The 288,358-nt window shown below is 36.1% G+C and overlaps 19 protein-coding genes and 1 long non-coding RNA gene across 39 annotated transcripts in view; 9 read left to right on the top strand and 11 right to left on the bottom strand.

The window, feature by feature from the left end:
* The window catches only part of LOC127956692 (pleiotrophin-A), a 25,904-nt gene extending 8,845 nt beyond the window's left edge, over positions 1-17,059 (bottom strand). Inside the window, exons 1-2 of one of the 2 annotated variants that reach the window (XM_052554855.1) lie at positions 16,887-17,059; positions 636-724 (exon numbers count right to left, since the gene is read on the bottom strand). In XM_052554855.1, coding sequence (XP_052410815.1) covers positions 636-723 — 88 coding nt within the window. In that variant the 5' untranslated portion in view covers position 724; positions 16,887-17,059. Of the gene's footprint in view, positions 1-635; positions 725-820; positions 1,004-16,886 lie in introns of those variants that run through there. The other variant, XM_052554854.1, reaches the window with a different exon arrangement.
* Positions 17,060-28,285: 11,226 nt separating this feature from the next.
* Positions 28,286-34,679, bottom strand: LOC127956492 (zinc-binding protein A33-like). Of its 2 annotated transcripts, XM_052554448.1 has the most exons (7): positions 34,628-34,679; positions 30,467-31,087; positions 30,291-30,386; positions 29,979-30,209; positions 29,459-29,481; positions 29,255-29,370; positions 28,286-29,111 (listed from the first exon to the last, which is right to left on the bottom strand). In XM_052554448.1, the coding sequence occupies exons 2-7, from the start codon at positions 30,860-30,862 to the stop codon at positions 28,651-28,653; spliced, it is 1,323 nt and encodes a 440-aa protein (XP_052410408.1). In that variant the 5' UTR covers positions 30,863-31,087; positions 34,628-34,679; the 3' UTR covers positions 28,286-28,650. The 2 variants fall into 2 exon arrangements, with proteins under 2 accessions (XP_052410408.1, XP_052410409.1); XM_052554449.1 differs by lacking the exon at positions 34,628-34,679 and having other exon boundaries at positions 30,467-32,350.
* Positions 34,680-35,031: 352 nt separating this feature from the next.
* Positions 35,032-44,776, top strand: LOC127956491 (zinc-binding protein A33). 4 transcript variants are annotated; one of them, XM_052554446.1, is made up of 7 exons: positions 35,032-35,274; positions 40,133-40,471; positions 40,552-40,647; positions 41,620-41,850; positions 42,789-42,811; positions 42,891-43,006; positions 43,312-44,776. In XM_052554446.1, exons 1-7 carry the CDS (start codon positions 35,218-35,220, stop codon positions 43,845-43,847), a joined length of 1,398 nt encoding a protein of 465 aa, XP_052410406.1. In that variant the 5' UTR covers positions 35,032-35,217; the 3' UTR covers positions 43,848-44,776. The 4 variants fall into 4 exon arrangements, with proteins under 4 accessions (XP_052410406.1, XP_052410405.1, XP_052410407.1 ...); XM_052554445.1 differs by lacking the exons at positions 40,133-40,471; positions 40,552-40,647; positions 41,620-41,850; positions 42,789-42,811; positions 42,891-43,006 and adding exons at positions 35,694-35,789; positions 35,911-36,141; positions 36,278-36,300; positions 36,388-36,503; positions 36,768-36,943 and having other exon boundaries at positions 35,032-35,613; positions 43,488-44,776; XM_052554447.1 differs by lacking the exons at positions 40,133-40,471; positions 40,552-40,647; positions 41,620-41,850; ... (1 more) ...; positions 42,891-43,006; positions 43,312-44,776 and adding exons at positions 35,694-35,789; positions 35,911-36,141; positions 36,278-36,300; positions 36,388-36,503; positions 36,768-38,741 and having other exon boundaries at positions 35,032-35,613.
* A 243-nt stretch (positions 44,777-45,019) lies between these two features.
* tulp3 (TUB like protein 3) lies at positions 45,020-59,041 on the bottom strand. 2 transcript variants are annotated; one of them, XM_052554441.1, is made up of 12 exons: positions 58,938-59,041; positions 55,795-55,836; positions 55,487-55,538; positions 53,127-53,289; positions 51,140-51,325; positions 50,037-50,170; positions 48,917-49,108; positions 48,724-48,836; positions 47,779-47,896; positions 47,601-47,699; positions 47,334-47,505; positions 45,020-46,488 (listed from the first exon to the last, which is right to left on the bottom strand). In XM_052554441.1, the coding sequence occupies exons 1-12, from the start codon at positions 58,952-58,954 to the stop codon at positions 46,355-46,357; spliced, it is 1,422 nt and encodes a 473-aa protein (XP_052410401.1). In that variant the 5' UTR covers positions 58,955-59,041; the 3' UTR covers positions 45,020-46,354. The 2 variants fall into 2 exon arrangements, with proteins under 2 accessions (XP_052410401.1, XP_052410403.1); XM_052554443.1 differs by lacking the exons at positions 55,487-55,538; positions 55,795-55,836; positions 58,938-59,041 and adding an exon at positions 54,584-54,749.
* A 7,323-nt stretch (positions 59,042-66,364) lies between these two features.
* Positions 66,365-93,256, top strand: LOC127956638 (sodium-coupled neutral amino acid transporter 4). Of its 3 annotated transcripts, none has more exons than XM_052554716.1 (16): positions 66,365-66,507; positions 75,266-75,404; positions 75,595-75,682; positions 75,769-75,884; positions 80,851-80,924; positions 81,005-81,097; positions 81,183-81,264; positions 82,197-82,279; positions 82,353-82,411; positions 83,099-83,332; positions 83,422-83,501; positions 84,601-84,701; positions 84,808-84,932; positions 90,102-90,246; positions 90,324-90,421; positions 91,700-93,256. In XM_052554716.1, exons 2-16 carry the CDS (start codon positions 75,301-75,303, stop codon positions 91,802-91,804), a joined length of 1,587 nt encoding a protein of 528 aa, XP_052410676.1. In that variant the 5' UTR covers positions 66,365-66,507; positions 75,266-75,300; the 3' UTR covers positions 91,805-93,256. The 3 variants fall into 3 exon arrangements, with proteins under 3 accessions (XP_052410676.1, XP_052410674.1, XP_052410675.1); XM_052554714.1 differs by lacking the exon at positions 66,365-66,507 and adding an exon at positions 71,248-71,357; XM_052554715.1 differs by lacking the exon at positions 66,365-66,507 and adding an exon at positions 72,093-72,264.
* Positions 93,257-111,779: 18,523 nt separating this feature from the next.
* On the top strand, positions 111,780-121,126 carry LOC127956542 (sodium-coupled neutral amino acid symporter 2). The gene is made up of 16 exons (XM_052554574.1): positions 111,780-112,075; positions 113,166-113,288; positions 113,380-113,464; positions 113,534-113,649; positions 114,410-114,483; positions 114,563-114,655; positions 114,972-115,047; positions 115,449-115,531; positions 116,275-116,333; positions 116,465-116,602; positions 116,685-116,764; positions 116,862-116,962; positions 117,934-118,058; positions 118,147-118,291; positions 118,880-118,977; positions 119,060-121,126. Exons 2-16 carry the CDS (start codon positions 113,167-113,169, stop codon positions 119,171-119,173), a joined length of 1,509 nt encoding a protein of 502 aa, XP_052410534.1. The 5' UTR covers positions 111,780-112,075; position 113,166; the 3' UTR covers positions 119,174-121,126.
* Positions 121,127-122,652: 1,526 nt separating this feature from the next.
* Positions 122,653-131,250, top strand: LOC127956532 (protein SCAF11). Of its 5 annotated transcripts, none has more exons than XM_052554560.1 (15): positions 122,653-122,836; positions 123,167-123,227; positions 123,398-123,543; positions 124,487-124,564; positions 124,653-124,732; positions 124,808-124,878; positions 125,526-125,560; positions 125,650-125,750; positions 125,857-125,973; positions 126,113-126,186; positions 126,928-128,991; positions 129,243-129,568; positions 129,769-129,945; positions 130,023-130,142; positions 130,376-131,250. In XM_052554560.1, exons 2-15 carry the CDS (start codon positions 123,206-123,208, stop codon positions 130,484-130,486), a joined length of 3,522 nt encoding a protein of 1,173 aa, XP_052410520.1. In that variant the 5' UTR covers positions 122,653-122,836; positions 123,167-123,205; the 3' UTR covers positions 130,487-131,250. The 5 variants fall into 5 exon arrangements, with proteins under 5 accessions (XP_052410520.1, XP_052410522.1, XP_052410519.1 ...); XM_052554562.1 differs by having other exon boundaries at positions 125,523-125,560; positions 129,772-129,945; positions 130,032-130,142; XM_052554559.1 differs by having other exon boundaries at positions 125,523-125,560; positions 129,772-129,945.
* A 2,732-nt stretch (positions 131,251-133,982) lies between these two features.
* On the bottom strand, positions 133,983-155,312 carry arid2 (AT rich interactive domain 2 (ARID, RFX-like)). Of its 2 annotated transcripts, none has more exons than XM_052555187.1 (21): positions 154,823-155,312; positions 154,633-154,726; positions 153,886-153,983; positions 147,587-147,720; positions 146,045-146,263; positions 145,894-145,961; positions 145,750-145,819; positions 145,357-145,607; positions 143,942-144,038; positions 143,281-143,490; positions 142,986-143,150; positions 142,607-142,682; positions 142,389-142,523; positions 142,068-142,267; positions 139,219-141,449; positions 137,096-137,238; positions 136,876-137,014; positions 136,700-136,782; positions 136,490-136,619; positions 136,307-136,398; positions 133,983-135,502 (listed from the first exon to the last, which is right to left on the bottom strand). In XM_052555187.1, exons 1-21 carry the CDS (start codon positions 154,912-154,914, stop codon positions 135,391-135,393), a joined length of 4,839 nt encoding a protein of 1,612 aa, XP_052411147.1. In that variant the 5' UTR covers positions 154,915-155,312; the 3' UTR covers positions 133,983-135,390. The 2 variants fall into 2 exon arrangements, with proteins under 2 accessions (XP_052411147.1, XP_052411148.1); XM_052555188.1 differs by having other exon boundaries at positions 137,096-137,235.
* A 1,214-nt stretch (positions 155,313-156,526) lies between these two features.
* Positions 156,527-158,081, top strand: LOC127956911 (uncharacterized). The gene is made up of 2 exons (XR_008153667.1): positions 156,527-157,222; positions 157,507-158,081. It is a non-coding gene; the product is annotated as an uncharacterized LOC127956911 (long non-coding RNA).
* A 771-nt stretch (positions 158,082-158,852) lies between these two features.
* On the bottom strand, positions 158,853-179,980 carry LOC127956907 (GAS2-like protein 3). 3 transcript variants are annotated; one of them, XM_052555190.1, is made up of 11 exons: positions 179,833-179,980; positions 178,066-178,304; positions 172,594-172,686; positions 172,139-172,193; positions 169,478-169,655; positions 168,324-168,433; positions 168,085-168,223; positions 165,864-165,927; positions 165,247-165,382; positions 163,417-163,524; positions 158,853-161,565 (listed from the first exon to the last, which is right to left on the bottom strand). In XM_052555190.1, the coding sequence occupies exons 4-11, from the start codon at positions 172,163-172,165 to the stop codon at positions 160,576-160,578; spliced, it is 1,752 nt and encodes a 583-aa protein (XP_052411150.1). In that variant the 5' UTR covers positions 172,166-172,193; positions 172,594-172,686; positions 178,066-178,304; positions 179,833-179,980; the 3' UTR covers positions 158,853-160,575. The 3 variants fall into 3 exon arrangements, with proteins under 3 accessions (XP_052411150.1, XP_052411149.1, XP_052411151.1); XM_052555189.1 differs by having other exon boundaries at positions 172,594-172,683; XM_052555191.1 differs by lacking the exon at positions 172,594-172,686.
* On the top strand, positions 179,324-182,152 carry LOC127956909 (FGFR1 oncogene partner 2 homolog). The gene is made up of 6 exons (XM_052555194.1): positions 179,324-179,481; positions 179,861-179,997; positions 180,069-180,186; positions 180,276-180,418; positions 180,498-180,611; positions 181,587-182,152. The coding sequence occupies exons 2-6, from the start codon at positions 179,863-179,865 to the stop codon at positions 181,662-181,664; spliced, it is 588 nt and encodes a 195-aa protein (XP_052411154.1). The 5' UTR covers positions 179,324-179,481; positions 179,861-179,862; the 3' UTR covers positions 181,665-182,152.
* A 504-nt stretch (positions 182,153-182,656) lies between these two features.
* Positions 182,657-191,939, bottom strand: LOC127956908 (transmembrane 7 superfamily member 3). 2 transcript variants are annotated; one of them, XM_052555192.1, is made up of 12 exons: positions 191,791-191,939; positions 190,246-190,400; positions 188,802-188,952; positions 188,555-188,675; positions 187,619-187,790; positions 187,270-187,447; positions 187,029-187,115; positions 185,833-185,913; positions 184,515-184,667; positions 184,241-184,338; positions 183,997-184,159; positions 182,657-183,828 (listed from the first exon to the last, which is right to left on the bottom strand). In XM_052555192.1, the coding sequence occupies exons 1-12, from the start codon at positions 191,861-191,863 to the stop codon at positions 183,575-183,577; spliced, it is 1,686 nt and encodes a 561-aa protein (XP_052411152.1). In that variant the 5' UTR covers positions 191,864-191,939; the 3' UTR covers positions 182,657-183,574. The 2 variants fall into 2 exon arrangements, with proteins under 2 accessions (XP_052411152.1, XP_052411153.1); XM_052555193.1 differs by lacking the exon at positions 187,029-187,115 and having other exon boundaries at positions 191,791-191,936.
* An 82-nt stretch (positions 191,940-192,021) lies between these two features.
* Positions 192,022-194,814, top strand: LOC127956910 (mediator of RNA polymerase II transcription subunit 21). The gene is made up of 4 exons (XM_052555195.1): positions 192,022-192,147; positions 193,042-193,156; positions 193,238-193,338; positions 194,289-194,814. The coding sequence occupies exons 1-4, from the start codon at positions 192,106-192,108 to the stop codon at positions 194,466-194,468; spliced, it is 438 nt and encodes a 145-aa protein (XP_052411155.1). The 5' UTR covers positions 192,022-192,105; the 3' UTR covers positions 194,469-194,814.
* A 3,082-nt stretch (positions 194,815-197,896) lies between these two features.
* On the top strand, positions 197,897-204,862 carry pmpcb (peptidase, mitochondrial processing subunit beta). Of its 2 annotated transcripts, XM_052554846.1 has the most exons (14): positions 197,897-198,059; positions 198,315-198,431; positions 199,535-199,621; positions 199,702-199,831; positions 199,910-200,108; positions 200,929-201,008; positions 201,105-201,211; positions 202,397-202,540; positions 202,617-202,777; positions 202,848-202,933; positions 203,639-203,727; positions 204,362-204,437; positions 204,607-204,675; positions 204,809-204,862. In XM_052554846.1, the coding sequence occupies exons 1-13, from the start codon at positions 197,979-197,981 to the stop codon at positions 204,669-204,671; spliced, it is 1,422 nt and encodes a 473-aa protein (XP_052410806.1). In that variant the 5' UTR covers positions 197,897-197,978; the 3' UTR covers positions 204,672-204,675; positions 204,809-204,862. The 2 variants fall into 2 exon arrangements, with proteins under 2 accessions (XP_052410806.1, XP_052410805.1); XM_052554845.1 differs by lacking the exon at positions 204,809-204,862 and having other exon boundaries at positions 204,607-204,775.
* Positions 204,708-216,423, bottom strand: LOC127956686 (dnaJ homolog subfamily C member 2). Its single transcript, XM_052554844.1, has 17 exons — positions 216,167-216,423; positions 215,159-215,349; positions 215,002-215,077; positions 214,325-214,423; positions 214,095-214,236; positions 213,937-214,017; positions 213,782-213,847; positions 213,036-213,127; positions 212,813-212,934; positions 211,714-211,863; positions 211,543-211,631; positions 211,400-211,469; positions 210,069-210,256; positions 209,829-209,929; positions 209,640-209,750; positions 205,829-205,989; positions 204,708-204,885 (listed from the first exon to the last, which is right to left on the bottom strand). Exons 1-17 carry the CDS (start codon positions 216,219-216,221, stop codon positions 204,817-204,819), a joined length of 1,863 nt encoding a protein of 620 aa, XP_052410804.1. The 5' UTR covers positions 216,222-216,423; the 3' UTR covers positions 204,708-204,816.
* A 533-nt stretch (positions 216,424-216,956) lies between these two features.
* LOC127956960 (diphosphoinositol polyphosphate phosphohydrolase 3-beta) lies at positions 216,957-227,618 on the bottom strand. Of its 3 annotated transcripts, none has more exons than XM_052555293.1 (5): positions 227,226-227,618; positions 220,667-220,777; positions 220,522-220,566; positions 220,322-220,406; positions 216,957-219,199 (listed from the first exon to the last, which is right to left on the bottom strand). In XM_052555293.1, exons 1-5 carry the CDS (start codon positions 227,319-227,321, stop codon positions 219,000-219,002), a joined length of 537 nt encoding a protein of 178 aa, XP_052411253.1. In that variant the 5' UTR covers positions 227,322-227,618; the 3' UTR covers positions 216,957-218,999. The 3 variants fall into 3 exon arrangements, with proteins under 3 accessions (XP_052411253.1, XP_052411254.1, XP_052411252.1); XM_052555294.1 differs by having other exon boundaries at positions 220,322-220,409; positions 220,667-220,817; positions 227,226-227,617; XM_052555292.1 differs by having other exon boundaries at positions 220,322-220,409; positions 227,226-227,614.
* A 3,597-nt stretch (positions 227,619-231,215) lies between these two features.
* Positions 231,216-235,258, bottom strand: LOC127956897 (ubiquitin-conjugating enzyme E2 N-like). The gene is made up of 4 exons (XM_052555175.1): positions 235,117-235,258; positions 233,858-234,104; positions 232,975-233,115; positions 231,216-231,962 (listed from the first exon to the last, which is right to left on the bottom strand). The coding sequence occupies exons 1-4, from the start codon at positions 235,144-235,146 to the stop codon at positions 231,916-231,918; spliced, it is 465 nt and encodes a 154-aa protein (XP_052411135.1). The 5' UTR covers positions 235,147-235,258; the 3' UTR covers positions 231,216-231,915.
* Positions 235,259-236,298: 1,040 nt separating this feature from the next.
* Positions 236,299-259,539, bottom strand: pwp1 (PWP1 homolog, endonuclein). Its single transcript, XM_052554908.1, has 15 exons — positions 259,384-259,539; positions 259,235-259,293; positions 258,882-259,048; positions 258,349-258,434; positions 258,175-258,271; positions 257,972-258,082; positions 239,578-239,702; positions 239,375-239,439; positions 239,201-239,297; positions 239,056-239,117; positions 238,861-238,972; positions 238,693-238,783; positions 237,326-237,447; positions 237,146-237,251; positions 236,299-237,063 (listed from the first exon to the last, which is right to left on the bottom strand). Exons 1-15 carry the CDS (start codon positions 259,447-259,449, stop codon positions 236,981-236,983), a joined length of 1,449 nt encoding a protein of 482 aa, XP_052410868.1. The 5' UTR covers positions 259,450-259,539; the 3' UTR covers positions 236,299-236,980.
* A 272-nt stretch (positions 259,540-259,811) lies between these two features.
* On the bottom strand, positions 259,812-274,980 carry LOC127956783 (anoctamin-6). Its single transcript, XM_052554982.1, has 20 exons — positions 274,689-274,980; positions 273,147-273,214; positions 272,757-272,885; positions 271,896-271,964; positions 271,423-271,701; positions 271,235-271,348; positions 270,136-270,251; positions 269,918-270,052; positions 268,927-269,032; positions 268,722-268,782; positions 266,938-267,083; positions 266,762-266,839; positions 266,030-266,261; positions 265,002-265,171; positions 264,801-264,898; positions 263,711-263,841; positions 262,764-262,969; positions 262,475-262,683; positions 260,968-261,073; positions 259,812-260,882 (listed from the first exon to the last, which is right to left on the bottom strand). Exons 1-20 carry the CDS (start codon positions 274,774-274,776, stop codon positions 260,676-260,678), a joined length of 2,748 nt encoding a protein of 915 aa, XP_052410942.1. The 5' UTR covers positions 274,777-274,980; the 3' UTR covers positions 259,812-260,675.
* Positions 274,981-279,168: 4,188 nt separating this feature from the next.
* The window catches only part of LOC127955901 (B-cell receptor CD22), a 32,148-nt gene continuing 22,958 nt past the window's right edge, over positions 279,169-288,358 (top strand). The window contains exons 1-5 of the mRNA XM_052553516.1: positions 279,169-279,250; positions 283,365-283,428; positions 283,596-283,952; positions 284,070-284,390; positions 284,480-284,743. Of these exons, the coding sequence (XP_052409476.1) occupies positions 283,380-283,428; positions 283,596-283,952; positions 284,070-284,390; positions 284,480-284,743 (991 nt within the window). The 5' untranslated portion in view covers positions 279,169-279,250; positions 283,365-283,379. The remainder of the gene's footprint in view (positions 279,251-283,364; positions 283,429-283,595; positions 283,953-284,069; positions 284,391-284,479; positions 284,744-288,358) is intronic.

The following is a 288,358-nucleotide window of genomic DNA, read 5'->3' as shown; positions in this document are numbered from 1 at the left end:
GAGCGGCATGGGTGATATAGAGCACCTTGGAGTCATACAGAGCGGCATGGGTGACAGAGCAGCATGGAGTAATACAGAGCGGCATGGGTGATAAAGAGCACCTTGGAGTAATACAGAGCGGCATGGGTGATATAGAGCACCTTGGAGTAATACAGAGCAGCATGGGTGATATAGAGCACCTTAGAGTAATACAGAGCGCCATGGGTGATAAAGATCAACATGGGTGATATGATATAGGGCAGCACAGAGTAATATATGGTGGCATAAATATAGAGCAGTAAGAATAGAAGAGAAAGAGCAGTGTGGAAAATTATAGTTTAGAGGGTAATATAAAGCACAGGGGGATAATATACTGTAGAGTAGCAAGGGGAAGTTTAGATCAATCTGGGGTGATACAGAGAAATATAGAGTAATTTGTGGTGATATTATTGGTGGATAATTTAGTGCATTGAGAGGTAATATAGAGCAATGTGGGCTAATAGCGTAATATATAGTAGCATATGGGGTACTTTAGAACAGCATAGGATAATACAGACATGTATGGGGTTATATATACATCATTGTATGGTAAAATATAGCAATATGTGGCAATACAGAGCAGTAAGAGTGATACAAAAAAGAAAATTTTCTGTTACCTTGTTTCTCTGTTTTTCCACCATCTGCCAGCGTCATTGTGACAGTCAGGAGGGCTAGTAAAGCCACACACACCCACTGCTGCTGCATGCTGGGAAAAAATAAATGCACTTTAAGTATATGGCTCACAATACAACAAAACAAACAGTGTGCAAATATCGACCTATAAAATGCTTCATCAACATACATGCAGAGGCTATCTTTCTTTCTCTTTCTTTCAGTCATTCTCTCTCTGTCTTTCAGGAAGAAAAGTAAAGGTGGATTGAATAATTAGAAAGCAATTTTATCCCAAACGCTCGGCTGCACTTCAGTTACAGTAGCAGTGCAGCCCATCGGCGACATCACCTCCATTTCAATTACTTATGAGCCTCCCTCTCTCCTGTTCTCTTCCTATTTCTGGTTGGCTGGTTTCCTGCTGTGCCCATAAGCATTGGTTTGCCAGACTTTGTTCCTAGTTCTGCCTCATGTTAAAGACGCTCAGCCATTTTCTCTCATGGGGTGAATCTCACGAAAACTGTAAATTACATCTCCAAGTCAATTTTAAATAGAATAAAGCCTATATTTAGAAAGATGTATTATTTTCAAGACAGTTAAGCACATTTCCTTCAATTTTCCATAATCCAACATCATTGCTGTGATGTGGGGGGAAACGTGAAAAGAAACGCATTTATATCTGTTGCACTGCTTTTTATTCATGCAGATTTTAATTAAAACATTATTGCATTACAGTAATAGGAATGTAATAGAATTATGGGAATGATAAAAGACGCCAGATGCAAAAGTAAAACACCCAGATGTATTACAGTAACAAGCATTTTGGGACAAAATGTGCAAAATTGTCATGAAAACAAGATCACAATTCCAAAAAAAAAGAGAGCCGGTGATGCTTCTGAGAGATTCGTCCCATCATTTCTGTCTCTATCCGTGCTAATCAGGCTGGACGTCTCTCTGCCGGGTCGGAGTGAGCAGCAGGCGCTCGCACACACCTGAGCTGTTCCACTTGAGTCAGACTGTGAAATCATCAGCACCACATAATAACCGTGATTTCAGTCAGATGGGCAAAAACCTGCCAATCAAAGACTCATGAGTCATGACATATAAAGTGATTCGGATCGTTAAAACATAATCTGCCCTCCAAGCCCTGATTAGCAACACTGCTAGTGAATGTGTGATAGGGGATGAGAGAGAGGATTAGCCTGGAGTGATGTGACAGGATCAGACAGCAGGGTGAGGTGCTCAGTTCAATTCCCCAATACCAATTGAACAAGATGCAGACGAACAGTTGAACAACTGCACACAAGGTGCACAACTCTAATTTCCATGTTAACTTAACTTATTAGAATTCAAATGGAAGGAGTTTAACAAAACCACTTTTTAAAAAAAAATAATGCATTTCTATAATCTTTTATATCATGGCTCACGTGTAAGAATGTTGTCACAGACATATGTGCAAATCAATGCTTGACATTTTCTGCTATGAAATTCCTGATATTATAGTTAGGCTATATAACATAAAAGTAATGTAAGATAAATGTAAAAAAAAATAAAAAAATAAAAAAAACAAACAAGAAAACTATACCAAAAATATAAAATTAAAATAAACTAATATATTACACATATATATATAATATATAAAAAAAATATATAACATATATAAAAAAAAAAATTTATTTCTGTGATGCAAAGCTGAATTTTCAGCATCATTCCTCCAGTCTTCAGTGTCACATGTAACATCAGTCGATCACATGATCCTTTAGAAATCATTCTAATATTCTGATTTATTATGAGTGTTGGACACAGTTCTGCTGTCGAATATATCTGATCAATAAAAGGTTCAAAAGAACGGCATTTGTTCAAAATAAAAATAAAAATTCTAATAATATATTTTCTTTACTATCACTTTTTATCAATTTAACACATCCTTGCTGAATAAAAGTATTGATTTTATTTAAAAAGAAGAAAGAAAAAAAATCACTGTGTATATTGTTATTACAAAATATTTATATTTTAGAAACATAGCTTTTTTTTCATATATTCATCAAAGTATCCTAAAAAAGTATCACATGTTCTGAAAAAATATTAAGCAGCAGAACTGTTTCCAGCTTTGATAATGAATCATCATATTATAATAATTTCTAAAGGATCATGTGATAATGATCCTAAAAATTCAGCTTTGCATCACAGAAATAAATGATAATTGAAAGTATAATACATTTAAAAACAATTATTTTAAATTGTAATAATATATCACAATATTACAGTTTTTTCTGTATTTTTGATCAAATAAATGCAGGCTTGATGAGCAGAAGAAACTTCTTTCAAAAACATTAAAAATAGTAATGTTTCCAAACTTTTGGTCTGTACTGTATATATAGGATTGCTAAGGTGTTCTAATAATAATAATCATAATAACCTAATAATCTGTTTTTGGCCTTGATAGACTGATATTCCTCTTTATCGTGACTCTTTAATCCCTTCAGTAACTTCATCTTCCAGTCGTTCTGATTTAATTTCAGCTCATGTATTGACTCAATGTGAATTTTTCCCAATCCTGCCACAGATATCACGAATATCTACACATTTAACCTCCACAGACCCTAAAGGAAGTCCACTAGTGTCACAAGACAAATGACTTGTGCTTTCTTACAAACCCCTACAGAATGAAGCCCTGAGGGGGGTCGGCCGTGTGTGTGTGTGTATGTGTGTGTGTGTGTGTGCACTGAGGTAAAGCGGCTATCCCGCTCTAACACTCCATTAGCTCATTGATCAGTGTAAAAGCAGGAGAGAGAGAGTGACAACGTGATCCATCAGAGTGAAACACACACACACACACACACAGAAGAACACTGTACTTGTCATTCGCTATTGACAGATTTCCTTAAGCCTGGTGCATTGGCTCTTAAAGGGACAGTACACCATTCTCAGCTACTCACCTTCATGTCACATGAATCCTGGGATTTTCTTCTGTGGAACATAAGAGCTCTTTTTTTTCATAGAATGAAAGTGAAAGACAGTCAACTAAAAAGAGCCTGTTTCCTCACATAAAGCTGTCAATTACAGTGTAAATCTCACAGATGCTCCTCTGAAACCTCTCATGTTTTCATATGCGCTGTGATTGACAGGGTTTTATCCACGCTGAGTCTGGCTTTGAGAGGAAACGCTTGATCCAAGCTTGATCCAGCTACTCTGACTCTTTGTTAAGTTCTGGGGGTTTGTTTTTAGTGATCGGGGGGCGGAGCTTATCAGAACCTGTTAGAATGCAGCAAACAGGAAGATGAGCTAAAAAAACCTGGATAAACGATGAACCTAGAGATCTTGAGAGGAATAAGAATAAGAAAAGTAACATTAATAGAATGTTCGTTCAGCGTTATCTGCTACATTCATTTTTAAATGTTTCAGAACATCCAGAGAACATTCAAATGTAACAAATGTTTGCAAAATCATAGAATGATACATTGCCTTGAGTTTATAAAAAACAGAACATGTTTTTACACGTTCTGTTGATACGTGAGCTAAGGAAAGGAGTTTCTGCTGGCATCAGCTGCTTTATTAAGTGACATTTATAGTGAAAGAATCAGAGACAGATTTACTGTTTATGGGCCCAAATTCAGTTTGATGTGAATCTATAAAACAGTAGACATCGCTGACTGACAGACAGTGAGAGAGACAGGAAGCTGCTTTGATAAACCAGATCATTGAGTGGATTATTTAAGCATGCATTCCTGTTTCTTTCAATGCATTAAAATGCACACATTTCTTATTTACATGTAATGCAGAGATTCTTTTTTGTATATATTTGTAACTTTTTAAATATGCATTTTTTCTTTCTGTATTTTTATATCGGTATGCTACATAATTACACAATATAAATCGATGTGATAAACTATTTAGAGTCAATTATATGTAAATGAATGGACTACAATTACAATCTGGTAGCACACATGATTTGAGGAATTATTTGAGGAACACTTTAACCCCTTCCAGTGTCTTCATATGAAGCGAGTACTAATAACTCCTGTAGGTCAGAGCGTCAGCGAGACGTCTGATCTCAGTAAACACAAGTCAAACAATCAGATTCACGAGAGAGAAACCCTGTGCAGAGCAGCACTAAGCCTGCAGACTCGCACACACACACACACACACACACACACACAGACGGATGGATAAAGCCGCCGGGTCTCCGATAAACCTGCCAGGCACCTGTAATCCCAAATCACTTTCACACACACACACAGCTCATAGCCGGCAAAACCCTCTCAAATGGAAAATAGATGGGATGTGTGTTGCAAATCGACTTTTTGACATTCGTGTCTTTCCATGAATTTCACTCCAGAGAAAAGTTCAGCCCGAGGGACGGAGTATTAGCTCACACACACACACACACACACCAAAAACATCTTTCAGGACATGTCAGGAAGCACAACGCCACCAAAGATGAGCCGCCTCGCCTCGCCTCGCCTCACTCGACCCCAAACAACACACTGTCTGCTCTATGCACTATATACTACAGCACAACAGTCGTGGATGCTTTTGAAAGAAGTTTCTTCTGCTCAGCAAGGCTGCAAAAATACAGTAAAAACAGTAAAATTATGAAATATTTTTCCAGTTTAAATTAGCTGTTTTCCATATGAATATATGTTCAAATGTTATTTATTGCTGTGTATTTTCAGCATCATTCCTCCAGTGTTCAGTGTCACGTGATCTTCAGAAATCATGCTGCTCGATTTACATTTTATCAGTGTTGAAAACAGCTGTGATGCGTCATATTTTTGTTAAAATCATTTTTCAGGATTCTTTGATGAATAGAAAGTTCAAAAGAGCAGCATTTATTTGAAATGGAATAATGTGTAACATTTTAAATGTCTTTACTATTATACATTACATTTCTCTCTCTCTCTTTCTTTTTTTTATATTACTGAACACAAACATTTGAATGTTATCATATTATAGTTTCCACAAAAATATTGTGCAGCACAACTGTGTTCAACACTGATAATAATCAGAAATGTTTCTTGAGCAGTAAATCATCATATCTTCATGATTTCTGAAGATCATGTGACACTGAAGAGTGGAGGAATGATGCTGAAAATACAACTTTGATCACAGAAATAAATTACAGTTTAACAGAGATTCACATAGAAAACAGCTAATTGAAATTGTTTAAATATTTCACATTATTAAAAATTTTCTTGATTTTTTAAAAATAATAATTATTTATTTTTTTAAGAATAAGAACCTTAAAACATAAAAAAGTAGTAGGAAGTAACAAATATGTATTGTGGCATAATGCAAATTCTTCATTTACAATATTTAAAACCAACAGGAATTATTCAGGGATGCGCTTCTGTTTTGACATCTATTTAAATAACTAATGTCCCACAGCAGGATTATTGAGACGTTACGTCTTGGATTGTCTTGTGAGTGTTTCTGGGGCTGATGACTGATGGTGCATCTGAAAGCAGGTGCGTGAACAAAGCAATTACATCCTAAACAGAGCAGCGGCTCCATCATTAACACCTCCACCCACATCCCTCACCTCCTCATCTTTAAAACACGGCCTGCGTTCAGGGCTACTGAAAGATTTATTTTGGTGATGTAAAATGATTCATGCCCGTCCCCACGGTGTTGATCAGTGACACTGAACAGAGAGAGAAGTATTCACACCTGTACTCCAGAACACCTGGCTTTATCCAGATACACTTCACGCGTCTGAAATCACTCCACAGTTGTTCACTAATTCACTACACAATATTTGGCAAATTTTGAAAATGTTTTTTATTTCATTTTTAATTTTCATTTTATTTTCAGCTTGAAGTATTCATTATTTTGTCATTTTTTATACTTTTTTTATTAATATATACATATATATATATGTATATATTAATAAAAAAAATCAGTTAATTTTTTTATTTTATTTTAAGTACTTCAATTTTTTATGGTTTTAGTTTCAGGTTAAGTTAACAATCATTACACAATAAATGATTTTACATAACCACTGAGTCTCAAATTACAGATAAAAATTATTACAAATTGAAACTGACAGTTTATAATAAATTGGATTTTAAACTTGGATCAATTTTAAAGATGTTGAGTCATATACTAATTAAAAATAAAATAAAAAAATGTTTTTGTATTGCTAAATTTGTACAATTTGTGAAAGTTTTTGTCATGAATTGTTTTGTTTTTTTGTTTTTTTTTATATATATAATTTTTGATTATTTTATTTATATATTTACTATATTTAGTTTATAGTTAAACAAAATGAAAATGACTTATGACACGGGCGCAGTAAGTCCCCAAAGGAAGCAGAAACAGTAGCCTGTCCATTTTTATATTATCATAAAAATTAAATATTATATTTTATATCCTTAGCAATGCTGAAGGACCGGATTTTATCACTCTCAGAAAAAAGGTACAAAAGCTGTCACTGGGGTGAAATCTTTTCAAAAAGCACACCTTTTACCCTAAAGAGACCACATTGGTAACTTAAAGGTACAAATTAGTACCTAAACTGTACATATTAACACCTAAAAGGTACAAAAGTGTGCCTTTCGAAAAGGTACCGCCCCAGTGACAGAGCTTTTGTACCTTTTTGTTCTGAGAGTGTAGGAGTAAACGCAGGGTCTCTCAGAGAGTTTCCTCAAATCAAGCAGAGACATTCATCACAAACCCACAATCTACAAACAAACAAAGAGACAAAGAAATGCAATTCCTGAAATTCAGAGGAATGCATCTCTTATTAGAGTTTATTGAGCTTGTCAGGGTTTCTCTCTAGCCCACACACACACACACACACACCTCCAGACGAAAGAGCTCAGCTCACAGTATTCTTCATGTTTGATTGCACTCAAGAAGAGTTTTTCTCAGCGGCCTCCGTATAGTTTTATTTAGCTCAATTAGAAATTCAACAATCTCCAAGTATACAGTACTAACACACACACACACACACACACACACACACACACACACACACACACACCTGATAAACATGTATGGCAATAAACTTACATCTGTTTATTGTAATAACAAAAAAATATCTGGTATGTGCACAAAACATGGTATTAATGTGGTATATATATATATAAATGCACACTTATATCTAATGTATATATTAGATAGTCTCTATGTATTCTTAACCGTGTATACTGCTTCTTTCTACTATATTTTTTTAAGTTTGCATTGATTATATTACTATCTCATACTGTGATGTTGCTTTAAATCCATCTCAACTGTAACACATTATAAATGAAGGGTGACTTTACACTGTGGACCGAGGATGAATGTGACAAATAAAAGAAAGCTGAACATTGATCAATAATTGTACGTGTTAAAGACGTGAGATTAAACAGATGCATGTTCAAACTCTGCTGAACAAAACAAGAATTGGTTATAATGGGAACTGTACTGGTCCCAGTGGGTCTCTACTTGTAATATCTTGCTTTTTCTTGGTGGCCAAGTTAAAACCATTAAATCCTGGTGAAATACCAGACACTACTGGACAGGGTTGCCAGGTCTGTGGAACAAAACCAGCCCAAAGGCCAATTAAAAAAGGCCCAAAACAAGCAAAAAATACCGTATCTACATATTACTGTAAAACCCAACACATGCCACTCACATAATCCCAAAAAACTCATAATCCTGCAGTTTTATCATTGGTGGAACATAAAATATTACTACTCATGCAAACGGTCAAATCTTTAACCTGCACGAAAAACTTTTTACGATTTTATAAGTATCCCAATTCTGCATTAAAAGCGCAGACTTGTCATCAATGAATTACTGTAACTGAATTACTTTTAAAGGATCACTCTGAATTTTACTTTCAGTTGGTTCTGATGTAATTGCATTACATATTTTAAAGATGAATAGATTAGTCGATAGAACAATTAGTGGATTTAACATTAAAATGTAAATCTGTTTTTAAGGTAAACATCTGAGTTCAAGAATAATTCATGCACACATATATTATGCATTTGAAGAGCATTTTATGCTTGTATTGTTGAACTAGTTAGAAAGTAATAAGGAATGCAAAACTGGAAAACATTACTTAAATCTACTTTTAATAATTAGGAGCAGTAAGTCTTCATTTTTTATTTTTTATTTATTTATTTATTTATCTTATTTCAACATTTACACAATTTCTATCTCTACATATTTTGATAGTGATTCTTTTAAAGAATGTTTTTTTTTTTTTAGCATGCTTTCTACTGACGCCCTTCCAAATGTCTATTCTTGTGTTTTTTTAATGTTAACTCCCCCAACACTGGATGGTTAGGAGCATTATTAAAGTTTGTCATGATATATTTGTCATGATGGCTTTCTCTCGTCTGGTTTTATGTTGTTTGGGATGCTGGACTTTCACAGTCAGCCGAATATTAACGGAGGAGTTGTGTTATTTTTGGTCAGCACTTGGAGGGTGTGAAGTAGAAGAAAGCAAGTGACATTAAGGGAGAGAAGGAGTGGGTGTGCTCTTTAAAGTACAGCGCGCTCTGTGAACACACACACACACACACACACACACACACGCGGGGAGGCCGAGGTCGCTGCTCTTATCCCACAGCAGCTTCTTCTAACTCCATCTGCTCTCAGAAGTCAGAAACAGAGAGAGAACGAGATCTCCTGCTTTATTTACAGACCTGCGCTTGTTCGTGAACGGCTACAGTTGAGTTTGTAGGTGGACTCGCCCTCATTAAACTTTCCAAAAGCCCTCGTCTTCCTCGCCGTCTGTTTGTGAAGACGCCAGCCAACACAGCTCCACTTTAATCCCACGAGAGGATGAGATCTTATAATCGCTCAGATTAGCCACACCAGCCGTCGAGCGCCTTTTAAAATCAAGTTAAATGCACCGTGACGTCAAGAGCCAGAAATGAAGAGTTTGGCATCATTTACTCGCTCTGTGGAGCCTGGTGTGTGTTTGTGTGGGAGAGTATTGTAATACAATGAGCGCTCTGCATTAGAGGAGTCTATATGTGTCATTAAAAGCCATTATTCACTAGAAATATCCACTAATGCTTTGGTTTTTTAATCTCGGGTGACTTCAGAAGGCTTGGAATATACAGTAGTTAGAACAAGGGTTTCAGTCTTTTAGATGCCATGGACCCCCAAATATGATTCGCTTCATGCAAGTGACCCCTATCTAAAAATGTAGAAGGGATCTATTGTAATCTATTCAAAGATCCAATTTAAACTGTGAAAATTGGTTACTTTGTAATTAGTAATTTTGTGTAAAATGTTATTTGGAAAATTTTTAGATATTTTTTTGTACTGAGTGAAGTACTGTAGCATTATTTATTTAAATCCATTATTATTTGTTTATATATTTTAGATATTATCTAATGTTTATTTATTTGTATGAATCTGTTTTTATTATTTATTTTGATCACATTTTCATTGTTTTCTGTTTTCAATTTAATTCTTTAGTAATTATTTATTTGAAACTTTTCTAACATGTATCCATTTATTTTAATAATGTTTAAAATATTGTGTATCAAATATATTTTTGTATTTATTTATTTATTTTTCATATTTATTTATTTATTGTGTAATGTTATTTCATTTTCGTTTTTGTTTAACTTTTTATAATTCATTTATCTGTACTTTTTTGTTTTTCATGGATCTACTTGCAAATAACCCCAATTTGATTATTTTTTTCTAACACTTACTTATTTATTTTAATAAAATTATTTTTCATTATTTCCATGAGCTAAAATGCTAAAATACGAGTTATATGGACTATTTTTATTCTAATTTAATTGTCCTTTTTGTATCTTGAAGCTCAGATCCAGCTCCAAATGTCCTCTGTGTCCACTGCAGACTCAGATGATGACAGACACATGGCTGACCTCTTCTTTCAGACACAAACCATCAATCATAATTATTTACGTGCTCCAGGTATTGATGATGCAAAAGCCCATCAAATCAACACACAAACTGATTGGGTATAATCCATAATTTCCCCAGAGCTCACGTCCCGGCTTCTTTAATTGGGTGTCAGCCGCGATGACTCGAAGTCCTCGGAGAAGTTTGTGTGAAAAGACAGAGACAATAAAAATAACTGTGGGCTGCACATTAAAGCAGAGTGTCTATTATTATCTGTGTTCACTACAGAAGCTCTTAAGGTGAGATGTGCATGACGTGAGCGTGAGTCAACCGGGACACAACACCCCATTAAACACTTATTCTGGCCCACTGCGTCGCCCTATTAGCCCTGAGATTACACACACTCTGTCCACCCCCCATACACACACACACACACACACACACACACTCTGTCAGCTACTTTCAGGAAACTCAATGTTTCTCCACCTACACACTCTTAAAAATACAGATCTTTATTAGAATCAATGGAGCCATTAAGAGCCTTCAACATCAGTTCACAATATTGGAAAAAGGTTCTTTAGATTATTAAAACGTTCTTCACACTAAGACAAAACGGTTCTTTTGACAACTGATCACTGAAAGATTCCTCGGGGAACCAGACGTGGTTCTTCTGTGGCATTGCTAAAAAAAAATGTTTTGATGCTTGGTTTTTAAAATGTTTCCTCTTTTTTTGGAGTTTTTATGCTGACATCCTTTGCACCTAATTCAAGCCCCGCCCCTTCACATGTAACGCCCACTTTTCATGATCCAGTCAGTCATTGGTGGAATAAAGCCTCTACTCTTTTATTGATCACTGAACATCCTGCTTTCTTCTGAAGTTTATCCGATGGAATCGGAGGAAAACACACCAGTTTCACAGAATGTGGTTTACCACAAACCAACAAGATGATATAACAAAACAAGGTTTTTAATAAAAGCTGAGCTGCTCTTCTGTGGCACTCCAGCATCACCAAAAGGATCGGGTTTCTGAAACACTCCCTCGTCTGTCATTGGTCAGATAAAGAATTAGCCCCGCCCACAACCACATCACTGGTAGAAATAATGTTTCTTCCGGCTTGTGCTACAAAAATACATCACCACCAAGATTAATTTAATTTCAGATATATTTTTGTAATAATTTATATTCTGTTTTCATTCGGATTTTAAAGTCAACATTTTAAAGTTTTTGTAATTTTTATTAGTTTTTGTTTATTTTTTTAATTATGTCTACCTACGTTTTATTAACTTTCTTTAGTTTTACAACTCAGAAATTGCCAGTAAAATTCATAAATAAATTACAGAGAAATATTCTGTAGTTTATATATAATATTATATATCTATAATATTTTATTTCAGTAAAATAATAATAATTTTAAAGGTTTTTATGGTTTTATTTGACTACTGGTGCTCATAGACCAGTATGTAATAATGTTTCTAGCCTTTCTCTTTGGGCTGATTTCCTCCTGGTTTCTGTTTTTAACAGACCTAATGTGTGTTCATTAACAGTCACTCAATCTGTCAATCACTCCACTTACTTCACGGCTTCTTTTCTTTCCATCTCGGGGGACTTCACACCGAGAGACAATCATCTCACTTCATTAGACAAACACAAACAAGCCAGCGCTCCCACAGGGAGAGAGAGAGAGGGAGAGAGAGAGAGAGAGAGAGAGAGAGAGCTCTGATCTGATCATGTGCAGGAGATCAATAATCAGATCCCAGTCATCTCAGACCAACAACCCAATGAGCCTGAGGATGATTGCATTTTATTTCCACCACCAGGAGCCATAACTAGAAAATCTATAATTATCGATGTTGGAAACGTAATCATTTTTGTGTTGGAGTTCTTAAAAGAAATTAATACTTTTATTAAAAACATTTATAATGTTACAAAAGATTTCTGCTTCAAATAAATGCTGTTCTTTTGACGTTTCTATTCATCAAAGAATCCTGAAAAACATCGTCTTCATAATTTCAGCTTTACATCAGAGGAATAAATTATATGTTAACATGTATTCAGATAGGAAATAGTTATTTTAAATTATAATATTATTATAATTGTATATATGTATTTTTGATTAAATAAATCAGCCTCTGTGAGCATAAGAGACCTCTTTCAAAAACATTTAAAATCATATTGAAATATGCTTTCCATAAATTCAGCTTTGCATTACAGGAATAAATTACATTTACATTTAGTCGTTTAGCAGACGCTTTTATCCAAAGCTTCTTACAAACGAGGACAATAGAAGCAATCACATCTAAAAAAAGAGCAATGTTATGTAAGTGTGACTCGGTTATCCTAACGCAGTACACATCGACAGTACACACACACACACACACACATATATATATAGAAAAAAACAAGTAGATAGCATAGAAAAATAGAAAGCTAGTGTGTTTCTTTACATTTATATTACATTTAAAATTGAGTAAAATTACATTTGAAAATACAATAAAAAATAAATAAATAGAAATAGAAAACATTTTTTTAAACGGATCAGAAGTGACATGCATAGGCATTTATATTATAAAATATATTTCAATTACAAATAAATGTTGTTCTTTGTATTCAGTATACTCTAAAATAAAGTTATCCAGTTTTCCACAAAAATTCTGAGCAGCACAACTGTGTTCAACATTGATAATAATCAGAAATGTTTCTTGAAAATAATCATATTATTGTGATTTCTGAAGATCACGTGACACTGAAGACTGGAGGAATGATGCTGGAAATACAGCGGAGCATCACAGAAATACATTACACTTTAACACAGATTATTACAGTAAAGAGCTTTTTCAAATTATAATAATTTAACACAATTTTACTGTATCTTGGATCAAATAAATCAGACTTGGTGAGTTCTTTCAGAAACAATAAATCATACAACACTTCAGCAGTGCATCGTCCAAACTAAGAATAAAACTTGTGTAACCAGAGACCACTGTTTGTTTCATAACGCCATCAGTTACATCATCATCACCATCATCGTCATCACCATCATCATCATCATCATCATCACCATCATCATCATCACCATCATCACCATCATCACCATCACCATCACCATCATCGTCATCACCATCATCATCACCATCATCGTCATCACCATCACCATCATCACCATCACCATCATCACCATCACCATCATCACCATCACCATCACCATCACCATCACCATCACCATCATCACCATCACCATCACCATCATCACCATCACCATCATCACCATCACCATCATCACCATCACCATCATCACCATCACCATCATCATCATCACCATCATCACCATCACCATCATCACCATCACCATCATCACCATCACCATCACCATCACCATCATCATCATCACCATCACCATCATCACCATCACCATCATCACCATCACCATCATCACCATCACCATCACCATCATCACCATCACCATCACCATCATCACCATCACCATCATCATCATCATCATCACCATCATCACCATCACCATCATCACCATCACCATCATCACCATCACCATCATCACCATCACCATCACCATCACCATCACCATCACCATCATCATCATCACCATCATCATCATCACCATCATCATCATCAATCAAGTCAATGTAATCATGTGTCAGTTCAGAGAGAGGTCTGTGTATTCCCCACCGGAGCACACGAGTGTGTGTGTGTGTGTGTGTGTGTGTTTCCATGGAGCATCCTTCTGAGAATCCAAACACTGTGTGTGTGTGTGTGTGTGTGTGTGTGTGTGCTCCTGCACCTTAGCGACCCAATCTATGAGAAAGCGGCCTCAAGCTGCTTGAATGAAAAGAGGGAATCGAACAGAACAGACCGAGAAATGCAACGACCCCCCTGAGCCTCTACCCAGAATGCTTTTGTGTTTGGATGTGTATATAAGCACCCGTTCCCACACAGTCCAGAACCACGGGAGATTCATCTCCACTGATCTCACACTCTCCAAAACAATTCTGCTTCCTCCCAGATCGGTTCTTAATAAAGGAATCATTTTGTCTTTATTTGATCATTTTGTGCAACAATGTTTTTAATAGTCTAAAGTTTACCATGGATGCTAATTTCCACAACGGCATTAAAAAATACAAAATAAAAGTCCATATACTTTTATTTATCTCACAATTCTGAATTTTCCCCCTTGTAAATGTGAGCAAATCTTAGAAACTAAGTCATAATTATGATATATAACTATGCTATTTCTGAGAAAAAAAACACAGAATTGTGAGATATAATCAATTAAGAGAAAAAAAGGCTGAAATGCAAAATATAAAAACTGAATTCTGAGAAAAATGGCTGAAATGTGAGATTTAAACTCGTAATTCTAAGAAAAAAAAGTCAGAACTGTGAGATAAAAACGTGTAAATTCTGATTTAAATAAAGGCTTAAATGCAAAAAATAAATTCTGAATTCTGAGAGAAAAGTCTAATCTATGAGATATAAACAAATCATACGTACTTTTATTTTTCATTTATATAATTCTGAGAGAAATTGTAAGATTTAAACTCGCATTTCTAACACAAATGTCAGAACTGTGAGATAAAAACGAGCAATTCTGAAAAGAAAAAAAAAAAAGTTCCAGTTGTGAGATATAAAGTGGCAAATTTTGAGAAAAAAAGACTGAGATGTGTGACAAAAAGAAGTCCAAACTATGAGATATAAACTCCCAAACTGTGAGAAAAGACGTCCAATTGTGAGAACAGGTCAAAATGTTAAGAGTTAAAGTCTCAGTGACATCACTTTTTGTTTTTGAGGCAGAGAGGCACCTTCTCCAACATAAAGAAGCTTTTGTGGATCATAAAGAGTCCATGGATGTTAAAGCTTCTCTATGGAAAGCTAATGAAGAAGCTTTACTTTTCCTCTCTGTATGTGCTGGGAAGGATCCATCATCAGAATATGTAACAGTGAGTCACGTCTCCTAATAAAGGATCATCCCTGGTCCTGACGCTTCATCTGAGCAGGACTCGTTCTGAACTATAGCAACAGCGTATAGCTCACAGGGTCACACGACACCCGCTTATTCTCATTCCAGTCAGGAACGACCCACTTCACACACCACCCTGGGAAAAACGGCCTCTCTCAAACACACACACACACAGGCACTACACGCAGAAGTCTGAATGCAGACGCTACACACACACACACACACACACACACAAGATGTTCTCAAAAGAAGACGCAGGTTTCACCTGTCATCGAGAGGAGAGGAGAAGAGGAGCATGAGATGTGTGTTGATGAGGAGGAAGGTAAAACTCTCTCTCTCTCTCTCTCTCTCTCTCTCTCTCTCTCTCTGTCTCTCGTCCCGCACAGATGTGGGCCGGACAGATAAAAGGTGGACCACGGCGAACCCGTTTAAATGCTTTTCAAAGGAGACGCTTTGAAGTTTAAACAGGAAATGCATGCTTTCTTGCATAACAATGTCATTTACATCATCTGACCGAGACGCGAGAAACATCGACGGATCAATCTCACGAAACATATCAAAAATATCCAAAAAGACAAAAACAAATTATCATTATTTTCTGCAATAATAGAGCATTTCTGCATTGTTTGCATTCTGACGTTATTTTCAGACATTCCTTAATTCTCATCACTTTAATGCGAATATATATCATAAAATATATTTTAAACAATATATAATATTAAATATCTAAATTTAATAACAAAATGTAAATTAAAAAAAATATTTGTATTACTGTTATACAAAGACAATTACAATATTACAGTAATAATAGACAATTCTCACAATTGTTTTAAATGTGTATTATATTCTATTTATTTAAAACAAATAATAAGTATTTCAATTTAAGACATTGAAATAAACATATTTCCAAATAATTTGCAATTAATGTAATCTAATTTAATCTAATATTAAATAAAAAAAATGTAAACATGGAAAAAATAAATGTATTGCAATGCAAAAAAATAATATAGTTAAATATAATAAAAAAGATATAACATTTAATATGTAAAAATACATTTAAAAAAGTTAACTAAAAAATGTTAAAACTTTAACAGAATTTGTACCGTAATATAAAAAAATTATGTTAATTACAATCTAATGAAATTGGTTTGTAACATGCTTAATACCATAAAATATAAAAATAGGCTTTTTTATGCAAACTATAAGACAGCGAAATGTCACTTGGACATATTTTCTTGAGACTGAGCCCATCATCTTCAGTAAAGCTCTCTCTCTTTTGGACAAACTTTAACTTGCATTATTCTTTATTTTTTTGTATTTCAGGATCTGAGGAGACATTTGCTCAAGCCTTCACCAAGAAAACACTTGAGAAAAGACCTTGTTTGGCTCTAAATGAGCGCAGAAGTTGTGAACTCAGCTTTACAGCGGCTCTGAGCTCGGAGAAGGAGGTTTAAAGTTACGTACCTGTCGTCTGAAGAAGAGTTCCTAATTCCACCTGTTTGCCCTCTTTGTTTCTCTTTTGATCCCCCTGTCTCTCTCTCTTTATCTCTAGCTTTCTGTTTCCACTACAGAGCCGTGCTAATGGTGTCTGTGAGAGCGACGGACTGAGTGTGTGTGTGTGTGTGTGTGTGTGTGTGTGTGTGTGTGTGTGTGTGGAGGGAGGGATTGTTTGTGTATTTGCCGCGAGCTGAAAGCCCAGCTGACTCCTGATCACACTCTCATTAATACAAGGTCATTCCAGGGATGAGAGAGAAAGAGAGATGCTGAGAGAGAGAGAGAGAGAGAGAGCTGTCTGATAAAAGTATGAAAGGAAACAGGAATATATTCTGTCTGCTGCGTGAAATTAAACTCGGGCACTTTTCACTCAATGAAGTTTCCCTCGACACACAGACCAGCCGTATAACACATGAGAAGATTGTCTGGTGTAAATGCATTTCTTTCAGCTTACTCTGGAACAAATAAATCAAGTCTTCTGTCTGAAAACAGCAACAATCCAACACCTGCAGCACACACACACACACGCACACACACACACACACACACACACACACGATAGAAATAATCTCTGCACACAAGAGAGATATGAAGTTATAGTCAAAAAAAGAAATAAAAAAACAATTTATATATATATATATTACTGTAATACAAAAAATTACAGTAATTAGAGCATAATGACAATCAACATTAAGAATAATGATAAACTTAAGAATAAAGAAAATAACTTTTTTAATTAATTAATTTTTTTAATTTTTGCACCATGCAACTATTTAATGTTTCTAAATAATCACTGGAATTAATTACTGTAATACAATATATATATATATATATATATATATATATATATATATATATATATATATATATTACATTGCATATTTTAAAATCAATATATCATTAAATATTTTAATTTACAAATAAAACAGAAATGTATAACATTCTATAATATATTAGTCTAAAAAAATAACTTTTATTGTGGGATATATTTGATTTATCAGGCTTTTGTGGCTCGTATAGTCTTAAAGAATGAAGTAAAAACAGAAACATTTTATTCAGAGAAAAAATATGAGATTTATATGATGAAATTCTGTTGCTTCTTGCTTGTAATCTAAATCAGATCTTTCTAACAGATACTGACATCTAATGATAAATAAGCTTTAGTCCAGAAAGAGTTCATCTGGAGATATTACTGATTTTAAACTCACGTTTCATTGATATAAATCTGATATAAATCTGATATAAATCTGATATAAATCTGATATGAATGCAAAAAAAAAGCATGAACTGAAACAGGACGTTTGTAAAAAGTCCGAAGGAGTGAAGCAGATTGTGTGCAACAGGTTTAACAGCAAAGTTTTGATGTTGATCATTTAGTTGAACAATACAGGCTTTATAGGGTTAAAAGCTGTATACACAAACACACAGATGTTAATGTTTAGCCATCATGTGAACACAAAGCTGGACTTATTAGACTCCAGCTGTAAAGGTTAAAACACAAAGAGTTATACTAAACGTCTCGTAGAAGGAAGCGCTAAACGAAACATCTCTAATAAAGTCATCTGAAAATCCATCTGTGTTCCTACCAAGAGAGAAAAACCCGGCGCATGAAGACAATCACTTGAGTATGAAATATTAATAGAGTCAGTGAGGGACAGAGACGCTCTCAACACCTGCAGAAACACCTCTCTCCTTCCTCTTCTCATTTCCTGCTCATGAATAATACACTTCTATCTGCATCCCTCCATCTCCCCTTCCTTCTCTGTGTTTCTTCACTTCTCTTCTTCTTGAGGAAAGCCCAGAGAGCACGAGGTCGCGTCACACGAGTCTCTGATCTGAATACGGTCTTCTGTTATTTGCAAGCAAGCCGTTCTTCCGCAGCCTTTGAGTGCGTCTGATGAAACCAAACGAAATCTCCACGTTCTCTCTGCACACATTCACATGCATCGACACAAACTCAGTGATGAAGCACGACTGTTTCACGTCAGCATCCGTCCGTCCGGCTTCACTCACACTGTGCAAAGTCATGCTTTATCTGTATTTGTGCTGCTTTCTTATGCTTTTCAAAAACTTTTATGGGTCAATGCAAAACAAAAGGATGAAAAGAAAAATAGCCTACTGTAATTACTGCTTTTGACAGCATAAATTGTTTTAAATTAATTTCCCCTTGCATACTCACTAAAAAAAATCTATTTTATTCACTTATGTCTGTGCAAAAGAAAAGGATTAAAAAAAACTATTTTTATTTAACGACTCTAAAAAACAAGCAAACAAAAAAGAATATATATATATATATATATATATATATATATATATATATATATATATATATATATATATTTATTTATATTTATTTTTTATTTTTTATTTTTTATTTTTTTGTTAATAGATCCAAACAGAAGCTTATTTTTATATAAATTTACTTTGCACTAATTTATAACTAAATAAAATCTTTAATGTTACATTTATTTTATTGTACACCAAGTAGCAAAAAAGTAACAAAAACAATAAAATTAGTTAAACAAGGAATTTAATGTTTTATATATTTTTTTATTTTTTTAATATTTAAATAAAAATTTTATTTATAGAAATAAAATGTAATAATTATTTTAAAAAATTAAATATAATAAAATATATATTTTTCAATATTAACGTACTTGTTAAGATCAGCATAGACGGGTTGTTAAAAACATCTAGAACATTACTCAGATCTCAAATCAAGTCCGAACAATTTGTAATAAAATAATATATACATCAATAATATAAAATATAAAAAATATTCATTTACAAACTGAAAATATATTTTGTAATTTTTTATATAACATTTTTAATGTATTTTTATATTATTTAATTTTTACATATTTGAAAAATTTTAAGTCTTATTTACAATGCCGCACAGTTTACCCACAATGCAACACACACAGCACCAACTTCCCTTGAGAATAACACCGTGCCTCTTGAGAGCGTGTGTGTATTACGGCGGGTAAATGATCTTAACCCAGAGACCTCGACCAAATCACTGTAATGAACAGCCTCAAGTGTCTTCATAAAAGACACTGATGCTTAATAAATATTAATTAATATTAATCTGAATAAAGTAGTATAATCCATTAGTCTAACCGTGTAACTGTGTGCGTGACATCTTCAGACACATCTAATCAAATCAGAAATGAGTCTGAACTCTCTCTCTCTCTCTCTCCACCAATGCATGTCTTTCCGTCTCTCGCATGTATTCACGAGTCCATGTTTGTCTTTTTGAGCTCCGAATCTCATTAATGTAGTACACGATGGCTTCAGAGCTCACAAACCGCAGGAACACGAGCTAATAGTTTTGCATAATTCAGTACAATGGTTGTAATGATAAATAAATTGCTGCATTTTCCCGCTGTCTGACGTCATTTGCTTTTCTTTGTAAACGTGTATGCGCCGAGGTGCTCATGATCCGCCGTGTGCTTCAGAAACAAAGTCAGAGGAAATCAAGTTGAACTCCAAGCTAACACACACACACACACACACACACACACACACTGCTTTGCTTTCTCTTGTTGTTAAAAGTAAGTTGGATAATGACAGGACGGGTGAAAACTTTACAAAGATTTACGCCAAAATCCTCAAAACTTTGAATCTTCTCTCAGCCAAAAAACAATCTGCAGGCCGTCGAGCGCATCCATGTGATGCCAGATTCTGAATAATTAGCACTTTTGGAAAGAAACGTGTGTGTGTGTGTGTGTGTGTGTGTGTGTGTGGTGATTGAAAAACCCCTCGAAGCGGTTCAAATATTAAAACCACGAGGCGGTTGTTGCTTTGCATATTTCACTGCATGTGCTCAGAAATCTGCTGTTTTGCACTGATCCGGAAAAAACCAAGTCAAACTGAGAGTTTAAAACGCTGAACACACACACACACACACACACACACACAGATCTATTAAAGGACGTCTCATAAACAGCATCAGTGACATGCACACAATCGCTTCGACTCATCAGAACAAGCAGAACTCAGTTAGTAATGCAAGTGTGCCTGAGGTTATATGTTTTCAGCTCGTGCACCTGCGTGAATTATTCATTAAAAACTTGTTTTGAGGTGCAACTTCTGTTCTAGGTGAACGGACTTCTGCCGATGTGATTTCTGTGTGTTGCTCCATGTAAACAGTGTTTTACTGATAGTTGCATTATGTTCCTTTGTGGTTTCTTGTAAAGTCCATAATCCATGATATTGCTTCCTCCAGTGAAAAAGCAGATACCTCTCATGATTCGGCTCATTTCTACTGTATCAAAACATTTGATAATAAACAGTTTGTGCTTGTTTTTTGGCACAAATCCATGGGCAGGTTATGTGACATCCACATCCTAATAATAACCATGAACAAGGAAGAAGAAAAAAACATGCAACCTAATAAAACGTACAGTATATGAATACTGTGCTGCTGAAACCGTACAACGATTCAGTGCACACAGAGGAGATCCTAATATCCCATTACTGAGAGCATGAAGTGTTATTAAACAGAGCTGGATTACACAGCTGTAATCTCTAATCTAACCTCAGCGCTGCCCACATAATCCTCCGGATTACAGACAATAAAAACTTCAATCTCTTTAAACACTGCTTTAAACTTTGAGCACCTTCTCCGAGCTACTGCTTATGAATCGCATGCATTATTAATCAGAATATATTAGCTCTTATAAATTTAAATACTTAGATGCACACGGATTGTGCATTAATTTCCATGGAAACCCCGAGCCTGACATTGGAACTCAATAACGTGATCTTTCCTCCCAAATGAGTTATTTAACGAGGAGGAGGGGGATTTCATTTAATCCGCTTAGATATTAGCAAAGTCAACAGAAAGTTGCTCTTTTATTGCATTAAGAATAATATTTCTGGAGAATGTTCTTGTCTCTCTAACATCAGAGGTTCATCTCAACACAAATGCATGCAAAACGCTAAAGATGCATGCAACGATTATTTATTATTTTTTCAAATGCATTGATTTCTTGTCAATAAATGAATCATTTGATAAATGCAATTAATTGCAACAACATTTTTGCATCACATATATCTACATCTTATTTTTTTGTATGCATGCAAGAGCCTTTATTTATCAAGTTCACCTTCATCAGTTCAAGCTGCATGCCGACCTGTACAATCAAGAGTCAATAATAACTCAATAAAGCACCTTATAGCCACAGACCAATCAGCAACAGGAGTCAAGCGATTAACCCGCCCACTTCCTGTCTGCTAGCCGCACATACATCATTGCTGATCACAATCAAACGGCGATCAATGAGTGCTTACTGGACAAGGTTCCCCTTCCTCTTTCTCTCTTATATTAGGAAGGGGATCGCAGGGATGATCTGCTTCCTGTCAAATCTATTAAGACGAATAAAGACACATCAGTCATGACAGCCAGAGGAGGATATCAACTAACACTTCTTACTCAGTTTCTAATCTCCTGAATAATAAAACCACGTTGCATCATGTGGGAAAGTGGATTATAAACACTCATCATTCTGCAATCACTGCGTCTTCTAAACCACAACATGTTTGCTGAAAATAATCGGTGTCATTTGATATTCCCCTTCCCAGTGTGAACAGATATTGAAAAATACAAATACAAACAGCTGCAGGTGTGATGAAAGCTTGAGAAATACTTCACACCAAAATCAGAAATGAAAAGAATTTAAATGATATACATATGTCCAATTCTCACTCCAGTAATTAAAAAAAAAGAATAAATATTTGTAGATATTTTAAAATATAGTAGTTGATATTTATATATTTAAATAAAATATAAATTATATTAAATATAATTATTCTAATGTATTTAAATTATATATAAAATGTTAAATTTACTAGTAATTTATTATTATATTCATTTATTTTCATATATGCACACACACATAAATGTTATATATATTTTTACATGTTTATAAATATATATATTCTTATTTTTATATTTTATATAAATATATTTAAAACAAAATATTTTTCTTAAATATATGCATGCGTTTGTTTTTATATATACTACAGTAAACACATATATTATGTAACAAAAACTTTTATTTTGGATACAATTAATCGCGATTAACAGCACTAATTATATATAAATAGTAAAGTACATTTGTTGTAATTTTTGGTGAATTTATTAAAATTTTGTGACTGCCCTAATAATAATAATACGATTTTGCAGGAGGGAGCGTGCTTCATTTATGAATAATAGGCTTCGTTTTCTTTTTGCAAATCCTAACTTCTATAAAAATTACTTTTAAGAGTGAAACATGACCCAGCATTTCTTTAAGAGACTCGACCAATATTTTAAACGAGAGGAGTAAATAGGTTTGGGCGTTTTTAAATTGCTGGGTTTGAGATGAGAGATGGATTTGATCTACAGAGGGAATGAGTCTGGTCTACCGAGAGAAATATGAGACATTTGTGTAACTTTAATAAAGTTCCTATGGCCTGTCGCTCCGTGCTGCATGCTGTAATTGCCAGATGAGGCGTTCCTGCTTTGCATCGCAGCAGATCGTGTCTGTATCTGCCCACGCAGGGAAACGGCGGCCGTCTGGTTACCTGAGCAACGAATTTCCTCCGTCCCTCCATTCATCACCCGGCACTGCAGTGTGATCCTCAAACACACACAGTTTACACAGCCATCCTCACACCGCACAAAGACACGTTCAGGGACTCTCTGTTCTCATGTGCAGACTGACACTGCTCGAACAGAAGATGCATCTAAATGCAAGCAATTTGACTCAAAGTGGTAATTTCCCGTTTTAAAATCATACTTAATATTTATGAAATAAGTCTCTTTTTCTCACCAAGGCTGCGTTTATTTGATTAACAATAGATAAAAAAATAAAAAAACATTTTTAGAATTGAAAACCATTTTTTTCTGTTTGAATATATTTTAATTTGTAATTTATTTCTGTGATGCACTGCTGAATTTTCAGCATCATTACTCCGGTTTTTAATGCCATCCTTTGAAATTCAACTTTTGTTCTCGTTCTGCACCATTTAAGCATGAGTATCATGTGGCTAGTGTGTTATTACTGTCCTAAATGACGAGTCTAACCGTTTTCACTTGGCGGATAAATGTACTGTACGTGAAGATAATCTCATACTTGCATACACCCGAGTCATATCTACAGAGGCATGTATGGAGCCTTCTCCCTTGTTCCTGTAAGCAATTTGCTTCAGAAAAACCTAAGAAGAATCAAGTTATTTTGCCGTGTGGTTTGGTGACACCAGTGGCACAGAAATTGCTTAGAGCAGCTGTAAGAATAATTGCATGTGTACGTGTTTGTGCTGAAATTCATCACTCTGTACCTGATTGTGTGCTTGTGTCCCAGCTCTACAGTCTACACTGCAGTGAGCATGAGCCTTTGAAACCCAATCTCCATGTGCTCCCAGAGATCCGGTTCTTTCTCCATTTTGCCAGCACAGAACATGCCTTTCTCTAAATTGTCCTGGAAGAAAAAAAAAAAGTGAGACATTTTGACAATCTGAATTGATGTCACACCTTTAAAAAGCACGATTCTGCAGCCATCTCATGCTTTTGGTCCTCAATCCCTATAACATCCACCAGGGGATAGCTATATTGCTCAAGTTGCATGTTTGACATGTTCCTGGTCTTGTTTTGAGCACTTCATCAATGCATGTTATTCCCCACTCAGCTGCTGATGCATTTCATTGCTTTCTAGGAGAAACAAGTGATGCATTAAAGGAGTAGTTCATGCAAAAACTGAAATTTGCTGAAAAAGGAATCACCCTCAGGTCATTCAAGACGTACCCCAGACAGCAAGCAGTTTTGGCCCAGATCCGGCCCACATTTGGCCCGCATGGATTTCACACAGGCCAGATGTGAGCCGGATCTGGGCCAGAACTATGTTGCTTTCTGGGACTGTAGATGAGTTTGTTTCTTCATCAGATTTGGAGAAATGTAGCATTCATCACTTGTTCGCCGACGGATGCTCTGCAGTGAATGGATGCCGTCAGAATTAGAGTCCAAACAGCTGATAAAAACATCACAATAATCCACACCAGTCCAGTCAGAAATTAATGTCTTGAGAAGCCATTATCTGCGTGTTTGTAAGAAACTAATTCATCACCAAGTTTTATTTTCAAAACATTGCTTCTGGCTGAAATTCAACTTTATACTCTTTACTTTGTCCAATGCAAAACTCCCTGAAGCTGTGTGAAGTCCCCTCCTGCTTCAGACGATCTACCATCATCACTTTACCTAAGAAACAATAAATCACAGGAATTCATGACTACAGAGCTATTGCTTTAAAATCCGTGGACATGAAGTCTTTTGAGAGACTGGTGTTGGCCAACTAGAAGGAAGGACATCACTGGACCCTGGCAGTTTGCTTACAGAACAAACAGGTCTGTGGATGATGCAGTTAACATGGGATTGCACTATATCCTCCAACATCTGGACAAACCAGGGACTTATGCAAGAATCTTGTTTGTGGACTTCAGCTCTGCTTTCAACACCATCATCCCGGACACCCTTCAGAATAGATTCACACAGCTCCATCTGTCAGTGGATCACCAGCTTCCTGACAGACATCCAACACCCGCACCATCAGCACCGGAGATCCCCAGGGCTATGTCCTCTCCCCGCTGCTCTTCTCTCTTCACTGCGCCAAATCTGTACATAAATCAATCTACTGTTCAAGATTCATACATATTATTTATTGCTAAGTCTTGCTACATTATTTATTTATTTTTTGTTCTCATGTCAGATGTGTATGTGTGTATGTACCAGGAGCACCTCAAAAAAACACAACAAATTCCTCGTGTGTTTGCGCACACCTGTCGAATTAATGCTTCCTTCAGTGAAAAAAATCTCCTGTTGTCCCTCACATTAAAATCTGCCCACATTTTTGTTTAGAGCTGTTTTGGCTTGTAAACAGTACTTGATCAGTGCAGATTTTTCTCCTGATTCAGAAGAGATATCTGCTTTTTCACTGGAGAAAGTAGATCATATGTATAGAGAACTTGATTTGAAAACGTCTTGATTTGTTTCTTAAGGCTTCACAAGATTTTAATTGATGGACTATAGTGCTGTGGATTACTTGTGATGTTTTTGATCAGCTCTCATTGTGACGGCACCCATTCACTGCAGAGGATCCATTGGTGAGCAAGTGATGGAACGCTGAATTTCTCCAAAACTGATGAAGAAACAAACTCATCTACATCTTGGATGGCCCGAGGGGGAACGCATTTTCATTCACGGGAGAACTATTCCTTTAAAGAGATCTCATCTTAGGTTTTCTGTTCCTGTGCGACATGACCAGAATTAGATATGAATGTGTGCCTGTTTTGAAGTAGTGCATTACCCACAACAACCTGGACAGATGCACCTGTATATCAAGAGCCCTTTCAAGAAAACTTTGCGTCTTTGCCCTTGGCATTGATGGTCTGTTTGTCTATATATCCCACTGTTCGCCACAGAGATGAGACATGGGCTGAAAAGGTGACTGGCACTTTGTAAGCAGCTCTGGTCCATCTGGTGAAATTGTGCATTTAATCCAATTTCTGTGATGGTCTGAATTCATGTGTGAAAGCTGAAATGAGATGCACCCATTACGCATACACCGAGGCTCGCCACTACAAACGTGGAGGGCATGCAAAGACATGGTATAATTCATTTATGAGATAGATTATTCATATACTGTCAAAGATTACATTTGAGATAAAACACTTTGTTTAGCTTTCCAAAGGCCACAGAATATTACTTAGGCAGACAGCAAGTGCTCTGTCACCAAAATGATATATTGTTATATCCGAGGATTAGGTCATTATAAAATAATGCATTTATATGGCAATCATATGCCACACTTTGTGCAATAAAACATTAAAGAATCTTTATGCAACTCGGTTTGGAATCAGTAATGGAACGTTTAATAATGACAGAACATTCTCAAAAATAAAGGTTCTTTAAGATCCATGGAATCTTTCCATTTCACAAAAAGTTCTTCATTCTTCATTCAACTTTTTTTGTGGAAACCAAAAATGGTTCTTCAATGGCTTTGCTGCAAATCCCCTCTTTTTAACTTTTATTTTGAAGAGTGAAGATCATCTGGGACAAACTGTTCCTCTAACAGATCAAGGTGAAAATCCTCTATTTATGGGAAATGACAATTCCACATGTTCCATAGAGCCAAAAGCATTTTAGCTTTGACTGAAAGCTCTTGAAGTTCACACAGAGGTTTGCCAATAATTCTAATGTAAGGACTGTTTGAGAGAGAGAAGAGTGTGGAAGAGAGGAGGACAACTGACATTGACAACATTGGTGAACAAACAAATTGTGTCAGCGTTGTAGATGATTTGATGCAGCGTTGCGTCCCACATGGATGGAGCTCTGCAGACAGTGCAGGAGAGCCCTGGGAGATGAGAGCACATAAAAACACCTGGGTCCCTCAAATATCACAGCTCCCGCCTCCGATCGGTCTCTCTGGCTGTCAGATACCCTTGCTTGCGTGATATATCTCTCTACGTCTCTCGTTTTTGTTTGTTTTTTCTGTTTAAAAAAGAAAAAGTTGACATTCTAAAGAAAATTATCGTTACTCGCCCTCCTCCTTCCATGCTGTGGTTCTATTATGGAATAAAAAGAGAATTTTCACTTGGTTATTGAACAGATTCTCCCAAGATGTAAACAATGATTACAAATCACCATAAAGTACATTAAACATGTTCTTTGAAAGAATATGAAGGAGAGTACATGTAATTTTTTTTTGAGTGAACTAACCTTTATGCGACGCCATCAACTGATCTTCGTTTAGCTCTTAGACACCATATGCTTGGTTTCCTTTAAAGAGACTTACATGAGAAATGTTTTGAAATGGCCTGCAATGTCCTGAGGTCGAATAACATGGATGCATACTGCCATCTAGTGAAGACTTTAGACACCTTAACATTTTTTCGCCTCTCTGTGATCATTGCAGTCCCCCTGCTGACTTAAAAGGACAGTTCTGAAATCAGATCAAACTTTCATTTGCTTGTGTATATTTACAATCAATGGAAATTAAATGATTTTCCACCTTCTGTGCATAAATTAAATGGCAGTTTATTGGATAAAAATGTATATGTGACCATGCAACTATACATTATTTTACAACAGTCAACCTTAATCCTGCTCTTGTGGACTTTTTGTGTGTTTCTTTATTCTGACACACTCTGCTGATGATCTGAATCATGTGTGATAAATAAGTGAGACGTGCAAAACATGATAAGACCTTGACATTTGGAAGATTTGACATTGGATTTTTTCTTTGACAAGCCGACTGTAAGCTCGCCATCAACCCGAACCAATTGGCTTGGTAGACACTGGTGACATCACAACTTCAATCACATCACACCGCTGCTCCAAATGAGTCTTTATTGATTTTTATCATGTTTTACATATTTACATTGATAATTAGATTTAAATCTGGCTTATTATTAATACATCGCCCTTTATACTGAACACATTGCTTGATTAACATTTATATTTGTTGATTTAGACTCTTTTATCCGATCAAGGTACACATTTCATCAGCTCTTGCTTTCCCTGAAAATTAAATCCATTGAGAACCCATTATTAAATAATCACAATGAGGTCATCACATCTGATAAATTACCCCCGACATTACTGTCAATAGCAACACATTGAAATAGGGAAAAAATCATGTTAGAAGTGTCCTTTATATGCCGGAAAAAGATACAGTGACTTAAAAAAATCTCCACTTCAGAAATATGGGAACACCTTCTCTGGAAATCCACCGGTGTAGGTGCACAAAACCCTGTTTCTGAAGGGTTCAGTGAATCTCAGCTCTCCTTTGTCAAAGTCCAGCTGCAGTCGGATGATACTTGGCCACTCATCAATACATCTGACAGGTTTATAACCTTTTTTGTATTCACCATCAATAAAACGTAAACACCAAAAACGACTCCTTGGATCCATTTTGTAAAGTCTTTTGCGGTTCACTGTTTCCCCAACCACTCCCAACATCCAGTGGTCGCTTTCTCTCACGTCTACGTCCCAGCAGTGCACACCTGAGCTGAAGCCCTGCGACGCCAGCACTCCCACATACAGCCTCTCTGGGTTATCAAAGTTGTGCATTTGCATTTCGACATAGCGAAAACTGGTGTAATCCTCTGACACCTGTAGTTTACTGGAGGCTGTGTCTGGATCCAGAGTCACAGGAGCTGAAACACAGAGGACTGTAAACTACACAGCCTTTCATCAGAATATTTATTTAGAATTATGTATATGGAGCATGAAATTCTCCCTTTTGTGTTCCATGGGGAAAACCTAAGGAATCGAAGTCTTAGCAGATATTTTTACTTACGGTGTTCAACAAGATTCTGCATCCTGGCCCAGGTGGTGAAAATGATTGTCTGAATGGGATAGTGTTGGTACTTCTGTAGTCTAAGGGTCGTATTTGGTGCTGACGGGGATTGGAGTCTGTGTACATAACCAGTAATACATTTGGCATCCACAAAGTTAAATGGGTTAACAACTGTAGAAACCAACTTACTGGGGAAAAACTCACCTTTTTATTGTATCACTGTAATTCTGAGTGAGAAATACAGCAATTAGTGCTTAGTCATGTGGTCGTAAACAGTGATTATCAGACATGTTTGCTTGAGGTTACAGCTCTCTGATTGATTTTTGTTAGGGATGCACGATATTGGATTTTGGCCGATAATCGATATGCCGATATTTTCAAAATAATTTTGGCCGATGCCGATACCGATATCGATATATATACAAATTTTTCGCCTGATATATTTAAACTTTAATTTTACTGAAGAGAAATCCATGTATCTCTTCTGTACTGATTCTACCATAAATGTATTATTTTACAAATGTAGACAGACATTCACATCTGAAAAACAGGTCAATTATTTCACTTGGAGAATATCGGTTTGGCTCATCGGCAGAAATATTCATATCGGCCGATACCGATGATGGTCATTTTAAGCTTTTATCGGCCGATACCGATGTTGTGCCGATATTATCGTGCATCCCTAATTTTTGTTCATGGCGTTCATTGAGTATTTGATCTGTACCTGGAAAAATGTGATGTTTTTTTCTTCCATGTCCTGCCAGACGGCTGCCATCCTCTCAGACAGATCTGATATCTGTTTGGACAGCTCCTTCATTCTAGCCTTGAGTTTCTCCTCTTGAGGTTGCATTTCTTTCTGGAATGATGTGATGTGTTTCTCCTCCTCGTCTCGAAGAAACTGATGGAGCTTCTCAAATTCCTTCTTGATCTGGTTTTCTGTCATACTGATGTGTTCCTAAAAGAGATTAAGAAGGTTTAAGCATTTTTATGTTAACATAATCTTTACTACTTTAAAAACACTAACCACATACAGTACCTTACTGAGCTCAGCCTGTTTCACACAGCTCTCACGGGCTTTCTTGAGTTTATCAAGGGTCTCTTGAAGTTTGTTCATTTGTGTCTTGAGATCTCTCTAGAATCACATCATAAACTCTTAATATTGAGCTCAAAGAAGACAGAAGTCATTCAATTCAGATTCCAAACTCTTCATACCTTTAAATTCCCAGCGGCCTCGTCGACAGGAGAACACTTGTGCTTTTCATGCTTCTTTGACGTGTAACAGACCAAACAGATGGGCTGCTGGTCCTTAAAGCAGAAGAGTTTGAGCTCCTCTTTATGTTCTGGACAAACGTCTCCTGAAACAGCGGAGGGTTTCCTCTTCTTGAAGGTCTCACAGAGTGCTCTGAACGCCAGGCTCTTGGTGGGTTCGTCGTGAGAGCATTCCTTCCGACAGACTGGACACCGCGGCACGTCCTGAGTCGTCCAGAAACGCTGGAGACATTTCTCACACAAACTGTGGCTACATTTCAGCGTGACCGGATCGGTGAAGACATCACAACAGATGATGCATGTGAAATCCTCCTCAAAACAGGACAAAGCTTCGGCCATGATGCTTTCCAATCCTTGACCAGTAAAAGTTCTGACAGCAATTGTACAGAACCAGTTTTTCTATGTCTTGATGCATTGTACTTTGCTCTCCTGTTAGATATACTGTGAAACCTGCTTTATCTTTCCCCACACCCAAACCTTTCTTTTAAGTGTTTTATCGTTAATTCCAGGATATTGCATCATCGCCAATAAAAACCAGGACATTATCACATGGGACGGCTGCACCTGCACAGCGTAAAGTCAAAGTGGGCCATACATACATTATACATTAAAGAATTAGCAACGGCTAGTTAGTCTGTAGCTAACTTGTTTACCTGATTTGCTTGACTATATTCTTCTAAGGCAAGTTTTTGTTATAAAGTAATGTGTAGTCCCATAATAACATTTAATTTTATACAATACATTTATATATACATTTAATCATTTAGCAGACGTTTTTATCTAAAGCAACTTACAAATGAGAGGAATAGAATCAATCAAAACAACAAAAAGCACAACAATAGATAAGTGTTGTGACAAGTTCTGGGTAATCTAACGCAGAACACATAATAAATAAAAAGAATAAAAAGTAGATAGACAAGAGATTAAATAGATAAAGTTAATGTTAGAGGATCAAAATATGTGTAATAATGTAAGAGTATGGTAGGAGAAATCATGTGCCTGTATTTAGGTCTGTAGGTCCCAGTGATGTCGTGAATATGAAGAAAATGAGGGGTCCTAAAACTGATCCCTGAGGAACACCCTGACCAGTTGCAGTTCTTTGGATACCTTATCACTCCAGGCAACCCTGAAAGACCTACCTGTGAGATAAAGACTTAAACTAGTGAAGTGGAGTTCCTGTGATGCCCAGTGATGAGAGGGTGACAGAAGAATCTGATGAACAGTGTCAAAAGCGGCTTCAGAACCCAAAAGTAGTGATGGGCATGTTCGAAACACTGCTTCACGAAGTTTCAAAATATTTGTAAATCTTTTGTTTCGAAATCAGTGTTTTGGAGTGTGTGAATCAAACCGGCAAGGCCCATGATTTCAGCAAAGGAAACTTCGTTAAGTCACACTGTTTCAAGACGTTTAGAAACTCTGATGGTTCACCACTAGAGGGTATTGGTCCCGTGAACCACTTCTGGTTGCCCATTTAATCATGTGACAATACTTCCCACAAAATAAAAGAATAAAAAAAATTAAAGAATTCAGATGTTGTGAATTAAACAAAAGATACAGTAACTTCCCTTTAACACCGATGGCTATATATGTAAAACAAAAACAAAAAAAACTTTCAACCTACAAATCACATAATACCTTAAAAACAACAAAATGAGCTTATGACAGAATTAATTCCACCTCCTTCTCCTGACTCAAAGATAACACTACTCTTGTAGTATTTCTAAAAAAAAAACTTTCCATTTTTAATATAACATTTTAATATAACTGGATTCGTCTGAAGGAAGAAAAACATATACACCTAGGAGGCACATCCTAAAACACAAGCACAAGCTAATTTTCATTTTTGGGTGAACTAACCCTTTAATTGTTTTGACTATGAATGAGAAGAGACACATCTGTAACTATCTACAAGTGAAGGGTTTTAAGGCTAGTATACAGTATTGTTCAAAATAATAGCAGTACAATTTGACTAACCAGAATAATCAAGGTTTTTAGTATATTTTTTATTGCTACGTGGCAAACAAGTTACCAGTAGGTTCAGTAGATTGTCAGAAAACAAACAAGACCCAGCATTCATGATATGCACGCTCTTAAGGCTGTGCAATTGGGCAATTAGTTGAAAGGGGTGTGTTCAAAAAAATAGCAGTGTCTACATTTGACTGTACAAACTCAAAACTATTTTGTACAAACATTTTTTTTTTCTGGGATTTAGCAATCCTGTGAATCACTAAACTAATATTTAGTTGTATGACCACAGTTTTTTAAAACTGCTTGACATCTGTGTGGCATGGAGTCAACCAACTTGTGGCACCTCTCAGCTGTTATTCCACTCCATGATTCTTTAACAACATTCCACAATTCATTCACATTTCTTGGTTTTGCTTCAGAAACAGCATTTTTGATATCACCCCACAAGTTCTCAATTGGATTAAGGTCTGGAGATTGGGCTGGCCACTCCATAACATTAATTTTGTTGGTTTGGAACCAAGACTTTGCCCGTTTACTAGTGTGTTTTGGGTCATTGTCTTGTTGAAACAACCATTTCAAGGGCATGTCCTCTTCAGCATAGGGCAACATGACCTCTTCAAGTATTTTAACATATGCAAACTGATCCATGATCCCTGGTATGCGATAAATAGGCCCAACACCATAGTAGGAGAAACATGCCCATATCATGATGCTTGCACCTCCATGCTTCACTGTCTTCACTGTGTACTGTGGCTTGAATTCAGAGTTTGGGGGTCGTCTCACAAACTGCCTGTGGCCCTTGGACCCAAAAAGAACAATTTTACTCTCATCAGTCCACAAAATGTTCCTCCATTTCTCTTTAGGCCAGTTGATGTGTTCTTTGGCAAATTGTAACCTCTTCTGCACATGCCTTTTTTTTAACAGAGGGACTTTGCGGGGGATTCTTGAAAATAGATTAGCTTCACACAGACGTCTTCTAACTGTCACAGTACTTACAGGTAACTCCAGACTGTCTTTGATCATCCTGGAGGTGATCATTGGCTGAGCCTTTGCCATTCTGGTTATTCTTCGATCCATTTTGATGGTTGTCTTCCGTTTTCTTCCACGTCTCTCTGGTTTTGCTCTCCATTTTAAGGCATTGGAGATCATTTTAGCTGAACAGCCTATCATTTTTTGCACCTCTTTATAGGTTTTCCCCTCTCTAATCAACTTTTTAATCAAAGTACGCTGTTCTTCTGAACAATGTCTTGAACGACCCATTTTCCTCAGCTTTCAAATGCATGTTCAACAAGTGTTGGCTTCATCCTTAAATAGGGGCCACCTGATTCACACCTGTTTCTTCACAAAATTGATGACCTCAGTGATTGAATGCCACACTGCTATTTTTTTGAACACACCCCTTTCAACTAATTCAACTAATTGCCCAATTGCACAGCCTTAAGAGCGTGCATATCATGAATGCTGGGTCTTGTTTGTTTTCTGAGAATCTACTGAACCTACTGGTAACTTGTTTGCCACGTAGCAATACAAAAATATACGAAAAACCTTGATTATTCTGGTTAGTCACATTGTACTGCTATTATTTTGAACAATACTTATAGTCAGCAGATTTTACGTAAAAAAAAAAATATCTTCAGGATGATGCAAGACCCCACTTTAAAAAAATATTTTGCTTATTATACATCTACTTGCCACATATGTAAATAATTGAACACAAAATATGAATTACATCAATTTCGAAAGCGATTGATGAATCAGAAATGAGCATTGACAAAAGCCAAGTAAAATTCTGAATGAATGATGCAAAGTAGTTCTGCTCTAAGCAGAGCTCAAAGAGAGCAGATCTTCATAAGGAAGTGGTTTTCGTCTTGAAGTAGCCCAGATGCACTGAAGAGGAAACAGGGTAGCTGAATTCTCCGGAACACGATACCGTGAAATACCTCTCATGTATACAAATCACGTGAATTACCGCTAGAGAAGTCAGTCAACCACAAGTGTTTTTTAATGTGTGGGGCACGAAAACATGTCTAGGGCTTGTGTAGAGTTCGTAAAATAAATAAATAATAACTATTGTTAACTCAGTTGAATAAGTGCATAATAACGAAAACTAAACTTTAAATTACTTTTACCACAAACCTGACAAACCTTCCAGTGATCATTTCATACAACTCGGCTCTTTTCTCCTGCTGGCATTAAAGAAATGAAAACTATCATCATTTACGCATCCTCAAGATGCTTGCTTACATGGACAGTAAAAACAAAAACAAAAATAAAGGTGCACTGCACTTTTAAACATAAATGTAATCAGTGCAAGAGTTGTGACTAGACATCATTACTTGTGCAGTCTGAGATTATGAACAAACATACAGTCTACCAAATTAAGTAAACAAGTAAATTACAAACTAACTAGTAATTCCTTATCCCCAATTGAAAAATGTGTGCTCTTTATTTAAGATTTGTGTGCTGTGTGATCATTTCCTGCCTGTTATTCACTTTAATGTGACATCCTGGAGGGAGGAGCTGATACAGCTTCTCGTGAAATGAAACCTAAATGAAAGAAAAGGTTGTAGTGGGGAAAGGTAAAGCAGGGTTTGCAGGACATCTCCAATAAGAAAGTGGAGTAAATATATTGGGTTTTAAAAGTAAAGCAGCTGTTGCTATTGCTATTACTACGATTTCTGTTGGAGATTTTATCAGTGGAGTGTTTCTACTTGAGAACTGACATCATGGCTGAAGCTTTGTCCTGTTTTGAGGAGGATTTCACATGCATCATCTGTTGTGAGGTCTTCACCGATCCGGTCACTCTGAAATGTAGCCACAGTTTGTGTGAGAAATGTCTCCAGCGTTTCTGGACGACTCAGGACGTGCCGCGGTGTCCAGTCTGTCGGAAGGAATGCTCTCACGACGAACCCACCAAGAGCCTGGCGTTCAGAGCACTCTGTGAGACCTTCAAGAAGAGGAAACCCTCCGCTGTTTCAGGAGACGTTTGTCCAGAACATAAAGAGGAACTCAAACTCTTCTGCTTTAAGGACCAGCAGCCCATCTGTTTGGTCTGTTACACGTCAAAGAAGCATGAAAAGCACAAGTGTTCTCCTGTCGACGAGGCCGCTGGGAATTTAAAGGTATGAAGAGTTTGGAATCTGATCTGAATGACTTCTGGCTTCTTTGAGCTCAATATTAAGAGTTTATGATGTGATTCTAGAGAGATCTCAAGACACAAATGAACAAACTTCAGGAGACCCTTGATAAACTCAAGAAAGCCAGTGAGAGATGTGTGAAACAGGCTGAGCTCAGTAAGGTACTGTATGTGGTTATGGTTTGTTAAGAACTTATGAAGTTCATAATTGCGAATTAATGATTTGAACACACCATTAGTGTTGTAATCAGCTCTGTTAACAGAAAGGGTTAAACCATTTCAGGAACACACTAGTATGGACGAAGTCCAGATCAAGAAGGAATTTGAGAAGCTCCATCAGTTTCTTAAAGACGAGGAGGAGAAACACATCAGATCCTTGCGTAAAGAAAAGGAAATTCAAGATGGGAAACTCAAGGCTAGAATGAAGGAGCTGTCCAAACAGATATCAGATCTGTCTGAGAATATGGCAACCGTCCGGAAGGACATGGAAGAAAAAAACATCACATTTCTCCAGGTACAGAGCAAATACACAATGATACACACACAAAAGTCAATCAGAGAGCTGTAATCTGAAACAAACGTGCCTGACGATAAACGTTCATGATGTTTGCTCAATCGTATTACTAATTGCTTTTATATTTCTCATTCAGAATTACAGCGATACATTAAAAAAGTGAGTCTTTCGCTCTTAGCATTTGGTTACAGCTACAATCCGATTTTACCCAGTGAACATTAAATATCTTCCTGTTTATCTACACAGACTCAAACGGCCATCAGTACCACACACAACCCCTGAACAAGAAGGATATCAGCACCATCATTTTCAGACAATGATCTTCACCACCTGGGCCAGAATGCAGAACCTTGTGGAAAAGTGTAAGTAGATTGTGTACATAATTTGCTTACACAAATGTTTTTTCAAAATCGTGCTAAGCTATGGATATCCCCCCATGGAAATTACACTCTGTGCAACTCTTTTTCAAACAGTTCATGAGCGAGAAAGTACAATAAATTAAAACTTTCATTGAGTGGAACAGGAAAAAGAAACAGCATAGATGTTTGGAAAGACATGATGAAAAAGTAACGAAAGTAAGGTTGACTGATGAAAGGCTGTGTAGTTTACAGTCCTCTGTGTTTCAGCTCCTGTGACTCTGGATCCAGACACAGCCTCCAGTAAACTACAGGTGTCAGAGGATCGCACCAGTGTTGAGTACAAAAAAAAGAAAATACACGTGTCTGATAACCCAGAGAGGCTGTATGTGGGAGTGCTGGCGTCGCAGGGCTTCAGCTCAGGTGTGCACTGCTGGGACGTCGAGGTAAGAAACAACAACAACTGGACTCTGGGAGTAGTGGGGGAGATGGTGGACCGCAAAAGACTTTACAAAATGGACCCGAAGAGTCGTTTTTGGTGTTTTCGTTATGTGGATTATGAATACAAGAAAGGAAATAAAACTATCAGCCATATTAATAGCCATGAGAGGCCAAATGTTATCCGACTGCAGCTGGACTTTGATAAAGGAGAGCTGAGATTCATCGACCCTTTCAGAAACAAAAGTTTGTGCACCTACACCGGTGGATTTCCAGAGAAGGTGTTCCCATATTTCTGTAGTGGAGATGTGGACAAGCCACTTAATGTTTATGTGGCAAAAAAACGAAACTTATAAATAACTTTTTTTTTGTTACAAATGTGGAGGGGTGGAAGGCACTCATGTACTTAAAAAAAAATGTTTGTGACTTGTCAGAGTCAAATTTTAGCATTACAGATGTTACATCAAAGTAAATGTTTCCATGTCTAAGAAATATTCATGAAGCATGTAGGTGATTTATCAACATATAATACCATGCAAATCATTTAGCTCAATATTAGCCTGAATAGGTAAGCAAGCTAGATTTTTTTCAAAATAGCAGCTGTGGGGCAAAGTGAGCCAAATGATGTGGGGTAAAGTGAGCCAGCATTTTACCTTACCACATCATAAAGCACTGATGTAGAGTTAAATCATTAAAGTATTAACTGGTATTATAATGTGATGTTACACAACTGATTTACTTTATCAAATATATATATATATATGCGTATTATTTGTAGTTTTATTTAATAGAGAAAGTGTACATGTGCACCAAATCCTTCTCTGATAAGAACCAGAAGGTGCTTTTCACAAAATTATATTCATATAAATATGCACTTAACAGTTACTACTTAAAGAGTCGCTGTCCGTTTGTCAAGTGCTGAAATGTCACTTTAATGACTCTTCATTGTAGTACACGAGCGTTGACTTAATTTTGGATATAATAAATATAATACAATACAATATTATATTATATTATAGTGTATAATATTATACTTTACATAATAATATATTATATATTATATACTTTATATATTTATATATTATGTTAGGTAAAAAACGTTAGCCTGAATGCACTGTAAGTCGCTTTGGATAAAAGCGTCTGCTAAATGCATACATTTATTTAAATTAATTAATTTAAATCCAGTATAGAGAGATATAGAGACATTATTTCTGGTCCAATACATAGCTGGTTTTCGTGCACTTAAGCAAGTAATTGACATATTTTTTCCCCCAGTCTTTGAAGCATTTCCAGCATTACTTCTTTTATTCTTTTTTTTTTTTTTCATTTAATTTAAATGTGTATATCTATTTTTTCTGCCTTTTTTAACTATGTCATTATAAATGAATAAAGAAAACTAGTCATAAAGTGTACAATATAGCATAATCAAATGATTTTGCGCTTGAATCAAGTTAAAGGTGTAATCTGCTGATTGTCCTGCAGGTGAACGCATAAGTCTGTCTTCTTACTATGCACTTAGGGCTTTACTTCAGAGCACTCGTAGATCTATCGCTAATAAAAGTGCTAATTAAGTTACGATGCTTTTGGGAAACTCAGCCCAGACCAACAGAGAAAAAGCTACCATGCCAAGAACCTTTGAATAAAATGTTTATTCCTTCATTCTACTTCAGTTTTTTTTTTTTTTTTTTTTACTTCACTCAACAAACTCTCTGTTTAGACTGTTTTTGGGACGATTACAACTTTGGTGTTTAATATATTGTATCAGAAATGCATGTAATTAAAGATTGAAATTCAAACATAATTTGGTTGTTTTTGTGTTGTTTAAGTTAGTTTTAGGAAGAGAAATGACCGTTTGAAAAAGGAAATTTGATTGTACAACAACAACGAACGTTAGAGGTCTGTAAATATAACTGAATCTTTAGTAACGGACCTTTGGCTAACTATGCTAGCAACACCGTTTACAATTAAGTTAGCGTGGGATGAAGATTGCTTCAGAAAACTTAGACATATTTAAATGCCCATTTTATATCACCATCTTCTTATATTACATATATATCATAACTTATATAGTTCATAAGACTATGATATAAATAATCATCAGGTTCAAGTTACTCACCTCAAAAAGCGCGCCAGACTCCTGTCACGTGCCGCGCCGCTTCTGCGCATGCGCATCCGTTACTGATTATTAATACAAATTATTAATTGACATTTATCTTATTGAATGATTAATACACTCCACTGGTTTTATTGTGTTTATGAAAGTTATGATTATATAGACATGAAAATTAAGAAAAGTTTGTCAATACAAGATAGGTCTTACGTAGTTTCAAGTCCACATGATCAAGATCCACAGTAATGCATTTTTTATTTTCATATTTATGACTTTTAATAACTGTATTTTTACCAACAGTGTCATCATAAAATACAGTTTGTGCAAACAGGCTATTGGTTCAAAATGAAAACAAAAATGTTTTGCTATTTTAATGTGTGTGTGTGTTGCTCAAAACACACCAACAAACAAATCACAATAGTGCATCTGGAAACAGAGACCTACTGCCATCTAGTGACTTTTTTATACAACTCAGATCTTTTCTCCTACTCTGTGGCTCCTGCCGACATTAAAATTATAGTTCAGAAATAAAAACTCTGTCATCATTTACACATCCTCAGGACATTTGTCTAATGCTAACATACATATGGACAGTAAAACAATCACTAAATATTGGTGCACTACACATATGTAATCAGTGCAGAAATTGTCACTGCATTCTGAAATTATAGGTGTACATTCTACCAAATTAAGCATGCAATTCACTTACAAACTAACTAATAGTGGCTAATCCCTAAATATAAAAAGTGTGCTCTAATTTAAGTACTGTGAGACTTCATGCTGAGCAGATGCAGTGAACATTTCCCAGTTGTTATTCATTGTAATATGACACCCTTGAGGAAGAAGTTGATAGATCTGCTACGTAAACGAAAGTAAAAGGAATAAAAGGGTTGGGTGTGGAAAGGTGAAGCAGGTTTCACGGCACCTCCAGTAAGAAAGTAAATGCACTGAGTTTAAGAAGTAAAGCAGATATTTTTATTACTACAATTTTTAAGTTGACACTTCTATTGGCTGAAAGCTGACTTGAGTCATGGCAGACGCTCTGTCCTTCCTGGAAGAGGACTTGACATGCATCATCTGTTGTGAGGTCTTCACCGATCCGGTCACGCTGAAGTGTAGCCACAGTTTGTGTGAGAAATGTCTCCAGCGTTTCTGGACGACTCAGGACGTGCCGCGGTGTCCAGTCTGTCGGAAGGAATGCTCTCACGACGAACCCACCAAGAGCCTGGCGTTCAGAGCACTCTGTGAGACCTTCAAGAAGAGGAAACCCTCCGCTGTTTCAGGAGACGTTTGTCCAGAACATAAAGAGGAACTCAAACTCTTCTGCTTTAAGGACCAGCAGCCCATCTGTTTGGTCTGTTACACGTCAAAGAAGCATGAAAATCACAAGTGTTCTCCTGTCGACGAGGCCGCTGGGAATTTAAAGGTATGAAGAGTTTGGAATCTGATCTGAATGACTTCTGGCTTCTTTAAACTCAAAATGAAGAGTTTATGATGTGATTCTAGGAGGATCTCAAGACTCAAATGGACAGACTTCAGGAGGCACTCGCAGACCTCAAGAAAGCCCGTGAGAGCTGTGTGAAACAGGCTGAGCTCCTAGAGGTAAGACGTTATGGCATTTTCATTTATTTCAAAGTGTTTTTATTGTTTTAAATGTACATAACACAAGCCGACATACATTCTCTTATGTCATACAAGGCATCCCCATCCACAAACCTCATACTTTATACATTATCTCACATATCTCCTTTCGTCGCAGATTGGCATCCAAGGTTCACACAAATATTGAGAATGCACAGAGCACCCAAAAACAAAACAAAACAAAAAAAAAAAAGAGAGGGGAAAAGAGGAGATGACAACATACCTTTTTTTTTTAATCTAAAGAATTAGCATCAAATGCAGTTTCGTAATAATCCAAGAAAGGTTGCCATACATTCTGAAACCTTAGTTTTGGACTATAGTTCTTAACTTTTCAAGCCGGAGGAAGGACATAGTTTCGCACACCCAACGTGAGTGTTTTTGGGGGTGAGGAAGATTTCCAATTTGTAAGAATTAGTCGACGAGCTAACAGTGTAGAAAATGCTATTAACTGAGATTGGCCTCTTGATACCCCAAATTTACAGAGTACCACCCCAAATATTGCAATTATAGGATCTGGATCCATATTCTTTTTACAGATGTAGGTGAAAGTATTAAATATCTCAGACCAGAATGTGCCTATGCTTGGGCATGACCAAAACATGTGAGCCAGAGAGGCAGGGGCTTGGTGACAGCGCGTAGACACCAAAGCTTGTATGTGACCAAAATGTTTCCGAAATTGGGACACTTTATGAACCAGGCCACCCCTCGTGATATCCCGTATATTGTTGTTATACAACGTCTGAATCCAAGAAACAAAGACTGGGCCAAAGCTGAATTTGCTCAGAGTTTTGAAAAGGTGTCCATACTCAATTCGAGACGTTATGGCATTTTCAAGTCCTCGAAGTTCATATTTACGAATTCGGAACATGACTTGAATGCACTATTAGTGTTGTAATCAGTTCTGTTAAAAGAAAAGGTTAAACTCTTTTTCAGGAACACGCTAGAATGGATGAAAACCAGATCAAGAAGGAATTTGAGAAGCTCCATCAGTTTCTTCGAGACGAGGAGGAGAAACACATCAGATCCTTGCGTAAAGAAATTCAACTTCTAGATGAGAATCTCAAGGCCAGAATGGAGGAGTTGTCCAAACAGATATCAGATATGTGTGAGAATATGGCAGGCGTCTGGCAGGACATGGAAGAAGAAAACATCACATTTCTCCAGGTACAGAGCAAATACTTAATCATACACCAGGTACCAAAGTCTATCAGCAGGGCCTTAAATTAACACTTGCCAAGCACCAAATGCTAGTAAAAATCAGCATTGGCGAGTCCATGTAACAGTGTCTGTCGCCAGTTGGCGGGTACAACTTTTACAAATTATAACAGTGCAATGAAGTGAAAAAAACAGCCAGTTTTTAAAGAGATTCTCTGTTTCTGACATAATAATAGATAGTAATAGATATGCAAAGGCACCATCATTATTTTTTTACCACGCCGTGGTGCCGTCTTAGTAATTCACAAAATGCATGTTTTATGCACAGTATAAACATATAAACATGATATGTAAAGTATTTTGAGATATAAATTCACATACACACTCTGGGGACATCAAATGCTTGTTTTACATCTTGTGAAAAGGGGCATAATAGGTCCCCTTTAAAGAGAAACCTGCTGAAGTCTGTCATTAATGTAAATCAAAGAGCAAAAGAGAAGTCCTTGGACTGTTCTAGTCACTGATTAACTTTTATAGCCTGAATACAGATTAATCTGCATGGTTTATGCATATATAGTTTATGTAAAGACTGTTTTAAAATCACTTAAATTAAAATTGTTATATGTTTCAGAGCCTATTAAATATTTAAAACATTTTTCAATTATACTGTAATGTAAACATTATACTGTAAAAGCATTGTAAATATGTTAAGTCATTGTAGTAGTAATAACTGCTTGTATTTGCAAAAAAAAAATAAAAATAAAGGAAGAAGTTTCATGGCTGGTAAAAATATTTTTGGCGGGTAAATTTTATCATTGATCATGGCAAAAAGTTAGTTTTAGGCCCTGTCTATCAGAGAGCTGTATCTGGTGCAACTATGTCTGATAATCAATGTTGATGATGTTTGCATAACCACAAGTCCCATTTTCTTTTTATTTCTCATTCAGAATTACAATGATACAGTAAAAAGGTGAGTTTTTTCCCAATTAGCATTTGGTTACAGCTGCAACCCCATTGTGAACACCAAATATCTTACGGTTTATCTACAGACTCCAACACCCATCAGTACCACACACAACCCCTGAACTACAGGAGTATCAACACTATCCCGTTCAGACTGTGATCTTCACCACCTGGGCCAGGATGCAGAACCTTGTGGAACAGCGTAAGTGCTTAACTATAATCATCCGATCAGATAATGACTGATGATTGATTGGTTGGTTGGTGTTTTAACCATACGATCTATGGTTTTAACATCATGCCAGCTTTCTTTCCTATTTTCATTACAAGTTACAAGTAGATATTTTATTTTTTTTAATTGCAGTGAATGTCATTTGATGTTAAGAACTTCTGGAATATTCTATTTAGCATCATGTTTAAATTATGAACTGATCCCAGCAATTACTTAACATTAAGATGTTAAGATTGCCTGATGAAAGGCTGTGTAGTTTACAGTCATCTGTGTTTCAGCTCCTGTGACTCTGGATCCAGACACAGCCTCCAGTAAACTGCTGGTGTCAGAGGATCGCACCAGTGTTGAGTATTTAGAAATTAAAATGATTATGTGTGATAACCCAGAGAGGCTGCATGTGGGAGTGCTGGCGTCGCAGGGCTTCAGCTCAGGTGTGCACTGCTGGGACGTCGAGGTAAGAGACAATGACCACTGGACTCTGGGAGTAGTTGGGGAAACAGTGAACCGCAAAAGACTTTATAAAATGGACCCGAAGAGTCGTTTTTGGTGTTTTCGTTACGTGAATGGTACATACAAGAAAGGAAGTAAACCTCTCAGTGATATTGATAGCAATGAATGTCCAGATGTCATCCGACTGCAGCTGGACTTTGATGAAGGAGAGCTGAGATTCATCGACCCCTTCAGAAACAGGGTTTTGTGCACCTACACCGGTGGATTTCCAGAGAAGGTGTTCCCATATTTCTGTAGCGGAGATGTGGAGACACCACTTACTGTTTTCCCGGCAAATAGACAAAAAACTGTAAATACCAACTAATGTTTTTTTTAAAACACATTGTGTTTATGCACGTGCCAAGATAATAATCAAAAGGAATTATTTTTTAATGCAGTGTGACTTGATTGTGAACATTATTCTTGGGGTCGCTGTACTGTATGTGAATTTATATGGCTATGCGTTTTTTGTTGCGGCCGCCATCTTTAGGACCTTGCGTAGCCTCACGTCAGTGATTGGAAACTGAATTAACACTCCGCCAAACAATAGAAAACAATGGAATTAAAAAATAAAATAGATACTTTAGGATTAGATTTTAAACTATATTCTAATCTGACTTCTTTTTAATATGACCTCGAATTTAGATTGTCATAGGAATTGGTTGCTTGACCATTCTAGTTATTATTATTCTGATATTTGATTATTCTTTTCTTTCGTTTGGGTGCTCAAAGGGCTTTAGCGTATCTCATGGTCACGAGGTAATTGGCTAATACTTTAGAAAGCCGCTCCTATGCTTGCTCATTCAAAAAGTACTTTTATTAGCACACATAGATTTGTACACAACTGAATAAAGCAATATTACTTTTAGTCAGAGGTCTCAACCACTACTATAGATATAAGCTGACCAACATTACTTTCTCTGATATTAGTTTTGGTATGGTCATGCCATGGCTTCCCATGTACACTTAGCTAGTAATATTACAATTTAGGTTGGTCGAACAATATCTAGTTGACCTAAACAGAAATTCCCTATAAGCCTTTACAATCTAAATATGAAGTGTGTGGACAGGACACTACTGTATTGAAGCACATGTTGTTTGAAAGACTCTTTATTTATGTTCATTCACTCATTTAATTCTAGCACATTAAGTGGCTGTGTCAAGTATGTTTGAAATGTAAAGTGTGTGTGTATCATCCTAATTAAAGAGAGAGTTTACTTAAAAATTAAAATCATTTATTTCCTTTATGTCGTATACATGTGTCAAACCTGTTGGTTTTGATTAGCTACCAGCATTCTTCAAAGCATCTTCCCTTAAGTTTTGCAGAAAAACGAAAGAGTTGGGCATTATAATAACATGGGGAGTCTATGGGATTAGCTTCCTTTGGCAGCCTGCCTCTAGCGGCCAGTCGATGCATTGCAGTTTTAGTCACTTCCGTTGCAGCTTGATTTAACTAGAGAAGTGTCACATGATCAGGATACAAAGTAATGCATTCGATTTTCCATATTTCTGACTTTTAATTACAGCATTTCTACCAACAGTGTCATCATAAAATACAGTTTGTGCAAACAGGTTATTGGTTTAAAATGAAAACAAAATTGTTTTGCTTTTTTAATATATATATATACACATATATATAAAATGTCAGTATACTCTTGGTTGACAGACACGCAACATAGGATGAATATTAACACACATCAAACATATCAACAGGAAACCAAATGTGCTTGAGCTTCCCTTTTTCTCCATCCAGCGCTTCTCCGCGTTCAGTAACATGCAGTGTGTTTCCTCAGGGACTTATGGTGAGCAAAGACTAGTGAAAAGACAAATAACGGACCACGTTTAAAAACAAGTGATAAAAATGTCATATTTCAACATGCAGAATGCAAAAAATACATAGTCGTCCAAATAAAAAATGTAAAACTCATGAAGATACATCTAGGACACATATCACCTTATTAATAACAAAAAAAAAAGAAAACACACTGTACCTGAAGAAAAAAAAAAAAGCATATTTTTAAACATGAACATTTTCACTACCATAATGGATATGTATAATTTATTGTAATTCCCAATTGCTCTTTTACATGATTTGTTATTTATTTGTATTTTTTTAATGCAAAATATATATCGTTTTTTAATTTCAGCGGTCAAGTCTATGGAAGCTTGTTTTCACGAGATCAAAAATAAGTCATTGTGACCATTTCAGTTGTGAGAAATTAAAATCTGATTTATGATATATACACAGAATTGTGAGATATAAAATCAGAAGTGTGTAAAATAATCAGAATTGCGATATAAATGCAGAATAGTGAGATATAAACAATGTGAGATATAAGGGCAGGATTGCAAGCTATAAATACAAAATTGCATGATATAAACTCATAATTGTGAGACATTAATGTTGATTTATGAGATATAATCTCACAACTGTGAGAAAAACAGTAACAGTTAAGTTTTTTTTTTTTTATCCCGTGGCAGAAACAAGCTTCAATAAAGTTCTGACCCCAAAATGTTCTTAATACTCTTCAAATCCCTCAGACATCATAAAAAGCTTAAATAAAATCTCTCCATTTCAGTCTCTTTTCTATGGGTCCATTAAAGCATTAATCCTGCGTATCTTCTTTTTCTGCAGAAAACAAACTTGCAGGATCATCTTGTCAGTTATTCTAGGTAGTAGAAGGTTAAATGATTCGATGTGTTTCATTTATAAAACAATTAATTTGGTCCTTTTGTTTGTAATTATTGTGATACAGCACAAGTCCTCTTCCTGAGGACGACTGCGCTTTAGTGTCCTGAGTGTGTGTGTGTGTGTGTGTGTGTGTGTCATGGTCACTCGCAGGCCAGTTTGCTGTCGAAGCTGGACAGGCCGATAGCAAAGGCCTGCAGGGCACACATGGGGTAGTTAAAGTCCAGAGTGAAGATGTCCTCCGCCACACGACCAAACTGCATCACGATGTAGTCAGCTGAAAACACAACAACACAAACATTTATTCTTTAGAAAAAATGGATATGAAGAAAATCATCCCTTACTCTCTCTCTCTCTCTGTAGAAAATCTGTTTCTTTTTATAAAATATAAAGAAAATTCTAAAAATGACTAAAACACCTTTAAAATTACCAATCAACTAAAATAAAAAAATTTAAAAATATGAATTCAATATTTCTCATTTGCATTTAGCTTAACGTGATGTAATATAATAACTAAAACTAGATAAAAATTAATATATATTTTTTAATTACATAAAACATAATACAAATGATTAAAACAACATTAAATTTACAAATACAGATGGACAATATAAAATAAAAAAGGCAACATTTCTCAAATTTTCTTTTAGCTTTGTCTTGATGTACAACAACTACAACTAAAAATAAAAAAAATTAAAACTGTATCTATATTTAGAAATAAAAAATTACTAATTGTCATAAAATTCACAAAATTACTAATACTTAAAAAAATAAATGTATATATGTATATAAAATAAAATAGAATTCAAAATATTATCTACATGTGATGTACTAGATTAAATATAACTATGACTGAAACAAAAAGTAATATATCTATACTCTTTTAAAAATGAATGCATCTTTAAAATTACTAATACTTCACCTAAAATTAAAATGAAAACGTGTGTGTGTGTGTGTGTGTGTGTGAAGCTGTGTTACTTTAAAAACAGTAGTTTTACCACCTCGCTGCTGATGAATATAATGTAGTGATCTAATATCTGGCTTGAAACTACCTGTGCATTAAACGGTTTTACTGCAATCCTGCCAGCCAATCAGCATCCAGCATCCAGTGAGGTGACTTACGGTCGTTATCGTGCACGATCTGGAAGTTCTTGACGGAGGCCTGCGTGACTCTGCCGTGGAAGTTGAGCACGTAAGACTGTGTGTCGTCGTTCCACACCGGCGCTTTATTGTGCAGCTCGATCAGATTCTCCAGCGAGTGATTCTGCCATTTACTCAGCAGAGACTCCTGCTCCTGAAGCACACACACACACACACACACACACACACACATCAGCTGCTGCGCTCATGGTGATGATTTGATTGACAGCTGCGAGCGGAGACACTCACACACGCCGGACGAACCGGAACACGCTCGAAGTTCATGTTCATCCCAGGAATGATGACGGTCATCTTCCGTGGCCCTTTGAAGCCCAGAACATTGGTCTCCTGAAAACACACACACACACACACAATATAAGACGCTGGTAAAGCCGTCAGAGAGGGAGAGGAACAGAGAGACACTGACGTAGCAGATGGCGGCGAGCTCCTGCCGAGTGTTGGTCTCCTCCAGCAGCGCCCCGGGGGTTTTCGTGGGATTCGTGCCGTTATCGTACACCGTAAACTTGGTTCCCATCAGATTCGACCTGCGGGGAACAGAGAACATCACCAGAACATCAGCTCACACCGACTCCAGAACAAGCTCATGGCACTGGGCAGCAAAGGGTTAAAAGACAAACGTGAAGCTTGTGTTTTTAATACAGAACATTAATTATTCATTAAAAATGTCTATTATCTTGGCTATACAGTACACTGTCTAACTCAAGACTTCTCAAATTCAAAAGGCAGTGATCTATCTCCATGCATAAAGATTAACACTGAGAAAAAAATCATGTTAGAAATGTGTTAGAAAAATATTTTCTATATTTATATTTTAATTTTAACCACTTTTATTAATCATTTAAATCCATCTTTCATTATTTTTTATTTAAAAATAAATTTGTATTACTTATTTTAATATTTCTGTATTACTTTTAATATTTGTTACACTTTTAATCTAACTGTTATTTATTTTAACGCAATTTTAAATAGTTATTTAAATACATTTTTTATTATTAATTTATTTGAATAACATTTCTATTATTTATTTTAATATAATTTTTATTTATCTATTTCAATTTAATATTTTTTTATTTAATTTAATCAAATGTTAATTTTAAATGTAATAAATTTTTTTATTTAAATAATTTCTGTTTTATTTATTTCTCTAACTTTTCAGGGACCCCCAACACTCCCTGTGTTTCTACTGAAAACACAGTCCTGAAACACAATTAATGCTTTAAAGAAACGGGATGAGTTGAGTGTGTTTTCTGTGATGCTGTCACTAGATCTTGTCGTGTATTGAACCAGAAACATGTGATCAATCCGAAGTTCATTTGAAGGTCACTAGTGACAGAACACAGCAGAGAGGCACCTCAGTTTTCCTATGAAGCTCTCGCCCTCACGGGACAGATCTGTGGCGTCCACAGAGATCAGATAGTTGGATGTTTTGCTCTTTTTCCTCTTGCGTCCAGCCAGTAAGAACACCTGAGAGAGAGAGAGAGAGAGAGAGATGAGCGAGAGAGCACTAAGGTGAGCAGAAGTGATTGTGAAGGATCAGATCAGACCTTCTTGCCGTCTTCTCTCTCCAGATGCATATAATACGTGGGATAGAGACCGCGATCCATGCCCTTCTTGTCTCGTGAGATGCGGCACTTGACGGTGACCCCCCTCGGAGCCGGACGGAGCACAAACTCCTCCAGATTATCCACCTCAATGGAGGAGCCCTCAGCCGACGGAGAACCCAGCAGGACACACTCCTGACGGGAACGAGAGACAAACTCACAACTCAGTCCTCAGATGTGAATGAGTGATGAAAAACACCATTAATTATTCTCACAGGGTTTAATGCAACATCCGATGCAATGACACTGAATGGAAATCTGGATGCAGTGTTACACAACAGCGTGATTACTGATGTTGTGGTTTTTATTATTTAATATATATTTTATTTTTTATTTATTTATTTTATTTTATCAATGTAAAAATTGCTTTTAGATTTTTTTATATGTAATATTTTAATTTATTGTAATAAAAAATATGATTTTCTTTGACTTATAATTGAAATTTATTATTGAAATTTATTATTTAATTCAACTATTATTTATATTTTTATTCACTAATTAGAATTACATTTTTTTTATTTAACATTTTTAATCTAATATTTTATTAATTTATTTTAATATTTTTACATTATTTATTAAATTGTACAAGTTACATGTTTAAATATTTTTTATTATTTGTTTTATTTAATTTATATTTGTATTAAATTGTATTAGTTACACGTTTAATCTATTGTCCCATTATGTATTTATTTCCATCTTTTTAAAAGATTTGTAATATTTGTATTATTTATTTTGATCTTTTTTTTGCATCTATTTGTATCTATTTATTTTAACTGTATTATTTATATTTAATCATTTTTTATATTTATCTATTCATATTTATTCTTTTTTTTATTTTATTTTTTATTTAAAACTTCTGAAACTCAATTCTGAAATGTTTATGGTTTATTAATATATTATTTCTGACTTGACAGTTCTGTGATGTGACAGAAAGAGTCTGATGTGAGAGAGCACTAAAGCACTGAGACGTGAGCAGAAACACACACACACACACACACAGTCAGTGTGTATAGAGTCCATCCTCAGGCTCTGTGTGTTGGCGCTTGTTGTGTGTGTGTCTGACCGTGGTGGATTTGCTGCTGGAGGCCGACGCAGGACGAGTGCTCTCTGTGTTCGGCGACAGCGATCGGCTTCGCTCCTCAGCTTCATCATCGTCTTCCTCGCTGGCCTCGTCGTAGTTCATGCTGCCGGACAGTCCTGAGAGAAACAGAGTTTAAAGAGATGAGATGAGATGAGAAACAACAGACGAGGACTGCCGTTTACACACAGTCTCCTGAGACACACACACACACACACACACACACATACTGTGTGTGCTGCTCATGACATTTTTACAAATGTCCCCAGTAGACATTCAGAAATATGATTTATAGTAATGAACTCTATTATTGTTCTTTATAGTTTTGTTCTTTTTACACTGTTTAAGTTATATATTCAGCATATATATGGGTGTGCGTGTGTGTGTGTGTGTGTGTATGTGTATGTGTGTATGTGCGTGTGTGTCTGTGAGTCTCTGTGTGTGTGTGTGTGTGTGTGTGTCTGTGTCTGTGAGCGTGTGTCTGTGTGTGTGGGTGTGTGTGTGTGTGTGTGTGAGCGTGTGTGTGTGCGTGTCTGTGTCTGTGAGTCTGTGTGTGTGTGTGTGTGTGTGTGTCTGTGTCTGTGAGCGTGTGTCTGTGTGTGTGGGTGTGCGTGTGTGTGGGCGTGTGTGTGTGCGTGTCTGTGTCTGTGAGTCTGTGTGTGTGTGTGTGTGTGTGTCTGTGTCTGTGTGTGTGGGTGTGTGTGTGTGTGTGTGAGCGTGTGTGTGTGCGTGTCTGTGTCTGTGAGTCTGTGTGTGTGTGTGTGTGTGTGTGTGTCTGTGTCTGTGAGCGTGTGTCTGTGTGTGTGGGTGTGCGTGTGTGTGAGCGTGTGTGTGTGCGTGTCTGTGTCTGTGAGTCTGTGTGTGTGAGCGTGTGTGTGTGTGTGAGTGTGTGTGTGTGTGTGTGAGCGTGTGTGTGTGTGTGTGTGTGAGCGCGCGCGCGTGTGCGTGTGTGTGTGTGTGTATGTCTGTGTGAGCGTGTGCGTGTGTGTGTGCGTATGTGTGTGTGTGTGTGAGCGTGTGTGTGTGTGTGAGCGCGCGTGTGTGTGTGTGTGTGTGTGAGCGTGTGTGTGTGAGCGTGTGTGTCGTACCGCTCCTCTGCAGCAGTGTGTGTATGTCAGGTTTGGGCTCCAGCAGTGTGTGTGTGTCTGCGTCTGTCTCTGGCTCGTCTGCGGCGGGCGGCGAGGTCTCCTGCGGTGGACTGATCGACTGAACCTGGATCTTACTGCACAGATCTGGAGCTTCTGACCCCAGCAGAGCCGCGGGGCCGTCGATGCCTGACACACACACACACACACACACACACACACACACACACATTAAATCACTCACATACAAAACACACACAGCCGGAGGGACGAGATAACCAATGCAATCAAAGCACAATATTCAACTCTAGATCTATTCAGCAGGCGCAGAGATCATTTTTGTTTGATAGTGGAAACTAAAAAAAGTCTGACTGCAAATGAACGAAAAACCTTCTCAGAGAGAGTGAATGACGAACAGCAGATATGAGTCCAGAGAAACAGATAAGAGAATGCAAAACTATTACACAAACCACACTGAAGCAAAACAGTGGGATGAATAATAAAAAGCACAGTGAGGACTGTCATGATTTAAAGACACAGTTCACCCTAAACATTTTTTATATATATATATATATATATCGCTGTTAATTTACTCACCCAAGATGTAGCTGACGTTTCGTCAGTAGAACAGTACAGAAAGATTTTTAGCAGAAACCGTGCTCCTTGGTGATTCTTACAATGCAAGTCAATGGGTGCCGGCACATTGAGAGTCAAGAAACCAAATACAGGCGACACAAGATGAATCCCTGTGGCTCCTGATGATATACTGAGGTCTGTGCAAGAAACTGAACATAACTTTCTAAATGATTATCAGTAATCCAGAGCCTCAGGATTAACGAGAAGTACGATTCATTTCCTTGAACTGCTTGTTTCAGACTTTTGTGCTGCTTTTTTTTAACTTTTAAAGTAGCCATTGACTTGAATTTAATGAATCACCATTAAATCTTCTTTACTGTTCTACTGAAGAAAAAAAAAGAAAAGCAGTAACTTTTTCTTTATTAACGCGCTAGCTACAGAAACTTCTGTTCCAAGTGCAGCACACATGTAGTTGTCAACATGATGCAATGTTAAACAAATCAGTTGTTAAATATCTTTGCAGAAAAGATGCATGAACTACAAATACATCTTGTACAAACTTATCCTGTCAGGCATACACTAGTAGTTCCTCACATTGGCAGCCGTTATTTGCATTGTGTAAATAGCTGTTTTTTTTAGTAATATACTAATTATATTAATTGCAAATAGCTATAGATTCTATGTTACACTATGTTAAAAATGTTACTACTTATTGCAAATAGTGGCAATTATCTGCACCTCAGTATTGTAGTACATAGCAAAACAGTATACAATATTAACTTACCGAGTGTAAATTGTCATTTTAATTCAACTTATTAAATGAATGCCACCTTACTGGGACAATAAAGCCCTCCCTACACCTATCCTAACCCAACCCGATACTTTTTTTCAACTTTTTGATTATATTCCTATTTTTAATTAAAAATAAATGCTTTTCTGATTTGAAAATTTGAAAAGGGATAAAAAAAGTTTGCCAAAAGGTGGATTCGAACCCGGGTCAATGGTGTCAAAATGATTACATCATATGTTTTAACCTTTGTGCCACTGGAGCTGATGACTATTGGTTGTCTTTTGCAGTGTTGACTAGACGAATCACACAATGGTTGGCAGAGTTAGTGTATATAGCTTCAACCAACAAGGGTTATTTGCACTGTAAATAGACACTCCCTTTTTTACTTGATTGCACTGTTTTTCCATTGTGTAATCATGAGTGTGTTTGACTGTTGCGCTCGTGTCATGAATGCGTCGTGTTATGAAAGTGTCTAAATCTAAATATTTCTACTCAAAATCCAGATTCCACGATTTCAAAAAAAAAAAACTAAATTGTTGCAAAGCACTACATTCGAATTAAATGCTAAAATCAGAAAAATCACCCCAGCCCTTTTTTGGGTGTACTGTCCCTTTAAAGCCTCACCGTCTAGGATGATGTCACTGGCGGTGCTGAGGTGTGTCTCCACGAGCGGGGCTTGTTCTTCACTTCGGCGGGGACGCGAGCGCCGGGGACGTCCCTCTGAGTTCGGCTGGACCATCAGCGGTTCCTGACGCTTTCGACGCTGCTTCTGCTCCAGCAGCGCCCTCTACAGACACAACACCATTAACACACTCACCTCAGTCATTCTTCATCCTTTACTAGATGCATTCGATGCATTCAATAGAGGGTCAAACCATTAGAGCAAGTATAAAACGAGGGTGTTGTCTGTTAATGTGGCTTTTTAGAGAATATGCAATCAGATCATGAGACACTGAGCGACTCATCATTCTGCTGTTGTGTTTCCTTTCCCGTGTTAAGATCACTTTCAGTAATTTAAATAAAGATTAAATTACAATATATATATAAATGTTAAAAGAAAAACTTCAACTTTAAAAAAATGAATGGGAACTTTTTATTCCAGTTTTACTGTTGTTAACTAATATTTTGGAAATTGAAATAAAATAATATGAATATTATTTAAATATATATAAATATAAAGAAAACTTGAAATGTTGTTTCTATTCATTTATTCCAGTATTGTTATTCTAAACTATTAAAAATGATATGTCGTTCAATGAAACGAAGCTGATTTTTTAATGCACTATATATATATATATATATATATATATATATATATATATATATATATATATATATATATAGTGCATAAAAACTTAAACTAAAACTAAACTATTAACTGAAACTATTTTTAAAAAAATTTGGAAAATAAAATAAAATATAAAAATAAAATAAACCTGTAAAACTTAAAACGTTTTTTCTATTCAGTATTTTATTGTTAGCTTAAACTACAAAAAATATTTATGGTTGTTGAAATAAAGCTGAAATAGAATAAAATAAAATATAAATATTAAATAGAGAACTTAAACTTATAAAACTTGAATGAAAACCAGAACTAATCTTCTAGAAACTAACTGATATAAAGTTCAAGCTGAAGTACTAAAATGACTAAAACTGAGAGCAAAATTAACCAAAGCTAAATATAAATATATATATATATATATATATATTTAAAACATTAACATTAAAATTACAACTGTCAATATTAAAAAAGCTGATTAATAATATGAATAAATACTAAAACATTAATAGTACTAAAATAACACTATTCTATTCTGATATTGTCATTTAAGCTACGACATATTGTCCACTGTATAATTCCCATTTCCTGTTATTTCATAGTTTTGATGATTTTAAAATGTGAAAAACAGTCATACGAAATGGTAAGTAGGAGTCTCCAAACATGTGAAAGCTATTGTGATACAAAGATAATCTACAAACAGTGAGAGCTCAGTACGGCACAGGAAGTGAACGATAACAGTCAAGCATCAGGAGAACGAGCAGAAAACACACACAATCCTTCCCAGAAACAAAACACTCACAGAAAGATGAAGAAGTTGACGCACACTCGCTAGAATCATCCTTACGACAGCAGAACCAAACAGTGTGTGTGTGTGTGTGTGTGTGTGAGAGAGATGTGGGATGAAATGACAGTAGATGACAGACAGGAAGAGAAATGTGGGCTGTTGACACAATGAGAGTTTCACTTAAAGTTCAGCTCAAGCTGAGGGACGGAAACACAGGAAACAATCGATCGCTCCACAACGGAAAGTACCATCCATTCTGTGTATTATTGTGTGCTATTGCCTTTTTTATGTGTTTTATAATGCTTTGATGTGCTACAATGTATTATTATGGTTTGATACGTGTTATTGTGTAGAATTATGTATTGATATGTGTTTTTGTGTAGTTTTGTGGTTTGATGTGGGTTTTGTGCTTTATTGTGTTTTGACACTTTATGTTTTATTGTGTTTTCATGCATATAACTGTGTATTATTGTTTTATTGTGCTTTGACGTGTTTTTGTGCTTCGATGCATGTTATTGGTGTCTTATTCTGTTTTCACTGTGTTTTGTGTTTTAATGCATATTATTGTGTATTGTTTTGTTCTGAAATATGTATTTTGGTGTTGTATTGTATGTTTTGGAATGTGTTATTGTGTATTATCATGTTTTTGAAGCATATTACTGTGTTCATTTTTTACTGCTTTTTATAAAGTGTGACGATTGATAGATTTAGTTTTATTGTTTTCATGCATATATTTTATGCATACATTTTCACGTGGTACCATGTATTGTGTTTTATTGTTTTAATTCATATTCTCTTGAATTTGTTTGATTAAATTTGATGCATATTATGTATTATTGCAGTCTGACGTATATTATTGTGTTTTGGCATGTTCTTGTTTTGATGATTGTGTTGTTTGGTTGTGTAAATGAGTCTCACCTGTTTCTCCAGTTTCTGCTGTCTGAGGTTCAGACTGTCGTCCTCCAGCGTACTGAAACACAACAAACAACATTAAAACCCATTAACACACACTTATAACATCCCATTCAGTAGATATAAGTTCATTACCACCGGCTCAATCTAAAACACATCATTTGACATGTTAAAACTAGAGAATAAATGTGTGTCTAAAATGCACACACATCGCAGAGAAGGTATGGAGAAAAATTCAGATCTGCTTTAAAATAATAAATTTTTTTTGGTATTTTTTTAAAGCACCACAGCATACAGTAGTGAGTGTGTTGTACCTGGTCATGGCGCTGGACGCGAAGCTGGAAGAACTGGAGGCTCTTTGTTTCAAAGGCGATGACAGACAGAGAGAGAGAGAGAGAGAGAGAGAGAGAGAGACACACAAGAGAGGAAGAGTCAGTGATGAAGATGAATGAACACACACCTGAATGAATGTTTCATGCTCACGCAGGTAAGACGACACACAAGCTGTCTGAAGTGACACCTGTGTCGCCGTGGTTACCAGCGTCAACAAGACAACTGGAGGTAACACACACACACACACACACACACGCACGCACACATTATCTACAACAGAGCACAGCAGCCCTACAAAACACCAAACATTCACAAACTATTCAGTACAGGACGCAGCTTTATAAAAACTAAAATCTTTATTGTACAATGGCAATAAAAATTGATACAAGATTACATTTTTGATTCTGTTTAATTTTTATCTCTGCTACTCGTGCATATTGACATTTTACTTTATTCACTAAATCTAACAAAAGACACACTCTCTGTCATCTCCTCCTAAATTTAACATATAAATTAAAAGTCTGCACTGAACATTTTTCACCAAACAAATCAAACTAATTAGAAAGAAAGAAACTGTATATATCTATTCATCCGTCCAACATCTTTCCATTTAACCATTTGTACCAAATGTAATATTTTTAGGAATCAATCACAGCAAAACATGTTTTCCCATCAGTGTTTATGATGTCAATAATCTGTCCATCCGTTACTTTATACTCCTTCTCTTTCATGATGGAGGGATCAATATCCATATCTGGAAACAACAGCTGAACATCATTCAAGAACTGAAACACTGTGAACATAACGAGTGCAGATCCAAACCACACACTCTTTCATACAAAACACAAACTTTCAAAACTAAACCTCTGTTCTGTCTCGTGTGTGTGTGTGTGTGTGTGTGTGTACCTGTATGACCAGCGGCTGTAAGCGGGCTGAGAAGAGCTCTTCATTGTCTCCATGTAGAGTGTGTGTTTGTGTGTGTGCATGTGTGTCTGGGTTTGGGGCGTCTCTACCTGTGCAGGTCATGAGGGAACACACACACACACACACACACACACACACACCCTGAGGGCTGCTGCTGTTACTATGGCAACAACATCCCACAGACGCCCTTTGATGAGTGTGTGGCTCTGAAGTGTGAACTCTTCTCCACGTGAAACCCAACAGCCGAAAACTACACACACGACTGCAGAAATGCATGTTTGAAATTTGCAATATAGCATAATGAACATCTATTTAATTCTAAAGTGGTTTTATTGTTTTCCTCATAATTGAGATGGAAATGCAGCGGTCACCACTGTTTTATGGGACATCACATCTCTACTATGCATAGTAACCTAAAACATCTAGTTAGCAGCTAGCTTTATATTCCTAATGCATTAAAGCAAATTGCATTAGATGCAGATTTGTCTACAATTTACATAAATGCGAATGCCTTGTAGATCAGAACTGATGAGTGTAAAAATTCTCAGAGCTAAGTCTCTAAAAATGTTTCAAAATCTGTACAAAATATGTTTATATTTCATAAATATGTGATTATGATTGTGATGTATAAATTTGCAAATGTTTGTGTGTGCTACAGTATTGTTTTTCCCCAGTAAGCTTTTACCTACTGTTGAAATCTGTATCTAAAAAGTTGAAATTAAGGCTTTCAAGACAGATCCAACATTACCTTTGAGAAATGTGACAATATACAGTGAATGGGTGCCGTCAGAATGAGATTCCAAACAGCTGATAAAAACATCACAATAATCCACACCACTCAAATACAGCAGTTAATGTCTTGTGAAGCCAAAAGAAACAAATCCATTATTAAGACGTTTTTAACCTTAAACTTGTTTTACCTTAAGATGTTTACTTATGGGCTGGAGCGGTGTGGATTATTGTGATGTATTTATCAGCTGTTTGGACTCTCATTCTGACGGCACCCATTCACTGCAGGGGATCTCTTGCTGAGCAAGTCATGCAATGCTGAATTTCTCTAAATCTGATGATGAAACAAACTCATCTACATCTTGGATGAACTGAAGGTGACACAATTGTAGCAAATTTTTATTTTGGGATGAACTATTGCTTTAATCTTGAAGCAAATCCAACAGTTACAGAAGTCATAGTAACCATAGAAACAGGAATCACTGCAGAAACGTTGTGCAATGATCGCCCACTCAATGAAGCGATGCAAATGATGTAATGGATTCAGTCTCCTTACACTCTTTTTATCTTTGATATGTATTTGTATCTGTATATTTGTGATATTATTTTTATAACACTTAAGCAGTTTTCCCCCTCAAATTGTAACGATTCTAAAGTATGATGTACAATTTGGAAACGCTGTATATTATTATTATTTTTTTAATCTGTGAAAATGTAAAGGAATTCCAACAAATATCCGATTAGTGGCTAAATAATTAACAATTCAAATAATAATAAATCATTTTGGCATTGCAACATTTAGAAAGGAGGCTTAACTGTTATGAAAACAATGTAAACATGCCAGAACCCTGGTGACTATAAACTAAAAATATATGTAGAAGTCCAGTTGTGACGTCATATCCAAATGGTAATTACGTACAGATGACATCACATGCACGCGTCACACTGATATGTATATAAAAATTACGAATATTTGAGTGATTGTTAATTAATTACAGCCTGTTGCACTGATTGATCAAAGATTTTCCCATTCATCGAGATCATTTCAGCCACGAAGCGTTAGCTGTGATTTACAGATGAGTAGCTAATCATCATATTTATTAATTTAGCACTATAATGCGATATGTTTATCATCCTCTAGCCGCTAGCCGCTGCTCCACCGTTACACGGATCAAATCCAGCTGACTGCGTTCATTTACACTCCCCTGCTTCATTTTTACAACGTTTCTCTTCATAATTCAGCAGTTTGTTTGGGATTTGTGTGTTTCTTCAGAGTCTGAGTGTCTAGTTTCGTGTTTTTAGCTCGGGCTGATGTTACAGCACGCGCGGAACGCAACAGGAGCCACCGAGAAAACACAGCAAAGTTACGAAAGACACGAATGTGAGCACACACGCCCGCGCACGCGGTGCTCCCCAGTCGGACGTCACTTTTAGATCATTTCTAAGAATTATGTTTCCATCAGTGTCTTACCTGCTGTAGTAACTCATGTTTATCCGCCGTTGCTATGGATTCCTCCGCTGCTGTCGCGTCCCCGTGCGCAAAACCCGCAGCGGCCGCAGGCGCATGCGCAGACGGTTACGAGTCAAATGACGATCCTTCCTCAAGGGGGCTCCGAAAATCCATTCTTCAACGTTCGATAAAAAAAATTATATATACTTTAATCTATATGTAAAATCGATTGGAATTTCATTTCACACAAATTTAAAATCTCCTCTGAAATCTATATAAAATCATCCAAAAAAAAAACTCTCATCATAAACGACTGTGATTGGTCCATCTTTGAAATGCGCGGTAAAAAGTAACATATATCATGTGACAGCGCCGCTTATTCTCTCTGAACAAGATTACACTGGAGACACTAACAAAACTCACATCCATTGAAAATATAACATTAATCGTTAAAGTGGGAGATTTTTTTAGTACCCATTTTATGATATTTAAAGTAGATTTTTTTTCCCAACTTACGCTGGTGCTAAAACAAATAAAATCCCCGATTTACTGTTATGTCTGTCTGTTATTACACAGTTATAAAACTATATAGGCTATATATATATATATATATATATATATATATATATATATATATATATATAGTTATAAAACTATATAGGCTATATATATATATATATATATATATATATATATATATATATATATATATATATATATATATATATATATATATATAATATTCCAGTAGCGTAAATAGAAAATTCGTTCAAAGGTATCTGGTTTTTAATGATGGTTCTCAAAATGTTAGCACAAAAACGGGATCTATCATGAAAAATGTTTCCTGAAACGTTTCTGCTTTTTAATTTAGTTACTTGTTTCAAAACGTTCGGAGAACATTTAAAAATAGAATTCCCATTTGTTGCTAAATTATAAATTGGAATGTTCCATTAACAAACATTCATAAAGGCCTACATAGCCAATAACAAAAACATTTTTTTTTTTTTTTTTTTTTTTTGGATTTTGATTTTTGGAGGTACAGGGAACATTTACAAATAATATTTTCATAACTTAATGGGAAGCTTCGCAGAAATATCTTAGAACATATTTTCGGGCTGGTGCTGGTCTCCAGTAAAACCTTGAGCCAGTTGAAGTTCTACTGATTGTGTTAAAATAAGTATGTACACTTTAACAAATGCATGACATATTATGTTCAAGTGTGAACGAGATGAAACATGTTTTCTGTTTTTGCAAATGTAAAGAACAGACAGCCCTAGGATATTTCAAATGAATTTTGATCCTAAAATCTCTACTACAGATGGCAGTATAGAGTGATTTGTCCTGTTCTTCTCATCTGTCATTAACATACACTTGCTCTCATCTGTTATAAGGTTTGTAACAAAGTTCTAATAGTGAGTATATAGGAAAAAAATTATTGCATGTGAGACTCTGATAGAAAACATTGAATATTTTGTTCATTTCACCACTCAACAACTGTCTTTATCCTACTGTGCACTACTTTTAAGTGATTTGATTAGCCTCCAGAAAACAGCTCTTTAGTGCATATATATTTTCTGAGCAGCACCTGTGTACACACATTGCTTGCAAAACAGCCCAAAATAGGGGCACACCGGGGGTCTATGGCGTATATGTGTTTCTGAACCCTTCATTCTCCATCAACCACAAGAACATGAGAGAAGACATGAAGGAGGACGAGGTCACACTGAGAAAAACACAGCTGCTCAACCATCTGACCGCTGCGTGGACATACATGAGATTATTTATACAGATCATCTGAACGAAACCAGAAGATGTCAACAGGATGTAAACAGGAAGCACGTGAAAAAACAAGGCCAATGAAACCTTTGGGAACGTCATGATGCTTGCATTGCACATTTTTTAGATGCATAAACATAATTAGTACTAAAATAGTTTTGACAGAGCAACTCTGAAAGAAAGCAACAAACAGACTAAGTGTGTTATGGCTAAACATTTAGGAGTAAGTCACTTTAACTATTCAACTTCATTGGTTAAATTATGACATTCAACTTTTTTATTGTTTTTTATCAGACTAACATGATTTAAATTGAAGTGACTTGTACAGCCATTTGGATTATATTTAAAGGGACAGTTCACCCAAATATAACAATTCTGTCCTCATTTACTAATCCTCAAGTCGTTCCAAACCTGTGAGAGTGTTTTTCTTCTGTTGGGCACAAAAGAAGATATTTTGAAGAATGTTAGTAACCAAGCAGTTGACGGTAGCCATTGACTTGTGGAAAAAATAACACAGTTGAAGACCATGGCTGCCATCAACTTTTTGTTTACAAAACTTCCTTCAGAATATCTTCTTTTGTGCTCAACAGAAGAAAGAGACTATCCCTTTAAAGCTTAAACTGAACTTTAAACTACAGTCATGCAAAAGGTATTTTTTTATTGTGCATCTTATTAGCTGCATATTTCAATAGGAAATGCATGAGTTCTTGACTCCCTTCAGACGAGATGCTGCACGTCTGATCTGTGGGTTTGCCTCGGGCTCTGATTCTCGCCGCTGTTGATTCAGGGCAGTGTGGATTGATACGCTGGAAGTTGTTTTTGAAACCACTGTGGGTGGACGGTGCTCTGTGGAAAAATACAGGGAACACAAATTCAAAATCTCCAGTTGTCTTGCTGTGATCTTAAGTTTACAAAATTGTTTCTTAAACAACATTATACTAACTTTATTTTTCACCCAATATTCGAACAGTTATTTTTAATATTCTCACATTTTCAAATACCAAGTCTTCTTTGCGGTGATCAGGTTACATGTTCATCAAGTACAAATATGCTTTGAGAATGATTTGTAAGAATGTTTTCTCTCAGCATTATGAGTTTTTGATATTGATATTATGAGATATTGATAAAGTTATAAGAATGTTCCTTAAGCATTACTTTAAGAATGCTTTGTCCTAACTATTAATCCAGGCAACAGTTTAACTGTATTTGTGCTTTTCACAATCATGAAATCACAATCTCCATGCCTTATAGTTGCATTCAGCAGAACAGATCTGGGAAACAATATCGTTTATATTTTGATATGAACAGTCACATAGTTACATACTGCAATGTTCAAATGCAGTTTTCTTGTTGTTATCAGAATGTTATTAAAACTTTGTTTCTTAAAACATTCTACTAGCTTTATCTTTTACCCAAAATCTAATGTTATTCACATTTTCTATTTTTAAAATTCTAAGAAGGTTACAATTGTGTTGTGTTTGTAATGTTATTTAACACTTACAAACATGTTCATCAGATCCCCAAGCTAACTACATGTGTTCTAAGAGCATTTAGTGAACTTTCCAGGTTATGAAAATGTTATTTCTGAATGTTCTGTGAATATTCAAAACACCTTTTTTTATGCTTAAAAATAGTTTTTTCTTGGTTATGCAAATGTTAAGGAAACATTCCATTTGATCATTTTACAAATGTAATGCACATGTTACTTTTGAACGTTCTCTGAACATTCCGAAACAAGTAACATTTAAAAGATAATTTATTGAGTAATTTCTCTTGTTTACTGCTCTTTCGTGTGTCCATGACCACTGTTGAGTTGATGCTTCATCTCTAACAAGCTTCCCATGCAGCGTGAGAGAGTGGTGTTTCTTCACACAGGCCCTTAATGAACGTCCGTCTGTGACCATCACACTAAAACCCCCTCAGAAGACACCCACAAACACCCTAAACATGTCACATAAGCCGTTATGTAACGAATATAAAGACATCAGTGGAGCAGTAGAATCTGATAATTACATGAGACAAAACGACACACTGTAAGAGGATCTATAAATACCCAAATGTCTGATTCATCACCTTCATTACACTGATTCCTGCTGCTGGAAGTGAAAAACAATCAAATTATCTGATAAAAATTGGAATGTATTTTCATTGCAAACTCAAAAGCATATCCGCTCTCATGATACACAGAAATCTCACCTGAGTGAGAGATATTATATAAAACACAACTGGACAAACAAATCCTGATGGGATGGATGTTCAGCGCGCACAAACACACACGTGATTTCTGGGAAAGGAAAAGTCAAATTTTTCACAACAAGTCACATGATGTACAGTATTTCATCAGCATTTCTCCTTTACTGTTTCTGTATGTATTATTGATTAGTTTGATAGAAAGTGGGTTATATTTATTGCTATCAGTTAGCATTATTTTAGATGCTATAGATTTTAATAAATCAGTTTTATTTGTCCTTTTTTTGTTTTAGTAATTTAGTTTTTATGTCTATCATTTGTATTAATTTGATTTTCAGTTTTGCCTTATAAGGGTTGCATTGGTGAGTTTTTATTATTATTTTTAAGTATATTTTAATCAAACTTTTTTATGATTTTGGTTTTTGTTAAATAGCTGATATCAGAGACACTTAATCTTTTTTTAATTTAATTTAATTTAATTTAATTTAATTTAATTTAATTTAATTTAATTTAATTTAATTTAATTTAATTTAATTAACAATGACACTTTGAAGTAGTATTTTCTTGTAAAACATATTCTAATCTTTGTTTTATTTACAACTTAATTAAAAAATATTTTTTTGTTAGTGGATTTAGCACAGATTTGCAATTAAATGATGTTGTCAGTATAGCTTCCTCAGGTGAAGGGGACGTGGTCCGTCTGTGTGTTTGGCTCCAGGATCTGTGATTGTCTGACAGGGCACTGAAAGGTTCTTTGGGGAACCAAAACGGTTTTCTATGGCATTGCTGTGAAAACCCCCTTTTGGAACCTATGCAAAACAATGCATATTTAATTATATAATGCCTCATTTGCATATTTATACTCAACAACAACAAAAATCCTTAATGCATTGCATTTAATCAAATGGTTACTTTTAGTGAAAACGTTGACCCTATTGTCTTCCCTGAAAATGAGTAACCATAATTCATCTCATGTTAAACAGAGCAGATGAATGTTTATGAACAGCTTGATTATAAGCCCATTATAAGTGCATGTTGCTGAAGTGTGTTTAGTGACTGAATCATGCAACTGATATGGCTGTGATGAGTCATTTTTAACATATTTTGATAGAAAATTATTTGGAAGAGAAACTGAGAATGAGATCAAAACCAGTTCAAGAATGAGCATCAGGACTCAACATGTCTGGACGATGAGAACAAACACCAGACCAGCACACAAAAACACATTTATACTAATATATCTGCTGCATTTATAACAGTTTTACCCCGGGAAGATACTGATATTTTTAAAACCAATCGACTGCACTTATATGCTGTTTGCAAAGTAAAATCATTGACTTGCACCATCCCAGCTAATTAAATATATTCTATTTCTGAATTTGACTTTCAAAACATCCGGTTTTTAATGTTTTAAAAGCGTGTACTTTATGAATGTTAACAGAACCTTCCATTGTATTATTTTGCAAACACCATGGGTTACTTCTGAATGCGAACGTCCAACTAAATTGTTTCAGAAAAACTTTCCATAAACAATTTTTGTGCTAACATTTTGAGGACATTATTAAAGACCAGATAACTTTGAACTGAGTGTTCTGTTAACATTACTGAAAGGATGTTTGTTCAAGGCTATTATATAACAATATATTCAAACAACTTTTTGATTAACAGCACTGAATCGTTTGACTCAAATCCTGCTGCTCTCGGCCCGACATATGAAAGTCTCTAAAGGGTAAATCATTTGTCTGCTGTTTGTTTTATTAAACAATGTCAAGAGTTGAAGGTTGATCTCATTATATAAGACAAGCATAACCCACAAATCTCTGACCTCATTTTCTGTAAGAACTGAAGAAAACTGAGCAGAATAGAGTGTGTTGAGACACATACCTGTGCGGTGAGATACTCATATAAACCCTGATTGATGGCTCTTCATGGCAAGAACGCCAGCGTCAGAACAGAACATACCAGAAACTCAAACAGGCTCCGAGAGAATTCATTTCTGTTATTATTGTGCTCATAATATCCAGCATGACATGTAATTACTCAAGAGAGATGAAGGTCAAATAACCTTGGGAGAACCAAGCATGTCATGGAAACATTCATCCAAGAAGCAGGCGAAATGTTGATTGTAAATATGCCATGAATCAGTATATCTGAACGTATCTATCTGGTCTTCAAGAATGTTTTTTATATGTTGCTACTTGTTTCCGAACATTCCGAGAACATGTAAATGTAACATTCCAATAGTTTTTAAACTTGTTTTAAACTGATAAAATGGAATGTTCACTTACGTTTGCAAAACCAAAAAAAAAATCCTTTAAAACATTTAAAAAACTGGACATTTTGAATGTTCGGAGAACATACATTTTAAAGAACTTAATGGGAAAGTTAACCAAACACATTTCGGTGATCACACCATAGATCTGATCCACAACAGTCAGAACAATGCAGAACAAACATCTATATCTGCTATTTGGGTCACGTCCATCCAAAAATACCTGCGGTCACTTCCAGTATGGCTCATCTCCACAGATAAGGAAACACACGTCTGCGCTCCGCTGCGTTTGGAACAGTACACTACTGTACTGCTATGCATTGAGAATGTGCTTGATGATCATTTGTCAAAATATTCAGCATGCAGAGACAGCACACTGCATCCCACAATACAATGCACTCAATCTCACACTGCATTTCTAAATCTATTCATTAGCATGATTTGAATTCTGCAATCTTTGCATTTTATCTGCATGCAATTCAGTCAGGAGGAGTCGAGTGTGTTTGATGAGTGAAGCTGGAAGAGAGATCAGTTCACTCACAGAAATGCAAAGTCATCTGAATACATTTGGCAGTGTGTTAATATCCTTCTCTTAACAAACTAAACATGAACATTACTCAGCAATTAAATTCATGTGATTTATGAATATGACAGACTGATGAGACTCAGGATTGATAGACTTTATCAGTCTGTCCTGGCCTGATGCTGATCGACAGCAGCTCCATGAAAGAACAGAACAGAAATATGTTAGAATTTATAATCAGATATGATGCTCCTTTGATCAACATTAAACTAAATAAATAACAGTGCAAGAGTACTAAACTAAAAAACAATAATAACAACAAAGTTGTAATTCATTAATTTAGTAATTTCTTAATAGTACTCATTGGAATTAATTTTAAATGTAAAATAAATTAATTAATTACAAGTGAGGTAGTAATTTAAAGTAATTTAAGATCAATCCAATAACGTATAAAATAAATAAAATAATAAGTTAAATAAAGCAATTTAATAACAACAAAAAGTCATTGTTAACAAAAGATGTGAAAAAAACACCCTAAATAAAATAAATAAATGTAATAAAATAAAAGCAAGAACACAAACTGCCCAAACACCCTTGAAGACCAAGTACACACTCACGAAGCCCCTCATGAAGACGCGTGAGCTTGTGTGTGTGTGTGTGTGTGTGTGTGTGGTTGCTGTGTAATTTGATGCTCGTGGAGGGTCTGCCATCATCACATGGTGGAAATTTCCACGCGCTCCTCGACTCCGGTTAAACGGGTTTGATTCCGAGGAGCGCCGCCAGTTCCTCTCCCTCCTGCGAGCTTTGCGCTGCTCCTCTGAAGGATCCAGGTGGGTTCAAACACTCATTTATTTCCAGAATAAAAGTGAAACATCGTTGCGCCTCTGCAGAATCATGGTTTGACGTTGGCGCGAGATAGAAATTATACATTAAGAAACATCTCTAAATATATATATATATATATATGAATAGAATTTAAACATACTAATTATTTCAATGCTGCTACACGACAAAACATAGTAATGTTTGCATGTAGCATTTTTTGCACAAATCATAAACTGAGTTACTTCATCCACGCGCGCGCTAATGCGAAAGCAACATGTTTTGAAATATCATAGTGCTCATTTGAACGATATATATATTTTTTGTAAAAAAAACCGTGCATTTTGAATATTTTGCTGAACAGTGTTGTGTCAGTTTCACACACACAAAGCGTTTGTGTTTGGCGCGCGCCGGAGCTCGTGCATCAAACCTGCAGCGTTACAGGCTTTAAACATACACACAATGCGCAATTACTCTCACGTCAAGTGTTTAACAACATTTGTATCAATTTACGAAGTCTGAGGCTGGAAAAAGGCGATGCATATCGTAGTTTGTGTAAACCTGCATGCAGGAAGCAGCATCCAAAACAAACCAGCTTTATACAAGGGACACGTGTGGACTTTATCATCGTTTTCAGAGGGAAATATTTTTCCTATCCTGTTCCATTTGCATGTACACGTACACACTTAGCAGACACTCTTATTCTTTATGCATTTAGCAGAACCTTTTCAAAACAGGAAGAAAATCTAAGAATTTCTGAGAAGTTTTAGTAAATCCTCTCTCTTGATCACAAACTATTAAACACTATACTTGCAAAGTAGCAATTCATAAGAATGAGAATAAGTGATTGCATCTTGTGCTGCAGTTGTATTGTGTATGCTAATCCAGAACATTCTGTAATGTGTGAACCGCCCACCAGTGCTCAACTCTCTCTCTGTCTCTCTCTCATACAAACACACACACACACACACACACACACACTAAACTGGATGGAGCTTTAATAATTCATGAGCACTACCATTAACTATTGATATTGCATGCATTTAACTCTTATTAATTTAGAGTCTGAGCTATAAAGCTCTTCAGCTATATATGTTAGTAGGTTCATTGTGTTCTTTTGTCTTTCTCATTCTAATAATCAGATTTTCTGCTAAAAAAAAATGTTAATGTGTTAAAAACTAGCTTTTGAATGGTATAGTAAATAATGTTAAATGTCAAAAACTTTTTATTTCAGATAAACGCTGATCTTTGGATCTATCTGTTCATCAAAGAATCCTTGAAAAAATATACTCAACTGTTTTAAGTATTGATAATAATAATAATAATAATAATAATAATACGTTTCTGCAAATCGGTATATCAGAGTGATTTCTGAGGATCATGTGATACTGAAGACTGGAGTGATGATGCTGAAAATACAGCTGCACATCAAATTACGTTTTAAAATATATTCAAATAGTAAAAATATTTAACAATATTACAAAATTTCTCACAATAACTGTGTATATCAATAGTTATTTTTGATGGCGATTCAAAGTATCATGGAAGTCATTGGGTTCAGTGTTTTTTCCAATAATAAAAATAACTGATTCTTGGACCCAGCTGTAATTTTGGGGCAAACTCAAAGACCGAAAATAAACTTATTTTTTTTAAAGAACATGAGTGCCCGTGGAAAACCCACCGCAATGCCACAGTGTTCCGTATGGTTTCCAGAACGTTGATATATGGTTACTTATTGGTTTTTAGCACAACACTATGGTTGTCTGGTTGGTTTCTGATTGCCTCATGTGAAAATAGTCCATGACGTCTCTAGATATAGCTCTGTCGTCATTCATCCTCATCTTTCATTATTTTCAACGCGAGCAGCTCAGGTCAGTCCATTATGTGTTCTGCAATGAGCAAATCAATAGACTGATAAGATGTTGGACAGAGCAATGAAACCAAGGACATGACAACCACAAAATAAAGAAACTCTTCATTAGGCTTTTATATTTGCAATAATTATTTTTATTCATTCAAGCAATTTTTGTATAGGTGTGTAGCAACATATTTTATATGTTGGCAGTAAATCGGCGGAAACCCAAAATTTTAACAGTCAAAAGTTGTGAAATTTGGCACGTTGATCGAGTAGCATCTAAGCTACTGTTATGCCAAATATTGGGGTTTTATATCAAACTGTGTAGCGCCACCATCAGCTCAAAGCGGCATTAACATTTCTGTTAACAATGCCTGAATCTAGGAACCTAATGCATTTTCATCTGATCCTGAGTTCAGTTTTAACAATGGTTTAACTTCTAAGCCAACTAGATTTTTCATTATTTTGAAGTCAAAATATTATTTTAAACATTTGCTTTTAAATTATTCAAGAATTGATCAAAGCCATCCAAAGTTACTCACTGGTTTTTGATACTCAATCCAATCCGTTTGCATGTAATGCATTTACAAATTTATATTTGTAACACTTGCATCAAAACTAAAGTAAGATGTTATCGTGTGTAAATCGTGTGTTGTTTGGGAGACGATGTCCAGTTTTTGGGTTGCTGGTCTCGGGCAGGAGTGTAGAGTGTTGCTTCCCAGTGTGGCATCTCTCTCATCTTTCCTCTGTTTCTATGGCAACCATTCCCACATTGACGAAAGCGCAGACAGTGATCTTTTGCATGTATATGATGCTCCAGGATACCCTGTCGAAGTCACTATAATAGCATGAGAGCTTGGGCCGGGTTTCCCATCCCTGTTCCTGAAAGCACACTCCTAGCATCTCTCCTATCTGACCCGTCTATTTCAGGTCTTGGAGTCTGAACTGATGAGCTGATGAGTTGAATCAGATATTTTTGATGGATGTTTTCATATTTTTAGGGTTCTCCGAAGCGGAAGTCGTTATAAACTGTGGGTAGCACAGGTTTGGTAAACTTCTATAGTGTTCAAGCAAATATTTTATGTGCTCCAATTTGCAATTTGGAAAAAAAAATCTAAGATGGTGCTTTTCAAGAGAGGAAAAAATATCAAGAGATTGATTTCATTGGTCAGGGGAGAGAAAAATGTACGGTGTTATAAATCTATATTAATTTATTTTAAATGGAAATATATGTGTAGAAAAAAAAACTTTTCTACACTTTAAAAATGAATGTAGCAAAGAGTCCATTATGAAGAGTTTGAAGAGCGTACTGTTGGTGCACATCCAGAAAAAGACTTGTTAATACTGGTTAGAGTACATTTTTGTTGTTGTTGGCTTTCATCCTTATAAGAAATAGCGTCTAAATAACAAAATGATGGGTTCAGTTTTGGGACACTAGTTGAATGCTTATTTTAAAGTCTGTCTGAACTGTTGTTTGAGGGTGAGATATTTGTACTAATTTTGAAAATTTGTAATTTAATTTATTATACAGTTCTCTGTGAGTGTGAGGTAGAGGTGTTGTGTTTCTGTGGAGCGTTGTGTGTTTGACCCTTGAGCCGGAGCTTCTGATTGGCTCGTGGTGTTGAGTGTCTCCATATAAGGAAAGGCCTCTTGGCACAGGAAGGAGCACCTGCATTAAGACAGTAATATTGGCTTTTTAACTACTTTTTTTGGCACTGATGGATTTTTCAATGGCCAGTATTGATATTTAGAGATTTGAAGTGCAGTATCTGATATAATGTACATAACTTCACAAACACACAAAAATGGCTGAACACATTTTACACAATATTTAGGTGAATAATGGTAAATATTCACCAATAATTGGAAATGCAGCACTATTGGTGGCCAGTATTTCAATTGGCATTGATGGATTTTTCATTTGCCAATAGTGATATCTAGAGATCTGGAGCACTGATATTGAATAAAATATTGATTCTGTAGACATATTAAGCACGGTTATTACCAGAATTATTAAAAATACTTTACCAATAATTGGGAATGCAGTACATTTGTGGTCAGTGTTTCATTTGGGGCTGATATTGATAAATCTAGAGATCTGATCTATAACTAAATGTTATAAAAAAAGATTAGCTGAACATGTATTTTATGCAATATTTACTTATAATATATTATTATAATATTACCAGATTAATTGGGAGTATATCACACTATTATTATGGTCAGTATATCACTCTGCGTTGTCTTGAGTGACGATATTGGATATAATGTTGATGTATAACAAAAAAAAAAATGGCTGAATACATATTTGCTTAAATATCTTACAAAATTCACCAATAATTTCATTTGTTGGTACATTTTTCAAGTATATCAAGTGGCATTTCAATGAGTCATATTGATATCTGGAGAACTGGAGTGCAGGTATCTGATTTTATGATGATTTATAACTACTTAATAATAATAATCTGTATTTTACTCAGTATTTACTTTAATATTTGACAAAATATCCCAATAATTGTGAAAGTAGCCTGTCTTTTAATCTGTCAAGTGGACGTGGTTGTTGGCCGATATCTGCCAATGGGACTTTTGATGGGAATTTTCTGTTCATCGCTAGGTTTTTGATCAGTGACCCTGGAGTGTGTGTCTGTATATGTGTGTGTACACGCCTCAGTCGCGTATGCAGATTGGCGGATGCTGGTTGGTGTCCCAGAGCGTCCGTGAGGCCGAGCAACCCCAGATTCTTGCCCCAGTGCAAACAGAAGTTGATGCAACGTGTCGCGTTATCTCAAACTCATTTCTGGAAGCCTGTGTGCCCTTCAGTGACGCAGGTGAGGGGAGAGGGGCGGAGCTTCGAGCTGAGTGGTTGATGTAGAAGCGTCCTGATTGGCTGAGGTGGGGCCACCTAAAGCTCTTTAAAGCGTCCACTCACCTCCAGGGCAAAAAACTAAGCTCATCCTTGATCTGTGAGTACATCTAGTGTCCTGTGTCTGACCGGCTCTCATTGTGAGTAACCAAACCACCATTAATATATTATTATTGGGTTAAATCTAGAGGAGATCTGTTGGTTTTGCATTTGGTTGCTCGGTGTTGGTGTTTCTGTGTGTGGTCTGCGTCCAGCCGACAGCTTGAAGAACGCTGATCAAGCACAAACACTGACTTTCCCTTTGAAGAGCGAGTGTGTTTTCATTATAAAACACTCAGGTCATTTCGTTTTGTGTTTCCACTGCAGTTTAGTACAGCTTTAAGTGCGCAGGATTATAAACATGTTGCAGCCAAGAGCTGAGTGAAACTTTTTCATTCTGCATCGTAGTGCTGCACAATTAATCGAACGTGATTAATTGCGATTGTAATGCACATCTAGTCAGTAAAGCTGGTTCTGTGATTAGCAGTAAATCTCCATCATCTGCTTTCCATAGTTCTCTGACAAGCTATGCAAAATCGCGTTCATAATCGCAGACGATATAATTGTTGGGTTATGAAATCAACGAAAACCTTCTCGATTATGACAGCTGTTTGCGTATTTTCTCTGGATTTGTTGATTTAAATCTAGTGGGTCTTGTATCGCAAGTTCAATGACGCAGGTAGTGACGATTCTCTCCGGCCAATCAGTGATCAGCAGGGTTTACACATCATATTTTGGTAATGGTACGTCTCACTTGTACCCAGTGGAAACCCCCCAAAAGTGAGCCGTACCGAATCATACCATGTCGTACCACACAGTAGAAAAGCACCATTAGACCGGTTTAAAGCCAGTCTGAACAGGTTTCACTCAAACTGCGTCTGCACAGTTTGGTTTAGATTTTGGTTTATTTTGTTGTAACTCCAAAATGCTGCTGAAGCTCTAGAGGAGATGCATTGGATTACTGGAGAAAATCTGAGATGTCTTTGCTGACAAGGACAAACGATTGAAGTATTTCATCTACTGTTTTTCTACGTCTGCTTTCGGTCGTAAATCTAAAAGAGTTTTACTGTGTTTTAATTAAAGCTGCATTAGTCATGTGTTATGAGACGGTCAGATCTCAGCGTTTCTCAATGTGTGCTGAAGTTAAAGTTGAGTCTGTTTGGGTTTGTTGCATTAGCTTTATCTGCTCTCCACTGGTTAGGCTGGTTTTACAAGGCTGGAGTTCGTTTTTAGACTTGATGTCTTACAGTTGAATTTACATGAATAGTGTTAAAAAACTTAATCTTCTATCATGATATGCTGCAATTTCAGAAAAAAGGGTACAAAAGTTGTTGCGGTACCTTTTTAAAAGCTACCAATAAGGTAACTTTAAGCAATAATATAAACCTTTAGCACACTAACACACACCCTTTTGGGGAAAAAATGTGCCCTTTTAAAATGTTTCGCAACAGTGACATATAGGATAAGATCTGATGTGACTTACAGCTGAAAATATGTTATGTGTATATTAATAGTTTTTTTTAACAACTGCAAATATTTGTTTACAATCTTTTTTACAATGGAAGTTGATGAACACACAGCATCAGATTATTCATATTATTAAAACTCAAAACAGTTGAGGTAAGATAATAAAACTGATCATTCAGACCCTAATTTCTGATTGGATTAGATGCACTATTGTTCTATATTAAAGCATCGAGTTGCAATCATTAACAGACAAATGAATGAATTAATGAATGGCATTGCTTGTCAGAAGGGTTTATTCTGAATTGAAATAATATTGGTGAATTTTAGCTTATTGCTGTTGTCTAACAGTCCAGCTGTTAGCACACACACACACACACACACACACACGTTTACTTTCTGTAAAACTGTTCTCGTGTGTAAATCCAGTAAATGTGTCTATTCCCAGTCCTGTGAAATATTTCCATGAGTCTATAGTTCAGCAGTTTTTCTGGCCGCGTTTATGAATCCTTAAAGGTTCAAACCATGTTATTTTAGTATCACTGAGAGACTCTTATAGTTTTTATTAATATGCAATAGTCAGCATTTGAAGTGGATCAAAACTATCTGTTTAAGTTGTTCTAAAACTAAAGACCAAAATGCATCCTTGTCTTACGACAACTTTGGTTAACTTTTTTGGTCCACTTCAAATGTCTACTGTGTTTTCTGTTTTTGTTTAAATTTTAGTTTAAGATTTTCTCGTGTTTTTTTTTTTTTTTTTTTTTTTTTTTTTTATATTTTTAAAGTAAAAAAAATTGGATTTGTTTATTTTGGTATAATTGTTATCAATTGAGAATGAAAACTAGCTGAAATAAAATCCTTGTTTATTTTAAATTGTATTTTATTTCAGATGAAGTTTAATTTCAAGTAGCAAAAAAAAAAACCTGAAAATCATGAAAGGCCAGTTTATTAGTATTATTGTGTATTTTTCATGGTTGTTGTGCTGTAGTAAACTGTACTGTAAATAAATGTAAAAAAAGTTCGAAAAAATTCGCATACAATTATCTTGAATATGAAAAGTAATATTATGTATCTGAAATTATTCTAACAATTGTTTTCTATGATTTTAGCTAATAATGGTTGTTAATATTGTAAAAAAAAAAGATGAAAAATTTTATGGAATGAAAATTGAAATAGTGAATAAAAATTGGACTAAAAATGTATAGAATTTTTTTTATTTTTAATATTTATGTATGTGTGTGTATATATATATATATATATATATATATATGTATATATATATATATATATATATATATGTATATATATATATATATATATATATATATATATATATATATGTATATGTGTGTGTGTAAAATTCTAAAACAAAAAATAAATAATATAATATAAAAAAAATATATAAATTGGTAGCACTTTATTTTACAGTCCTGTTCCCCATGTATATACTATGTACTTATTATAGTAATTACAATAACTATGTAATAACTAGGTACTAACCCTGAACCTACCCCTAAACCTAACCCTACCACATGTAGTTATCTTGTGTTACCAGAACTTTCGTAGATAAATATACTGTAAGTACACTATAAGTATATGTATAAGTATATAAGTACACGTACTGTAAAATAAAGTGCAACCAATAAATTAATATATGATAAAAATTAAAAAGGATTTATCTTGCAGCTGATAATAGATCAGTGTTTCTCTCTCTATTAATGTGCAATTAACATGTTAGCTCAAACTAGGTTATGGTGGGGTAAAAGCGAATTACTTTCTGAGGCTGAAAATAGAAACAGGTAAAGACAGAAGATCTAGAATTTGTTTAATGAACCATTGGAGCCATGGCTTATCGGTTGCCGAGCTCAAATCTGGCTTGTAGCATTTCTTGGTCTTGTTTCATCTGTCTCTCATGCCCATAAAAAGTGCCACAAAAGGCCGCTCTATACAGAGGATGACGTCAAACTGTGTTGTCCTTGCATCTGGTGGGCAAAGAACCAGCATAATGTCAATATTGTAGCACTAATTTGTCTGACAAATATATGTTTTTGTCAAATTTGTGTGTGATAAAGACCCAGAATTGCATTGCTTTTTGAAAGGTGATTTGGCAGTACATTTAAAAACAACCAACCCTGAAACATCATGACGTGTTTCGCCTCTAGAACAGACCAGATTTGTTTGGTTTTGAGGTAATATTGATTGATTTATCACAGCATGTTCAGAGTCCCCGTCAGTATATTTGGCTCCAAGTGTGGTTATGTTGACTTGTTTTTAGCAGATCAGTTCAGGGTCAGTTGGCTTAAAAACATGAATAGTTAAGCTGCCATTTGTTGTCGCACTTTGCACACATTTTTAAGCATTGTGGTTTAAAAATGACTGAGAAGTTTTCAATGCAATGCATGTGTAACAGTACATTAGATCTGGTTAGATCTAATATTCCTGCTGTCTGTCATTCATGTTAACTATACTGTGATATATATCAGTATCGTCTTATCACCTGCCCCTAATTCTAGCTCTAACCAGACTTCTCTGGTTCTTTTTTCAGTTAATTTCTCATAGTCGAAATCCTAAGCTGTAAACATGGAGCGTATGGAGCTGAAGAAAGTGAGCACGGAGGCGGACGATGAAAGCAGTGTGGACGAACGCTTCTCGCCCATCGATTCAGAGAAGGCCACTATTAACGGGTGAGAGTCGCTGTTGTGTGTTTAACCCTGACGCTGTTTGATGTCCACATCTAGAACATTGTGTCACATAGCTTGATGGGAAATGACGTCATATGCTGACACATCCATGCATCGATTCATCGTGTAACAGCAAACAAACAACCTGTGAAATGTCTTGTGAAATGACATGTGTTTGTGTCGTCGATTGCAGCTCACTTCTGGATGAGGACGACACAGAGAGTCAGAAGTTTCTCACCAATGGCATCTTGAAGAAGAAGAAATACGAGGAAGAAGAACATGTAAGATCCTTGTTCTGAAACACATTAGCATATTCATATTCTCTCTCTGTGGAGCTGTTGGTTAACTCTGTGTTTCTGTCTCGCAGCACCCGGGTCACACGTCGTTTGGGATGTCCGTCTTTAACCTCAGTAACGCCATCATGGGCAGTGGAATTCTGGGATTGTCTTTCGCTATGGCCAACACTGGCATCATACTGTTTGTGTGAGTATCTGTGCTCAGAATGATGTGGAAAGTGGGAGGAATTTATCAGCTTGGCTCATGAATATTACAGTTTTTTTCAGTCGCTAACAAGCATTTGTCCAAGCAGTTGTCACATTTTCAAAACTCTAAACACAATTAGCACAGCATCTTTCTATTGTGGCCATACCATTCACACATTTCATGTCGTTTTCACACAATATGGAGTCATTGAACACATTTCCACAATGCTTACATTTTCTGAACAGACAAACTATACCTCCCAACAAAATTATGGATCGTTTTTGTAGTATTTACAAATGTTAACACACAACATCCCACAATAGCAAAAACAATGTTCCAAATCTTAGATACAGTATAAAAACCTCTACTTCTGCGATGATATCAGTTCAAAAACAAATTATCTTAGCTGATTTATGTTGTGTAAATTGGGCAAACCACAAGTGATTCCAATCCGGCTTAGACTCAATGGCAGGGGTTATTTTTTTCTATTACATTGACACTTATACAATAAAAGGAAGACTTTGAAGAGTGATATTTTTGGAAACAGAAACAGAAAAAGACAAACACTGTAATGTATGGACGAGGAAAAGTAAGAGCAAGGGGCCCAGTGAGAGGAGCAGGAAGCAGTAAGAGGAGAAGGAGCAGTGAGAGATGCAGTGAGAGGAGCAGTGAGAGATGCAGTGAGAGGAGCAGTGAGAGGAGCAGGAGCAGTGAGAGATGCAGTGAGAGGATCAGGAGCAGTGAGAGGAGCAGGAGCAGTGAGAGATGCAGTGAGAGGATCAGGAGCAGTGAGAGATGCAGTGAGAGGATCAGGAGCAGTGAGAGGAGCAGGAGCAGTGAGAGGAGCAGTGAGAGATGCAGTGAGAGGAGCAGTGAGAGGAGCAGGAGCAGTGAGAGATGCAGTGAGAGGATCAGGAGCAGTGAGAGGAGCAGTGAGAGGAGCAGGAGCAGTGAGAGGAGCAGGAGCAGTGAGAGGAGCAGTGAGAGGAGCAGGAGCAGTGAGGAGCAGGAGCAGTGAGAGATGCAGTGAGAGATGCAGTGAGAGGAGCAGTGAGAGATGCAGTGAGAGGAGCAGTGAGAGATGCAGTGAGAGGAGCAGTGAGAGGAGCAGGAGCAGTGAGAGATGCAGTGAGAGGATCAGGAGCAGTGAGAGGAGCAGGAGCAGTGAGAGATGCAGTGAGAGGATCAGGAGCAGTGAGAGGAGCAGGAGCAGTGAGAGATGCAGTGAGAGGATCAGGAGCAGTGAGAGGAGCAGGAGCAGTGAGAGATGCAGTGAGAGGAGCAGGAGCAGTGAGAGATGCAGTGAGAGGATCAGGAGCAGTGAGAAGAGCAGGAGCAGTGAGAGGAGCAGGAGCAGTGAGAGATGCAGTGAGAGGATCAGGAGCAGTGAGAGGAGCAGGAGCAGTGAGAAGAGCAGGAGCAGTGAGAGGAGCAGTGAGAGGAGCAGGAGCAGTGAGAGATGCAGTGAGAGGAGCAGTGAGAGGAGCAGGAGCAGTGAGAGATGCAGTGAGAGGAGCAGGAGCAGTGAGAGATGCAGTGAGAGGAGCAGGAGCAGTGAGAGGAGCAGGAGCAGTGAGAAGAGCAGGAGCAGTGAGAGATGCAGTGAGAGGAGCAGGAGCAGTGAGAGGAGCAGGAGCAGTGAGAAGAGCAGGAGCAGTGAGAGATGCAGTGAGAGGAGCAGGAGCAGTGAGAGGAGCAGGAGCAGTGAGAAGAGCAGGAGCAGTGAGAGATGCAGTGAGAGGAGCAGGAGCAGTGAGAGATGCAGTGAGAGGAGCAGGAGCAGTGAGAGGAGCAGGAGCAGTGAGAAGAGCAGGAGCAGTGAGAGATGCAGTGAGAGATGCAGTGAGAGGAGCAGTGAGAGGAGCAGTGAGAGGAGCAGGAGCAGTGAGAGATGCAGTGAGAGGAGCAGTGAGAGATTGTTTTTATTTTACCCCCCTTTTTTATCTGGGCTTTTTGCTGTTGTTGTTTTATGTTCAGAATGCTCGTATGTGTTTCATGGATATTTTGTTCACTGTAAGCGATACTGTCAAACCTTTTCTGTTCTATCATACCGTGTTTCTACTGTACCTCCTGCAGTAAACAGTAAAGGAAAAAAAATAGCTTTTTACTGGAATGCTTTTGAATGTGAACATTACTGTATATTTGGACATACAGTTCCTAACCAAGAAATTTAGTGTAAAACAATGAATTTGCATGTTTTGCATGCAAATACCTGTAAAACTGAGACTGAAAAGTCTATGCAGTTTTTGTAATGTCAACAATAGCCAGTATTCTGAAACCTGGTGTACTTTGATTGACTGCATGTACCTTTTGAAGTGAAAACAAGTGTTATTCTTTGACAGAATAATTTAATTTTGAGTCAGATTTCCAGTGTTTTGGTAAAGTTGGTGTGTGCAGAGAAAGATGTGTTCTATTTTGAAATGAAGACTTAGTATATATTTAACAAAATGTGTTTTTGAGAAGAAAATTATCCATTTGGCCAATTGTGTTTTGTAGGTGTGAGTCTGTGTTAAGAGTTTAGAAAAAGTATCTGAAGTATGGTTAAGCGCTTGTTAGCGATTGAAAAAAACTGTAATGAGGTGTCGGAACTTTCAACCAATCTTAATCCTAGTTGCTGGAGGGCAGTGGTTAATTGTATAAGGACAGTACTTCTTTGTTAAATAAATATTTAGAGTAGTTTATTAACTTTTTTTGGTATTTGCATAAAATGTAATGCCGTAATCCTGACAGAGATCCTAATTTTTTTTTTAATCAAAATTAAAAAATAAAATGAATGACCATAATAGTAAAATATGTTTGTGGATTTTAATAGTTTTAATAAACTAGCTATGGCTACGATTTGGCCACAGTAGGCATTAAAAACTTGAAACCTAAATGAATAAATTAAAATTTAATGATATAGTTATTTTTACTGTCAAGGAGTAGCAAAATAAATAAATACATTATACATTTTCATATTACCCAAAACTGAAATAAAAATGAATAAAAACTGTATAGACAATATATAAATATAAATATGAAAGTGCCACTAAATAAGAAAAGTTAGATTCTATCTATGTATTGTTTCAAAAGTTTTAATGTTTGCTACAGCCCTGTTTGTAGCCAAAGAGGTACTTCCAGAAAGCCCTGGAGAGGTTCTTATCTAAGAATGTGCTGGCGATCGTTCACACTACACCGCGTACAACGCTAATAAACTATATTGCTATATTTAGTTCAGCGTCTGGTGTTCAGTAAGGGTTAAAGTGTGTGTGTGTGTGTGTGTGAGTGAGAGAGTGTGAGTGACTGTTTGTGAGAGAGTGTGTGTGTGTGTGTTTGTGTGTGTGAGAGAGTGTGAGTGGGTGAGTGAAAGAGAGTGTGTGTGTGTGTGTTTGTGTGTGTGAGAGAGTGTGTGTGTGTGTGTGTGTGTGTGTGTGAGAGAGAGTGTGAGTGTGTGAGTGAGAGAGAGAGAGTGTGTGTGTGTGTGTGTGTGAGAGAGAGAGAGAGTGTGAGTGGGAGTGGGTGAGTGAGAGAGAGTGTGCATGTTTTTGTATCATATCAGGACACAACTCTGTATAACGACATGGGTATGACACAGGTATTACAAGGAGAGGGTGACTTAAGAGGACGTAACCCATGTCCCCATTTTTCAAAACACTTATAAATCATACAGAATGAGTTTTTTTGAGAAAGTAAAATTGCACAAAGTTTCATGTGAGGGTTAGGGTTAGGTGTAGGGTTGGTGAAGGGCCATAGAATATACAGTTTGTACAGAGAGTGTGTGAGAGAGAGTGAGAGAAATTGTGTGAGTGAGTGTGAGAGAGAGTGTGTGTGTGTGTGTGTGTGTGTGTAAGAGTGAGGCCAGCATGAGGAAGCCGTGGATGCACACCTACAGCTCTCAGAGCTCTGCCTCAACCTCACATCTCTCTTTCATTCTCCGGTGCTCGTGTCAGACGGTTATTTCTGTTTGGTGAGCCGCAGGAGGCCAGTGTCATGTGACTAAACCACCATTAACTGATTCTAGAGATCCATCTCTCTGTCGCTCAGTTTGTCTCGCTGCAGCTGAACGTGAATTAGACTTGTTTTATGCGTCGCTTCATATGTCATTCAAACGGTCTCTTCCTGTCCAAGCTGGCGGTCCTTGGCTCAAATAAGCTGAATTGTGGACTAGATTTTCTGATAGTCAAAAATCTTGCTTTAGAAAAGTTGCAAATGTTATCAATGCATATCTTTGACTTTAACATCTACTGTTGTTGCGTAATATTTCGAGACTCGTCTGTAAGTCAGATGCTCTTTAGCACATCTCTGATCATCTTATATTGGCTAAGAAACATGCTGTGACAGTAACTGCGGTTTATTTTTGAAGCGTTTTCTAAATGCAGACTGCACATATGTGTGTCTGTGCATTGACCGCACACAGCTCTAATGCTAACTATACTCTCAAAATAAGGTGAGCAGATTTCTGAAATGGAAACCATCTGACTTGTTCAAACTGACCCCTAACTGGTTTTGATGCAAATCACCAAAACAAAAATAGTAACCACTGCAAATAACAAACACATCAAAATGATATTTTATGAAAAAAAAATATGATTGTAAAAAACTAAAAAAAAAAAAAAAATATATATATATATATATATATATATGAATATCTACTAACTTAGTTTCTACCCCAAAATAAAACGTAATTTTAATGTTTATTTTCAAATATTTTCAAATGTTCAGGTTTGTTTGGAAGGTTATTTAAACGTTACGTAAAATGTTTTTTAGAATGTTCATCAGATACAAATAACATCATAAGAACATTCCAAGAATGTTGATCTCAAAACATTTTCTCTCATCGTATCAGACATTAATCAAGTTACTAGAATGTTCCATAAACATTAGGAATGTTCAGTTGTAACGTTTATATAACGTTGTGAGAACGTTCCGTATTGGCTGGGTAGCTCATGATAGGAAGCGTTCCTAATGTTTCCTTCTGTTTCTGCAGCATTCTCCTGTTTGGAGTCGCTATCCTGTCGCTGTACTCTGTTCATCTGTTACTAGTGACGGCCAAAGAAGGAGGTGAGCTTGTAGAGCGATCGTAAACACACATATTAACATATGAAACGTGTATTTGATGCTGTAATATCCTCTGGCTGCAGGCTCGCTGATCTACGAGAAGCTCGGGGAAAGAGCGTTTGGATGGCCGGGAAAAATGGCAGCTTTTGGGTCAATAACTCTGCAGAATATCGGAGGTAATGATGCTATATTGAAAAGTAGCTTGAGTCTTCAGTTTGTAGCGTGAGTGATGTGATATTAATGTGTCTGGCTCGTCTTCAGCCATGTCCAGCTACCTGTTCATAGTCAAATACGAGCTGCCGGAGGTGATTCGAGCGTTTCTGGGGCTGGAGGAGAACTCTGGGTAAGACTCAGTGTTTGTGTCTGTAGATAAAAGCATAATAACTGATTTATGATGGAAATCTGTGGCAGTGTGAGTGTCTGTGACTGATTGGAGAGAAATAGAAATGTAAAAAAAATGTATACATGTATTTAAGAAATCCTTTTTGTTTCTGACCGCATTGGCAGAATCTGACTCAGTTCTGATGTACTTCTGAGAAAACGGGTTTTGTCATTTTGCTTCTAATGAAAATGCATCTTGATTAAAGGATGTTTAGATACAAAATACTGAATAATGGCACTTGTCTTTTGTAGAGCTTGTTTAAAGCTGAAACTGAATCATTTTATATTTATTGACATTTGTAACCACAAAACCAATCATAGGAGTCAATTTCTCGAAATTGAGATTTATACAGAATCTGAAAGCTGAATAAATAATCTTTCCATTGATGTGTGGTTTGTAAGGAGGATATAATATTTGTCTGAGATACAACTATTTGAAAATCTGGAATCTGAGCGTGCAGAAAAATCTAAATATTGAGAAAATCATTAAAGTTGAAGAATGAAGCTCTTAGCAATGCATATTACTAATCAAAAATTAAGTTTTGATATATTTATGGTAGAAAATTGATTAAATATCTTCATGGAACATGATCTTAATATCCTAATGATTTTTGCCATAACATTTTTTTTTTATAATTTTGACCCATGCAGTGTTATTTTATTTATTTGTTGGTTATTGCTACAAATATACCCCAGCAACTTAAGACTGCTTTTGTGCTCCGTGATCACATTTTACAACAGTGCCTTTTTGCTAAAGCGGCTTTGAAAGCATCCGTGTTGTATAAAGCGCAGATGGAATCCATATAATGAATGGAATGGTTCTGCAGCATGTTTTGAGATCTCTGCATCATCTAAGAGCGCTGCTGTGAGTATATGTGCTGGTTCTCTGTGCAGTGAGTGGTATCTGAACGGGAACTACGCTGTGGTGTTGGTGTCCGTCTGCATCATTCTGCCGCTGTCTCTGCTGAAGAACCTGGGTAAGACTTGTCTGTCGAGCAGTGCAGTGTGTGTGTGTGTGTGTGTGACGCTGGTTGTCCTCTCTCTCATCAGGGTATCTGGGCTACACCAGCGGCTTCTCTCTCTCATGTATGGTGTTCTTCCTCGGAGTGGTACGTTTCTCTTCATTTGCTCTGGATGTTTAATAGCAGCTTTCTGTTCAGTAAAAGTGAAAATCATTCACTCGCCCTCATGCTGTTCCAAACCAGTGTTCATCTAATATTATTGAAATAACATGTTTTTTTTTTTTTAATAAAGTATATTTTTTTGAACTTTTTTAGTGCAAAGCATGACTTCACTATTATAGTTTTTAATAACATTTAAAAATATATATTTTTATTGGTTTTTTAAATGTCTGTGAATGTTTTTATTTTTATTTTACTTATTTTAGTACAAGTTAAACTTAATTAAAATTTAAGCGAAATGATTTTATTTTATTACTAGTCATGAATTTCATTTTAATGCTTTTAGTGAACTAATATATATTTTTCCATTGTAGTAGTTTTTCTATATAAATTAGTTAAGTCATTTTTCAAGCAACAAAACTTATGTCAGATATGTTTTGAGTTTTAGTGAACTATAATTACTCAGTTCAAAACCTTTTATCAAATTTTTTAACATCTATGTAGTATGTTTTTTTTTTTTAAGTGTTTATTATATTTTATTTCATGAACTTTTTTTAGTGCATCTAGTTTTAGATGATGATAACCCTGTTAAATCTTGTTTTAACGTAACTTTGATTCTCTCTGGGTTGATCTGTTTCTGAATGCATTGTTTGGTGTCTCTGGTTTGATTCTCAGCTGATCTATAAGAAGACGATCCTGCCGTGTCCTCTGCCGTTCTTCTTCCAGAACGGCTCGGACGCTCTGGGTCTGTACTCGCTGCACAACGCCTCGACGCTGACCTCTTTATCAGCAGTGAACGCTCCTCACCCGGATCCTCACGCACCGCTCCACAGCGCCGTCCAGGTCACGCCTCGCCCCGAGGACACCGAGGACATGTGCACGCCCAAATACTTTGTGTTCAACTCACAGGTGACGTGGAAACATGTGCCTGAGCCTGTCAGACTGGGCGCTGTGTGTGGACACTGCCTCATGGCGTTTGCTGTGTTTGTGTCTTTCAGACCGCGTACACCGTTCCCATCCTCGCCTTCGCCTTCGTCTGTCATCCTGAAGTTCTGCCCATCTACAGCGAACTCAAAGAGTGAGAGAAACTTTGTACTTGTGCAAAATAACACTAAAATCATAATGCACCAATGTAGAAAACTGTGTGTGTGTGTGTGTGTGTGCACTACTATCGAAAAGTTTGGGATCAGAGCGATTTTTTTATTTTTATTTTTATTTTTTTTATTTATTTTTTTATGATTTTTACAGGGTTTTTTCTGCTCATCAAAAGCTGCATTTATTTGATCAAAAATACAAGAAAAAAAATTTATATTGTGAAATATTATTGTGATGTAAAATAAAGATTTTCTATTTTAATATACATGAAAATGTAATTTATTTCTTTGATAGAATGCTGTATTTTCAGCATCATTCTACTGTAATATGCTGATTTATTATCAGTGCTGAAACTGTTGTGCTGCTATATATATATATTATTTTATTTTATTTTATTTAATTTTTTTTGGAGCCTTTGATACTTTTTTTCAGGAATCTTTGATGAACAAAAAGTTAAAAAGAAGAGCATTTATTTAAAATAGAAATCTTTTCTAACAATACACACTACCGTTCAAAAGTCTGAGGTCCGTACATTTTTATTCATTCTTTTTTTTTTTTGAAATTTAAACTTTTACTCAGCAAGAATGTTAAATTGTTAAGATGTTTGCTGTTCTTTCTAACTTTTTATTCATCAAAGAATCCTTAAAAAGAATTGCAGTTACCCCCCAAAAAAATAATTGTCAGCCAAACTATTGATGACTCTATTAATAAATCAGCATATCAGAATGATTTCTGAAAGATCATGTGACACTTTCAGCTTTCAGAAAATTCATCTTTGCGTCACACAAATAAATACATTTTAAAAGGATATTAAAATAAAAACCTTTATTTTATATTGCAACAACATTTTGCAAGATTACTGTATTTTTTCTGTATTTTTAATGAAATAAATGCAGCCTTGAAGAGCAGAAGAGACTTCTTTAAAAACATTACAAGTCTTACTAACCACAGACTTTTGAACGGTAGTGCACATATATATATAAAATGTTTTATTAGTAGTATTTTTTTTTTACAGTTCCAGTAACAAAACTTTCTTTTTTTTTCTTTTTTTGGGAATGAAATCCGCTCCTGGTGTTCCTCAGTCGCTCTCGGAGGAAGATGCAGAAGGTATCGAACCTGTCCATCCTGGCGATGCTGGTGATGTACCTGCTCTCCGCTCTCTTCGGTTACATGACGTTTTATGGTACGCTACAAACACACTCTCCTCATACACACCTTCAGCGCTCTTCCATCACGACGTGCTCCTCACTCTCTGTCTGTGTGTGTGTGTGTGTGTGTGTGTGTGTCAGATCATGTGGAGGCAGAGCTGCTTCACACCTTCACAAAGGTCTACAAGTTTGACACGATGCTTCTTCTGGTGCGTCTGGCCGTGCTGACGGCGGTGACGCTGACCGTTCCCATTGTGCTGTTCCCTGTGAGTAACTAAACACACCCTGTGAACATGCTGTGAAGTGATGTATCCACCTCCTCTTACTCTTATTGAGGTTGTAAATCTCCACCAGAGGGCGCTGCTCTTCATTTCTACAATTTTAGTGCATGCTACCCTTAATTAATGCAACCATATTAATATCAGTATCTTATTGGTCATCGGTCACCCTGTTCATTAGATATCAGAACCAGCAACAACTATTGAAATATCTGGTAACTGCTAGTAGTTTCAACACTTTTTATCATATTCTGCACATTTCAACCCTGCTTCAGCACTGGAAAAAAATAGTTACAAACTGGATTGTTTCAGGGTTATTATAGTTAACTAAAACTAAAACCATAAAAAATCATTACTTGGAAAAAAAAGTAATTTTATTTTATGTTAAATAAAATATATATTTAGTTTCAGCTAGTTGACAAGACAAAGATTCTTGCTTTTGTTTAGTGTAACTTTATGTGATAAGATAATTAAAACTGATAAAATACAAAACAAATAAGCGAAAACAGAAAAGCGATGATACTAAAACCATAAAAAAATACATAAACTTATTTTATTTCAGCTAGTTTCTAAGGCAACATTTTTCATTCTCAGCTTGATTTTTTTTTAATAACTAAAATAATAAAAACAAATAAAAAATGAAATGTATTTATTAAAATAATTAAAATATCTAAAAACTTTTTTTTAATTAATAAAAATGACAAAAACTAGAAATACTGAAATCTAATTCAAAATATAAGTAAACTATATATATATATCTATCTATATATATATATCTATATATATAGATATATATATATAGATAGATAGATAGATAGATAGATATATATATATATATATATATATATATATAGATAGATAGATATATATATATATATATATATATATATATATATATATATATATATATATATATATATGTATATCACATGAAATAAAAGAAACATTAACTGAAATGAAATATATTAACACTTAAACTAGTTGCAAAGGCACCAATTCTCATTTCTAATCTAACTTGATGTATTAAATAACAAAAAATAAAACATTAAAAATATATAGACATTTAGGGTAATTTATAAATAATAAAAATGACACAAAAAAAACACACACACACAACAAAATTAAAATGTTAAATAAAATTAGTTAAACAATAAAATAAAATTTTTAATGTAAAAAAAAAACAACAGTGATATATCAGTAACAATAAAATAACACTGATTTGTTTAAAGAATAATGTGTGTTTCTGTCATGTGACAAGCAGAAGGCGACGAAGAGCTTCTTTTGCTCACACACACACACACACACACACACACACGCACGCACACACACACACACACACTCTCACAGTGAGGGAGGGGCGATCAAAGCCAGTGGAATATTACCTGATGCAGTGCAGTGAACTTGCAAAGCTGCAGTTACAGCAGGTGGCCACCGTGGCGCTATAAACACACAACACTCCTGCAGCTCTCAGAGTCAGATCAGCGTTTCACTGAAGACTGACAGGTGCTGCTCTTATTTGATCAGTCTGTCGAAGGTGATTTCATCAGGACCGGTGAAAGCGATTCGGCTTCAGGCAACCTGTGTAACAGAGCACAGTTGAGCTGAGGCCTGCTCAGGGGTCGCAGAGTTTGGCAATGTGACATTTCATGTTTCCAAGGAGTTCTTGGCCTTCAAGTTGCTCTTAAATGTCACGGCCTTTGTGCGTGAGATTTCTTTTGTTTTGTTTCGTCTGAGAGCCAACGGAGACCTTGAGTCAGATGCACAGACGACACTCGCTAAGAGAAAACGGCGATGCGAGTGCTTTTATTCTGAACGAGTCTAAATCAGGCTCCTCATGAGAATTCTGGATTTTTGTGTGAATAATTAGTTTAAGTTGGAAAATCTACTCATCTTTTATTTTTTTAAGTCAGTACTTCACTTGCATTGTGTGCATAATATACATGCTTCTTTTAAGATATCCTTTTCAGGGTTGTTGTCATTAAATAATATAAATATCTTAAATATGTATGTATTTTAGTATAATATGATTTAATTCAATATAAATGAAAAATGTAATTAAATGTAGGAATGTAATGTTGCAAACTAACCAAAATAAAATTGAAGCATTAAAATGTCTAACTGGAAATGAAAAGATAATAATAATACAGTGAAACACAAAAATGCATAAGCATTAAAATGAAAATAAAATTAAATAAATAAATGTATGCATTTAGCAGATGATTTTGATCCAAAGTGACTTAAAGTGCATTCAGGCTAAATAAACTAACTAACTAAATAAAATAACAAATACATAAATATGAATAAAATAAGAAAAAACTAAAATTAATAATAAATACCTAAATAAAAGTGAACTAAAGCTAAAACTAAAATAAATTAATCTTAGAAAGGCCTCTAACCTAAACAGAAGTATTTAAAATAATATAAAAAAAATCACAATGTTTTAAATTGACAACAGAAAATATAAAATAAATAAAACTGAAATCAATCAATTAATCTGCTCTAAAGCTAAAATAAAATAATGTTTTTATTTATTTATTTTATTAAATTTTTTATTTGAAAAATAAAAATTATAAATATATATATATATATATATATATATATATATATATATATATATATATATATATATATATATATATATATATATATATATATATATATATATATATATATATATATATTTATATATAATATTTTTTTCTTTCATATACGTACTATGTTAGTTGGTGCTCTGACCCTGTGATTAGGCCGGTCTGTCTCTCATGTGAGGTCAGTGCAGCCCAGGGTCAAAGGTCACGTCAGATAGTTTACACCCATCTGAGAGTAACTCAGCCGCTCCATACAGGAGCTTGATTAGAGAGTGTTCCTCCAGCAGAACCTCGTGGCTTTCTCTCGCTCACAGTGACACTTTTCTTCATCTGGTTTTGTGGTTGATGACTGATCTCTCTCTCACTTCTGTCTTTGTGATCTCTGTAGCTATTTTTAGAGCCGTTTCTCTGAAACTAGCATGCTAAGCTACTTATTTCGAAGCAATTAAACAACACCAAGGCTGAAAGTGTTATCTGCACGACAAAAAACAACAAGCAGATAACTACACTAAAGCTATTCAGGACAACAAGCTCTTACAGACATTTCTTAGATTACATTATTTGGAAAAAAACAGAAGTGGTCTGTTTTCATGCTATAAAAAGAATGAGACGAACATGCAAATTAACACAACACACTACTGTAGTAACACAAAAATATTGCATTGAAAATGACTTGTACTAATACGCATTTTACTTTTTTTTGCATTTATTTGATCAAAAAACAGTTTTTGATGTGAATATATTTTGACATTTATTTCTGTGATATATTACTGCAGTCTTCAGTGTCACACGATCTTCAGAAATCATTCTGATACAATGATTGACTGCTAACATTTCTGATCGTTATCGATGTTGAAGACAGTTCATATGTTTATGCAAACCATAAGATTATTTGATGACCAGAAAGCTGAAGAGAACAGGATTTATTTGAAACCGAAATCTTTTGTAACATTATCTGCATGCATTTGCCGTCACTTTTCAATCGATTTAATGCATCCTCAATGAATGAAAGTAACAGTGCTTGAGATTGACCATCTTAGCCGACTGAAACGAGTTGACCTTTACTTTAAAGAGAGTGTGAAAACATCTGAGCTGTAGTCAAGGCAGTCAGAGACGTGACAGGAACTGGGAAAATGTCTCAAATGCTTGGAGTCTGGACTGAAATGTGGCACCCAGGTGACGGCTGGAGGACTCTTCCAGGGCCAGTTTTACTAAACGGGGAACATTAGCACCAGCTGTTAGTAAAACTGGCCCCAAGTCTGTTCTACACTTCTTTAGTGATGTGTTATGAACCCAACCTGTTCTTATTAAACCATGTCGCAGAAATCACTTAATCGACTTTGTCTGCTAAAAAAGCACTCAAAAGAACCACTATATTTTACTGGACTACACTTTATAATGGAAATACACATTTTTACTCACAGATATGATTCATATAGTTTTTTGGTTAATTGTTTGATGCCATTAAAATAACATTACGTCTTGCTGCTTAACGTGATGTAAATAATAAATGGACTGAAGCAAGAGTTCAGAGATATGCAAAAAAATAAGTAAATCATCTGAATGATCATAAATCAAGATACTTTTAGTAGGGAAGCAATATGACCTAAGACATTAATGAAAAATTCATAAAAAAAAAAAATCTGCTAGTGCGGTCAGAAGACTATAAGATTTTTTTTTGGTATAATTTTATATATATTATTTTTAACATGATAATATTATAACATTTATAAATAATTGTTTTAATATAAGATTTTATTTTTTATTTTTATCTATTTGTTATTATTAGAAGTAGTTGTATATTCAATAAATTCTTTAAGAATTGTTAATAAATTAAGAATATTTATTAAAAATAATATATGTCTCAATTTGTTAATATTACATTTTAATTAATTTTTTACATGTTGAGGGTTAGGGTTAGGGTTTTTTCTCAACTAAATGTATTTTTATATAAAAATGCTTATATTATAAAACAAGTGAAAAATTAAGTGAAAAAAATTTTTTTTTTTTGCAGTGTGAAATTGTTAACAGTAACGAGTCCGACAGAGGAAAACTGTGTGTGTGTGTGTGTGTGTGTGTGTGTGTGTGCGTGTGCACGTGTGAGTGTTTATGTGTGTGTGTGAGTGTGTGAGTGCATGTGCGTGAGTGTGTGTGTGTGTGTGTGTGTGTGTGTGTGTGTGTGAGTTTGCAGAGCTAGAATAACTTTCTACCATAATATGAGTTCTCCAAGGCATTTGATTAGATCTAATCAGAAAATCGTGTTCATATACGAAGATGTTTGCTTTTCATTTGTGTTGAATCATCTGTATACTGGAGCTGTTTCTCTAATACACATTTAGCATCTACGGTGCAAAGGCTTTCAAATACATATATGTGAAAAAAAATCACTTCTATTGTTAAAACTAATATAAATTGAAAAGTGGAAATGTATATATACATAAAAACACTATATATGAACAGTAATAATGTTTGTATTTCCCATTTCACTCACAATATCTTTTGTTAAAAAAGTGAATGCTTTCCTGGTCTTTTTCTAAGTTCTGTATCGTGTGTTGATTTGTGTTTTCAGATCCGTTCTTCAGTCATCACAATGTGTTTCGCTGGAAAAGAGTTCAGCTGGATCCGACACTTGCTCATCGCCGCTGCGATACTGGCCTTCAACAACCTCCTGGTGATCTTCGTCCCCACCATCAGAGACATCTTCGGCTTCATCGGTCAGTGCTCTCTCGCGTGTCAGTAGATCTGAGAAATAAACCTGATCTCACACACATTCCTCCTCTTCCTCCTGTAGGATCGTCTGCAGCCACCATGCTCATCTTCATCCTCCCGGCCGCCTTTTACCTGCGGCTCGTCAAGAGTTTACCCTTCAGATCGCCGCAGAAAATATCTGTAAGAAAAGACTCAGATTTCAGATTGTGGTCCTTTACTGAATATTGTTGAAAACTTTAATTTGAAACGTCTGTTGCATTACATACTGAAGGTAATATAACCGGACTACTTTTGAACTAACCTTAGCATGAATGGATAAAAAGCTAATTAATTAAATCCTAAAAATTTAAACTCAAAGTAAAAAAATTTAACCAATAATTAATAATAATAATAATTTAAATATTGACTTAAAATCTCAAGTGAATATTAAAATGATGAGGTGTAAAAATGGATTCATGGAATCCATAAATTAAGTAACATTTTAAAATGATGAAATCAAGTTTTACTTTAAATAATTAATGTATAAATAATATATAATCCTCTAATCCATTGTCACTGTAATCTGGTGATTTAAAAAAAATGTATGCATTTAAAAAATGCAATATAATGTAATTACAAGTTTTTCATTTTTGGAATCTTTATGTAATACAGGTTACATTTAATCAGTTACTACCCAGCTATTATTATATTATATTATATTATATTATATTTTCATGATCATTTTTTAACTGTATGTAATGTAAAAATTAATTAAAAACTAATTTATATATATATATATATATAGTACAGACCAAAACGTAACTATTTTTTATGTTTTTGAAAGAAGTTTCTTCTGCTCATCAAGCCTGCATTTATTTGATCAAAAATACAGAAAAAAATGTATATTGTGATATATTATTATAACTTAAAATAATTGTTTTTAAATTAATTATACTTAAAATGATCATTTATTTCTGATCCTTTAGAAATCATTCTAATATGATGATTCATTATCAAAGTTTTAAAAAATATTTTTTCAGAACATCTGATGCTTTTTTAGGATACTTTGATGAATAAAAAGTAAAAAAAAAAAAAAGCTATGTTTTTAAAATATAAATATTTTGTAATAATATAACATACACTACTGGTCAGTAATTTGGGGTCAGTAATTTTTTGTCTTTCTTTTTTTAAAATAAAATCAATACTTTTATTCAGCAAGGATGTGTTAAATTGATAAAAAGTGATAGTAAAGAATATATATATATTTTTTTTTTATAAATGCATATATAATATTTCACAATATTACTGTTTTTTCTGTATTTTTGATCAAATAAATGCAGGCTTGATGAGCAGAAGAAACTTCTTTCAAAAACATTAAAAATAGTAATGTTTCCAAACTTTTGGTCTTTACTATATATTTTTTTTCATAATTCCTATATTATGTTATGTTTTTTTAATTGAATGTGATTTGATCTCCAGGCAGCCGTTTTCCTGGTGGTGGGTATCTTCTTCATGATCGGCAGCTTGTCTCTGATCGTCTTGGACTGGATTCACAACCCGCCGGGTTCAAAAGGAGCTCATTAAAGCTCCGGCGGTCGTCTGCTGAAGCCGTTTCATCCCAGAGACTCGGACGAACCCTGCGCCTCTACCTCGCTCTCGTTCACGTCTGAACGTCTCCCAGCTCTCACATCCCCGCCGGGTTCACGAGACTCGCTCATCACCAAAGATGAAGAGAAAGAGAGAGAGAGAGAGAGAGAGTGAAGAAGGGTTCATCAAATAAGCACTTGAGGATTTTTATCAAGACATGCCAACAATCACCTTTTCTTCCTGTTTGCCTTCATTAGCTGGTCCTAGATGGTTAGTTAGTTAGTTAGTTTGGTTTAGTTAGTCACGTATGCTGAGGAAGATCTTCCACAAACAAAATGAAGACAAGTAAACGGTGCTGATTTCCATTTCACTTGAATCAGATTTCCTCTTTGAGAGGGGGAAAAAGTTCCCATAAGTGCATTTTTGTATTAAAATGAAGTACAGTTGGTCCACAAAAGCTCCGCTTTTTCCTCTCAAACTGATCCACAAGCATCGATTAGAAGATTTTGAGCGGGTCAGTTCCTCTCAAGATGATATTTAACCACGCCAAACGTTTCTGACTCATTATTAATCAGCGTTTCGTCATCGCACACCGGTCCGGACCTGACCGCTGGGCTTGGCTTTCCACGATCTGTTTCCTGTGGAGATCTGTGCCTTCTTCCTGTGCCTCGCCAGAGAGAAACCTGAAGGTTTACTGAAGCCTGTCTCTCTGCATGCGCCGAAGTGGACCATATTTAAAGATCATGTGGTGATCTATCTACTCATAGAGCAAGTGAATATTTCAGATGTTACGGTTATGATATTTTTGCATGTGTTAAATCAGAAACATGGTGTTTTTTTGGACGTTGTATATGGTTTGTAAATAGTGTGCTCGATGATGGACGCTGGAAGAGACGGACACATGAGAGAGTTGTAGTATTATATTTAGATGTCGGTGCCATCTTTTGTAAATCTGTAGAAAAGCCGTTGTATTTCTTTTGTGCCTTCTTGGTGGTTTTTATGATGAACTGAATAATGGAGTTGTGTGGGGTTTTTCTTTCTTTCTTTTTTGTATGTTGTTTGATTAGTTAACGGCTGAAATGGTACACAGAGACGCACGTTTGACATCGAGAATGTGCTTGAAAACCTTCAGATTAGTCTTCCACCGTTTACCTCTGCAAACCACAGACCGGATGTGTTCATAAGTGCCATTTATTTATGAATCTTAAAGTCGACGTGAAATCAGAACAGACCTTGTTTGCTTTCTTAATAACACTTCAAATCCTGTTGGTTCATGTATTAACTAAATGTAAGAAATACATTTATTTCATTGTTATTAAAGTATTTATGTTTATTTTTTGAACGGCATTTTTTTTCTTTTTCTGGCCAAAATGTATTTTAAATATATGTTGTAAACAGTGATGTTAAAAGAAGTGTATTTTGTTCAATTAAAAACAAAACTCAAATTTAGTTTCAACCAAAATGTTTTTTTGTTTGTTTTCAAAATGTGTTTCAGGGACAAGAAAATACAATTTCCAATTAATTAATTTTTAAAAAGTTAACGTGTTATTGACAATAACACAACTACTTTTTTTCAAATATGAGAAGTGAACATGTTTCCTTAATTGATTTCAGAAAATGTTAAATATTTTTTGAAATTCTTAAAAAAAAAAAAAAAAGTTTTATATTTGTAAAATATATTTTCAAAAATTTCCAAAAATATATAGATGGTAGAAAACATACTGACATATAATAAATATATATTTCGGCTGCTTTTGAATATTTTGAATATACATTTTATATACATACATTTTATATATAATTTTTTCTTTTGCCATTTGGGTAGCTACTAAAAATATGACTAAGTTAATGTATTAGAATTGATAATGTATAAGTAAATAAAGACTCTTTAGAAGTATTTTTCATTGTTAGTTCATGTTACCAGACTAATGTTAACAGGAGAACTTTATTAAGGTTAAGGCACTTAATGGACACCTTATTAAGTTTAAAGAAACACATTCTTTATACATGTTCCAAAGAAACTCAAACGTAAGTCACTTTCCTTTTTTCTCAGTTGTCATATTTTCATATGTGATCCCGGGAGTAAAACGGGTTGTGAAGTGTTTTCATGTCGACTTTAAGTGTGTTTACATGAGACATCCACAGCCTTCCTTGTTCCTTTCAGGGAAAATGTGCAGGAATTGTATTGTCATTGAATGTACGAACTATAACAGTTTACATGTATTATGGTAATGTGAAATGAACACTGAATCCTAGTATTGTTCTGACTGTAGAGGAACAGTCGTGAGGAATGAGGTCTGTTCAAAAACTGCCATCATGTCCATTAAAACCACAGCCAATCAGCTGCGGCCTCCTGCAGCTCGACCAATCACGAGCTGTGTATCTGCCACATCACTGAGGGGTTTTGTATCACTGAAGCTGTATCCATATTATATAACATGAAAAATAAAGAAATAGAAATGTGAACAACATCCTCCTTTGTGTTTTCACTGATGGAGAAAATCTTCAGTTGACATGGTGATATGAATATGGAAATATTGAATTATGATAATGAGGTCAGAAATTATGCAATGCATCTTAAACATTCATAAACATAATTTTTTTTTGCAATTGCAGTAATACATAACATGATAATAATAATTGAGTTACTTAGGATAAAAGCTAATAAATACAATTATTTGACTAAATTTAGCACTGAAGTCTTAATTTCAATAATCAAGTCTTAAAGATTAATTTACTTTAGGCTAAATATATCTTATTTCTTGATTTCGTTTCGTGAGATTCATCCACATGTTCAAGAACAGGATGGAAGTTACTTTGTATGAAAGTATTTGCTAAATGATTAAAAAAAAAAAAATGTAAATGAAATCATGTAATTTGACTAAAGTATTAGTAGTCCTAAAAATAAGATTAAATTAGTTAAATGTCTTGTTTCTAAATTTTTATAATTTTAATGAAATTATTATTTTTTTATGTGACATATATGTTATGTGTGTATATATATATATATATATATATATATATATATATATATATATATACATACATAACATATATAACATTAAAAAAAATATTTTATATATATATATATATAAGCAATATAAATTTGGTTTAAAAAAGTAATTAAATTATATACATTTAAAATATTTAAAGCATTTTTCAAAAAGGGAATTTTGTGCATTTTAAAACAACGCATGGCTACATAAGAAACATTTACATATTCTTCAAAAACTCACTTTGGATAATCTGTTAAATTAATAAATTAAAATTATATCACTAAAATTAAGATACATTTTCTTTCAGCAAAATATAATGCTTTATATAATATAATGTTTCATTCACGATCATTTTTTTGTTTTCTTAAAAGAAAATATTTTATAAATGTAATTAAACAATGCAAATTAAAGGAATATAATTTTACTCACATATATAGTAACATTTTAAATATTTGAAGTCGTGGCCTAATGGTTAGAGGGTTGGACTCCCAATCGAAGGGTTGTGAGTTCTAGTCTCGGGCCGGACGGATTTGTGGGTGGGGGGAGTGCATGAACAGCTCTCTCTCCACCTTCAATACCACGACTTAGGTGCCCTTGAGCAAGGCATCGAACCCCCAACTGCTCCCTGGGCGCCGCAGCATAAATGGCTGCCCACTGCTCCGGGTGTGTGCTCACAGTGTGTGTGTGTGTGTGTTCACTGCTCTGTGTGTGTGCATTTTGGATGGGTTAAATGCAGAGCACAAATTCTGAGTATGGGTCACCATACTTGGCTGAATGTCACTTCACTTTTTTTATTTGGGAATTTTGTGTATTTTAAAAAAGCACAAACATATTTTATAACATGCAATATAATATTTTTTAAAAGGCAATATATAACGAACATCAGATTATCTGTCTGATGTTTATTATTTATTGTTGATGAGTCATTTCCAGTGCAATTACATGAATACACTATAGGGCAATAAAACACGTCATGATCCTTAAACACACCAACACTTGATCCAACAGGCCGCACACACACACACATGATCCAGCGCTCATGTTTAATGCACAGTGAGCAGTGTGTGTGTGTGTGTGTGTGTGTGTGTGTGTGTGTGAGCTCTCAGTCAGGATGCGGGTCACAGGCTCAGTGTGAATCATGTCAACAGCTGCTTACATAAGACCACCACACCAGCACATCTGGCCGCCGGTCACCTGTGTGTCTGTCTCATACTGACAGATGCTTTTACATCATTACACTGTCAGAATACTCAATCTGTTGATTGTGTAATCAATCTTCAATCTGTGTGAACTTCTGATGCAGTTTTCATGTTCCAAGCAAATGTAAACAGTAAAATTGATTCATGACATTTAATAGTATTATCAGATTAAATCAGTGTTATTTTAGTAAAGTTGAAATACAATTATATTTGATCAAAATTATATGTATTTATTCATTTTAAATTTGGAATTTTAGTCAAAGTTTGAGTAATTTTATTTGATAGTTAAAAAAATATATACAGTTTTTATTTGTATAAATGTTTTAGGACTTTTTGTACAAATGAAACTAAAAATAAAAAAGTTGCCTTGGAAGTTGGATATATATATATATATATATATATATATATATATATATATATATATATATATATATATATTATTTTTTTTATTTTTATTTTTTTTTATTTTTTAATTGTGGAAAACTACATTTTTACAATTTCATATTTTTTTTTACACGCATATAATGAAATAAATATACAATTGATTTTTCTAACAAGTAAGTCATTGCAATGGGTTTTACATTGACATTTCTTTACCTTTGCATTTTCTTGTAGAAAAAAAATACAAATAAAAAACACTAAAACAAAACCCAAGTCACATGTGAAGCTACATTTCATAACGTTTCCTCGTGTTAATCAGAGGAAATTTACTGGGTTAATCTGGGCATGCGGCATACCATAAACACATTGATCACACATTACACAATAAAGCTGTCAGATCTGAGGCATGAATGCAGAACGAGTGAAGAATGTGAAGGGGAGTCTGCTTTGGTTTGTTGGTATGTGTGTTGGCATGAGGAAATGAAAGCTAAACAGTAGCCAGATGAATGTGAGCAAGACAATTCTAATAATAAAAAGAATGTTCTGTAGTATACTTTTTATGTCTTATAAGACTGTCTGTGGATCATAAAGTAAAAAGCATCAGTCGATGTACAGAGAAATACGACACTTCACCAGATAAAAAGATGCTCTGTTAAAGCAAAATCTGCACAAATATGAACTGAACGGCAGTTCTCTGTGCATTTCTGACGTCTCAGCATCAAATCAGCGCGTAAGTCAGCATTATAAAGCCCACAGAAACAAGTTTTGAGATTGTGCTGACTCATAATGCACACGCATTTCATTTCAATTAAACACTCCCTGGAGTAAAAAGGGAAATCTCCGGGTCAAGTCCTCTAGGAACGTACATAAACAATCTCCTTTCAAAATGACATGTCAACACGAGGAAGAAAACTGCACTCGAGGCAGATTTTGTGTTCAGAAGTACCAATTAGAGCGCTTTCTTTACTAAATCCTTTAAAAAGTGAGGAAGCACCCATCCCTGAGAAAACACTCACTACTATGACCTGAAAAAAACATCCTTCTTCACCTGTGTTATGTTTACACAATACTTTTATTCATGCAATAATGATCTTAAATGAGCATCTTGAGGTGGCACTTGATAAAAAAAATAACCACACCTGTCTGTTGGCATTTTATCAATTAGCAGTGTTACTCAGATACTCAGGGTTTGGTGGATAACACGTCCTGCAACGTTTGTGCTCCAGACATGAATCACTTTGAGAGGAGTGTGCCAGATCTGGATCAGAAGTGAATCAGGACAGTGTTCATTTGGCAAAAGTATATAAGCTTTTAATCTGTATTTTTATGCAGCATTGTGTCTTTACACTGAATTCTGAGCAGGCACATGTAGAACAGCCTTAACCTGGCTGGTAAAGACCCTGCTTTACCCACAGAATGACATCAGTGAGTTTTGGTCTACAGTATATAGTGTGATGATAAGCTTGTTTGCTTTGACAGTGAGCTGTGCTTTAACTATGCTAAAGGTGTTTGAGTCATTGTGTTTATAGCGGGCAGGGCCACATTAACTCCAAAATCTCGAATTACAGCACGAACGACTTCACAAATCTCAATGCACAGGCATTCTGCTCTTCATGTGGTGTTAAACATCCTGAAAGAGACCAGTGAGGTGATTTAAGGATAGTGTTTCCTCACTTGATGGGGCACACAAGCAAACTAAAATGACCCGGACAACATTAAACAAAGGAGAATGAGGAGACGGTTAGAAAACAAAACTGTTCGGCCAATATTATGTTTAGATTTGTGCATGTTGTTTGCTCTATGTGGCTGACGATGACGATAATTAACTTCAATGTTGATTTTATCGTCCAATTTTATTTACTTTTTCAAGATAGTGGAACTGTTTTGCATCACCACTTGAAGTCCGATGGGAAATCGTAATGAACTGAATCAGGTGACGCCACATACGTGCCGTAAATCCACCTTTGATCATGATGACTGGTGTTTTTGACCCCACAGCAACATCTAGATGAGGGAAGCTCTCTCTCTTTCTCAGACACACCCTCAGGTTTAGGGATATGTAACATGATCTGGGTAACTCATGCTTTCAGGCGCACATAAACACAGCTTCAGAGAAACAGCACAGACCACGTGAGCGGCAGAAAGCTGTGTCAGCTTGACTCAGGAGATTGTGAATGAAGCTGAATGTCTTGTTTCAGTCATTTTAAAACACATCTGTTCAGTCTGACTTTGAGCATTGCAGACTGCAGAGTATTCATTTCTTGGCATGTCTTGGTATTTAGATGCACACAATACAAAGGCTTTCTTTTATATATATATATATATATATATATATATATATATATATATATATATATATATATATATATATATATATATATATATATATATTTTTTTTTTTTTTTTTTTTTTTTTTTTTGTATTTTTTTTTTTTTAGGACTGTCAGTCAATTAAAATTTTATCTAGTTAATTACTTGATGTTTCGATTAATTAATCAAATTAATCACAGTTAATCGCAAAATAAATTTGACTGTGAAAATACCCACAAATGGTTATTTAAAGATTTTTTTTTATGAGAAAGTATCAAGTAGACATTTCAAACTGTAGCTTTAGAAATATTGTATTTGATACAACAACAACAAAAAATATTACACAAACATTTGGGCTATAATGTTCTAACATAAACTACGGAACATAAAAGAAGATAATTTGAGAAACATCTGTTTTGTTTGTTCATACGATGAAAGCACTCGTGTAATAATACTGCTCTCCCTGCTTTTGTGATATCAGTATTGTATGATATAAATAAACACATAAAGGGACATTTTTTTGCACCAAAATCTTGAATTTTATGGCATAATTGCATTTATGGAGTGGTTGCCCTGCATCTTATTTGTCAACATGCAACTGAATGAAATGTAAGATGATGTACAAGTCTGCTAATGCTATTTGAGCAAAATAAACAACACTTATGGCACAGTTGATAACAGATTTTTTTTGATGATTTTGAATATTAAATTTAATTGCAAGCTTAGTGAAACGTTTTGCAGAATTTGTTGTTTCCCCGTTCAAAGAGATAGAAGTTGCTCTTGCATTCCTGAGAGAGGCGTTTCAACGATGATTCAAAATCATAAATAACCAACAGTGGCTTTTATACCAGAGTTGGGAACCAGACACGATGAGACACGCAATAAAATGTATCTTTTTCATGTTAATCAGAGTCTTTGTCCTGGTTAACATTTGCAGACCTCATGGAACAATTACATAAAAAGTGACTCAAATAACAATGCTAATCTTGGGTATTATGTGCTTTATTTAAAGAGTTTAATGTGAATTCCAATATCATATTAAGTGTTTGTAGCCACACTGAAAGCAACAGTAATTTACTTCAAAAATAAATCAATGGAAAGAAGACTTCATGAACTCTTTGTGAACTAACATCTGAATTCTATTGAAATTGTTTACTTTTTATTAATTAGACAAAGCAAATATTAATTTTGTTGCATGTAACCTACAGTACAGTTTACGTGCAGAGTGACTCCGCCCATGCACTCTTCTGATTGGCTGTGAGTTTTGATTGATTTTGTCACGTCTGGGCAGAAAATATCACATCTTTGTGATACCCTGGTCTCCTCTGGTTCGAGCCCTTCCTTCAGCGAAACTCTGTGAGAAGTTTTATTGTGCATCTTATCACTTGCCATGTTATACATGTTCATGGATCAACATCTTTTGATGCTCCTTGTCCAAAAATATAGACTTAACCCAATCCCTACCCCTTAACCTAACCCTACACCATAATTTATTCCTAGAAGTCAGTGGGAAATGATAGCTGATTAACAAAGGGTGTAGAAACACCTAACCCTGATTTAAAGCCTAAAACAGAAAATTCCTGAAATGTTATATCTCAATTCTGATTGGTTGATTGGCATGTTGTTTCAGGATCAACAAGAACATGTTGTACTTGTTGAAATCACGTTCACCACTCAGTAAAACTCACGGTGACCTGTGACTTCTCTGCGTTTCTCTCCTCTTTTTGGAAACTCAGATTAGGTAACCGTGTTAATAACTCACACCTGTGCTAGAGGGTTAAACGTCTCACTTGACACCCGTGAATGAAACGCATCAATCAAACCTCTGACAGTGGTGCAAAATGACTTGATTATTCTGAAATAGTCACAAACACTCAAAAAGAGGTAAATCACAGCTCTATAAGGCCCATTGCACACTAGTCTAGACACATAAGCAGCATATTTTGTTTGAGTGCCCATGTTATTATTCACACTTTGCACAGAGGCAGCGCACAGTAGCCGCAGAGTATTTTTTTTCAGAGTCTATTTTTGTTGCAAAACCCACAAATGCAAGTTTAAATTATTTAAACTAGAAGTATAGCTCTGGTTTTATCATATAAACTGCTCTACACAGCATGTTATAAGTTGAAACCTGCTTTATTTCTGCGTAAATTACATGTTTTCTATTAAAAAATTTCTGGATTTAATTTTAATACAAATGTTAATGGTTTTAATAAAATGTAAGGATCAATTAAATCAATGAAACTTAATAATAGTGTCCCACGAAAAAGTGATTTATTTTAAATTTCAGATTATCCGATTTTTTAATCTTTATTTTTACGTTTATTTATCTAAAAAGTGGTAATCTAATACATTCATAAAGCGTATTTAACCTACTTAGATAATTTAATTCATCTTTTAAAATGTTATCAGATGAAATTAGCATTTTTTTTTTAAGTTTACAGTATGCAAAGTACAAAATATAAATACTGAATAAGTATTATTGTTATTATTTGTTAAGCACATTTTATTGAACACTAGTAGAACATATTTGTGTCATAATTTCTTCAAGTTAAACCGTGAAGACTTTTGAGTTTCCGTAAGCATCTGATAATAGTTTTTCAATGTGAAATGCCGAAATGCTGGTGAAGTGACTTTCACAACATACAGACTTCATGTTTAAATAATAGTTTTAACTTTAATAATCACAGATTTCAGTCTGTAGTTCAATTTGATTTAGTGGATAGCGTACTTTAGATTTTTTTTTCAGTAGGAATTTCCATCAATTTCAAGCATTCCTGATGGCCATTATAAATGCATCTGTACTGAGTGTAAATGTATATGTGTTTATGGTTGACATGGAGGAACACACTGTACTTTTATGGTCTATGGTCTTTCGTCTGACTAAAAAACATAAAATAACTGTTAACGTCAGATAATTTACTCTCATTATCTTGTCCTATGCAAAGGGAATACTGTTCAACTAATGAATAAATTATAATGTTGAACTTGCAAAGCATGATTTATTGAAGTTGTGGTAAAAGGTTCCCTGAATTAGTCTTTAGAGTGTGTTTTTTTTGTGGCAATTTTCTTAATTGTTAACGTGGAGGAACACGATGTACTTTTACACTAAACGATCAAATATGTTGTATGTTGTGGAGACCAACACCTGCAGACGTGTTTAATTTTCCCAGTGTTAAAGTACAATGTATTCCTCCATAATAACCGCAAATGCAAACAAATATTATGAGTACAAGTAAACATGCATTGAAGATGACTTATCACTTAAGTGTGATTTATCAGCTCAACGTCATGTTTATAGTCATAGTCACAAACTATTGTCTTTGATTAACTGAATAAAACGCAATGGGAGCATATCAATGACGTGGCAAACAGTGGAATAAACGCTCCAACTATTTGAGGTGTGGAACTATTTCATCTAATCTATGTTAGTATAAATCCACAGCTAGCATAGCACATGTTAAACGTAACGTCTTTAGATTGTAAATTTAGTAAATGTGCACAATGTTACTTGTCAGAGTCACAATTAAATGTCACCTTTAAAAGTAATGCATTACAATATTACAGTGCTCCCTAAAAAAGGGTAGTTAAGTGCACAGTTACTGTTTATGGAAAGTAACACATTATGTTTCTTTTGCATAACTTTTTCCTCATCTGGCCTGAAACTGACATTTGTTTTGTTTTTTTATATAAAAAAAGTTCAATTTCTGTCAAATGCAAAAGCCCTTTCACAGCAAAATTGAAATGAATAAACCTCAAGCTGAAGGAAATGTAAATTACAAAACCTCGAACAAATCTTTCAGCTGTGTTTTTGCTCATTAGTATGGTTAAATTGGATGATTGAAGGTCAATACATTTTTTTTTAATTTTTTATAAAATAATTCCAGTTTATTTTAAATTTAAATGTAAAAAATAATGTGTCATATTACTAGCTATACTTGAAAAAAAGTAATATGATTATGTTACTTGTAAATGCGTAACCCAGCTGGTCTTTCCCTTCATTAGAAAAACAGATAAAATAACAGTTCATTTCAACATTTACTCATCCAGTCCTGCAAAGCATGCTGGGAACACGAAATCCACTGCCCGATTTCAAAGTTAAGAAGTTACTGCAACCTAATTTTTAAAGAAACTCAATTAATGCAGAAGTTTTTTATTTAAATTACTCACAATATTATCTTCATTTATTTATCAACTTTTTCAACGTCACCTGAACTTAACAAAATAATGTTGCATCTTAAAAGTTTTAATTTAATCAATAAATTTGAATTTTTAAATTGCAAGCACATGTTTATTTAATTTGTGAAAAAAGGTAAAACATCCCCTGAGCTACTTTTTAGGGTGATGTTTTTATATTTCTTTCCAGTTTCCTTGACATCACGAGACTGAATTCCATTTTTGTGACTTGGCCGTTTTGCGTTTCTCCGTGTCATATTTATCAGTGTTTGGGGTTAACGTGGAGGAACACAATGTACTTTTGCACTAAACCATCAAATATGTTATATGTTGTCTATCTGGTAGTGGAGACCAACACCTGCAGACGTGTTCATCCATAGTCTTACATTTTCCCAGTGTTAAAGTACAATGGGTTCCTCCATAATGACTGCAAACACAAACAAATGTGTCGAGTTCAAGTAAATATGCATTTAAGATGATCACCATCATTTTCAAGTGTGATGCATGAGATCAACACCTAATGTAATGTCTGTAGTCATAGTCACAAACTGTTGTTTTTGACCAATTAAATTTAGTTTCTTGCTGACAATGGGAAGAAACTTGGGATGTGGCAAACGTCTCTCTTGTATTTTGGATGCATTTTGCATAGTTGAGGCATTGTTCACGTCACAGTTTCACCTTCATTATGCAAAGTACATTTTTGTAGCTGGATTTTGTCACTAGAAAAACCATCATTTTGCACAAAACTCTGCTTGAGTGCTTGTCAAGTAGTTCTTACTAACCCAAATCATGGTTCAAGTGCATTAAATGCACATGAAAAGCTTTGACATCATTTCTTTTTTAAGAAAACCAAAGGATATGCAGAATAGCTGGATGTTCATGCTACTCTATACTTGCAATGAAAGGACCGAAAAGTTCCAAAAAGGGACAATTAATCACCAAAGTAGCAGTTCTGTCTGTTTTAACACGCATTTTCAAGACATTTTCAAGGGCTAACATCAGCACACAAGATTCAATAAGCAAAAATGCACAAAAAATTTAGATTAACTTTGGCTTCTTCTGTTCCTCAAAAGTAGTATGGGAATTATCTTCAGAAGACGTTAAATACTGAAAACAAGCACATGGATTTTCATTGTTACATTTGCATAATTTGTCGTTTTGTTTATCTTTCACTGAAAGGAGAAGAGCAGTTCTGCATTTGTGTTTCCCTCGGAGGTATAGTAAACGATGACAGGATGTTCATTTTTAAGGAGAACTGTTCCTTTAAACCAGCAGCCTTTGCTCAGACTGAATGCGATTGCGAGATACATGCGAGATGAATCCTGATCAAGCTGTCACTTAATGTCACAGTAAGCGTCTGATCAAGGCGTTCATGTCTTTAGGCCTCACTTAAGAGGAAGAGAGACACAGTTAATCCACACTCCTGTGTAATAGGCTTAAGTGTGACCCAGTGTGGTGCTTCTCTTGCATTTGCGTAGGTAACAGGATAGTAACATCATGTCTGCTTTCAGACCGTGGGTGGGCGTTGAATTATAAAAACATGAAGAGCCAGAAAAACGCTCGGCCGATGGCTGTGAACATAACCTTGGGAAAGGCAAAGCAGGGAATGGAAATTTCCCAAATGCACAGGGAAGGGTGGGACGGGCTGAGCTGCGCTGTCATGTGACTCGGATGAAAATACAACACAGCTCTTTTTATCTGTGTCTGCAGCACCTGGGTCATCAGGATGTCAGGTTTATTAGTCTTGTTGTGACCTTCCTGATTTCTCTCTCGAACACCGAGATAATTGACACGACTCAGAACCAGTTTCTGATAAATGTAGACATATTGAAAATTACATGGTTGCGATAATTGGATAAATGGCACTGAACTGCACACAGTGTGTTCTCAGATGTTTCTCTCAGGCGAAAGAGACTAGAATTGGAAGAAAAGAGTTGAGTGCAATGTGGGAGAATTGTGTTATACAGTCCTTAGGATGTTTTGGATGGTTTTTCACCCTCTTGTCTTAATATTCTGGTTCCTCATCTCATCTTCTAATGCAAATCAGTTCAAGAATAGCTTGTATTAGTGTTTGCATCGTTTTAGCCACTTTTATCTGACACCTTTAGCTTGTCTTGTTGTTTTAAAGCCTTTGCGTGTTATTTTGCATGTGGTCAAAAATTAGGAAAATACAGAACATCTGAAATATTTAAAATTTCATTTCCAGGATTAATTGCATATCTGGAAACAATTTTGTAACTATATTAATATTTTTGTTTTGTTTTATAATTCCTATCTTGGTCATAGTAAAAAAAATAAAATAATAATGTCTCTTATATTCAAAAATTATCTAGAAAAAAATGCTTTAAGGGATTAGCTCTATATTGATGATTGTTGTTAAAAAAATGCAAGAAATTGAAAAATATAAGAATTTTGTTTCCAGGAATCATTTGACAATTTTGTATTAATATTACTGTTTCTTGTATAATTCTTATCTTATTCAGTGTATAAGAGAAAGAAAGAGAAAAATGTTTTTCTTATATTATAACATTGTGTCAAAAATATTAATCAATCAAACTTATAGAAAGTTCTTATTTTCCAGGTAATATCTCCATAATTTGTTTAGGCTTTAGTACAATGCTGAATAACGACTAATATATTTTATTCTGGAAACAACATACAATTTTCTCTTTAATATATTTTTTTCACCCTCCATAAATGAGTCTTGACATGAAAATAAATAGCTTTGTTCTCCTTGATTTTTGTTGATTTTTATTCAGGCTCCACTTTAGAGTCCAAACTCAGTTTTTAGCTCATTGACTGACCGTTTCAATGAATGTAATGGACTGTACAACATGAATGACCATCAGTAATATGATGTAATGACAACAGAGTGACACAGAGCTCTGGCATGTGTTATTCTTTCTGTCTGTGGCCACCACTTCCTTCCTGATATTTCTGCACAGGAAATTGTAAGAACTTTGTTATCTGAGTTATTCACCCTTATGAAGCGTACCGACAGAAGTATATGAGATGGTTTTATAGCGGCCTTCAGATCATATTTCCTGTGGGAATAAGAGAAATATGCTTGGCATGGAGATTAAATCACGCTCCATCCCTGTTATACAGTCATCTATCTCACATCTCTGCTCTCTGTGGTTTAATGGGTCTCATGTGAGAACAGTTTATCCAGGAGACCTTGCTTGAAGTCAGCGGGTTCATGTGCTTCTGATCCGGGTCGTCTTGTACAATATTAGTGGAAAGTTTTGATGCTGTTTAGAGGTTCGTCTCAGTTTCTCCTGCAGCTCTTTCAGATGAAAGTGGATTACAGGCCCAAAGCTTCATATCAAAAGACTGCCATATTCCTCCCGGCTCACATCGCCTAATTCCTGCTGTTCATCTGGAAAATTCCCTCGATTTATGTCACGGTTCATTTTTGGTTACAACCTGGCCGTGGTGACGGTGGTGATGTACTTCAGTAGCACAAGTGTTATTTTAGTATTTTGAAATATTATTTATTTTCATATTTTCTGTTTTCATTTGTATTAAATCTTTAGTGATTTACGTGGTTTTATCATTTTTTATCAGTTTGTTGATTTTAGATATTACTATTTAGGGTTGATTTCCTTTTTTACTAGCTTTTATTTATCTGCAGCGCTTTAACTTAAGCTTAGTTCAGTGTTCATTTAGTTTAAATTTTTTCATCTAATATTTAGATTTTATTTCAAATAATGTATAATTGATATATATATATTTTATTTTTTATTTTAATTGTAGTGATTTTGTTATGTGCTTAATTGACACATGTATTTGTTTTTGTTATTTTTAAATATTACTATCAAGGTATTTTTTTATATATTATTTATCAAGGTTTTTATTTTAATTCGTTTTTTTTCATGTATTTCCAGTAACTGTAGTGCTTCAGCTTTTTTCTTTATATTTATTTTATTTCAGCTTTATTTAAAATAATATCGATTTTATTTCATTTTGATTAGCTTTTATTTGTATATTTTTATTCAAATTTCAGTTATTCTGTCATTTATATTCATTTTTTTAATTCATTTTTATATTCACCTAATACTTAGATTTTGTTTTTATTTCAAGCTTTAGTTTTAATTTTTAATTATTTCCAGTTAATAAAAAAAAAGTGAAATCAACTTTCCAAGACAACATTTCAATTTTTATGTTTAGATATTTAGTTTGATTCTTCTTCTTTTTTTTTTTTTTTTACAAAAACTATTTTAATGGTTGAGTTGATGAAAATAATCCTGACTAGAACCACTGTAGATCATGCGATACACTGAACCATCCATTCACCAAATACTCTCACTCACAACCTTCTTGGCCTAAACCACTCACATTAATTTATTCGACAGAGGCTTTTATCCAAAGTGACTTGTATAGCATTCAAGATACACAGTCCATGCATTCCCTGGTGTTCCTTGCAGTTGCTGGTATGACTGCATTATTGTAGTCCACAAGTTAAACCAGCCTGAACCAGCCCTCAAACCTTCACACATTATAATGTATACTGTCACAGATGCTAAACTGTATCTCTGCTAACCTCTTATAACCCATCGACCTAAATATATCTCATCTTACAGTGACACTCGGTGTAGAACTTGGCTTGCAGTTGTTCAGAAATGCAATTGCAGGCACATGTTTCACACGCAGATGAGCGTATGTGCGTTTCACTTCCTGTCTGTGTCAAGAGCGTTTGTTTTCAAGTCTGATAACTCTGTTATAAACACACTGAAGCTTCCCGCTACAGCTGTACACAATTGATAACACAGACACAAGTGATGATAATGCATGAGAAAGAGGACATGTGCCATCATCTTCAGTTAGCATTGTCGCATATCACAAATTTGATTTGATTTCATAAAGTACTCAAATGAGGCCTGTTATGAGCAATGGCAGGTGGGCTTTGAGATGTTGAAGTGAAGTGCATAGCATGAGCTCAGTGTTGGACTCTCTCGGCAGGTTCCCATGAGTGCGGACAGCGGGCGGCTGTTTGTTTAATACGAGGGGATGAAATGATTATATAAGAATGAGCCAGGAGCCGGGGGAAGATGAGCCGACCTCTGCCCCGCTCTGCGGGAGACCGGCGGGATGTCTTCTCTCTCACGGACCCCCACGATCCAAACATCAAGAAATCCTCAGACGTGCTCCAGAACATTCTTGTCTGTTTTCCTTTACAGTTTAATTTTAAAGTTTATCTGGGAGGAATACCAAGCCATTCGCCACGCATTAAACAAGATGTTGAAAGTTGAAAATGGAATAAGGCTTGTATAGCATAACATATGATTGTTGCAATTAGCTTTTATAACTTGAAATTTGGTAATATTATCCTGGAAAAAAACAACAACCTAAAAACGTAAACTTTAAATAATCTTGTTTTTATTAAAAGATGTTATTATATTAAAGTTATGTAACAAAACTAATTTGTATGGGTTAAAAATTAACAATTGCAGATTACCACTTTTCAGTAGTTTCCAATAACTTTCCTGGATTTTCCAAATGGTCACACCTTCACATTTCAAGTTGACTAAACTTTTTTATTTTTTACTTTTTATTTTAAGGCAGCATGAATTTTTACTTTAAGTTGAAACAACATTATTGTTTACAGTGACCTGATTTTAGAACTTCTGAAATATATATATATTAAATATAAGTTATATATATATAACTATTAAAATATACTGTAGCTTTAAGTTGTAAAAGCATATTGTATTGTAACTAAGCTGCAAGAACATCTGGTTTCAAAATTTACATCTGACCACTGACATTTACATGTGAATCATACCTGGTCTGGTGAAGTAGTTGCTATTATTCCAAAACAGCAACAGATCTACAAATAAGAGTTAAAATCGTCAGTTTACACACAATCTTGAAAATAAAAGTTTCAAAACTGAGTTTTGGGCTAAAAAAAGTTCCCTTTCAGTGAACTCTAAAGAACATTTTAAAAATCTAAAGAACCGTTTTTCATTATAAAGAAACTTTTGTGGAATGAGAAGACTACATGGATGTTAAAATTCTTTTCGGAACCATCGGTGCATATAAAGAACCTTTATTTTCAAGCGTTTAGCGTTTACAGGATGAAATAAACTCTGTAATTTAACTGATGATTTGAAAGGATTGTAAAAAGGTTAATTTGGACCAGTCCAGTTAAAGAAAGAACCTGTGTAAACGAATGAGCAAACAGAACCTTCCTCGAGTATTTACAGAACAACGGTCAATTTACTCTCCAGAACAGCTGCAGCTCAGAAAAAGCCTTGGGTTTAGTTTGCCCTTTCACACACTAAACATTTCAGTTACCTGATTTTTTTCTGCAAGATTCACTGTGACCCAAGTGGTTAAGAGAAGAGGTGAACCAGTTCAGAAGGCTGTAAGGATTTCTTTATTCTTGAGCCTCCTTTCGTCCACTTTCAGGCAGATAGCTTACCTAATGAAGAAATCCAGCACCAATACACCTCTCTCTGGGACAAGACACCCTACAAAGATCGGTGTGAGGATAACTGTAAAAACCTCAAACAAGTGACACAGAACCTTAGGATGAGCGCAACAGATCTGCCCAGGTGAAGATATCCCGACACATGATAACGCCGGTCTAACATAAGAAAAACACTGACAAAACCATGTTCGTGGGAGGCTATCACAGAAAAAAAGCACAGATTTACAGAAACAAAACACTGTTGCCCATCTCATGTTTGCAGGAGACTTTCCAGGATGTTCTGAAACTCTCCTGGAAAAATATTCTCTGGACAGATGAGATGCAAAAGAACATTTTGGTAACATAAAATTTCTCTGACAGTGGTATTTTCCCCAAAAAAACTAAAAATTCATGTCATCGACACGTCTCACATATCTTTTGTTTTCCAAGGAAGAAAGGGTTCACATACTTTTGTTCTGCATTATTAATGGTCTTAGAAGGCATCTGTTCAATAAAGATATAAACGCTTTAAGACCATATTTAAAAAACAATTCCAATCAGGAATCAAGATATTTCCAACGGATTAGCAGGTGAAAGCATTTATTCATTAAAGAAGAACATGACGAAACCAGATTTTAGAAACCATTCTTTCAGAAAGCAAGACAATTCCAATGAATTGGTAGGTGAAAGCATTTCTTCAATAAATCTGGCACTGAAGAACATTATGAGACTAGGTGATATTTGAATGAACAAACTGAAAATCTGTATCTTAACATAATGCATCTGATGGTTTTCCTCATTTTTTTACTATGCAAAGAGTGTCATTTCTCCATGGATGCTACTAGTTTCATACGCAGAGCTGGGATTTCTTCCACACATTTTTCACACAGTGGAGACAGAAAAATGCTTTTGTTGATCCAGTCTTACCTATGGAGTCGGGGCGTCGCCTGGGGCCCCAGGGCTTGTTTCAATAGGTCCGACATTCCAGCATCCGTGTTCTTTTGTGAACTCCAGCACAGAGGCTGCAGTGGCCTTTAATCCAAGGGTAAATCACCGCAGACCGGAGTCCCACTACCACTGAGGGATTTGGCCGATCAGGGGGTGACGAAGAACTTCTGTGTGAAGGTGCTCAGGCGAGTGATTCGTTTAAGTTATGCTGGGAGCGAAAGAAACAACAAACTTTGTGTGGCGTGACCCAAAGCCAGGCGCGCTCTCCCAACATGGGACCGCACTCATTCCCAACTCATTTAATCTGTCACTTGTGTCTAACGTCATCTCAGAAGGTCCTCTTTTTGTAAAATTCCTCCTTTTGTTCCTCACAGCACCTCTCATAATCATGTGGTCCCATGATCTTATTCACTGTCATGGAAAAGTCATTGTCTTTGACATCTCAGTAGACACAAATAAAGTGTTTCGCTCCAAGTTATCTCAAAATCCACTCATTTAGGAGGAACTTCTGATACAAAGATGATTGCTAATTCATACCAGATAACTTTTTTAAACCACCTGAGCAATATAAGGCAACCGCTATAATATTTCCTCGCTTGAAATAGGGCACAGGGTGGGTTGTGGTCTATATCTGTGGTTCCTCTGAAGTCAAATTGTTTGAAATTTTTACCACAGAGAAATATGTTGTTGTTTAGATGCTGATCTGAAGGACACTTATAAGTTTTTAGTTCTTTCAAACTTGTTTCTCCTAAAAACAGCCAGCAAACAGAAATAAAATCAACATGCCCATAAGCTCAAATCATTTAAAGTTTAGATTAAATGGACTTCATACTGAGATCTTTGACTTTTTAAGCATTTTGAGATGCTTAACTCTTTTAAAAATAAAAGACCCTCGACCCTTGCAAATATTAACCATGGTTTTATTGTAGTTAAAGTGTAGTAACCATGTTTTTGGGGGATAATTTTTAACCATTTTTACTACAGATACCATGGTAGTTTATCAAAACCATGGTTAATTTGTAGTTTAACTGTAGTTTAACATTTAACATCCATAAAATCTTTTAAATAAAGGAACAAAAAGAACTTGACAAAATGTTATTCATCGATGCCAATAAAAACCCTTTATTGAACCTTTCCATTTCACAACAGGTTTTTAAGATGATTAAAATGTTCTTTTAAGAACTGATCACTGAAATTTTCTTTGGGGAACCTAAAATTGTTCTTCTAAGGAACCTTGATTTTTGAGAAATTCTGAAACTCTAGACATTAGAGATTACTGTGATTAGTCTTTAACTCAGGAAAAAGTTATTTTAAGAACTGATCGCTGAAATGTTCCTTGGAATCTTTATTTTTGAGAACTTAATGAGACATGAGATCACTGTGGCTGTAATTCAGATTACTCTCAGGAAAAAATTTCCATTTGCTCTCTAGGAGACACAGCTGTGATATGAGGCTGGGAAGGTCTCAAGTCTGGGTCAGGTCTGTTTGTATACAGTGACGTCACAGGCTCCACCCGGGTGACCCGGCTGATGAATATAAACCGATCTCAGAAGCATCAGAGCACGACTGTGATGCCGGACGCGCCCACACGACATCTCCGCTAAGCTTCAACATTACTATTATTGTTACAGTTTGTAGGGTCTATAATTTATTAGTGTTTCTATTTATACTCCAGTAAACTTAGGATATTTATTTATTTATTGTCTACCACGGTACATTTTCGAAGGATCAATTGTTATCGGTTTTGTAGTGGAACAATCTTCACGACTTGGAGGGTTTGGTCAGTTTTTTTCCATTTACAGCGGAGCTGAAGAAACGGATTTGTCTTTTTAATTATTATTATTGAGGTAAGATCTCATTCCAGTTTCACCTCACTGTTGTTGTCGTTTATTTAATTTTTCTTTGTTCATTTTTGGTCTTGTCTTGACTCATTCGTGTTTCATCATCTTATTTCCGCACATCCTTTCAAAAGGATGCATTCATTAATCAAACACGCTCATAATTGCGTATCTCTAATGATCTTAAATATTAATATTTTAGAAAACGCTGTCAAAAGCTGGATGTATTAAATGAGGTAATTTAAAGGGTCTTATTGGCGTTGTTTGATTTTCCCGGTTGTTGTTGATAAAAGCGGGAGCGTCTGCATTTTACCTTCATTCTATCAATATATTATCATTATTATTTAATGTTATTCAATTATTCATGTGGTTTGGGAGTTTAAACGGAAATTTAATACTTAAGTTTCCTTTCCACAAAAATGGACATCAGAATCTGATTAAATACGTTAAACGAGTCACCAGCAATAATAAACACCTTAATTAACGTTAGTTATGTTCAGTCATTTGGTTCCGAACGTATAAATAAAGAATAGACTGATGGGAATGAATACTTGATGACGATGCGGCGGCTGCATCCGCGTGCAGATCTGTTGCCGGTTTGTAATTTTCCACTCACTCAGGGCTTGGTGTGTCACGTGACATGATGCCTCCGGCAGCGGAGACGTGCATTGACGATGCTTCGAAGATTTCTGGAGACACGGGATCGACTGTCAAATAGCAAAACCTAAATCCTTGCGTAATACGTACTATATGTAATTATTTTACATTACAGAATAAACAAAACCCATGCAAATAAAAAGACGAGTCAATATTTAACTACTAGACGTAACATGCAAAGTGTTTCTAGAATATAAAAAATATTTTTGAAACCTACGCCCGAGCAATGTGTGAACATAGATTATTTTAAAACGATGAGGAGCACACATATCGACTGTCATATTGGTTATTTCTGGTTTTGAAACAAAAACAAACCAAATCATAATTAGACTATAATGACAATGTGTGTTTAAATGTTTCAGTAATCATTTTATTTAGCTAATTTGAGGTCAAATGCTTGCAACTCTTGATATTAAACTAATAAACTTGTTTTACGTTACAGAATGACCAAAGCCCCTGTAAAAACAAAGATGACTCTTTTAAACATCGCTCCGGATGTAGACAGCTGCAGTTCCAACAGCACTGAGAACACAAGTTATCCAGACTGTCCCTTCATAAAAAAGGGGTAAAAAGTGCTTCGCTTGACCTAGACGTGTCATTATTAGTTAATAAATCTTCTCTTATGTTGATCTAATACACTGATGATGTGGTTACAGAATGCCGTATACAGACATGGACGCAGAAAGCCAGAACTTTCTCACTGATCATCAATTGGGAAAAAAGAAATTTGAAGCTGAATATGTAAGTGGTTGATCTGGTCTAAAAGGTTTCATTAGATACTGCGGTTTTCTCACTGTTCCTGTTTTTCAGAGCCCTGGTTCGGCGTCGTTTGGGATGTCTGTGTTTAACTTGGGTAATGCCATCATGGGAAGTGGAATCCTTGGACTTGCTTATGCCATGGCCAACACCGGCATCGCCATGTTTGTGTGAGTATCGACTATCGAGGTGCTTCTTTATTTCCGTACGACCAAAAACAGTTCAGTGTGAATCTGGTGCAGCTGATCTGAGTCGGCCGGTTCGGCTCGGGTGAAGGAAGTAAATGCACGGTGTTTACAAACAAAGCCGTACGTGTTAATCTGGTGATAGAGGAGTTTCTGCCGGTTATGTAAAGGTGTTCCAGTGCTAAGCGGATGCTAGGAATCCATCAAAGAATGACTTCTTATGCAACTGAAATGGGATTTGCACAGTGAAATCCTAATGGCTTTAGACACAGAATTTGAGTCATTAAGTGCATTAGGGAAAACCTTTACTGTTTGGTTGAGCAATGGGTTAAATAGCAAAGATGTGACCGTCAGCTCCAGGCATGTGAAGTGGAAATCTACTGAAGGTCAGGCAGGTTATAACGGGAACAAGAGCGCTCCAGACAGGAATGAATGAGTGTGTGAGAATGTAATCAGGTCTAATCTATAGTCACCTCCCTCTATTATGAACATATCTGTGTTTGTGTGCTTTGTTTATAACGTGACTCATTACAGTCTAACACTTAAAGTCAATACGAGCTTTCTGTTTTTCCTAATGCATCTTCCCGGGTCTTCTGTGCACAGTTTGTCTATTGTAATCTCTAATGAAAGCACAGTTTTTCATATGAAACTGTTTTTTTTTGTTTTGAAATGGTTAAAGCGAGCATTGAGTTTGAGTTTGAGAGCGATTTTAATAATTCAGCTTGTGTATTGTTCGTTTCTACAGGATCTTGCTGGTGGCCGTGGCTATTTTCTCTCTCTACTCAGTCCATTTGCTGCTCAAAACGGCCAACGAAGGAGGTTAGCTGCTTTCTGTGCAACTATATTTCTATTTTTAACCGTGATAAGTATGTTTTAATGCTCTCCCCCCTCCGTCCAGGTTCTCTGGTGTATGAACAGCTGGGGTACAAGGCCTTCGGCATCCCCGGAAAACTGGCAGCGTCCTGCTCTATCACCATGCAGAACTTTGGAGGTATGAGTTTATGAGTTTGAGCAGTTTTTTATAAATGTGAGGACAGAATGTTCTTTAAGGGTTCAATGTTCAAATGTTCAAATAATCATATGTTTCGGGTGAATGAAAAAAAAAAAATAGAATGTTGCAAGAGATGTATTTGTAAACTTTAAATAATGTAACTCATAATCATGACAAGAAATCTACACATTTCAACATTTCAAAACAACGTTCCCGCAACCGTTTTATAACCTAAGCTTGTTTACCTGGAAATGTGCAGATAGTAAGTGTTTTGGTTTAAGGCGCTAAAGTGTTTTAAACTCTCTTTCAATCCCAGCTATGGCAAGCTACCTCTACATCGTGAAGTACGAGATGCCCATCGTCATTAAGGCCTTCTTGGACTCTACCGACAAGTAAGATTTTATTGATCGCCGTCACGTCTGGCTCTTAGATGATGTTCGGAGCTGTGCGAGGACTGGAACAGCACGGGTCGATGTTGTTATTGTTGTGCTGGAATGTTTTTCATCTCTGTGTAGAACAGTGTGAGCTCTTTATTGTACAGCTGTCTGTTCGAGGGGGTGGGGGGGGGGGGTCTGAACGTCTGTTCAAAGATGTCGACTGAGAGCTTTGTGTGCAATAAACACTGACATCCAAGATTCAGGCCCCTACATGGAGCCCCAATGCACTCAAAGCCACAAAACTGAAATGCGCTCTATAGAGTTTTGTGTTTGTGAAACAGGATGTTGCAGAACTGCTATGTGTTATTTCCTCTGCGTGCTGAAATTGATGTCTGTGGTTTTGGTGTTTTTTCCAGCTCGTGGTACACTAATGGAGATTATCTGGTGCTGATTGTCAGTGTGGCCGTCATACTGCCGCTGTCGCTGCTTAAAAACCTGGGTAAGTGTTCCCAAATGAAGGACAAATTAATAAAAATATACCCCAAAATAAGTAATAAAGTATATTTTACACAGAGAAAATTTAGCCCATTCTCTGTACAAGCATAAAATTCTGTAATATATGATTTGTTTTTTATAAAAACAATTTAGAAAAATAAATGAAATGATTTACAAAATATAATAAAATAATTAAAAAAATGTTAAAAATAGAATTGTTTAGACAAACTATTTATGTAATATATGATGCTCAGGCAACAGCTTTCAGATAATAGATTATTAAATTATTAATAAAATTATACATAAAAGAAGTATTAGAATTAACAATTATTTTTGTTATAAGATAAAATTATTATACAAATTCATATAATAAAATGATAGTAAACAATGAAATATGAAACGTGGCAGTTTTTATGTTGATAAAAAGTTTTTTTTTTAATTAAATATTCAAAGCAAATATTATTATTTTTTTACTATTAAAATAATAAATAAAAGAAAACCATGACAGATAGTAATAGAATAATAGAAACAATTATTTTTATTAATGATTTTATTTGTGAAAATGATGAGTAAAATAATAATAACTATCATTATTATTATTATAAAAAAAATTTGATTTTTTTATAAAAGTAATAAAATAATATATAAATAAATATAACAAAATTTTAGAAACATTATATGTAAAATATAAGTGGGTGACTTATATTTTAAAGTGCTTTATCCTTATGGTTTGTATTTTTGTTTCAGGTTATCTGGGATACACGAGTGGTTTCTCATTGTTGTGTATGGTGTTCTTCCTGATTGTGGTGAGTACTGAGATATTTGCCTTAAATTGCTCTTTTTTTAACATACAAATAAATACGCAAATGAAAGCTAGTGTCATTCCAGCAGCTATTGTTAGTCTGATGAGACGATCCCTCCTGCTTTTGTTCTTCAGGTGATCTACAAGAAGTTCCAGATCCCCTGTCCGTTACCGGAGAACTTCATTAACATCACAGTGAACGTCTCTCAGCCGCAGGTCAACACTACTGATGAAGAGTGCTGCAAACCCAAGTACTTCGTCTTCAACTCACAGGTAAGAGGCGGAAATTAGCATTCAGGTATTTGCATGTGAGTGAAAGTGTGCGGTGATCTAACTTGCTATTGTTTTATCTTAGACTGTGTATGCAGTGCCCATCCTGACCTTTGCGTTTGTGTGCCACCCGGCGATTCTGCCCATGTACGCGGAGCTCAAAGAGTGAGTGCAGCTTTAATGCTTCGATATAAAACTAATATTGTGAGTTCAACCTCGCTATACAAACGTACTAACTCTTTCTCTAACTTTCTATGTGCAGTCGTTCCAGAAGGAAGATGCAGAGCGTTGCAAATGTCTCGTTCCTGGGAATGTTTATCATGTATCTGTTGGCTGCTCTGTTTGGATACCTGACCTTCAACGGTGAGCAAAACAGACGCACGGCCACATCAGAGCCCGAACCTCTTCCACACGCATTACGACACATTTTAAAGTCCAATGCCAGGTTGAAATCTACATTGAGGCAGTGTTTGTTTTAAACGTAGGTGTGTCTGTTAGAGCGCACCGGATTCGTCGAATCTCTCCATGGCTCCGGTCGGTTACGCAAGTTTTGAGAGTCAGAGAGGTTGAGCTGCTTGCCGCAGCAGGAATAGATAACTGTGTTTGATGTTTTTACATTTACCTGAAAGCAAGAAACATTCTGTAATTTTTGTGGGATGGTTTGTTTGATGTGCTGGACAAAGTTACAACAAATTTGTTGGCAATAAAATGTAAAGTGCTTTTCATCATTCAGAGGAGGGCAACTAAAACTAAACCTTAAAACATGTTTGCTACTTTAAAAAAAAACACATTGAATGAAAAAAAAAAATTTTTATTCAAATGTAGAAAGGGCTAAATTTCACATTTTTATTTGGTTAATTATTTTTTTATTTTATTGATTTAGTTATTGAAAGATCAAAATAAGTACCAAAAAGTCTTGGAAAAAGAAAATGAAGAAGGAAAAAAAAAACATTTTAAAATCAAAACTAATTCAAATATTAACAAAAAATATATAAACCTTATAAACAATTATTTTAAGTTATGAAAATTTTATTTCTGAATGTTCAAAACATAATTTTTTATCCTTGATAATGCAAGAGTTAAGGGAACATTCCATTTGAACGTTTTGAAAACAATTATATGAATGTTACTTTTAAATGTTCTCTGAACATTCTAAAACGACCTTTAACATTTAAAAAATGTGAGACGAATGAGGAAAAAAAACGCTCTGTAAACATTATTAAGACCAGATAACTTGGACAAATGATTTATTAGCTGGGATATTATCTCAATGGTCTGAACTAACAATTCAATTCTATAGTAAGTCTAACCTAAAGATTTTTTTTATTCTGCAGAGGCTGTTGAACCTGAGCTCCTGCACACTTACTCCAAGGTCTACAGCTTTGATATGGTGCTTCTGATCGTGCGTTTTGCCGTCCTGACCGCCGTGACGCTGACGGTGCCCGTGGTTCTCTTCCCAGTGAGTATTCCAGCACATTTACAGGCCTGGAAACATACGCAGACGTTGCTTGCAGGAGTGTTGACCAATCGCTTTTTTAACGTTTCAGATCCGCAACTCCGTCAACCATCTGCTCTGCGCCTCTAAAGAGTTCAGCTGGCCGCGTCACATCTGCATCACCGTCGTTCTGCTCATCTGCGTCAACATCCTCGTCATCTTCGTTCCCACCATCAGAGACATTTTCGGATTCATCGGTAGGTGTTGCACAGGAAGTGATGTCATCACGTGTGTGTGTGGCACTGGCAGTGTTATTGTCATATCATGTTTTATATTTTAGTAATTTTATATTTCAATATTCTAAATGTAATTTTAAACAATAATAATTAATAATTAGCATAATTAATATACAATTATAGTTTTTATTAATTATTTAATTTTTATATCTTCTGATTTTATTTTAATTTCAGTAAAGTTTTAGTCATTTCTATTAGTTTTTATATTTTAAAAAAAACATCCATATACTTTTTTAGTAAACAAATGTTGTCTAAATTTTACCTTGTTAACAAAGTGACATAAAATTATTTTTGTAGATTCAAGATTTTCTAATAGCTTTTAAATATTGTATTTGATTTCATTTATTAATGTCTTTATTTTATTTATTATTATTTCGGGTTTTAGTTATTTTAATAATAATAAATTAGAAATGTTGCCTAGTAAATAAGTTTAAATAAAATAAGCTTACTTTTTTATTATATTAAAGTTTTTAATTACATACAAAATGTATTTCAGTAAATTTCCATTTTAATTCAAACTAATTTTTTTAATGTTTTTCATCTCTGCAGGTGCATCCGCTGCTGCTATGTTGATATTCATCCTTCCCTCGGCTTTCTACATCAAACTGGTGAAGAAGGAGTCCATGAAGTCTATCCAGAAGATCGGGGTAAGACATGATCTGACCAAACAAATGTGTTCTTGACCTGTGTTGAACTCCGTGTGTCTCATCACACTCTCATTCTTCTCAGGCGACTTTGTTCCTCATCATGGGAATCATCGTGATGTTCAGCAGCATGGGTTTGATCGTCGCAGACTGGATCCACAACGCAGGATCTTCAGAGGAGCACACCAATGGCCACTAGTGGGCGTGTCCTAACCCTGATTGACGGGCAGATGGGCGGAGCCAAGCCACTTACGCTGCATCTGAAAACTAGAAGAAGCTGCTCTATTTTCAGCACAGAGCAAAGACAAACATCCCATTCTGAAAGAATGTCCTGAACTTTGTACAGTATACTGTTAGGCCACACAGATGGTACTCCACTCGTATTGTTGTGCTTTTTTTGGTCCATTTGCTTTTCTTTTGTGTTGTTCTTCCGTTACAGCTGAGTTTTCCGTGGTACGTCGCACAGAAACACGTGCATTATTCTCCGTATTCAGGTTAGGCGTTTTGTACACACAACCAAATCGATTTCACGATCAACATTGAGCGGAGCTTTGCCTGCAGATGCGTGTTCGATCCGTTTGTATCCTTGCCAAAAATATTGGTGTTTGCCTGTAGAAAAGCACTTACTCTTTTTCAGCAAATGTGAAAAAAACTGTAAATTCGCACATTTTTGCTATGCTTTTAACGCATTTGTTACGATGCCATTTATACTGTACTACTTGAGTCACCTTGGCCTGTCGTGTAGATCTACTAATGAACAAATATTGATTGGTAGTGGTTGATTTCAGACGGGTGGAACGACTGAATTAATTTACTGTAACTTATTTAAACCGGGATGACAGCGATGGGTGTTTTACAGTCAACATGAGACACAGCTAACAGGGAATGAATGCAGAACGTTCTGTCAATTTTTTCCTTTAAGTTATTAACAAACTCTAACAAGATGTTCATTCTTGTAACGTTAAAAGAATCTTCCAGTAACGTTAATAGAATGTTTGTTTTAAGGTTCTCTGCTCTCTCAAAATATTTGTGTAAAAGCATTATTTATACATTGTTGATAAACACTTTAGTTGGACATTTATCTAGCATTTTTGAAACACTAAAATGCAACATTCAGAATTTTAAATGAACGTTCTTCTAGTAACATTTATAGAACGTTCGTTCAAAGTTGGATGTTGTGGTAACATTTTTTTTAAATGCTGCTACTTGTTTTAGAATGTTCAGAGAACATTCAAAAGTAACTTTCCCGCAATGTTTACAAAAGTATCAACTGAATGTTCCCTTAACATTAAAATACAATAATAGCTAATAATGATTTAATAAAGTGTCTTGTTCCACTCTGCGATACGTCACATTAAGGAACGATTTGCTGATTGTTGTTTCATGTCGACTTTAAAGCTTCACAGTATGATTGTCATCACTTTTGCTTTGTAAACCGTAAGATCTAATGGCTGATCGTTGTTGCTGAGGTGAAATTAAACTGTTCTGTTCAACTTGACTTACCATTCAGCGTTTGCCATCGGCAGCTTGAAGTTATTCCCTGAAAGAGAAAGACAGACAGACAGAGAAGTGTGTGTCGTCCACCAATCAGTCGTTATGAGTGTTGTGAATGGAGAGGTCACATGACCACCGTGTCTCACACACACACACACACACCTCACTGTGCTTCCAACAGCTAAACCTCATGTGTCATCCAACCTGTAACTCTCCAGCCGTTATTTATGGAAAAACATCAGTGTAATTTAATCTATTTTACTGTATTATGTGTAAATATATATATTGTATATATGTGTAGATACCACAAAATGAAGTGTATATATGCTGTCATTTATTCTTGTTTTTTTTCTCCGTTTTGCTCAACATGTTTGAATTATGAAAATAGCTTTAGCTGTACCTCTGTGTGTCGGGGCCCTGATCGGCCCTTCTTCATCTGGCTGTGAATTTTAAACTGCGCACAAGATTCCTATCATCTTGTGACTGGCCCCGACACACACACACACAAACCTTTTACATTACTATTAAAATGCTGTACTCAAACTCGAGAGGGGGATATGTACAAGAGACCATTCCTGCGAATGATAAGCTCTTGTTTCAATGAAACACTGTATGTATATTGTGTAATTAATGTCTATTAAAGGTTCATGATAACCCATCCATGTGTCATTACATTTATTTGATAGAAAATTATTATTTCATATCGTTTAGAAAAGCTCACATTGTTTCACACATTTTCTTTTGCTTCATACAAGGTCACACAAGGTCAAATATTTTTAATAGTCAAAGGATTTTATCAGTGATTACACATAATAAAGCTAAAAGATGCCTGAAAATGTCATAAAATATTGAAATTTAGATGTACGTTTTAATGTATTATTATTATTAGAATATGAATAAATGCATATTTGTATTAATAACTTGTATTGCATTTAAAAAGCATACAACAATATTAAGCAGGCACGTGCAGAAGCGGTGCTTTTGGGGCTCAATACAATGCCCTTTTCCAAAATTATTAAAAAGTGCCCCTCTCAGACAAATAGCAATGATATTGTGGTCAATAAAACAAAATGCATTTTAATTAACATGATGATGTATACAAATTAATAATTATTCGCTCAAAATTTTTAAAATTCTTACTTATTTTTTTAAGTAAGAAAAAAAAATTTGCTTTTATTTATTTATTTATTTGTAACCTGTGATACTTTTGGGGGCTTTAAACAAAAAAACATAAACAAATAAACAAAAATCTAAAAGAACAGCATTTATTCAAAATAGAATCTTTACTGTTTCTATCAATTTAACAAATCCTTGCTTAATAAATACTAATTTCTTTTAACAAATACTGACCTCAGGCCTTTGAATGGTAGTATATTGTTACAAAAGTTATATTTTAAATAAATGCTGTTCTTTTTAAACTTTTCATTCATCAAAGAATCATGAAAATGTATCACGGGTTTCCAACACTGATAATAAATCATAATCGCATAAAATGTATTTGAAAGTACATTTTTATAAAATAAAGGCATTCTTTTTGAAGTGATTTCTTGCAAAAATATAAAATAGTTTCCAATAATTTTACCTAAAAAAAAAAAAAATGTGATTAAAAAAAAAATACATTTTGTATGTATGTATATATATTTAAAAGTGTATTTACTCGATTTAAACAAACATTCAATAACATTTAAGATGACAACATTAATTAAAGCTCTCTAGCTTCGAACTCATGGAATGTTAGGAAAAAAAAAATCTATGTAAAGCAAACTAAGCAACAACCTAAAGAGGAGGAGCGCTGTATATAATGTGTATATAATTTTACACTCCATAGTATAATATATCAGTAAAAATTATAGGAATTTATTAATGGAAAAAATATTTGTATCACAACTTCATCTCAGTCTTGTGGAGAAATAGCTTAATTTTATGTTATATTTATATATCATTTTAACATTTCATATTATTAAATAACAAATTAGAGATGTATCGTGTTTTCATTCATCATTGTTTTCATTTTATTTTATTTATGTATTTATTTGCATGTTGTATAATTTAAAATGTACTGAGCAAAAGGAGCTCCCTCTGGTGGACTATTTAAAATTTTTAAAAGCATCAGCCGCTCTTCTGTGAACCTTAAACCCTATCACGTGATGAAGCGGTGGGTCTCCCATCATGCCCCGCTGCAGCGCCACCCAGCGGTGAAGAGGTGGAACTGCAGCTACTGACCCACATGTGGCCGGACGCCTAAATTCATCGCAAGTTCGAGCGCAAATGCTCATGAAAGTGCACAAAAAGTGTGTGTTATTTCGCGCTGAGGTGTGTCCTGCGTGTTAGTATATGACCTGAAGCCCGTGGAGGGACACGCGCGGAGGTGAGTGTGTGCTAATTACAACAGATGCTAACACAGCTAGCCGCTTAACACTAATAAACAAGAGTCTTAACTTAAAAACACGACGTGTAAATAGCTCGATATGTGTCTTTGTGTGTTACCCACAATAACTATTCATAAAGAACTAACTTAAGCACAATAAAAGCCTATATTATCGCTCAAGGCTGCTAATGAGCAGCTAAAACTTTAGCTATTCTGAGAGAGTAAACAAACAGAGCAGATAAAGAACCAGTGACCGAGTTGCGCTGTCATTATGATGATCTTAATGTGTGCTTTATTACACATGTTTCTCCTTTAAATGTGCTGATACAGTAAATAAGGGCTCAGAGGTGCTGTGACCCGGAGCCAAAGATGCAAGAAGGGCCAGGAAAGGGTGAGCAGGGTTTATTCATATCTGGAAATTATGCTTTTGTAACTTTATACACTAAAGTGAACTAGGCATGTAGGGCTGGGTTGCTGGTTTTGGATGGGAGATGCATGTTATATTTGATTGCATCATTCAGTAAAATGTTTGAATTAAAACTCTGTGGTATTTTTTTTCAGGCGGGCAGAACTCTGATGAGAGTTTGGAGGATGAGGAGGCTCAGCGGTGCCCGATTTGTCTGAACCGAACCAGACGGACGGATAGAGCCAGACCAGACTGCTGCAGACACGTCTACTGCTCGGCCTGCATCCTCCGCTGGGCTCAGGTCAGCTGCCACTTCTGATTTATAAACCTTATGCATACACAAATATGGAGCTGAGCAGCAAATCTGTATATTAGAATAACTTCTGAAAGATCATGTGGCTCTCGAGACATTTTACAATACAATCACAAAGAAAAAAGCTATTTTAAATTCACAATTTTTTACAATATTATAGTTTTTACTGTATTTTTTTAACAAGTAAACCCCCCGCTTGGTTAGCAGAAGAGACTTATTTAAAAAAAATAAACCATACTATAACATTAAAGATGACAACAGTAATGTATGTGTATATATGTGTATGCATATTTATCACTTTTGTTGTTGCTTTTTCTTATTCTGAAGCAGTGTTCTATTAGGTCTTCCTTTAATTTGTGATATTTGCTACCTTAAATTGATTTCTAGAACATTCTTTACCTTTTTAAAACTGCTGATTTTTGTGATTTGGTTAAAAAAAGTTTTGTTATGCTGGTTGATCGTTTCTTTACATTGCAATTACAATCACTTATTTAAAGGGGCTAAATGTATTTATATGTATTTATATCAGCTGTGGAAGGTGAAGGACTGTAAAATGCTTGACCGAAAATATTATGAGATATGAGTTATCTTTCATGTCAAATTCTTAAATTTAATCTATAAATTCTGCTAGAATAATATGTTATCAGTATCAACAACATATGAATCCAAACCACAAGTAGATGGTAGCAAGTCACTCAATGAAGCATAAGTGAGTCATTGAATCATTGACTCACCCGATTTGTTCAAAAATGCTGAATGAATCAGTAGTGAAACTGGTGTGTGTTGCGTGGAGTTGAAAAAGGTTTTGCTGTGGCTTTGTTTGAAACTGTTTTCACAGACACAAAAACAGTCAATATAGTGACTCTTGATATATCAGTCTGTATAATCTGCTCAGGTTGTAATGTGTAATGTTGTATGTGATGGGCTACAGATGGTACAGTCCTGCCCGGTGGACCGCAGACCCTTCAGTGTGATCTACCTGCAGGGCTCCTCGCAGCAGTGCATCAAGGTCAGACGTCTTCCTGTTGTCTCGTATGTCATGGTAAGAGGAACTTATTCCTGATGAAACTGAGCCAAGCTTCTCCTCTGTGTTTCAGCTTCCTGTGAAGGCACCCAGACCGTCAGAGCCGCACAAGTGCTGCAGTCTGGAGGGCCAACGAATGTGTCGCATCTCAGTGTAAGTGCAGTGTGATTGTGTTTGCTGCGTATGTAGTTTATCTGATAATTAAATAGGTAATTGTGTCATTAACAGGGGAGAGACGGGAAACACGGAGAGATCGCAAGAGAAAACAGCTACTGCCAATCAGAAATGCCACAGAACATGTATGTGCTTCAATATAAATTCTTGTCTTGTTCATGAAGTGCTTGCATGGTTGTAAAAGTGTGATATTTCATTATAAAATAAATACAATACAAAAATAATAAAAATTGATAAAATCTATATAAACAGCAAAAAAACAAACAAGTCGCAAAAAAATTACTACAACTTTAACCAAAATTAAAAGTAAATAGAAAAATCTAAAAATAACTAATTTAAAAACCTAAATATTAAATATTATTTTCAAAGTATTCATAAATTCAAAATATAAATAAAACCTACATTATTGTATATAATGTGATATTAAAATGTAAGGCAACAAGAACAATAATATAATTTCCAACTTTAAATGTTAAAAAATAAATGTTTATTGATATTATAAATATATATTTATTTTTTTACATTTAATATATATAAAATAAAAATCTGGTACTGCACAGTATATTTCCCCATATCTTAACTGTAATACTGTAAATGTTTTCATGTTTTATTTTTTTAGTAAGAGATCTGTGCATATAAACTAAAGATTTGTATTTATTACCTGATTGTCGTAATGAGCTCTGTATAACAGAACAGAAAAAAATTAATGTTTAATGACTTGAAAACTCTCCAATCTTGTCAAAATAAAAGTTTTTTTTCCCCCTCTCAGCAGATGATTTGGATGCATCTGTGGATAAAAACAGAAAGGTTAGTCTTAAACTAATTGTGTTTTCGTTTAGTCTTATTTATCACATATGAACAAAACAGGAAGTGTTAAGCATTGCTTTTGTGTGTAGGTGAATGGAGACTCATGCCACTCTCTTCTGCTCACTAAGCATTTTCACTCATCACTTCCCAGCCAGCAGGGGGCGACGGTGGGCACACTGCCACAGATCATGTAAGCATACACTGACATAATGACAGAAAACCATGTGACTTTTGTTTCTTTTTCTGAACAGTGTCTCTAGGATGCATGTTAAAGTGTTTTCTGTTTTACACTGTAGGACAGGATCTGTTGAGGTTTCTGAGGAGGGACCAGACGGCGTCCAGTGGAGGAGAATAGAGAGAAAACGCAGGTGGCTTCCTGCCTCTGTACAAATCTTCTCTACAGGTGTGCCCAGGTGAGAAGCATGTTTCGATCAGCTTTTGTTTTGAAAATGTGAATCTGAAATGTAGTATATTTGAAATTTTGGCTGCTATTTCCTTCTGTGTGCATGTCCATTGTTTTGGCTTACGAAACTTTTACTTATCGACTTTAAGGGTATCACTCCGCTCTCACCTGCTTCTGTCAGCTGTCTCTGCCTCTCTGAATCTGCTGCTTTCTGAACACACAGGTATGTGCACTCGAAAAAAACAAGTTGTCTTTAAGTTATATGAAAAAACATGCATAATACTCAAGTTGCTATTTGAAATTTGTTCTTTAGTTTTTATTTGTACTTTTTGTTTCTACCTTATCTTTTAAATTGAGTTTTGTTTCCATTAATTTTAGTTTGGTTTATTCTTAATTTTCTAGCTTCAACTTTAGTGTTGTTTTTGTTTTAATTTTATTTATTATTTTTTATTTTTTTATGGCTGCCTAAGTTAATGTCCTAACAAGCATTATACATTTTTTATTCTATTAAATTGTACTTTATTTTAATAAAACATTCAAAATTATAATAATAAAAATTTTATTATTTATTTTATATCCATAAATGATTAAACAAAAATTTCCTAGTGCTATTTTGTCATTTTAAGTTACTTAAAATCTTTTAATTTACTGATGTATGGGTTAATTAGCTTTTGTTTAGAAATAATAATAATAATAGTTTCCCTGTAGTTTTTTTTATTTTCTAACTGGTTTAAGCATTTCTCCCAACTTTTTAATGTCTTTTTTAATACTCAGCAATTTAGTTTTCTTTTTTTGTTAGATTTTTTTCTATATATATATAGTATAGTTTTATGAAGTTTTATGAAGTCCGTATTACAAATGAAAACTAAAAAGAATTTTAGTTTCAATTCTTCCCAGTTATGTTACTATTTAAATTTTAATTTCTTTTAGTTTTTATTAACTCTTTATTTCCTTTGTTTATTAGTTCCTCATGGCATAGTTTGTGCCGTCACTTGCCCTAAAGGTGAGAAAAGAAAGGGAACCAGGGGCTCTGGGTCAAAGACCTCGGTGAAACCAGCAGAAGCTGCTGCTACCAGGCGTTCCTCTAGACACAGTCGCTCTGAGTCGGAGGATTCCTCAGCCGCACAGCCAACAGATTCAGATACCACGTCTTCTACACCACAACCCATAAATGATACTCAGGCTTCTACAAGCAGAGGGCAGCAGGGGAGCAATCCAAGGCCTGGAGCAAAGACAAGAGGACGTCCAAAAAAGATGAAGGTGGCAAGACCTGAGGATGAGGAGCAAGAAACTGAGATTGGGAATCATGAGGAAGATGGAGTCGCAGAGGAAACTGAACCTGAAGAATCAAAAACAGACCAGAAAGCAAGTTCTGATCACATCGATGGTGATCATGAGCCAGTCGATACAGAAGAGAAGATGGAGGTGGAGAATCAGATGAGTCCGACTGAGGATGAATGTGTTTTTTCCCCTGATGTCAGTAGCCAGGAAGAGGAAACGGCAAAAGTAGAAGAAGAAGTGGTGAACGAAAGTGTGATTGAAGTTGAAGACAATCAGATACTTCCACAAGAAGATAGCAAACAAGAAGTGGAGACAAATGATGAAGACCATGATGAATTAGTGAATGATCCACCAATACAAGAGCAAGATTGTCCTTCTCCTTCCTGTGCAGAACTAGAAGAGTCTCAGTCTGACTCCCAGGACGCAGAATCACCTCTGCAACTGGAAACAGCAGCTGAACCTCCTACAGATGCTTCAGACCAGTCTGTAGATCCGAAATCAGAGCCTGACACTACAGAAGACTGTTTGGACAAGCAGGAATCCAGTAGTCCTCCACCTCTCACAGAGGACCAGGCTGACGAACCGTCGGTTCCAGAAGAGAAAGGCGTCCCAGAATCAAAGGACACTAATGCAAGTTGTCCTCAGGATAACACTGATCCCATTCCTATGGAGTGCGATTCTCCTGCATCCGAGATTGTAGCCCACATTGCTGAAGCTGGGATGGATCCCACTGCGAAAGAGCCTCAGGTGGATGATCCAAAGCCCAAACTTGATTCTTGTAAGGAGGATAAAGTGTCAGATAAGAGGGAGCGGGAGGGACGATCCCGCAGGTCTCGCTTTCACTCGCCTACGACCACCTGGTCTCCCAACAGGGAGTCTAAGAGCGAAGGGTCTCGCAGGTCAAGGTCTCGATCACGGGATCGTAGCCACAAGAGACGCTCCACATCTCGAAACCGTGAACAGCAAGAGGATGGCAGGCGGAATCGGAGCCGTAGTCGTAGTAGGGAGCGGAGTCGCAGGCGGCGTAGTCGCTCCAGAGACCGAAAGCAATCCGGACACCGGAGCCCATCCCAGGAACACGCTGATCACGGAACCAACTCTCCTCGCAAGAGAGAGTCTTGGGGAGGGGATGGATGGCGAAGCAGGGGCGATGGACGAGGTTTCCGCAATTCCAACTGGAGGAACAATGCAGAGAAACCTCGGCATTTCTCATCAAGAGAACCCGATTCGTCTGACAACGGCAAATTCCATGAGGCATCGCCCGACCGAGGCAGAACCGAGAACCCGGATTGGGTGCAAGAGAGGGAGAGGCTTTGGGCAGACACTGATTCCAGAGGACGTGAGCCACGAAGGGACGAAAATGCAGGTGATCTTCCTTCAGATTCCTGGTCTCGAGGTGGCTGGAATGCTGGCCGTGGAAGAGGAGGCACACACTGGACATCCAGCCAGCAGAGCGAGCCAGCAGATAACTGGAGGCAGCGTACCTCTTTCTCAGGGACAACAAACAATGCAGATTCTTATAATCGCTTCAATGACAATAGACCTGGAGGGAAGAGGAAAGAGTTTGAGGGCACTGAGACTCCGCTGGATCGTTCCGGATGGTCATCGGCGTCCAGCTGGGCCGTACGCCGAACTCTCCCGGCTGATGTGCAGAACTACTACTCGCGCAGAGACCGGGGAGGCGGGAACAACGCCTGGAACAGACAAGAGGAGGACCAAGGTGCACCAGGTGTCCCAAAACAAGCAGGTGTGTCTTTATCCAAATAAAGGCCATAGATCCAAATCATTTACATTTTTTTGTAATTCCATTTTACTCCGTTCCATCAAAAGTATAAAAGTATGGGTTGTTGACGTTTTTTCCTCTCTGTTTCTCTAGTCAAATAAGACTAATTTAACAACAAATGTGTGTTTCTAGTGCATAGACATTCAAGTTTATCTAAAGCACATCTTTCCAGCTTCAACATCTCCATTAAATCATGTCTGTTTTCCATATTCCAGATCCCCCCCAGAATGAGCCAAATGCACCACTGCCAACAGAGGTGGTCCCAGCCCTGCCCCCTCCCCTGATGCCCCACCAGATGGGTGTGATGGGGGTCCTGCGTTACCCCATGGGGCCTCTGCTGCCAAGACCTCCAGCTGTGGGTCTGCAGCCTCCTCCCCAGTTTAGCTTGCCCCCTCCAGTGCCAGTTCAGCTGCACCCCACTGGGGCGCTCCTCCAGGTCCCATCCATATCTGTGCAGGCACTGCCTCCACCTCCACCACCGCCTCCACCTGTGCAACAGAGCGGCTTCACCACAGCACAGTCTGACAGCTACCCGCCTCAGGTAAGCACAGTGATTGTTATAATTATTCCGTCTTTGATTACTCGTTATCTTAATTTGTGTTTCAAAGCTAAACGGAGGTCTTATGGGTAAAAAAATGAGGGTGAGTAATTAATGACAAAATGTACATTTTTGGGTGAACTAACCCTTTAAATGAATTTATGTATGAGCCATTTTGGTTGTAACATTTGCATACTTCCCAGCAGGTGATGTCCAGTTTTCCCGTACAAGGCAAAGCTTCGTTTAAACCCATGTCAACCAAAGTAGCTGCTGTGCCTCCTCCTCCTGTCGGGACGCCCCGTGTGACCCAGCCATCCTCCATCACCACCCAACCCGCCTCTCACAGCAAGGCCCACGCTGACAGCTCGAAGAAAGAGAAGGCAAGTGTTGCACATTTAAGCAAACTAATCCATGCTATCGTTGATATTACTTCCTAAAATTCATTGTCCCTTCCAAGAAATTGCAGATTCAGGAGCGGGCCGTCAATGAGGTGAAAGCAGCGATTAAGCCATATTATCAGAAGAATGAAATCAACAAGGAGGAATATAAAGAGATTGTACGGAAAGCTGTGGAAAAAGTAAGTAAATAAAAAATAAATAAATAAATAAATATGTATGTGTGTATGCATACACCATTTATGCATATTTACTTTATACTCTTGTCATATGCTTTTATTTCTTAACTGTATTCATATATATATTTTTACATTTGTATTCTCCGATTTATAAAATTTTAGATTTTTTGATTTTTTACTTTGTGCAAACAGCTTCACAAATGCACACAGTAATTATTTATTTCTGCTGCTCTCAGGTGTGTCACAGCAAAAGTGGCGAGGTGAACGCCGACAAGGTGGCTAACCTGGTGAAAGCGTATGTCGACAAATACAAATGCATCCGCAAAAGCAAATCGGAGAAGAGCTGAGGGTCGCTGATCTGCTGACTGCACAAGTGCAATTCCTCCACCGCGGGCCGCTCTCAGTGTCACTGACTGGAGCCGATCTTAACTCATTTACATACAACGATGAAGATTTTTCTAGAGATTACATATTTTGTTTAATTTGGATTTGATATAGTGCAAATGCCCTTTATTGGATTGTGTTTCAAGGGTGGGTGGGTGTTTGGGGGGGGGGGGGGGGGGGTCATCAAAGATCTGTAATGGTGTCGCTCTAATTGCATTTTGCTTCTAAAGTAACAAAGATAATGAATAATTAAGGCCGATGATTGAAGTGGTACAACTGGACCTGTCCTGTCTTGCCCTCTGTGTCTCTCTCAGTTGTCAAACATAAAGACTTTTCCCTTTAGAAGCATCGAAACAATCTGGAGTACATGTGCATTAGCTTTATTATCCCCTGCAGATGCTGAATGTGTGTTTGAGTGTGTGTGATTCAGTCATAACCTTACGTGGAAAGAACACGGGTAGTTTGCTGGTGAGCCGAGATGATTTTGTTGTCATATCAGGTTAAAGTCCTGTAATTCTGTTTATGCAGTTCAATCACTGTCTGTTTACCCTCTCAGAAGCAATGAAATAAACCAGAGGGCTGTTTCATTACACAGGTTTACCAAATCAGTCTTATTTCAGTTAATCTGATTTACTCAGTTGATTTGGTTCAAAATAAATCAGACTAACTGAAAAAAGTCTGGTATATTTGATAAACTTGCTTTATGAAATATGCCTCATGAATCTCATCTTTTGTCTTTTTACTGAGGACAGATCAGTTTGTGTTCCCTGAGTCGAATCAGACCTCTGATATCTCAAACGAGCAGACCACTGAGCCACTGGAGGTTTTCAAAATGTATATGATTTATTTGGTCGGAAAAAAGGCAAGCCGACTGACCGTAAACGAACGCCCTCCTGTGGTGGACTGTTTGAATTACATTACTGGTAATTATTTCTAGTTTAAACGCCCTCCTGTGGTACTTTGTGTGAATTACATTACTGTTACTTTCTTTTAGCATTAGTATATAATAAATTGTTCTTTACCTTGTTTTTAGGCAGCAAAGCATGTGAAATTAACTCCCTTATATTTAGTAAAAATATATTTTTACATTTGTGGCACACATTATTGACAATTTTAAAGTTTAATCGCCCTGCTGTGGTGAATTGAGTTAATTACCCTGATGCAACTCAATTCTATTGCTAAAACTCAAAACAGAAGAATATTGTAATACATTTTTTGTTGATTCGCGTTTATGTTCAATCTGTGCAGCAATAAACTATCTGGCAAATTGTCCATTATTGCTGAGTTTAGTAGAAATACATAATAATGTCTGTAATATAAATTTTACGAGTCCGAGCGCCCTCCTGTGGTCAGTTTGGGATATTACACTGCTGCTATTTCACCTATAATTGTAATGTACAATTAATATTTATAGTAATATTGCGTTCTACCTCCCATGTGTAATTTAAAAAGGTAAGTGAACTTAACCTCTTGTGATTACAAAATGCCTGTTAGATTATCTATTTAAATTAGTTGGAATTTATTTTTTCATTGCATCTTAAGCGCCCTCCTGTGGTGAATTGCGTGGGTTACACTGCTGCTACTTTCCTCTAAAGTTGTAACTCGAATAAGAGGAAAACGTGGCACTAAATTATTTTGTCCCGATGTAAAAATATTTAATAATAAAAAAAAATCTGTCAGTTTACCTAGAAATAGGGTCACCATACTTGGCTGAATGTCACGTCACCAACTCACTTATATATATTACACCTTTAATATATATTTACATTTCGAGTTTCAACGCCCTCCTGTGGTGAATTGTGTGAATTACATAAATGCAGCGTATGTCTACTGCTGAATCTCGGGTTAAAATGGAAACTTCTATTAAATGATTTTGTATTGAATCTGATTAGATTTTATAAATGAGTGTTTATTCTGCGCAATGAAAACGTTCTTATTATTGGGAAAACTAATAAGATAATTAAACTAACTAAAAAAACAGACTGTACATAAATAAATCTGTTTAATGCCAGTCAAAAGAAACGACCGCCCTCCAGTGGTGAATTCTGTGGAATAAATTGCTGCTACTTTAGCTGAAACTCTTAAAACACTTGAACATAGAAAATATGATAAATAATTAGTTTAGACTATATCATTTAAACTAATTTTAGATTATAAAAATACTATTGATATTAATAGTATTATTGTTATACCTCCCATTTGTTAAAAATTATTAATACGTAAAATAGTAAAAAGAAAAAAGTGAACTGAACTGAAACGCCCCCCTGTGGTGACAGAGGAAATAACATTTCTAATAAATTGTTAATCATGTTTAGCCAGATGAATGAATGAATGAATACATAAATAAGCGTACAAAACTAATTACTAAAAGCTAATTACTTTTTTTCTTTAATAGAAATATACTGTATTTTTAGTCGTTACGCCCTCCTGTGGTGAACTGTAAGAATAACACTAATGCAATTTATTTCTGCAGATATAAATCAAGGTAGATCTTGAATCACATTATTTTGTAGTGATTCAAATGTATTATAATAAACTGTTGACAACAATAAAACAACAACTAGCAAATGACCTGTTCACACACACACACACACATATATATATAATTAATTTAATTCCGATCACTTGAAAATATTTTTCAGCAAGGAAATAGCCGTAATAGTGTAATTCACACAGTTCACCACAGGAGGGCGCCCGGACTCGAATTATCTTATATATCTTATATACATACATATATATATATATTAAAGCTGCTAAATGTATAAATTTATGTTTATTACAGAACACATGATAGGTAAATCCTGTGGTTAACTGTGTAATTACTCTTATTTCCTTGCTTAAAAAAAACTATTTTTCATATAAAGATCAAATTATCTAAATATTTATATAACGATTTGTAAATTGACATTGGAATAATAAAACTGATTGTTTTAATACCTTTTTATTTTAAGATGAAATAAGACCCAACAATGTTCTTGACAATGTTTGAAAAACGTAAAAATGTAAATAAATAAAATACATAAAGATATTATTTGCATTATTAAATTTGACAGGTAAAAATCGCTTGCATCAATCTTACATAAATGGATCCATTTCTTTACAGGAAACAAAAGTGTAGAAATGGTTCTCAGAGTTTTGTAATTATTGCAATGTAGATTTTTTTTGTACTGTACTACAAAAACAAAGAAATCATTAATGATCGAATTATCTAAATATTTAATGATATTTAAATACTTTACACATGGGCATATTGTGTAGCTCTTATCTGCACCCCAATTTCTCTATATGCATAATAAAAGTCATGATATATTTTTTTCTATTAACTTTCTATTACTGAAATCCCTAAATCGCACACACCTATAAAAAAAAAAAAAAAAGAAAGAAAAAAAAAAAAAGAAAAAAAAAATTCAATCCAGATGACTGCGGGATCCCCAAGGGAAAAAAGGCATGTCAACAGTGTGTCAAAAATGTTCAGTCTTTTATTTAAAAACTATAAACAGTCACCAAAGTAAATGAAGCCAATCTATATCAGACTGTTAGATATATGCATCATCGCACACCCTACAGACACTGCAGAAATGGTGAGGGGGTGGGAGGGGACGGGGTCGTGACCCCGCTGGGATGCTAACACAACAGGCAATAATAAATGTTACACAACACACAGCAGAGAGGACAGCCTGGGGTCCGGGAGCCGGAATGTGGCGTGATCGTAAGAATGGATGAAAAAAATAAAATAAATGGAAAACCCAAAATAGTACAATAAAATCCCACACTATATTAAGATAGAAAAAAGGTCTGGAGGAAAATATCATACCTGCACGGAAAGCAAATAACACAGGAGAAAACCTGTATAAAACTCCATGTATTTAAACCAATTTACAAATACAAAAAGAATCACGTACGCGCGGTCGGGCTCGTACTCCGACACTTACAGTGAATACAGGTTGAGGGGAATACCTTCAATATGTTTGTCTCTTCTACAAAATGACATGTGATATATTATTTCATACTCTTTCAGCCAGCAAAATGAGTTCTACAAGTTATAACAGTACAAAAAAGGGGAGAAAAAAAAAAAAAAAAAAAAATCACAGTTCCACAAAAAAAAAAAAAAAACCTGTAGCCCTCCGCCAGCCCTCCCAAAACTTTACAGCATCAGTACCTTTGCAGAATATTTACAGGGTTTAAGTACATTCATCCACTGCTGAGTATAGAATCACATCTCAAACAAGTAACCAGGGGTTGAAGAAAATAAAAATAAAAACGTGAGTCTGAACCTACTAACGTAATGCTTATGATACCAGCGGGCAGCAGCGGCATGAAGGAGGGAGATTTAACTTTATATCTATTCACAAATATTTACACAATTTTTTTTTCTTTTCATTTACTCATATTGGTATTTATTTCAATAATAAATAAGTGAAAATATAATCGGCTCAAGTAAGAAAACCAAGCTATCAAGTTGTAAAGAAAAAACGAAATCTAGCCACACCTCTGCCACACTTGCCCCGCCCACAGAATCCCCCCCACGCTCCTCCGGGAACTATAAAAATGTGCTCGTTGGGCCAGGCGTGAAGAGGGGGTCAGAAGAGGGAGATGGGCGCTGGTTTCTGAGTGGCTGGTGGAAGACCCGTGGCAGTTTGTGAGGGAGGGGGAGGAGAGGGACTGGGTGGAGTGGAGAGGAGAGAGAGAGAGAGAGAGAGAGAGAGAGAGAGAGAGAGAGAGAGAGAGAGCGAGAGAGAGAGAGAGAAAAGGGTGGGTGTGTGGGGGGTTTAGGGAGACGACCCAACGACGCTGGCGACCTGTGTGGCAGCAGAATGGGGAAATGGGCTTCTCGTCTCCTTCTGAAGGTTTTTGGGTTGAGCTGAGCTCAGGTCTGCAGAGCGCGTGTGAGTTCGTAAAGGCATTTGGCGAGCGTGGTGGAGACCTCCATAGAGCTCAGCGCCAGCACAGAGAGATGATTTTCATGCCGCCTGACCAACCTGAACACAAACACACAACAATCAGACACGGATTACATTTATGAAGTCTACTTGAAGTCATTTTTGTATTTTCATGGTAGAAGTCACATTTTACTCCAAAAAAAAAAAAAATCAATAAAAAATTCATTGCATTAAGAATGACAATAACAGTATTACTGTTAATATAATAATTACTAATAACAGTAATACTAATCCATTCTAATCCAAAAAGACAATTTTAAGTCTTAAAAATATGAAAATAATTGCACTGTTAAATTAAACATTCCCTACATAAATCTTATAGAATTTGTATAAAATGTAAAAAATATTTGAAAAAAAAAAAGAAAAAAAGTACTCTAATTTTTATTAATGCAAGGGCAGACATTTTTGTAGTGTAGTCTGTACTCTAAAATCAAATTCTTATAAATATAGTGATCTAATTATCAAAATACTTTTCAGTGTGCTTTTATATTCTCATACTGAAATAATAAAACAAAGGTGAAATCTTGACTGAACATTGTTCTTGACGATGTTTAAATGAAAAGTTAATATGTAATAAATAAAAAGTTAAGATTTCTTAAATCAATTTAATTTTTTTAAAAGAAATTAATAAAATAAAAATGGTTCTCTGATTTCCATTACTGCAATGATCAAATTATCTAAATGTTTAAACTTATTTAATACTTGTAAGTGAGTAAGTAAGTGTGTGTGTGTGAGAGAGAGAGAGAGAGAGAGAGAGAGAGAGAGAGAGAGATTTATACATAGATTTCATGTCACAGATCAGAAATCTACAAATCAACCACCACACTGAAATATTTTACTTACTTCCGTCCACAATCCGAGTACTTGGCGATGCTCTTTAATGTTAAGGCAGCAGTTAGTCTAATGTGTTTGGTCATTGGTCCCTCTTTATCGTCCTGAGCAGGACCAAAAAAAATATATATTTCAAGCTTGACACATCTATAAGCAGCAGAACGATCATTGTTTACGTGAGGTAATAATACTGACTGTGAAGTCCCTGAACACCAGGTTTCGCGAGCCCCTGCGTAACGCCATCAGAGCTGCACTGGGGTGGTTGACGAGCGCTTTCTGTGGTCTGGAAGGAAGTGGAGGACTGCTGACCGCCGCTGGAGGAGACCTGCACATCAACACAGTCACAAGCTCCATCACAATCATCTACTACCTGAAACCAGCATGAGCTAAAGAAGCCATACACACTTGGAAGTGTTGGGGTTGCTGCCTTGCGTTTGCTCCTCCAGTTTGAGTGCAGCTAAGAGCGCTTCCCTCGAGCAGTGCTTATCCTGCAAAACACACACTCTTGATTAGTCAAACACACACAGGGATAGATGTCATTATGAGCGCATCAACAGAAAGAGAGAAAGATGGGATCTTGCCTGGAGGTGTGTGATGAAGGATAGTCTCTGGCGAGGAAATGGTTCACAGCCCTCCCATTGGCACTGCCCTGGGTACGCATCTTTACTGCCATGACAGGTAGCTGCATGGTAAAACACCTGTGATGGCGTGTCAAACCACCTGAAACAACACCAAGTTAGCATGAACCAGCCTTCTCAAGACAGACATAAACAAAGCAAAGCTCATCACATGCGTCCTCACCGTTTGCACGCCTGCCACTGACATCTGAAGTTCTGTCCAGGTTTACGAGCTTGATCTGGAGAGAGGGCGGGTGCTGGAGAACTCTGATTGGTTGCCTGTGCAGCCGGATCCACTGGAGGCGGAGTCTGCACTGACATCGGCTGCTGCACACATGAACAATCAGTGAGTCTTTAAGACTTAATTTTTTATTTTTATTTTTACAGTAAATGCAAGAAATACAAATATAGCTGAATTTTGTAGATTTCAGCTATATTTTGTTTTTTTAAACAAAGGTCAAAGCTCCTTTTGTAATGTAGATTTCTGAGGGTGCACTCTTGTCATAAATTCATCTATTACTTTTCCAACATAATTTTTAACAAAAAATATTGGTAAAATATATATTTGGGAGTCTTAGACCTTTCTTCCCCTTGCACAATCTCAAAATAAATTTTATGAATATCACTTATTATTCAAACTGGGCACTTCATTGGATTAATTTTTTCATGTTCCTGTGGCTCATTGCGCTGATAGCACAAAAGGTTGTCGATTCGATTCCCAGGAAACACGTTAGGTACATTTTTTTTGCCTAAATGCACTGTAAGATGATTTTTTTTTTTAATGTAGAATTTTGTGTTTTCTTTGATTATTTTATGACTATTTCTCTCATTTCGATTTCTTAATTGCAGGTGTGGCGTTTTTTATTATTAACAGCTCTTGTTTTTACTAGGGTTGTCAGTTAAACGCGTTAACTTTGAGTTTTGAAGTCGTCATCGGATTGGTTTAATTATACAGGATTTCTGGGAGACGTGTGTGTTGCGTTCTTTAAACTATGCCTGGAAACATAGATGCTGTGGTGCCAAACCCCCTCACGAAAAGAAGAACGCTGTTGTGTATACAACTGTGATCATGAGCTCTTATCAGCATCAACTAAACACTGGATTCTCAAAAGTATGTGAAATATTTAAAGTTTGCAGCATAGAATCTTTAAAATACGAGTTTTACACAGCGGACTGTTGTTGTGGCAACATTTCCACACCTAGTAACTCTGAAATGAAATGGTGTGATTGGTTGTTTGACATGTCAATCAAACGGTCTCATGGGCGGGTCTTGGCCAATGAAAGCTCCCATGGATTCCAGACCTTCAGCCGTCAGTCTGGCTATGTGAGACTAATTAAGAGCAAGAATGTTTTTCAGCCCAAAAACAACAGAAAAACTAAGATTAACTACTATAATTGTTGAATGCTAGGTAATTTCACATGCAAGTTCTCATTTCTGTAACATGAAAATAAATCTCACTGGCATTACAGGAATTTGTGAGATTCATAGGAATATCCTGGCTGAACAATTGATGTCAGTTCACATCAACTAAATCAACATCTAGCAAGCATGTGAAAAATCAACAAGTAACTAAACTGTTTTCTGAGTAAAGCACTACTACAGTTGGAACAGGGTAAACAGATATTATATTTCACCAGTTGATTAAATCAACTGTACACAGCAAGACAACTGTTTCGTGCAACAAGTTTTCTGAAACGTTAAATATGCAAAGGATGAATAATTTAATTAAATAAGCACTAATTTGCTAATTTGATTAACCTAGCAATGAAATCAATCAGTTGACATTGTAGAGTTAAAGGTTTGCAGAGAGAGGATTTTGGATTCCTCAATCTCTCAATTAATCTATATTAATCTAATTTACATTAAATGTAATAAACTACCAACAGGCAGAAAAGAAAGAAAAAAAACTTAAAAAAAACCAAGCAAATGTTATAATGGACAAACCTCACCTTAAAAAAACATTTGAATATATTCAGTAAAAAAACTGTAAAGATTGGTGTAAGTGCTGAAAAGAACTCCTTTAAACATATGTATTGTTACTGTAATCAACAGATGTAAATAGATAACTTGTAATAAAATAAACACTTAAATGTGTATTTGGATACTTTCTTTCCACTAGTCTGAAAGAAGACAAGTTATGGAAGCAAAGCAGCCTGAAATGTGATTGACCAGTGCATGAAAAACAATGGTTTTGTTTTGTGTGCAGTGCTTTGCCTTAAAAAAAAAAAAAAAAAAAGTAGATATAAAAAAACAAGCATTAAGTTGTAAAGGTGCAATTTTGTAACCAATAGTCAAAAACGCATTACCTGAGCATTGGTTTCAGGAAGCGGCGAGGGCACACTTGGTCTCTGCTGCGCTGCATTCTCTATTGCTACTTTTGCTACTGTGCTTGGGTCTGCGCCCGCCGGCACGGCCACCATGGTGGCACAGTTACCGGCATTGTTAGGGTCGCTGATAGTCACTATGCGTACGCCCATTTTGGTGGGGATTCCGGAGCTACCTCTGTCCCCATCCTCCAGCGGTCTCTTCAACGGCCGGCTCTCCAAGGTGCCGTTAGCGGGAGGAGGAGGCTGTGGCTCGGAAACAGCTGGAGGTGGGGAGTGGTTATGAGGTGGATGCTGTTGCCTTAGGCCCAATGTCTCTGAGTTGGGGCCATTTGAGATCTCTGCGCCGTGGCTGGGCCCGTTGGCCAAGCGTTCGACCTGCTCTGCTTTGGCAGTGTCCTGCTGAGGAGCAGCAAGAGAGTCCGTGAGACCCAAAGCCCCGTGCGCTTTCTGAGGCGACAACACCTCGCCGTTCCCCATGTGTTTGGAAGCCTTGTGATTTGGAATGTTTTTGCTCGGATGGGTGACGTCTGATCGATCGAAGTCGCACACCCCATTCACCATTAGCTTTTTAGGGTCAGAGGGTGTCTGCTTCCCAGGGATGCCGCTGTCGCCGCCTTGCCCCACAGGGCCGTTTAGCGCCTCTGCTTGGCTGTTCCCTGAGTGGTATGGAGGTAGACTCGAGTCAAACTTCCTCCCGTTGAGCAGCTTTGCCGCAGGTCCATCCACCTCTGCGGATTCACCATTACTGGCTTTGGCCGAACCATCGGTGACGGAGTTGTTCTCCATGACCTCAATCTTGCGTTCGTGGACGTGGAGCCCCGTGGTGTCCTTGGCCTCCTCCTCCTTTTGGCAGATGATTCTGTCACCTCGGAAAGGTGGAATGGGCGTGGCTCCCGCAATTGGCAGAGGCGGAGTCAACTGCAGGCCGATTGTGGGCGGGGTTTGCGCTCCCTGGCCGGGGAAGCCAGAGTTTGGCACTACTGTGAAGGTAACTTGGTTGCTGGGTGAAGCCTGCAGCAGGGTGCCAGGGGTGGAGGTGGAGATGATCTGCCCTGGGAGGATGGAGATGGGAACGGCACCGGTCGCCTGCAAGGGGCTCTGCATAAGTTGTACGTTCAACTGCGGTTGAGACGCCACTGGACCGCTGTTGGTCACCTGGTATACGACTTGCGGGCTTGGCGCCCTGGTACTTGCAGGAGCGGGAACTTGCGGAGCAGGGAGTATGAGTTTTCCACCTGGGGTAGAAGGACCACGTTTCGGAAGCAGTAACTGTTTTATCAGACTGGATTCTGTGGAGGTAGGTTGGGCTGGGGGTGGCGGAGGGGGCGGAGTCTGCTGAAACTGCCGCTTGACGGACAGCATGTGGCTGACTGTGTTGGGCGGGGCTTGCTGCATGGGGGCGGGGTTAGTGATTGGTGCGTTTGGGGAAGTGGGAGACTGAGTGGACTGCGGCTGGATGGTTTGAGGACTGGGGTTGGTCAGTATGATTTGATGGATGGCTGGGGCGAATGCGGTGTTGGATTGCTGATTCTGACTGACGATGACTAAGCTTTGCTGTTGCGGTTGTTGAGGTTGAGGCTGTGACGACTGGGCTTGTGGTGCAGGTTTGGGGGCGATATTTTGAAACGCGATGCGGTTGCTAGTCACGCCTGAGACAGTCACGACCTGCCCTCCTGCCATCAGCGAAGTGCAAGGTGCACTGACATACTGAGGCGGCGCGAGCATTACAGACTCCTGGGAAGGGGCACCTTGCTGTCCCTGGGGGGCTTGCAGGTGCTGCTGGGCCACAGAAGGACAAACACCTTGCACTCGACCTGTAAAAACGTGTCCCTGGGGTGTCGGCCCCTGCTGGATCAGTGTAACGGGAGCATGATGGAGCAAGGGCTGCTGGGTAGGCAAGCCGCTGTGGTTGGGAACAGCAGATGCAGCGGTGGCTGTGGGGATGGAGCTCTGGATCATGGCCGTTTTGAGAATGTCATTGGGTTGTATGGGAACTGGGGCGGTGGCGGGAGGGCATGGAGTAGGAAGAGCAGCTTGTCCTGGCGGGTTCATGGGGAGTCGGGGAACAGTTGGGGCTGGAGCAGGAGCACTGGGAGCGTTGGTGTGTGAAGGTCCGTGCATGGTGAAGGCCACCTGTGGTGCTGCCTGGCCGGCAGTAAGGCTTGGTGCTGGTGTCCGGACAAGCTGCCCTCCCACACCAGGAGACAGCGCTGCATGAACACACAAGAAGGAACAAATCATCTATAAATGCAACTGGCTTACCGCATTAAACCCTGGATGGGCTTTTGTTTTATTCTCACACCTTGGTAAATTACATCTAGTGTTCAAGTTCAGCAATGCACAATGGGGCTAGGGTCTTACGATTTTCATGATGCAGAAAACATTTCATAAAAAGTCATAAAAATTAAATTGGCTGTATAACAGAATTTGGCCAAATCAAAATATGGCAAGATATGGACTAATTTATTTATTTATTTATTTATTTTTAATGCCATGTCAGCTTCGATGGCTATGTTAAACTAGGTTTCCATTTTTACAACTGTCCTATTATTTATAGATATTGTTATTCTGCTATTGAAGAGATGTATGTCACGTCACTTTTTTTTTAAGAGATGCTACATGATTTTTTTGTTTTGTTCCAATAACAAATTTCTATTCTATTATTTTCAGCTATTTTTTTTGACCACCATGTTTAATAGTAAATCTGAATTTAATCATAAAACAAACAAGGTTTAAAAAGCTTAAAACCAAGATCAAATGCAGTGTAAAGCATCTTTCTAGACTGCTAGAATGAGAGATCTTGGGCCAATATTAAGAGTTTTTCCTACCTGACTGGAGCTGAGGGGTTTCTAGAGGAGCTTCGTGTTTGGGAACTGGTGCAGGACTGGCCTGCTGCTGCTGCTGCTGAAAATAAAGCTGGACGGGAAGAGGAATCGGCCTCTTCCGCACACCAACCACGTGGATTTGAGCCTGTCCATTCAGCCGTGTGTCCTCCACACGCTTCACCGTGTGATTAGGAAACAGCGTCCTGAGAAGCACACAAGCACAGCGTTGATTTTATGTTTGAGTGGTGAGTTTCAGCATTCAACATTTACCATTTGGGACAGCACAGAAACAACTTCACAGTATCTGCCCAACATTGATCTCACCTCAGGCATTTGTAGAAGTTATTGGATGTTAACACGCCACCCCGTGCCATCTTGCTGCAGGTCGCCAGATATTCAGAGTACATCTCAGAGCGAGAGACCGAACCATCTGGATGAACCTCAAAATGAGCATTCAGCCTAACAAGGACAGAAAGCATTCATAAAACACTACAAAACATAACAGATTTGAGAAATGTAAGAAAGAAAGATGTAAATCTTACCACTGAGTTGTGAATTTCTCTCCATCTACTTCCACAATCCCAGGCGGAGGTGTGGACTGCACAGGCGCCCGGTTTACTATAAAAAAACAAACCCAAAAACACTGTAAATACAAATTACATAAACTCCTTTCTCATTAATTTTCCATTTTAATGCACATTTTTGATGGATATTTTTAAACCCTAACTTGAGACTTAAAACAGTAGTAGTCTGTTTAAGAAAAATTATCTTCTATTTTGTGAAATATCATAAACACTGATGGGGGAATTTTATCACAAAACTGCAAAAAAACAAACAAAAATAATAATAATTACTTTTACCTCCAAAAAGAGGCAACTTTTTCAAGAGTTTTTTTCAACAGCGGATACACGGGACACTCACCAGCGCCAGGAGTGCCTTGTGTAGGCGGGGGAATGTGCTCGACAAGCTGCGGCCGAACCTCTGAGACCTGACTGCTCGAGGCCTGATGCTCGATGAGTTTTACTGCCGTCAGGGCGTCCGGTCCGAACGTGTGCAGGTCCACTGACACCAAACGCACTAGAAGATCTGACACATGAACATGCAAACCATGTCAGTTCACTGCTCCTGACGGTTAGTGGTGCAAACACATTTTCAGGCTGACACATCACAATTTTTGGAGGGAGGAAATCATTGACTAAAACGTGTGAACGTGTACCTATGCTTCTCTCCACAGAGGAGATCTTCGAGCACGTGATCTCCCCGAGCTCGGCCAGCTGGTACAGGACCTCGAGCGCGGAGATGACCAGCATGATGTCCGGCAGCGTCAGGAGGGCGATGACTTCTCGGTACGACTCCTGATCCACATACTCACAGATCAGAACGCCGTTATCCTCCACTTTGCTCAGGTTCCCCAGAATTTCCATGGCTGTAGGATGCAATGGAAATAATTAGCAACTCTCCAAAGAAAAGGACAAGGTTTAACGCAGGGCTCTAGACTGCAAACATTTCTTGAGAATGTGCGAGTTAAAGTTTAACATGGTCACACTGTGCATGGTTTGTGCTTCTCCAAAGTGTCGGCTCCATATAGCATGAATTGCATAGGCATGAAACATTGTAGCAGGAGTCAGATTTGAGATCTTTTCTTGTAAAATTTGACAAGATTGCAAATTCGAAGCCCGGCTTATAACACAGCAAAAGAGGAACTCCTGTTCACAAAATACAAATCAAACTGATGAAAAAGAACGGGTTGAATGTTAACCACTTTAGTTACCATATAACTATGAAATATGATAAAAGTTTATTAATGCCATGTTGCAGCAATTGAGTCTAGAGCCCTGGTTTAACGGCATGAACAGTTCACCCTAAAAGACACTTACCCCTCATTTTGAGAAAAAGATCCCGTGACAACAAACACTTCGTGATGGTGTGAAACATCAGATGCGTTGTTCGGAAATCAACTGGATCCAGCTGAAGCTGAAAAAGCACAAAGAGACATTTAACAAAGATACAAATTGCCAACAAATCCAAACATGAAGCATATATTTCATAGAGTGCTGCAGGGATAACCTATTTATAACCTAGAAACAATCTAAACATCGTTTTGAAGTCAATGGGTTATTTGAATGAGTTTTTTATTAAATGCTTGAATTAAGGTTTCTGGTGAACCACTGCTCAAGATTTTGATATTTCATTCTATGACATAAAACATATCAGTTATACCTCTTTGTGATTTTCTTTTAAGATTTTACTTTTCTTAAAACAGATAAAACACAAAAAAGGTAAAACAGCGATGTAAGACGAAGCTGAAGGAGAAAGTGAGAACCGGAATGCAGATGAGAGTTCACGCAGAGCTAGACAAGACAAGCGTTTGTGGTTAAAAAGTATATCAATTGGAATTTTTATTTTAGAAAAATGAGCCTCGCTGGATAAGACCCTTCTTCCTCAGCTGGGATCATTTAGAGCCATCTGAAACTGCATTTAAACTGCATTTTGGAAGTTCTCGCGGGCACCATAGAAGTCCATTATATGGAGAGAAATCCTGAAATGTTTTCCTCAAAAACATACCGTATTTTCCGAACTATAAGTCACACTTTTTTCATAGTTTGGCTGGTCATGCGACCTAAGTCAGGTGCGACTTATCAAAATTAATTTGACATGAACCGAGAGAAATGAACCAAGAGAAATGAACCAATTGAAAACATTACCGTCTACAGCCGCGAGAGGGCGCTCTTTGCTGCTCAGTTCTCCTGTAGTCTACACTGAAGACATAGAGCGCCCTCTCGTGGCTGGAGACGGTAATGTTTTCTCTTGGTTCTAAATAAATGCGACTTCTACTCCAGTCCAGTGCGACTTATATATGTTTTTTTCCTCATCATGACGTATTTTTGGACTGATGCGACTTATACTCAGGTGCGACTTACAGTCCGAAAAATATGGTACTTTCTCACGACAGAAGGAAGAAAGAAAGACATGAAAATCTTGGAAGGCACGGGGGTGAATACGTTATCTGTAATTTTTTGTTCTAGAAGTGAACTAATCCTTTAAGAGAGACCGATCTAAAATGGGTTCAGGTGTAAAATTAGATTTGAATGTCCACAAAACCACAAAATGTCATGAATCATGAACATTTGTTGTTCTGAGAGCTTATTTTCTGCAATACTCCAAAAGCCAATAGAATATTCCTGTTGGGTTTTTGGTAAAGGAAACTTGTTGATGTTAACTTACATTGTTTGCTGACAAAAATATGTCATAATTGCAGCACTCTATAGAGATGTAGATTGAGGACTCTAACCTCTCCGGCGACGTTGCCGAGTGTATCCAGACCCAGCTGCCGCAGCTGGACGAAGGAACAGTGCGCACACAGTAAGAGGAAGCGCAGACATGTGCGATTAGCTGCCAGGAGTTTGATGTTGGCCTCCTCGAAGGATAAGTTCCTCAGAATCATTGCCACCTGCAACACCCGCTGGCCCTCGACGTCCCCGATGCCTACGGCACGTGTCGGGTGGAAGAGAGGAGTGCAGACGTCCCTCATCTCCAATCCGTCTGAAAAAATGACAATGCACACTTAGTGTGAAGTAATGCTCGGTTAAAACATATCGACTAATCAAACCGAAACAACACTTCATTCAGCATCTTCACCACATGAAAGGAAACGAGAGTAGTTGGGACGTAAACAACCACATACTTTGGGGTGTGCAGCTCTTGTCTGAGATGAGATCTTTCACTTCATTGTCTTCAATGACATCTTTCCAAAACTAAAATAAAAATAAGAGTTAAGAGCACAAAAACAGATACCGTGCAAGAAAAGCAAGTTGATATCTTCTCTTACCCTCACAAAGTCCCGTGACGTTTTCTCCTGCCAGTCTGTCCCAAATAGAGCAGAAAAGCTGCCTAATGCTGAAAGACAAACATATGTAACATTAGCAGACCCATGCAGTCTTAAAGTGCGAGTACTATAGAAAACGCAGTATTAAGCGTACAGTCGTCGAAGACTCCCGTGTGTGCCAGCAGCAGTGTGACGAGTTTGGGCTCTTTTTCTAGCTGCATGGCGTGCTTGCTCTCGTTGGACAGGAGCGTGCAAACATTAATGGCGAAGTCCACCTCGTTCGGGAGCCCAGACAGGAGAGACAGCACCAGTTTGTTGTAATCGGATGGAGGGACAAAATCCATCGACAGCCCATAGCTTTGGCGGAGATAGTCTGTCAAACAAAGGATATGCAAAATAGTTTGTATATATTTCTACAGATTTCATGAAGAAATTGTCAGCGGTAATTGGCCATGTGTCTTGGAGGTTGCTTGAGACTCATATAAAACTAGACTCAACAAAGTGTGAATGAATCTGGTTGTTCAAACCACATCTCTAAACTTCACTTCTCCCAAAAAAGATCTACATCAGCATGTGGAAGTTAGGGGTTTGGCCCAATTAAATATGGATTGCATTTAATATTACAATCCTCTTCTCCATGTACATACTTGTGTATCTTACATATATATACTGAAGTACTGAAGCAACTGTGTGATAAATACCAACCCTAAACATTTTCTTAGCCCAGTGTAGTTAACTTACATTACTCAGTATTTTAGTACATTTTAAATGCACATACTCTAAAATAGAGCAACCTTTATATAAAATTTTTATGAACAAAAAAAGGCATCTCATCAATCGAATTCATAAAATGTAAAACTTTAACAACAATGCTCTATGCAAAGTTGTATTTGTTCCAGAAATGATCTTTGGTTGTAATTATTCTGGATTCTGTGCTTTGATTTAATACAAAAGTACAATGAAAAAAAAAAAAAAAAACCTGTGGTGAATTCAAAATTAATGCATAAAACTTTTTTTTGACATATCAGCATAGACTATATTCATGGCAAACTCAAGAACAATAACATTTAAAACTCTCTTAATTACAACTCTTCTAATGAACTGCACACAATTTAACTTTTTTTAAATAAGAAATAAATAAACTGCACAACAGAGGTTTATTGTTAAATTTAAAAACCTAGATGAAAAATTGTGGTATTGTGTCATTCTTCAGGAAAGTGCTTTATTAATTTCTTTTTAATTAAATTTAACTTTCATCTTTTATTATTTTATCTTCATTTATTATTATTAGAAGTACAATCTACTATACAAAAGTAATGCGTGTAAAATTTTTCAAATTAAACCAAACTTATTTTGGCAGGTTGTCACAAAGATCTTTTATTTTGTGTGCATCTGCTGAGTTTAACCAAATTGTGAAATGCTGGTGAAGTGACTCTCAGAGCAGCTCTGGAGATGAAGTTCACGTGTTCTTGTCCTCATGTAGTCAGACTAAAACCTACCCCAGTCCTTATGTAAAGGGAAATATCATCTGTCTCTCTGAAAGGAGCGCAGTGGCAGGAGTACGGTTTCCTTCATGGCATTAAGAGTTTTCACAGGTGCAGCTCCAACACACACTTACCCCTTGAACCAGCTGTGTGTGTGTGTGTGTGTGTGTGTGTGCGCGGGTCTCAGAGAAGCAGACAGGGCTCATCTGTACCTGATACAGTGTGTTGCTGGTAGTTGTATGACGTGGGTATTGCACCAATCGGAAGCAAATGTTTAGGATTCCCCGGCTGCCCTTCTTCATCATCCTCTCCGAAGTGATGCACCTTTTCATACTTCTCTAGATAGCTGCAGAGAGACCAGAAAAAGACATCAGCACACAGAATGACAGACAGATGGATACACACTCATTATCCCAGGGGAAATTTAAGAGACATGAAGAATTAAACATCCAGACACATTTATTCACTGACTAGTGAGCACCTTTTTAAAAGATTGAGTGGTTATAATATTATCGTATACATTTTCAGAGCATGTTTTAAATGTGCAGACATCGGTTTCTGCATTTAGATGACTGTTTGGAGGGATAACGTGTGAACATCATTCATTTCAATGACCAAAATAAACAAACAAACCTGCATGCATCATGGACTGAGAAAAGCCATTAGCATTTTAGTTACTACAGTTTTTTTTATGATTTATGCCAATAAATCAAATTTAGAGAGTCGAAGGGCTGACTGCCAATTTAATAACCATACATAGCAAACAATTTAAAAGACAGTAAATGAGACTTAAACAAACCTGCTTTAAGGGACAATATATGAGCCAGAAACTTTAACTTTAATTACTTTTAAAAAGCATTGATGGATGTTTCTTACACATATGCAGCTTTTGCTTCACGAGTCCATAAATGAATCGACTGGAGTGGATTACTGTGATGTTTTATCAGCTGTTTGTACTCTCATACTGACAGCACCCATTCAATGCAGAGGATCCATTGGTGAGGAAGTGGTATAATGCTACATTTTTCTAAATCTGATTTTTTTTTTAAATGTCTTAGATGGCCTGAGGGTGAGGAAATTTTATGCCAGTTTTATTTTTAGGGTGAAGTATTCCATTGAGATTTTTTTTGGTATTAATGTTTTTTTTTTTTTACGCAATTCGGTGATGACGTCACTTTGGGGAGAAGTGAAGGAAAGGTAGCCTCAGCTTGGCATGATGCCGCGTTACAGGAAACTCGTAAACCGTGTTTTTCCAACCTTAAACCCGTGAAAGTGCACTGGAACGGCAATCAAACCCGTGACTTCCCACCCGTGAACTCGTACTAGATCGATGCACTCCGAGTTCTGACGTCACACAGCACGCGAAACAACGATGACAGCCCCTACAAATAATACTGCCTACGGACGCAGTGTTTATGCAACTGAACTAAAACGATTTTATTTCAATGAAACGTTGCAATAAAATTAATAATCTAGCTACATTTCCTTGCGCTCAGAAAGTTTGGTGTAACTTGCCTGGAACGGTACAAAGTCATTAGTCGTGGTTTGAAATAGTAATTACGAGCGCAAAAACCTGCCTGGAACGCAGCATCAGAACTATGGGGACTGACTGGGATGAGGAAGAGGTGGCAAGAGCCAACATGTATGATGACCCACAGCCATATAATTTCGAAACAACCAGACGTGAGATCTATCTATCTATCTATCTATCAGTCTGTCTATCCATCTATATATCTAGTCTATGTATTTATCTATAATCTGCGCTATCTGAATACTCTCGTGTACTACTCGTCTCTCTAGTCACTCTCAATGCGGGCTTTGGTAAATTTCCCCCCCCAACGTGACGTAATGCAATGCATTGTGGGGGAAAGTTTTGTGATACCCAACAACATAAAATACAATGGATAACAGTTTAAATGTTTGTTTCCAACAAGCAAATTGCACAAATTCGTTGAAAAATTAACCCTGCAACACGGCCTTTAAAACAAGTTAACTGCATACTTTACCATCTCACACAGCTCTGTAACCTCACAAACTGAAAGACAAGCTGTTTATTCCAGAGAATCAGGGGTCAACCGTACTGTGAGTCTAATAGTAATATTCACAGTGTGGAGTATGACTCATGAGTGGTTCCCTCAACTGAATGAGCTTTCTCTTACACACACACACACACACACCTCCCACATGCTACAATACAAACACTATAAATAGCTATCTGCACACCATAAACAGTAGAAACCAACACACTGTACTGGACACACACAGCGTGAACAGACATTCGCTCACTGGACCGTGTAATTGTACGATTTTAATTAGTGATAGTTGATATCACTGAACAAGATAACCAACAGATAACCAAATCCACATGAGAAATGCTCTCCCTTTCCAAAAGTCAGATTCATTTATTAAATCTCAAACTTGTTTACTGCAATTAGAGTGATCGTCTACCCAAAAAAATAAAACTCATGTTATTTTTTTTACCCTCATTTGCTTCCAAACATGTATGGACTTTTCCGTCTCCATGGAACACAAAAAGAAAATATTTTGACAAATGTTGGTAACAAAACGGTTTCAGTTCCCTTTAACTTTCACTGTATTTTTTGCCCATATAATGGAAGTCAATAGGAAATGAAACTGAATGGTTACCAACATTCTTCAAAACAACTTTTAACGTTTAAGTCATACAAGTTTTTGAATAACATGAAGGTTGCTAAATCTAACGACAAAGGTGAACTCTCCCTTTAAATTGTATATAAACAATATTCACCACCTGAATATTTATTATTGAAAAATGTATGAATGAATCAAAAAATTTTCTCAGGTTGGTCAGCGTGTGAGTTCAGACAAACCCAAAGCTGATTACAGCCTGATGTTTCTCGAGACACTAAATGAGGACCTTGTGAAAGCATCGGGTTTATTATGTACAATTTAAGTCAGGGGCACTTAGTCGTGTTTCTGGAGATCTACCTTTCTGCAGTGTTTAGCTCCAACACTAATCAAATACACCTGAACCAGCTAATTAAGGACTAAATACAAACAGATGTTGAAGGCAGATCTCCAACAACCAGTGCTTTCTTTTCTTTCGTAAACCTAAATGGTAAAAAACACAGCAAACAGGGTATGTAAATACAGAAATGAAGCTGACATGAGGAACTATGGCATTCAGTCAGTGCTCATGTGAACAGCCCCTTTACTGAAGTCCAGACAGAGAATTACTGCTCTCTGCTGGAGACACAGAAGAAAAAGGTCAAGTTTAACCTGCAGGAGCTGCTGAATATAAATACTGGGACTAGGAGAAAATCAAATAGGATCTGAGACAACAGTTATGCAACAAACATCTTCAAAACTGAGTATAATGCAATGCAGCTTCTCAAAATTACAGTAAAAAACAAACTAATTTCTAATATTAATACTTTACCATAACATGATCATGAGTTTCTATATATTATTTACATGCAAAATTAACACTCATTTAGATGAGAGCAGACTGACCAAAAACAGCTTGTCTGGACAGCTTTACTCTTACATGTACAGAAGAATGAAATTATATTCTATGCGTTCAGACAATTTGCATTCAAGGTTAATTTGCATGCAATTTAAAGAGTTAGCGATGTTCAATCTCCAAATCAACATTCACAAAGCATTTACAAATCAATTAATTAGGTATAACTTAATTGAACAGATATTAAATACAAGTTTTACTAAAACATCTGTTATTTACAGGTGGTCGTTCTTACAGTGTAATTACACAATTAGGTACAGAGATATATTGATTAACAACACATGCTTACTACAGGGTTGGGCTTTGGTTTAGGGTTAGTTACTTGTGATTACACATACTTTACTGTTATTAGAAGTAACAAGGACACTAAAATAAAGCATTACCAATAATCTCATGGCATGCAAATGTTACAGGGAATATTTATATTACAAGCCAAATGAACCGAATCAACTTTGCTAAAATGAATCAGATTGAATAAAAATTTGCCTCAGAAAACTTGAACACATGCTCCGATACGCTGTGCATAAAAAAATAAAGCTTCCATCCTTAAACAAAACTGACTATTTGCCAATTAAGACATTGAAATGTGTTGTTTAGCTGCTCTTCCATCTTTAGTCGTCACAAAGGGTGCCTGATTGCAGATGCCACATTAAAATGACTAATTTCACATGCACTGATCGGTGTTGAGCGGTTGAGCAGTAAGCACACATCACACTACACACCCAAAGACCCAAGTTCAATTCCCTCACCAGCTCTTCCTCAGCTGTGACGGTGTAAACACACAACCGAAGTCCTTTTTTTGGCATGAGTGATAAGAGTTAGACAACACAATGGTGTCCTAATGGAGACACCTGTTCATCTGCAATCCATCAAACAAGTGCAACTCAAATCCTTCATTTTTGTCTGAAGACTCACACTAGTGTTAGTGGAGAAAACTAGACGTTTTGGAGCCGGCGAGCGTTTCTCTGTCTGCAATGTGCTAGTGAATCGGACTAATTGAGAAAGTCCTGTAGGACTTTTCGCTCGTGTGATGATGTACTTGGGATGCTCCTGAGGTAAACCTTAAATCTTTGTAAAGTACATCTGTTATTAAACGAGTCCACCATCCTGATCCAATCAAAACACCTGCAGCACAAATCACGTTACAAGTTTTGAGTGTTAAGTAGTCTGATATATAGTTGAACAAACAGGCTAAATATGTAAGGCTGCAAAAAACATCCAGAGATTCTCTCTAGATTGCAATAAAAGATTATTGATCACAGAATAAATGTCCGTCTAAACTTGTTGGCTTCTCTTCCACCGGTGGCTTCATACTCCCTGAGAGACGGACACAGATCAACATGACACAAACCTCTCCAGGATTTCAAAAACAACTGGCCTTACATCAGAATTAAGCAGTACTGAGACCTTTGATTATGAAAATAAAACCCAAAGACAGCATGTCTGATAAAAACATGAATATGCTACAAATAAAACCAGTTAACGCTCACGCAATCTCTCCGTGGAGCACTAATTCTGTCCTTCGTATGCCGCTCTCATGAGGAAGACACACAAGAGAACAGCGCTTTTCATCCCTCGTCGTTCTGAGCTCTCGTCGCCGACAAACAACCTCTCTTGCCATGACTGTGAGGATGGTAAAAGACACTTTGCAGAATGGTAATTACGATTAGTCTGTTGTATGGCAGGTGTACGTCTTCTTCTAATGGCCCACACATCCTAAACGCTCTCTGCTGCCAAGTCTGTCTGTCTCACCCCCCCATAACCTACTAAACTAGAGAGAAACGCACGTGGAAAACCAGCAGAACAGACCGCAGCACTCCTCACTGCTGATACTACTACAAATATATATCAAAAAGTAAGATTTTGCATGTGTTACAGCTGATGAAACGTCTTTGGTGGTTTACACACGAATTGACTGTGTGCACGTTGTAAAACACCATTAACCACATTCATAAACACACAGATAACAACCTAGAAAGCACAACAACACGTTATGTATTGCAAAATAAAGTGACAGTTGAAGTCTGAACACACCAGTACAGATCGAAACGGTCTCTTATTTGAATAAACAGGGCACAGCACATGCATGTTATAAAATTTCAATAAGAAATACTTCTCAAACCAGATAAGACAAAACTCTGCCTAGAAAATAAAAGACTCCTATAGACCAATGCAAGTGACAAATGCATCCTTAAAAGTCAGCCAAATACAAGTCCAAACAAGCCTCTAACTTCCTGATTTAGATTTAAAAAACATTCCATATTAAAACACAAGTGTTGTTGCATTGAAACATTTTATACAGAACCATGTGTAGGTCTCAGTAAGTGGTGACAAACCAAAGCCTCATTTACAGTTTTCATCTCATATTTGAATATACAAGTATCAGCACATGCATGATGTGAAGCTTACCGGTATATAAAAAAAATACCAAATATCAAATTATAAAAAACTTTAATAGACCAACGCAAATGACAGATGCTTCCTTAAAAGTCCAAAATATCCATCTAAACACTGTAAAACTTTTATTTAGATTTTAAAATAACTTTATATTGAAAATACAAGAAATGTTGCATTAGATAATTTTATATAGTAGAATATATAGCTAAACAGTATAAAAAAAACATCTAAACTACATCCTATTACAGCGATTTGTCCATTATTAAAGTATACAGAACCTGCCATTAAAATACTTCACTGCAACTGACAGATGCATCCTTAAAAGTGACTCAGACAAAACTCCAGAAGAACCATTCATCACAGTAAAAACTCCCTGATTTAAGTTGTTTTGCAACAATATGTTGCATTAGCAACACTACCTAAGCTGATATTAAAAACGGTCAAATGTCTGCTTCATGCAATCAGAAACACGGACATAGGCTCCTCCAAAACACACTTTTGAGTCAGAACCGGGCCGCAGGTTTGAGAGCATCAGAGCAGAGAGGCGCCTGTAAACATTGAGCACATGTGCCAGAGCTGATCAGAGAGAGAAACTGAATAAGAAACACTCACCGAAGGTAGTACTGTTTCAAAACAAAAGCAGCATTCGAGCAACATCTGGGGAAATTGAAATCCTCGCTCAGTTCGCCCCACTGGTTCTTGTCGGACACCTGTAGGGTGAGGAGACAGGTGAGAGGGGTTCGGTTCCGACGCAGGACCGTGTGTGAGAGAGAGTATGTCTTATGTCTGTGTGTGTTTGTGTGTGTGTTTGAGTGAGTGTGTGTGTGTGTGTGTACATGCTAACTCCCATTAGCACTCCGGCTAACTTACACTTTCCCATGTGAAATGAATAAATCAAACCAGTAGCCGGGAAACAAGGTGCTCCGAGGCGAAACCCGTCCGAACCCCCGCGACTGGACCGCGGATCTGGCACGGTTTGCGGCTGTATTTACAGCGCGACACATACACAGGCCCGAATGCGGCCTACAGTCGCTCAATCCTCCGCCACACGGCAGGGATAAAGTCGGTGATGTACACGGCGGGTCCGGACGGGGTTCGGTGCCTCAGCCTCGGTACGGGTTATTGATGTAAAAGCCGCCCGGTAATTTTGAAGTGAGACTGTGTGAAAGTGTGTGTGGGACAAATACACACACATACACTCACTCACTCACTCTCTCTCTCTCACATACATAAATACACTTACACAGGCCGATGTACGGCAGAACCGCTGACAGATCCACCGAAACGAGGAAAGAAGTTGAGTTGGAAGAGTGTGTGTGAGATGAGAAATGTTAAGTTTAGTGTGTGTGAGGAACTTACCTTCGCGAAGCCCCCTAAAGACACCACTCTCATATACAGAGCACCCAGGTCCAGCTCCTTCCCACCCACCACGGGAACCTTTTTAAACGGAGATCTGTGGAGAAAAACAGCCCAAATGAACAACGTCCGGACCCCTCACGCGCCCAGCGCGGGTCACCCAAGTTATAATAAGAGCGAGATTCCCGCTCACCCTCTGCTGTGGTGAAACTGCCGCAGCTCGTCCAGGAAAGCCTGTCCTTTCCTCCGCTGCTCGGGGAGGTTTTTCCCCGTCGAGTTCGCCATCGTTTCGCTGAAATTCGGTCAAACCCCCAGCTCAGATTCGGTTCCTAAGAGTCCGGGGATCCCATGCTCCGGTCCGCTCCGCTCCGGCGCGGCTGCGTGTTTGAAAAGTTAAAGAAACGACGGAGGATGAGAGTGGAGAAACCCGCTCCAACGGCAGCACGAGCAGCCCGCGAACCCAAGCGAGCTCAGTCCAACGGCAGCGCTGCACCGCTCATGGCTGCACGGGGAAAACAACGGTACCGGCTGCGCCTGCGTTGGGGTTTGGAGTGGGTTTTTTGACAGTGCGGGACGGACGCGGCTCCGGTTTAATCGCGCACACTGTGAAGCGGCAGAGGGATCCAGTTCAGACAAAAAGACCCGAGGCCGCGCGGCTCAGCGGCGCCCACATCAGGCAAGCGTCGGTACTGCAACCGCCACAGCGCCGCTCATGAACAATAGACGGAGCTCGCTGGAGCGAAGGGGGAGTCACGAAACTCCAACAGACCGTTAAAAACGGAAGCCTGTCATGAGCGTCGGTTGGGGGAAGGGAACTGACAGCCTGCACTAGCGTCCCAAATGACTAAACTTAGTGTGGAAAGTTGTACACTTTAAGGCGGCATTATATCAAATTGTACTTTATTAACTTTACTAGCACACATAGCTAATCCTGATGTGGACAATTAATCCATGCAAGTTAATCAAACAAGCAAGCGCAAGGTTGGGGGTTCGATTCCCCGGGAACACATGATATGTAAAAATTGATAGCCTGAATGCACTGTAAGTTGCTTTGGATAAAAGCGTCTGCTAAATGCATAAATTTTATTTTTAATTTTAATTTAATCCACTGATAAAAAATTTAATCAAATTCTCAACATTTACTTCAGCTCTGGTATGGTATTCCTTTTCTGATGACGTCAGTTTGACGACTTGTTCCGAATATCCATAACCACGCGCAAAAATAAAACCACGCCCTCTATTCAATATTCCATTGAAATACACTACACTGAAATAAAGTTGGCAGCAACTTCTGTTTCACACGGACATTAATGTACTCAACTGTCGCAGCTTTAATTATGTATTTAAGGGGCTATCAGACTCCTATTATTAATGACAAAATAACCTTTTAAATATATAATAATAAAAATCATACACTACATGGTTGATTGCATAGTACATAAGTGCATAGTGCATAATTTGGTATGCAGTTCAACATTCCACATTTTTTCGGTTATTTAAGTGCATCATCCAGGTATTTAAAGTGCATTTTTTCTTTTTGAAATTTTCAGTGTGAACACACTACTTGCAATATTTATACCACTGATATATATACACATAGATGCCTCATTAGTGACTGTTTCCGCAGTGTGACCGCAATACAATAAACCATATGCTGTTTTTGGAATGATCTGCGAACCTTCGAGTGCAAGTTGACTGTGTGCATCTTCAACAGCAAGTTATACACATGTATATCTTTGAGTATTAATTGATTATTATGGTAAATTACATCAAGTTCACCATTCTAAAATGGTGAACACGTCAACGTATCTGGATCGGTCAAATGTGTCACAAATCTATGATTTGTACTATAAAACTTCATAGAATAGTGCATAAGTATGCGATTTGGAACGCACCAACTAGAGAAAGAAGTTTAAATGAATCAATTTTTTATATTTGTTATTAAAACAAAGTCACTTTTCATTTGAACTACTAAGTTTTGCTATATCATGGTGACTAATAAAATGCATGACCAAAAGTCTTCCAATCTTTGACTAAACTCCACATATTTGACACAGAGCGCTGCTCTGCAATAAACATTAATAGCTTAAGTTAAACCGTGGCGTCTGCAGTTAAAGGAGCACAATCTGCGCTTTGTTGCAGCGGATGGATCGTAATTTACTCCCTGTCCCTTGTAATAAGCGCCGGGCGGATATAAACGACACGGGGGTGACTACATTCAACCATTACACGCACCCCTCTCGCAAGTTATTCTGCCACAAAATGGCGGAGCTTCGACGCGAAAGACCCCATTTTGTCAAGCAGACGATTAGAACAGTTCAAGGAAGCCGATTTTTGTGTTTTTAACGGTACTTCGAGCGTGTTTGGGATGCGTTTGGCTGCGCCTGCTGATATGTTGTGGCGTCGCGCGGTGGAGAATAATGTCCGCGCGCTCTGGGTTTGACGCAGCACGAGCGCTGAGCGAGTGAAGCCACAAGAATATATTTCTATCTAGTTACAATAGATTTGTATCATATTTTAAATACACGTAATAAACTTGATGGGGAATCATTTTATCTGGAGTCTGGAAGATATTGGACTCTTTCATATTCTGGTTAGTTCGATTTGTAAACCTAGTTTGTGTTAATTTATTGTACCGTATATTAATATCTAAAGTGTTGTGTTAAGTAGTATATTTATATCTGCCAGGAAATGAATTTTGTGTAAACTATGCATTTATACATTGGATTCTCACGGTGATGGAATACCTGGAAATATCGGGATAAAAAAAAATATAGGCCTAAAAATGTGAAGGAAATAGTTAAATGTGATTATCTTATGCTTTTTCCAAATGCAATGTTTTTAAAATGATTATTTTTCCTTTGACAAATCTTAAAGGACTGGAGGTGTCAAGCGTGAACCGTACAAAATTGCATCTAGAAATGCACAGCCATAAAGACTGAACTGAAGGATTCACTTGACATGCAGCTTTACTTCAGCGACTAAAAACCTGCATCATCAGAGAAGTTATTAGACATAAGCCACTCTACCAGATTATCCACCTAATCTTTTTAATATTAGTCTATCATCTGATGGATACACGAGCAAAACAGAATGATATATCCAGAGTTTGATAAACTCAGACAACCCCAGATATTAAGCAGCGTATTAAGGTTTTGAAGGGGAAAAGCTGTACGTACGTAGTCAGATATGATCCATAAAAGTGGGTAGAGAGCGCCACCATGTGGTTAAATATCGAAATGTTCTGTATTAAATCGCTACAGTTGAATCGTTTGAACCAAGACTTGCATGAGTTGGGCCAAAGAAACACATGCTTACTTTCTTGAAATGAGTCGGTAGATAAAAAATAAATGAACAAAAATTGTTCGATTTTTAAAAAGTGACTATATGTCTGAGTATGCTGACTGAAAATAATTTTTTAAATAAACGTGGCAATACTTGACGCACCGTAATGGATGTTGACAATTATTTGATAGTATTATAGTTTTTATTATTTATTATTTTGAATATTAAAAAAATAGTTACGTTTTTAATAATTTTGAATTTTTTAGTATTTTTAATGTCTAGAATTTTTTATTCAGTTTTTTTTTTTTTTTTGTTATTTTAGCAAATTAATTTAATAACTAAATTAAGATAAGATTTCTTGGTAACTGACAGAATTTAAAAAAAAGAAAAAAATGTTTTGTACACATTTACACTACAAAGACAAAATGTTTTTTTTTTTTTGTTACCATTTAAGTTAAGTTTTTTTTATTTTTTAATGGTTTTAGTTAACTATAATATCCATGGCATTAATTACTGATTAGACTGCACTGATCCAGTCAAATATACATTTCTTGGTAACTGACAGAATTAAAAGAAAAGAAAAAAAAAAGTTTTGTACACATTTACACTACAAATACAAAATGTTTGTTTTTTTTTTTGTTACCATTTTAGTTAAGTTTTTTTAGACTGCACTGATCCAATCAAATATACAAATACTGGTCATCTTTGAGTTTGTAGTTTAGTGTTTTTAGCCACTAGGCTGCAGCACTATCACACACATGAGCTATTATAATCTCATATCAATGCATTTTATGGATGAGAACAAAGAGATAGATGTAGTAAAACTCATTTTCACTGTAATATTATCCTGATATTTACACAATGCCAGTACAAAAATTAAGATAAAGTAACCTTACCTGGTGTTCTGAACAAATTTGCTGAAGTACGCCACAAGCAGATTATACACTGTATAGATCTTTATTTGACAGAATGCAAAGACACAAACAAACAAAACAACGAAAATAAGCTACATTCAAAACAAACTTTTTCTTAAAGTGCTGGAAGAATCTCTCTCACACGATCTGGCGCACAAATATATAATTAAAAGAACCACATCCGAAAAAAAGAGAACAATTACCCTTAAACGTAAAATTTATATTTATAATAACCTTTCTGTAACTCTTGAATAAACTGGAAAATATTTAGCATCGTCTTGGACAGTGTAATAAAAGCTCAGGTGTTTTTGGGCATGACTGAGTCAGTAGTATTCGTGTGGCGTAAAGGAGGTAGCATTTCTTTTAGTAACAGCTGGCTGTCTGACCAACTTAAAACATACAAATTAAACCGCAGTACCTGCCAAACTAACCATCCTGACTAAACACAGTTCTTCAAGTGCGTTTGATAAGAAACTACACCTTTATTTCTACAAACACAAATTTAAGGCACGTCGAAAAACCCTAAATACTCTAAAATAGTTTTTAAAATGTGCTCTAAAATGATGCAATACAAGATTCAAACATGAATTTCGCTTTGGTTGCCATAGAGAGGTGTTTCTGCATATTATGGGGTGTCAGACAACAAGAGTGGATTCATCTACATATGTCTCTTATGTAATACAGTGCTCTCAATGTAAATATGAAGTGGATACAGAACAGCAGACCTTTGCATGTGTGCCCCGCAGCACATTATACATAAAGACAGACATTAGTTTAAACACACACACACACACACACTTACCGCTTTACCTTCCCAACACTCTTCTAGTGTTTCTTATGAGCTCAGAATACATTAACATACAGTGAATAAATGATTTACGGTATCAATAAGTAATACTAATACATTTATAACCCAATCAGGAGTCAAATCAGATCACATAAAAAAGTAACGGAGATTAAACAAAAGATGATGATATGGGTTTTGCATAACCGTGCATAATTTCAAACACTTAAACTAAACCTATAAATGCTTCCTAAACTCTTAGCTAAAATAATGATAATTACAGTAGCTAAAGAAGAATAAAAAAATGTGATAATTTGTGTAAAATGTATCCGAGGCATAACCTGATGATGGCACAAATGAAAGCTTGAGATGAACATTTTGACAGATGCCAAGAAACAGATTATGGCTAATTTAGTTTAATTTAAATGAACAAAGAGGCTGTTAAAGACAGATGTGCAGTGCATTTAATTGTACTGAATTAAAAACCTAATTTAAATAGCTTGGCCACTAGAAACGTATTTGCAATGTTTACAACAGACACCCAATTAAATGGACTGCACACGTCACAGCTTCGTTTTTATTTAAATTACATTAAATATAATATCTGAACACATTTGTATATGAAGCCTGACCCTCTATATATCCCAGCACAAATGAAAGCCGGAGAAGTTTTGACCGATGCAAAGCAAACAAACAAACAAACAGATGTCATAATTAACTTAACGTAAATGAAAATGATGAGGCTGTCAAACACAGATGTGCATTATGTTTAAAAGGTTGTTTTGAATTAAAAGTCTCATTTTCATAGCTGGGCTAGATATATAGCCTTAGCCTATCTTAAAAATGTAATTTCAACATTTAAAAAATACAACAATCACATCACAGCCTCATTTTCACTTTAAATTAATTATGGCATCCGAATAAATCCGTATGTGAAGCGTGACGCTACATATCCCAGCATTCTTAGTTCTTTACCCTTCTCTTATTGTTCATCTCAAAATAGGGTTCGTCACGTTTGCTGGGTTTAGTCCGTGCTGTGTATTTGTGGGTAGTGCTGTTGGGCGCTGGTTTAGTAGTGCTGCTCACAGCGGGCGTCTGGACGGGAGGGTTACTGCTGACCAGAGGTTTCCTGAGGGTTGTTTTAGCGTTGACAGACGCAACGGTTCGTGTAGCAGCTGTGTTCTGCTCTAAGGATTTACTCTTGAAAGGTTTTGGGAGAGGAATCGTCTGTTTGGGGTTATTTGAAACCAAGCAAGGGGAAGCAGGACGACGCTCCCTGGACTCTATGTGCAGGGCGGAGGCAGGGGAAGGAGGGCGTCTCTGGGCGAGCTGCGAGCGGATGGGTGCCGGAGGCGGGCGTGCGTCACGACGGGCCGGTTTTTGCACAGATGTCGGTGGTGCTGAAGGTTTAGGCAGCTTGCAGGTGGGTTCGGGACAGATGGGACTGCGAGGCTGAGTCGGAGATCCACGCGGACGCAGTTTGGTCTTGGATCCAGCGGAAGGGGCTTTTTGGGTGGACTGGGGAAGCGGGCTTCTTTTCGGGACGGGTGATGAAAGAGGCGTCATTTTTGGTGAAGCGGTGGGCGTGTGAAAAATCTTCTTGGGTGCCGCGGCTCTGCGAGGCATTGAGGGCGTGGAAGCGGGCGACTGGGTGAAACCACGGGACGCGGGTGTAGGCGTGTTGGGTTTGGACACAGATGTTGTGGAGGATGACGATGAAGAGGATGATTCTGGGAGGAGGTTAACGGCTGCGATGGGGTTCATCGTGGGCGGCTGTGTGGCCTGCAAGCTGTGGGCGGGGCCTGAGCCGGACGGGCCTTTCTGATAGGCTAGAATCTTCTGCTCCAGAGTGGTGAACTGCAGCACGCGGTCGGGGTCGTATTTCATCAGAAACCCTTTCAGAGTGTCCCAACCTCCACCGACACGTACCATCACATGCTTGCCATGGAGCATCTAAGAGGGAGGATTTTAATTAGTAAGCAATATAATGAATACTAGTGATGCACCGAAATTACCTTTTAATAATCAAATATACTTAATAAATCAACACCCAAATGAAAACTAAAGATGTTTATAAATATGCAAACTTAACATAATACAGTTTTTATTAACCAAAAACAGAAAATAAAATATTTAATAATCAATTATTAAATTAAAAAAAAAAAAAAACTCTTAAATGCATATAAATAGGTAAATTGCACTAGGCAATGTTTTAGTTTTTATTAGCCAAAAACAAAAAAAAGTTAATCAATTATACTTAATCAAATAAAAAAACACTCAAATTAAAACTAAGAGTTCAGTATTTAAACATGTAAATAAAAAAACAAAACAGTTATTAGTTAATTTAACCAAAAAAGTTTATTTAAATCAAATTTAATAATCCACATTTAAATAAAAAAAAAAAGTAAATTGTGTATGTATGTAAATATGTAGAAGACGTTATTATTAAATTTTACATATTAGATGTTTCTCTAAAAATGTATTTAATAATCAATTAAACTGAATAATCAACACAGAAATAAAAAAAAATTAATTGATGCACCGAAAGCAATTTTTACACAAAACCAAAGTTATCAAAACTCAAATATATATTTATAATCGATTCATCTAATTGATTTAATAATCAGCATGTAATTAAGTTGTACTAACATATAACTTGCACATTAGCCAGTTTTATATGAACTTTTTCATTGTATAATTATGTTTCAACTAATTTGTTGTTGAAATACAAACATTAAAAAAAATGTCTGCAATATAAGGCTGTTTTTCCTGACAGATTTATACACATTAATGTCAACAGGAAAAGTAAAAATCTAAGAAAACCGTAATTTAGTGCATAATATTTATCATAATGCTCCTCTCTAGAGTTTTTTTATTTTATAAGCTAACTAAATAATGAGTTTATGGATATTGAATGACTTTTCTGAGGTAAATCTGATGTTTTTGTCTTTCTGTGGACACTGACTGAACAATTACATGAGACATGAATAATTTCACTTAGTTGTACGGTTTAGTTCAATATACACATTCACGTTTATTTCATGCTATAACCAGCAGTAATAAGGAAGAGATGATTTCCTTCCTCCAAAACGGTTCATTTTTGTTGCAACTCTATTAAACTGGCTTGATTTATTGCCACGTGGTTTGACCTCACTGTTTAATCAGGAAGAACATGTTCACACGGCGTCTGTGTGTATGTGCATGTTCTACCTAATCTGGATGTGTGTGTCTGTGTCAGCGAATGTTATGACAGTTCAGGACATGCTGGTTAAACAAACTAGATTGGCTTTAGCGGATTGCTACAGTGGTTGTGAATGAGAGCCAAGCGTGCTCGGATGAGCGTGTTTGCATACGGTTTATCTGCAGTGTGATTTTAACAGAATGAAAACAAGATCATGTAAAACAGTGCCGATTCTTATAATCAGCATGAAATGAAAATTCATCCTACCTACTTTCTAAATGCATTTTACAGATCTTGGTAGATGAATGTGAACAATTTATCCATGCATATGTTTCGTTTGGATCAAAATGTCAGAACTGGATCTTCCAGTGAAAGACACTTATCTTTGCAGGGCTTTTCTAAACAGCTAGTGCTCTTAAACCCCGCCTCCACTTTACAGAGCCACGCCCACATTTCAAAATCCAATCAACAGCTGATACACAGAACCAAGTCCCACCCTACAGTTATCATTTCTGATCTTTTAGACTCGGATATATCACAATATGCAAGAAAAGATCTGTTGCTACTTCCACTTTATTGTGGCTTTAAAGACTGGTAAAATAGTCTCTAAAAGCTGCTCCTACCCTGATGAACAGGATCTTGTCTCCGAGCCTGTAGCGTCCCTCAGACAGATACTCGATGGAAAACTTCTGTGTGCAGTTACAAGGAGGGTCGTCCTGATCCGCACGATCCTACAAATCAGAAGAGTTTGTTCGGGTGAAATGAGAGAAAAATTTACTCATTTGCAAGATGGAAAGCTAACAGCTAGTTTGTAAAGGATGTATGAACTTTTAGCACTGAACTCAGGACCCGAGGAAGTCCCACTGATTATTTGGCTGAGTGACAGTGAATTTGGTCCCCGATATGAAGCATGTTTCTAAACAACAGCTGCTGTTTACACACTCATCAAACAATAAACTGAACTGGAGATGTGTGATAACTGGGTCAGAACGAAGAAGGATGCGGAGCCTCATCATGCAAAAAAATCTGACAAATAAAATACATTTTCTTCAAACCTGTAATATTCCTGAACATTTACAATATTTCAGATTAAGCCAGTCTTATTTTAGTATCATTGAGATACTATTATTGTTTTTTTATTATTATATACAATTTTATTTTTTTTGTATATTTTCAACATTTTATTTTTTTTTCAGTTATTTTAATTGAGGGAAAAAGTTGGCGTTTCTCAATGTCAAGGATACTTCCTTGGCAGGACTGGTCCTTCCAAGTCTCCTTCAGAGGCTAGGCGAGGCTCCTCTTTAGCATAGCATAGCATAGCATAGGAACAGGCTAGCAAGTGCACGTCATTGCGTCATTACGTCAGTGAAAAGGTCCGTTTGAATAATGCTGTGAATGGTATAATATTAACGTTAAATTACTTTGGACAACTTAACTAGTTATTTATAAAAGAAATGCCGGTGACGCAACCAAGTTAACAATTGTTGAATGGGATATTTTTCGAAAGGAGGACTCAGTCCTTGGTTGAAATTCCGAGGATCTCGACATTGGAACAGTTCTTCGACAGACGTCAATGATGTAGCATCCTCGAAATTCTGGCTTCCGAGGATCCTTCCTTGACATTGAGAAACGCCTAGTATCTCTCTCTCTGTCTCTCTCTCTCTCTCTCACACACACACACACACACACACACTAGTGTTGTAACGGTGCCAGAATGTCAGTATTCGGTACAGATACCAGTGAAAATCCACGGTTCTCTGTACCAATTTCGGTACCAAAGCTAAACACTAAAATATGATAATTAAAAAAAATACTTCCGTGACAAAATACTTTTTTTTTTTTAATACTAATATTTATGTCCACATTGAGATGTCAGATGCTGAAATTACTGTAAAAATGTAAACATTTTGTAAACAAACCATTCATTCATTCACACAGAGACGCGCAGAACATGCAGGATTCATATTTCAACCAACTTTTGCGGCTTAACATTTACAGATACTGGTGCATATGGAGATTTGATTTGATTAATTTATGCTAACTTTGACAAATTCTGTGACTGTCTATATTAAAATGTAAATTTCATTTTCATGACTGGATTTTGAGATTACGTCAGCATTTTCTGCTTAGTGGAAATCATAGCGATATGCATCGAGAACCGGGTTGATCGGGTACTCCATACCACAGGTACTTAAAGAAACCTGGTACAGTGACATTTTCATTTTTTTAGTACCGACATGGTACTGAAGTATACTGGGTCTTTTGACAACACTAACACACACACACACAGAGCTTGTCTTGTTGAATATTGCACATTTTGCAGGTTGTCATCTAGAAAATGCATGTATACAGATCCAGCTATACATACGGTTTACAAACTTTAAAAATCTAGGATCATAATTCAACTCAAACTAAAAGCCTGACCTTAGTGTGCTACAGTGTGTGTTACTCACGGCGTGATACAGGGCTCCGTGCTGACAGCACACAGTGAATGTTTTTACTGGAGACACGTGATCCGTCATCATTAGACTTTCCTCCAGTTCAATTTCCTTCTCCAGTTTAACCAAAACCGGAGGTTCGATCCCATACCTAGACCAACAAACAAACAAAAAACCCATCAAAACACTGTCCTAACAGTAAATTATAACGTTTTACATGTTTATTTGGGTTTTTGTCCTGGTCAGCTAATCACAATTTAACTTAACTTTGCTATAATGACCATTAAATGCCATAAATAATAAAATTATGTCAAACTCAAATCAGATTTTTTTTTATTTATTTGGTAAGTTTCGAGGTAATAGTCAAGATAATATAAATTCAGATGTTCATTATTGCAAAATAAGGCCCTTACTTACAGTCACTGTTGTGTAATTCTAGAAATTCAGATTTGTTTTAGATTCTCTACAGCACAATAGCTGCTCTAAGCACTGAAGCCAATTAAATCCTGTGAAATCCCTGTAAATTTGCCCTCCACCCAACTTTAAAGCCCCTAAAGCAGCCCCTGACCTCTGACCCCAAAGCACAATCTGACATCTGTCACCTGTGGGATCATCAGAGCCGGTTCTCTTACCTGGAGACGATCCGCCCGATCTCCAGCAGACACAGACACACCTGCCGCGGCTCTTTATGCAGGACTGGGGAAGAAAGGAAGGGAGGGAGAGCCGTTACCATAATTACCCAGCAATCATTCATTGTCAAAAGTTATTAAGGCTACAGATATAACCGGTACCACATGCAAACTATTAATCCTAGTACATTAAAACACAATATTTTTTAAATATGCAAAGTATGGTGCTTTGACTTAAACTTCAAATAAATTTTATTTTTAAGCTTTTCATCCAAAAAGTATAATTTTATGTCATCCTTATTTCAATTAACAAAAATATTTTTACTTAATGATTATAACTTTGCTTCATATAGCCGTTTGTTCATATAAATGCATTTTCATTTAATAATTCTATTTTCTGAAATTTTGTTTAAATATGCAAAATTATTCATTATATAATTACATATGCACACATTTGCATATATTTCCAAAACAAGAATCTAATATGGGGGGGTTGGGAAGGTTTGAAATGCTTGTTTTATTTTGCTATATAAGAGTCAAATGTTTTTTAGGTCTTCATGAATCAGAAAATACCGTCACCAGTAAATAAAAAAGAAAGAAAGAAAGAAAGAAAGAAATTGACTTAAAATGTTTACTACGTTCCACTAGTCTGAAAGAAGACATGTTATGGAAGCCAATGGCCAGTGCATGAAAAAAAATGGTTTTGACTGTAGTGTCTTGACTTGAATGGTTTATATAATGAAAATCACATTTAAAATGTAAAAAGTACTAGATAGTCATAATTTCGGGTCTTAAAAATCCAAAAAGATCATTATTTAAACTTTTAACTAAGTATTAAAAGTATTTTCAATGCAAACAGGTCAGCCAATAATAATTTTGGAAAAAAAAATCTCAAGACATAAAAAAAAAAAAAAAAAAAAAACAACTTCAAGAAAGTCTCAGTTTTAGCCACATGCACCACTGAAATTCATTTGGGTTTGGAAACTTGCTGTCCCCTCTCTCACACCAGCCCGATTACAGGTCACACTGAGTTCTGTCAGTTTGCATCCCATAATGCACGGTGACACACCGACTGATAACTGGTGCTCTTCAGGACAGCAAGCCTTAGGGCCGTCAGGTTAATGACTTACACCCCAGATCACTCGCACTCATTAACATCACAGATTATCGGAGAGCTGGGGACGTGCGGGGCCGCAGCTCAACTGACGTACACGGCCACAAATCCTCTGAAACGATTACGGCCTGTTAAACAGCTCAGAGAGAGACACACTAGCACAGAGGACCGACAGAAGGACGCTGGTCTCGGTTTAAATACATTAATTTAACCAACATGATTAAAGTCCAGTTCTAATGGACTGATACTGAGAGACAGGTGAAGTCTATCTAATCTGGAGAGCCGCTCCAAACCTTTCAACCCAGTCTAATGTTTCTTGTAATATTGATATAAAAATAATCATGAATCGTAGCATGCAGATCTATGAAGCCAGTAGTTTTTTTTTTTTTTTTTTTACTTTGTACATTTTTCTGTTTTTTGGTTTATTTTTTTGGATTATGTTTTAAAGCTTTATTTTATTATTCTTTTTTGCAATCAAAAGGCATGACTAATTAAGTGAATTTATAAAATTTTAACAATATATTATTAACATTTTAAACAATGCTATGAATTGCTTTATTTTTTTCCAAAATTCAATTTTCCAGTTTAATTTTAGTGTATTCTGTTTTAATGCCTTAATTAAATTTTAATAATCAAAAATGTCTAATTAAGTGAAGTCATACAATTTTAACAAATGAATATACTATTAAAATATTAACAATACTATGAATTGTTGATCATCTTTTCCGAAATTCTGTGATGTGTTTTATGGTTTGTAAATGCATTACTAAAAACCATAAAACACATAAATGCATAAAATATTATTTTAATTAATCCTTTAATATTTGAATCAAAAGAAAAAAAAAGGGAAATAAAGCTGAATAAGCTTGTGCACAACAGAATTGTATTATGAAAATTAATGGAAAAGTGGAAAAGTTTGAAACATTGGGCGTTTCATAAAATAAACTGCATGGTGTAAACGTATTAAGTTGAGAAGTACAAGTAGAAACTAGGCGATGCACAAAACATCCAGTTCTGCTCATGGATGAATATTACAATAACTTAACTGTTAACCACAGCGGGGAATTAATTATACATTGCACCTAGACACCAGATCAAAAGATCTCTTACCCAAACCCTCAGACTCAAACAGATATGTCTCGTCCACTCCTACGTGACGACACCAGGACAGAAAATTTGCTGTGTTGTCCCGAGCGAAAAATGATCCAGGGGAGGCGTTTTTCTTGAACTGGATTCTCTTTGACAGCAGCTGTTAACAAAACAGAGACGTAAATCACACATGAAGCGTAACTCCTGCGGTTATCCGAGCTGTATCGCCGGCCACCACACATCACACCTTCCTTACGCACCTGTGTTTCCGAATCCTGTGGGATTTTACTCTGAAGAATTCCAACCAAACGACACAGTTTAACACCGTTGTCCAGCTCCTCCATGAAGCATTCGGGTGTCACCTGCTCACCTACGAAAACACAAATATCTGTTTCCAATGACAAAATTCTATTGGGTAAACTGGCAGTGGGCGGAGTCACACAGGTAAAAAAAAAAAAAAAAAAGACATTCTGACACAGAACACACATTTCATATTATTCATTAGAATAACTGGCTGTAGCGGTGTTTTTTTTTTTTTTTTTTTTTTTTTTTGGAGAAACAAATGTGTGAACTTGGCACATTTCTTTAATATCTGCAAATTTGGTTTTTGTTCTTTAGTACAGCCAAAATATTACACGGAGCACTTTTAAGGACAAGTTGGAACGAGACAACCTTTACAATGAGGCAAAAACTTACTTTCCTAAACCTTCACTCCCTCTGTTCTCCTCTTTTGTAGCTTGCCTAATCTTGCCTTTATCTAGTTGCCTCTTGCAGACGAATAGCGGTGTTCTTTTGTAAGTTGCTTTGGATAAAAGCATCTGCTAAAGGCATACATGTAAAATTGACAGGCCTATGCTGCATTTCTATGACTGTTTTGTCCTCCAGGTCTCCACATCAGTCACGTGACTGAAAACTACGAACAACAAATAAAATTCAGACCTATCACGCCACAATCTCCAATACCCTGTCAGTAGATAATAAACAAGGTCAACAGCACAAAACAGTCATATTTAGAGTACTTTGTTCAAATTCCACAACGCATTTAGTGTATTATCTGAAAGAGGACTATAGGATTACAAGGACTTAATGTTAAAAAAAAAAAACAAACCGAGCAATAGGTTTATGGGTGAGCGTTCTTTGGCCCCGGTGAACATGCTCAGCATGTGGACAGACAGGTATAAGGGTAACACCCTCCATTATTCTACAAAGACCAAAAGATTGAGTTCTTGTTTCGGGGGTCGTATATCACTGTTATACGAGAGCAACGTTGTTTCCCACAGTTCTTTGCTTGATATACGAGTCTTTGGGTTTTAGTAATTTGACAGACGAAAGGAAAAGACATTTAGACTAATAATAGCAGTAATTTTTTGCTTTCATACACTGAGAGAGGCTTGTTTTGCGTTAGCAGGTTTACCCAGCATGCCGCTCAGCCAGATGGCCAGATCCTCCTGCATGGGCACCAGCGTGGCTTCGTGCCGTACGGCCAACCACTGGTCAAACTGGAACACATCAGTCAGACCCGGGCCGGGCCGGGGAGAGCGCAAGCCGCGAGGACTCTGTAACGGGACATCAAACTTCTCGCCGAAGCAAGCCTGAGAGAGAGCGAGAGAAAGAGGGAAACTAGACAGTTCAACATGTGCACAGAGAAACACACAAAACTGTCTTGGGGCCACAGTGACCCCCTCACACAGATTCCACGCTCTTTCTCCGGAAAGACGGAGACCCTGCTGAGATCAAGGCAGTTTGCAAACACCCAAGCCCTAACAAACACGACTAATCAAACAAAGAGTAATAACATTTATATAAAACAACCCTCTCATAAGAGAACTTCACACAAACATGCTGAAGTATTCAAACAAACCCGTCACCATGAGTAGGAGTAATACTACTATTAAAAGACTCTTTTATTGATTTGACTGCACTGAATTGACCTGGACAGTGACAATGTCATAAAAAAATTTTTTGTTAAATGTTTTAAAAACATTTACACCAACGTTAAGGAAACATTGCATTTTATAATTATGCAATCATTATATGAATGTTACTTTCAAATGTTTTCTGAAATGTTCCAAAATAAGCAGTACAATTTTTTTTTTTTACAAATGTTACACAAACGTCCACCTAAAATGTTTAACAATGTATAAATAATGCTTTTCTCCTAACATTATTAAAACACCAGATAACTTTGAAAGAGCGTATTAATATTACTGGAAGAATGTTTATTCAAAACTATAAGAACATTTTTACTTGGGGAGCTGCTTTATAGCTAAATCAAATTAGTTTCATAATGGATTAATTTTGCAACAAACATGGATTGAACCAACTATAACACTATTGTCTTTTAGAGCTGTTTTATAGCAGAATTTGGATTTGTCTCATATTTCAAGAATCTGACCATTAATTCTGTTAATTTATTTGTTTATTACTTCAAAGCTGCTTTAAAACAGTCTGTATTGTATAAAGCACTATAGAAATGAATGTGACTTGACCGAGGCTGATGCAAAACATCTGTTTGAAACACACAAACCACAAAACCATAGAAAACATTTACCAATACTCTGTACGACCAGGTCTTTAAAAGAGCCTAAATCACACTGCTGTGCTGGGAATGACACAAAAACAAAATAACCATTTATTAAAAAAAAAAAAAAAAACACATAGGCAGCCCACTCCGAGGGAAATCCCATAACCCTTTCTGTACATGAACCCTGCTGTTCCCACACATGCATCAAACTCCCATGAGGAACAGAGCGAGCGAGAGCTCCAGGCTCCTACTAACACACATATGGAGTGTTTCTTCTGCTTGTGCACAAAGCCTGACTAATTAAACAGGAAAGCGTTTCCACGTGGGGGTGTTTTATTCATATTATATAAAATATCCAAGATTACCATTCCATAGAAGATTACGGTCAGCTCTGCTTGGTTAAACTTTTATTGAAATGCGCTGTCAAGTGTTTGCTTGCGGACCACTCTAATTCTCACTTATGGTTGTTAACTCAAATGCAAACAGTCTGGCGTGTTCAATCAAATCACACAAATGTTGCAATAGCATTACATAATGTGGTCGGTTCACACTTGATGGACACATTCTGAATTACCAATCACTTCAGACTCAGACAGGATGGTGTAAAATCAACAACATGTCTAGGATTATCTATTTGGAATGTTCAACAGATTATTAACATTCAAACATCAAATTCAAAGCGATTTAGAACACGAGTGGCGGGAAATATTGCCCTGGAGCCGTATGGAGTCAGGTTTCCTCTAAGAAAAGAGCAGGTGTATCTGAGTAGCTCTTTTCAACAGATAAAAGCTTAAACGTATGTGTGTGTAGTGCATGAAGAAGGTTAGAGATGCACCATTTTTCTTAAATTATCAATTGATCTAAGAAAATGTATTTAGTATTAGTCATTATTAGATATACATTTGTGCATGCATTTAATGCTCAATTTTACATTTAGATTAGCTTTTTAGTCACATAACATTCACTTACAGTTGATCTTATAAATACTACTGATTCAATAACAGTGCTAAAAGTAACCCATATTAATCCAAATTAATACATTTTTCATTACAATGTTTATGTAGCATTAAAAACATTTTTATAAATTAATGTCATCCATTCCAATCCAAACTGTACAAAATGTTTGTTACGCAGCATTTAAAGTTATATTTTTATTTTTTTATGTTGACACAGAGTATAGAATTTTGATATCTGCCATAACATGAAATAATTATTTTATCCGTCTTTCAAATGTTACATGGAGTATGTATTAGTCGCACCATAGGACAATGCCATTATGGTTTGACTTATTGTCAATCACCCATCTCAACATGAAACTCTTCTTTAACTAGCTAAGATCTTGACCCACAACATCACCAACATCATTTTCTTCTAAAACCATATTCAAACTATCAGTGACACAGCGGCTTGCAACACACACACACACACACACACACACACACACACACAAAAAGCTGATCTTGGGGATGCAGGTACGAATCCACTCTCCCTCCAATTCTATAAACATGCAAAAGCACATATACAAAAGCATAAATTCATAAAGTTGCATACCTGTAAACCAGCCTGAACTGCCATCATTGGTTAAAGAGAGATTCACGTCCACATTCTGAAAGAGAGACCGATAAAATGCTGTTAAAACAGACTCAGACGCGCCAGTTATTTCCTGTAACTAAACACAAACACATACAGTTCATGTCAGTTTACTCCACTTAAACGCTGTCCGTCCCATCGCAGGATGGATAATATCGCTTGCGGCTCACTGTTAAATGTTTAATAATCACTGTGAAAATCACTGTGACCAAAAACCAGAGAGCAAGCAGCAAGATTAAGACAGTTCAGTCAACAGAAGCACAGCTGAGGAAACAAAGCAAACGTCTCCTTTCCTTAAACACACACTCACACACTTAACACTCACACAATAACAGTCACACACACATACATGCTTGTCAGTGACACACTCATGTGAATCATAAATCTTCATCATCTCCTCAGTGAGAGACGCTCACCTGAGAAACACACGCAGAGACGAATCCAGTCCAGCTGCCAGCAGACAATCCACCTGAACACCTCAACGCAGTATATCCCACCACACACTCCTGCTACGAACCGATGGCAGAGGATACGAGCACGCACGAGAGAGAGAGAGAGAGGGAAACACAGATTGACTAATGAAGCCGCTCAGCAAACCCCCATCCAATCCCAGCCAAGCATTTACAATGGTCCTATTGTTACAACCCCCTCGTTCACTCACACACTCACACACACAGTCCAAGGTTCATTCGCACTCAATCCTTCACAACAAACTCCTCCATGACAGCACACAAAAGAATCTGAACATTTTTTGAAGGGCACCGAGAGAATAAACAATCGCTTTCTCTCTTCACCCAGACACAAGAAACCACAGAGAGGGAGAGAACTAGTTAATTACTGGAGGAACAGCTGGAGAGCTCAAATCAAGCCCGTCTTGTGTGCACTTCAAGCCCACAAAATGTCAAGCTGCGGAGAACAGCGGAGGACACACAAACCCAGAATTGATGTCTGTGGGTTATGAAGTGGGTGGCAGTGTGGCTCCGGGTCTCAAGGGCCACATTCCTCTGTCAGAACATAACTGCCGGTGGAAAGAGTCCGTCACTAACGGACAAACTGACCGAGAGACACGTCCAACTGCTCTGTGTTTATTTACAACAGAGTGTGCCTCTAAAATGAACCGTGTCTCTTTAAAGGAAAAAGGGTGTTCTGTCTGAATTAAAACACCGTCATCATTTACTCACTGACGTTGTTCCAAAACATGCAATTATCTTTTTCAGACTAGAAGATATTTAGCAGATTGCAAAAGTAGATGGTGACAAATAGCTGACAAGCTTCAAAGGGACAGCATGAGTAAATGATGACTTAAAATTGGTGAAGAATTTAAATGACATTAAGACATGTCTAATTAAAGTTTCAGCCTAAATTACATAATTCCTTTTATGAAAATGAAGATTACAATTCGTCCCCTTGGAATTGTAAGGTTCTAAGTATCTGACATTTCTGTCCAAAATTAGTTATTCACGTATTCTTATTCTGTGACAACTTACTTATATTATGTGATTTACATAATTTTTAATGTTGTTTTGAGACTTTTTATCTAAAAAAAACAAAACGTTTCTATCTAGACAGTCGAATGGAATGCAAAAGCTTTGAAGGTCAATATCTCAAAACTACTCGGAATGCAGATAAACCTTATAATTCCAAGAATCTGATTTGTCAGATTCTCAAAAATAGAAAGTGACAGAGCGGTTAAACATAAATAATAACAAATAATGGCTAATAAACTATTACATGTTCTAGAATCTAGTAAATGAGTCTGATTTGGTTTTATAATTCACTTTTATACAGTCCCCGTTTAATTTGAAATCACTTTGATGGAAAAGTACTTAAAATTCGATTAATTCTTTCCCTATAAGTTTCACGGAACATCAAAGAACACCATTTAAAACTATATGGTTTTGCATAAATGAAAGGATTGCACTAAAAGCACAACTATTTAATTTTTCAGTCCAAGCATATATTTCCTATATTTTTTTAACTGAATATAACTTCTTAAATTCTTAAAAGTAGACAGCAACAAATAGCTGCAATAAACTTGAAGTTGAATAAAAAAAAAAAATCAACAAAGAATAATGACTTAAATTAAGTATAGTATGACTTCAGAATAATTATATGTACTAGTACATGAGTCTAGTATATAACAATTTTTTATGTAACATGACATTCGCTTTGATGGAAATGTTCAGCACTTTTTGGATTAAAATTCTATTACTCATGTTTTATCTTTTTTTTATAAAAGCATGAGTAACTTCTCAGCAGACGATCTACTCGCTTAAACTTCGCCCTGAAAAAAGATACACCCACAAAAAAACACAAGACAGTGACGTGCTGCAGAAATGAGGCTGGGTGAAACATCAGACAAAACACAAAGCACTCTAACGTTGTAATCCTACTATAATGAACGTCTGCGTGAGTTACAGTCGATTTGTCGCTTTAATTAAATGCGACGACACAAAGGGAGCGAGGAATGGGGGTGTCCACATGGCTCTTCAGGACACCACATAATCACGTAAGAGGATCACGCTTCCAGACGCATCCCTGTTGGCCGGCTGCTCCTCCCTCTAGACGTGAGTCGACACGTGGCACATAAATGCGTGTTTATTTGCATGTATGTGCACCAGTGGCTTGCACATGGGTCCCAAAAATAGCTGGCCATCAATCAAAGCCCCTCCCCTTTCTGCTCTTTTGGCATTGCTTGTGATCTTAATTGGCCTGTCAGTTGCTTTCATTAGTACAGAGAGCCATCAACACACACATACAGAATGAATGGTCCCAGATAGGATGGGCGTCCGATAAACCATCGGTCAAAAGCCCATCCCCCGTGAAGCAGAGTAAACCCCCTCTGTACATTATACACCTGCCACCAGCTCTGGAACAGTTATCTAAAAAACCATGAACACATCACACTTTTAAAGTTATTTTTTCTGCACAATCAAAGACTTGAAGAAATGTAGCATAGCATCACTTGTTCAGCAATGGATGATCTGCAGTGAATGGGTGCCGTCAGAATGAAAGTCCAAAAAGCTGGAAAAAAAAAACATCGCAAAATTCACGAGCAATCCACACAAGGCCAGTCCATAAATTAATGTCTTCAGAGCGAAAAAATATGTTTGTAAGGAAAAAAATATATTTTAACTTCAAACTGTTAAAATACGAGTCGATAATCCATAATGCTCCTTCCAGTAAAAAAATAAGTAATAATAATCATCTCATCTGAAAAAAATTAAAATAAATGCACAGATCAAGCAGCATTTACAAGCCAAAACAGTTCAAAAAAAATATGTATTGTTGTGAATATTTTGTTGTGAGAGACAACAGTTGAAGGACTTTTTTCACTGGAGGAAGTCATATTATGGATTATGGACTCATATTTTAGCCGTAAGGAACATTTAGAATGTAGAAACGTCTTGATAGATTTGTTTCTTACAAACATGCAGCTTTTGGCTTCACAAGACATTCATTGCTGGACTGGAGTGGTGTGGATTATTGTGATGTTTTTATCAGCTGTTTGGACTCTCCGATGAATCCAATGAAGAAACAAACTAATCTACATCTTAGATGGCAGTAAATCTAATTTCTGGGTAAACTGTTCACTTAACGGACACTGGCTTAAGTGTCTTGAGCTCCCTACTCAGCATTAGGTGCATTCAGCTGCAAAAGTGTTCAAACATGCTTGTAAAATACCCAAAATGTTGTCTAGTTAGAGAAATGACACATTTTGGGACACGTCACTTCACACAGTTTTAAATATAATCCCTATTGAAAATAAAAAAGGAAAACGGTGTTCTCATGCTTCTACAATTACAAAACAAAGCTCTCAATTCACCAAAACAAAGCAATCAACACAGCTCAACATAATGACTAGACCACAATGATTCACACTCATTAAAAAAAGGGCTCCAAATGTTTGTTTTTTTTTTTTTTTCAGACAACAACTCTAAAAAGAACCATTTTGTCCTTAGTTAAATTTTTTTTTTTAATCTGAAGAACCTTTTCCCACCATAATGAATCATGGAAAGGTTCCACGAAGGTTAAAGGTTCCAAATGGAACCGTCAATGCCAATAAAGAACCTTTAGATTTCAGATTGCAGGACAACAATGCTGGCAAAACCAGCACTTAAAACCAATGGAGACACTCCCTGGCATAATGTAAACAGAAGCCGTTGTCATGGTGATGCAATGACTTGCTGTTAGACACTAACAATTAAGCAGTCAGCAGCAAGCACAGAGGGTCTGCCGCACCCCCGTCCCACTAATCATCTGCTCTGGGTCATTAATAAACAAACAGTAATCCAAGATTCATAACAATGACCAGCATGTGCACGAGATAATGGGAAATTAATCCCACCATTCATTTATTTCAGGATTTACCCCCTTCTCTTCTCCCTCCTCTCAAGCTCAAGAACCCCCCGATGCAGCTTATCAGACAGATGGTGGTAAAGTTGCAGGATATGGGGTGTTTTTGGGGAGGCTTACATGAGTTTACACAAAAATAACAATCATACAATTAAAGACAGTATGAAATTCTCACTATATATTTTCTAAATGCATGTTCAAGAGCTTACTGAGAACAATTCATCTATGCATGTGTTTTGTAATGTTAAAACTAAATTTATAACTGGACCTTCTGGTGAAAACGATAGAAGATATCATAAGAATATATATATATATATATATATATATATATATATATATATATATATATATATATATATATATATATATATATATATATATATATATATATATATATAAAAAAAGTGTCACTATTTCAGTTTCACTGCAACTTTAAAATAAAAACTCAAGCAAACTGAAAAACAATGGGTAAAGAATAAATGCATTTTCTCATGCGTAAAAAAACAACAAAAACAAAACAGTTTCCATATTAGTGGTTGATTAATAGAGGTTTTCAATGGCCAGTGCCAACAACGATATCTTTAAAGCAGGTTTGCGGATAAAACTGTTAAAATTATGTCTAGTCAGTTTAGTCATGCCAACAAAAGTGTGGCAACAGACGTTTTACCCAATATCTATAAAAAAGTAATTGCTATGGTTTTAAAATGTCCAAATATCCTTAAATATCGGACGGTTTATCTGTTTTTTCTCATTGTAAGCTGCTTGGCATCAAAGTGTCTACTCAATAAATAAATGCAAGTTATTCACAACATGCCAGGCATAAAATAACTCAGCTTCCTGAAATGTTTTACTGGCTTTTTAATCTGTTAACAGCACTTCAGCATGACCAAGAAAATCTTTGGTGATAAACAGAATTCCCTGCCAGAGCTCAAGGACATGCTGAAAACTTTATGGCTGCAGTTTCCATCAGGAAACACCTGCAGTTTTCCCCTCCTCTGGAGCTGGATGTATATTTAGCACACATCTTTGAGAGATGAAGCTATAACATTCAGTCTAAGGCTCAGATGATATTCATAATAAGCCGTTTTAATGAGATACGTGTTTGGGCAACATCTCAATGTCCCTGTAGAAACATGTATCTGTCAGTCACCACTAATAATTGACACATTCAGAGACAGACAGCTCAAATTTTAACACCATTAAAGCTCAATATATTATAAAGTGATACACTATAGCAAATATGCGTTTTGTATTTTTAAACGCTGGCTGATTTATCACGCATTCTCCATGGAGAAGTCATGCGACTTTTCAACAATTCTCCTCTTTCAGTGTAGATGGCAAAAATAAACAACAAAAAACGGCTTTTTATGATTTAAGACAGCTTTGTTGACATTGTATTTCCTTTTCTAATAAAATGATCTTTTAAAACAAGGATATAATGACCAAGTAAACAAAGTCCTCTCTCACCCTCCCTGGCCTACTACTCCGGTTTCGAGATTTTGGGGTTGAAAAAACAACACGAATAAACTCACCAGAGTTCAATGTGTGTATTTAGTTGTTTGTAGTTGTTTCTCTTCGCTCCGCGGCTGCAGGGGTGCGCGCGCGTTAACGCGCATCAGCTGAAGCTGGAGCTGCTTTTCCTGCACGCGTCTTGGAATGTTCAGTTGAGAAGGATTCGCGGTTTAAATCAGCCAATCAGAGCAGAGATCAAAAGACTCAATGGAAAGGGGCGGGGACGTGAGAGCAAGTGGGAAGTCCCTGTTTCAATGCACTACATGAGTAGAAAAAAGTAGATTGTTTTATATATATACATACATACATACATACATACATACATACATGCATAAATAAATAATTATATATATATATATATATATATATATATATATATATATATATATATATATATATATATATATATATATATATATATATATATATATATATATATATCCCAAGATAAAACCAAAAGAATGTATTGAAACATTATAACATTATACACATAATATAGAAAATTTTCAGTTTAAGCGCCAATCATAAAATATATATATATTTTTTTACTTCCTCAAAACAGTATTTAATTATTTAGTCAAAAGATTGCGTGGTTATATAAAATAATAACATACATAATATATAAAATATAATTATATAAGAATTATTTTAAAATATTTTAAATTGAAAAATAAAATAACATCGAAATATCACATTATTCTCTTATTAATGCTATAATAAAATATTTAAGATCTCTCTCTCTGCTTATATTAAAATAAAATATATAAATGACGGGAGGAGGGCACTTAGTTTATTTGATGATTATTTGCTTGTTTTAAAAGAAAAAAAAACTTAGAAATGACTTAATTATATAAAATATTTTTTTCAATAAATATATAATATAATGATATAAAAATTATATTCAGCAATTACAATCTTGCAAAGACTAAAATAAAAATGTCATGTGATTCTCATAAGACAAAATATCTCCCTGGACCTCCCTTAATTTCAAAAACTCTGTAACAGTTATGATTGGATAATATTAGATATAAAACTGACTCATAATCACAAGGCAGGATTTGTTTGCACAGGTAAAATCTGATTACACCCTCTGGGTCACACGGGATTAAACTGGCCTCTCTCCACCTATAGATTTTCCTCAAACTCAGTTAATAAAAGAACATGATCAGACATGCACAAAATGGAACTATGAGGCCAAACATTGAGAGATTAATAAGCTTCACCAAAGAAATTTGCAAAAGGTTTTACAGTAATAAACAAAATCGTGTTCATGTTACTAACAGCACTTTAAACATTCAGAAAGTTTGTCCATTGCGCCACCATGCGGACAGTGTACGGAGGAAAGTAAGCGCCTACATCTCCCAGAAGTACTCGCGCGTGACGTCACGGGCGCAGCAACAGGAAGTGTTCCAACTGAGCAGTTTCTCTAAGATAAGGTAAGCTTTTCTATTCATTTAAAATTATTCACGGTTTTATTCGAGAATTTAACAATACAAGAAGTGTTTATAGCTTCATATTCGTATTTATTTACACGCTCTAGTATTTTATTAAAAACAATTAACGCTATCGGATTTATTTTCGTAGAGGCTAATGCTAGGCTTCTACCAAAACATTTGACTCCTAACGTTACCTTTCAGTATTTCTCAAGCCATATAGCGTTACGTTTATTTGTATAAATAAGCCACAACATAACAGCATTAGTTGCAACAAATCAGCTTTTTCCACTGATCTAAGCATTTGTAGAATTTAAGATGATGTGTTTATGAAAGGAATCATGAGTTAATTACCAGTCCAAGTGTTTCCTGTGCTCTTCAGCAATGACCTGTACACTGGAGAAGGTGCTGGCCGATGCCAAATCACTGGTAGAGCGTCTCCGGGATCATGACGGTGCTGCTGAGATCCTGATCGAACAAACCACGCTGCTGAACAAGAGAGTGGAGGCCATGAAACAGGTATCAGAGTATGTTCACAATCTTTCTGATGGGGATCTGAGTTGTTTTACTCATGTTCCTTGTTCTTTCAGTACCAGGAAGAGATTGAGGTGTTGAACCAGGTGGCGAGACACCGGCCCCGCTCCACGCTGGTCATGGGCATCCAACAGGAAAACCGGCAAATACGGGAACTGCAGCAGGAAAACAAAGGTGTTCGAAAGGGTTTGCAATTAGAAACGGTCACTGGATGTCTTTTGAAGGCTGTTTTTAAATCTAAATATGCTCGTTTGTCTCATCAGAGCTGCAAATGTCACTGGAGGAGCATCAGTCTGCGCTGGCACTCATCATGAGCAAATACAGGGAGCAGGTGTTTCGCCTTCTGATGGCCAGCAAGAAAGACGAACCTGCTATTGTCACCCAGCTCAGAGAACAGCACACTAATGTCAGTCTAGCGGGTAATTTGTATGTGATTCTCTCTAATTCTGATGTCCAAATAGTCATTCGTTGTGTTTATGTCACAGGAGATGCAGGCACACATTGAGATAATAAATGAAATGGCCACGGTAATGAGGAAAGCCATCGAGGTGGATGAAGGGCGACTGTGTGAGGATGAGGAGCGAATCAAACGTCTGGAGGTCAGACACTAAATATACCACATTGTGTTTGTTATTAAAATATATTGCAAACCGTGGCACAAAATCAGTGTAAGAAAGATGAAAATAAACTGTTGTATTAGGCTGATATCACTTGAAGTCATGATCAGCACAAAAAAAAAAAATTGTAGTCTGTTACCGATTACGAATTACGTGAAGAAAATTGTAGTAAGTAACATTATCTATTAGATTACACATTTTAGGGAATGTAATCCAACTACGTTTTCGTTACTTTTGATTTACTTGTCTAACGCACAGATTTAAAAGTCTTGTCATATTGATACAAAAATACATGGATAAATATATTCCTTTCTGTGTTAGCAACAGAGTATAAAACATTAATTTATATATTAAACAAACTTATGTATTAGGCTAGCAAAGGATAAAAGATAATAATGAAATCATATAAATGTACAATTAAATAAATAATAAAAACATTTAATTTTATAAAGTATTTGTATGAATTTTATACATTATACAATTTTTATATAGTTTGATATAAAATATTAAATTATGTAATTCAAAAATATTTTAGATAATTTTTTTTTTACTTGTTAACCAGCATCCAATAACTGTGAATATATTGTGGTGCTCTTATTATTGAAATAATATAAATTTTAAATCTCATATGTTAAAATATTTAGTATTCTAGGTCCAAGGGATTTGGCAGACAAAAAGTAAATTACTGCTATTGTGTGAATAATATGTATTCAATAACAAAGAAACTCTAGTCTGATTATTATTATATATATATATATTTTTTAAATGTATTATACATTTTTATTGTTTATTTTATTTACCTGATTATTATTGAATATTTTAAAACGTAATATTAAGTTACAAGTAATTATTTCTTTAAATCTGATTGTATTATCTAGATTACAGAGTCATTTATCGCCTATAGCTGCAATAAACATGACACTTGTAATGGTTTATATGTTGATGTTGATTGTGCAGCTGGAGAACAGCGGTCTGCGAGAGCTGTTGGGAATCAGCCGCCAGGCGTTTCTAGTGCTGAAGAGACGACACGTATGACATCACATCTCTCTCGCCGCTGCTCACAAGCACAGACGTCAGTCTGAGGAAGAGCTAAAGGCCGTCAGAGACTCCCATCATTCAGAGCTGCCCTACAAATCCCACAATCCTCCATTACAGGGTCACACTCACTGCGCAACCTGGATGTCCATCAGTCATTCTGCATGAAGGGTTTTGCACGAAGGGCCTGTGAAATCTGTCAAACACTGGGATGCGATTACTTTTCATCTCTTCATCATCATGGCTTCATTCTGGAAAAGTCAAATCGACCGTTTCAGCCACATGAAAACACAATTTTTGGAACGGTAAAACTGGCATATTGTGAATGATTACTTCACCTGAACATTACTTTGTAAAGGCAATGTCAGTGTGCTATTTGAATGAAAAAGCTTGTTTCTTTTATTTTTTGTTTGCGTTCGTAACTGTGTAACTATGTGAATAGAGGAAGTAGCATTGATTAGAAGTGATTAAAAGCATTGAACTAGCTATTTCCTTCTCTAGATTCATGCACTGAGAGTATTGAATAACTACTCAACACTTCAGCTTTAACACCAACTTTAAGTATTCAGTTATGTGTTATTGCATGTAAATTTATATTGCATATAAAATGCTATGCAAATGATGTTTCACATCGACTTTGAGCTAATAATTAAATATACAATTAAAATATATTTAATTTCCAGTAAATTTATATAACATGAAAACAAATGTATACAATTGTATTTTTTTACCATATTTTTATAAATGGTTAAATTAATATATCTGATTGGTTCACAATCCAGTTATTTCCAAATGCATAAAATAAAGTCCTGTCTGACATTTCTCATTGTTTCACTCACAACTACATCACAAAATATCTTGCAATTACATAATACTCTAATAAAACGTTAATGATGGTCTGTCGTATCAAAAGTTCACATTTCTCACATTCAATGAAAGCAAAACATCAGATCTCATTCGGTCTTGGAATAGAAAACGATCTCATTCAGGTGTTATGGCACAAATGACAACTTTATTAAACATTTAACTATTTAGACAATCATTTAAATTTCATACAAAACAGAATTAATGCATACTGCTACCGCTTAAAAACAATTTTAACATTACTTACATTAATGTTGTAAATGCTTTAGAAAAAGTTTGCTTCTGTGACAGACACAAAGATCGCATGAAGAAACCCTGAGAGGAAACCAGAAGTATTTTGATGAATAATGCAATACTACTGGAGATTTAAGAGCTACATATCCAGTTATAAATCACAGAAAATGACTGAAAAACATTTTAATCTCCACAGATTCTTAATATTCCTCTTACGCTGCTTTCAAAATCCTCATTACACGTGTTACACAAGAGCAGTGAAGCATGGGTCAAACAGTCAAAATTAGCTCGTTATTTCTAAATCGAATGCCAAAACTCGGTGAGGATGCACTGAGACCCATACGCACTCACTTAGACACAGAAAACATTCAAACATCAGCAGTACAGGGCTTACAGTGGCTACTAATGAACACTGGTTCATTTGGTCTGCAATCGCAGTGTTATACATTCATTTTAATGTCTTTAAAAATTGCTCATTCACTTAGACGTAGTAAAAGCGTTAAAATAATCTCCACTTCCTCTATGCTGCTAAAATGCATCTAAAATCATGCTGTGGCAGCTGATGTATATAGTAGAGGTCAGTTGATTGACATTAATCTGAAAACAGCAATGGGATCAAGCACTGCTGGGAATCTACACATAAGTGCACATGGTCAGTCTGCGAGCTGCTCTTTTAACCTCCATCGAGTCTTTGGCTCTAAAAATCGAGCTCAGTCCTCATGTATGTTGCTATAGGTCTACACAGGCTTGAGCAGCCGTGTTCTGGAGGGCAAGGGATAACCGTGAACTGACTTCAAGTCAAAAGTCAAAGGTTAAAACAGTAGAGGTGTGGTTTCGCCGGCCGGTTCTGTGCGCTGTGTGAGCTGGCGAATACGTCCGAGGATTTGGGCTGATAAAGACGGTTTGTGGTGGCTGGGATCCAGAACGTTAGTCTTCCTGCGCTCTCGTTCTTGCTTCCACAACACATACGGGCTCGGTGGGAAAAACGGCCGTGATTTCTCCCGATACAGCTGCACGACAATACCCGAAATCCCCAGAACAACCCACACGGTGATCAGGATGAAATCTGGAGAGGTGAAACATCAGACATGACCAATACATTAATCGATTTATCGTGATTAACACTCATTTTTGCTCATTTTACAGCCATTTTAACCAAAGCCCCTGTTGATTTCCAACCCTTGTCTGAACTGATCTCATACATGGCCTAAAACTTCACTCCCTGCACACCTACCGATGTCCTGCAGCGGGACGGAGATGAACGCTCGGCTGAAGTTGTGGTTGAGGAGGCGTTTGAGGACATCCAGCGTGATGTAGGACAGACTGGTGTAGGTGTAGGCATTGACGGCCAGGACCACTGTATAAGCTCCAACCAATCCACATGCAATTATATTGCCCTGAAACATACACATAAAAGTGTGCATTTTATTTAGTTGTCGGATATGAGCTCATATCAAATTAATTTTTCTGCATCTCACCTCTCTAGGCCACCTGATGAAGAACAAAGGAACAAACATCATAATGCAAGCGAACACCACCCAGAACACCACATCATCATGGAAAATAGGAAAATCACCTGGAGAAAGAGATTAAACAACAAATCTATAAAATGATAACTATTAAATAACTCAACAATCAACATCCAGCAAGATTATGAAGTGAGATTATAAAGAGATCATTCTCAACAGATGCAGAAACAATATTTCTGACTGCGTGAACGATGATACATGTTTTTCAAACATGATTTCTTACCAAGCGGAGTGAAGAAGACGATGGATGAGATGTGAAATCCAAGAATGAGTCCCACCACCAACACACAGGCCACGACCGAACCGAACCGCCACCAGCTCATTAACATGACCACGCCCCCGACCACGCCCACCAGCGCTGTCAGAGCCAATCGAACTGCAGAGAGAAGGTCAGTCAACAAACTGTTTAAAGACATCAGATATCAGTAGACAAATTAGAATACATTAAGACATTATTTTGTATTACAAATGTTACATTTAAATATGCAAATGACATTAATTATGCGCTCATTTGCATGTTTTACAGAACCAAACATTGGATAAACCCAGGTTAAAAATGACAAGAGTGATTTTGTATCCCCCCATAAATCAGAAAATATAACTATCAGGAAAAAAAAAAGAGAGGAAATTTTCACCATATTTTAAGAAGTAAAATGTTATGTAGGTCAAGCAAATGATATATGAACAAACATTCAGAATACAGATAACCGGTCAGAATGTTGATACTATAGAAAAGAAAACAACAACAAAAAAACTGTAAAGTTTGATGTAAGTGCTGCTGAGAAACTGCTTTTCAAGATAGTTATTGCATTTTTAAATCCTCAGATAGATAAAAGGCTATGAGATAAACTTATAAATGTTTTCTATCCACTAGTCTAACAAAAGACAAGTTGTGGATGCAAAACAGCCCAAAACTGCATGAAAAAAACTATGGTTTTGCCTGTAATCTCTTGACTAAAAGTGCTTAAGAACAAACTTGAGCTATGATTGTTCTGATTAATCAGCTGTAGGATGAGTCATCAGTTCTTATCGATCTCAGAAAATCAAAAATGCACTTCCTCGTTTCAGCTATGCCTGTCCTGTAACACGCAAACAGCTGACAAACAGCTCTATGTGATGCATTTGATTGCGACAGGCTGGTTTGACACCTCCAGCTAAAATCCACAGCACATGACTCTAATCCTCAGAGAGTTACAGCACAACAATAACCTCAATCCTCTGAGACGAGAGCTGCTTTCTGCACTCGTGATGGCTGTTGAGATTCACTGCTGGCAGAACCAGTTTGTGTAGCCAATTTTAGTCCAATTCCAGTTTTTGGGACATGAACTATTTATGGGTATGTAGACATCAGCTCAGTGTAAACAGTACAAATCTTCTAGAATAACGTGAAACTCTGAGGTGCATTACAGAGCTGATTCAAATCCATTAGAGCTCTAAGAGGTGATCATAAACTTCAGATCGGTTTCAGTGAGCACTAGTCGTCTACTTTGACAGTGATTCAGTGCATGTGTAACTCTGTAATGTGACTGTAATGGACTCACTGTTGTATTCCAGCGGTGTGGTTATAGTGATCACGACAAAGAAAACAAACGCTGTAAAGCCGAAGCCCATACAGAACAGCTCTGAGGAAACACAGAAATAGACATTTTAACAGCAACAATAGGTGTGTTTACATGCAATACTTTCCATCAGTCTGAATCCTAATTCTGAATTACTTTCATTAGTTTATGTAGTTTTTATTTTTCCATTTTATATAGATTTTAGATTATATAATTTGTAAATGTAATTTTGTTGCGTTTTTGTAATTTTTATTTGCTTTTGATTTTTTTATGTCTGCATAGTTTTTAAGCGTTCAAGCTAAAGTTAAATTAAAACTAAACAAACTTAGATAAAATAAGTTTATACGTTTATAATATTATACATTTGTTAACATTTTTATAACATTTCATTTAAACACATATTTTAAATAAATAAAACTTATGTAATATTTTTAAATGTTTTGTTTTATATTTTTAGTTTATTTATTTTAATTTTAGTTTAATAATTTTGTTGTGTTTTGTCAAGTTTTTCTTTTATTTCAGTTTTAGTTTTAGTTATTTTAGTGTATGGAGTTAAACTAAATTAAAATGAAAAAATCTTGCTTTGGCAACTAGCAGGAATAAAATAAGTTTTTAAAAATATTTTTATATATTTTAGTTAATGTTTATTTTATTTTAAGGAACAAAACAATGTAAAATTCATTGTTTGTAGTTAACATGCATACAGATCTTCAATGAGTTTAAGGCTCCAAATTTAAATATAATATAATTAAAAATCTAAATTAAATAAATGATTTTGAAGCTGCACAAAAGACCATTTACTGAGACTAAGTTTTAAACTTCACTGTATTTTTTAGCTTCACATAATAATAATTTCACGTTCACACAGAAGGCTTAAAAACACTTTCATTTCACATTTCATTCAAAAGGAGAAAAGCTTGAAATGGTCATAAAACACTGTCAGACTGTTTGTTGTGCAAGAGGCCTTGACTAAACATTGCAAGTGGATATCAGGAAAGAAATGAATGATATGACCCCTTTAAAAACAGCACGGATGCAACTATATCATCTGTTCACCTCTGACTCTCTAAAGCTCTAGCAAAGACTTTCCCAAACCTAAAACACTCGGTGCATATTTAGTATATTGACAGTTATTAATAGCAGTAACGTGGTGTGTTTCTAAGAAAAACCTCTCTCACCACATTTGAAGAAGCGGTGTCCCACAAAACACACAAACAGCCCAGCCAAACCAATCACAGTGAAAAACACTTTAGTAGAAACTCTCCCTGAGAAAATGAGAAAGAAAATACATTTAAAAACCTGCATCAAACCTGTCCAAAAACTAAAGACATAATATATTTTCTAGTAGGATTTAAATGACCTCACATATGAAAGGAGATTAGGAATCAAATAATGAAGCATTCATTTAGATCTTCTCACCTAAATCGCTGCATCCGTCCAGCGTGGAGTTGAAGCTGCAGGCGTACGTGTGGACGGGGATGTAGGACGCTGACGTGTTCAACACTGGATCTCTCACAATCACAGAGAAAATCACACCCTGACCGGGAAGAGAGCTGAAGGAGAACTGCGTCCGGTCATGAGAGGTTAAAGACACCACCTGAAAGAGTGAAATTAAATGATAAACTTCAGATTGGTCATCTAAATAAAATAAATACATAATGAAATGCTTTACTATTCCTTATGCCTTAGTTCTAAAACAGTAAATCATTAATGGATAATAACCAAAATTACATTTTAGCATTAGAAATAATACTCTGATTTCACACACCTTTCTGCCGTTGTCCTGCACGTTCTGCACATTGGCCACTCTCTTCAAACTGCTGATGAGACTCTGCTCCGACAGGTCGCCCTCCGGCAGGAAGTACTGATACACCTCATAAACCAATCGCCAACGAGTGCTGGAGCTCACGTCCACGTCACACGCCGGCGGAGTCTCCTCTCTGAAAAACATCATCTGATTTAGACTGATCGACCTATGAACATTTGATCTTTCAAGCCCGGAAGACACTATTTTAAACTGCATTATTTGTGTTTAGCATCACAGAAAGCAAGATTAGCATCAATTAATTTTAACTGTAGGAGAAAACAGGTTAATTTTAAGCACAATTTCTAGGTTTATCGTCTTCATTAGGATGTGTTTTCCCACATTATGGTTAATCAATGACTCATCAGTGCCTCATAAATATTTAAAGAATGGTGCTATTTTTAATTATTTATGAAAACACTCAAACAGTGAGATCAAAATAATAGTGTCAAAAGCTTCCATAAAAGTAACAGTGCTTTCATATATACTGCCGGCTGTGCATTTATTTGTGCATTAAATAATATATTTGTGTATCTGTGTAATTTACTATGAAATTAAAAACCAATGTGTAACAAATTTGTGTTTTGTTTTTTTAATGTATGTGTGTGTGTGTATATATATATATATATATATATATATATATATTTTTTTTTTTTTTTTTTTTCTTATATTTTTTAATATATGTATGTTTTATTATGCAGAATAAATAATATATTTGTGTATCTGTGTAATTTACCATGAGCTTAAAAACCAATGTGTAACACATTTGTTCATTCTGTAGCTGCAAAATTCAACATGCATGTTAAGGAATATTTGATGCATTTAACTCAATAACCAATGCTGAAATATTGGGATTTCATGACCCTTTAAAAGTCCATGATTTTATTAAATTCCTCTCGCCTTTTATATCCGATGTTAGCAGGTGCAAATGTAATCATGGTCTCAAACAGGTTGTATTGCAGGTAGATGTTTGGATCAATCTCCAGCGGGAACTCTTGATTACAGGCTCCAGGAACTGGATCTGCACACACACATTACACACACACACACACACACACTGAATGTACTGTATTGCAGTTAACAGTCTGTTAATGAGAGTATGTGTGTTGCTCATGTTGGCATGCAAGTAAAGAGTTGATTCTCTAACCGGTGCTGGTGTATGGCAGAATCACACCGATTCCTGCTGCGCTGCTCCCGTCGGGGGTCTTCAGGAACCAGGAGACGGTGGTCTGATTCAGGGTCAAGTTGGATAACAGACCAACATCTGCTGCCGTGACCGAAAAACCATAAAGTGGGATCTGACCAATACACAAAAAACACAACCTATGAATGGACATCTACACATACACACATTCGAGAGGGATAAAGGTCAGGTGGGGGATATTATGCAACAAATACAAGCAAAGTGCAACCATTCAAGCCCTGTCCTACATTCATTCGGTTTTACTTGGATTTACACCAAGACTACGCAACAGTCATTTTCTCCACAGGAGTATAGAATTTAAAAAATAACTTAAAGATAAATTAAAGACGGGTGTACTGCAAGTTCTGAAGAAATTATCTCAACAGAATTACATTATTCATGAATCTGCAGAGAAATCTCCACCAATCAGAGACTAGTATTATTTATATACTACTGCAGTTTTTATTAATAATTTGACTTGATATAGTATACACTCACCTTGAGGAAATGAGAAAGAAAATACATCAAAACCTGATTTTAACACTTTCACTTTTCCTTTTCCTTTTTTTTTTTAACTTAGATTTAATTTATTTTCAAATTCAGGTTTGGTTTTTAGCACTTGTAGATAAACCAAACAACTGAAATAAGTATTTATTTATCTTAGCAAAATCTTTAACAATTTCTGCTTTAGTTTTATTTAACAGTGTTTCCATTTTTTTTTTCCATGTGAAAAATAAATAGAAAAAAATACTTCTAGAACCAAGGCCACTGAAAAAGTGGGCAGCACAATTGCACTCTAGACACAACATTTGTTTCGTGAAGCATTAAATATTGACTTCAGCTCTGTGTCTGAACTGGGGTTTGTGTCAGAGCATTGCAGTTACATGAATGCTGACATTATGAACAGAATGCATGGAGGAGTGTGTGTGTGTGTGTGTGTGTGTGTGTGCGCAAGGGCATAACTTTGGGTCTACCATTGGGGGGGTTAAACTAGCGGGATATGAATAATTTTCTTGTGTAAAAGGTAACATGCTAATTTACATTACAGATTATTTAAAATATGATACTATCTTTCTTGCTGGCAAATGAAATTAATAAAGAAAACGAACAAAAGTATTCATTCTGAATATTTCATATTATTTTAATCTGAATGATGTTACGATATTGAGGGGGTTATATTAGTTGGATCTGATTTTTGGGGGGGTCATGACCCCCGTAACCCCCCTGCAAATTACGTGCATGTGTGTGTGTGTGTGTGGGTGTGTGGTTGTGTGTGTGTGGAGATCAGAGCTTGTAATTAGACTTGCTCGATCAACCCATCGAACTGGGTCAGCTGGGGGTGTGTGTGTGTGTTTTTCTTTGTATGACAGTGCATTACAGTGATGTGTGTGTGTGTGTGATCTCTTACCTGTGTATATGAGAGTGTAACATTGTGGTGATGTGTATGAAACTGCATTGTTAAGAAGGAAACGTCAGCGGGAATCCGGGAAACGACAGCTTGAACCGTCCCGTTCACTGGGACACTCACGTTCTGGAAGATTCCCAGAGAAAACAGCACACGGTCTGCAAAACATAACATACAAGAACACAGTTGAATCAATATCTGATTCAATGTTTGGCCCCAGAAGCTAAATCATATTTTTTATTAACCATAAACCATGTGTATATAAATTCTGACAAATATATATAAAAAAGCTTTAAACTGAAAGCGGCCAGAGAACCCAGTGAACGCTTCAAAAAAAGGAAGTGGCTTTTGACAGTTGTGATTTGGTGTAGAAAGATGTTGGCTCACGGTTGCTCTGACTTCCTGCCGATCATGAAATCTTACATGATTATTAAGTCATCTGATTTCACAATGACTCACACCTGCTGTACATCAAAACTGCACTGTAAAAATCATACTGTGTCAAATCCTGGAAGATGATGCATTTGCTTGCGGTACACGGATGTAGGAAGGAATTTGTGTGTTTCCATTTTATGGGGAAGTCGTGGCTTAATGGTTAGAGAGCTGTGGGTTCGAGTCTTGTACCAGCATTATAGACGGGGGAAGTAAATGTACAGTGCTCTCTCCCAACTTCAATAACACGACTGAGGTGCCCTTGAGCAAGGCACAGAACCTCCAACTGCTCTGGGTGTGTGTGTGTGTGTGTGTGTGTGTGTGTGTACTTCGGATGGGTTTAATGCAGAGCACGAATTCAGAGTATAGGTTACCGTAGTGTATGGCTGTATATCATGTCACTTTCACTTTCAACATTTCTAGCAATAAGCTAGAAAGCCATTAAATATTTACTTGTTTTTCCTGTAAAACTCGTTCTACATTTTTTTTTAAAACTGTTTAGCAAAAATGTCCCGGGCCTCGTTAAGTTTTTAGGTCTGCAGAGATCCAACGCAATCAGCATTGTACTGGATTGCATTATATATTTTAAACTGAGCATCTAAATGTCATCTTACAAAGAGATATTATTGGAATTTTAGAGTGACAACGGATTATTTATATAATTTTAAGTATCTATTATATTGAGCCATGAAAGCCTGATGTGATAGAATTTTTTTTTTTTTTTTGCATGCTTAAGACCATAACAAGAGTTTAGTGAGCAAATCTGCTCATCTGATGCTATCTTACACGAGTTCAGTCTAGTTCCAGGCATTAAATTAATGTAAGAGACATGGGAAAGCATGAATACACCTCAGACCATCGAATTAGATATTGCAGTATCACATAGAAATAATAGGGTGTATTTAAATGGAGGTTTACGTTGAAATTATATGAAGCTGAAACTGAAATCACCCTGGTTCGTTATAAAACCATATTTTTTATAGATCACCATTATTGAATCAATATCAATTCAGTAACGTTATTCAGGTGTCGGGAAAAATCTGTCTCGTAATCCAACGAAATGTCATGTTACATGCCTGCGTTTGCATCAGTGTTGAAGATGTTATGTTTACTCACTCTCATCCTGAGCGCGCAGGGAACTGACCCACGACAAGACGAGCAAAACCAAACATTCTCTCTTCAGTGGCATTTTCCCGGATCAGTCAAGTCCATAAACACGCTCTAGCAGCAGGGATCAGATTTGAGACTCATGCTGAAGCTTCTCGTTTAGCCTCCGGAAGTGTCTCTCGCTTCTTGGGTGCGCTGCAAAGCAACAAATGTGTTTTCAGGCACGCACGTTTTGTCTGTAGCACGCAACCGCGGCTGTATGGCGTCACGTGAGGAAGATTTGATCACGCTCGGCGGAAACGGAAAAGGCCAAGAGGAGCCAACATGGCGGACAGACTAACGCAGCTTCAGGATGCCGTTAACTCCGTAAGACTCATTAAAATGTTAATTTTATGATTTATAAGCTGCAGAACAGGTCAGACGTATGACAATCATATGTATTTAGTCATGTGTTACAAGAAGTCACGTTATTTGTGTAAGAAGTTGCGTAAATGTACTGTAGCGTAAAAAGCGGTTAGCATAGCATGCAGTTTTGAATTTAAAAAAAAAAAAATACTTTTTGCGCATTTATTTGTAAAGAAAAAAATAATACTGTATTTGAATAAATATATGTTATGTTAAGTAGGAAGTTGGAAGTTAGTGAAAGAATTTTAAATCGCGGTCAGCACACACTTAAAAATTAAATGTAAATTTGTAAATTTTTTATTTATTTGTGACACATACCACAATATTGTGTTACATAATGTACCCTTGTTTTTACATATTTATAAAAAATGTATAATTCAGATTTTTATTTATGACATACAATAGTTAAATTATGTACTCTTGTTTTTACATATTTTAGAAATAAATATGTAAAATAATGCAGTTGTTATTTAAATTTTTGTTGTGACGTACCACAATAATGCTTTATAGGCGTTATGTTATGTACGCTTGTTTTTACATTTAAAAAATATTAAAAGGCGTTTGTGACACATTATTCATAATATTAGAACTGAATTTTAATACTTTTTTAAAGTCATGTTTAAATAGCAAAGACAAGTCCGGCAAACCGAATGCAAAGTTGTTTTGTTATATTAGGTTGCATGCATGCATGCACTATGTGTTTTTCATATATTGTATGCATGATATATTTATGCATGCATGCACTGTGTATTTGATATATTGCATGCATGCATCCACTGTCTGTTATATATATTGCATGCATACATGCACTGTGTGTTTGATATGTTGCTAATATGGTGTGTGTTTGTGTTTTAGCTGGCTGATCAGTTCTGTAATGCGATTGGAGTCCTGCAGCAGTGCGCTCCACCTGCCTCCTTCAGCAACATCCAGACTGCCATCAACAAAGACCAGCCCTCCAACCCCACAGAAGGTGCACAGATCTGTACCAAACATCAGTTTACTGCAGCACTGTGTTGTTGTTTGACTGACATGTTTTAATGCGTTCTTCTAGAATACGCTCAGCTGTTTGCAGCACTCATAGCAAGAACAGCAAAAGATGTGGATGTGCTGATTGACTCTCTGCCTAGTGAAGAATCTACTGCCGCACTGCAGGTGCGTTTATACACAGGCAGTGTGACTGGCTCATTGACGTGTGTATATTTATCCAAGCCATCTGTATTTTAAAATATGGGTGGCACTTCTGTATTTGTGAAGTGGCACTCAAAAGATCTGAAAGAAAATCAATATTTAACTATATAAAAATTATATTTAATTTCAGCTAGTTGCCTAAATATTCTGTGCTAAAATATCATGAAGCAAATCCAAGCTAATCCACTCAATGATTTAATAACATAAAATGTATCGGCACTGACTTCAGCCAGTGTGTTTTTTCTTATCATGGTATACAAATGGGATTTTTACCTCCCATATATATCGCTATATATATTGCACTTCTGACTTTGTGCTAACTGTGTTATATGTTATGTGAGTACAGAGCCAATTACAGTTAAAGGGTTAGTTTACCCAAAAATGTAAATTAACCCATTCACACTCAAAACTATCTAAGGTGTATATGACCTAACCCACTCCTGTAACAAATCCATGCGTTTTTGTAAGAAAATTTTCAATATTTAAAATGTTGTAAACACTTTTAAACGCTCTAATTTAAATAAGATTTTATAATTTTGAAATTCTTTTGTTTGGACCATGATTAAATTTTAATTTGAAATGGAAAGAGCAAAAGCAAAGCCTTTGTTTATATGAAGAGATTTCTTTTCAGTTGTATCATTTATTCATTTGCGATTCTTTTTTTTTTGGTTTTAATTTAGTTTTGTTGTTTGACATTTCAATTTCACAAAGAAAGGTTTAGAACTCTGTCTGAGAAATAATAAAAGGACAATTTTCATTTATAAATTTGTCTTAAATCTTATTTTGGTAAAAAACTCATGAGAAAATTGTATCATGAAACCAGTATCGCTCTGTGAGTTGAGTGGATCATTACATCCCTACAATAAAGCCTAATCTTATATGTTTTCTATCCTGCTATTAAATTTGTTTCACAGGCTGCCAGTCTGAGGCAGTTGGAAGAAGAGAACCAGGAAGCTGCGGCCCGTCTGGAGGAAGTAGTTTACAGAGGAGACATGCTTCTGGAGAAGATCCAGTCAGCTCTAGCAGACATCGCTCAATCACAACTACGCACACGCAGCGGAGCCCCGAGTCAGTCGACAGCGCCAGAGTCATGACAGCAACTGACCCCAAACAAACATGGACTATATCGTCTGTACGCAGCAGGGATTTTATACTCATCCTTCATGGGTCACAGGAGATCTTGTGTTAAATGTACAGTTTGTTTCTGGACTGAAGAATGATTCTGATTTCATTCTCTAAGTGCACACTGTTTCCCATCACATGTCTTGTTTATATGACCTCTGACCTCATGATAACCGTAAATGTTCAGCATCCATCAGACAGTCCCCATCCTGGAAAGTTGGTCTTTGTATATTTAATGATGTTTTTTTCATGCCAGGATCATGCGGTGTTCATTTTATTTTGAATAAAATGTTGTCATTGTGTTTAAAAAAAAAAAAAGTGCTCGTTATTCCTCGCAAATTGAATTATGAAGGTAGTAATCTGTCTCATGCAATGCCATGGTCTAGAGGCTCTTCACTTTTAACAGATTTATACATATAATAGATCAAAAACATGCTGGTTTTGTTCTTATTTTGTTCCCATCACTTCATTTATCCAACTAAAATGAAAACATGAAATGCTGCAATTTAGCAAACACTTAGGTTGGTCGGAAATGTATAAGGAATTATATGCAATCCCTAAAACTGGAAATGTTATCTTAAATATTTCGTAAGAAAGGTCAATATGTACTGTACAAATACTTTTAAATGGTTGCTCTTTTTTTTCTTCCCCTCATATAAGTGAATTTAAAATGCAGAAACAGACTTTTAATATTACTATACAATTTTTTATTATTATTAAAAACGTGTTATTGACAAATGGGTGAAACCTTGTGGTTTAAAGGCTACTGGCAAACAACTGGTAAATATTTTAAATTACAGTTAATTATTATTTGGGGGCTGCACTGTGATATAGTTTTTAATGTTATCTAGTAAATATTGTTCTAAATATGCCTGACATTTTATCACATTTTAGTGGGTTTCTTGTGTAAATAATGCTAAAGATTTATTATGCTGGACTTAATTTCATTTCCTGTATGTACTGTACTGTCTCGAAGTAAATTTTCTTTTTTTAATTTTTTTTTATTACAGGACCTGTAAAACTGTCCTAAAAAATATTTGAAAGCAGTGACAAGAACAGGCCAGAAATCTTGACATCTTGTGCAATTAAATGTTTTGAGTCTATATGGTGTCCATACAAACAAAAGAAAACTCAGTACTTGATCCTTTACAGATTGCTTATAAACAGGACCTTAGTACTGAACAGATATAGCTTAAAGTAATTGTACTCTATCCTTTTCACGCTGTATACTAATGCGTGATCCTGAGGACTTTAGTGAACTTTTTGCTAATGCTTCTTTACACAGCCTTTGTATGAAAAGTAGGAAAATACTGATAGATTATTAATTTCTCCATGTAGACAAGGTTTGTACAATGGTGTGATTTATGCTGCCTTCACATGCAATCAAAAATGTCCTACTTTCCACTTCTGAAGTCTTGTGCAAACCAGTCACTGAAGGTGAGTGAATTAAAAGGGGGGGAACTATCCCTTTAAAGCCTAAATGTTCTGAAGATATTCAACCAATATTCAATGAATTTTGAATATGTGCACAGTGCAAAAATTTTAAATAATGTGAACAGTGCATAAAACAACAATGCTTATTTACCCATATATACGGGACTGGAAAGGCATGAAAAAGCAAGGTAGATGTTGTGGGAAAAACATATAAATCGAGTCACTAGAGCAAAGGTTTTCTTCTTGCCATGTTAAAAGTTTAAGGAGAGTTTATGGAAAGGGTAAGGAGAGGATATTAGACCCCGGGTCGTTAGGAGATCACACGCTCATTTATTAAACACCAATAAACCAGGTGTTCCTACAAGCATCTTGACAGTTACATGGTAAATACACTTATCTGTGGGTACAATTTGCTTCTGTGTTTTGTTTTGTTTTTAAGTCAAAATGCTATTAATGCTTTGAGAAAATATTTGTTGCCTTCCAATTGAGAGTCAGAATCAGGAAAAGCTATTGCCAAGTGTTTTTACACTCACAACTAATTCATCTTGGTGTCAGGAGCTTGCAGTGCAGAAAGTACATACATTTAAAGTATTTATCGCAACTGTGACAAACTACTGTCACACTAGACTCATTAAGACCTGAAAATACCTTTTTTTTTATGTCATATTAATTTCCATCAGAACATTCATGTTTGATTACGTATCTTTTATTAATAGTGCCGAACACATTCAAGATTAGAAAGGACAAATGCAAAGCAGTTTCCTGTTATAGCACATTTCATACACAGTGAGAATCAAAAGCGCTCTACATAAACAAGATAAAAACAACAACAAAAAAACTCCGTAGTCATAAAGATATGATCATCATGCAAGAACATGATAACCATAAATGTGCAACATTGAAAACAATAATGACTGTAATAAGTATGATGGAACAGTTTCAATGATTGTCAGTGATATTTATGCCAGGTGTATTTTTGTTTTTTTAACTTTTATTCAAACTACCATCTGGTAGTCTAATAAGTGAACTTATATTGCTATTTGTATTTTTTGTATCCTATTTTGGTCACTAAATATTCCATGCACTGCATGGCATGATTTATTTGAAAAATTATAATGATCTATCTTAATTTAGAAAATACAGTACATTTTTTGAAACACAAAAAAAAAAACATTTATAAACTTTAGTCAACAGTTTTATCCATTATTTGATAAAATAAGTAAATAAATAAATAAATAAACACAAGATAAGTTCACTCATATGACCAGTAGATGGCAGCTCCGAGTAAGAAATACAATATAAACAAAACCCCATTAAAACAAAGATAAAATAACAATATACCATTTTTAATTTTAATAATTGTATGTGCTTTTTCTTAATTTTTAGTAGATTTTTTATACTATATGGCTTAATTTTTATTTCAGCTTTAGCTATTTTACGTTAATAATTTTGGTCCTTACAGCTGCCAAGGCAACATGTATATAATAGCAATTCATCTAGTTTTTAAATAAATGAAAATATATATATATATATATATACACGGTATATAATATAGATAAAATGCATCTGGTGGAACTCTTGTTATTTTAGTATATCCAGTAATGATGTCCGTTCACTAACGTTTATAAACATGTCTGCCAAATATTCAATGTATTTTCTCAATTAAAATAATGAGACATAATCTGCGATCCGCACGTTTGCAAAAATATCGAATAAATATCACATAAATAATCTGGCGCATGTGTTTTTTTTTGTTTTGTTTTTTTTAAACTTTGATTCAGAGCTGCCATCTGCTGGTCATATAAGTGAAGTGAAATCATGTAGTTTCATATTTCGCCACAAAAGACGGCGTAAAATGAGAAGATCAAGCGGAGGTGAAGGCTGAAACCATTTTGTCATGTGACCTAAATTTTATAATATATAATTATTAATAATAATAATTATAAAAAGGGTATTAGTCTGTGGCGAAAGCACGTTGAAAAACGCATGACGTAAACGTACTTCTGTCCAATCCGAACGCGTCTCTTCAACTGCGTCATTCAAGCAGCATGGCGGCGTCCGTGCATCGTTTCGGCGCAGCGGGGAGACACTTTATAAAGAATTTATTGAACACAAGAACGATTAACAGGGTGAGAGATTACACATACATCATTAATATCATTTAGAAATGCCAAAATATTGAAAACCATTTCCTGGCAATCAAATAAAACAGTCGGGGTGAGACTGGCGTGGTCTCAGTGATGAAAACGTATATGATAATATAACATGACTATGCGAAAACATTTGATTTTATTAGCACTCAAAGTCGTAGATTTACCTATTATATGCTGCGGAGTAAATCATGGTTATGTCGCATGATTTAAAGCGTGCTGTCTGTGTTTCAGACCAGATCCACTCAGGCTGTCAGTCACGTGGTTTTAAATGTACCTGAGACAAAGGTCACGACCCTTGAGAACGGACTCCGAGTGGCTTCTGAAGACTCTGGCCTGTCCACATGCACGGTGAGTTTACATCAAAATCGGCTTGATTTGTTTGCTGTCAGGTGGCTGAGTATCCAACATTAAAATTAAGGTGACTGAAATTCGTGTTGGGGTCTTGTCTTCTTTTTGACATAATGTGGGAGGTTTCCAAACACCTATGTCTGAAATAATGATAACATAGTGTATTTATTTTATCGCATATCATAGTAGAGTCACATCTTAATATGCCAAGTGAGTTTTGTATTTTTGTGCGGAATCAAATGCAAATTAAAAAAACAAATATAGGTGCAATACAGCTAAGCAATGCATCCCAATGAAATTTAATAACACATTTTTACATGGTGTTTGTATCAAAATGTGTTATGCAATGTGATGAACAACAATAATTTTACCTCCTTCTTCCCAGAGGTATTTTAGCATCATGTCGTCATATACATGTAGTAGTTTTGTTAATTTTATTAGTTTGAAGATTTTTATTTATGCTTAATTTATTATATTTCCACTTTTATTTTCCATTTTGGTGTTTTAACTTGGTTATCCAAGGCAACATTTCAAATTTTCAAGTTTTCATTTAATAATTTTATTAAGGCGTTATTTAATTATTTTTAAATATTAATATTATTTTTATTTTTTTTATTGGCAATATTTCTAATTTCTAATTTTATTTAAACCTTATTTAATCAACCAAATATTTTAATAGTTTTAGTATAGGCTAATGATAATAAACATGCATTTTCATTTATTTGAAAATGCATTTTCTTTAGAGCATCTGAATAAAAATGTTAGCAGAAATTATAGCTAGATACACTTAAATTTGTATTATTGTTTTATTACAGAATACAAACGTGCAGTGAAATGAAAACCTCATTAGCTCCAAACTGTGCATTAAAAACAGCTGATATTAATATTAACTAATAAAAAAAATTAATGTGATAAAATAAGTAATGATAAATCTGTAATAATAATAATAAAAAAATTAACAAAGCAGAATTGTGAAAAAAAGTTCTGTTAGAGGAAGTAAATGATCACAGAATTCAGATAAACCACACTTATTTCTATTGAGATGACTTGGATGAAATGACCCCATTTTCCTAAATTTCCCTTATTCTGGTCACATGATGCAGGTTGGTCTATGGATTGATGCTGGAAGCCGGTATGAAAATGAGCGCAATAATGGTACAGCCCACTTCCTGGAGCACATGGCTTTCAAGGTACGAGAAACGATTCGAAATATGTCTGAATATCAAAACAATGGAGTTTAGAAAGCATCAGATCTGTGGCTGTGTTTCAGGGCACCAGGAAGAGGTCTCAGCTGGACCTGGAGCTTGAGATTGAGAACATGGGAGCTCACCTGAACGCCTACACTTCCAGAGAGCAGACGGTGTACTACGCCAAAGCGTTCTCCAAAGATCTGCCCAGAGGTAAGCCAGCAGACATGAACTCATCATGACGGGCAGAACGGCATTATGGGTGTGCTGTAAATGCATCTCTTTTGGCAGCGGTGGAAATCCTGGCGGACATCATTCAGAACAGCACGCTGGGAGAGGCCGAGATCGAGCGCGAGCGTGGCGTCATTCTCCGAGAGATGCAGGAAGTGGAGACCAACCTGCAGGAAGTGGTGTTTGATTACCTGCACGCTACAGCCTATCAGGACACGCCTCTCGGGAGAACCATCCTGGGGCCTACGGAGAACATCAAGTACGTGTCACTCATTTACAGTCCTGCTGTCCTCTGTTAAAACACCAAAGATGAACAGGGACAGAAAAAATAGAAATGATTAATCATGGTACGTTAGGACATGTGTTTCATGTTTTCTGAAATGCTATGTTTAATGATGGTAATCCATCTATCTGAATATGCACTAATTTGCATAGATTTTTTGAAAATACTGGTAGATTAAAAATTCTTGTTTCATTTTTTTGATAGTGTTGTTTTTTTTTATTTGTTTTTTTTTTTAAGTATTACTATTATTATTTTTAAATGAGTAATTTCAAAGCTTTAAACTTTTGTCTAGTTGCCAAGGCAAGATTTTTTTATTTTCAAGATTTAATCGTATCTAATTGTATTTGTATAATTTCAATTAATAAATATTTTTTTGATAGTTTTAGGGTTAGGAAATATTAGTATTTTAAGAACAGAGATCTGATTTTTGATGACAAATTGGCAAAATATATATATATATATATATATATATATATATATATATATATAATAATTTTTGGTGATTGTTAATTTTATCATTTTATATATATATATATATATATATAAATCTATCAATCCACTAATTTATTGATTTATTTATTATTAAGTATATAACTTATACTTATTCAAATGTACAAATGAGGCTTTGTATTTATCAAATCTACAGATGCATTTAGATAAAATGTAATGAACTCTTATGTGTTTATTTTGGATGTTTCCTTTCCACTCTGAATGTTATAAAAGCAAAATTTAGCAATGATTGAGAAAAAAAAAAACCTAATGTAGTGTCTTGCCTTAACCTTTTGATGTTCTGCAGAACTATAAATCGAGGGGATCTGGTGGAATACATCACAACACACTACAAAGGGCCACGGATTGTGTTAGCTGCAGCCGGAGGTAAAGCAGCATCACTTCCTTGGTTCGATTCGTTAGATCTGTTACTGGCTCAGAATTGGACCATTAATACTCCAGCCCTGTTTCTCTGTCGTTCAGGAGTGTCACACGGTGAGCTTATTGATTTGGCCAAATTTCATTTCGGAAAGCTGCCCGCCAGATACAGCGGAGAGGCTTTACTGCCCTGCCACTTCACCGGCAGCGAGGTGAACACAACACAGATCCAGTTCATTACACACACACACACACACACGATGCTCAAAATCAGTTATGATAGACAGCACTTAAGAGTCATTCCTCTCTTTGTGTTCTGTGACAGTTTCTGAGACTACTATTGTAAGTGTATTATTGTGAATACAACTTTATGTATTGAGCGATGATTAGTAAACTGCTTTAATTGCAGCATTTAAATTTACTGCAGCACCACTTTTCAAAGCAGTTTTAGTGTGTCTCATTAAGCCCCGCCTTTCTGAAAAGCCAAGTTTGCTCTGATTGGTCAGCTGGCCCAGGCACATACAGGACCCCTTTAAAGTGTGGTTCAAGGTTCAGGTTAAACATTTATTTTATTTTGTTTACATTATTAGAGTTAAAGGATTTTACAAGATTCCATTATGTGCTTTTGTTAAATATTGAAGTTTATTTTTACTTCAGTTTTAGTTTTTACTTCCATGTAGTAATTTTAATGCTTAGCTTCACCATCTTAAACCTAATTCAGTTAGTTGCCAACGCAACATTTCTAATTAAGTTTTGTGTTTCAGCCTTAATTCAGTTAACAAATGTTTTTAATAGTTTTTGTTAATTACGATAATCCTGCTTTCTTACAGCCTGTTGTTGAAAATGCATGTCATTAGAGCAATGTTTTAAGTTTCCTTAAATGTTTTGTTTGAATATACAAATGATTATATAATTATTATATGCACTAATTTGCATACATTCCCAAAACATAAATCTGAACATTGGATCAAACAGGCTCAAATGCTTTTATTTATTTTTACAAAACTTTTTTTTTTTAGAATTTATTATTTTTTTTTTTAAATCCCATGTCTGAATATAGAAAGCATATATTTATTATTTGTACTAATTTGCATATATTTCCAGTACACAAATCTGAACACTATATAAAACCAGGCTCAAATTCTTGTTTTATTTTGTTGCAGAGAGGGAGTTGTGTGCTTTTGTCAATTTAGTTTTTATGTTTTTACGTTAGTAAATTTACGTTTATTTTCATTAATAAAAAGAAATAACGGCAGGACTACAAACGAGGCAGTAGTTTTCTGTTGGAAAAATGAGCTCACTTTATTCATCACATGCACAATCAAACCTGCTGAATGAAGCGGTAAAACAGCCACTTCAGAAGAATTACCTGGAGTTGTGCTCTTGATTCCTCCCAGATCCGTGTGCGAGATGATAAGATGCCTCTGGCTCATATAGCCATCGCTGTGGAGGCCGTCGGCTGGTCGCATCCGGACACCATCCCGCTCATGGTGGCCAATACACTCATCGGGAACTGGGATCGCTCGCTCGGCAGCGGGATGGTGGGAAGCGCTTTCACTAAACCATTCAACTAAAAAAGACCCAAATCCCAACTAACCACACCTTGTTTTCCATCAGAACTTGTCCAGTAAGCTGGCACAGATGGCGTGTCAGGGGAACCTGTGCCACAGCTTCCAGTCCTTCAACACCTGCTACACCGACACGGGTCTGTGGGGGCTTTACATGGTGTGTGAAGCAGGGACCGTCAGCGACATGATGCGCTTCACACAGCTGGAGTGGTGAGAGCTTCACGTTCACTGCGCTTCCGTCGAGCTGAAAGATGAGCAGCTAACACCTGGTTTTCTTTAGGATGTCTCTGTGTACGAGTGTGACTGAAAGTGAGGTGAACCGAGCCAAAAACCTGCTGAGGACAAACATGCTGCTTCACCTGGACGGTAAGAGCAGGAACACGCGATGAACAGGGTTTAGGAAGGAAATAAGGACCTTTTAAAGACAATTGCAATTGTAAATAAACATTCCAATAGATTTTAAGATTTAATTTTTTTTAATTTTACAGACACCGCAAACTGAAAAGCTAGAATATGGAAATAATTATTAATGTATCTTCTGCAAAAAGTGTTTTTGTCTTGTTTTTTTTTTGTGTGCAAACGTCTTAAAGTTCGAAAATTATATACACAAAATTTAGTGAATTTGTCAATAAAAAAAGGAGAAATCTGCCAAAGTAGTGATAAAACAAAAACTTGTATAAAAACTTTTCTCTTAATTAAGTTTAAGTATAAATTCTCAAAGTTTCATAAGATTTCTTGATTTCTTTGACTTAAGTAAATTCATCATGAGTACAAGCCAAAATACTGATATATATATATTTTTTTTTTTTTTGCAGTGAATGCTAAATTTAATTTGTAACTTTACAAATGTAAGACTTTTAACTTGAATTTAAGACCTTATTTTGTGAAAGGGCAATTTAAGATTAACCCTCTCAGGCTCAAATTAAGTTTTAGTAACAAGTTTTTAGTACTCCAGATACATAAAATATGTATCTGGAGTAATAAGGTAGTTAGTTTTTAACTGTTGCAAATCAGCAACGCCTGCCTTGAGAGGGTTAAGACCTGCAGAAACCCAATCAATCTCTTCTGTAGGATCCACTCCCATCTGTGAGGACATCGGCCGGCAGATGCTGTGTTACAGCCGCAGGATTCCTCTGCACGAGCTGGAGGCCAGAATAGATGTGAGTAACATACAAGCTGACCTTAGACCTGATATCTGACCCACATTCAACGGCTGGTCATCTATTGCTTTATTCAAACAGTTACTGTTTCTCACGGGTGTGACTGTAAAATTAATTTGTGTAAAGTTCGTGCATGCAACTTTGTAAGGTGGGCAAGTGAAATTACGATCCTGCAAACGTGTTATGAGGTCGGACTGTGATCTGTAAAAAATAATTTCTTTAATTATAATTAATTTAAGAATAGAAAAGAAATATAAACTACTTGAAAAATAGGAAAACTGACATGCTTTGGCTTAATGATCTTGCATTTGCGCTGTCTTCAGTTTTCTCTCTTAAATGATGGATATTATAAAATATGGAAATTAGCAGAAATAAGAATGCAAACTTTTTTTTTTTTACATTTACATAAGGTAGATATTGGGTTAACTACTTTCTTGACTGGAAAAATTAATTTTCCAAGCCCTAATATTAATGTATTTCATATTTTAAAATGACTGCATTATTATTAGTGGAAAGAAAAACAGGATTCGGACAGCAATAAATAAAATCACAGACTCACTCCTGTAAATGTAGAAATGACCTTCTGTCCACATGACAAGGGCTTTAGTCTGAATGCTGCTGCTTCTTCTCTCAGGCCATAGACGCCACAACCATCAAAGACGTGTGTATGAAATACATCTTTAATAAAGCCCCTGCTATAGCAGCCGTTGGTGAGTATTCATATTTTCTCTGTAACTTCTGCTTTTTTCTAAGCTCTGGTCCTGGAGTGTCTTCATAACTAAACGCACCTGCCTGAACTCATCACTCCAGGACCTGAAAGAGAGCAGCGCGACAGGAAACGCTGCTTTCAGACTGATAACCAGATACCTATGATTTCAGGTCCGATCGAGCAGCTCCCGGACTATAACGGCATCTGCAGCGGCATGCATTGGTTACGGACGTGAGGAGGTGAAGCATTAACAGTTACGAAAACAAGAGAATTTAATGTGTGCTTTTTTCATGTTTATTTTATTATAAAATAAAGAACAACACAATAAAGTTAAAAGACCATGGTGTGTGCGTGCGTTTTCTTTCCCTGCTGCACGTTTGTCATTTCTTGTTTTTAGCGGTGACCTGCTCCTGGGCAGCTTTCTTAGCCTTTATCATCTCCACCAGCTCCTGCAGAAACACAGAGAGAGAGAAGCACATCGACAGCTGTTACACACATTATTATAAGAAGATTTTTTTTTGTTAATTTTTTTGTTATTGTTAGTAACAACACTAAACATTATTATTTTTTTGTTCATTAATTACATGGCACCATTTAAATCTACATTAATCCGCATGCATTGTAATAAATGTGTGTGTTATGGATATAAAATTTACACTTATTTTAATTAAGATTTTACATATTGTTAAAATATTTACTTAAATGTATTACCTTGTTCAAAATTCTAGTTTATTAATCAGCCTGCATTATATTAAATTTTATTAGCATAATTACGGTATTTGTAAATATTGTTATATATAAAAGAAATTACTTTGTACCTCATTCTTAATTCTACCTTATTAATCAGCTTGCATTATAGCTAGATTGTGAATTAAAGACATAATAATATTAATGATATTAAATATTAATTTATATAATTGTTTATTATTATTTAAACCGATGTAAAAGTGTATAATATATTATAAATTGGGTTGATTATTTAATATTACTCTAGAATTTTAAATAATAATTAAGATAATAATAATTATTACTTCACACCTTATTCCAGTTCTAACTTAATATTTATTATTTTAATTTTTGTCATTATTTGTTTCGCGTAATATCCAAGTAATAAACTTATTTCAATTATATTAATTATAATTGTTTGTTATTGTTAGTATAATTATTCTTACTAATTTAATAATATAAAGGCCTTATTTTAATACATAATTGACAACTTATTCTAATTCTACCTTTTTAATAATTGTTATTGCTCATTTCATTGTTCTGCAAATAAATTCTTGGGCAATGCTGCACATAAACAATTAGGCCAAAATTAAGAAAAGACCCTATAGTGTGTGTGTGTTACAAAGCCTGTCAGTTTTTGATGAATATCGATGCAGAAGATCATACCTTGTATCTCTTCATGCAGTCTTTCTTGGAGCGTCCGGGCACAGCGTCCGAGATCTTCTCCCAGCGCTCCGGCGTGTTCACCGGGAACGTCTTCAGTGCCTGCTCCAGAAGCTTCTGCTCCTCTGTGGTCCAGGGTGAGGAGTTGGACTCGGCGCTAACAGCTGGAGGAAACATTTGGATGAGTGACTGTTCAGAACAGGACTGATTTTGTGACAACGATAAATCCTGCTAAATGCATAAATGTAAATTTAAATACATGCACTCTCTCCATGTTACAGAAAAAGCAAAAGTGCTGATAAGCCAAAATCACTGGCAGAATTTTGTTTTTCTTAAAAATCTAATTTTAATACAAAAAAAAAAAAAAGTATATATATATATATATATATATATATATATATATATATATATATATATATATATATATATATATATATATATACACAGAATTGTTCAAAATAATAGCAGTACAATGTGACTAACCAGAATAATCAAGGTTTTTAGTATATTTTTTATTGCTACGTGGCAAACAAGTTACCAGTAGGTTCAGTAGATTGTCAGAAAACAAACAAGACCCAGCATTCATGATATGCACGCTCTTAAGGCTGTGCAATTGGGCAATTAGTTGAAAGGGGTGTGTTCAAAAAAATAGCAGTGTCTACCTTTGACTGTACAAACTCAAAACTATTTTGTACAAACATTTTTTTTTTCTGGGATTTAGCAATCCTGTGAATCACTAAACTAATATTTAGTTGTATGACCACAGTTTTTTAAAACTGCTTGACATCTGTGTGGCATGGAGTCAACCAACTTGTGGCACCTCTCAGCTGTTATTCCACTCCATGATTCTTTAACAACATTCCACAATTCATTCACATTTCTTGGTTTTGCTTCAGAAACAGCATTTTTGATATCACCCCACAAGTTCTCAATTGGATTAAGGTCTGGAGATTGGGCTGGCCACTCCATAACATTAATTTTGTTGGTTTGGAACCAAGACTTTGCCCGTTTAAAGTGAAGTGACATTCAGCCAAGTATGGTGACCCATACTCAGAATTTGTGCTCTGCATTTAACCCATCCGAAATGCACGCACACAGGCAGTGAACACACACACACACACACTGTGAGCACACACCCGGAGCAGTGGGCAGCCATTTATGCTGCGGCGCCCGGGGAGCAGTTGGGGGTTCGATGCCTTGCTCAAGGGCACCTAAGTCATGGTATTGAAGGTGGAGAGAGAGCGGTTCATGCACTACCCCCACCCACAATTCCGTCCGGCCCGAGACTAGAACCCACAACCTTTCGATTGGAAGCCCGAGAAAATTCCGTCCAGCCCGAGGATCCGTCCAGCCCAAAACTAGTGTGTTTTGGGTCATTGTCTTGTTGAAACAACCATTTCAAGGGCATGTCCTCTTCAGCATAGGGCAACATGACCTCTTCAAGTATTTTAACATATGCAAACTGATCCATGATCCCTGGTATGCGATAAATAGGCCCAACACCATAGTAGGAGAAACATGCCCATATCATGATGCTTGCACCTCCATGCTTCACTGTCTTCACTGTGTACTGTGGCTTGAATTCAGAGTTTGGGGGTCGTCTCACAAACTGCCTGTGGCCCTTGGACCCAAAAAGAACAATTTTACTCTCATCAGTCCACAAAATGTTCCTCCATTTCTCTTTAGGCCAGTTGATGTGTTCTTTGGCAAATTGTAACCTCTTCTGCACATGCCTTTTTTTTAACAGAGGGACTTTGCGGGGGATTCTTGAAAATAGATTAGCTTCACACAGACGTCTTCTAACTGTCACAGTACTTACAGGTAACTCCAGACTGTCTTTGATCATCCTGGAGGTGATCATTGGCTGAGCCTTTGCCATTCTGGTTATTCTTCTATCCATTTTGATGGTTGTCTTCCGTTTTCTTCCACGTCTCTCTGGTTTTGCTCTCCATTTTAAGGCATTGGAGATCATTTTAGCTGAACAGCCTATCATTTTTTGCACCTCTTCATAGGTTTTCCCCTCTCTAATCAATTTTTTAATCAAAGTACGCTGTTCTTCTGAACAATGTCTTGAACGACCCATTTTCCTCAGCTTTCAAATGCATGTTCAACAAGTGTTGGCTTCATCCTTAAATAGGGGCCACCTGATTCACACCTGTTTCTTCACAAAATTGATGACCTCAGTGATTGAATGCCACACTGCTATTTTTTTGAACACACCCCTTTCAACTAATTCAACTAATTGCCCAATTGCACAGCCTTAAGAGCGTGCATATCATGAATGCTGGGTCTCATTTGTTTTCTGAGAATCTACTGAACCTACTGGTAACTTGTTTGCCACGTAGCAATAAAAAATATACGAAAAACCTTGATTATTCTGGTTAGTCACATTGTACTGCTATTATTTTGAACAATACTGTATATATATATATACATGCGGGTCATGTGACAAGAACCAACCAATCAGCTTCATCCTTTCCCGTAACAACGTTGAGAGCTCAGCCAAGATGAAGGAACAGCTGATCATAGTTGTATATGGATTGCAATTTTGAAATAAATTCAGTAGCAGAGCTACTGCAAGCGATTTTTAGAGCTGCAAATCCATTTATCCTTCGCTGAAATTTCCGCGTCTCATGGAGAGAGCACGTCATTGTTGCTTAGCAAAGACAGACGCCTCATGAGCGCTTCTGCCCGAGCGCTTTGGAAAGGAGGAGAACGACATACCGTTGTTTTTTTATCCACCACTCTCTTGCCATCACCATTATAGCTTAAAGGGAATCCAAAGTGCACCCAAACACCAGACCTGTTGGTTATTGGAGGATCTTCTCATTTCTAGTCTGTTAAACGCATTGGCTATTTTGCAACGAGCCTTCAGCGTGTACTGAGTGAGCGAGCGCCTGCTGAGTAGCCTAACATAAACATATAAGATGGTGTTTTTTTCTTCTTCGGGGGTGTCAGGGGCGTTGCCTGTTACGTTGTTTGGGTTATTGGGCTACCTTGTTGAACGCATATCATTATATTTCTTTCTCTCTCTTTTTTTTTTTTTTCAAATATAATTAATTACTCCAACGAACCGTTCGGTATACATAATGCGTACCGCGTACCGAACCGAAAGCGTCGTACCGAACGGTTCAATACGAATACGCGTATCGTTACACCCCTAATATATATATATATATATATATATATATATATATATATATATATATATTATTCATTTTATATAATAAAATAACTGTGTTATTTACTGCTCAAAAAAAGTGTAATACAGCCAGTTTTGTTTTCATTCCCATTAATCAGCTTGCATTATAATAAAAGAGTCACAGAAGTGATAACCCCCAATATTATCAAAATTAAGCTATTTTTAATTTATTAATAGTAATATTATTTTTATTTTTAAAAAGGAAAAGAGATCTTATTTTATTAATTACTTGGCACCTTATTGAAATTCTACTTTATTAATCAGCTTCCATTATTATAAAAATCAATATTAATACTATAATTCATATTTTATTAATAATTTTATTATTTGTTCTGTGTAACAATGCTTTGGCAATCTTCTTGCATTACAATTAGTAAAATCTATAAATAAATCTGGGTTATGAATATTATAATAATACTTATTAATAATATGATTAATATTAAGAATTGTAATATAAATCATTTAAAAATAAAATATTTATAAAAAAAAAATATATATAAAAAAATTTAATATTGAGAAAATATTAATTTATTTAAAATTTATTATTATTTACTTGCAAGTTTTTTCTAATTCTACCTCATCAATACTCATGACAAGTATCATGTGACTTACCATCGAATCTCTCTGATGGCGCAGCGTTGTCTACCGTCTGAGGAACAACTGAATGCTCCTTCCTGAACTTCTCAAAGGCCTTTCGGTTGATCTCGTCTTTCTGGTGAGGATCTGCCATCAAGAACCGAGAAAATTAGCCGTACAACTTCAATCTAGCGTACATTATCAAGCCAAACCGCGGTTACGTACCCAGCTTCTGCAGTGTTTTAGCTTTATTGATGACGTCTTTGGCCGTTCTCTTCACGCCGCTGCTGGAGTGCTGGTTCATGTAGCTGGCGATCACCTCCCATCTGTCCAATCACAGCACACCTCAGTCAGTTTGTTTATTTGTTTGCTAATGCTCTACCACTGAGCCACAGGAACATGGAATCACTTCCTTCGATTCCACAGAAACACTGTAACATCTGAATGGTTTGCATGGAGACTCACCTGGCGTTGGTTCCGGCGGGAAACAGGTTGACGGCTTTGATGAGCAGCTGCAGATCTTCCTCGTTCCAGCCTCTGTTATTGGCTCCTCCTCCTCCTCCTGCGCTGGTGTGCTCCGCCCCTCGCGCCGCCTGCTGCGCCTGCATCTCCGCCTCCTTCTCCTTCTGCATCTGAACGTTCACCTCCTGCACCTGCAACCGCAGAAACAAATCCTCAGAGCAACTACAGGACCCTTCAGAAGTTTGGGCTCAGCAGGGATTTCTTTTAAATGCATGCAAATTGATCAAACAGCAGGAAAGTTGCTAAAAAATCGGAAAATATATATATTAATAATTATTATTATTAAATGAGTAATTACTTTAATATTTGTTTTTGTAATTGTAACATCTTTACTAATAATTATAAGATGTATTTTTATCTAAATTAAAAAATAAATGTTCTTTTGAACTTTCTATTCATCAAAGTAATCCTAAAAAAAAAAAACATGTTTTCCAAATAATAATAATAACAACTAATTATATTAAATAATTTTAGTAATTGTAATTCATTACTAATAATTATCATAGGTATTTTTGCTGTTCTTTTGCACTTAAAAATACAATGTATGTCTTTTTTTTAAATCACAATTTCCACAAAAATATTAAGATGTATATGTATTATACAAATATTATTAATATATGTTTATAATGTTTATTTTTAAAATGCTAATATAATTTTATTCAAATATTTTTATTAATATTACTTGCCAATTAATTCTAAATCTACCTTAATATTTGTTATTGCTTTATTTATTTGTTTGTCATTATTTGTAACGTAATAATGCTTTGGTATAATAAGAGTGTATGTATTATAATATTTATTAATATAAATTAAAATAATATTAAGATTTGTCTATATAATTAATGATAATGGTAAATTATAAGTATTAGTATTATTATTTATGATTCTAATAAATGCTGTTCTTTTAAACTTTCTATTTATCTAAAAATAAAACAAAACGTATAGCAGTTTCCACAAAAATATCGGATTTATTATCTGTTAAAATAATCAGAAATGTTTCTTGAGCAGCATGATTTCTGTAGATCATGTGACACTGAAGACTGTAAAATTCAGCTTTACATTACAGGAATAAATTACACTTTACTTTATATTCACAGAAAACGGTTATCTAAAATTTTTATAATATTAGACAAATAAATTTGAACTGTATTTTTGATCAAATAAAAATGCCTTTGTGAAAACAAGGGACTTCTTTTAAAAATCATACAGACCCCAAATGTTTGCATACATGCACAGATTTACAGCTTAAAGCAAACGCTGTGTGTGTTTCTCACCTGTTTCTCCAGAGCTGCTTTACTCTGCTCTTTATTCCCCGAGGCCAGCGCTTCATTCAGCATCTGCAAACTACAAATCAAACCAAAACTCAATATTTCTCTCACGTGCAGCTGAGTTCAGAGAATCGACTCACAATAATCACCTGGTCAGCTCCAAGCGGTCGCAGAGCTTCTCCACCTCCTCCATCATCCTGACGCCGTCGGCTTCATTGTCTGTGAAGTAGCTGTGAGTCTGAGAGAAGAAGAAGAGAGACAGAGATGAGGATGAGAAGCTCTCGGAGCTGAATGTGTGAGATGATGTGAGGGTCTCCTGCCTTGCAGGTCGTCCTGAGCTTCTGCCGTTCTTTCTTGATAGCTTTCTTCTGGACTTCTTTCTCTTTCTTGGCCTGCTGTGCTGCCTGTCTCGCCGCCTCTTCCTCCTTCTCCCTCTGCATCCGCGCCGCTGCCTCCTCTTCCTGACGCGCCTGCACACATAAAACCAAGAGAGAGCCGCGTATGACTATATATACGACAGATTAAAGTGACTTAAGATCATTGTAATGACTATAGTTAGTATATATATTATGTACCTGTAGAGCTTGACTGTATAATTAAGTGATACTTTATTTATTTGTCCTTTATTTAACCAGGTAAAACGTTCCGAGATTAAAAATCTCTTTTACAAAAGTGACGTGGAAACACTAATACTGCAGCGTTTAGTCAAAAAGCACAACAGGATAATTGGGGGAAAAAAGAAAATGTGGTTCCATTAACAGAAAATAACAATAAAAAATAAAAAAAACAGGCACAGCTTTTGATTGATGGGCAAATAAACTGGCATTAAAAAAAAAAGTTTAAATAATACAATAATATAAATTATATATGTTAATTATAATATAACAATCATTATACATAATAAAATCTATAAAATATATACAATTTGTTGTGCATTATCATTTGTATTTTTTTTTTTTTTTTAATTTCGTTTTGGTTGATTTGTACATCAACTTAAACTTAATTAAAATTACAAATACTGCTTTGGCATCTAGAAACTTTATTTTATTTCACTTAAGCTTTATTATATATATATATATATATATATATATATATATATATATATATATATATATATATATATATATATGTATTTTTAGTTATTAATTTCTTTCCAAAAATATTAAAACATATAATATATTGGCAATGTAATAAAGTTACAACATAAAAAATGTATCCACCTCAAACAAATACAAATAATATATTACATTTGCAATATACAAAATAATTATTTATTTTAATTTATAGATCGATAGATAGATAGATAGATAGATAGATAGATAGAGAGATAGAGAGAGTGATAGATAGAGAGATAGAGAGAGAGAGTGATAGATAGAGAGATAGATAGATAGATAGAGAGATAGATAGAGAGATCCTGACCCGTTCTTTCTCCTCCTGCTCTCGTTTCTTCGCATCGGCTTTGGCCTTCTTCTCCGACTCTTTCCTGGCTTTCTCCTCCTCTTTGAATTTCTTTATTCGTGGGTCGCAGTTGTAGGCCGTGTCTGCATCACACACACACACACACACACACACACACACACACACACATTCACACAGACGCTCACAGTGAGATCATGTTCCTCGTGTCTCATCCCAAACTTACCGACGAGTGTCCGTATCCTGTTCATCTCTTCCTTCTTCCTCTGAGCTCGAGAGGCTCGGTTCTGTTTCTCAATCCACCTCCTCTCATCTCGACTGATCGCAAAATCACACACAAACACCACAAAAAGGAAACAGTTATTGTAAATGGAAACTATTATAGTTTTAAATCAGTTAACTGTGTTCACTGTCATTTTTACTGAATCCTTTCTTTTTTAGTTTTAATGAAGTTCAAAAATCGTTCATTTTAATAAATTGTTTCTCTTTTCAGATTAATTTTAATTTATTAAATCAAATGCTACAAATAGAAAAGTGTTATTTTAGTGTTCATTTCTTCATATTTTGAACTGGTTTCATCTGTATATTTTCAGTTTTTACAATTATTAAAGTTTAATTTTGTTGTAAAAGTAATTTTTATTGAATCTTTTCTTTTTTAGTTTTAATGAGGTTCAAAAATCGTTCATTTTAATAAATTGTTTATGTTTTCAGATAAATTTTAATGAATTAAATCAAATGGCACAAAGTAGAAAAGTTTTATTTTAGTACACATTTTTTTATAGTTTGAATTAGTTTCATCTGAATATTTTCGGTTTTCAGAATTTTTAAGTTAAATTTTGTTTCATTAACTTTTTTTTTTAACTCAAATTCTATAAAAAATTGGCAACTAGTATTTTAATGGTTTCGTTTGTCACCTTTAATAACCACATGCAGTAATAGTAAAAATTTTACAAAATACAAAGCATTATTTACCATTCAGCTTTTTCCTTTTCCTCTTCATCTAAATATGAAAATTCCCTCCACGAGTCAAAGTTGTACCTTCAGAAACAAAAGAGAAATTTTTTTTTTTTTTTTCTTCCAGCATTAGTTTGCCTCAAAATGTATGAATAAATCTGATATTTACTTACCAAAAGGAATAGAAATTATCTACATCTTCAAAAGACGAGTCCATGCTTCCCAGACTCGGGACGTGTTTTTTCACGGTCCACCTGATTGAGAGAAACACAGCAGTGTGATCTCCAGCACTGAACCTGAATCCTCTGAATCAGTCTTATTAGGCGTTTACCTGCTGTTCCTCTCAAACACCGGCGCAAACACCTCGAAGAAGTTTTCTTTGCCTTCTGCTTTTGAAGGAACCATGTTGTCAAACGTGGGATCCACGCTGTCAAACGCTCTCCGCTTCACCGGATCCGACAGCATCTCCATTGCTGAAGGCAGCACACCAGAGAACATAAAGGACCTCTCGTATGCACAAACCCCTTTATTTCACTTATAATGAAGCAATAAGGTCCCAACCTTTTGTTATGCAAGTGAAATAATCATTATCTCCCTCCACAATCTGCTCTCCTGCTGCTTTCCTCTTGTCCGGGTGATGTTTGAGGACCATGGCTTTATCTGTGGAGAACAACTGCACGTTACTGCGAAATACTCTTTACCACTTTAAAGAGCTCTCCGAAGCTCCATTCATTACGCAGTAAAAAAATCTGTAAATATTGTTACATTTAAAATAGCAGTTTTCTTTGTGAATATCTGTTGAAATGTAATTTATTTCTGTGATCAAAGATACATTTTCAGCATCATTACTGCAGTCTTCAGTGTCACATGATCTTCAGAAATCATTCTGATATGCTGATTTGTTGCTCAAGAAACATTTGTGATTATTATATAGTAGCAATGTTAGTAGCAATGTTAAAAATTTGTTGAATATTTTAATTTAGAAATATATATTTTCAGGATTCAATGATGAATAGAAAGAACAAAAGAACAGCATTTATTTGAAATATAAATCTTTTTTAACATTGTCAATGTATTTACTGTCACTTTTGATACTTTTGAAAGTATTTTGATCAAGTATTTTTGATAAAATAAAAGCAGCCTTAATGTGCAGAATTGACATACAAAAAAAATTGTACTTAAAAACTATTAACCATTATTGTACAAAGATTTTGAAACACACAAAAAGTCAAACTTACGAGCAGCTTTGATCTGTTTCTGAGTTGCTTTGTAGCGGATGTGTGCGAGACCTAAAACAGCGTAGTGATCTTGGTTCTGTAAAGTCAAGAGAAGCATGTCAGTGCATTCAGTTCAGAGTCTCACGGCTCTGACAGAGACACACATCTCTACACACACCTTCCAGTCTTTGGGGTCCAGTGTCTTCAGCATGGGATACTCCTCCAGCTGCAGCTCCTCGTCCTCCTCTTCCTCAGACAGCTCCTCCTCTTCCTCCAGCTCTTGAAATGAGGCAGACACATTTCTACTCCTGCGTTTCAGAAACGCCTCGAACCAGCGACCCACCGGCTCAAACTGAACCTGCTCCGAAGCTGAGACCAAGACACAAAGCAAACACCCATTGCATAAACAGTATTTCCTTGTATGGTAAAAAAAAAAAGATCAAGGTCATTTTAATACATAAATTATGTTCATTTTATATAGCACTTTATTTATTTAATTTTATTACTTATAATTTCAAGCTATTTTTAATCACCCTAACATATAACAATGTTAAAATTATGAATAAATATTATTATTTATAAAACAAACACACACACACACACACATATATTATATATATATATATATATATATATATATATATATATATATATATATATATAAATGAGAATAATCAAGCAGCACTTCTGTTTTCAGCAATTTTTAACAAAAATGTATTAGAAATGTTTTATTCTTTTAACAAAATAATTACTGTTATTACTTTATTTTTTTACTTATTATTTATAGTTAACTTTCCCACCCCAACATTTAGAAATTTAAATAATAAATATTAGTATTAATAATGTTTTTTATATAGATCAAAAAATAGTACAGTATCTGCCACATAACACTTTAAAAAAAAAAAAATCACACCCATCATTATTGTGTAAAGAGAGTCCATCTTTTTTTTTTCATTCTATTTTGAGAGCGTTTTAAACAAAACTTATCTTTACGTAAATTAAAATCAGTCAGGTCTGGTGACTGAAAGGGTGATCCTTTGTTTCTACTGTGTCTATATTAATCTCAGTTTGAGATTATTAATTTCAGCGATAGAGCATGGCAACACAATATGTGACTATGAGAAATATCTCCAGTATAATGTGTGATGTGTCCAGATCTGCTGTGTCTCATTACTGTGACACTCACCGGAGACCGCGTTATAAAGCGCTGTAAGCTGCCCGTCTGACGCCTCCTTCAACATCTTCACGAGTTCACACACACGGACGACCTAAAGAGATCGCATTAGCGTGAAAGATCGGCTTGAGTCAGGGATTCTTAAGCTGCTGTTTCGCTCGGGTCTTTCAGATCCACATGGGCCCCGCAAAACTGTCCGTCTGCCGGGAATCTGTGTTACACTCACAGCCTTCCGGCGCGCTGCAGCTCGATGACATTTGGTTCCGCTACCACAGCATTCTTCTTCTTCTTCTTCTTACCACAGAATTCTTCTTCTTCTTCTGGCTTTTTATTGCGGTTGGCAAACAAACAAAAAGTTGCCTTTCTATTTCACATAACTACAGTAAAGCCATAATAAATATATATTTCATTTTTTGCAAATCAATTTAAAAAGCCAAATAACATTCTTCTTTACAACCGTGCCTGACTAATATGGCACTACATTTTTATTGATGGCATTTTGCTAGAAATCATGGCAAACTCATTCATTTCTATATGTATTTTATTTGTAACAATTTCTAAATATGCATAAAACCAAGAATAAGATGTACATTTTCTACAATTTAAACTCATTGCAGTAAAAAAGTGAAATCAGTTGGTGTGTTGTGATTTATATATATATATAATAATTATTATTATTATCATATCCATTAAGGTTTTAAGATGGCAGATGAATGATTAGAAATTGGTAATCAAAATCAAATTGGTATTATTTGACCCATGATTCATCAGAAAATGTTATCATAATTAATCACAATTCACATTTCTTCCTTGTGATACAATCTTTATTGACAAATAAAAAATACCCATTATGAACATCTGTACAGATTACAGTAAACATACAGAAACTGTGGACCCGTTGGCATCTCAGAACAGTTAAGAAACAGTTAGTCTGACTCACAAAGCTGTAAATCTACCAAAACACTCCTGAGGCCCAAAGCAGTTTACGGTTCACGCCTCACGAAGTATCAGAATTCACTGCGAAAACCCGAGATAGTACACTGTAAATACATACATCTCGTGTGGCAAATACCTTCACCATAACACTCCTGTCTGTTTTTTATTAAAGGACATAGTCCAAATGTTTTAGTAAATGTACATTTAGTTAGTTTAGCTGTTGACACTTCACATCTCAATGTAATCTAAAGGAAAGTGTTATTTTTTACATCCGCTCAATCCAAACGAACGACTGGCGCTGACCTGTTCATTTTCACACATCCAAACATTACAGCAGATCTGAGATCAGCCCACTCACAGCATTCAGAGCAGCAGCCATCAACAAATATTCATCAGTGTTTCAAACAAAAAACAGTGACAGTACAATGAGTTGTTAAAGTTTTAAAAGAGGAAAAAGGCACCCAATCCTCACATCTGACAGATATTCAAGGCTTTGCTGGTGCCAAAGATCAATTTGGGTTAATCTCATGAAACATTTCCAGCTCCTATTTCATGTATATGCTGTATATTTTTTGATGTAGCCTTTTTAATGACTTTTAATGATTTTTTTTATATATATAGTGATCTATAAAAGATACAAATAGAGAGATATTATTGCATAAAGACAATTAAACCTATTTGAATTATTTATTTCTTATATATATATATATATATATATATATATATACACATTTAATCTTTAAACTTAATAAAGATATATACATAATTTTGTAATGAAGCCCATTTCAGTGTCGCCTTAGATTTTGTTTTTGTGAACTTATTTCCCATTTTTAGTTGTTATACTCATTAGATTTCAATTACTTTAATATGATACAAAATATTGTTTAAAATTAAATAAGCATGAATTAAGGGCAGTAAAACAAATAATACCACAATGCATAAATACAATATCATTTAAATAACACAATTCTTTGTGCATTATATTAATAACAATATAGGAAAATGTGTCATAAAAATTCTCATTATCTTTAAAAAGGCTACTTTATCTTTAATTATATATATATATAGAGAGAGAGAGAGAGAGAGAGAGAGAGAGAGAGAGAGAGAGAGAGAGAAATATGACCTGTGCATGTTCTTGACCAGTTCCATGAGATTTACCCGTGAACATTTCTTTCTTTTCTCTGACAAAATTCACAGTTCTGTTCTTTTCAAAATCACCTAAAGAAAGACCTCATAGAAAGAGTTAAGAGCAGAAAAGATTAATACATTTGCATTGTAGTTAAAAACCATCATACATCATTTGTCATCTTCAGTCTTTCAGTAAATTTACAAACGTTTGTTTTTTAATCAAAGCATAAAATGAGATTACGACCCTCCTGCTCTTCATCTAATTCCCGGGAATCTCATCGACCGGAATCTCTGATGCGTTCAGGAATCCAGTTATCCGTTCAGGAGCAGCAGTGAAGGGGGCTTTTAAAGGGCTCGTCTGAGTCTTAAAGGGAAGTCTGGGGTCAAGACAGCGCAAACCGACTGAATTCAGAGGTCAAACGCTGATAACGCTGCGTGGAATGAAAGTGACATTCCCCACGTCACAATCCCAGAATGCCGAGCTCTGTGGGTGAGTGTGATGGAGGAATAATGGAAGTGCACTTCCATGTAACTGCTATATAAAGCTGGTCAATAATTATTATTCCATTACAACAACTAAAACCTATCAGCTGACAGTAACTGACTTAAAAACTAAATGGTTAAGGCATTCTTCACTGGAAATCCCACACGTCTTTGGTTTGTCCTTCTAAAGAACGTCCCAAAGGTGCCCATGAGGTGTTGTGAAGGTAATAAAAGCCCTGGAGATGTGTGTGGGTGGTTCATGTAAGCATGTGTGTGTTGTACGGAGTGTGTGTGTATCCTATCTGCGTGCGGCTGACGCCGGAGCGCTGTAGAGCGGTGTGAGGGTGCTGGGAGATGTTTGGGGCAGGAGGAGGTTTCCGTTGGTGGTGGTGGATGAGCGATTGATCCGCAGGCGTCTCAGGTAGTCAGCGTGAACGGGTTTGTGGCTCTGAAGGACCTCGATGGCCTCATCGATGGGAAACCACTCGCGCTTCCGGCCTACGGGACAAAAACTGCAGCATGAGCAAAATACACTGCAAAGACTGTAGATATTACAACATTATGAATTCATATATTGTGGGGTCTTATTGTGGGGTGTTTTATTATTAAATTAAATATGTTTTAAAATTAAATTAAATAAAACTGAATAATAAAATGGATTAAAAAATAATAAAGAATATTTTGGGAGATTTTCCTTTTATCTTTCATGTTTTGGAATTAGAATTTTTAATTGAGTTTAAAGGGGAGGATTGGAAAATAAAAAAAATAATGTGTAACTTTATTTTTTTTTCATTCATATGTTTGAAATAAAGATATGGTTAAAATAAAATAAAATAAAATATTTAAATTTGGTTTGGATAGGAAGGGAGTTAAAATATATGCACATAAGGTTTTTGAGATTTTTATTCTAATATTTCATATTTTTATAATAACGATAAGGATGAGTGTACATTTTGTTATCCTTTATATTTTTGCAATTAAGATATTATTTAAATTAAATGTAAAAAAATATTTTTTAAAGATTAATTTATTTTTAGGGAGCAGGAAAGGATGGGAAAGCAGTTAAAAATATATGTATATTTAGTTTTATTTTGACGAGGGATGTTCTTTCACATTTTTGCAATGATATGTTTTCAATTAAATTGTAAAATAAAATTAAACTAAGGGAGCAGGGAAAGAATGAGCTCATTAAATATGTCTGTATATTTTCTTGTTTTCTTTCATAGTTTTACAATAAAGATATAGTTTAACAAAATCAACTGAACAGAATTAAATTTTAATTATGGGGTATAAGAAGGCAGCTGAAAAATGTATGCTGTATATCCTATAGATCCTGTTTATATTATTGCAATACATATATGAAGTAAATTAAATAAAAATAATAATAATAATTTTAAAACAAATGCTAATAGATACATTTTCACATGTGATCTCAGATTTATAGACTCCACAGCATGGAACCAGTGTGTTTGTGTGTGTGTGTGTGTGTGTGTGTGTGTGTGTATGTGTGTGTATAATATACATGCAGTCAGGAAATAGCTGAACAATCATGAGACCGTGAGGGCTAAATACCTTCAGATCAGCACAAAAGAAGCAGCACACAAACACACACAAACTCACCAATATTGACCGAGTCCTCCCAGGCATCCAGCGTCTCTGTGACCGTCAGCACATACACGTACGTCCGGTGTTTCCGGTCCTGGTTCTGCTGTTGTTGAAAAATAAACTCTTTCAGTATGAGGGACTGTAATCGCCTCATCTCATTCTACATCTATTCAGGCGTCTCAAGCGTCCAATCAGGAGAGAGAGAAGCGCCTTACCTCAAACACACCGAGCAAACGTCCTAATTTACCCTTCACTCCGGCCTGAGGGAGAGAGAGAGATAGAGATCAAATCCACAACAATCCAAAGTCAGTTAAATAACACCCTGACTGCTAGAAATGATGTAAAATGACAATGTGGCACCTCCTCGAAGACCTCCCGTACAGCAGCTCCACACGGCTCCTCCTCCGGCTCCATTCCTCCACCAGGAACGATCCACTGATCCGGGTTTCGACTGCTGCTGACCAACAGCACCTGCAGAAACCAGCACAGAACTGATTTCAGTCCCAGAGAACTGTGGGATAGATGGCAAGAAGATGTCTGCTTTTAAAGCCTGTAGTTTCCATTGTAAGTGCTTTACTGTAAACACATTCCCTGCTGTCATGCATTAGGCCTTTATCACACTTCTGCATCAGAAAAGCATAACTTTTCACCGTAGCCTGGATGAATGGCAGTGGTTATAGCACAGGATTATTGTGATTTATTAGTGGTTTATCACAGATCCTTCATCTAAACACACCAATCTCTGTCTGCAGTCATTTATTGGGTTTAATGAAAATTATTTTGACGCAAATTTTGTGGTAAAATAACTAAGGATTGCACACAAGCCTACTGTATTTGTACTTGAATTTGTTTATGTAATACTTTGGAGTCTGGCTCAGTGTTGTTTTATATACATAACAGTGTTAATTATTATTTTGGATTAGTTCTTATTTTATATTTTATAAATATATTTTTTAAACATTAAATATATTATCATTTTAATTTTAGTAATTTTGTTGTGTCATCTTTATTCTTTTTTATGTCTATATATATATATATATATACACACACATATACACACACACACACACACACACACACACACACAGACACACACATACATATATATATATATATATATATATATATAATCATTTTTAAAAAAGTATTTAATTAGTTATTTTTATAAATAAGTTAAACTAAATGAATATTAGAATGTTTCCTTGCACTAAAGGCTGGAATAAAGTAAGTTTAAGGCTTTATTTGATTTCAGTTAAGTTAATTTGATTTCAAATTAAACTTTTGTATGGTTTTTACTTTTTAGTTAATGATAATGACCCTGGTTTGACCACCTTTTCAGAAATGAGCAGGAATACAATACAAACACAATATATTACAGAGCATTAGAAGGGTATACATCACATTAAATTAATTACAAGTAAAGACAGCACAAATTAAACAACAATTTTTGCATTGCTTTCCTGAGTTTAATAGTTTTAGTAGTTAAACATGTTTAATAGTTCCAGATATTAATAATAACCCTGGTGTGCGTAACTTCTGACAGTGCAATTAAAATTAAATTAAATTTATGCATTTAGCAGACACTTTTATCCAAAGTGACTTACACTGCATTCAGGCTATCAATTTTTACCTATCATGCGTTCCCAGGGAATCGAACCCCCAACCTTACGCTTGATAGCACAATGCTCTACCAATTGAGCTACAGGAACACGCAATTGTGATGCTACATCTTGATCTCTGATTGTCTAATCCTCCAGCCACAGATCGGCCCTCAGGTGTGACCCACACTAAGAGGATTGTGGGATTGATGCTGGTGGCATTGTGACATTACGTGCATCTGTCAAGTTCATGACACTTTCTGTCACCTGGCTTGTTCTGGGCCAGACTGAGGTTATTTTTTACGACTTGCTGCATAGCTAACCACGAGAAACGGGTCACCTGCTTAAAGAGAGCAAACCACAACCACAAATCATGGTGAAAGCACAAAAGAAAGCTTTCTGTACACAGGATTTGAATATATATGTGGCATCTTAAGGTTGTGTGCTCAATACACTCTCACAATTCTTCTGTTTACATGCAATTCTCCTTAAACAGTCGTTTTCTTGAAACATATTCTGGTGGTTTCCCACAGATAACCAGGGCCGTTCACACATGACAAAAGAGCTTATTTTCAACCACTCAATCAACAAAATTATATCCAGTGTGTTCTCACTCAGTGATGAAGTACAGTGCCATACAGTTCAAGAAAAGTACATGACAATGAAACGTCTTATACAAACAGGTTTGAGAATCACTCAAACACAACCTGTAATTTACAGACCCATAATTCCACCCTGCCGAATCTCACGAAAACACATGCATATCATAATTAACCCCAAAACAACAAGGATAAAACAAGGATAATGAAGAGTCAACCAATCATTATTGCAAAATAAACTCTGAAATGGTGTGATCAGGGGTCAGTTGCATAAACTTAGCCTTCTTGTTTAGTCAATGTCTTAAGTACAAGTTTGACCAGCTAGCAGTTAGACAAAGTGAAATCAATCTTATTTTTTAAATTCAACTTGGATTAATCTACGCTTTTATGTAACTGAATAAGAAAAAAATTAGCTGACTACTTTTAAGACTACTCTTAACCTTTTATGCAACCGGCCCCAGGATTTTGTATCTCATTGCATGGATGTAAAAATCAGTCTGCAATAACTAACCAAAAATAAATAAACAAGTAATAATAAAAGTTATTCTAGACTGATATACACATGCAGACACATACACACAAACACACACAGCCAGATGTAATTGCATTATATATTTGCATTATTATTTCTAACATTATTTTATGACAAATTAAGTACATTTTTAAATTATAATGTTTTTTTTTCTCATTTAAAAATTATTCTCAATGGTGATTCTAATCTCTAACTTAATTCTAACTTTTTACATGAAGTCAGCAAAAATCGATAAAACAGAAATCGTGTTGCACATATAACTCATTATTTAAATAATATACAGTTGATATTTTTTAATGAATCATATTTATTAATTAAACAATTACAACATACATATTAATATAATAATTGTTTTTTTTTCTCCACATTTTCCCCTTCATAGATGAAATTATAATCTACCTTTTATGATCTATTGATTCATGAGATAATCAAGTTTTTTTTCAGAAATTCATCACATTGCTGCAGTTAAATGGATTGTGAATGTCATTTCATGTTGACATGAAGAGACATGACACATGACAGGACCAGAGTTTTCCGGTTTCTGTGACTTCCACTCAATGTCACCGCAGCACAGCACCATGAACTTCTTACAAGGACAAACCCGCTGGAGCAACCCCGAGGTTAAGTGTCCTGTTTAAGGAAGGACACACCAGTGCATTTCATTTGAACTAACCAGCCTTAACCACCACACCACAAACAGACCCAGACAAGATATCACGCAATAAAAGTCAGGTGACTACAGTGAACAATGTGGTTGAAATCATTCTTGAGTGTGTATGGATGTGACTATTCAGTGAAATGTCACAGTTATTCTAAATCTGCTGTATGTTTACAATAACTCAGATTCTGGAGAAAAAAACATCACTGCGTTCAATAATAAACATGATGCTAAATGGCGTAAGGTACAACACACAGCATTTTTGTTAACTACAGAAAAACATAGAAACACATTAACATTAGAAATTTGAGAGAAGCCTCTTAAATGGATAGTTAATCTAAAAAATTTTTAATTCAGTCATCATTTATTCACCCCATGTTGTTCCAAACCTATGAGTTTCTTTCTTCTGTTCAACACAAAGGAAGATATTCTGAAGAATGTACTTGAACCATACAGTTGCTGGTAGCCATTGACTTAAACATTTTTTTCCCACACTATGGAAGTCAATTGCTACCAGAAACAGTTTGGTTACACACATCCTTTAAAATATCGTATTTGTGTTTAACAGAAGAAAGAAATTCATACAGGTTTAAAACAATTTGAGAAAATAATCACATAATTATCTTTTTTGGATGAATTATCCCTTTAGGAGTTTTTTTGTATATTATGTAGACAGATACACTTGCACATGAGTTGATGTTTTCTTAAGTTATGCTTACATGAATGTGCAATAATTTTATGAAAGTCCTAAACTAATTTCTCAAATGAAAACAATCATGGTTATTATTAGGGATGCACGATATTGGATTTTGGCCGATATTCGATATGCCGATATTTTCTAAATAATTTTGGCCGATGCCGATACCGATATCGATATATATACAAATATATACTGATATATTTAAACTTTAATTTTACTGAAGAGAAATCCATGTATCTCTTCTGTACTGATTCTAACATCAATTTATTATTTTACAAATGTAGACAGACATTCACATCTGAAAAACAGGTCAATTATTTATACCGATACCGATAATTGTCATTTTAAGCTTTTATCGGCCGATACCGATGTTGTGCCGATATTATCGTGCATCCCTAGTTATTATTAACTGAACCAATTTATTTTGTATAAAGTGCTATTGACACTTGTAGCATTTTATAGTCGTGCATTTTTTAACAACTGCTAGCTTTCACACAAGACAAATCACTAGGATGATGTTTAAATTCCGCTAACACGCCGTCTGTCTCTCCTTGTGGCGAGAGACCGAGTCTAGGAAGTGTACTGAATGGGAGGGATTTTGACTCATGCGATCGCTGATCCTCTGCCCCCTGCTCACCCTCTTTCACTCCGACACAAAGGGCAGCCATTTCAGATGAGTTCCCCCTCACTTACACAGACATGCACTGACTGTGGATCAGTCTGGAGCTGGCATGCAGTGCCAGGGCTGTTTGTAGAGCTGCTCTGAGATCAGCAGGCATGAGCGAGCGTAGACTACAGAGTGGATATGAAGCAACTCCAGATTTACACCAGCAATCCCACAAGACAGCTCCAACAACTCAGATACTTCTCTTTGGTTACTTGGATACAAGGAAGTGACAGAATGAAGGATTATTGGAAAAGCAGAAACCTCTGAATTGGCCACTTGAAAGGAATCAACTTTCACCCGAAAATTTAAATTTGCTCAAAATGTCCTCACCTTCAAGCCGTCGATGATGCAATTGAGTTTTTTTTCTTCATCAGTTTTAGAGAAATTCAGCATTGCATCACTTTCTCAGCAATGGATCCTCTGCAGTGAATGGGTGCCATCAAAATGAGAGTCTGATAAAAGCATCACAATAATCCACAAGTTATCCACTCCAGTCCATCAGTTAATGTCTTAAAAAGTTAAAAGCAGCGTGTTTTCTAAGAAACAAGTCCATCATTAAGGCGTTTTTAACTTCAAACCATTACTTCTGGCCAAAAGAACGAGTCCATAATTAATAATAATGCTTCCTCCAGTGAAAAAGTCTCTCGACTCAAAACCGTTTTGGCTTGTAAACTGTGCTTGATGCATATTTCTCTCCTGATTCGGACCAGATTACTTTTTCACTGGAGGAAATAACATTATGGACTCACATGTTAGCCAGAAGCAACAATTTGAAGTCTTGATGATAGATTTGTTTCCTAGTTTTTTTTTATTTTTTGTTAACTGATGGACTGGAGATGTTTGGATTATTGCGATGTTTTTATCAGCTGTTTGGGCTCTCATTTTAATGGCACCTATTCACTGCTGAGGATCCACCGGTGAACAAGTGATGAAATGCTAGATTTCTCTAAATCGGTTACCATGAAGAAGCAAACTCATCTGTATCTCCAACAGTCAACACATTTTCAGATATTTTAATTTTTTTGATGAACTATTCCCTTAAGCACAAAATTCACTTGAGTGCATCAACGCACACATATCTTCAAGTTTATGATGTGATTAATTATTTACAAGATGAACTCAAGGCTTTACTGGTTGTCCACAAGATAATTGCACTCTTTTATTGTCTCTATTCATATTAATCACACATTAGACACTTAAAAAGCAGCTCTCTTTGGAGCTGATTCAAGATATTCAGCAACAAACCTTTACAACAACAAAAATCCAAAAATGAGTTAATATCTCATGTTTTTTGTACTGTTTTTTAAATGTTTTCAAAAGTACCACTGGGTGTTATATGCCTTTCAGTCTTATGACTTTTCATGACAGTCCTTTGTCAGAAGTGGAGGAAGCTGGTGCAGCTGTATACATGCATTAACACAAGGAGTTTCCGAGAGCTGCAGTCTGACGTGCTTTTATTGCATAACTGCACTACAGAGGCCCAGTGACCGACAGTCTAAAGTGCCTTTAAGTCATCATGGGTGACAGGGGATGAACATGTGTGCAATGACAAGATAGATAGATAGATAGATAGATAGATAGATATAGATAGATAGAGTTTTCTAATGGGTTAATATATAGCTGAAATAGGTTTACTTGACTAATGAGGATCAATGGGATTTTGGCCAGAGTAGTGCTGTGTGACAGAGATTACAGCCCTGGATGAGAATTAAATGAACAGATGTGCTCTAGATTACACTGTGCATTGATCTGAGCAGTGCATGCTGCAAAAACTTCACTTTCTAAGAACACTCAAGATATTTTCTAGCACTCCAGATGTAATCCATACATTGTCTGGTGTGTCTGTACAGTGCATTATTTGTTTTGTGTTTGTATTGTATCCAGATGCAATGCAAATTTCCAAGTCATATCATCAGTCTATGCGTTTACGTGTCCATTCATGATGAAACTCAGAACTGATGTACTATATGACACATCACATGACATCATATTAGCACCTGATTGATAGCTCTTATATATATATATTCATATTTACACTTCAAATATCTGTATGTGCAGATATATTCTGGCTGGACCACAGGTGAAAATGTCAGTGCGTGTTGAGACACCGATTGATCATCCGAGCATCATGTCTGGTTTAGTTAACGACGTTAATATCTCCGTACCTCATCCTCCCGTTCGTTCTTGAAGCACAGACACGCCGCCCGCCGCTTGAATCCTTCCCGGTCGTACGTCCGCGTCTGGTTCGGTTTGAACTTCATGCTGGAATCCCGTCAGTCCTTCCGTGGATTTATCCGACCGGTCAGCAATGCTCCGTGAACGGCCCGAGCTCCGTGAGTCACCACCGACGGCGAGAAGCGGTCCAGTACCGGGCTGGACCGAGTTTACGGTTTTGCGTTGGTTTTAAATCCAATTTAAATCATTCCTCCGCGTTTAGTCCAGCCAGTTCGAATCTCTAACGACAAGTCTGCACACCTCTGTCCATTCCCAGGGCAAAATATCTCGGTTTCTCCCGGTATATATACATACGTGTGCGGTGGGCCGGGTACGAAATTACTAACGCTAGTATGTTGACGGATTGGTGCTTAATATTCATGATAAACCGTCAGCATTGGAACGTTACCAGATAACGTCATCATATATTAATCAATAGCGTTCACCATTGGAAGGCAATTCCTCGACGTCATCACACACTAATTAATATGCATGAGCGACATCTTGGCCGTAGTAGGATTTGTAAACACCGGCCGCTGCGCTCGAGACCTCCATCAGACGAATCCGTGAACTGCGCTCGCACTCCTCCGTTACCGCATTACTGCATGGCCTGCAGGTAACGTAAGTTATGACATAATTTGCCTTAGCTTTTACTATTCGCAAATATTTATATATTAACATTAAAGTTAATTAACAACATTAATGTTAATAGGCCTAAATAAATTAGTTGTTTAGACAAGACGCGTACTTTGAGCATCAGATAATTCACTGTAGACATTATCCATAGACACATCCGTTGATTACAAACACAAATCAGTTCTGGCAAGATTAATCAAACAAGATTATGAATAAACGTTCTTCCAGTAACGTTAATAGAACGTTTGTTCAATGTTAGCTATCTGGTTCTTAACAACGTTTTAAAAATGTTTATGTCTATGAAACGTTTAGTTGGATGTTTGATTAGGTTTTTTTATGTTACTATTAATTTTGTGTGAATTCTTGACATTCCTGAAATGTTTGCAAAATGAATCGTTATTAATGCATAATTAACGTTTCTTTAAGGGTTCTCTAACATTTACATAATCTAGAAAATAGATGTATAAATGTAAATAAATACTGTATACCATCCAGTAGCCTATACAGCAGTGCATTCATGTAAATTAAATAGTGTAAATAAATAAAAATTAAGTAATACCATGGTAATGTCATTTGTACATTTTTCATTAATGTAGTGCTGTTAAAGACAACCTGGAATGCTGGACTTTGGCATAGATACTGATCTGATTGAATTACGATGATAACATTGTTTAACTTTGACAACAAAAGAATCTGACAGCATTTTTTCTGTTATCACTGTGCAAACAAGATGAAGAAACAGTTTTAACGATAAACACTCAAAGACTATTTTCAAGGTAGGTTTACTTGTAAAATCATTAGTGTAATTGGACATTTGAATTCAAACCAAATAGTTACTGGGAGAACTTCACCTATAATATTTTCATCAAAATTATAGAGAAAAATGTTTTCTTGGGTGGATTTATTAACCTAAGACAGGGATCACCACACATGCCTGCAGTCGTCATGTCTTTAATGAGTGAATTACAGACATCTGATTAGTGAGGAATGCTCTAAAATCTGTTGCATTAGCCTAACGTTAACATGTGTCATGCTGACGTAGAAAACAACCTCAACTCAACATGGGCCAAACTCGTTAAGCACTTTAATCAGACAACAGCACAATGGAAATAAATGTTTGCCATGCGCTCAACAGATTTTGAGACAGAACAGAGAAGTGTGAATCTGTTCACGGCGTTAATGAGATTACAAGGATCTGATCGGAGCAACAGCTGCCACACACTCACTGAACGTGACTTTTAATTCACATTTATTGAGCTGCACAAGAGTAACCATCTTGTTTTTGTAGAATCAGTAACTTCATAATGAATATGAACATTTACTGCTCAGAAAATACTCATATGTCAGCGTTAAATTGTAAACAGTAATCAGTTCTGTTCGTGCACATATACAAACACTCTGACATTATTACAAGCTATGCTCCCAAGGTCTATAGAAACGGCGTAATGGTAGCCATTCAGACACTGCAGACATAATAAACAGCTCATTAGATATGAGAAAACACAAACAAGAGAGTGTTTTGATTGCTCTCGATGGCTATAAACGGGCAGCAGACACACACAAACATGCAGGACGGAGAAATGTGGAAGTCAGAAATAACTTGCAGCTCTGCTACTCAGAGTTATATAATGTGTGTTTGGTAGAAGAACCGAGTCATGTGGAACAGAAGAGAGATAAGAGCCACCGTCCTGCGGTTCTCAGACAGCTTGATTTATAAACCCAGCAATGAAGCTCTGTCAGAGGTCACTGTGGCTCAAATAAAGCGAAAGTCTGAGAAAGTCCCATTTAAAAGAGACAGAACACACTTCATATAATGTACTGGAGAACTGACTCTTAATTTAAGGCGAGACACTGCAGGTGAATAGGGAAAAAAAAAAATCTAATAGTTATCACCTTACTTACCCAGTTGATTGATTACATTGATTATTGCAAACATTTTTTGTTTTACAAGTTTTCAAAAATGTTATGTTTAAATATGCAAATGAGGCATTCTTTAATGAAATATGTGCTAATTTGCATACATTTCTAGTACAAAAATCTGAACACTAGATGAAGTCAGTTTCACATTTTTTGTTTAATTTTTTTGACATATTAGAGTCAAATGTTTTTACAGAGGGAATTCTGGTTATCTTTTTTTGTCACTCCATAATTCAGAAAATATTTTGAACAGCCAGAAAACAATATATTTTCACAATTATGGGGGGAATACAATGTTGTATATAATCAAGGAAAATATATATGAACAAATCCCTCTGTAAAAATCTTCAGAATACAGACAGGAATAAAAATGTCAAGTTTGGTGTGTGTACGTGCTACTGAAGTTGAGATTTATGGCTCAGTGTTGAAGAAAAAACTCATTTTGAGAAAACGGCCTTTAAAAATATGTATTGTAATTGAAATCTATTGACACAAACAGATAAAGTGCTATAAAAGAAACACTTAACAGTGTCTTTTGGATGTTTTCCTTCCACTAGTTTGAAAAAGCACTTGAAAAACCAAAACCCCCAAAATCTCAAAATTGACAGGTGCTTGAAAAAACATTGTTTTTGCCTGCAGTGTCTCGCCTTAAAGCCCAAAATTATTAATTTCAAATGAAGGAAAGTCATTTGTATTAAACAAAATATATGAAGCCTATATTTTAATAAACTTGAGCAGCTGAGTGGATGCACCTTACGTTCATTTTTAATTCCATACATAAGATTTTGCTCTTAATGGACCAAAAAAAAACAAAAAAAACAGCAATTGTCCATGTGTTAGACCATCTAAATACACTGACTGGTTTTCATATACTATAAGGTACAATACAGTAGAACTGCACATTTTAGAGTGCCCTTTTATTTCGGGCACACCTGTGAGGTGGATGGATTTTCAATGGCAAAGGAGAAGTGCTCACTAACATAGATTTAGACAGATTTGTAAAGAACTAAGATTTATTCACACAAATCTGAATATTTGAGTGAAATAGGCCTCATGTGTACATAGATAAATGTCTTAGTTCTTTAAGTTCAGCTCAAGAAAAATGGGGGAAAAAAACAAGTGTTTTGTGCAGTATATATTGTACTTACTTTTTTTGGGGGGGACTAAAATGGTGATATATAAACTCAGAATTTCAAGAAAAGTGTCAAAATTCCAAAAAAAAAAGAAAAAAAAAGGCAAAACTGTGAAATGCGGAATTTTGAGAAAAAAAGGTTGAGATAAAGTTCACTGCTACCTTTTTTTTAAAGTTCCGTGGCAGTTACAAGCTATCATAACAATCAGATTAGAAAATGTAAAAAAACCTTTAGAAATAAAGAGAACAAACCAAATAACATAACAAAAAAATATTTTTACTAAAACTGAACATTTACAGATTTAATTTTCCCAGACAAGTATACAGATTCCACTCCAGCCGAAACACAAACCTTTACACGCACACTAACAATGTCAGAGCAGGTTCTGTCAGATAAGCAATGATATAGACGGGTTCCCCACATGCGTTTAATGAACTGTGTTTCACAGGAAGGAAAAGGAAAAAAATTCACATCATTTTGTCCCCGACCGAAAAGCAGCATGTATGCATCCCACGTTTAATAGGCCCTCCCTTTACACCCTGAAACATAAAAATGAATTAACAAAAATGAACCATCCACCTGGATGCAGGGCCGGGAGCTTACAATCAGTTTGCAGTGAAATCCACTGCCCTATTGACTGTAATAGAGACTGTACTACACATTCTGACAGGGTCCAGTGTAGTGACCACGCAAGGGAAGCTGGGAAACCCCAGGCCATCACTACATGTCATTTCCTGGCCGAACCCAGAAGCAGAGGGATCATATAGTGGAGCGAACATTAGCTCTGACCAGGAACACACCGACACTCACCCAAAGGGCTGCAGTAGTTGTTTTTGAATCTAATTTTTTTTTGGGCTTGCTGTTTTAATTTGTCTGAGAAAGTGTCCTTTAAATGCAAAAGAAGACAGGAGGAGACTGTTCCACTTCTCTCACGAGATGCCACCGCTTCCTTCTTCTAAACTTCAATGTTGTTGCCAGCATAAAGCCTGGTCCATGTTCGGGCTGTGAGGGAGAGAAAAACACCCTCCAGGACATTAATTAAGATCATTTTGATTTGATTTGGGTGGATCTCATAAAACAGTAATGAGAATCAGAAAAACTGGAATCGCAAAAATTACAAAAAAATAAATCATAATTATTTCCTTTTGATTACTGAGTGAATTGAGCTAAACCTGTTTATTTATTTAGAAGCCCTTTTCCACAAAAAAACAAAACAAAAAAAACAGTAATTGGAATATTATCTGTCTTTGCTTTTACAATTTTGAGAGATAGAAACTTGAAGAAAAAAAAGATTGAACTGTGAGAAAATATTGCAATTACCTTTCTTTCTGAATAAATATAATATGGTGGAAATAAAACTCAGGAATGCAAGTTTAAAAATAAATAAATACAACAACAACAAAAACATCTATTGTAAGGAGGAATTTTTTTTAAAGCTTTTGAAGATAAATGTGAATGAAATCTGCAGCAAATACATTAAAGTTGGTTTAAATTGAATGCATCTTGCTTTGTGACTATGGTATTCATCAAAATGAAAAATAATCTTTAAAAGAAACTAAAAATTTGTGATGGGCATTGATTAATCGCATCCAAATTAAAAGTAAATAAATATAATTTATTATGTATATATAAACACACACACACACACACACATGCATGTATATATTTAAGAAAACTTATGTTTATATTTATATTTTATATGAATGTAAAACTATTGTACATACAAACTGTTGTATGTGTGTGTCTTTATATATACATAATAAAATATTAACAATACACAGACATATATTATGTACAAAATGGATGTGAATAATCGCAATTAATTGTTACCCAGCACTACTTAAAACACGTAAGGATGTTGAAATGAAATAAATGAGATATTCTTCCTCGTCTTGGCCTCGTGATGAAACATCATTACATGGATAATAACAATAAATAATAATTTCTTCCAAACAAGTACAAGTAATTACACAACAACATAAACGTCTAGCTAGTGCTGATGAGAAGGTCTCACCTGTTTCAATGGCTTGAACCTCGTTGCTCTTCCACTGTTCAGCGACATCGTTAGCCAGCGGGTCATCAGGGTTCGGAGCGCTTAGTAAAGCCTGGATAGAGAGCAGCACTGTACGGATCTGAAGAGCCGGAGACCATTTATCTACAAGAGAGAAGAGACAGACATGGGACCATGAGCCCTATAAAGCGTAAAGGATTGTATTTGATACATGAAGCTCTCGAAATGATCAGCATGATCAAAACTTTGCTGTTAAACCTGTTGCACATAATGTACTGCATGCCTTCTTTCATCTGATTGGTCACTTTTAAACACGTAAAAGTTATTTTAGTATAACTGTACGAACATGCACCTTCAGACTCACTTGTCTTTTGGATGACAAATCTCGACTTATTTTATCAAGCAAACATCAGAATAACTGAACTAATATTTCCAAATGAACACTTATTGCTCTGCTTTACTTGATTCTCCTTCCATCGTTTTTTAGAAAAATCTGTGCGTCTCAAATCTGATCACCAGGATATTTTGAGAAGCGTTTGTTTCCAGAAGCTTTACTTTCACTGATCTTCCCAACCCTCCAAATCATCTCACATCTTCTGAGGAGCCTATATTTCTTCATCTCTCAATCACAATTGGATTGCATTGCATTATATGTTTTGATCAAGTAAATATCTGCTGTAAGTATCAGCTGTACTGTAGATCTCAGTTATTTACATTAAACTAAAATTGAGCTGTTTTCCCTCTATATTCTCACTGAATCATATTATATACACCATCAAATCCTAATATATCAAATATGATAGATACAAAACATGCATATTTAAATAAACTTCCAAATAATCTGACTATTATTTCATATGTCAGGTTTTACAAACACTATAATTACCTTTCAGGATGTCCAGACAGATCCTGCCCAGTTTGTCCACATTAGGATGGTAGATTTTGGTCATGAATCGGACCTTGGGAGCAGCCATGGGATACTCTTCTGGGAGGAACAGCTCCAGTTTGAACGTCCCGCCCTCAAAGGGTGAATCCTGCGGCCCAGCGATCACCACATGGAAGTACCGAGCGTTTCCTTCATCAGGCTCCGCTCTGATTCCAGGCACAGGCTCGGCCAACAAGCGCTGCGTCTCCTGTCAAAACACTCACGTGTGAAACACAACGCCAAAGTCATGGGTTCGAATGCATGAACTGATCACATGTAAACCCTGAATGCCATGCAAGTCGCTTCAGATAACAAAAAACATCTGCCAAATGCATGAATAAAAAAATTAATGATATTGATGAACTCTATTTGTTTTCAGTTGCATGTGAACAAAATCTATTTAGAAAGTACCCGCAGCTGCATGGAATACTTTTGATAAAGCTTGTCCATAAAATGCTTTAAAAAATGCTCAAAGGGCACAAAGACATTATGTATACTTTTCACAATTGGAATATGGAGATTCCTGTCATTTTATGTGATGACAATTATTTGATTTACACCAGTCTGTTATTTACAATATTAGATTGGTGTAAATCTGATAATTAGGGTCTTAATCCATTAAAGATAACCCAAAGCCAAAATGGCACGTGACTGTGTAAGTGAACTGTGATTGGTCTGTTTAACTGTCTATCAGATGACGTTCTCCTGTTTAAGTGGGCGGTTCTTGGCCAGAATAAGATGCAGTGTGGATCAGACTCACTGACAAATAAATTTCTGTAATGCAAGATTAGAATCGTGTGAACAAAACGCAAACAAGTGGTTAAATTTTACTAACAACATATTTACGACACACACTCCTTCAAAAAGGTTAAATTCATTTCCTATTTGCATGCAAACTCTCTTTGCACGGAATATTCTGCTAAAACATGTACACATTTCCAGTGTTTGCCAGAGCAGCGCGTGCGTGATCGCTGCTCGCTTACAATCCAGAAAGCTCTGATGCCACTGCTCTGTCGCTCTTTCTATGAAGACTATTCCCATATATTTTATGCAATGTGCATGATTAAAACAGTGAGCGCAAGGGAGCCTCCCTGCTGCAGCGCGAGCTCGGGCCAACAGCAGCAGCACGTGCCGTTTTCTTTCATTTTTAACGCATTGCTTTCGCAACGCACACATATACCGCAACGGAACGCACAAGACAAACATTATGGGAATTAAACCTTAATAATCCTGCGGGGTAATCCAGCCATCTCGTTTTATTAATGCGGTTTGCGCCGTGGCCCGGTCCCTGCTCCTCGCGTTGAGGTCGATAGCGCATGCGTACAAGTCTTCCGGTAAAAAACGTCATCGTGTGTTCCAAATAGTTTTTTATGGGAAATGTAGTTTTTTCAGAGAGTGTCTACAATTTTGTGTGTTTTCAATACCCCCCCCCCCCATTAAACACTGTATAACCTTGTACATGTATTCTTCTATTCCTTTACTATTTGTTTTTAATATAGTTTAATAATTTTTTTTGACATCATTTCCCTTCTTAATAAATTTTAAATTACGATTTTTCTTTATGCATTGTTCATTTGAGTTGTTATGCTCCTGTTAATTAATTTAAACTCCTCTTTATGTATAGCACTTTAAATTGTGTATGAAATTTGCTATATAAACTTGCTTTACCAAAGTAAACTATCTATTAAATAGGTTTTAACCAAATTAATGACTTCACAATTTTTTTAGAATGCGTTATACTATACTAAGAAAATAAAAAGATATCATTCATGTCATTCAGTTGATATGGTAAACATTAACATAAATTATTTTGAATTAGTTTTCATTAAAAAACATAGTCATAGTAAAAACAGGCAAAATAAATACAATAATAAAATAAGATAAATAAATAATATTAATTATTTACAGATAAAATAAATTGTCATCTTGCAGTCCTTCGCCGCCCACGTGTTACAAACCACCTTTAGAAAAATTAAATATATATATTTGTAATAAAACTAGAATCCACTGTGACTTAATGAAATGTAAATATTTTTCTTTCTTTAAGCTATGTGGTATTCATTATTGTTATACATCTTTTATAAAGTATCAACTTTGCAATGCATGGGGCGCCCTCTGGCGGCAAAAATATCTAGTTGCGGTTCTACTTTCCCAAAATTACTATATTTCATGGACTATCCCAGAGAATTAGGATTAAATCAATCACAAAACCAATTCGTTTTCACTAACATTTATGAACGATAATATTTTAAATGGGCAAAAAAAAAAAAATATCAACAGCAGCAGTACCGCCATCCGCCACTGGAGGGCAACGAAACACTGCCAGAGATATCGTTTTGTTCATAAAATCATGGATTATATAAAATGTATTTATTAGGATGAAGTAAAATAATGAAGCCAAATAGTTTTTAATCAACATTTATGAAAGATAATATTTTAAGGGGAAAAAAAAACAATCAGTACAGCAATGCGCCACTATAGGGCAGCAAAACCCCGCCATAGATATAGTTTTATCAAGGAACAAATAAAGTCATGGATAAAATAAAATGTAATCATTAGTTTAATACGAAATCAAGAAGCCAATTGATTTTCACAAACAATCGTGAAATATAATATTTTAAAGGGGCAAACAAAAAACAAAAACTTATCAAAACCAGCAATACCGCCATGCGCCACTGGAGGGCAGCGAAACACTGCCAGAGATAAACAATAATTTACGAAATCATTAAAGCGTTTGTTTTTCACAACTGATTAGTTAGGAATCGTTAAATGTTGACAGAAATAATTCTGAAATACAGAGAAAGCCAAATGCCTTGGGTTCCATAGTTTTATATAGGAAATTATTTATCATAATTACGATAATTATTTATACACTTCCTAAAAAAGAAGAAATATGGAGAAAACTGAGAAAATATGGAAACATTTGTAAAAGAGAGCAGAGTTCTTATATCAGCACATATACATCAGAAGATAACTCTGTTCAGTATATTGACAGATGCTGTTTATATTATTCATTATGAAGCACTGATCCAGGATTCTCCGTCTTCTGTCCGTCGATGATTCAGTCTCACATAGTGCTGGTGGTTATGAGATGTCCATGACACTGCCGGACGCTCCGGATACTGTATTCACCACCAAACGTTCCCGGCTGCCGAAAGCCTCCGTGACTGGAGATATGACAGATTACAGTTAAACACACACACACACACACACACACACAGATCCCCACGAGATGCTTGAGATTCACACCTGCAGCGACGTCACTGATGTCCCAGACGCGCAGCCCGTCCTTCTGTCCTCCGAACGCATAGACGAAGGGCAGATCTGGACAACATGAGCCGCAGAACAGAACTCCCTGACAGAGAGACAGAGACGTGTTATGAAGCCGCTCTCACGCGGCAGACGCTCACTCGTGTGTCAGATACGCACCATCTTCATGTCTCTGGAGTGGATCAGGGTGGGTTTGTCTCCCAGGATGTCCCAGATCTTCACGTGTTTGTCTGCTGAAGACGTGACCAGACAGCCGCGGATCTGACTGCTCAGATCCATCCCTGAAGAAACACCACCATCAGAGAGAGGCATTTTATTATTATTCAGACACTATTAGAGTTTTGATTCACATTTAAGATGATTATTATTAAAGAATAGTTTGTATGTTGTTTTCATTTTGTGTGTGTTTATGTCATTTGTATTCGTTTTTAATTTTGTCCATGATTCATTTTTATTGTAGTTTACGTTACATTAGTAATAACCTAAAATCAAATGATCAAATTTGAAATGAAATAAAATAAGCTGACATATTTTTAGCTTTTAGCAAGTTTTTTGTTTTGTTATTTTACTATCAGATATATTAATGAAGGTAACACTTCATTTTAAGGTGTCCTTGTTACACGTTATATGTTCTCTTAGTATTATAATAACAATAATTTATGAATAATTACATACAAGTCACCCTAATGCCAACCCTAACCAAACAGGAAGTACACATAATTAATTAATATTACTCAGTACTTAAATGTAAAATTAGACTGTAATATAATGAATGTAGAATTACACTATTATACTGTAACCTTAAAATAAAGTGGAACCTATTATTATATATTTATTGTAATCGACAGAAAATTAAAATAAAATAAGCATTTTTAAATATTTTACTTTACTTTCTAAGAAATAAAAATGCTATATTGATGTTTTACTTACTATGATAGCCCTGATCGGGGACTGTCTTAGGAGTTATTTTATTATGTAATTGAAATACTTTTATAGTTTGTAATCAATATTTGGAAATAGTTTTTATATTTCCTGTTTTCATTTAAATTTTCCTTAATGTTTTAAATTTGCTGTGTTTTCCCCCGTCTGTTTTTTTTTGTTTTGTTTATATGTCCACTTTCTATTATTATTTCAATTTGAGTTATTTTATTTCAAGTTTACTAATCAAAAAGGAGAAATGCGGTCTTGGAAACTAGCTGAATTAAAAAAAATCTATATATTTTATTTTATATGATACGAGTTTTAGTTAAAGATGGTGTTCTTTTGGTATCACTGATATACTATTATAGCATTTCTGTTTTATTATGAATTGTTTTATTAGAGTTTTATGAAGATTTTTATTTTAAGTCAAATCTGAGCAATATTGTTTAGCATTTTCTGTTATTTTTCTGTTGTTGTTTTTTAGTTATTTTAGAACTTGAAGTGAAATATCTCAACTAAATAAAAGGTGGCAACCAATTGAAATAAAAGAAGCCTAATTTTTTTACATTTGAAGTAATGAATATGTAAGTGCGAGTGCGACTGACCTGAAACTTCTCCATCGTGAGCTCGGAGCGTGAACACGGGTTTATCTGAACGAGCGTCCAGACAATAAATGAAGCCGTCCTCTGTGCTCGCCTGCAACACACATCACACATCATTCACATCACAGGTCAGAGTTCAGAGGAAGTCCACCGAACGGCTCGGACGCTCACCAGGAAGTGACACGGAGAGAAGTGATCCCACACGACGCGCTCCACCTGTCCGCTGAAGCGCCAGATCCGATGGCTGTCGTCTGGACTGCGGCAGTCGTACAGGATCACAGACCTGTGACACACAACACTCTGATTGGTCAGACTCAGTCCTGCTGCGCTCTGATTGGTCAAGTCATTTTCTACATCATGACCTACTTGTCATATGACCCGCTGATGAGAGTTTGAGCCTCAAACGGGTGGAATTTCAGTGTCTGAACCTGCGATAGCAAACCAGATCAACATTTACAACAGTTCTGTATTTCTGATCAAATAAAGCCAGCCCTTGGTGAGCGATCCGTACCTTATCTGTGTGTTCTGTGAGGGTCGCCGCTGGTTTTCCCTTCTCCATATCCCACAGGATCACAGACTCGTCCGCAGACGCGCTCGCTAGAACGTTCCTGCAGCAGAGACACTCATCAGACTCAGAGACCGCGTGAAGACAAACCTCTGCTCCCCAGAAACACTCGGGTCTCACCTGACCAGTCTGTTCCAGGACAGATCCAGCACGGCATCCGTGTGTCCGTCCACGGGTTCAGCCGCCTTCAAAACACAAACACATCACACTCCTGAAGCAAAAAAAATCACTCGAACATCTCCCATCATCAGAATCCTGAACCCAACACAACGAAATACCAAGATTGAGCTTTTGAACCATTTAAGAGACTTGAGTATGAGCACCTTCTTTCCCTTCTTCTTCTTCTTCTTCTTGCTGCCGAGTGAGAAGGCCGGCTCCAAACAGTCCACTACATCCAGATCCCAGACGTCAATCACAGGCGTCATGTTCCCTACAGCCACGTAATTCCCTGCAGATCACAACACATCCACAAACCCTGCATCAGACGGAGAAATCCTGCCTTCACAGCTCACGGAAATAAAATAAGATTACGTTCTTTCAGTCTTCTGTGAAAAATCTCAGCATTGGCAGATCAGTCAGAAACTTTTATTTTGACAGCGCTGTAAGCACCTGAGCGCACAGAGATGCAATTCTCTGTCTTTATTCATTTACTCTCTCTGTTGCACAGTTCAGAAAAATAAATTATTACACCTAACTTTTAGTTATGTAGCAAGTAAACCATATATAAAAAAAATAAAGCATTTGCTTTTCTATTATTATTAATAGTAAAAGACTAGTAAATGTTATAATACTTCTTAAATTGTTGTTAGTATTGGGCAAACATGCATGCATATTATATAAAGGTACTGAATATCTAATAAATATTTAATTTATCAAACTTTCCCATTTCACACAAGTTTAGCAGATTACTGAGTGCACTGCTATTTAATTCCTTTATATTTCTTTATTTGGGACAAATAATAGAATAGGATTATAAAATAAAAAAAAAGTTGCCAATCTTAAGTATAAATCTTCCTATTTTACAGATTAAAAAAAAAAACAAATAAAAATAATATTTTAGATTCAGTTTTCAGATTATTTCTAATTTAGTAAATATTATTTAAAAATATAGCTGCAAGCAGCAATCACGGGGCCAAGCATTCCAGCGGCAACATCAGGAGCTAAGCATATGTAGCATCAGACCAATAGGTGCTTGTCAAATAGGTGCTTAAAGTTGTTTGGCCAATGGCGGCCATGTTTTTTAAGATAAGTGAAATTCCTCATAGAGCACTTGTGCCACATTGGGCCATATCAATTTTCAAGTTGATTGGATCAACGGTTGCTTAGTTATAGCCATTTGATTTTTTTTTCATCCTGTAGCGCCACCAAGTGGCAGATATGGAAAAAAAATAATAATTTGACTAAAGTTTTTGTTCATGCATATGAGTTCTGAGTTTGGTGAAGATATCTCATTTTGTTCCCGAGTTATAGCCTTTTTCGTAAAATTGGTCCACGAATTTGAATGTTTTGGGTCACCTGGTTTTTTGTTCAGTCTTGATCAAACCACTGCAATAATATTCTCTGGACTCTCTAGATCAATAATTTTCAAAAATATGTTGCATTTTGTCCTTTGGTTAGCTATAAGAGGTCATTTAGGAAAGGGCCGTGGCCACATGTAACCTAAAGCCTATAAAACTGAAACAAAAACTCAAAACTTTATGAAACTTGGTTATAACATGTGAAAGATGACCCACCAAGCATGCAAAGTTTCATTAAGATCAGAAAATAGCTGGTGCTATAACAGTTAAAATGGCCTAAAAAACAAAAGATTTCTGTTGTGAATGGCATTAAACAGCAAAAAAAAAAATGGGTAATATAATCACACATGCATTAGATCTGTATTTTTTCTAAACAATCATGCAAAATTTAACAGAGATTAGGTAAAAAAGAACACTGTAATATTTATAAAGCTTCAAAACCCAGTGTTGAATAAAAAATTGCAATTATAACCACTAGATGTCACCGGAAGACCACTAATGAGCTCACTAAAGACTAAAACATTACAGTTTATGGGCTTGTTGAGGGATTCATCTACAAAAAATGTATATTACTATTATTTAATATTACTGTTCAAGCATTTCAGATCACATTGAGTCAAGTTTACCAATTTATTCATACAGATATATCTAATGTTTATAATTATGCCAGATTATGATTGCAATGAAACCTGAAAAATGACATAGAAGCCCATAAAAACAGAAGACTTGCAATAGGTTTTATCACCCATCATTTATTTTAATTATCTATATATATAACAAAATGTGTGCATCTGTGTGTGGGTTTAAGCATGCTTATTGAGTATTAATATAGTAGTTTAAACATTTCATGTTTTTGTGTGTCTGTAATTCTGTTCTATTCTTTTACTGTCAGCCATATCTAGGTTATTTAAAATCAGTGCAGTACTATTATCTAGACTGTGAAATTATACATAAATTGCGTATGCTTCTTTGGAATGAAATTAAGACAACATATAACAGTTATAAAGGTTAAAGAGACAGTGTTGTATGATAAATTGCATTTACGACCACTAGATGTCACTGGAAGACCACTAATGGGCTCACTAAAGACTAAAACATTACAGTTCATTGTCTCAATGATTGATTCATCTAGAAAAATATATATTACTATTATTTAATATTACTGTTCAAGCATTTAAGATCACATTGAGTGAAAGTTCAACAATTTATTCATACATGTATATCAAATGTTTACTATTATGTCAGAATATGAATGCAATGAAACCTGACATAGAAATGTAAGAAAAGAAGTCTTTCTGTGAGTTGTGTGTCACCTATAATTTATTTTAAATATCTACATACAACAAAACGTGTGGGCATGTACTTCTCTGTGTGTGTGTGTGTGTGTGTGTAATCATGCTTATTGATTATTCATATAATAGTTGAACCATTTCATTTCTGTGTGTGAGTGTCTGTGAGCCTATTCTCCATGTTAGACAATGGCACACACAAGTTTGGCTTAATTACAACAAAGCTTTGCAGAGATATAGCCTCAGACTCATTTTGTGAAGATGCCTGACATCTGAAGCAGCGCTGTACAAAAACGGTTTCGTCTATTGACACGAAATCCATAACTTTTTGTCAGCACGGTCTGAAGATGATCTGATTCAATTTTGGTGAAAATCAGACAAACGGTTGAGGATGAGTTAAAAAAAAAAGGTTTTCAACATGAATCAAAATGGCGGACAGGAAGTTTTGCTTAATATGACATAATTGGTATGTATGTTGTCGGCATGTCCCAAGGAACATTTTGAGATATGTTTCATGATAATAGGCTAATGCAATCAAAAGTTATTAGCATTATTGGAAATGTAATAATTAGCGGTTATTGATTGTTTTTTTTACTCTTGACCAATAGGTGGCGCTGTGACCAAAATGATGTGGCGTGGTCAATGTGATGTGACAATGTCACATCTTAAGTTTTGTGTAAATATCTCCAACCTTTGCAGAGATACAGCCTCAGATGCAGTTTGGCATCTTTCCAGCAAATTCGTTGGTACGCTAATTGAAAACGGTTACGTGTATCGACACAAATTCCATAACTTTTTGCCAGCATGGTCTGAAGATGATCCAAATCAAATTTGGTGAAAATCTGAGCAACGGTCTAGGAGGAGTTCGAAAAAGTAGGTTTTCAACATGAATCAAAATGGCGGACAGGAAATTTTGCCAAAATTGACAAATGGGGTATCGGTGTTCTCGGCATGACCCAAGGAATCTATCAACATCAGTTTTGTTACAATAGGCTAATGTATGCAAAAGTTATTAGCATTTTTCGAAAAATCGTTATAACTATTGACCACAAGGTGGCGCTGCCCCCAATTTTTTTGTGTACATTCAGGGCATGGAGCCGGACATTTTTGTAATTATTTGCGAAACGATACGGAACTTCATTCTTAAGATACAGCAATTTACAACTAAATTCAAAATGGCCGACGCCCAAAATGGCCGAATTGGGAAAATTCGGTATCATTCGACTCGGAATGATGCACTGAATCTAAAGACACCACTTTTGTGATTTTTGGCAAAACCGTTCAGAAGTTATGAGCAAAAACATGCATTTTTCATATCTCCTGACCACTAGGGGGCACAGCGCCGAAACACTGCAGCTAGTCCCAGGGAATGGTTGTTATAAGACCCACCAAGATTGGTCTCAATAGGCCAAACCGTTGCGGAGATATAGCCTCACGTTCACGTTTGCGTGCTTTTCGAAGAATTCGTTCATGAGCTATTCGGAAACGGTTTGAGAAATCAACTTGAATTCCATAACTTTTTGCCAGCATGGTCTGAAGATTACCTGATTCAATTTTCGTGACAATCGGTGCAACGGCCTAGGACGAGTTCGAAAAAGTAGGTTTTACGAACAATTGACGATAGCGAAAAAACTAAGCCTTGCGATTTTTGAATTTCGGTGTCCATTCGACTCGGCCTGAGCCAAGGAATCACAGGAAAAAAGAATTTTCATTTTGTGGCTTACGGTTCAAGAGTTATTAGCATCAAGTTTTTTAAAGTTTAGACAATTGGTGGCGCTAGAGAGTTTGAGTTAGAGACTTCAAATTTGCTACGGTTAATGTTCAGACAGTCCTCTATTAGTGTGCCAAATTATACAACTTTCCCGCAATCGGTTCTATGGGCTACCATAGACTTGGGGTGGAAGAAGAAGAGGAAGAATAATAAATATAGCTGCAAGCAGCAATAACGGGGCCAAGCACTACAGAAGCAAGCTTCAGACGAACGGCAGGAATGAGTAATTAAGACAGTTTTAAGATTATTTTAGGCAAAATGGCTTGAAAACTATAAACACAACAACTAGTAATAGGATTTATTGGCTTTTCACGTGTAACCAATAGGTGGCACTGTTACCAAATTAGTTTGTAATGGTCAGTGTGAGGTGACGATGACACATACAAAGTTTGGTGCAAATATGTCAAAGCATTGCAGAGATACAGCCTCAAACGCATTTTGGCACCCTTCCAGCAGATTTTTTGATGCCCTAAATGAGAACCGTTTCTTATATGGACACAAAATCCATAACTTTTTGCCAGAATGGTCCGAAAATGATCCACGTCAAATTTGGTGAAAATCGGTCTAACGGTCTAGGAGGAGTTCGAAAATGTAGGTTTTCAACATTAATCAAAATGGCGGACAGGGAGTTCAGCCAAATAAGGTAAACTTTGTATTTTATGTTCTCGACTTGACCCAAGGAATCTAAAAAGACCAGCATGATGTCAATAGCCAGATTAATTCAAAAGTTATTAGCCTTTATGTAAATTGAGTTATAACCTTTGACCACTAGGTGGCGCTGTTTCAAAATATTTTGAGTACCTTCAGGGGATGGTGTTGTTGACACATTCTGAGTTTTGTAATATTACACCAATGCATTTGTTTAGTATAGCATTTTATTTCACAAAACTGTATTGAAGTCAATGAGAATTTCATGTTTTGTTCTATTATAGCGCCACCAAGAGGCTCAGTCCAACCATTTTTTTTATGTTTGCTCAGAGTGAGCCCATACATATGTGTGTCAATTTTGGTGAAAATATCTCAATTCACTTCAGAGTTATGGGCATTTATATGAAAAAGCACGTAAAAATTGACTGACTCTTGACTTTGATTGAATATTACTACCCCTTACTATCAATATTTTGGCATTTGGGCATTGACGTATAGCTATCGACCTATGTTTCCGAACTTCTGACGGTGGTTTCGTCTCGATCAGACAAGCGGTTTCAAAGATATAGCCAGATGTTTTTTAAGCGCTAAATCACACCGCTACACAAACCGTAAGGCGAAACCTAGAATGTTTGGTATCGTTGGACTCGGTAAGGTTTCAGGAGTCCAATTTGGTGAGTCTCGAGAAAATAAGTCGACCACACCCAAGGTTATAAGCATTTAAATAAGGATGATCACCACTAGGTGGCGCTGTTTCGAAACTTCTCACGCTCCTTCAGGACATTGTACTGATGACCCATACCATTTTTTGTAACAATCCGTTGATGCGTTCTGAAAATACAGCATTTTAGCACAAAATTCAAAATGGCCGACAGTCAAAATGGCCGAGATGGTAAAATTGGATATCAGTCGACTCGGCATGTTGCCCTGAATCTAACAAGACCAATGTTATGATTTTTGGACAAACTGTTTAGAAGTTATAAGCAAAAATAGCAATTTTCCATATCTCCGGACCAGTAGGTGGCGCTGCGCCGAAACGCAGCAAGTAGCCTCAAGTCATGCTTGTTATGACATGTACCAGGTTTGGTCTGAATAGGATAAGTCGTTGCCGAGATACAGCCTTACGACTGTTTTTGTAAGCGTTACGTAAAATTTGTTAGAGCGTTTATCAAAAACGGTTTGACGAATCAATTTGATTTGCATAACTTTTGGTCAGCACTGCCTGAAGATGACCTGGTTCAATTTTCGTGTGAATCGGACAAACCGTCTAGGACGAGTTCGAAAAAGTATGTTTTTAAAAAAATTCTAAATGGCGGCCATATTTCTATGACGGAAAATGACTGTATAGGGTGCAATCGAATTGGCTTGAGCTCAGAAATCAGAGGAAAAAAGAATTTTGTTGATTGGCCTCACGGTTAAAAAGTTATTAACAAAATTAAAGTGAAATTTCGGACAGTTGGTGGCGCTAGAGGGAATGTCTTAGACACACCAAAATTGGTGTACTTAATGTTGGCACTGTCCTCTATCAGAATGTCAAACCAAAACAACTTTCCCGCATTCGGTTCTATGGGCTGCCATAGACTCCCAGTCGGAAGAATAATAATAATAATAATAAATATAGCTGCAAGCAGCAATTACGGGGCCAAGCACTCCAACGGCAAATGTAGTAGCTAAGCATTGCATAAAGCATCACACCAAATACATTAATGAGCAATAACAGTAATTTTGGAATTATTGTATTTGAAATGGCAAAAAAAAAAAAAACACCAATACCACCTCTAGTAGCATGATTACTTGGTTTATCAAGCTTGACCAATAGGTGACACTGTTATAAAATCAATTTGGTGTACTCTGTGTGTCTTTTCAATGACACACACAAAGTTTGGTGTCAATATGCCAAAGCATTCCAGGGATACAGCCTCAAGTGTCATTTTCTCATTGTGCCTCAAATTCGTCGATGTGGTATGCGAAAACGGTTTTGTCTATCGACTCAAAATCCATAACTTTGAATCAGTATAGCCTGAAGATCATTTGATTCGAATTTGGTGAAAATCGGACATACGGTTGATCAGGAGTTCGAAAAAGTATGTTTTCAACATAAATCAAAATGGCGGACCGGAAGTTCAGCTTACCGTGGTATATTTGGTATCTATGTTATCGGCATAAGCCAGGGAATATTTTGAGCCCAGTTTCCTTCAAATAGGCTAATGCATTAAAAAGTTATTAGCATTTTAAAAAGTGTAATTACTCATGGTTAATGAATGGTTTATTACTCTTGACCAATAGGTGGCGCTGTTACCAAATTTATGTGGCATGGTCAGTGTGAGGTGGCGATGACACATACAAAGTTTGGTGCAAATATGTCAAAGTGTTGCAGAGATACAGCCTCAAATGCATTTTGGCACCCTTCCAGCAAATTCGTTGATGCGCTAAATGAGAACCGTTACGTATATCGACACAAAATCCATAACTTTTTGCCAGCATGGTCTGAAGATGATGCACGTCAAATTTGGTGAAAATTGGGCTAACGGTCTAGGAGGAGTTCGAAAAAGTAGGTTTTCAACATTAAGCAAAATGGCGGACAGGAAGTAAGGCCAATTTTCACATTATTGGTATCAATACTCTCGGCATGACCCACAGAATATAACGAGACCATTTTAATTTTAATAGACTAATTTATTCAAAAGTTATTAGCATTTATGTGATATTTCATTATAACTATTGGCCACAAGGTGGCGCTGCCACCAAACTTTTTGAGTACCTTCAGGGCATGGAGCCGAATATTTTTGTAATTATTTGCGAAACGATACGATGCTGCGTTCAAAAAATACAGCATTTTGAAACATAATTCAAAATGGCCGACGCCTAAAATGGCCGACACAGGAAAATTGGATATCATTCGACTCGACATGACTCACTGAATCTAAAGAGACCAGTTGTGTGATTTTTGGCCAAACCATTCAGTAGTTATAAGCCAAAATATGCATTTTTCATATCTCCTGACCACTAGGTGGCGCTGTGTCGAAACACAGCAGGTAGTCTCAGTTCATGCTTGTTATAACACACGCCAAGTTTGGTCTCAATATGACAAACCGTTGCCGGGATATAGCCTCACGTGCATGTTTGCGTGCTTTTCGTCAAATTTGTTTACGTGTCATTCGACAACAGTTGGACGAATCAACTTGAATTCCATAACTTTTTGCCAGCATGGTCTGAAGATGATCTGAGCCAATTTTCGTGGCAATCGGACTAACCGTCTAGGACGAGTTCGAAAAAGTAGTTTTTTCGAATAATTGAAAATAGCGAAAAAACTAAACCTTGCGATTTTTGAATTTTAGGGTTCATTCGACTTGGCCTGAGCCAAGGATTCAGAGGAAAAAAGAATTTCTATTTTCTGGCTTACGGTTCAAAAGTTATTAGCATACAAACATTGAAAGTTTGGACAAATGGTGGCGCTAGAGAGTAGGAGTTAGAGGCTTCAAATTTGCTATAGTTAATGTTGGGACTGTCCTCTATCAGTGTGCCAAATTATACAACTTTCCCGCAAACGGTTCTATGGGCTGCCATAGACTTGCGGCGGAAGAAGAAGAAGAATAAATATAGCTGCAAGCAGCAATCACGGGGCCAAGCATTCCAGCGGCAACATCAGGAGCTAAGCATATGTAGCATCAGACCAAATGCAACAATGAATAATGAAATTTATAATTGCATGATTGTAATTGAAATGGCTGAAAATCGTTAATAAAAGTTCCACAGCGAGGAGCTAAGCATGGCATGGAGCATCAGACCAAATGCAACGAGTAAGAAAAGCAATTATTGGAAGAGTGTAATTGAAACAGCCAGTAAAACTCCAGTAAAATGATGCATTATCATTTTTGGAAAATAGTTGGCGCTGTAATCAAATCGCTTTGTTGTGTTCTGTGGGAGGTGACAATGTTGTGGGCAATTTCTTTCAAAATACTTACAGACCTTTAGGGCAATGAGTCGAACATGCCCACCGAGTTTCGTTCCGATCGACTTCCATTAACCTTGTCAAATAGGTGCTTAAAGTTGTTTGGCCAATGGCGGCCATGTTTTTAAGATAAGTGAAATTCCTCATAGAGCACTTGTTCCACATTGGGCCATATCAATTTTCAAGTTGATTGGATCAACGGTTGCTTAGTTATAGCCATTTGATTTTTTTTTTCATCCTGTAGCGCCACCAAGTGGCAGATATGGAAAAAAAATAATAATTTGACTAAAGTTTTTGTTCATGCATATGAGTTCTGAGTTTGGTGAAGATATCTCATTTTGTTCCCGAGTTATAGCCTTTTTCGTAAAATTGGTCCACGAATTTGAATGTTTTGGGTCACCTGGTTTTTTGTTCAGTCTTGATCAAACCACTGCAATAATATTCTCTGGACTCTCTAGATCAATAATTTTCAAAAATATGTTGCATTTTGTCCTTTGGTTAGCTATAAGAGGTCATTTAGGAAAGGGCCGTGGCCACATGTAACCTAAAGCCTATAAAACTGAAACAAAAACTCAAAACTTTATGAAACTTGGTTATAACATGTGAAAGATGACCCACCAAGCATGCAAAGTTTCATTAAGATCAGAAAATAGCTGGTGCTATAACAGTTAAAATGGCCTAAAAAACAAAAGATTTCTGTTGTGAATGGCATTAAACTGCAAAAAAAAGGGGTAATATAATCACACATGCATTAGATCTGTATTTTTTCTAAACAATCATGCAAAATTTAACAGAGATTAGGTAAAAAAGAACACTGTAATATTTATAAAGCTTCAAAACCCAGTGTTGAATAAAAAATTGCAATTATAACCACTAGATGTCACCGGAAGACCACTAATGAGCTCACTAAAGACTAAAACGTTACAGTTTATGGGCTTGTTGAGGGATTCATCTAGAAAAAATGTATATTACTATTATTTAATACTACTGTTCAAGCATTTCAGATCACATTGAGTCAAAGTTTTCCAATTTATTCATACAGATATATCTAATGTTTATAATTATGCCAGATTATGATTGCAATGAAACCTGAAAAATGACATAGAAGCCCATAAAAACAGAAGACTTGCAATAGGTTTTATCACCCATCATTTATTTTAATTATCTATATATATAACAAAATGTGTGCATCTGTGTGTGGGTTTAAGCATGCTTATTGAGTATTAATATAGTAGTTTAAACATTTCATGTTTGTGTGTGTCTGTAATTCTGTTCTATTCTTTTACTGTCAGCCATATCTAGGTTATTTAAAATCAGTGCAGTACTATTATCTAGACTGTGAAATTATACATAAATTGCGTATGCTTCTTTGGAATGAAATTAAGACAACATATAACAGTTATAAAGGTTAAAGAGACAGTGTTGTATGATAAATTGCATTTACGACCACTAGATGTCACTGGAAGACCACTAATGGGCTTTGCAGAGATATAGCCTCAGACTCATTTTGTGAAGATGCCTGACATCTGAAGCAGCGCTGTACAAAAACGGTTTCGTCTATTGACACGAAATCCATAACTTTTTGTCAGCACGGTCTGAAGATGATCTGATTCAATTTTGGTGAAAATCAGACAGACGGTTGAGGATGAGTTTAAAAAAAAAGGTTTTCAACATGAATCAAAATGGCAGACAGGAAGTTTTGCTTAATATGACATAATTGGTATGTATGTTGTCGGCATGTCCCAAGGAACATTTTGAGACATGTTTCATGATAATAGGCTAATGCAATCAAAAGTTATTAGCATTATTGGAAATGTAATAATTAGCGGTTATTGATTGGTTTATTACTCTTGACCAATAGGTGGCGCTGTGACCAAAATGATGTGGCGTGGTCAATGTGATGTGACAATGTCACATATTAAGTTTTGTGTAAATATCTCCAACCTTTGCAGAGATACAGCCTCAGATGCAGTTTGGCATCTTTCCAGCAAATTCGTTGGTACGCTAATTGAAAACGGTTACGTGTATCGACACAAATTCCATAACTTTTTGCCAGCATGGTCTGAAGATGATCCAAATCAAATTTGGTGAAAATCTGAGCAACGGTCTAGGAGGAGTTCGAAAAAGTAGGTTTTCAACATTAATCAAAATGGCGGACAGGAAATTTTGCCAAAATTGACAAATGGGGTATCGGTGTTCTCGGCATGACCCAAGGAATCTATCAACATCAGCTTTGTTACAATAGGCTAATGTATGCAAAAGTTATTAGCATTTTTCGAAAAAATCGTTATAACTATTGACCACAAGGTGGCGCTGCCCCCAATTTTTTTGTGTACATTCAGGGCATGGAGCCGGACATTTTTGTAATTATTTGCGAAACGATACGGAACTTCATTCTTAAGATACAGCAATTTACAACTAAATCCAAAATGGCCGACGCCCAAAATGGCCGAATTGGGAAAATTCGGTATCATTCGACTCGGAATGATGCACTGAATCTAAAGACACCACTTTTGTGATTTTTGGCAAAACCGTTCAGAAGTTATGAGCAAAAACATGCATTTTTCATATCTCCTGACCACTAGGGGGCACAGCGCCGAAACACTGCAGGTAGTCCCAGGGAATGGTTGTTATAAGACCCACCAAGATTGGTCTCAATAGGCCAAACCGTTGCGGAGATATAGCCTCACGTTCACGTTTGCGTGCTTTTCGAAGAATTCGTTCATGAGCTATTCGGAAACGGTTTGAGAAATCAACTTGAATTCCATAACTTTTTGCCAGCATGGTCTGAAGATTATCTGATTCAATTTTCGTGACAATCGGTGCAACGGCCTAGGACGAGTTCGAAAAAGTAGGTTTTACGAACAATTGACGATAGCGAAAAAACTAAACCTTGCGATTTTTGAATTTCGGTGTCCATTCGACTCGGCATGAGCCAAGGAATCACAGGAAAAAAGAATTTTCATTTTGTGGCTTACGGTTCAAGAGTTATTAGCATCAAGTTTTTGAAAGTTTAGACAATTGGTGGCGCTAGAGAGTTTGAGTTAGAGACTTCAAATTTGCTACGGTTAATGTTCAGACAGTCCTCTATTAGTGTGCCAAATTATACAACTTTCCCGCAATCGGTTCTATGGGCTACCATAGACTTGGGGTGGAAGAAGAAGAATAATAAATATAGCTGCAAGCAGCAATCACGGGGCCAAGCACTCCAACGGCAAATGTAGGAGCTAAGCATGGCATGAAGCATCACACCAAATACATTAATGAGCAATAACAGTAATTTTGGAATTATTGTAATTGAAATGGCAAAAAAAAAATCATAATACCACCTCTAGTAGCATGATTACTTGGCTTATAAAGTTTGACCAATAGGTGGCACTGTTATGAAATCAATTTGGTGTACTCTGTTTGACTTTTCAATGACACACACAAAGTTTGGTGTTAATATGCCACAGCATTCCAGAGATGCAGCCTCAAGTGTCATTTTGTCATTGTGTTTCAACTTCGTCGCTTTGGTATGCGAAAACGGTTTTGTCTATCGACACAAAATCCATAACTTTGTGTCAACATAGTCTGAAGATCATCTGATTCGAATTTGGTGAAAATTGGACATACGGTTCATGAGGAGTTCGAAAAAGTAGGTTTTCCACATAAATCAAAATGGTGGACCGGAACTTCAGTAAACACTGGCATATTTGGTATCTATGTTATCGGCATAAGCCAGGGAATATTTTGAGCCCAGTTTCGTTGCAATAGGCTAATGGACTAAAAAGTTATTAGCATTTTAAAAAGTGTAATTACTCATGGTTAATGAATGGTTTATTACTCTTGACCAATAGGTGGCGCTGTTACCAAATTTATGTGGCATGGTCAGTGTGAGGTGGCGATGACACATACAAAGTTTGGTGCAAATATGTCAAAGTGTTGCAGAGATACAGCCTCAAATGCATTTTGGCACCCTTCCAGCAAATTCGTTGATGCGCTAAATGAGAACCGTTACGTATATCGAAACGAAATCCATAACTTTTTGCCAGCATGGTTTGAAGATGATTCACGTCAAATTTGGTGAAAATTGGGCTAACGGTCTAGGAGGAGTTCGAAAAAGTAGGTTTTCAACATTAAGCAAAATGGCGGACAGGAAGTATGGCCAATTTTCACATTATTGGTATCAATACTCTCGGCATGACCCACAGAATATAGTGAGACCATTTTAATTTTAATAGACTAATTTATTCAAAAGTTATTAGCGTTTATGTGATATTTCATTATAACTATTGGCCACAAGGTGGCGCTGCCACCAAACTTTTTGAGTACCTTCAGGGCATGGAGCCGAATATTTTTGTAATTATTTGCGAAACGATACGATGCTGCGTTCAAAAAATACAGCATTTTAAAATATAATTCAAAATGGCCGACGCCTAAAATGGCCGACACAGGAAAATTGGATATCATTCGACTCGACATGACTCACTGAATCTAAAGAGACCAGTTGTGTGATTTTTGGCCAAACCATTCAGTAGTTATAAGCCAAAATATGCATTTTTCATATCTCCTGACCACTAGGTGGCGCTGTGTCGAAACACAGCAGGTAGTCTCAGTTCATGCTTGTTATAACACATGCCAAGTTTGGTCTCAATATGACAAACCGTTGCCGGGATATAGCCTCACGTGCATGTTTGCGTGCTTTTCGTCAAATTTGTTTACATGTCATTCGACAACAGTTGGACGAATCAACTTGAATTCCATAACTTTTTGCCAGCATGGTCTGAAGATGATCTGAGCCAATTTTCGTGGCAATCGGACTAACCGTCTAGGACGAGTTCGAAAAAGTAGGTTTTTCGAATAATTGAAAATAGCGAAAAAACTAAACCTTGCGATTTTTGAATTTTGGGGTTCATTCGACTTGGCCTGAGCCAAGGATTCAGAGGAAAAAAGAATTTCCATTTTCTGGCTTACAGTTCAAAAGTTATTAGCATACAAACATTGAAAGTTTGGACAAGTGGTGGCGCTAGAGAGTAGGAGTTAGAGGCTTCAAATTTGCTATAGTTAATGTTGGGACTGTCCTCTATCAGTGTGCCAAATTATACAACTTTCCCGCAAACGGTTCTATGGGCTGCCATAGACTTGCGGCGGAAGAAGAAGAAGAAGAAGAATAATAATAACGCCAACGAAAACAATAGGTGCCTACGCACCTTCGGTGCTTGGCCCCTAATAACGCCAACAAACACAATAGGTGCCTTCGCACCTTCGGTGCTTGGCCCCTAATAACGCCAACGATTACAATAGGTGCCTACGCACCTTCGGTGCTTGGCCCCTAAATATAGCTGCAAGCAGCAATTACGGGGCCAAGCACTCCAACGGCAAATGTAGGAGCTAAGCATCGCATGAAGCATCACACCAAATTCATTAATGAGCAATAACAGCAATTTTGGAATTATTGTAATTGAAATGGCAAAAAAAAAATCATAATACCACCTCTAGTAGCATGATTACTTGGCTTATCAAGCTTGACCAATAGGTGGCACTGTTATAAAATCAATTTGGTGTACTCTGTGTGACTTTTCAATGACACACACAAAGTTTGGTGTCAATATGCCAAAGCATTCCAGGGATACAGCCTCAAGTGTCATTTTCTCATTGTGCCTCAAATTCGTCGATGTGGTATGCAAAAATGGTTTTGTCTATCGACTCAAAAGCCATAACTTTGAGTCAGCATAGTCTGAAGATCATTTGATTCGAATTTGGTGAAAATCGGACCTACGGTTGATGAGGAGTTCGACAAAGTAGGTTTTCAACATAAATCAAAATGGCGGACCGGAAGTTCAGCTTACTATGGTATATTTGGTATCTATGTTATCGGCATAAAACAGGGAATATTTTGAGCCCAGTTCCATTCGAATGGGCTAATGCAATAAAAAGTTATTAGCATTTTTACAAGTGTAATTATTCATGGTTAATGAATGGTTTATTACTCTTGACCAATAGGTGGCGCTGTCACCAAATTTCTGTGGCATGGTCAGTGTGAGGTGGCGATGACACATACAAAATTTGGTGCAAATATGTCAAAGCGTTGCAGAGATACAGCCTCAAATGCATTTTGGCACCCTTCCAGCAAATTCGTTGATGCGCTAAATGAGAACTGTTTCGTATATCGACACGAAATCCATAACTTTTTGCCAGCATGGTCTGAAGATGATTCACGTCAAATTTGGTGAAAATTGGACTAACGGTCTAGGAGGAGTTCGAAAAAGTAGGTTTTCAACATTAAGCAAAATGGCGGACAGGAAGTATGGCCAATTTTCACATAATTGGTATCAATGCTCTCGGCATGACCCACAGAATATAGCGAGACCATTTTAATTTTAATAGTCTAAATTATTCAAAAGTTATTAGCATTTATGTGATATTTCATTATAACTATTGGCCACAAGGTGGCGCTGCCACCAAACTTTTTGAGTACCTTCAGGGCATGGAGCCGAATATTTTTGTAATTATTTGCGAAACGATACGATGCTGCGTTCAAAAAATACAGCATTTTAACACATAATTCAAAATGGCCGACGCCTAAAATGGCCGACACGGGAAAATTGGATATCATTCGACTCGAGATGACTCACTGAATCTAAAGAGACCAGTTGTGTGATTTTTGGCCAAACCATTCAGAAGTTATAAGCCAAAATATGCATTTTTCATATCTCCTGACCACTAGGTGGCGCTGTGTCGAAACACTGCAGGTAGTCTCAGTTCATGCTTGTTTAAACACACACCAAGTTTGGTCTCAATATGACAAACTGTTGCCGAGATATAGCCTCACGTGCATTTTTGCGTGCATTTCGTCAAATTAGTTTACGTGTCATTCGACAACGGTTGGACGAATCAACTTGAATTCCATAACTTTTTGCCGGCCTGTTCTGAAGATGATCTGAGACAATTTTCGTGGCAATCAGACTAACCGTCTAGGACGAGTTCGAAAAAGTAGGTTTGTCGAATAATTGAAAATAGCGAAAAAACTAAACCTTGCGATTTTTGAATTTTGGGGTTCATTCGACTTGGCATGAGCCAAGGATTCAGAAGAAAAAAGAATTTTCATTTTCTGGCTTACGGTTCAAAAGTTATTAGCATAGAAACATTGAAAGTTTGGACAAGTGGTGGCGCTAGAGAGTTGGAGTTAGAGACTTCAAATTTGCTATAGTTAATGCTGGGACTGTCCTCTATCAGTGTGCCAAATTATACAACTTTCCCGCAATCGGTTCTATGGGCTGCCATAGACTTGCGGCGGAAGAAGAAGAAGAAGAAGAAGCAGAATAATAATAAATATAGCTGCAAGCAGCAATAACGGGGCCAAGCACTAAAGAAGAAAGCTTCAGACGAATGGCAGGAATGAGTAATTAAGACAGTTTTAAGATGATTTTAGCCAAAATGGCTTGAAAACAATAAACACAACAACTTCTAATAGGATTTATTGGCTTATCACGTGTAAACAATAGGTGGGGCTGTTGCCAAATTAGTTTGGAATGGTCAGTGTGAGGTGACGATGACACATACAAAGTTTGGTGCAAATATTTCAAAGCTTTGCAGAGATACATCCTCAAATGTATTTTGGCACCCTTCCAGCAGATTCGTTGATGTGCTTAATGAGAACCGTTTCGTATATCGACATGAAATCCATAACATTTTGCCAGCATGGTCTGAAGAATGTCCATGTCAAATTCGGTTAAAATCGGACAAACGGTCTAGGAGGAGTTCGAAAAATGCATTTGTTTAGTAAAGCATTTTATTTCACAAAACTGTATTGAAGTCAATGAGAATTTCATGTTTTGTTCTATTATAACGCCACCAAGAGGCTCAGTCCCACCATTTTTTTTATGTTTGCTCAGAGTGAGCCCATACATATGTGTGTCAATTTTGGTGAAAATATCTCAAATCACTTCAGAGTTATGGACATTTATATGAAAAAGCATGTAAAAATTGACTGACTCTTGACTTTGATTGAATATTACTACCCCTTACTATCAATATTTTGGCATTTGGGCATTGGCGTATAGCTATCGACCTATGTTTCCGAACTTCTGACGGTGGTTTCGTCTCGATCAGACAAGCGGTTTCAAAGATATAGCCAGATGTTTTTTAAGCGCTAAATCACAACGCTACACAAACCGTAAGGCGAAACCTAGAATGTTTGGTATCGTTGGACTCGGTAAGGTTTCAGGAGTCCAATTTGGTGAGTCTCGAGAAAATAAGTCGACCACACCCAAGGTTATAAGCATTTAAATAAGGATGATCACCACTAGGTGGCGCTGTTTCGAAACTTCTCACGCTCCTTCAGGACATTGTACTGATGACCCATACCATGTTTCGTAACAATCCGTTGATGCGTTCTGAAAATACAGCATTTTAGCACAAAATTCAAAATGGCCGACAGTCAAAATGGCCGAGATGGTAAAATTGGATATCAGTCGACTCGGCATGTTGCCCTGAATCTAACAAGACCAATGTTATGATTTTTGGACAAACTGTTTAGAAGTTATAAGCAAAAATAGCAATTTTCCATATCTCCGGACCAGTAGGTGGCGCTGCGCCGAAACGCAGCAAGTAGCCTCAAGTCATGCTTGTTATGACATGTACCAGGTTTGGTCTGAATACGATAAATCGTTGCAGAGATACAGCCTTACGACTCTTTTTGTAAGCGTTACGTAAAATTTGTTCGAGCGTTTATCAAAAATGGTTTGACGAATCAATTTGATTTGCATAACTTTTGGTCAGCACTGCCTGAAGATGATCTGGTTCAATTTTCGTGTGAATCGGACAAACCGTCTAGGACGAGTTCGAAAAAGTAGGTTTTTAAAAAAATTCTAAATGGCGGCCATATTTCTATGACGGAAAATGACTTGCTAGGGTGCAATCGAATCGGCATGAGCTCAGAAATCAGAGGAAAAAAGAATTTTGTTGATTGGTCTTACGGTTAAAAAGTTATTAACAAAATTAAAGTGAAATTTCGGACAGTTGGTGGCGCTAGAGGGAATGTCTTAGACACACCAAAATTGGTATACTTAATGTTGGCACTGTCCTCTATCAGAATGTCAAACCAAAACAACTTTCCCGCATTCGGTTCTATGGGCTGCCATAGACTCCCAGTCGGAAGAATAATAATAATAATAATAAGAACCGGAACAAAAACAATAGGTGCCTCGCACCTTCGGTGCTTGGCCCCTAATAACGCCAACGGAAACAATAGGTGCCTACGCACCTTCGGTGCTTGGCCCCTAATAAAATTACATTTCAGCAATTATGCATGTTTTTCTTTTCCTTTTACTGCTTTTAAAGTACTGTGATTTTTATTTCTTCCCAAATATCAGCTATCCAAGATATTGGCACAATATCACAGAAATCAAATATGTGTTGATTAAGATTATTGATTATGACACGGCAGCTTCTATGCTTTCGATTTTGAAAACCCACTTCCTTTCTGTATCTTAAGAAAAATTTCCTACTACACAAAATTTTACTTAAATATCTGATGACTGAAATTCAAATGTTCACCTTGTCCTTCCTCTGGACTGGGGTCAAAGTTCAGCCACTCCACACAGAGCGGATACGCGGGCAGCAGGATGTCATGATGCACATACAGAGAGTCTTCCTGGGGGTTAAACACTGACAGCACACACAAACAATCAATCAATCACCATCAGACGAGGTGTCCAGTCCACAGCAGGGTTATACAGTGTCTCACTAACACTTCTTACCATAGACCTCCAGGCTACAGCAGTCTTTCTCGGCCCGTCCAGCCAGAATCAGGTTATCAGTGGGTTTAATCTGGAAGTCCTCCCGCTCGTACTGATCCTAAAGAACACACAGGTAAATCAGATAAACTATGAAACGCCATATTGTTCGAGTTGAGTTTGTTGAGTGTGTCTCACTGTGTCTTTGATGGTGATGTATGGATCTTCTTCATTAGTGCCAAACACCGTCAGTCCTGCCAGACTTTCCCCAAGGTTTGATGTAGCTGCAGAAGAGAAAAAAAAAGCAAAAGTGAACTTTGAAATGTATAATTTTAGATTTCTCCATACTTTTTAATTTCCTGTCATTAGAAATGTTTCATGTGATAGTTCTTTCACTGGATGAGGACTTGTCTTTTTGTATGATTTTCAAAAACATTTTTGCGTTAAATTCAACTTTGTACTCTTGTGATTCACCTTGTAGATGGTTGTTTTGGCTTATAAAAATCAAATGAATGGAGAAAAAAAAGAACAGAACCAGCAATGCTAAGACAACAAGTGGGCGGAGACTGCTGCTTTCTATTGGTCAGGCAAACAGATAGCCCCGCCCTAAATGCACCCCATTGGTTGATAAATCAATGAATGACTTATGCTTTTCTCAAATTCTGTTAAACTTTCTAATATGTAAGCACGTCATGAGTTGAAGGCAGATCAATCAATTAGGGATAACATACCGAGGTCTTCTTCATCATATTTGTCCAGTCCGTACTCTGCAAGCTCATCATCCTCTTCCTTATCATCATTCTCCTCTTTCATTTCTTTACTATCAGAAGGAACAGCTGATGCTCCTTCACTGACACCTTCATCAACCTCCTCATCATCCTCACCATCACCAGGATCCCTGGAGAAATCAGACAGGAAATTAATCAAATTAACCTACAGACATGATCACACTAGATGGGCTGGTCTCAATTGGTTTAAGACTGGCGAGATTATTGTTTTTACTGATAACCAACTTTAAAATCTAACGTGTTTTAACTCGTGTCTGCTATAAAACAGTAATGAAACAGGTTTGATTAAACCTCACCCTAGCCCCTCTTTAGCCTCTGATATGATGCGTTGCAGCTCTTCTTTGCTCAACTCAACCTGTAAATATGATTTAATTCGAGTTAAAGCCCAAACACGTGTGCGATTCGAGAGAAACATGGCATAAACACAACAACGTGACAGACTCACTTTATCCGGCGTTTCTTTGGCGACTCCACGCTTCACCCATCCGACACACGTTATTTGAGAGCTCATGCTTGATTCGTACAGGTTTACGAAGATAAAACAACACACGAGGACTCCTCGAGCTGCAGTCGTCACTGCGACGCGTCCTGATGACGTCACACCCGCGCCGAGCCATAGAAATGAGAGCTTAAAGTAAACCGATGTACTAAAATAACTAAAACTGAAATAAAAAAATAATACAAATATATTTTAAAATACGAAGAACAACTGAAAATGCAAAAATAAAAAACGAATTTAATGTAGCCCACACACACAGTTAATATCTTAATGTATAACAAGGTTTACCACGCATTTTACGATTACTGTGGTAAGTTGTAAGATAGATAGAAAGTAAAATAATGCATGTTTGTTGAAATGATGTAAACGCTCAATATTGTACATCAACCATTTATTTTTTATATATATAAATGTTGTAGTCAATATGTGCAAATATAGGTATGTATATACGTGTAAACGTATTGTACAAATTGGTAACACAAAACGGTAAAAATTCACATACAGAGCATGACTGAAATGTAAGCTGGCTTAAAATATTAATACAAAATTTAATTTATGCCGTCTTATGCTTACATTAGCATGTGTGATAGTACCATGGTACAATGATGTTTTCCAAGGTAATACCATATTACCATAATAAACCTTAATTATAAACATCACATTCATACAGTTATACAAACACCCTGGTACACGAATGTCCAAAATAAATGGCATTACATTTTTTTGATAGTATAGGTTATTTTAAAAAACATTGTGCATTGTTAATTAAGTTTTTTTATTTAAACTCTGCAAAAAACTTGATTTGTCAGCATAATACTTAAAATAAAATATATTGTTTTATACCAGATAATGAGCATTATTTTAATAAAAAGTGGTTTATGATCACATATCTGGTTTTGATAATATGTAACAATATTCATCAAATGTATTGTCAGAACTAAGGCTGATCATTTTTAGTGGCTGTCAGCAACAAACTGAAGCTTATAATAATGTTTCTCACCCATAACATTTCTGAAAATATTAAACTTAGTGGTTAAAGTTTTATCTGCAGCAAGTGAATCACATCATCCAGATACCATGAGCATCTTATACAGCACTCAGCATGAGAAGTGTCTGTTAAAATGGAAATTACTATGCAAACATTCTTGGTCATGTTTGTTGGTCAAGATGGGGTTCAGTTCAGGCATTAAGGTGAAAGACGGTAACTGATGTCGTTTCAGAGTTTTCATTTTAAGGATTCACAGTCTCAGATTCAACTCTGGTTCTTCAATCTCATCCTCCAGATTGTCAGCAATGGGCTTCATGAGCTCCTTGAAGTGTCTGATGTTGGTTTCGTGCAGGATGACCTGCGTCAGGTAACGCTCGCGTTTGATCTGCTCCTTCAGAGCCTCCGGTACGTCCGGGATCATGTAGGCCAGTATGAACTTTGTGAAATAAACAATGTGCTGCGTGGAGAAGAAAACAGCATATTATCGAAAACAGAACAAACATGTTAAGTTATCATTAGTTGTATCAAATCTAGTCACTTACCTCAACCACAATCATAAAAGCCAGTTTGGCAGCAATAACGTGCCAATAATGTATACTGTACTCATATTGATAAGGATGACCGGGAGGATTCCTGAAATCACGATACCTGAAATATAAGTCAATTAATACATGAGTCATAGTTAAAACAACAACAACAACAACTGATCTTTAAATAACATTGCTGTTTAAAAAAATAAAAAAATTCTAATTTGTTTTGTGAATTCAAAATGTTTATATATATATATATATATATATATATATATATATATATATATATATATATATATATATATATATATATATATAGTTGACACTTTACAATAAAAAACATTATCTTAGATTATCGAGATTTATTCATCTTTGTTAAATGTTAATAAAAAATTAACTATTCTTTGTTGTGTGTATGTATATATATATATATATATATATATATATATATATATATATATATATATATATATACATACATATACACACATACAGATACAGCTTTTGATTTTAATAATGTATTAGTAAATGTTAAAACTTGCTAAAATAGTTAGCAAAATATAACCGTGTTGTAAAGTTTTGCCAAAATATATTGCTCAAAAAAATAAAGAGAACACTTAACAACACAATGTAACCCACAAGTGTTCCCTTTATTTTTTTTTAGCAGTATATTAAAGATAATTTAAAGAATCCTAAGTAATACTCCCAACTAGTAAAACTACAAAAAAAAAAAAAAAAAGATTCTTCTATATAAATAATGTTTAAATAATGAACTTTTAACTGCATTCATTATATTCTTTAAATAAACCATTTCAAAAAGATAACCCCCTAAATAATAAATCGAATATTACTCAATTAAACCGTTCTCATTTATATTTAGAGTAACATGTTGGACTAAAATAACTCACTAAAACTAAAATAAAAAGTATATAGATATTGAAAAATCGAATCAATTAAAAAAAAGAACAACATACGTACTAAAATGTTAACAAAACAATTAACATAAAATATAATTAGTATTTTAAAATATTTATTAATATTACACTAAATCGACACTGGGTCTCACTAAAAACTGCACAAATTATTCAGTAATCATACCAGTAGATGCTTTCCCACAGAACTAAAAATACCTTTACTGAATTACTATTTTTTTGTGTGTGTGTAATCGGGTTGTAAAACTTGTTTTGGTTTTAAATAACCTTCCACTGAACTCCACCTCAAAAACCACAGATCAATCTTTCTTTAAAATCTCTTGCCACCTGCCATATTATTAGACAAGCTTTTGCTCTCTTCTTAGCAAATCTATGGATGTCTTGTGTGTTTGGATAGTTTTATATCAATGATCCAAACGTACAGGTGTTGCAACTGACTTATAATACTGTCTTTTTACTTTTCTAAATACATATGTATGCTGTGTATTACACCGTCAATTCCAGATAAACATGCAGAAGAGGCTAGCTTATAAAAAGATAAACTGAAAGCATTTTAGTGCATAACTAGTACTGTTTTACCAGCTCACCGGCATGTAGTGCTGTTGTTGAACCAGTACGGTGTGTCTACACCAGGTTTGGTCTGGTTATTGAAGTGGCTAATGTTGAAGACAGAGAGCGAGCTGTCGATGAAGCCCTTCATAGTGTGTCGTGATCCATCTGAATAAGGGCTGACAGAAAACGCCCAGTAGTAAACCAGCCGCGGGATCATGTCAGAGGTGAAGGCAATGATGGCAGCCTGGGGGGGAAACACCTACAGTGAGTGAATGTGACCTCAGTTACACAAGATGCAAAGACCACCACTTCCTCTCTACCCACATTTGTGGCCACGGCTAGAATTGCCACCCCCTGCAGGATGGGCTGCCAGGCGCCGATGTCTTGGGCCTTTTCTGGAACGACCCGTCGAGACTGAGTCGTGAACTTCCAGGCGTCCACGCGGATTTCACACAGATTGTTAAACAACGCCAGGAGAGGAGCCAACGGGAACGACGCCACAAACAGAGTCACGAAACCAAACTGGATCACTGCAAACACACACAAAAAAATATATATATATATTAAAGGGTAGTTAACTCACTCACACTCAGGCCATCCAAGATGTAAGTGGCTTTAAGCATATTATTAGCTAAAATCATTGTCATTGGTGATTCATAAACTACAAGTCAATGCCTACCTTCACTATGAGAGTCAAAGAAGCACATACAAGTAACATGAAATTAAAACTCTGTTGATATATTGAGGTCTTATGAAGTGAAACAATCGATCGGTGCAAGAAACTGAACTTTATTTACAGTATAAACCTGTATTCCAGAGCCTAAGGCTAACGGACTGGAATGAACATTTTTTAGTGAACTGAATGAACCAGTTCACCAAGTTGGATTCAATCGTCTGAAACAATTTGTGGCTCGGGCAGCACAGATCTACAAGTTACTCAATCTAAACTCACTTTCAGATGCCGAAATGAGATCTTTTCTCTTCATAAGACCTCGATATATCATCAGGAGTCATGGGTATTAATTCTGTGTTGCTTATATTAGCTTTTTTTGACTCTTAAAGTGCTGGTAGCCATTGACTTGCATTTTATTAATCCCCAAGAACCAAATTTTTAGCTAGAAATCTGCTTTACTATTGTACTGAAGAAAAAGTCACCTACATCTTGTGAGAAAATGAACAGCAAATTTTCATTTTTGCATGAACTATCCTTTTAAGACAAATATGTTAATATACAGCAGCATCTCATGGTTCAGGTGTGTGTAAAGTCTCACCCATCTCCAGATATTCATAAAACAAGCCAAGCTTTCCTATCGGCTGGAGTTGATAGTCCTGTTCCCAGCGAGGAATCACTTTTTCTGAACCCACCTGGGTGCAATGACGAAATATCAGATTCTTCACCCACCTAGAAACACAAATGGTTATTAATCACTGCACCTTTAAAGTCTGTTACTAATCAGTGGCAGTGTTATTCTGGAATCATTGAGATATTATTTCTAATAATAATAAGCTTCTATTAATATTTTACATTCATTTTTACTTTTCATTTTGATTTTTAATAAAATTTTAAGTTTAATTTTAAACTTTAATAAAACTCAAAATGAAAAAATAAAAATGATTTAAAATATTAATAGAAACGTATTATTATTAAAAATAATATCTTATTTGATTCCAGTTTAGTTTTTGTTAATTCAGTTTGAAATTTAATTATTTCAAGTAAACTATAATAACTTTGATCAGTGCTGATGGTTGACTAATAAAATGCAACATAATTACTAAAACTTTACAATTAAATTATGTTAAGTAAAAAATGTTAACCTGAATCCACTGTAAGTCACATTGGATAAAAGTGTCTGCTACATGCATTCATTTAATTTAATTTAATTTAACAGAAAATATAAAAACAAATGCAAAATATTTATAAAATCTATACTTTACTACAACAACACTGAGTCTTATAAAACTAATAACATTTTTGTTAACTGAATTACAGATGAATTTAAATAAAAAGGTTTCAGAAACTGGAATAAGTTTAAATGAAAGCAATAAAAACAAACTGTAAATAAATAAACAAATAAAAATGTAATCTAAACAGTTATATACAAAAAAGCAATAGAATTTTTTTTATTAAAAAATTGAATTTTTATTTAAAAATTTAAACAATATATATTTTATTTCAACTCACTCCAAAGCATTTTCAGTAGCTTTACTAGGTCATGACAGGAGTCACAGACGTATATTGTAACTGCATTACTGTAAACATGAATTTGGTCTGTTTTTACAAACTGAGCAACAGGTTGAATGATTTTCTGTGATAATGTCAGCATGTCATCAGTCAGTTTGAGGTTTGTGTGTGAAACTCACGGTACTAGGACTTCCTGTATGTTGTTCCAGACAGCCTTTCCTGTCATGATGATTGACAGCTGTGTGGTCAGTTCAGTCAGACAGCCGCCAGGATCACACTGAACACAAAAATGTACATGTTACATTCAGGGAACACAGTTTTATATCAATTCATGCCAATTTGTGCCTGTAGTACCTCTTGATTTCACAGAGCAGTCTCACCTCCTCATTGCGGAAAGCACCAAACCAGTAGACGGGCTTTCCCGGATATCCCACCACCTTCCCTTTGAAGAAAGCGATGTAGAAGCAGGACGAGTAATAGTTCACAAACTGAAAGAGGAACATCTTCAGCGTCAGGCTGTTCTCGTACTCTGTTTTGGTCCGTGGCAGCTCTGCAGCACACAGAATGAAGGTTTTTTTTCTTAAACTGGGGTGAGTTAAATCATAAAAATGACAAACTGCAGTAAATAAATAAATTGTTTTAAAATAATGAAATATTTTATTTGTTTACCTGCATGACATGAGACCTTTAACTGATATTAGAGAATTTTGAACATACAAATAAGGGCTTTTTATTGTTTATAACATTTTTAATAAAACTTAAATGTAACAAAAAAAATAAATAAACAAAAATGTTAAATTTTGCCTTTGCACAATTAAGTTTAATATGAAGTAATAAAATTACTAACTGAAAAAAAAAAAAAAAAACGAAATAAACATAATTAAAAGCTCAAATTAAAACTACTGAAATAAAAATGTAACCTAAATGTTAATATTTAAATAATAAAAATAAGATGTAATTAGTAGAAATTACACTAAATATATTAAAATAAATTAATGCAATGAAATTAAAATTACAATAAATAAATTATTTAAAAAAGAACATGCAAAAACGAAAAACAAAAAATAACTTTTTTGACAATTTGTTTGTTTAAAAATAAAGTTGAAATAAAAGAAAAAGACAAAAAAAAATATTAGAAATGTTGCCTTGATAGAATGATGAGGATGATGGAATTAAAAAAATATATATATTTTTTACTTTTATTATATAAAAAAAAATCATTATGTAAAGAATAAGTATACAAGTAGTACTAAAATAACACTGATGTCAGCATATTGCTTAATTAATGAAATATTAATTATTACCTAAACAATATTATCACTCAGAGGGATTCAGCTGAAAAAAAACTGATGGGAATCATTAGTCTAAAAAAATCACCAAACTGTTACGAGTGAAAGGGTTTACTTACCGAAGTCTGTGATCCAGATGGCCACTTTCTCGTAGACGTTATTGAGAATCATGATGATGATGAAGCTGATGATGGAGGACGTGATGGACGTGGCCATCTGAGGGGTGACATACTCTTTGAACGGCTCCAGCTCCTTGTTGTTCAGTTCAATGTGCATGTTCGAAGAGAAAGTGATAAACATGGCCAGACGATACACGATCACGCCGACCACCGACGCTATGATCAACAGAACCTATAACAAAAACATCAGAAAGAAACACGATACATTCAATATCTCAAATCTACTAGATTCTAGATTAGAATTCAAAAACAATATTTTAAAAGTAAAAAAAAATTTTAGGACCTCAAATTCTGTGTTTTCAATTTAAAAAATTTCTGGATTACATTTTTATAATTTAAGTTAATTTTAATAATCAAAAATCTTTTATTACTTTTTTGCTGTTGTGTATTTTTTATTTTTGTTTATAAATTATTTATTTTTCTGGTAATTAAATGATGACATGAAACATCTAATTTTCCTATTAATTAAATGAAAATTAAACAAACTCTGCATTTTTGGAGGCAAACAAAATGCTGAACAACAGATATTTAATTCTAAAATAAGATCTTATGGATGAATAATTATGTGATTATAATATGGAAATCAGTACTCTATTATTATTTCATTTTTTTAGATGCCTTTTTAAATATTTAATTATATGTATGAAAGAGAAAGCACAATATTAATATTACCCAGAATAACACAGTGCTGATGCCACACGACACTCTCATGCACTTCCCGCAGGCTGTGTGCGGCACCTTCTCTTTCTCCTGTACAAAAACAAACACAAAAGCTCTTTGTTAATGTCAACAACCTGAAAACAATGAATGCATCTGAACAGAGGCGCTGCGTATAGCGAAACGCATACCCGTGTAACAGGGTTCTCTCTCTCATAGATGCATTTGGCCTCGTATTCGGGTCGAGGCTGTTCCTCCTGCTGAAGAAACTCCACCGTGTCCCAGTCGTGCTCCAGTTCGGCCTGATAGCGCTTCCAGAACTCCAGAAACAGAGTCACTGTCAAACACCAAACACGTTGAATACAAAATAGTAAGATTCACTCAATGATACTGCAATACAAAATGACAGTAATAACACTAAGGTACCATTGGTAAATGCATTAAAAGGGTCATGAACTGCATCTGTACTGATCTCTGAGGTCCACTTATAATCTTATCAAGATTTTAACATCAGAACGAATGCTCTCGGAAGTAAACTCCCACTGATATGACTGGCTAATAGCCGTGTGTGTTCGACAGTGACATTCCTCACAGATTGATGCTGCTGTGACTTAGGTTAAAAATGCATTAACTCAATACATATCAAACGATCTGTAAGAAGAGCCAAAGCAACAGTGATCACGTAATGAAAACAGTTACTTGTGTGTTGCAACATTATAGAAACGTCTTTTAGTTTTTGTCTTTCTGAAAATCTCCCATTGAACTGTGCTTTGTTTGTAAACGAATCTGTGGTAAAATGAAGAGAACAAAGGACTGAGTTTTACTGACGAGGTCTTTCCACAACTTGGAACTGAACAGCACCTTATTGTCTTCAGAGCATCTTTATCGTTTGGTTTCTGCAGAGACCTGTGCGTTCACATCACATTATTACAATACATGCACGAATCAGTGGGTGGGGCTAAACAAGCAGCGACGTAAAATAGGTGGGCGGAGCTAAACAGGCAGCGACGTAGAACCAGTGGGCGGGGCTATACAGGCAGTGATGTAGAAGCAGGTGTTGATCTTCTGCAGAGGCGGTGCTTATCCACACTATTACATCATAGAGTAGAACATTCCACAAGCTGCTGTTTTGGCAGACTGCCTTCAATATAAGCTGTCTTTAGACTAACGATTAAGTTTTGAGGATGTTTTTATAATACAATGACCTCTTATATGTTAAAAGATCGAGGGAAATTTGGTTTCTCAGTTCATGAACCCTCTAACAATAAACAATGCATTTGTTACAGTATTCATAAAAATGTAACTAAATATGAAAATAAAAGCTGATTCAAAATAGTAATCCAAACTATAATAGCAGTAATAATAAAAAAGTAAATATGTAATAAATAAACGGTTTAAAATGAAAAATCTAAATAAAATTAAGATTTTAAAATGCTTTATTTATCATTTTTAGGTGTTAAGTGTTAAGAAACTATAGATTTAAATATATTGATATATTTATTAAATATATTTGATAAGTTTTTAAATGTTCTACTTTTGTTTTCATTTTAGTTAAAAGTTTTATTTAGTTTTATTTTTATATTTCACATTTTCATTTTAGTTTGTTTTTGTCATTTTTAGAAGTTTTTCATATACACATATTAATATAATATATTTTTAATATAATATAATTTTATTTTAGTTTTAGTTTTATGTCTTAATTCGTGTTAACTAATGAAGGTAAATAATGTTAACAAACATAAGTTGTAAAGTGTTACCAATGAAACATATAGCATTCAAAAACAATAAAAGCTCTGTTGAAACTCCAAACATACTTTTGCAATGCAACTAAACTTCTAACAAACATGACTAATCATGCTGCAATCTGGTTCTTAGCCAGAATAAGCTGCAATGTGGAGCAGGATTTCTGCCAGCAGACAAAGGTTTAGCAACATTAGCAGATGGGATCATGTGACCAGCGCATGACATCACTCACCCCAAACAGACATGAAGATTGCAAACACTAATGTCCCATAGTTATCGAATACACATAGTCTCTGTGGAGGAAAACCAATGCAGAAACACATTCTCAGCTTCAGAGCATTTCGCAAACAAAACAAACATCGTTAAATCTTAGATGAGACTCCAAATCCCACAATCCTCCAGTGGAGAGGCTGTGGGTTTGTGTGTGTTTGACTGACTTTAGACGACTCGCACGTGGTGTTCAGCCTCCAGTACGGACAGATTTTATCACACTGCGGACACATAATGATTTCTCCACCAATCTGAGGGTCACACACCTCTTTGCTGCCGAAAAAGTGTCATAATCAGTCAATTACAGAAGTGTTTCAAAAGTAATATTGCAGCAATTGAGGAAAAATATATATTTTTTATATTTTTATTCAAGTTTGTTTGTAGAGTTGAACAATTTGCTATGTATTTGTATGTAAAAAGACCCTATTTATAACTATGATATTAATATTATTTGGAAATGTTATTATGAATGTATTTCATAATAATGTTTTTCTTCCTACTAACCACAGTTCTGTACTGTTAGCGGCATTCTGTATTTAAATATATTTTAATACACTTTAATATAATACTTTTTTTTCCTATATTTATTTATTTAATTAATTAATTTAAAGTTTTACCATTTAGGTTCATCAGATTTTTGTATTTATTTATTGTAATTTATTTCATTTTGGCCAAAATTTTGTTTATATATCAATATGGCTTTAAAATAACAGAAACAGCAAACATATTTATAATTTTTTTTAAGTAATAATATTAACAATACTGTTATTTTCACTGAACAGAAATAACTAAAAACTAAATCATTCGTATTTCACTTTAATTTTAATCATTTTTAATAATTAATATTTCACTTTAAGTAAAAAAAAAAAAAAGAAGTTAGACGGTCTTCATCACACTGCAGTGATACTGTACTGTTAGTATTATGAAGTATTATTTATTTATTTTAATCCAATTTTATGTCATTAAATTTTATTTTCTATTTAATTTTTTATGTTCTGGCCAATTTGCAATATGTATATAAAATAATAATAATGGTAAAATTACTACTACTAGTAATAATAATAATTATTATTCTTACCATTATTACTAAATGAAAATGTAAAAAAAAAAAAATATTATAATTTTTTACTTGAGGGAGAAAAAAAAGGTCTGCCGTACCTCCATGTGTTGCTCTCTCTGGTCCCGTATCCATATATAAAACAACAGAATCCGACTGCCGCAGCTAGAGCCAACATGAAGGTGTAGAAACCCAACCAGGCGAAATAAATGCCAACCTTTTCACCAAAATACTTCCTGAAAGCAGAGGAGCATATTAACAAGCGCAAGAAAACCCAGAAACGGCATAAACGCATCAGCAGAAAGCCACAGAAACACACCTGATCAGATCCAGCGGCTGCATCTTGTAGAAGCTCTTGGGATGAGCCCACTCATTATACAGCAGAAACCGCTCATTAGGGCACTCGGGCTCTTTAGATTTCACATTAAATCTGCACTGTTACACAAAAACAAAGCACATCAACACTCATGCATCACTTCAGCTGCTCTACATAAACTACATTCAGTTTAAATGCAGAACAGTGACAACGGCAAGAAAGTGAAAATGTTAAAAAGCTTCCGAAAGTGAAATTCAGGAAAAGGTGCTTTTCATTAGAACATCTTTTTCCCTTAAAAAGAAAATGCCAGGATTTGATTTTATCTTATTGTATGGCGATTGTAGACTCACTGATCAACTGATTAATAAACACTTCAAAGACATTTATCATAATAATCATAATAAGCATGCAAAATTTCATAATGGGTCTTGTTCTTAACACATTTAGCTGATGTACATCACATTTTATTCCATTATCTGGAGCGATAAGAAGAGAAATCCAAAATCCCCTCTTTAAAAACCTTTAATATGTTTTATGTAAATATCACTGCTCAGATTCCTGGTCTGGAAATCAATGCAGATAAGTACATATTTAATTACATAATGCCCCATTTGTATATGTAAACATAACATTTCAGAAAAGCTGCAATTCCAAACAATTGTCTTAATATACTGTGATCAGTGGTAATCAGGGCTATTATAGTCGACCAAAAAGAAAACTAAAACCATTAAATAAATAAAAAATGTTTGGACCTAAAATAATATAAGCAAAGCATTAACTGAAATTATGTACATCACCAAGGTATAATTTCTTGATATTTTACAATAACTAAAACTATATATATTTTATAAATATATATATAGAAAGAGAGAGAGAGATATAAAATATTTATAATAAAATGACTAAATAAAAAATAAAATAAGAAATTGAATAGTCATATTTTATTTAAAAACTTTTTTTATTTATTTCAGATTTACTTTTTACTTAACTTGTTATTTTGTGCTTTTGACATTTTTATTCATGTACTAGTGTGTTTTCTTTTTCTTTAGTTTCAACATTTCATGTTTTCATTTAGTTTAACCAGCACACGGATGGTACTTACATCATGTAATGGATACGCAGCCTTATACACGGCTCCATCCAGCAGCTTACTGATGCCAAACTTCTTCACGTTTCCTCTGACTTCATACGGTGCTCGGGTGAGGATGTAGTACGCCTGCAACCCACGGCATGTCCGTAAAACACAGGTGAACACTGAGACACACAGAGACTCTGAGATGTTCAACGTACCATTCTGCTCCTCACGGCCGGCGTGAAGAACTGCTCCCTGTCCTTCACATAAAAACACTTCAGCTGATCCTTCCTGAAAGGAGCTGTGAAGAAGTCGGGCTCCTTGGCGATGACGTCCTCGCTGGGGTAGAAGTGGCGCGTGAAGCAGTTGTACGTTGACGACTGCGGGGCCAGATCGTTGGGCTGGATGGGCAGTTTGATGTGCATGACTTCAGCATAAGTGCACAAAACCTCAAAAGGCATGTGTACTTTCACATAGATAAGCTTCTCATCCACTACCTACAAAACACATGGAGGAAATCTCCCATCAGCGCTACAGGTAAACAATAACATTCCTGCAGATCACATCAACAGGTTCAGACAGGACACGCAGTAGTCCATATATATGGGTATAACTGATATAAACCAGGCATGAAGAATGCAGAAACATAATGAAAAACATTTCTATAGCAAGTCCTATTTAAATTACTTACGGATTGTGCCGCTTCCAATTCCACACCCATATTCATCAGGCTTCCTTCGAAAAACTCTCGACGTCTTTTCTAGAGAATAATTTAGAGAATAAGAGGGAATGTAGATAAAACTGACTGTGAGGAGTATACATGACATTGTTGTTGCACAGGTCGATTGTTTCGCTTCATAAGACTTCAGTATATTACCTGAAGTCACAGGGATACATTTTGTGTTACCTGTATCTGTTTTTTTCAAAGTGCCGGTACCCATTGACTTGCATTTTATGAATCATCAAGGAGCACAGTTTCAACTAAAAATCTTCTTTACTGTTCTATTGAAGAAAAATGGCATCTACATCTTGGATGGCCTGAGAGTGAGTATATTAACAGCAAATGTACATTTTAAGGTGAACTACACCCTTAAGGAAACAGTTCCATGGGGGTTGGTGATTGAGGAATTGAGAATAATGCATGTGAACATCACACATACACATTTGAGCATCTCTCACATAAATATCTGAACCTTATAAATTCAAAAGAGAAAATATTGACAAAATATCACTCAGACATTCTTTGACAAGTTTCAAGATTTGTATCTAGTTAAGGCTGCTTAAAATCTACTTTCTAAATGCATATTACAGATATTATGAACTTTATTATTCAGAATGACAGTAGCCTTTTACTTCCTTAGTATGGGAGATAAAAATGCAAGTCATTGTCTACCAACATTCTTTAAAGTATCTTCTTTGGTAAAATATCTGCTTTTGTGTATCTCTTGAGCTATGCCTTTAAGGTAATTTCTCAGATCACTAGCAGAGGGCTGGAAGTTTCTGTTAAACAACAGCTGAAGTAAATAAATGTGTGAAAGTGACGTTGACTTACTCTTCTCTTCACAAATGAGGCTTTCTTCTCAGATGCATTTTTAGACTCATCCTCATAGACCAAAACGAAGTCAATTCTTCTCTTTCCATCGTTGAAAAATAGTGAATCAGGGTTACCGTTGAATTCAGCCTGCGAACAGAGAACTGATGTTACAGAAAGCTCAAAATCACCTCCATTAAGTGACGCAAAAGAACTAAAATGTTATAGAAGTTCCTTAATAAATAGCTTTGAGCTACTGAAATAATTCAGATAAATGCTCCACTTATAAAACATGATATTTGTGAATTTGTGATATTGTCACAGCAATGTGTGTGTGTGTGTGTGTGTGTGTGTGTGTGTGTTTTGTCTAAAAATATTTTGTTTATCAAGGTGGATTGAAAAGAAACAAACCCGTTCCACTTTTGGCACAGCTTGACCTTTTGGCATAGATTTGTATGTTGGCAGCTCTTCAGAATAAACTGAAAAAAAAAAACAAGGTAACATTCAAAAGCCAATACATGTGAGTTACAGTGAATGGGTGCCGTCAGAATGACAAAAAAACAAACAAAAAAACAACTGCAGCTTTTAGCTTCACAAGACGTTAACTAATAGACTGGAGTGGTGTGGATTACTTGTGGATTATTGTGATATTTTTATCAGCTGTTCGTCATTCTGACGGCACCCATTCACTACAGAGGATCCAATGGTGAGTTATATATGCTAATGTAATCTCAGTCTCATCTCATGTTGGATGAGTTGAGCGTTAGGACATTTCTTTAGATTCAACGCTAATGACATGAAGTACCAAACATTCTTACACTCAAACTTAACTATTTCACACACAGCATGTGACCACTTTGGAATTCTTTCATTTAATGTTTACTCACAGCAAAGGGAAACCCCATCCAAAACAAACCAGCCAGAGAGCAAAGCATAATGGGAAAAAAAGAACTCAAATCCGATGTTGCTTGGCTGAGCAGAAAAAGACTACAGCAAGGGCCTGAAAACATCCTGTAAAAGGAAAACTCATCCGTCCAGGAACATCTGACTGACTTCATGAATAACACACCTCCACAACAGACGCCCATTCCAGCACGGGAAATAAAAACTATCCATAAAACACCCTCAGTGTATTTCAGACTTCTCTGTTTCAGACACGTGTGTATTTGTGAATAGTGTTTATCTAGACCATATATTATATATTAATAACAACTGTTATAACTAAAAACGTAATGAAAATATCATGTAATAATTTTGTCATGATGTTTGCAGCATGTTTATCCAGTTAAGCAACAGAATCAAAAGTGGAACAAATTAATTAAACATCTTCCATGCTGGACGTCCATGTAACGGTTTTTTAAAGTTACTTGTTTTTGAACGTTCTAAGAAAATTCAAAAGTAACATTCCCATAAAGTTTGCAAAATGACGCAATGGAACGTTCTCTCTGTGTTCACATGTCCCAGAAAAACTTGTTGGAACGGTTTTAAAAATAACGTTTAAAATTAACGAGAACATTTAAAAAACAACGTTTTAAGCAATATCAGGAAAGCGTTCCAAGAGAATATTTTTATGTTAGCAGGGTAAGCATTACAGTAGACACATAACAAAATACACACACTGAACACCAGCATGCAAATAAGTATAACAGAAAATAACACTAAGATCAGTTAGGAGAGATGGTGAGATACACAAAGGGTCGTGTTGCATCGTTTAGCGTCTTTCATGTGAGAATATATTCAAGTACTTTAATCTGTATTCCATGTTTATGGTAAATCATTTTGGACACATTATTTACGTGTTATTATCTCTAAAATATGACTTCTAGTAAGCTCAACAGACCTGCTGCAGCGAAAAAGAAAGTAAACTGCCCTCTTTTTTCGGAGTCTTGTAACAGAACAAGCTATAAAGATACAAAAAGAGATAAATAACAAGGAAAATATGCTGAAACTCACCCATATCTGTCAATAAATTCATCTCCACGTCTCCATTTTCCGTTTCTGAGTCCAGCTCAAGAATGTCATTGTCTTCTGCTTCACTCATCTCTGCGACTTTAAACTCGTCACAAACTTATTGAGAAATCAACGCAGCAGGTAACAGATGATCACAGGAGAATATACAGAGACACGCACCAGAAACACACATTAGAAATCACAGAGAGAGAGAGAAAGAACCAAGTGCGTGAAGTTTCTCTGCCAGTCTGAACTTGCTGAAAGTAGGTGGGGTCGGAAGAAGGTTTCGGGGTATATGCATTGCAAAAAAAAAGGTGGTTGTTCTTGATATGTTCTAGTTTCCGCTTTTGCAATAATATCTCACTATCATATTTGACTTCTGGTTTGCGCATGGTTCTTGTCTATGTAATGTAACATCTTTTTACACTTGGTATTGGGTATATCAAGTCATAGAATATTTTTTTCTGTCACTAGTAATTTCGCTCTGTTTAAATTCCACTCTTTATACTGTTTGAGCAAATTATTAACTTGAAAACACAGAGCACTAGGAACCATTTCTGGGTCTTCGCTCTCTCACGGAGGGATTTGAGTAACTGACGTGTGCATAGACCTGCTTTTTTTTCGACTTTCAATAATTTTCAAAAAAGAATCCCCATCAGATGTTCTATTATACTTAAATGTGCATGTTTAATAAAATATAACATTTTATTTGGTTAAACTAATTGTGATCCTAGCACGCAAAAGCGTCAGTATGTGTCTATATACAATAACACCATATTCAAATATCACGAAATAGAGCAAAGGGATACATACTACTACCCTGAAAAACATTTTACATGGAGATAAAAATTATAATAAAATCTAAAGGTTCTGTATAGTTTTGTAGATAGTTGATTAAGAAAAGGTATGGTTAAATATATTTAATTTATCCCATTACTATTATAAAAAGCCAGTTAAATTATATCGTCTTACGAAAATATTTTTTTACTCCCTTTAAGCAGATAAAATAACACTTTGGTGCCCTCTGGTGGTAAGTGTTACTTACTGTAATGGTACAATCGAAGTGCAGTTTTCTGTTCCGTCCACCAGGAGGCAGAAGAGGCTTCAGTTTCAGCCAAGAAGCCTTCAAATAATTGACAACATGATAAAGGGGTGGCCTATTAGTAAATGGTTATGAAGATGGAATTCACAGGCCATAGACTTTGACTTGAATAGAGCGTTTAAGATAAATTGTAATTTAATAATAATAGTTTCTGGTTTTGCACTCCTTGAAATATATTTAAAAAAGTTGGTGTAACTGAAAGCTCAGTATAAAAACTCTAAAATAATCAGACTTTCATAGACAAGTTATTTTATCTGGGAAGAATGGTGTGAGAGATATCTGTTGTCAGTTTATTAGATAAGGTAATTTTATGAATCACAAGACTTCAAGTTTGATTTAAAATGTAAAAAACAAAACTTCCTTTGCTTCTGTAAACAAACTCGCGAGACTAGCATATCTCACAGGTGTGAACTGTGCATATGTCCTACGTCATCCGCTGGAACCCCTTGCACATATGACAGTCAGAAGAATAAAAATATGGATATTTTTCTAACAAAAATGCATCGATTCGCTACAGGAAGCCTTTACTCAGCCCCAGAGCTGTGTGGGGCATGTTTTATTATGGATGTATGCACTTTATTTGACATCTTGTGGACTGTTGAACATAAGCACCCACCCAGTGCAATGATAACGCTTGGAAGAGCAAGGATCATCTTTGATATTACTCCGACTGTATTTGTCTGAAAGAAGAAAGTCATTGACAGGATGCCTCAAGGGTGAGAAAAACAAAGGCTATTTTTCATTTATTATTTATTTTTTTGTGGGGGTGAACTAATCCTTTATCTAAATAATTGCAAAATTAATTTGATTGAAAATACCCACAATTAATTTAATGTTATTTATGATTATTTTTTAATTGTTATTATTATTTTTTTATGAAATTATACTCTAAATAAGAAACCAAATCTGCCGGCAGCAGGATGTGCTAAATGTCTTCATTTGATTCGTTCAAATGGCTCAAACGGGAATTTTTGCCCTAATTAATTCACGCATTAATCAAAAAGCTTTTGCCAGCATGATCTAAAAATTATTTGACTCGAATTTGGTGAAAATCAGACACTCTGTCTAGCTCGAGTTTGAAAAGTAGTTTTTTTTTCCCGAACTATTACAAATTGAGAAAAATCTTGAGCCATAAAATGTTCAATTGTGGTGTGCATTCGACTCTGCATGAGCTAAGGAATCACAGGAATTTTTTTTTTTTGCATATTAGCATAAACATATTTGGAATTTGAACTGTTGGTGGCGCTAGAGGTATGAGATAGAGACTTCAGACCTGCTAAATTGAGATTGTCCTCTATCTGTGTGCCAAATTGTAAAACTTTCCTGCAAACTGATCTATGGGCTGCCTAGACTTTTAAAATGCATAACTTTAGCTATGGTTCAACCTGTCATTTACACTATTCCAGGGTTTTTGAAGAAGAGTCTTTTGAAAGCAATGGTGTGGCTGTCCACATTCGCTCTGCATATCCTTGATGACTGCGTAAACAATAACTGTTTACACATTTACATGCATGCCCAGTTTGCATGAACATTATGGAGCTCATAATATGACAAAACTATTTGAACTTGTATTGTATACATTTGAATTATTGATTATTAGGAATACCTGTTAAATTTCTCATTAATGCAATTATCTAATCAACCAATCACATGGCAGTTGCTTCAATGCATTTAGGGTTGTGGTCCTGGTCAAGACAATCTCCTGAACTCCAAACTGAATGTCAGAATGGGAAAGAAAGGTGATTTAAGCAATTTTGAGCATAGCATGGTTGTTGGTGCCAGATGGGCCGGTCTGAGTATTTCACAATCTGCTCAGTTACTGGGATCTTCACGGGCAACTATTTCTAGGGTTTATAAAGAATGGTGTGAAAAGGGAAAAACATCCAGTATGTGTCAGTCCTGTGGGAGAAAATGCCTTGTTGATGCTAGAGGTCAGAGGAGAATGGGCCGACTGATTCAAGCTGATAGAAGAGCAACTTTGACTGAAATAACCACTCGTTACAACCGAGGTATGCAGCAAAGCATTTGTGAAGCCACAACACACACAACCTTGAGACGGATGGGCTACAACAGCAGAAGACCCCATCACTCATCTCCACTACCAATAGGAAAAAGAGGCTACAATTTGCACAAGATCACCAAAATTGGACAGTTGAAGACTGGAAAAATGTTGCCTGGTCTGATGAGTCTGGATTTCTGTTGGGACATTCAGATGGTAGAGTCAGAATTTGGCGTAAACAGAATGAGAACATGGATCCATCATGCCTTGTTACCACTGTACAGGCTGCTGGTGGTGGTGTAATGGTGTGGGGGATGTTTTCTTGGCACACTTTAGGTCCCTTAGTGCCAATTTGGTATCGTTTAAATGCCACGGCCCACCTGAGCATTGTTTCTGACCATGTCCATCCCTTTATGACCACCATGTTCCCATCCCCCGATGACTACTTCCAGCAGGATAATGCACATTGTCACAAAGCTTGAAACATTTCAAATTGGTTTCTTGAACATGATAATGAGTTCACTGTACTAACATGGCCCCCACAGTCACCAGATCTCAACCCAATAGAGCATCTTTGGGATGTGGTGGAACGGGGTCCTAGATGTGCATCACACAAATCTCCATCAATTGCATATATATATACATACATATATATATATATATATATATATGTATATATATATATATATATATATATATATATTTTTTTTTTTTCATTCTTTTTTTAAATTAATAGATCTATTTGGAAACAGGTGCACTGAAAAAAAATTATTCATTGAATTTACTACATCTTTTTTAAGATAAGTGGTTGCAATCAGTTTATTTTAGCTACAATTAAATTAACAAATGTAGTTGACTAAACAAGGTTTTTTTTTTTTTTTTAATGTAGCTAAAATAAATAGTTTGCAACCACTTTACTTAAAAATGTTGTATAGTTTTTTCCCAGTGCAGTTAGTCACCTGTGTCGGTCAGAAAGTTTATGGAAATAAGCTTTGTGAAGATGACTGCATGGCAACAGCTGGTCTTAAATTCTTTAGACAACACACACACTACACACACCCCTGCTCTAATACAATTCTGACATATAATATCTCAAATATGAAATGCAAAAGTTTAGAAGAAATAAAAAGCATGCTTCCTGTACATAGTCTTCTCAAATTCCAGTTTTTATTCAACATATTCCTGATCATTGAGGATTATTATCAACATTAGAACTCAATACTGGATCTCACAAGACAGTGATTTGTTTCAAGCAAATATAAAGAAATGTGAAGAAAGCTTCATACTGATTTGCATAGATTTCTTAGAGTCTAACTACTGTCACTAAAGTTCTGACTAAAGGAGAAGTATTGAATCTCTGATACGAGATAAACTCTCATTTTCACACAGTTCTCTCTTCAGTCAGTGTAGAAGCATCATCTTGAGCTCTGAGAGGATTTCTGTCGTCTTCAACTCTCTTCTCTGGTAAGTCATTTACACACAACACACTCAAACTTACTCTTACTCCTGGACTTTTGAGATTCTGAAGTGCTAAGGTTTGAAACATGTTCAAGAGAAGCATGTCCTGTTTTTCTTTTGTATATTTTTTTAATCTTCTCAGAGATGGGTAGTAGGAGAACTGTATTACATAATCAGATTCCAAAAATCAAGTACTCGGGATTAGAGTACATTTTATAATTCTCATAATCAGATTATATGTCTACTTTTTACATGATTATGACATGATTCATAATTGATTGATTCTCCCTAATTTATTGATTTATTTTTCTAATTAAAATTGTACTTTGTAAAAATCTCAGTGTGTGTCATACCATTTAGCTTTGACTATATTCACAATAAAGAATGGCTGTGTAAATGTCATGTAAATACATTTGCAAACCGTGCATCTTTAATTTGGATGGAAAAAAAGACTCCACATTCACTGTGTGTTCATCATATCCAGTGATCTTCAATAACTGTTGATTCTGGAAGTCTGGATTACATTTTTTAAATCTGAAAGACTTTTGGGTGTTTAATGTCATTGCTGTTTCATGTTTATTAATGTTTGTTCATGTAATGCAAATGTTTTCCCAAATGTTTTTGTCAACCAAACATACATTACATACTTGAAATATCTCTGAAAAAGTAAATATTTCAGTAATTAAACAACATTCACATGTTCACATTTCATTGTGGTTTAATAGTCACATTAGCATTCAGTTAAATTAAATATAAATTTTTTTAGTATTCAAATAATAAATTTTAAATGTTATGGACTAAATGGACTAAATGTTAAGTAATCTACTCAGCTCTGGATATTGTTTTGTGTTTGGATGTAAAAAATTACTGTAGGACTTTAGAAATAATGAGTTTATGCCAACACAAGAGCTATAAATTAATTAAAAAAGGAAATTTATTTATTATTACTTATTAGGACTGTCAAATCGATTAATCGTGATTAATTGCATCCAAATTAAAAGTTTGTTTACATATGCGAGTGTACTGAATATATTTATATATACACATGTATATATAATATAAATACAAAATATACAGTTAGTGTTACATTGATGGACTTTCAGTTTCCTTATTTGGTCATGTCATTTTCCTGTTTGGTTGATTGGATTAATCCCCTCCTGTCTCCATTCCCCTGATTACTTCCCTTGTGCTTAAATACCCTCTCTGTTTAGGTCCTCCTTGTCTGTGATTATCGTATCATAGTGTATTGTTATGTTAGACGTGCCCTTATTCTCCCGCGATCATTAAAAGAACCGTTTTATATATTTTCTTCCTCATGCGCCTTCATTAACACACCAGCAGGTTTAATAGTTAGGTCCATATATATTTGGACATAGGCACAATTTGTATTATTTCAGCTGGTGACCAAAACATATTTAAGTTAATGGATATGGGCTTAAAGCACACACAGCTTTAATTTGAGGGTATTTTCATCAAAATTGGAGTGAAGGTTAAGGAATTACATCTTTATATATCTATATATGTACCTCCCCTCTTTTCAAGGGACCATAAGTAAATGGACAACTGACTCAAAAGCTGTTTTATGGACAGGCCTGGACTATTCTTTCAGTATTTCTACATCAGTTAAGCATCTAAAAGGTCTGGAGTCTATTCTTAGTGTTCCATTTGCATTTGGAAGCTTTTGTTGTGAACCACATCATGTGGTCAAAGGAGTGATACAAGTGAAACACACAACTATTAGGCTTCAAAAAACAAAACAAACTCATCAGAGAGATAGTAGAAACCAAATCAACAGTGTGGTCCAATCTAAGAAAAAAAGAATGCATTGGTGAGCTCAGGTTCAAGCAAGAAAACAGTGATGGATGATTAGAGGATCTTCTCCATGGTAAAGAAAAACCCTGTTACAACATCCAAAGAACACTCTCCAGAAGGCAAACTAAGAGGCAGGTACTCAGAGTTCGAGATACTGCCTGCCCAGATTCAGTCAAATGGAGAAATGTTGAATGGGTGGCACTTCATAGTACGAATGGAGGATGACCCAAAACACACATCAAAAGCAATGGAATATTTTGCAATGGCCAAGTCAGTCTCCTGATTTCAAGCCGATTGAGCAGCATTTTACTCGCTGAGGACAAAACTAAACGCAGAAAGATCCTGAAGTCAGCTGCAGTAAAGCCCTGGTAAAGGTGATGTCATTGTCTGCACAGTATTCTGAACAACAAAAAATAAACAAACATTTGATTTATGATTACATTTATTTGTCCAATTACATTTGAGTCCCTGGAAATGGGTGTCTGTGTATGAAAATGGCTGTAACTCCTGTTTTGTTTAAATATACATAAACAGTTTTTTTGTTGTCTAAATATATATATATATATATACACATGTAGTGGTGGCGGTTATTTTTTTTCTTCAAATTTATATATTTAGTAAAATGCAGTGAAATCAAGAATCTGTGATTTGTTGATTTGTTAATTCCCTTTCAAGGGGTCGTATGGTGCAATTTCATTTTGGAGTGTTACAAGCTATAGGTGCATAAAGAAGATCTGTAAAGTTGCAATGAATAGAGTTTCAAATCCAAGGAGATATTCTTTATCCAAGTTAAGACTTGTCCACGGCTTACTAAAACACCAGATTTAAACATACCCCCATGTCTACATCACTGTGTGGGAAGATTTACATAATGCCGCCCAAATGTTCACACAAAGAAAGGAGCTTTATTGCCAGGTATGTTTACACATACGAGGAATTTGTTTTCGTGACAGAAGCTCCGCAGTACAACAGAATGACAGCGACAGAACATAAAACACATAATAAAAGAATAAAAAATACAAATATGTAGACAGTGAATGACAATATACAAATGACAATTGTAGGCAGGTATATTACAAAGTGAAGTTATGTATGTACATATATATTGTGTGCAAAATTTAAGTGTATACTAAGTATGTGTGTTAGATAAATAAAGTGTGTGTGTATATAAATATAAAGTGTAGTGTGTCCGCCGTTATTATCAGCTGTTCATAAGATGGATTGCCTGAGGGAAGAAACTGTTCCTGTGTCTGGTCGTTCTAGTGCTCAGTGCTCTGTAGCGTCGACCAGATGGCAACAGTTCAAAGAGGGAGTGTGCTGGATGTGAGGGGTCCAGAGTGATTTTGACAGCCCTTTTTCTCACTCTGGATAAGTACAGTTCTTGAATAGATGGGAGAGTTGAACCGATGATTCGCTCAGCAGTCCGGACTACTCTCTGTAGTCTTCTGAGGTCAGATTTAGAAGCTGAGCTGAACCAGACAGTTACTGAAGTGCAGAGGATGGATTCAATGATGGTGGAGTAGAACTGTTTCAGCAGCTCCTGTGGCAGGTTTAACTTCCTCAGCTGGCGGAGAAAGTACAACCTCTGCTGGGCCTTTTTTACGATGGAGTCAATGTGAATGTCCCACTTCAGGTCCTGAGAGATGGTGGTTCCCAGGAACCTGAATGACTCCACTGCAGTCACAGGGCTGTTCATGATGGTGAGTGGGGGGAGTGCAGGGGGGTTTCTCCTGAAGTCCACGATCATCTCCACTGTTTTGAGCGTGTTAAGCTCCAGGTTGTTGAGACTGCACCAGACAGCCAGCTCTTTTACCTCCTGTCTGTAAGCAGACTCGTCACCGTCCTGAATGAGGCCGATGAGTGTGGTGTCATCTGCAAACTTCAGGAGCTTGACAGAGGGGTCCTTTTATTCTCTCTGTTGCCACCAGCGCCATGTTGTGCAGATGCTGTATGTTTTATTGTGGAAGTGAAAACTACTTTGTTTGGCCTTCCAAAAGAGGATGATATCCAACTTCATAGCTCATAGTTATTAGATTAAGACAATGCCAGGTCTCATTCTCATTCTGCATGCGAGTCTTGTATCAAGTGAGATTGGACAAAAATCTTGCATGCAAAACTTTAACAGTTAGTTTCCTTATTTCTCAATTAAGCATTGTAATTAAAAGGACAATTAAAGTGACATAAATATATATAATACACAAACAATTTTTTTTTTCTGGTTGTGATTAATCACGATGAATAAATAGAAACTGACAGCCGTATTTACATACACATAATTTATTTCTTTATTTGTATATTCTGCTGTAAGGTGGAGTGCATGTAAATGATGGAGACACTGGTGACGTTCCTCCTCACTGGATCTCTGATACAAGGTCTCTTTCTTATAGATTATTCCTCTTTTTTTAACAAGTTGAATTTATATTATGGAAGCACTTATAAGTGACCTTTGTGAGACTGAAGAGCAATAAGTGCTGCAGAAATTTGTTCTGAATATCGACTTTGTACAGTTACTTCTTTTGCCTGTTTGTGTTCATTTTAGGTGTTTTTTGTGGCTACAGTATCAATCTGCCACAGAGAGTAGAAGCTCTACGAGGATCCTGTGTTTTCATACCCTGCTCATTTGATATTGATCCACAGCTGAGCATTTACCTCACTAACAGTGCAAAGAGAAAATGGTTTAATGCTGTAACAGAAGTGTTTGACTCCAGCAGCCCCAACACTGGACTGTTAAAAGGAGAAATATTTGGCACTGCTTCACAGAAAAACTGCACCACACGCTTCGATAATCTTGATCAGAGTCATAATGGGTCATATTACTTCAGACTTGAAGCCGGCATTTTATTGCAATATAACTACAAAGAACCTAAACACACACAAGTTCAAATTGCCGTCTTAGGTGAGTGTCATATTGTTCATGATGTTTCTAGTGAAAAAATAAATCTACTACTGTACAATAGCAATGCAGCTTCATTTTATCTTGTAATATTTCACTGCATTTCTATGTGTGTTTCAGGATCTCCACCCAAACCCACACTGAGTCTCTTTAAGGATCAGCAGGAGGTGATGAAGATGATGGAGGTGATTGAGGGAAGTTCAGTGATTCTGCGCTGCTCTACTAAGATCTTCTGTCCGTCTCGTCCACCATCTCTCAGATGGAGCTCATCTCTCAATGAGAACGTCTTAGAACAGCAGTATCAGAACCAAACTGATCTCATCTCGGATCTGAACTTCACTGTTTCTCAGCGTCATCACAGAGTCACTTTCACCTGCACTGCAACACACCAGCTACAGCAGCCGATCACGACACAAGAGTCCTGGATAATACTAGTTCAGTGTAAGAGAGGACAATCTATGCTCAATGACCAACTATAATTAGTGCTGTATGTCAGAAAATAATTGTCTAAATGATTTCTCCTCCATCAGATGGTCCTAAAAACACATCGGTGAGGATAAATCCAGCTGGTTTGGTCCTGGAGGGTTGTTCTGTGACTCTGAGCTGCAGCAGTGATGCAAACCCAGCAGTGAACTACACCTGGTACAGAGACACTGAAGGACTCCTGAATCCAGTTCAGATCGGACCAAACCTGACCATCAGCAACACCGACCCGTCACACAGAGGACGATACTACTGTAGAGCTGAGAACAAACATGGCACTCAGAACACATCAGTGCTGCTGGACGTCCAGTGTGAGTACTAAAAGTTGCAACTATTTATATACAATACTTCCATTTGTGTTATTTTAAAGTTGCTGTCTTTACTACTAGATTAAAAATCTGTGACATCCAGTGTGAGCACTTGTAAATCTGCTGAAAGTCCAGTGCGAGTATTTATTTACCTAGTGGATGCCCAGTGCGAGTACTCTTCTGGATGTCCAATCTCAGTACTTGGCTGTACGTCTAGTGTGAATACTTGGTAATCTGCTGTACGTCTAGTGTGAATACTTGGTAATGTGCTGTACGTCTAGTGTGAATACTTGGTAATCTGCTGTACGTCTAGTGTGAATACTTGGTAATCTGCTGTACGTCTAGTGTGAATACTTGGTAATCTGCTGTACGTCTAGTGTGAATACTTGGTAATCTGCTGTACGTCTAGTGTGAATACTTGATAATCTGCTGTACGTCTAGCGTGAATACTTGGTAATCCGCTGTACGTCTAGCTTGAATACTTGGTAATCCGCTGTACGTCTAGCGTGAATACTTGGTAATCCGCTGTACGTCCAGCGTGAATACTTGGTAATCCGCTGTACGTCCAGCGTGAATACTTGGTAATCCGCTGTACGTCCAGCGTGAATACTTGGTAATCCGCTGTACGTCCAGCGTGAATACTTGGTAATCCGCTGTACGTCCAGCGTGAATACTTGGTAAATACTTGGTGAATACTTGGTAATCCGCTGTACGTCTAGCGTGAATACTTGGTAATCCGCTGTACGTCCAGCGTGAATACTTGGTAAATACTTGGTGAATACTTGGTAATCCGATGTACGTCTAGCATGAATACTTGGTAATCCGCTGTACGTCTAGCGTGAATACTTGGTAATCCGCTGTACGTCCAGCGTGAATACTTGGTAAATACTTGGTGAATACTTGGTAATCCGCTGTACGTCTAGCGTGAATACTTGGTAATCCGCTGTACGTCCTGCGTGAATACATGGTAATCCGCTGTACGTCCAGCGTGAATACTTGGTAGTCCGCTGTACGTCCAGCGTGAATACTTGGTAAATACTTGGTGAATACTTGGTAATCCGCTGTACGTCTAGCGTGAATACTTGGTAATCCGCTGTACGTCCAGCGTGAATACTTGGTAAATACTTGGTGAATACTTGGTAATCCGCTGTACGTCTAGCGTGAATACTTGGTAATCCGCTGTACGTCCAGCGTGAATACTTGTTAAATACTTGGTGAATACTTGGTAATCCGCTGTACGTCTAGCGTGAATACTTGGTAATCCGCTGTACGTCCTGCGTGAATACATGGTAATCCGCTGAGAACAAACACGGCACTCAGAACACATCAGTGCTGCTGGACGTCCAGTGTGAGTACTAAAAGTTGCAACTATTTATATACAATACTTCCATTTGTGTTATTTTAAAGTTGCTGTCTTTACCACTAGATTATAAATCTGTGACATCCAGTGTGAGCACTTGTAAATCTGATGAACGTCCAGTGTGAGTTTTTATTTATCTAGTGGATGCCCAGTGCGAGTACTCTTCTGGATGTCCAATCTCAGTACTTGGCTGTATGTCTACTGTGAATACTTGGTAATCTGCTGTACGTCTAGTGTGAATACTTGATAATCTGCTGTACGTCTAGTGTGAATACTAGGTAATCTGCTGTACGTCTAGTGTGAATACTTGGTAATCTGCTGTACGTCTAGTGTGAATACTAGGTAATGTGCTGTACGTCTAGTGTGAATACTTGGTAATATGCTGTCCGTCTAGTGTGAATACATGGTAATCTGCTGTACGTCTAGCGTGAATACTTGATAATCTGCTGTACATCTAGTGTGAATACTAGGTAATCTGCTGTACATCTAGTGTGAATACATGGTGATATGCAGTACGTCTAGTGTGAATACTTGGTAATCCGCTGTACGTCCAGTGTGAATACTTGATAATCCGCTGTACGTCTAGCGTGAATACTTGGTAATCCGCTGTACGTCTAGCATTAATACTTGGTAATCCGCTGTACGTCTAGCGTGAATACTTGGTAATCCGCTGTCCGTCCAGCATGAATAATTGGTAATCCGCTGTAAATCTAGTCTGCATACTTGATGATCCGCTGTACGTCCAGTGTGAATACTTTGTAATCTGCTCTACGTCTAGTGTGAATACTTGGTAATCCGCTGTAAATCTAGTCTGCATACTTGGTAATCCGCTGTACGTCCAGTGTGAATACTTTGTAATCCGCTGTACGTCTAGTGTGAATACTTGGTAATCCGCTGTACGTCCAGTGTGAATACTTGATAATCCGCTGTACGTCTAGCGTGAATACTTGGTAATCCGCTGTACGTCTAGCATTAATACTTGGTAATCCGCTGTACGTCTAGCATGAATACTTGGTAATCCGCTGTCCGTCCAGCATGAATAATTGGTAATCCGCTGTAAGTCTAGTCTGCATACTTGGTGATCCGCTGTACGTCCAGTGTGAATACTTTGTAATCTGCTCTACGTCTAGTTTGAATACTTGGTAATCCGCTGTAAATCTAGTCTGCATACTTGGTAATCCGCTGTACGTCCAGTGTGAATACTTTGTAATCCGCTGTACGTCTAGTGTGAATACTTGGTAATCCGCTGTACGTCCAGTGTGAATACTTTGTAATCTGCAGTACGTCTAGTGTGAATACTTGGTAATCCACTGTACGTCTAGTGTGAATACTTGATAATCCGCTGTACGTCTAGTGTGAATACTTGGTAATCTGCTGTACGTTTAGTGTGAATACTTGGTATTCTGCTGTATTTTTAGTGTGAATACTTGGTAATCTGCTGTACGTCTAGTGTGAATACTTGATAATCTGCTGTACGTCTAGTGTGAATACTTGGTAATCCGCTGTACGTCTAGTGTGAATACTTGGTAATCTGCTGTACGTTTAGTGTGAATACTTGATAATCTGCTGTACGTCTAGTGTGAATACTTGATAATCTGCTGTACGTCTAGTGTGAATACTTGGTATTCTGCTGTATTTTTAGTGTGAATACTTGGTAATCTGCTGTACGTCTAGTGTGAATACTTGGTAATCTGCTGTACGTCTAGTGTGAATACTTGGTAATCTGCTGTACGTCTAGTGTGAATACTTGGTAATCTGATGCACGTTTAGTTATGAATACTTGGTAATCTGCTGTACGTCTAGTGTGAATACTTGGTAATCCCCTGTACGTCTAGTGGGAATACTTGGTAATCTGCAGTACGTCTAGTGTGAATACTTCACCGGACAGTGTCTTCTTGTCTCCAGAGACATCTTTATCGTTTGGTTTCTGCATTGACCTGCGTATGCTGCCCTTGTTATTTATACTAAGAGTGTGAATTAGTGGGGGGGGGGGGGGGTCTAAACTGACAGTGCTGTAGATCTAAAGCTTCAATAGAAACTGATTTAAGACTAACAAGAATGTTTTGAGTTCCGAAAATTACAGAATGTTTTTATATGACCTCTTATATGTCAAAAGATCAACTGCATTTTGATTTCTCATTTCATGACCCCTTTAAACCTTTATACAGCACAGCTAGTGTGAAGTAAACTGGTAATAGGTAAAATACAGATATGTGGTGTTTTGTATGGCCTACTGTAGATGCTTGCACACATGCTTC

Source organism: Carassius gibelio, chromosome B4 (assembly GCF_023724105.1).
Source record: "Carassius gibelio isolate Cgi1373 ecotype wild population from Czech Republic chromosome B4, carGib1.2-hapl.c, whole genome shotgun sequence".
In the NCBI taxonomy this organism is placed as follows: domain Eukaryota; kingdom Metazoa; phylum Chordata; class Actinopteri; order Cypriniformes; family Cyprinidae; genus Carassius; species Carassius gibelio.
Note: the sequence above shows the minus strand (reverse complement) of the source record. Positions and strands in the feature narration are given on the sequence as shown.

Coding starts and splice junctions, on each gene's coding strand:
- LOC127956492 (XM_052554448.1), bottom strand. CDS start 30,862: ATGGCCGAAGCTTTGTCCTGTTTTGAGGAGGATTTCACATGCATCATC. Junction 30,387..30,466: donor AGGCCGCTGGGAATTTAAAG/GTATGAAGAGTT, acceptor ATGTGATTCTAG/AGAGATCTCAAGACACAAAT. Junction 29,112..29,254: donor GCAGAATCTTGTTGAACACC/GTAAGTAAAAAT, acceptor TCTGTGTTTCAG/CTCCTGTGACTCTGGATCCA.
- LOC127956491 (XM_052554446.1), top strand. CDS start 35,218: ATGGCTGAAGCTTTGTCCTGTTTTGAGGAGGATTTCACATGCATCATC. Junction 40,648..41,619: donor AACAGGCTGAGCTCCTAGAG/GTAAGACGTTAT, acceptor ACTCTTTTTCAG/GAACACGCTAGAATGGATGA. Junction 41,851..42,788: donor AAAACATCACATTTCTCCAG/GTACAGAGCAAA, acceptor TTTCTCATTCAG/AATTACAATGATACAGTAAA.
- tulp3 (XM_052554441.1), bottom strand. Junction 48,837..48,916: donor AGAGAGAAGACGGCAAGAAG/GTCTGATCTGAT, acceptor TCTCTCTCTCAG/GTGTTCTTACTGGCTGGACG. Junction 47,897..48,723: donor AGCTTCATAGGAAAACTGAG/GTGCCTCTCTGC, acceptor TGTTCCCCGCAG/GTCGAATCTGATGGGAACCA.
- LOC127956638 (XM_052554716.1), top strand. CDS start 75,301: ATGGAGCGTATGGAGCTGAAGAAAGTGAGCACGGAGGCGGACGATGAA. Junction 75,885..80,850: donor ACTGGCATCATACTGTTTGT/GTGAGTATCTGT, acceptor CTGTTTCTGCAG/CATTCTCCTGTTTGGAGTCG. Junction 82,412..83,098: donor TGGTGTTCTTCCTCGGAGTG/GTACGTTTCTCT, acceptor TTTGATTCTCAG/CTGATCTATAAGAAGACGAT.
- LOC127956542 (XM_052554574.1), top strand. CDS start 113,167: ATGACCAAAGCCCCTGTAAAAACAAAGATGACTCTTTTAAACATCGCT. Junction 115,532..116,274: donor GTCGCTGCTTAAAAACCTGG/GTAAGTGTTCCC, acceptor TTTTTGTTTCAG/GTTATCTGGGATACACGAGT. Junction 116,334..116,464: donor TGGTGTTCTTCCTGATTGTG/GTGAGTACTGAG, acceptor TTTGTTCTTCAG/GTGATCTACAAGAAGTTCCA.
- LOC127956532 (XM_052554558.1), top strand. CDS start 123,206: ATGCAAGAAGGGCCAGGAAAGG. Junction 124,879..125,522: donor TCAGAAATGCCACAGAACAT/GTATGTGCTTCA, acceptor TCCCCCTCTCAG/CAGATGATTTGGATGCATCT. Junction 125,751..125,856: donor GGCACACTGCCACAGATCAT/GTAAGCATACAC, acceptor TTTACACTGTAG/GACAGGATCTGTTGAGGTTT.
- arid2 (XM_052555187.1), bottom strand. CDS start 154,914: ATGGCGAACTCGACGGGGAAAAACCTCCCCGAGCAGCGGAGGAAAGGA. Junction 154,727..154,822: donor CAGTTTCACCACAGCAGAGG/GTGAGCGGGAAT, acceptor TTTTCTCCACAG/ATCTCCGTTTAAAAAGGTTC. Junction 143,151..143,280: donor CTCTGTGGAGAGAAGCATAG/GTACACGTTCAC, acceptor TTCATGTGTCAG/ATCTTCTAGTGCGTTTGGTG.
- LOC127956907 (XM_052555190.1), bottom strand. CDS start 172,165: ATGATGGCAGTTCAGGCTGGTTTACAG. Junction 169,656..172,138: donor CAGTTCAGGCTGGTTTACAG/GTATGCAACTTT, acceptor GCTCTCTCTCAG/GCTTGCTTCGGCGAGAAGTT. Junction 165,928..168,084: donor GTTTGAGTCTGAGGGTTTGG/GTAAGAGATCTT, acceptor TTTCTTCCCCAG/TCCTGCATAAAGAGCCGCGG.
- LOC127956909 (XM_052555194.1), top strand. CDS start 179,863: ATGACCTGTACACTGGAGAAGGTGCTGGCCGATGCCAAATCACTGGTA. Junction 180,187..180,275: donor ACTGCAGCAGGAAAACAAAG/GTGTTCGAAAGG, acceptor TTGTCTCATCAG/AGCTGCAAATGTCACTGGAG. Junction 180,612..181,586: donor AGCGAATCAAACGTCTGGAG/GTCAGACACTAA, acceptor TTGATTGTGCAG/CTGGAGAACAGCGGTCTGCG.
- LOC127956908 (XM_052555192.1), bottom strand. CDS start 191,863: ATGCCACTGAAGAGAGAATGTTTGGTTTTGCTCGTCTTGTCGTGGGTC. Junction 187,791..188,554: donor GCTAACATCGGATATAAAAG/GCGAGAGGAATT, acceptor GATGTTTTTCAG/AGAGGAGACTCCGCCGGCGT. Junction 185,914..187,028: donor ACACCGCTTCTTCAAATGTG/GTGAGAGAGGTT, acceptor GTGTTTCCTCAG/AGCTGTTCTGTATGGGCTTC.
- LOC127956910 (XM_052555195.1), top strand. CDS start 192,106: ATGGCGGACAGACTAACGCAGCTTCAGGATGCCGTTAACTCC. Junction 192,148..193,041: donor TTCAGGATGCCGTTAACTCC/GTAAGACTCATT, acceptor TTTGTGTTTTAG/CTGGCTGATCAGTTCTGTAA. Junction 193,157..193,237: donor GCCCTCCAACCCCACAGAAG/GTGCACAGATCT, acceptor GCGTTCTTCTAG/AATACGCTCAGCTGTTTGCA.
- pmpcb (XM_052554846.1), top strand. CDS start 197,979: ATGGCGGCGTCCGTGCATCGTTTCGGCGCAGCGGGGAGACACTTTATA. Junction 200,109..200,928: donor GGGCCTACGGAGAACATCAA/GTACGTGTCACT, acceptor GATGTTCTGCAG/AACTATAAATCGAGGGGATC. Junction 204,438..204,606: donor CCCTGCTATAGCAGCCGTTG/GTGAGTATTCAT, acceptor CTATGATTTCAG/GTCCGATCGAGCAGCTCCCG.
- LOC127956686 (XM_052554844.1), bottom strand. CDS start 216,221: ATGTTGAAGGAGGCGTCAGACGGGCAGCTTACAGCGCTTTATAACGCG. Junction 211,864..212,812: donor AGCAGGAGGAGAAAGAACGG/GTCAGGATCTCT, acceptor TTATGTGTGCAG/GCGCGTCAGGAAGAGGAGGC. Junction 204,886..205,828: donor ACTGCATGAAGAGATACAAG/GTATGATCTTCT, acceptor GTGTTTCTGCAG/GAGCTGGTGGAGATGATAAA.
- LOC127956960 (XM_052555292.1), bottom strand. CDS start 227,321: ATGAAGTTCAAACCGAACCAGACGCGGACGTACGACCGGGAAGGATTC. Junction 220,778..227,225: donor AGAACGAACGGGAGGATGAG/GTACGGAGATAT, acceptor TGGTTTCTGCAG/GTGCTGTTGGTCAGCAGCAG. Junction 220,567..220,666: donor TACGGGAGGTCTTCGAGGAG/GTGCCACATTGT, acceptor TCTCTCCCTCAG/GCCGGAGTGAAGGGTAAATT.
- LOC127956897 (XM_052555175.1), bottom strand. CDS start 235,146: ATGGCTGGATTACCCCGCAGGATTATTAAG. Junction 233,116..233,857: donor CTGTCTGGACATCCTGAAAG/GTAATTATAGTG, acceptor TCTCTCTTGTAG/ATAAATGGTCTCCGGCTCTT. Junction 231,963..232,974: donor GGTTCAAGCCATTGAAACAG/GTGAGACCTTCT, acceptor TCTCCCTCACAG/CCCGAACATGGACCAGGCTT.
- pwp1 (XM_052554908.1), bottom strand. CDS start 259,449: ATGAGCTCTCAAATAACGTGTGTCGGATGGGTGAAGCGTGGAGTCGCC. Junction 259,049..259,234: donor GAGGCTAAAGAGGGGCTAGG/GTGAGGTTTAAT, acceptor TGATTTCTCCAG/GGATCCTGGTGATGGTGAGG. Junction 239,703..257,971: donor CAGTCCAGAGGAAGGACAAG/GTGAACATTTGA, acceptor TGTGATCTGCAG/GGAATTACGTGGCTGTAGGG.
- LOC127956783 (XM_052554982.1), bottom strand. CDS start 274,776: ATGAGTGAAGCAGAAGACAATGACATTCTTGAGCTGGACTCAGAAACG. Junction 268,783..268,926: donor CCACGTGCGAGTCGTCTAAA/GTCAGTCAAACA, acceptor TTTCCTCCACAG/AGACTATGTGTATTCGATAA. Junction 266,840..266,937: donor GAGAGAACCCTGTTACACGG/GTATGCGTTTCG, acceptor GTTTTTGTACAG/GAGAAAGAGAAGGTGCCGCA.